Source organism: Anser anser, assembly GCF_964211835.1.
Source record: "Anser anser genome assembly, chromosome: Z".
NCBI lineage: Eukaryota > Metazoa > Chordata > Aves > Anseriformes > Anatidae > Anser > Anser anser.
Window position 1 is genome coordinate 21129796 of NC_139723.1, and position 279721 is coordinate 21409516.

General features: G+C 39.4%; 4 protein-coding genes and 1 long non-coding RNA gene across 5 annotated transcripts; 3 read left to right on the forward strand and 2 right to left on the reverse strand.

Annotated features, from left to right (window-relative positions):
- The first annotated feature begins 11586 nt into the window (after nt 1–11586).
- On the forward strand, nt 11587–45864 carry SNX2 (sorting nexin 2). The gene is made up of 15 exons (XM_083816081.1): nt 11587–11745; nt 19585–19702; nt 30094–30257; nt 31384–31450; nt 31662–31705; nt 31802–31943; nt 33726–33804; nt 36911–36986; nt 38288–38401; nt 38629–38722; nt 40472–40677; nt 41503–41646; nt 44327–44407; nt 44505–44576; nt 45375–45864. Exons 1-15 carry the CDS (start codon nt 11638–11640, stop codon nt 45423–45425), a joined length of 1560 nt encoding a protein of 519 aa, XP_083672207.1. The 5' UTR covers nt 11587–11637; the 3' UTR covers nt 45426–45864.
- Nucleotides 45865–53204: 7340 nt separating this feature from the next.
- Nucleotides 53205–150474, forward strand: SNX24 (sorting nexin 24). The gene is made up of 7 exons (XM_083816083.1): nt 53205–53364; nt 105914–105997; nt 111217–111321; nt 141943–142037; nt 143835–143867; nt 144766–144830; nt 149456–150474. Exons 1-7 carry the CDS (start codon nt 53299–53301, stop codon nt 149524–149526), a joined length of 519 nt encoding a protein of 172 aa, XP_083672209.1. The 5' UTR covers nt 53205–53298; the 3' UTR covers nt 149527–150474.
- A 1590-nt stretch (nt 150475–152064) lies between these two features.
- PPIC (peptidylprolyl isomerase C) lies at nt 152065–159718 on the reverse strand. Its single transcript, XM_083816082.1, has 5 exons — nt 159523–159718; nt 156352–156465; nt 155800–155893; nt 154007–154191; nt 152065–152630 (listed from the first exon to the last, which is right to left on the reverse strand). The coding sequence occupies exons 1-5, from the start codon at nt 159688–159690 to the stop codon at nt 152502–152504; spliced, it is 690 nt and encodes a 229-aa protein (XP_083672208.1). The 5' UTR covers nt 159691–159718; the 3' UTR covers nt 152065–152501.
- Nucleotides 159719–190009: 30291 nt separating this feature from the next.
- Nucleotides 190010–275708, forward strand: PRDM6 (PR/SET domain 6). Its single transcript, XM_083816084.1, has 8 exons — nt 190010–191285; nt 191747–192278; nt 200265–200572; nt 242694–242821; nt 246494–246618; nt 249739–250081; nt 259834–260010; nt 266943–275708. Exons 2-8 carry the CDS (start codon nt 191759–191761, stop codon nt 267055–267057), a joined length of 1716 nt encoding a protein of 571 aa, XP_083672210.1. The 5' UTR covers nt 190010–191285; nt 191747–191758; the 3' UTR covers nt 267058–275708.
- On the reverse strand, nt 206747–219889 carry LOC310889099. Its single transcript, XR_014576378.1, has 2 exons — nt 218626–219889; nt 206747–215426 (listed from the first exon to the last, which is right to left on the reverse strand). It is a non-coding gene; the product is annotated as an uncharacterized lncRNA (long non-coding RNA).
- Nucleotides 275709–279721: the final 4013 nt, after the last annotated feature.

Genomic DNA, 279721 nt, shown 5'->3' on the forward strand with positions numbered 1-279721 from the left:
GCAATAGCTTGGAACTGTTACAAGAGAACAAAAAGCTCACTGGTCCAAAATAGCTTTTGCTTCATTTTTTAATACTTCTGGTTAAATAACAGTATGGGAATTTCCTAAGGCTGATGGTTTATGTTCATGATTTTTTAAGAGAAATATCTTCTAAATAACATTTTCTCTCCAAACCAGAAAACCCACAATGCATTCCTGTCATACTGAAGTCATAATTACAAATCCACTAATGTTTTCACTTTGATTTCATTTGGATATTCTGATGCTTGGATCTAACAAGCAGCACTATGTCAGTGTTTAAGTTTTTCATCCACCAGAACCTCAGAGAAGACTTTCATTTCCTCTAAGCATTAAAAGGCTTAGGTCAAAATGTATAAGCCTCCGGGGAAAAAAAAATAATTAAAGAAATGTATTCCATGCAGTATTCAAAGGGGTTACACTCATTGTGATCTTGTTTCAGTATGCATAAATTGCTTAGATCATACTGAAAGATGAAGATATACCATATACTCATAATTCTACCCTAAAAAGCACATTGTCTCAGGGAACGTGATAAAATAAATTAAATGACTGTACCTTTACCTACCTGGTCATATTCTCACTGCCAGCTTTCAAGGCACCTCCTGAGTGCTCCAGTTGTATCCACAAGTACAGGGGAGTGGGCAGAGGGTGTGCTAGCACAGTTTTTCAGTCCTCCCTGGACTAGGAGGATATGGAAGTTCATCTGTCACATGCAGTGGCTCAGCAACAGCAAACATTGGGGCAGGTCTCAGGGTCACAAAATGAGCAAATGGTAGCCACAGCTGTGGTTGCCAGAATGTGTGCAGAGCCGGAGCGTGTTCCCGGCCACCCACAGCTGCAGGCACCAGCAGCCTCTCCTCCAGGGCAGACCCTGCCCTGTCAATGCATAGGCTGTGCTCCATCCCCTCCTGTTTCAAGGCTCCAGTGCTGCCATCTGGGAAGGCACTGGGCTTCCTCTGCTCTGGACAGCATGGATGAGGCAGCTGATGACTCTGGTAGTGGCTTGTACCTTGCTGAGAGCCCCAGGTGGATTTTTCCCTTGACAGAGGCAGGCAGCTTCTCAGCAGGTGCCAATTGATAGCACGGCAGTGGTTGCTTTCAGGAAGTCCTGAACGATCCTGGGGCTGTGAGGTAAGAATTTGTAGTTGCCCATCTAACTACATGTCTGTGTGAATCAGGGGTTTGTATGCACAACTTTTATATATGTGCTGCTGAGTACTGCAGCTAAATAATTGCTCAATCATTGGGTATAACAAAATAAATATTCTCTATATGTCAATATTAATTCTGAACTATTTCTGAACCAAAATCATCATGTTTTCTTCACCACTTCTCACATGTTCTCTTCACTACTTATTTGTCATGCAGAATCTTTTTAGTAGTTTTAGTCCTGCATTTCTGTCACCAAGAATGAGGGGGCTCTTTCCAGACTACCGGGGATGAAATCAGCTTCACCAGTTCAGACTGAACCAAACTCAGCTGGGTTCTGCTGGGGCTGGCAAAGTCACCACTTCTGATTGCTCTTCTTGGCTGATCTGTTGGAGGACAAGTGAAGGAATAGACTTAGCAATAGGAGACAGGGCAACAAAAAACAGAGCACAATAATTTCCTCTGCTACCACAGAGGGAACCAGGCTGGATGCTTGGGCAGAGCTCAGTGACCTGTTCTGCACACAACAGGTCCTGTTACCTGCCTGTGCCTTTAGCTGCCTGCAGTTGCATCCTACTGCTCTGGCCATTCATCTGGCCACTGCTGGCAGCGACCTCTTCCACAGATCTGAGCTCCTTGTGGAAACAAATGCTTCAGTGTAACACACATTTTGGAGACACTGGACTGATTTATGAAGAGAAAGGTGGGCATGTTTGTTGGAGGAAATTATTCCAAATAATTCAAAGAGCACAAATATCTTGAAATAATTCCACAGAATTGTTGTGTTTGTCGTTCTGGATAGGTCAGCTTGTCAGCTATTAATGGCCTATTTTCTTATCTTCAGGCAGGAAGTGGGGGGTTACTCTTCCTTCTTCTATTTTAATCGGTAGAACTGCAAACAAGAAAGAGGAACTGCGATATCACTCCATTATCATTACATTAATGTGTCAGTATGGTAGCAGACACAGAAAGAGAACTTAGTGATCTCCAGGAAAAATAAACTTTTTGTTACGCACGAAGAAATTTTACAGAATTATACCATATTACAGAATTATGCCACTTTGACATGCTCATACAGAATTTTATTAATAACATTTTAGCTTATTAAATTTGTCTCGAACAGGTTAAGTGATTTTACTAGTTAACCTTACGGCAGAATCATACTGTATAATCTATAACACTGAAATGAGGTGTTTGAAGCCCTGTTTTTTGGCACACATAACAGCAGGTTAATCAAAGGAAATAGATTTCGGTCTAAAACACAACATATAAGCTAGATAAACAGAGGACCAGAAAACTGCATGCACTGTTCTGTAGATAAATTTCTAGCTTATGCAGGTCAAGTACTTTAAAATGCTTCCTAAGATGTCAAGTGATTCTCAACAGTTTGTCTCCGAAGCTCACATTTCTTTATCAGTGGATTCCTCACTATCTTAAGACTGCATGTTCCTCTATGGACTTCTCTGAGCTCTAGAAGGAGTTTTCTTAATAAGAAATTTGCAAATGTGATTATTTATTTATTTAGGCAGTATATTAGTTGCTTTTTCAATGCTCTTGAGAGATGCATCCTTTTTCTCTCTATCTATGTTTGGCACTTGTTATCTTATGAAACATAGACTTGAAGAAAAAAGCTTTTCCAAGCCCATACTTACTCCTCCATAGGATAAATTTAGCCAGAGCACACTGAAATAAAATTTGTCAAAGAAGGACAATGTTGTAAAATAGATTTTTGCATAACGTGTCTGAAAGTAACTTAAAGAAAATTAAATATATATGTATTAATGCTCTTGTGGCTACAGTGCCAGGTCTTTCTTTTGCATGCTGTTCACTGGACGTTTACAAGCTTCCCTGTTACTTTGGGGGAAAGTCGTAATCAACATTAAATTGATAAACTAATTGTTATAACAGCCAGAGACAGTGCTATTTGGTGGAAATCAATTATATTAGAAGTTTTTCATTTTTCCTACTTATCTTTTGCCTGGTCTGGCTATAATGTAGACAGATGCCCCAAGTCATTTTACAGCAAAATTGTAAATGTTGCAAATTGCAGCTGCATTTGGGCTATGGAACTTTGAAATAAAGCAAATACTGGTGCATGCATACTCGGTGTGCAATTTTCAACGAAAAATTACTTTCACTTGCTCTTATCTTATATGTTCACAAAGTAGGGGGAAAAATCAGTGGATTGGAGATTATGGTCTGAAAAAAAATGACTAGACATTCGGAATAACCATTTCTGTGCCTAGCTCTCTTAATCCATGTAAAAGCAAACATTTTCAAGGACATCTTAAAGTTTGAGTGTTTTGTTTTGTTTTGTTTTTTAATTATTTTCTCTAATTCTAGGGACCTGGACTTTTTTTGTCTATTTCTTTGTTGTTGTTGTTATTATTTGTGTGGGGTTTTATTTGTTTTGTTTTGTGTGTGTGTGTGTGGCTGTTTTTATTATTTTGTTTTTGTTTATTTGTTTTTAAGCAGCAGTAGTATATGAGCCAGCATGTCTGGAGTGGAATTCATTTTTTCTCAGGCTAATTTTGGACTGAGTATTATTAATAGTATTTTGAGTCAGGTTAATTCTACAGTCGGTTCATAATTTTTATGATGATAAACACCACAGTAAGCCAACAAGGCACACTTAAGATTAAGGCTCAATAAATTGGAGGGTTTATAATTGACGATACATGCATATACTTTGCTGAATGAGATTTTCTCGCCTAACTGCAGTTGTCCTGAAGTTAAGCATCTATCTATGCATCTGTATAATCATCCTCTAGGCAATGGAAAAAGGCACTCATCATGTTATTCACCCCTGCGCAGCACTTTCAGACAGGTAGGATTGCAGAGGAATCATCTTTCCCTTTGACTCCCTCTTCCTATAATCTACTTCAAGTAGATTCTTGCATTTTAGCCAGCTAAAGTTAAGATGGCTAAACTGTACCCTACATATATACATGAAAATGCTGGTGAACAACTGAAATGCAGGTTTTTGGAACAATGAGTTGGATATGTGAATTCTTAAAATTCCAGCAGTAATGTCAGAGGGCAGACTTCTCTTTTCTTAGTTTCTACTTTTAAATCAGAGTGAAATATCTCAGGTCACCCACACACTGCAAGCTGAGAGGGACAAACTATTTTAATGTAGTGAATATCTATATAAGAGTAGATGCAACACCTCTTTCTGAGGAACTACTGGGACCTGTAAACCTAGACTCCCACAAGCTCTTTGAGGACCCTCTTAGCAATTGCCCTAGCAATGGCTTCAAAAGCTTTTCACTCCTGAGAACACACAACAAAATACATTGTCTCTAGCAGCATTCCTTATCCAGTCCAAAGAACTGTTTGCAATTGTGCCCTTGTTTTTTTATGCATATTTTGTAAATGGATGAATTAGCCGGCAGTTTAGCTTAATGCTTTAACTGTGTAGACCTTCTTTCAGAGAAATCTTGTAGCAAGTAAAACCTGGTTTTGCTTCTATGGTAACAACTGAAAACTCTGCCACCTGAGGATACAGCAAGGCCACCAGCACTGTGATCCCACAGCATGGGAGCTGGCTGCTGTGTGTGCGCACTGCAGCCTGTGTTTTGTGCCAAGCAAGAGGACAACAAGCTTCCTTTGCAAAGGCTTATGACTTGGCAGAACAGTACAGTGCTGCTAAGGTTTATGTTTATGGTGCTCAGCTGGGAGGTGACCTGTTTTTGTTGTATGTCACTCCTTTTCTTCCATGCTGCCATTTTCTATACCTTCAGGCTTTTGTCATGATTGCCCATAAGGTTCTCATATATAAAAACTTCTTCTTCGTTCAAATTCTTCAATGCTTCCTCCTCAAATCTTCCAAACAGAGATTAGCCACAGAAATATCTTTCTCTGAAAGAATAAGACAGTACAATATCTCCTCGCTTACCAAGTGATAACACAAAACTATTCTGAGCTCTCATCTAAGTCCTTCACTAGATGGAGATAGTACATCTGGCTGAAAAACATATGCTGAGATGCAGCTCTGATTGAATTAATTTTTTAATAAACTGTGTGCTTTCAGCAGGTTATTTCTTTCTCCCCTAAAAAAACCCTAACACTTGCAAATGGATTGTTTGTTTTTTATTTTTCCTGAAACTGTTTTTAATTTTGGTTCTGATCCTAATGTTCTCACTTGACTAAATTTTTCCCTTGAGAAATTAGATAAAAATAAATGGTAAAGTTAAATTCTCTTCTGGTGAAAAAGTGATGGTGAGTTAGGAGGCCTTTCTGAGCAGTTTCTGATGCAGTAGTAGCTGTAGAAAAAGAGAATTGCCTCTAACCTTATTTTCCAGGTAAGGAAGGGAAATGGTAAGGGACTGCGCAGTTGAAGAAACTTGGAATCCAGAATCCATTAAGAAAAATCACATAATAGGTACAAGAAACTTATTCTCTGGACAGGGGGATTTCCATATGTTACCTTTATATGTTCCACACAGGGGTGGCACCAACAAGGACTGCACACTGCGTTTTCTCCAGGAGCTCCAGCCTCCAGCCCCTCTTACTGTTTTGTTTTTCTAGGAACTCTTGTATTTTGTAGTTTTGGCTGAAAGATGACTCAATACATCAATATAAACAGGTAGCTCTGAAAAAAGGGGTCAAATAATATTCCCTGAAATGAATTGCTCTGAATGTCACTTAGCAGCTAAAATTGCATATGAATCTTTAATCAGACTTACTACTTCTACTGCTCCTACCTCTTTAACTGAAAGCCCAAAACAAAATAGAGAATATTAAAAAAAAAAAAAGGGGGGGGGGGGGGGGAGGGATGCTTGTATTATTGATTTGACCTCACAAATCTTGTAACAATTCACCCCTCATAAAGTGTGTTAAAATTGTTTAATAAACTACTACAAAAGTTTAAACCTCTTCTGGTACCAACTGCAGACCTTACAAGATTTTTTCACCTTCTCTGAAAGTAGGAAAGCAGGTTGAGACAGCTCTGTATTTATAGGAATGCATGAAACAGTTTTAGTTGTGGACAATGGGCATGTAGCTATATGGTCCCAAAATTTTACTGAGCTGTGGATGAACAAATAACTACTCAGCATTTAGGTTGCACTTATGTGAACTCTTAGCTCTCCTTAACGTAATAACGACTATGCTTGTCTCTTCTACAGGGACCATAAGCAGATGCATGCAGAAGGGTGAGCTTCAGGCAAGCAGATATGGCACCTCTTCCAAATACTGACCTACGTCCAGCAATTCTGGAGCTTTTGAGATGCATATCTTCTACTTTGGCAAGAAGTGTCTCAGGTTTTCTACTTGCTGACAACATCCTTGTATTTGTTTTCAGCGTGACTCCTTACCAACTTTGGGAGGCAGTGACAAATGAAGCCCAAAGTAAATCAAGATATCTCAGAGGCTGCTGTGTATTTCTCATCAAGTTACAACAGTCGGGTTAGGATTGAAGGCTGTTAGTGCCAAAACAAAAACAAATGTTTGCTGGAAGGCATTCTGTCTCTTGTAAAGCATAAGCAGTAGAGGACAATCATGACAGCAGATAAATGATGAACATATATCACAGTAACCAGTGTTTCTCACTCAGTTCTCAGCTGCCATAAGCATTTTTGAAGATTTTTTTAAAAAAAAAAAAAAAAAAAAAAAAAAGCTATTCTTCTACATCTATTCTTCTACATTATTTTACCATTAGGGCAAAGAGAAAATAGCCTGCTAACACTTCTAGAACTTCTTTAATCTACTGCAACATTAGACGAACTAGAGAGCAGAAATTCCCATTGCATTAATTGATTGAGGTTGGTATTTGTCACTACCCCAGTAGCAACTTAAATATCCAACTTGTTATTACTGAACCTTTTTCACATAAGTAAAAATTATTTGTTTCTGGTAAATGAAAAACACTGACCACACACTAGCAGAGAATAAAACAAAGATGCCAGAACAAATTTATTTATTTATTTATGTAGAATATGCAGTTAAATACTCAGACAGAAAGATGGCATATGTTTCACAGAACAGTCATCATGAGCTGAAGTCTAATGTTCATTTGGCTAACTGGATGAGTGGGTACATGTGTCAAATACAAAGATTTTGTAAATATTTGTGTTTTGTAATTTTTTGGGGGAAGGATGATTCACTGCAGTGCTTTACTGCTGCATGCAAGCGTAGGCACTATGCAATAGAACATTATTCCTAGTTTAATATTTTCTAAATGGAAAAAAAATCAAATCTCTAAAATTCATCTACTCTAATTCTAAGCACTCTGGTGGTTATTATTCCCTTACTGCACTTAGCCATTTTCTTACAATATTACTTAGTGAGGAAATAGTCTTTAAGTATTTCTTGAACATTCATCCTTTATGATGTTTTCATAAGGAAGCTAATGGAACAGTATATGCAACCTAATATAGAGTAGACATGGAACTGGTAAGAAAACAAACTCAGAGACTGTTTTTCCGTGATTACCATTGTTACAGAAGGATGCATTGAATGAAAAATGACAGTGGTATATCACAGGCCCGCTATGATTTAATATCTCTTCAATGCTGGAATGGGGACAATGCATATTATATTTGCAAGTGATAACAAACAGCTGAAGCACAGTAAAATAATCCGAAATGGTCAGAACAGACTGGAGTTAATGCCAGTAAAAAGAAAGGCAAAATTCAGCAGGGAATGTGAGATTTTACTCTGAAGTCTGAGCAAACCACTTCAAGGATACAAAATGAGGCCGAGTGTCTCTAAGTAAGATCACAACGGAAGGCAGCCCAGCAGTGCCACATGAATACCAAGCCATACCTCACACCAGGGTACATCAGTAGCAGGAGAGCCATGGACTTTTAGGTGAGGCATGAGATGCCTGAAATATTTTTCTGGTGCTAGATAGCAAAGCACTAATCTGGCTTGCCTGATGAGGCTTTTGGGTCTTCACCATTGGAGATGTTTAAGAAAAGGTTTGACAAACATTTTACCAGCTAAAAGGACCAGATGACTTCCTGGGGCTCCCTGGAGACTGAAATTACAGGCGCTGCCTTCAGGCTTGTGTAACTAACTGTCACTGTTTCCTCCAAAACTACTTTTTCTTAGTCTTCAATCTATTTCAGTTTAATTGATACTTCAGTCATTAAAAAGACATGGGACTGCAGTGGCTGCTCTGTTGGAACAGTGCTGAGGCAAAGTCGATGATGTGTCTCACACGTAAGAAGGTACATGAAATCTGTCACATTTGACGTAAAACCTTGATTCAAATTGCTTAGAAATTTGTCAACTTCATTTTTATTATGTAATTTAGCTGTTTTGGGACAGATGAATAGAAATATATCCAGGCAAAATAATAATATTATTATTTTACCCATACCCAAATAACTTAGAGCTATTTCAGTCCTTCAGCACCACTGCAGCCTGAATGAGGGAAAGGAAAATAAAGCTCTGGCACTGCTGTATTGTTCATTTTAAAAGCCATATAAGATCAACAAGATTATAATCTTCAGTGAAACATATTTCTGCACAATAAAAATTAACTTCCTTTATTGTACAGCCACTCCCAATAGTGTTTATGCAAAAGGCATTTCTGATTTCTTTATCTCCCCTGAGTGGCTGGGCTGCGAAGGCTTGCAGAGCCTGCAGGTGCTGTAGGCAGAGTCACGAGAGGTGCAGTGAGGTGTCCATGCTGCAGGTGTTAGGGGCTTGGAAGAACCACTGGCCGGTAGGCCAAAAGCACAAATCACTAGTTTTGGAGGGTTCTCAGCTTCCCTCAAAATTAATCCAGAAAATATGGGATCTGACAAGGGCTGGAAACAGGAAAGGAAGGAATAGAAGAGAGGAGTAGAGGAATAAAAGTGCATCCACAGGGGTGTGGATACAGCTAGTACTGCGATATCAAGGCTGGCTGCCTAGGTAAAGAAACAATTGAAATGTTAGGTATTCTAGAAAAACATAAAATTTAGCTACCTCAAGTTGTGGAGATCTGGATTAGCAAGCACTTTTGTTTTTTATTTTTCATCCTCTGCACACTGCCTGTAAAATGGGCAACATACTCCCACAGGAATACTCTGAAGAAAACATTCATCAGTGCCTGTGAAACTCAGACTGTGTAGCAAGGAACCTCAGAGAAAAGCCTGCGAGGAGATGAATTGTTTTGTCTGCAGACCAGGGTAGGAACTGCATATAATGAATGAAGTATGTAGCTAACTGTCGTATCAAGAAGAAAAACGTCAGTAGCTGTGCAGTCAATGGTCCCTGGGAAGAAGGCTCCTACGGAAATATATGCTTGTAGCCATGCAATTAAAGTGGTCACAGTGCAACCACGCAAAGAGCTGAATCAAGTTCCACAGGTAAACTTTGTCTCATCATTTCCACTGATGAGTTTCTTGACTTCACAACCTTAACACCCGTCTCAGGTAGTGGTGTAGGGGTGGATTTACTGTCTGCAAAGGAATGAGTGACTGCAGCTCCCCTTAGCATACATGGGTAGCTTCCTCTCCTCTCCTTTGGATTCTTACTTTGCAGCATGCGGTAGAGTTGAGCTATTAATGGTACACGTATGAGCACCTGTGTTGATGGGGATGAGGCTTGCCTTTAAATTTAGCTTTTCTTTGCAGTGGCAGATCGCTATTTCACATATGACTGGCTTTTTGAAATCATCATGAGTTTTCTCAAAGCATTAGAGGTTTCCCATTTTATTTCCTCAGGTGTTTTTCTCTGTTTTGGATTATCTTTTCACCCATTTACTAATCCGCAGTTTTCCAAACTGAAATTTCAGTTACTTTAAAATCCAGTAGCCTTTGTATGACTCCTTTGTATTACAGTACCTTTATATTACTCCTTTGGTCCTTCTCTCATAAAAACATCTGTAATGGATTTCTGTGCTCACAAATCTCAGAAGCACTGGAAGAGTAAGTAAACAATAAAATATAATGTTACTTTGAAATGAGAGAATTTAAACTCCTCACATACCAGCATGTTAATCAGTGAAAAATAACACCAAAACTGACATCTTGTCTGCTCTTTATTTTATTCTGTTTCTGTAGCATACTCAATTGGTGTGATAGATGACTACTTCAAGGTATTTAGGAGAGCTGATTTATAGTCTAGCCACATGAGCATTAAAGGCATGAGTGTGATTCTTGATGAAGTCAGAAAACTAGTCAGTCTAGTGGAAAACCATTAAACACCTAAGCACGATGCTAGATTAGTATATTTGCCAGAAATTTAAAAAACATAGTACATATCATATGATCTTTCAAATCACTGAAAACAAAATTATGGTGAGAAATCTTAATGGTATAATGTCAGAGGTATGGAATTACTAGTGAGGTGACTGAATCATAACTTCTCCTTAAAACTTGTGTGTGCCAGTTATTTGAGAATTTTCCAGAAAGAGAATAGCAGAACAGGAATACCACAAGACATTGGACAAGACATTGGAAAGGCAGTGAGGCTGTGCTATCCAATGATGGTGCCGTTCACAAAAAAAAAGGAAAAGGCCAAAGAGAGAGATTTCTGGACAGAAAATACTTGCACACTTTGAATAGGTTTTCAAGTTTTTCTCTTTGAATTTTTAAGTCTTAAAAATATGTCTGAATGTTATTTAGATACAGTGAAGAGCAATGGGCTGTTTTGTGCCCCTTAGCACAAGGACATCGAAGCCCTGGAGCGTGTCCAGAGAAGGGCTACGAAGCTGGTGAAGGTCCTGGGACACAAGTCCTGTGAGGAGTGGATGAGGGAACTGGGGTTGTTTAGTCTGGAGAAGAGGAGGCTCAGGGGAGACCTTATTGCTCTCTGCAACTACCTGAAAAGAAGGTGTGGGGAGCTGAGGGTCGGCGTCTTCTCACAGGGAACTAGTGATATAGGACTAGAGGGAACGGCCTCAAGTTGTGCCAGGGGAGGCTCAGGTTGGAAATGAGGAGACATTTCTTCTCAGAAAGAGCAGTCAGGCATTGGAACGGGTTGCCCAGGGAGGTGGTGGAGTCACCGTCCCTGGGGGCGTTCAAGGAGAAGTTGGACGTGGTGCTTAGGGACATGGTTTAGTGGGTGACATTGGTGGTAGGTGGATGGTTGGAACAGATGAACTGGGAGGTCTTTTCCAATCTTAACGATTCTGTGAATCTATGAACTTAGGAACACAGTAAAAGTATGCACAGAGTGTGTTTAATCTCGTATTTGCTTTGAAGAACTGAAGTGTTACTACGGTTCTTGGTTTGTGGCGAAAAGGGAAACGTGGATACACTGAAAAACACCCCATTCCCGTGAAACGTAAAAATGCTATCACATCTGGTAAACGACGAGCAAGCTCCTACATCTCCTAGCAGCCACCGCAGCTACTCAGGCCCACAGGGACGACGCGACCACCGCGCTGCCTGAGGCGCGCCTCCCGGCCCCGCGCTGCGCGTGCCCGCTGCGTGGCGGCAGCCGGCGGAGGGCTGTCTCGCTGCGCGCTCCCGGCTCGCGGTCACGTGCCCGCGGGCCGGGCGGGGGCGGGGCGGCGCGGGGCGTAAGATGGCGGCGGAGCGGGAGCCCCCGCCGCTGGGGGAAGCGCGTCCCGCCGAGCTGGAGGAGCTGGAGGACGGCGAGGAGCTCTTCGCCAGCACCGTGTCCACCATGGAGGTGAGAGAACGGCTCCCGCGGGACGCGAGGCCTGCCCGGGCCGCGGTGAGGCGAAAATTGGGCCGGGAGACGCGGCCCCGCAGCGGCGGGGGGCGGGGGGCTCAGCCGCCGCCTCCAGGCCTCCCTCATGTCACCCCCACCCCGCCCACCCCCCAAAAATACCCCAAAAACACCAAAAAAGCGACGGGCCGCGGTCCCGCAGCTGGCGGTGTGAGTGCTTCCTTCCCTGCGGTGGAAAGCGCCTCATCGGAGCGGGGGCTTCGCCTGCCAAGCCCCGGTCGCGCTCCTCCTGCCTGTTCTGCTGGTATCTTCTGGAAGGACTTGGCTCTTCCTGTGCGCAGTTATCCGTTTAAAGAGAAAATTGTTCCTGTTCCTCTTTTCCTGAAGTTTCCTGCCCCTGACCTTTGCAGTAATAGGATCATTCCTTTTTTCTTTGTGTTCTGGCTGTCGCCTGTCCTTAGCGAAAAAGGACAGCACACAAAGAGGCTCTTAAATGTATTTAAAAAACCGCTTGTCTTCTCTATCCAGTCACTTACCTCTTTTTCTTTTTGTAGATGCGTAATCTGTGCAATGGTAGGAAAAAAAAGATCCGTGGAAGCATGCTGTGAAGGATAGCAAATGGTGTGAACCTGCAGTTGACAAGAATCATATTGGTAGACTTCTGTATATCTGTGTATTGTTGGGTTCTTGATCTGTACACCAAGACTGCAGTAAAACACAAATATCGTCTTTTATCTCCTGTGGTTTGAATTCTAGACCATGATAGAATTAATGCCTAAATCCCAGTTAAAAGTTCTCTTAATGATTAAACATAGTTACTGAAAACTCCTCTAACTTGAAAAGCTGGCAGAGAAACACACTTTGCATTGAGTGGCTTGGTTGACAGTTCCGTTGTGCCGCTTCATTTTTGTATGCAGTTTATTTGGAAGAAAGTAGCTAAGTGGAAAGGGGAAGCCTCTTTGCGTAAAGAGAAGCTTTGAAAAGCTTTGTCAGTAAAGCTTTTTTTGTCATCTAATCAGCTACAGCATTTAGGGAAGAGCCTCGCTTTTGTGACATTCTAGCAAATTTGGAAGGAAAATTTGAATCATGAAAACTGAGTTTGGACTGCTCAATGCCGTGGAGCTAGATCATATAATTTAAGTGTATAAGGCACCTTAGTCCACAGAAAGGCAGTTATCCCAGGTGTGGGCTTAATTAACCTTCTGTCTTGAGGGTTGTTTTAATCCTATAAATATTCATGTTTCTAAATGGCTGTGGAAGTTCTTTAAGGTAACAACAGCTCTTTGCAGTTGATTGCATACTTGCTTGTGGATTACCTGAGGGGATGGTGAGGTCCAAAGCTGGTGTAAATGAAGGGGATGGTATTTTGAAAGGGTTCCTAGCTGGTTTGTCTTGGAGCTGTGCATGTGATTTTTGTATGACTAATTCCTGTTCTTAGCCATCCTGAGCATTTTTTCTTGCTTTCATTCTCTTTGCAGCTCACAAAAGGCATCTTGTTTATTTCTTACCTGTGATTTGGATGTGCAGTGGAAAAGCTGTAATAAGTCTTCCAAATAGCTTCAGTGTTAAAATCTTTTATTAGAAGACACACACTTATTCATCTAAGTTTGTTCTGACAAGATACAAATTTCATGTGTATTATGAAGAGTATATATGAAATATTTAAATGCAGTTTATAAGGAAGGCTTACTTGTATAATTAAATGGAGACTTGTTTATTTCAAGGTGGTTTCTCTGGATGTGAAGAGAAAGGAGCTGGAGCTTTAACTTTCCAAGTGCACATACTGAAAGTTAATGTCTTACATTGAACCCCCTTAATTCTACAATGAAAAACATTAAAATGTCACACTCTGAGCTGTAACATCTGGAATTTCTGGGGCGTAGCAAGAAGGTGTTCTAGGACTTGAAAAGTTGCTGTGTTGGAGTTAAATGAGGGCACTTCCCTTTTTGTGAAAATAGAGCTTGAAAACTCTGGGCAGCTGTCTGAGCAGCAGCTTGTCTGAGCTGGTAGGGAGCTTGTTTCCTTGTCAGATATCTGCAGCGCCTTTGAGTAGTAGAATGATTCTTGGGTTTTTATTGTGCCAACTATATTGTAATGTCTCATGGACTACCTCCCATTGAATTCATGATCACAGAGTGGTCTCCCGTTAGCTGCCACAGTTGCTTTCATCAGTGGAAACAGCCAGACTGGATCAGACAAATGGTCTGTCTAAGCCAAGACTGTATTTCCAACAGTAGTCAGTGGTAGATGCTGTGCAAAGACTATTGCTGACAATTATGTGTATGTGCTGGCACTCGCCTGCAGTGCTCTCCCAGCTACTAGGTTTTTGTTCAAGGTTTTCGTGAGCCCTGTGTAGCTTTATAATATTAACAGTCTTCATGGGCTTATCTAGTTGCTAAATTTTCGGATGTTTGGTTTGTTTTTAAAAAAAGGTATCTATGATATGTGTAAGAAGTCCTGGAAGTTAACTCTGTGTTACAAGAAAAATCACCTCCTGTTACAAGTTTTCATAAACAAATTGCTAATTTGCTGACTGTGTCCTCTGCTGCTATCAGGGGAGACAGCGAATGACCATGTGAAAGTCACCTTTGGCAACATATATGAAAAAGCATACCTTAGATTTTCTGAAAAATAGTACATTCAGTGTTTTTTCATCATTACCTTGTCCTTCTCCTCCTTTCCCCGGTCTGTTCTATTCCACTACTGCTTGAAAATTTTCTTTGCCATCTACTTCCTTGTTTCTGTTGCCACTGTTGTGCCACTTCTTACTCCATTTTCTCCTAAACACTTCTCACTCATTTCTGTATCACCCATCTCCATCTTCTGTAAAGCAGGTGTTGTGTGAACATACAACTTAGCTGCTAACTACTCATTACAAGTGGTATTAATATTCCTGTGTTCTTTTTTTTTTTGTAATGGAAGAATACATGGAGGCACTTGAAAACAATGAGTAAGCAGATGTTGTAATCTATCAAGGACTGTTATTTAGGGCAGGGTGTGTATGCAATCTCATTGCCAGTTTAACAGTTTATGTCAAAGACCTGCAATATGTGCTTGGTTTTCTGTACAGAAGGCAAAATATTAAGTAGACACAAGAATCCAGATGTCTTTCTAGATATATATTGCATTTAACACTGGCAATTGCAGTGGAAGCAGTAATGATCTCAGTAGAATATCTGAGAATAAAATATTAAGTCCTTGAACACTATACTATAACTTTACAGAAGATTAAGTCTGTGCTCAAAATTAATTGGTGTAATTCTACTGGAAATATGTGTCTTGTTCCTTGGTGTTACATCCGGGCTGTAATGGAAGCACGCGGTAGTTGGTTGTAGGGTAATTGTGTGCTCTAATTTTAGGGCATTATGCTCATACATGAGTCTTTATTTTCTCTGCCCATGCAGCACTTTGTGGGCTTCTGTAACAGTTTCAGTGAAAACCAGCCAGGTGGCCTGGAGCAATTGGAGTAGTATGATGGTCTGCCTGTGTCAGCCTACTGAGATCCCACCAAAGGAGGCTTGGCAGGGCTCAGACAGGTAGCTGAACTGGTTTGGGAGAGACCCTGTTGTTAAGGGATGATGCCCAAATATCTAGGGCTGTAATATCAGCCAACAGAAAACGTGAGAACTTGTTTTTGTGCCTTCGTAAGTCAAGGCTATAAAAATACTCATTTATTGCTACCACAATATAATGCACAATTGAAGGGAAGAAAATTGAGATTGTGGTTGCCAGTTTAGGTTGGAATGGGCCCACAGTCCTCTCATCAGAATTTTGTTTCTAGACAACAAGTAGAGGAGGATCCTGAATGTCCTGGCCATTGGGCATCTTGGTTGTTGGGTGCTTCCCTTGAGTTTCGGTGTGGAAGCTTTACAGGCATGTATGTTTCAGGAACAGGTTTGTGAATCACTGGCATCAAGAAAGTGTAACATTTCTAAACAGCTATGCTGTCTGTATGAGTTGTCTGGGCAATGTGTTTGTGCTAGTCTCCATCTTCCGTTTCTTTTCTGATACTCAGATTTTCTCTGTGTTGTGTATTTAACAGCTTCTCTGACTGCCATTTTTATGGACATTTCAGCTGTACTCCATAGGCGTAAAAGAACAAAATCGGGGCTTTTAGCTTGCACCTGTAGGAGAGTGTAACTGGAATAGCTTCGTATTACTAATACTTGCGTGGGTGCATGGGTACATTTTTTTTATTTTTTTTGAGAGGCTGAATAGCATTCTCTTACCCATTTATTGTGCAAAATAATCAGATGGTTAGGAATTATTGACTGTAATTTCTGACACATTCAGGGCAGAGGCTTTCTGTGCCTTCATAAAGTTCTCTGAGAACAGCTGTCTGTTTTGAAGATGACTTCTGAAGACAGCAAACTAAACTGTTATGAAACTCTTAAAAACAGGTTGGTGCTGTGTCCGGAACTACAGTAGCTGTTCAGACCATTAATCATCTTTAAGAAGCTTGTGTGTGTGTATATATACATATATATATATGTGTGTGATTTAAGCTTTTTTCATTTTAAGTTTTTTTCTTCATATAAGGATAGTCCCAAATGTTTGTCAAGATATTTAACTCTATCCTTAACTTATCTCATCTGAGAATGACAGCTGTTTAAAAATTCCAGAGAGCCATTTAAAGATTTATAGGTTGGGAAATTCCGTATTCAGCGAAAGGCTATTTTAAATGAAAGAAATTTTCCTTTTAAAATAAATCATCCACAAAGCTAAATGTTAATACTTATTATTCTTAAAAAGCAGGACTTGAAGTACACAACAAATAGGAATTTTATTTCATACTTATATAACAAATAATGCATAGGAAGAACCTGTGTTTCACTGGAAATCTTCTTGTGACAGTTGCTTCTAGACCTCATGCCTTTTTAACAATTTATAACAGCTGCATGAATAAGCTTTGTTTCTTGCGCTTTCTGAGGTGCCTCTGCAGTTTGTTCAAGGCCTCTCCTTTTGCAAGTATTCTCCACTTGTGCTTCATGGAAATGGGGTAAACAAAATATGGAGGAAGCATGCTGTAACTGATACGTGAACTATGCCTGTGAAGCCTAGTACGTAGTGCATCTTTCTTGAACAGTGCCACGGGCAGCATCTTTCCCAGCTCAGATCCATAATCCTACCAGGGCTCCGTGGCATCTTTCCACATGTTTATGTCTACTCCTACAAAGACTCTTTCCTGTTTTCAAGGTGGGAATGGTTTGCTATTGGCTTAGGTTAAGTCCTCTGGTGAAATTGTTGATTTAGGCATGTAAATATGTTCTTTTTCATATTATGCAGTGTGTGAATCAGGTTTAAGAGTTCAAGATGATTTTTCTGCCTGGTAGGGTTTTTTTTGTAATTAGAAGCCAGGTGTAATCAAAAGTAATCATCAGTGAGCAAAACAGCTGCTTCAGATAAAACTGAGGAGATAGGCTGGGAGAATATCTTGAAGATGTGAGTATTTTTCACGTTGTTTTTTTCACCATTCATAATCAAGTGCACAATTAAGGGATAAAGCTGGAAGCCATCTGCTGCGTACAGCAAGTGTCAGGAAGGCTTTCATTCCATGTGCTTGGCCATGTTACAGCTGTTTCTCCTGGAGGTGAACTGACAAGCATGAACTACGTGTCATTCTGTATCCCTGTTAGTGTGGGGTACCCACTATGTGCTGAACCATAAATATGAGTGGGGTTTTACTCAGAGTTGAGCAGTGGAGAAACTTACTTGGAATGAGTAATCTGTGATGTTTCTGTGCAGAATCACTTACGCTGATAAAACTATAAACTGCTGGAGCCTTACAGGGAAATAAAGCTTTTGTTGTTCTAGCTGAGGTACACAACCTTGAACTTGCAGCTCTGTGCAGCCCTACACAGAGAGAGAGGCTGTTTCTTCTGGAATGTGCTACTTGCAAGTTCTCATTTCGCTTAAGTGTTGACCTCTCCATGTGATGCATGCTATCTATGCTGTCGTTTGTAGAATAATGAAGCATGTCAAGTGGTGATTTTTCTTAAACTTGCTAGCTCATTTCCTCTAAACTAGTTACATGTCCTGTGATACAACTTAGGATCGTTCCTCAGAGAATAAACAAATACAATTTTGTTACCTCACAGCACTGTGTTTGTTGTGGGATCATTTGGGCATTGGTGTAGTATGAGATGAGAAGTGTACGTGTGGCTAGTGGGCCATTTGCTTCTAAGTTTATAAACTCTACTATCTTCATATAGTTCCCCAGCCTTTCTGCTTTGACTTTCTTAGTAAGCTCTAGGGTAAAGCACAGCAAGCAGTTTGAGAGGCTCATGACTTGTTGCTCATAACTTTTGTTTTTTTATTGTTTTCCCAACACTATATGTGGGATTCCCAGAGAGAGGCAGCTGGTGGGAGAGGGAAGGGAATATAATCTTTTTGTCATTTGAATGGAACATAGGGTTTATGTTTAAAGGAACACAGACTTTCTGGCATCCTCGTATTTTCTTTCACCTTGCATCTTGAGAAGAAAAAAATCTTGAGGTCAAGAGAGTCTTGGTTTGGTTTGTCCTGTAAAAACCAATTATGTACTGTCTCTGAATTTGTTGGGCAGGATACTGCTCCTTGCTTACTTCCTCTGACCAGAATTTCAGGTGACTGTGATTTGGGTTGATGTGGGGGCCAGGATGTTGCTCTGTGCTGCTTGGGGTAAAGCTGTGGTTGTGTATGTATGTTGTATTGGAACATACACTGTTCTTTGAGAGCTGGTGGTCAGGAAGGCCTCTCCCTAAGGACCAATGTCTGTGCTACGCTTATGAATGTGCAGTATATAATCTGGACAGATTACTTTCATGGTTTTTTGGTATTTTTCAGGCATTTTTAGTGTTTTATAGCCCATGATGTTTGTTGAAGTGTAGCCTGAAACATTTCATATCTGTTTTGAATTTTGGTTCTGAACCTAAATGATGACAACTCCCAGCAAAAATTAGGAAACACATAATGACGTAATTTACAGATGCCCTTGAAAAGGGCATGCATTCATGAATAGATATGCTGTTGTTGAAAAGCCCTTAGCTAGCTATCTTGGATGAAACTGTGGGAAGTGAGTCTTGCAAATTTTCTAGTCCTATTGCAATAAACCTGGTTGATGCATACTCAACAGGATTTGGTAACTGAAGCACTGGTCTTCAGTTACATGTGTATTTGTTTTCTGAGTAAGCTGTATACTTAGAACCTCAACTTCAACATTGATTCATCTATTTTCCTGAGTGTCTTCCAAGTATTTCTCTTTTCACAGGGCAAATTCTAGTCTTCAGTGAATTAAAAAAACTGCATCGGTGGCAAGCCTAGCTTCCATGTCAGTGCAGTGCGAACCTACATAGGAATAATCCCTGAATTCAAACTGTTGCAAAGCTATCAAAACTACTTCTGGCTGCAAGCAGAGATGAGTAGTTTTAGTGGCATTAATCTACTCTTTAATCTCTGAATAAAATGGGATAGAGAACTTGAAGATTTGTTTATTTTTTTCTGTGTACAAATCCAAATCTAAATATAAGCCTTTTGAAAAGGAGCTTAATCAAATTACATTCAGCAATACTAATAAAGTGATTCGAGATACTTCTGTAGCACCTTTTGTTACATGCTAATTAAACTTGAGGAAATGAATAACTTTTTTTTTCTCCAACAAAGAAATGAAGAGAGTTGTTGACTAGCTCATATCCTTTGTTCATTGTTATCACACTAGGAGTAGGAAATGGAAATAGCTGACAGGGTTTCCTTTCTGTACATCTTTCCCTGTTTCTTTGCAATGAAAGAATGCTTGTTGCAATAATCCTTATGCTGACACGTGGCAACTGGCTCTGTGCTAATTATTTCTTTTTTTAACAGTCAAGTCCTTCATCTCCAGAGCCAGCAAGTCTTCCTGCAGAAGATCTCAGCACAAACTCCAATGGTCCAAAGCCGACAGAAATCATGCTAGATGATGACAGAGAAGACCTCTTTGCTGGTAATTACTTGTTTCTTCTGGTGTGTCTCTATAAACTTGTTTGCTCTTGGACTTGAAGGAGTATGCTTTTCTGGGGAGGAGGTTTAAAACCTCTTCGTGCTGTAGAAGGTCATTTTCTTGGCTTGGCTGTAAGGAAATGTGAAGCAGTACCATTGCAACGGAAAGTTTAAATTTTAATTTTATGCAATTGAGCATTGTAGCCAGTCTTAACTGTTTCTTAGTCTGTTGAAGGTACACTTCCTGGAAATTTTCAGTAAGTAATGAATTAATGCATTTAGGTATTAGAAGCATCCCTTGCTGCCTTCAACGTTCTTTGCTAGGTTCAACAATCATGTATTTATTTAAGGTCCTATGGTCTTCTGAAATACACTGTTCTATTTCTGAACTTGAAAATTAGCAGGAGAAATAATGTGCTAAAAAGGAAAATCAGATGAGATTCGTCTTTGCCCAAAGTTGTTCTGTGATTGTTAATACATCTTGCTACTGATTGTATATTGTCGTAAAACTGATTTGGAGTGTAGCCTTTCATTCTCAACTCAAAGTAGAAGATTTTATCTTTCTTGTTAGTAAAAACAAAGTGATATATGACTTCAGGTTAGATAAGTTTTGATTAATTGGGATTTTTTTCAACTAAACTTGCATGTGTTGTCTCAGGAGTAAACACTTCTCTTACACTCTTGACAATATATATTTTTGTAAGGTAAATTAAGAATTACTTTCACATACTGAATTAGCGGCACCTTGAGAAACTTATTTAATAGAAAAATCTAGTGTATTTTCTTAATTTCACAATGATATACGGGTTTTTTCTTGTGCGACTCTATAGCATTGGTTAAGTCTGTGTAAGTACCAGTTTCTCAGTGGTGTGTACCCTGGCTGCGTAGTGTGGCAGAGTTAGCTGGCTAGTAACATGTTCTGGTGATAGCAATAAAGTAGTATTATGTAATTAACAAAAACAAACAAAAGAAAAAAACACCACAATTTAAGTTACATCTTTTCTTTCTGCTTCATACCTATACATAAGGTATTCATGTCATTTTCCAGTTATGAAGAAAGGTAATTCAGATTGTATTATGAGCCAGAGGGTATTTCCTTTTTCACAAGACTCTTTTTTATTATAATGAAAAGGTAACAAACCTTTTATAGGAAAAGTCCTATCAATTCACTAGCATTTGATTCATGACAGTACTGCATGTTTGAAGAGAGATATATGAAAGTTTTGATAAGTAACCAGTCAGTAGTCAATACTTGCAATCCCTTATTAATCAGTCACTACTTTAATGCTGGTTGTCTACTATCCTAACATTGGATATGGTTTCTGTCACAATTACAGGTGTATATACTGTTCAGGAAAGGAGGTATAATAGGTTTATGTACATCAAGACATGGTTTCAAATGTTTCTTCTCAATAGCAACAATGTTCCTACAACTACTTCTAGAGTAAGTCTGTTGGCTCTCTGCTTTGAATACAATCCTAAATTCATCTTCATTGATTCCCTGATCTAGTCATTCAAAAATAGAATCATCTAGGTTGGAAAAGTCTTCTAAGATCCAGTCCCACCATTAACGTAGCAATGCCAAGTCTACCACTACACCATGTCCCTCAGCACCACATCTATGCGTCTTTTGAATACCTGCAGGGATGGTGACTCAACCAGTTCCTTGGGCAACCCGTTTCAATGCGTCGTCACTCATTCTGAAAAGAAATGTCTCCTAATTTCCAACCTAAACCTCCCCTGGCACAACTTGAGGCCGTTCCCTCTAGTCCTATCACTAGTTCCCTGTGAGAAGAGGCCGACCCCCAGCTCCCCACACCTTCCTTTTAGGTAGCTGTAGAGCGCAATAAGGTCTCCCCTGAGCCTCCTCTTCCCCAAACTAAACAACCCCAGTTCCCTCATCCACTCCTCACAGGACTTGTGTTCCAGACCCCTCACCAGCTTCGTAGCCCTTCTCTGGACTCACTGGAGCACCTTGATGTCCTTCTTGTACTGAGGGGCCCAAAGGTGAACACAGTACTCGAGGTGCGGCCTCACCAGAGCAGAGTACAGGGGGACGATCACCTCCCTTGTCCTACTGGCCAAGCTATTTCTGGGTTTTAGTTTCTAAATTAACTAATTAAGTGTTTCTAAATTAACTCTATAGCATTTAGTTCTGGGCTATTTTTTTTATAGATAGATTTATATTCATGTCTATTATGTTTGTTCTGAACTTACCAAACTTATATTTGCATATATTTGAATTTACATTTGCTTATGACACCGTCAGAATATATTAACTGGTTTATTAACTCTCTGAAACTGTTTTAAGAGAAATAGAGAGTAAAAATGAGAGGCATTTTCCTATTTCTTTTGTATTTATATTACCTGATTTTATGACTTAGAAAGACTAGCAGTGCTTTAAAAATGAAGCTTTCTAGTACTAGTAATATATACAGTATTTAAAGTCAGCCTTTTGTAACCAGAGCAGTCTGGAATGGGTATTTTAGGAAAGCCAAATTCTCTTCTGGCTGGATAATGTAAAGGAAGAAGGTGGCTGGAGTAAATATTGATGGGAACTAAACAGAAGGAACAAATGTTAGCAGCCAGATTGTTTCAACTGAAGTGAATTCTGTGAGAAAACAAACGGAACTGATTTAATGAGTTTGAGTTTGCTGTGGGAGGCATTCTTTGAAATGCATATGGCACTGAACTGAAAGCATCTAACATACTGCATGTCTAACACAACAAAAAGTGGTCTGTAAAAGGTCAGTTAATATACAGACTGAGGCTAGGATGGACTCGTAAGCAGGAAAAAGAGCAATTTGTGGAGATTAATATAGATGACATCTTTCACAGTAAAGATTGTTCTAAGCAGGAAGGTTGCGTGATACATTTGTATCCTAGCGAATAACTTCTCTCTTTTTGGTTCTAGTGCTGTGCATTCACAAGTGTAATTGTATTTTTCTTTATTAGGACTGTTTTGCTAGACAGTGATGTTAATCCAGTCCTTGAATAGAAACAATGCCATGGATAGAAGCAGTGTGTGAAGGCTATGTGAGAGATCTACTTTTTGGCCTTTAGCTTGATTGCGTAAGCCTTACTTTCTATGAAAGCAAGACCTAGTTAAAAATATGAGTGAGATTGAATTTTTTTTCTTCGACATGTTGAAATTGCAGAGAAACCTATTTCTAGCTGGCCTGTAGGGACAAGAATGGAGTTCTACAGCTTCCTATCACTATTAGATGCTATAAAATCCAGGTGAAGGAAATCGATGGATGGCTCATGGAAGGAGGGATTCTGACTCTTCGTATGTATAAACAACTATAGTTTTGCAGTGATAATTGTAAAAATGTGGTGATATTCGATATTCCTCTCTAGCTCCTGTAGGCTTGAAATTTATTTCATTATCTATCTAACAATGCAACCTTAAAAAAAGGTGAGGGAGAAACTCAATGACTTCCTGAATTGTTAATGCAGTTCAGAATCTGTTGGGGTTTTTTTAGGCTTTTTTGATTGTACTTAAAGCCTCTTTGCCACTGTGTTTCTGGGACAGCCATTAGAAAGTACCTGAAATAAAATGTTTTAGCTATTCCTTATTGCTGCTGACTTCTAAGTGCTTTGTCAGAACTGTTAAAAGTGGCCTGTAAAGGTGGAAGAAACTGAGGCTTCCATCTGCTGCTGGAGATGAGAAGACTTTGTTAGTATTGTGGTTCTTGATTCTGTAAACAAACAGTCCTACTAAACATGTTTAAGCACTTTTACGGTTATAATGAAAGTCATTGTGGTGATTATTTGGCCAAAAATGAATTACTTTATCTTAGCCTGTAGTGTTCTTACGTGGGGGGACCATAATGATCAGTGCTTCAAATCATTCAGTGTCAGGAGTATCTCGAAGGTCTTTGAGTTGTGTCTTTAAAAGCTGGCCACATAAAGTTCTACAAATAATGAATATGATAAGAGTAGTGAATTAATCTTGAATTGTTTTTCCAAAATGTTTGCCTTCAGTTCCGTATCTAACTGCAGAAACATGTCATGGACTGCCTTTGCAGGGCATAGTTGTATATGCTTTCTTAATTTGGTGTTCACAGGTGATGAGCAAGTCTGTTAAGTTGTACCCTTGCTCTGTCACCGTTTTCAGAAAAATGGAAAGTTATGTTTTTCCCACTCTGATTGTGAATGTTAGCTTTTTTCAGTTCCAAAAGGTGTTTGGGAGTGTATCCTCTTGTACAGGTAGCTAGCTACTGTGTCCTCATGGAAATTTGATGCATTTTGGTGGGAAATTTTTTGTTGTTATTTGGAGATTTTGTGTTTTGGAGGGGGTGTTGTTTTCCTTCAGGCTGTTACAGATTTGTCTTAGCTGCCTTTGTTTTTTTCTCCTGGAAGTTTGTACAGAAAAGAACACGCCAGTTCTGTGGACCAGACAAGATAATACTTGAAGCTCAGCTGAACAGCAAGTTTTAAGCTAGCGTGCCTGTCAGGCCATTGTCATGTGATAGTCTGAGCAGAGCAGATATGTGCAGATGCCTGGCTGCCTTTTAGAAACTGGTTATTGAATTCTACATCTTTTCTGTGAGAACCAAACACAAAAGCACTTGAACCTACTGGTTGCTGTTTCTCTAATAGAGAGAGGCAGTTCTCATTCTTCTCATTCAAGAGTTCTCTCTTTCTGTTCTCATTAAGATTATTTTTAGTCCTCTTCTTGTAACAGTAAGAGTCATGGGCTATGACTTTAAACATAGCAGAACAGTCAGTTGTGTTAGGATATCCGTCTACAATTTGTGCTAAACCCTGGTGAAGCTTTTTTTTTCTTGTAATAAAATTAATTCTCTGTTCTGGACAACAGTTTCTACTTCAGTTTACTTCCAAATCTATGATCATCTGAATAAATCTTCAAAGATAATAAACTAATTTGAGCACTCACGTGATGTCAGAATGTTAGAGATCTATGATGTTTAGAAGTGTGATCAGTAAAAATAACTTACTCAGCTGAAGTGAGCTGCTTGTGAAGAATTGCAAGCTTGCGCTTTCTCAGATGATGCTTGACAAATACTGGTGGTGAAAGGTAAAGAAACAGGAGCTGTATAATGCTGAGATCGAGCTCCCTGCTTAAGTGCTGATAGAAACTTGGTGTAGTTGCCTGTAGAATGTTAAACGTAAGTAGTTGTCTTTTGTGGCAGGCAGGTATATTTTCATGTTCTTTTGTAGCTAAGCATCTTGACAGTGATATTTTGTCAGAGACCATTGATAGGTTATAAAGCAGGTATTCATGTATATAAGTCTTACAGCAATAGATTGGTCGCAGTGCTTAATGTGTGCTGATAACTGCCATGGCTGATATGAAATATGTTAGATCTCAGTGTTTCTTCCTTGAAGCTGGGCAGAGCAGTTGCTCCTATTCAAGAAGAGTTTATGCTTTTGAGAACTATACAGTGAAGCAAGACATCCAAATTTCATTTTGCATGCAAATATTAATACAGAGCTTAACAAACAAAACAAAAACCACGCAACCAAAGACCACATCATCTGACTTCTCAAATTGAAAGAATATATGTAAGAAGCATAACTGCCAGAGGTCATCTGAACAAATCTGTTTCTTGGGAAATAATCCTTTAGCAGATATACTAGTCAAAGACTGCTTTTCTGAGGGGAAAGAGTAGCTAGAAAGTGTAATAGCCTGCTATTCTTACTATAGAGCTAATGCTTCTTTTCCCCTTCAGAATCTGTCTTGAATGACAATAACCTACTTCTGAAACTACCTTCTAATACTTCGCTTCTGAACAAGAAGTATGATGTCCTTATCTGCTCCTGCTCTCTCCACTCACCCCCTTCCACTGCCTTTTCCATTTCACTCTTCTAGATTTATATAATATGCTGGATGCATGCAGTCTTGGGGGTGAGCGGCAGGAAAGAGGGTAGTATAAACTCTTCTTCCTAAAATAACTGACTTGCTGCTATCAGATAGACATACTTTTTTTTCCTGTCCATATTTTCTTCCAGAAAAATAGAAAATGAGGGCTCATAGGCAACACTTCATAAAATTTGTTAATTCTCAACCAACCTGGAGTCACACAGATCCAGAAATGCAGGTGTGAACAAAGTCTCCTGTTATGCCAGTTCTAACCCTGCACTTGCAAGTTGGTGGTCTTTCTGATAGGAAAGCTTCTTGCATTTCCAACTGTTTGTTCCTGCTGCTTCCTCTTACAGAAATAATCCAGCAGAGTAGCTTCAGCTGTTGTCTGAACAGTGGTAGGGGGCTGATCCTGGCTGGATTTCATGTGGTAACCAACTCAACCTGGATCAGTTCATGATACTAAGGGACGTGTGGATACAGGTCTGAGAAAAAGGAGCGGTGGGGAAGGTGTGTGGCACTGTTTTATCTGACAGCAGTACTGGTTTGCCACCTTTAATTCACACTGCCTTTGTGAAGTCATGTTTTCACAGAAATGTTTTCTCAACTGATGATTGTGAGAGATTGGTGTGGTGTGATTTCCTTCATTACTTATGTTATAGTCCTGTCTAAAATTTGAAGGTACACCAGGGTGCTTACTGGTGGTTAGTGGTTCGATTACCAGACATTTGTGCTGGAATACAGCTGGTGGTAGAAAAAGAGTGAATTAAAGCGGAATGGCCCTATGTGTTTATATGTGTGCATGTGTACATACGTACTTCGGTGAAATAGTCAGTTGTATAAATTCTTATGTATGTTGAATGCTGCTAGCTGACAAATAAGAGAACTATCTCTCTTCAGTATATAAATGTGGTTCTTCTACCATCTCAGTCTAAAAGATTCTTTTTTTCCAACTGTGTCAGCATGACTTCCTACCTCATTTGAGGTTTTGAACTAAACTTCTTTATTGTATTAATGGTATATCCTTTCTGTGGCATTTGAGGGTTGGAAGGAATAGCAGGATTCTTCAAAAAGAATTAGCAATAAGAATAAAAAAGCGGAAGGAAAATGAGCTTTTCAAAAAAAATAATCTTTGCTCATATTAAAATGGATAATTTAAAAAGTGCTTGTGTTTAGTTTGAAAATACTATGTAAATCTGTAACCTGAAAATCAGGAAGAATGTTGCCAGCTCGTCAAGGGAGGTGCTCCTTCCTCTCTGCTCAGTCTCCTCACCCAGAGTGGTGAGCACAGCTCTGAGCTCCCCAGAGCTACTGGGAAGAGTCCAGGGGAGGGCCACTAACATGATAAAGGGCATGGAGTGGTTGGCACAGGAGCAGAGCCTGAGAGAGCTGGGACTGTAGCTTGGAGAAGAGAATCACAGAATCATTTAGGTTGGTAAAGATCCTTAGGATGGTCCAGTCCAACCATCCACCGAACACTGCCGACACATCACTAAACCACATCCCTAAGCACCATGTCCATACGTCTCTTAAATACCTCCAGGATGGTGACTCCACCACTTCCCTGCGCAGCCTGTTCCAAAGCCTAACTACTCTTTCTGTGAAGAAATTCTTCATGATATTCAGCCTAAACCTCTCGTGGTGCATCCTGAGGTCATTTCCTTGCATCCCGTCACTTCTCATCTGAGAAAAGAGACCAACACTGTCCTGACTGCAACTTCCGTTCAGGTAGTTGTAGGGAGTGATGAGGTCTCCCCTCAACGTCCTCTTCTGCACATTATACAACCCCAGTCCCTCAGCAATTCTTTTTAAGTTCCGTTTTCTAGTCCCTTCACCAGCTTTGTTGCTATTTTCTGTACATACTCTAGCAACTCCTTAACCTTTTTGTAATGAAAGGTCCCAAACTGCCCACAGTATTTGAGATGTGGTCTCACCAGTGCTGTGTACAAGGGGACAATCATTTCCCTGGTCCTGCTGACCATGCTATTTCTGATGCAGGCCAGGGTGCCCTTGGCCTTCTTGGCTACCTGGGCTCACTGCTGGCTCATGTTCAGCTCACTGTCATCAACCAGCACCCCCAGGTCCTTTTCTGCTGGGCAGCTTTCCAGCCACTTTCCCAAGCCTGTACTGCTGCATGGGGTTGTTATGACCCAAGTGCAGGATCCAGTGCTTAGCTTTGTTGCATGCCATCTGATTGGGCTCAGTCTATCAATCCAGCCTGCCCAGATCCCTCTGCAGAGCCTTCCTGCCTCAAGTGATCAACACTCCTGCCCAGGTTGGTGTCATCTGCAAACATACTGAGGGTGCAATAGATCCCCTCATCAAAATCACTGATAAAAATGCGGTGGTGTCTGTCCCCTGCCTATCACCCCACCCACCACTCTCTTCTGACTCCTCCCCTTGAGCAGTGCAGGGGAACGGGGCATGGGGGCTGAGGTCAGTCTACAGCACTTCATCTCTGCTGCTCGTTCACGGTCACTCTGCCCCTGCTCCACGCAGGGTCCCTCCCACGGGATGCCGTCCTTCCCAAACTGAGCCTGCGAGGGCTGCCCGCAGGCAGCAGCTCTTCAAGAACAGCTCCCACATGGCTCCGTACCACGGGGTCCATCCATCCCCCAGGAGCAAACTGCTCCAGCACGGGTCCCCCCCGGGTGGGCGGCAGCTCCCCCGAGACCCCCTGCTCCTGCGTGGGCTCCTCTCCACGGGCTGCAGCTCCGGCCCGGGGCCTGCTCCTGCGGGGGCTCTCCGGGGGCCGCAGCCTCCTCCAGGCCACATCCACCTGCTCCACCGGGGGCTCCTCCACGGGGGGGCTGCAGCGTGGAGATCTGCTCCGTGTGGGACCCATGGGCTGCAGGGGGACAGCCTGCTCCACCAGGGGCCTCTCCACAGGCCGCAGGGGAACTGCTGCTGCCTGCCTGGAGCACCTCCTGCCCTCCAGCTGCACTGACCTTGGGGGCTGCAGGGCTGGCTTTCACCCAGCTGCCATTGCACAGCAGTTTTTTTCCCTTCCTTAACTCTGCTCTCCCAGAGGCCCACCCAGTGTCACTCATGGCTCAGCTTTGGCCAGCAGCAGGTCCCTTTTGGAGCAGGTGGAGCTGGCTCTGCTCTGACATGAGACAGCTGCTGGGCTCTGCTCACAGAGGCCACCCCTGCAGCCACCTGCTACCCAAACCTTGCCATGCGAACCCAGTACAAAATATTAAACAAAATTAGCCTCAATACTGAACTCTGGGGAACACCACTTGTGACCTGCCACCAACTGGATTTAACTCCATTTAGCCCTTTGGGTCCATCATGCAGGTATTTTTTTGTCCAGCAAGTAGTAGTACATCCATCCAAGCCATTAGCAGCCAGTTAGCATACAAAATGAGACTTTTTCACACATGGTGTAACAATTTCAAAAATTTTAAAGTAGATCAGATCTTTAAAACTGCTCTTTCCTTAACCCTTACATAAGGACTTGTAATACTAATAATACTTTTAGAGCACCAAGCTTTGACAAGGTTGGAAGGAAGGTAGCTTATTTTCTCTTGACAATTGAGCTGTTTCATATACAGAAACTGCAAGAACAGCTCTCTTCAAATTTGTATAGTAAACCATTTTGGTAACTGCACAACCTGGAGTGGATCTGCTTTAGTACCCGAAGCTACGCTTGGTAAAGTGGTTGGAACTTCCTGCAGGGAAGTTTGTAAATGCATCTTGAGAAAAGTTGTGGAGTCAATTTCCATATCAAGTGATGGTTCTGTGGTCATTATTATCCTTTAGGGATCTAAACTTCTTTAAAATGCACATTTACAAGAACCACAGCATTAGTTAAGTAAACCAGAACGGGAACTTCTCTACACCCAAGAAGGGTATAGTTTGCCCACAGTCAAAACCAGTTAATCAAGGAACACATGCAGGATTTGTAGAGCAGAAATTTAGATCCTCTTTAAATACAGATGAACTGTATACAGTCTTAAAGAAGTATTGTTTCTAATGAACTGTTGTAAGCCCTAAAGAGGTGGTAGAAAATGAAATTAGTTTTGCTAGTCAGAATGCCTCATCTACTGAAAATATTTGTATTTTATAAGTTATGGTCTTGGGGAGGGGGTGCACTGTGGTTCTGTTTTAAACTTCGTTTAAAACATACTGCTTTGCTTGGTGTGTTTGATTATCAGCCTGTATGAGTAAATAAGCTGTTGGTTCAGGGTGCAAAGCCTGAAACTGGCATAGGTGCTGAAACAGAGCAGTCTGTAGGGTAGAAAAAAGTTCATTAGTTTTCACAAAATGTCTTACGGAAATGAATGACTTCCATGACTGCTTTAAAAGACTGTTTACCTGACAGCATATGAAAAAAGAATTGTGATATTAATCTTACTTTAACCCATTATACATGAGAAACTCAAATATCACATCTAGTTTTAGCTATATATTTAAATAAATTATCTAGCACAAATGGATGCTATTTACAGGTGATCTTACTAAACTTACATATTGTAATTTTTTAGTTTTTGTTATTTATATGATGGGCAATTGTATCAACTACACAAAAACTTATTTGCCAACTCAAAATCTTTATCCAGAAGCCACAGAAGAAGTTTCGTTGGACAGTCCGGAGAGGGACCCAATACTTTCACCAGAACCTACTCCTGCAATCACTCCTGTGACACCTACTACATTAGTAGCTCCCAGAATGGAATCGAAAAGTGTAACGTCCACTGCGATTTTCGATAGATCCAGAGAAGAGGTATCCAGTAAATTGTAAATTATGGAAATGTCTTGTTTGGTTTTTGAAGGTTATCTTTTGTTATTGTTGGGTTTTGTTTTTATTTTTTAAATGATAGTTTCTAAATTTCAACTCACAGGACCATCCACCGGTAAGGGGAAGTATTAAAAAAAAAATCTATTTTTTGGCATTTAAAGTTTGATAGGCATTTGAATCTTTAAAATATGAGGAGAATTCCTTAGCCAGGTAATTGTAGTGGAGATCAATAGAAATGTTACTGATAATTCTTACTACCGTGTTACAGTTTTTAACTTGGATTTCTGAAGTAATTGTTAATGGAGAGAGCAGTTTTCAGCATTATCCTGCATACAGCTGAGGCTGATTGTGATTTTAAGATGGCAGTTTACATTTGCCGTTGCATTCGAAGTCAGGGCATTGGCAAATGCCATTCATTCTAGAGTACATCCTCTTACTGGACAATGCCAGGGGCAAACGAGTTTGCAAACAAGACTTGCCTGTGACTTGAAGATACCTGCTTTCCCAAATGCTCCAAGATGGCATTTTATTCTTATTTTCCTCACCTTCATCCGTGTCATACTGTCCTTTCTGCCATGATGTTCCCTTAGATCTCTGTTCTACCAAACTTAGAAATATTGCGTGAAAAGGTCAGGAAATTTTGCCAGATTACAAGCAAGTATCTGAAATTCTTTAGCTATCACTTCTCCCCTCCCAAGCTCTTCTGTTTCTGATACCGTTAATAACTAGGAATATCTGTCCTTTGATTAAATGCTTACAAAAACATTGGGAATGAGAAAGTATGGTTCAAAAAAAAAAAAAACCATCTGTTGACATTGGAGGAGATAAAAAATAATAATAATAATATACCCTCAAGTTAAACATATGCTAAAAGTTGAGGCTAACATGGCCTGACAAGGGACTGCCATACTAAAGGCTTTTGCAGGAAGGCTTAAAATTAAAACCAGTATTAGAAGTTATATTCACTTAATGTTGGATGGTGGGTCTGAAACAGATTTTAATTATACAAATACACTTTATCTTCCTCCTACTTCTCCTATACACTTATCCTTGTACCTGTACATAATATGAACATGTTATCTTGCTAAATATGGCATATCCTTTTTCCTAGATTGAAGAGGAAGCAAATGGAGATATGTTTGATATAGAAATCAATGTATCAGATCCAGAGAAAGTTGGTAAGTACCTTCAACCTAGTAAATCAGATAGGGTAGACTGTCACACTTCTTGAAGACTGTTGTGAGATTTTAGTATGATTTCTTATTCAGTTACCTTTTGGCAACTCTTAATATCTAAATGGAAAGCTATGTAATGTATAGTGTGGAACAAAAAGTACATGGAAGGATTAAAGTAACTTTCTCTAGGCTAAGTATTTTAATTTTCTTACAGGGGATGGCATGAATGCTTACATGGCATACAGAGTAACTACAAAGGTAACTAGCGCAAGAAATACTTGCAGATAACTTTGTATCATAGCTGAGTAGATGCATCAGAAAATCGTAACTAAAACTATTGTTATTTTTTTTAAGACATCCCTTTCTATGTTTCACAAAAATGAATTCTCTGTTAAAAGAAGATTCAGTGATTTTCTTGGCTTGCACAGCAAATTAGCAACAAAGTACATGCATATTGGTTACATTGTGCCTCCAGCTCCAGAAAAAAGTATTGTAGGTAAGTCTAGTATCTGTAAGGTTGTATGTATGCATGTCATTTAAGTACTGTAATACAAATGAAATATTTAAGTACCTGTTGTGCTTTTGAAATTTTTTTGAAAGTTCTAATCTGTGCAGTCATACTCATGTGCAAGACAAAGCTAGGTCTGAATTCAAGGTTCCCCTAGAACAAAAAACAGCATAAATACTGGTACACCTGGAAGTCAGCAAAATGGTGGGACTTACTGCCAGTGCTCGCTTGCACTACAGCGACCTCAGATTCTTGCACAGAAATTTTCTTGAGGTGTAGGTAAGTTAGGAAAACTCACAGACTCTATAGGATGTTTTCAGAAGAACATGAAAGTCATGCTTTAAACTTGAGCTGACTCCCCTCCAGTGCATGAGTGGTATTTAGTTATGTCCTAAAATATATAGTCCATAGTCTTCTAATTCTGAAGGGATTCTCATTTAAAATGAGGTATCTTAAAGCAGAGAGCTATTAAAACAGCTGAAATTAAACAAATCTTTCACATCACACACATTTATTTTTAAAGTCTTAATATGAAACATTCTATATCCAGTTTTATGTCATGTGTGTTCTACAAAAGACCTTCATCTGTACATTCTATTACACTGGATAATGCCTGAAATTCCAAGCTCAAAAAATGTGTGTTTTTTTTTGTGAGGGACGGGAGTGGCCTGCATTTGAGGCCTTATTCACAAATTCAAATGGTGAATTACTGAATATTCTGTGGAACAACAAGGTAAAACCGAGTTGGTGGTGAGCTGGAGTTTGGCATTCATCTAAACCACCTCACTATTTTCATATCTATTTTGGAAAATCGTGGTTTCTTATTACTATTTTTAAGAAAAAAAGCTGGCAGAGAAATAACTTTGGAAACTGCTCATGTGACTGATCACAGAGTACCTATTCAAATTTTCAGTGTTTTCTGCACAGAACTTATAGCTTGAAAAGCGCAGAACTGATAGAGCAGAAACACACAACAAGTAGAAATTAGTTGTTTGCCCTAAATAATAGCATACCTCTCCTATGTCTTAGAAGATAAGAATAATTTTGAATGTTCAGTGCTTCGTGGTGTTTTTTGGTAGGACTCTGGTTCCTGAACCATCTGAGTTTGGGTCTTTAGCATGAAAGATGCAGTTTGTATTCTCACAGTTTTAGAGTTCTTCTGTTTATAAGGTTGAATATATTTCCCATACCACAAGACATCAAGAACTCCACAGTCATGGTTCTTTGACCACTATTGACTTCATCAGAGGAAGTGATGTAAAGCCGTGTACGTTTTATTCTCTATTCAGCGTGTAGTTTGTATGCTTCAGAATTTTCAGAGCAGACTAGTTAGTTAATTGAAAACCTCTTAGTTTTAGAACGTAGACTACAATAGAATGAAAATATTGGTAATGAATGTACCAGTTAATTGGACTGTAAATGAAATTTATTTTCTTATTCTGCTTTATTTGTGTTTTCTTCTTTTGAACGTGACTGACCAGTAAGACTCTGATCTTCATTTAGATTGTCTTAATAAATCCAAATTCAAAAGATTTTTTATAACTTTTAACCACAATAATATGTTACAAGAAATTGCATATTTCACAGAACTGTTCCTAGAAGACCATGTAGCATGCAATGTTTACATTCTGTCTGTTCCAGAGTAGTATTTTCATTTTAATTTGACTTAAATACCTAAACTTAGGTGAGCTTTATCTTCTAATTGTATCAGTTATGTTAATGATTTTTGAATAATAAAGTAAAATCAATATGATGACATTTTCTTCAAAGGCATGACCAAGGTTAAAGTAGGCAAGGAAGATTCTTCATCTACAGAATTTGTAGAAAAAAGAAGAGCAGCTCTAGAAAGGTAATATATGTATCTAAAACCTGTTTAGCCTCAAGATGACTTGTGGACTCTGTAACTGGGATCTGGGCCATCTGTACCTAGGTGGATTCTGGAGGCTGTATGCAGCTCCTAAATCTTTGTGTAGAAATTTGTGTAATTCCTATTAATAACTGGAAATGTAGATGTATTCATATAGGGGATTATAGCTACCTCTTCTCGAACTGGTAAGTGCTTAGAATTGAGATTGCAGGAATCCAGTAATCAGAACTTTCTTCATCATGCATTTTGTTCTTCAGGAATTAAGTCATTTCAGAAATATGTCTGTTTCATAGAAAGTCAGCTGCTGGGAAGGGGGAAAGGGTGAAAGAGACCCTCAGTCACTGGAAACTAAAGTGGTGCTCTGACTTCCAATGTGTATTTGTGACTAGCTGAATTTTGGTGTAAAAAAAAAAAAAAGTCACCCAGCACTGGTATCCAGCTAATATTGTTAAAGCATCTCTGCCCCGTAAGGGTACTTCTGTAGATACACTGCATCATCCCTTCTTGTTGGCATGGATAAATAAAGATGTTAGAAAGCAACTAGAAAAACTTGTGCAGATATACAAACTTAATTTTAGTATGATTTTATTTTATGCTGTTGTTGTGATCGCATCATTTGAGAACAATATTCTATATAACAACAGTTAAATGGGAAAATTAACAAAAGTGGAAGGGTTTAGTTTGCCTACAGGACTCCAAAAGCTCAAGAACTTCATACATCTGTTTGATGCGTCTTTTGACATATAATGTTAATCAAAATATATCTCTTCAGAATCATGTTACTAATATCTTTCTATTTGCTAAATAATAGAACATCAGAACTGATATTGAACCTCAAAAAACTCAAAATACTGATAGGATGTCCCATCTTAGTTATTTCTCACTGAAAAATTGGTATATGACAAGATTTGCTTCTTAAAATTGCACACAGAAGTTACTGAAGTAATTCTGTCACTTGGGGTAGAACTGCAAAACATGTCATTCATCCTTAAATAAGTCTGTTCCTAAATGAATGGTGCTGTGAGACAAAGACGGAGTAACAGCTGGGATTGGAGTAGATAACTGAGCAGATCCTTCCACACAGCTTTGTCAGTAATAGAGATGACTAGTTTCCCCCTGGGTTGCTCATTTGAACAACTTGGACAAATTTAATTCACTAACTTGTGTGCATGCTTTAAATGCTCATTTTTCACTTACTTGTTAAAGGAATTCTACTGGTATACAGGTTATAATGGATGTTAAGTGCGCCTCCTAAACTGGGGAATGAACTTGTCAGGATTTTTGATGTTGTTAGGAAGGCTTCACACTATTACATTTTTTTTTTTTCCCCTCAGACTATGAAAATCTTATCTGGCAAGGAGCAACTTTTTCATCATGCCAATTTTAACTGGCTTTTTCTTTCAGAATGAAAATTACCTACCTACCATGGTACTCAAATGCTATTCAAAAGCAGAGGTTTTGTTGCTTGTTACTAAACCTAAGCAAAACATTAATGTGCACCAGAAAGTCAAACAGAAGACATCTGCTTCAATTTGCTTCAATGAGCTCAGAGCTGTGGGGAAAGTGGGCAGTAAAGCAATGCGCCTTATTGAGTTCACTAAAATTTATGCCCTAGAATAGTGAACTTACATACTGCAAGTCTGCCAGATACCCTCAAGCAACACTGCCATTTGTGTCCAATGAAAATACTTGTAACCTCCCTTGGACTAAGGGTTATTCTATAGGAGCAAATTTCTAAAGAAAAATCTCTTTGGCTGCCTGCCATGTCAACTTTAATGTTTTTGAGTATTTGGAAGAGCAAGGAAAAGTTGAGCAATCTAATGAATGAAATAATTTTTTTCTTCCTAAAGAAGCTAAGGGTAGTGAAAGTATCTGGTTACCATATCTAATAGCAGATGGAGAAAATACGTTGTTTCATTGTCAGCATACTCATGCTTTCAGTTGAGTCCCTTTCCACGTTTATTTTTAGGGTCACTTTTTAAGCAATTTGTGAAGGTAATGGGTTGGGTCTGGTAATTCACTGTGGAGGCTTACGAAAAATTAAACTTTGCAAAAAGTACAAAGTGCTGTTGATAGTGTTCTGTCAGAACATTTTAATAGGCAATATTATGTACTTACGCTCCCATGACATTTTGAAGTACTACATTTCTATAAAGCACTAAATGTGACACTTTATGCATAATACTAAAGTCAGTTATGACAAACTTGCAGCAGTTTTTAGGGTAAGAATACTGTTGAAATTTCACTCTTCAACCCATACTTGTTCAATAGTTTTTAGATAAACTGGGAAATGCAAAAAATTGCAAAGGGAAGGAGCTGCATTAATTTCACTTTTGGGTGGATGAGTCCTGTAGAACTACTAGGGGTTGAAGGTCTAGTCTAGCCAGCAAATAAAGAGCTCATAGCAAGACTTCATTTTATTCTAAAACAAGTGAGGCAAAATTAGCTGTAACAAAAAACCTGTCTACTGCACTGTGCAAGAATTCTTAAACAAGCTCATCTTTTTTTGTTCTAGTTCTTTTTCCTGGCCTAAAGTGACTATTATTAGAGCAGGAGGATTTCATTTAACTGTCAAAAATACAAAGTATAATATTTTAACACTGCATAACGTACAGGTATAGCAGATCCCACCTTAAGGAGTTTCTTGTTTAAACAAAGTAGTTTAGAAACCATCAACTTTGCTGTGTTGTGCAGTGTATGGGGCTGGACCATTTTTAGTCAGAAGTTTCAGGTTTTGTGGCAGCCTTGCTGGACTGAGACTTCATTGAATGTTTAAAGTGCTTAGTGGCGCTAGCCTGTAACTCTTTGTAGCCCATAGCCTAAGTATACATTGGAGAATGGTGTCAGAATGCAGAAATATGACTTGAAAACTCAGCAGAGAGGCAAAAGACTGAAGGGGCATGGAGACTGAACTGTCCTCTGAGCGTTCAGAGGTGACTTTACAGGAGTGTTCAAGCCCCCTTAGATAATAAGGGAGACTGTGTGCTGCCTGCATTGTACCAGTTCTTTAGATGAAGGACACTCTCCAATGCTGTCAGTCACATTAAATTTGTTCTGTTATCTAATATTTTAATTTTTAAAATCATAGGTATCTACAACGAACAGTAAAACACCCAACCTTGTTACAAGATCCAGATTTAAGGCAGTTCTTGGAAAGTTCTGAGGTATTTAAGTTCTTTCAAGTTCTCCTATTTATTTCTAGGTATGGTAATATTCAATATAATATAATATATTCTCTTTGTGTTGAGACCTGATCTCCCAAATTCATAACAAGTAAAATTAGATTGTACCCTTCATGGGACAGAATTGCAGAAGACGACTTAGGTAATGATGTGCCTGTGCCTCTGATAAAACATAGTCTGATGGTGACCAAAAGCTGTCTGCTTCACAGTAACTTCTCAAATGAGTCAGTCTGTCCAATTTTGAGTGAAACTTGTCATGCATACAGTGACTATCTGTTATTGATGTTACTGATAGGTAAGTAAGATCAGTAATTAGCTGACTTGGAAATGGGTTTCTTGCCTCTACGAATCCAACCTGATGTTTGTTGGGGGGGATAACATGAACACGCTTGCAGCGCTGCTGGCCAGGCTAGGTGTTTTGTGAACAGAGGACTTCAGTCAATCGTGCAGTGAAAGTCTGGCACCTTTCACAAAATTAAATGTATCGTTAAAGATATTATATGTCTCTATACATGTGCATAGTGGATTTGCTGTAACATTGTCTTTTGGCCAGTGTTGATGTCTTAGCTATGCTAATAAGTTTGAAGCCTCACTACTGACAAAAGCATCACTGATAGATAACTGAAAGTGGTTTTGTCAACGCTGCTGACAGGCAAAATATTACACATGAAAGGTAAATGGTCTGACATGGGAGCCCACCTTGTACAGTGTAGTTAGACTAAATTGAATAATAAAGACTAAATTAAACAATAATATTAAATTATCATTATATTACCCTCTGAGGATTTCTGAATACCTAAACAATACACAGCTCTCTCAACGCTTATGAGGTAGGTTTTGAAATCTGTCTTCTATTGAAAAGCAAAAATACATCAACGTTTTATGATCAGTATACAATGCAAATCTTGCATTATAATGAATTACTTCACAGAATTTTTCTTCTAATTTATTGTAAATCCAAGCTTCGCTGCTCCTGTAGTGGTAGATTGTTCTCTGTAGCATATAGGTGGCTAGTTAGGACGTTTGGCTAGTTCATAATAACTTTGGACAAGTAGGTTGTTTGTTCCATTTAAATGTAAAGATGTAGAAGAAAAGTAAATAGTCTATATTTTTAAGTTTTCCTCTGAGAATGTAAAAGTAGTAAATCTGAGAAATTAGATTCTACTATATTGAAACACATAGGACTAAAGAAAACACTATATCCTTTTCTTTTCCCCTTGTGCCCAGTTAAACCTCCATCCTTTTAACCAGTCTGTTTGCCCTTATTTGTCATTCAATTCCAGCTGCCGAGAGCGGTTAACACCCAGGCTCTGAGTGGAGCAGGAATATTGAGGATGGTGAACAAGGCTGCCGACGCTGTCAACAAAATGACAATCAAGATGAATGAATCGGATGCAGTAAGAGCTGATTTTTCGACTTGAATAATGAGACGAATTAATGAGGCTCAACAATTGCATTTTAAAGCTGTAGAAGGAGAAAATGGGTTATTAATTTGCTTATTGGCTTGGATTCTTAACTGTGTCAGTTGACCACCCTGGCAGTACATGGATAATTTGCTTCTTTAAGACAAGAAATGTTGCTGGTAATCTAATTTGTAACGCTTGACTCTTTCATCTTTTGTCAGTGGTTTGAAGAAAAACAGCAGCAATTTGAGAATCTGGATCAGCAACTTAAGAAACTTCATGCCAGTGTTGAAGCATTGGTCTGCCACAGAAAAGGTAATTTTGCTTTTATGTGGCTTCATGAACTTACGTGCTTAAAACTGTAGGAAATAGTGATGGTCTTAACTACTAAGTAGAGTTACACAGTAAACTTTAATGAAAAAATCTTATTACACCTATTGTAAACTGCAAAATAGCACTTTTGGTATACCTATTTTAATCTTTATTGAGAATATCTGTTACCCCTTCTGTTGAACATGAAAGTTACTATATTTATTTAGCTCTTTTTCTCTTGCAGAGATCTAATACCATACCTAGCAAGTGATTCTGCTACAGTAGACATCCATAAACGTATCTCTAGATCTCATGGCAAGAGTAATTTCCTTCCAAACAAAAAGTCATATAAATCCATTTAAACATCTCATGGTTCAATATTGCTCTGAGTTTAAATTCTTAAACAGGAATTTTCTTTGTTTTGTCCACATAATGATATGTCATTAAGCTACTGTTAAGGTAAACTTTTTCTGGAAAGATAACTAATCCTAGAACATCAGTTTTGGGCTTACTTGTGTTACAGAGAAGCAATGCCTGCCTGTTTGTTTTAATATGTTTTAACCACCTGTGCAGCTGTTTTGTTAAAAATAGATATTAGATAATTTAAAAAAAATATATCTCTGATTTGTAGTGCAAGGAAGACCATAAATGTGCCTTTTTACCTTACTGCATTAAGACAAAAGTTTGGGTAGATTTACAATGCTGTACTTTAAAAAGTACATGAAGTTGCTTTTTCACAATCCTCCCAGGAATTATTCTCCGTGGTAAAATAAATAAATATTTGTTCAGATGTCCTCAAGATTAAAGAGTATTTTAAGAGTTAATGAAAATGGAAAATAGATACATTTGATTGCTGTTGATTTGGCAGCTGCTTGGAGATTTGAGGAAGCAAGGATTTTTTTGAGAGATGTATTTAAATTGTAAGTTTTAATTATCTGAAGACATTTGTTTGTTTTTGTTGGCTTTTTTTCCTCCAAACATTTCTGGTGTTCTGGTGATTCTGCAAAAACAACAGAGTTAAAAACAAGCCTGCACTTTCAGTTCTTAAGTAATTGGATTAAAATACGTGTTCAAAGGTCCTTCGTAGGAGATAACTTTGTACAGGAAGGCTTACATGCGATTTGGTGAGACAATTGCCTTAGTTAATGGATAAGCTCAAATCTTCAGCTTCATAGATGCCAGCCATGCTGGTACGTGTTGTTTTGGCTTTGTTTTTTTACCTAAGGTTTGTCAAAACATGGCAATATATTACATTTGGCATGATTAGAGGTACTTCAGTCAACAGGACAGTCCAAAAGAAATATCCAGAAAAAAAAATGAATTCCCCTTGTGGCGGTGGTGAAATACGTAGTTTTTTTTCCCACTGTCAGCTTCACGAAACAACTGTGCTGCAGACCAGTTCAGGTTGGTTTGAAATTGCTCGGTAGGTTTCTTGGTTTTTGTTTTATGGGCTTGGATTTTACCTGAACTAGGCCTTTTGAATAGTAGTCTCTTGACTTAGTAAATGTGACATTAACAGGCTCAGGAAAACGTTTATGGGTGGAGAGTTTTTTGTATACTATTTTCTCCTAAATGTAGTTTCAATGTGATCTCCTTGCGTATTTTATCATCAGCTTTAGGAAATACAGCTTGCATTTTTCAGTTGGTGAAATTAGGGTTGCAGTAGGGCAGAGATCTCTGCTCTGTTAATCTATACTGTAGAGTAACATAACAAATTAGGTACTCGTACTGAGTGTTACTTCTGTATTTCAGAACTTTCAGCCAACACAGCTGCCTTTGCTAAAAGTGCTGCCATGTTAGGTAACTCTGAGGACCACACTGCTCTGTCTAGAGCTTTGTCTCAGCTTGCTGAAGTTGAGGAGAAGATAGATCAGTTACATCAAGAACAAGCTTTTGCTGATTTTTATGTATTCTCAGAACTGCTTGGTGATTACATTCGTCTCATTGCTGCAGTAAAAGTGAGTACTGCGAAGAAAAATACTGGTTTTAGTGTTTAAAGTCCCACTACTAAACTTTTAGGTATAAGGTAAATGAATATTTGTGTGTATTTGCACACTTGTTACACAGTTGAGACTAAGTTTTTATGTTAAGTTCCATCCAAATAAAATGAATGAATCTGTGATCAGTTATTCCAATGATAAAAATGATTGTTATAAGTGAGAATGGATTTTAATTCTGGATTAATAGGATCCAGAAAAAATGTAAATGGTGAATATCTACTTTGAGCGGTACTAATTGTGTACAGTATTTGGGCACACTATATGCTATTATGTCTAAGCAAGAACATAATTTGGCCATATTTGTTGGATAGCCAAAAGCTTCTGTAAATAAGAAACAAGTATAATTTGTGGATTTCGTTAAACAAAATATTGGACTTTAAGTCATACTGTGTAGTATAATTAGGTTTTGACGTGGGAAGAGGAGTGTAAGAATTTTGAACTTGCCAAATTGTTGTATCTTTTCCTTTGTCTCCTCCCCCTTTCCCATTCTCTGTTGCCACTCTCTGCCATCGTTGTTTGCTTTGGTAGTGTTTTGGTGGAATGAGGAACAAAAAATAGTTTGGGGCATGGAGGTGTTTGTTCTGAAGAGGCTTGAATGTCCGCTGTACATGGTGTTTAGCTGTGCAAGCGTGCTGTCCAATGAAGTACAAGAAGATGTAGTGGACACAGTGGAGTTTCTTTGAGTATAGTTGTTCCAGTTTTATACAGAAATACCTTCTCATACTGTAAATTTAGATAGCTCTAACAATTCCAGTTGTTTAATAAATTAATTCGTCATTACAGGGTGTGTTTGATCACCGAATGAAATGCTGGCAAAAGTGGCAAGATGCTCAGGTCACTTTACAAAAAAAACGTGAAGCTGAAGCAAAGCTCCAGCTTGCCAACAAACCTGATAAGTTGCAGCAAGCTAAAGATGAGATAAAAGAGGTAATGTTATCAAACATTATTTTGAAGGTCAGACTCCCTGCATTGACTCATTCATTTTGCATTAATGCACTACTTTATACCATTTTTATTTAAGAACCACTTACTCATTTGCTGTTTTCCATATTTATTGAAGTTGTTGAAACTAATTTATCTTAAAACTATGCACAATTGTTACTGATTGTAAGATCTGTAAGGCGGTTGAATACTGTCTCTGCAGAGTCTGGGAAACGGGAGGAGGGGAACATGGACAAGTTAAATTGCTTCTAATTGTTAACAGATGACTTGGGTAGGCAGTGGAGTGTCTTCTGGCTTTTAAAGCTAAAATCTCACAAAAACTAATGGAGAACTGTTCCCATGTTTTGCTTTATTATGCAGCATATCTAGCCATATATATGTATGTATGTATATATGGTGTGATTTCAGTAAAAATAAACCTTATGTATTGAAGTGTCATAATCTATACACTTTTTCTGTCATGCTTCACTAAGGAAATTGAAGAGGTAGGACAACTTAATTATTTAACATTAATGCATTCTGATTATGCACCAGTATTCTCTCATTAAATAATGGGAGAACATCATTTTAGATTTCCAAATCTATTATGCAGTTATTTTGTTTGGCTTCCTCATTGGTCACTAACCACAAGTTGCTTTGTTCTTTCTGCACTTCAGTGTATTTTGCATATGGTATTGAAATTTCTCATTAACTTGGCTGTCTTATTCTTTAAAAAAAAAAAAAAAAAACATTGTTTACTAGCAAAATTTACTGTCAGTCTTATGTGACCACGTTCTTGTTGGTTGGTACTCTTGATGTGACTCATCCATCCACAGTGCTACACGTGAGCCGACTCCTCAGCCAAAATACTTCCTGAGTGTTGGGAGTAGTAGGGAATAGTGATCCTTTGTCAATTCCAATGTGAAAAGAATTAATGATGCTATTCCTAAGAATTTTTTCCTCTTTACTGGATGAGTAGAGAAGGTTGTTAGTAAGCCCTCAGTTTGAATACGCTGGTGGAAAGATTGCTTCCATTTAAATAAATTCAGAGTTGCCAGATTCAGTGGTAGAAGTCCTTCTGGCAGAGAAATTGCAGCTTGAATGTCATCTGTGACAGAGTTATTTTTTTGCAGGAAAAAAAATTATCCTAGAAATATTGTATTGAAAAGTGAAAATTCCTACTTGTCAGGAATTATAGGATGGCAGACCATCATCCACTGATAATTTATACTAAACCTGGCATTTGGAGGTGATGAAACATGGATGGGGTCCCCTATGCCTATAGAGTCTTGCACCGAAGTCTCAGGCACCACTAGTTGCAGTGATAGAATGGTACAGTCTTAATCTACCCTTTCCTTGTCTGAGTTTGATATTGTTTCAGTTATTAGATAACTGTTCAGGCTGTGTTTCCCTGAAGCACATCCTGTTACGACATATTATATGACTTCATAAATGTGTACCTGAAAATACGGGGGTTCTGGATAAATGTAAACTAAAGATATAAATATCTAGATATTTATTGGAATAGGTAGATTGTGTTTGTCTCAACACAACAGGCATTTTGTGTTGCAGCATCAATTTACTTTGTAAATAGACAGTACCACTGGATTGCTGACAGGAACATGTTATATTAGAGTATGTTGCATCCTGGCAGCCTTTTTCTGAGGAAGGTGACTGTTACTGGGTCACGTAGCTCCCATGATTCAGTTAGTATGTTGAGATGAACAGATACAGTTGCATTTTTGAAATGTTAGCCTAAATGTGTCTGTGGTGTCAGGTGATAGTTTTTTTCATAGCTACCTACACAAAAGGTTTGAATTTAACAATATAATAGGTATGTAAAACCAGAGGCAAAAGAAAGCCTACTAGTTACAAGGGAGCGTATATGATAATGATCTCTTACTGGCTAGCTGGACGTCTTTTCCCATAAACTAAGGACAAATATAAACTAGTGTCATGTAGTATTTTTACATGAATACCACACTTCCAATATGGCAAAACCTGCAGGCAACTTCACTTTATCTGAATTTTCCTTTTATGATCTTACCTGCAATAGCTTTTCTACTTCTCTTGTATCTTCAGTCACCACTAAAAAAGAGAGTGTGTGCTTTGATTTTAACTGGAAAACGAAACAAAACAAAAGGCATTGTGAGCTTATCTGTAATAGAAATATGAGAAAGATAAGCATATACATGACTGCAGGCAGAGATGGTGGTTGGACCTAATGGTCTTTTCCAACCGAAGTGATTCTATGAAGAAATTAGGAAAGTACAGGGAACTGACTTCTGAGACTCTCTTACGTTTGATTGGACAGGCAGTCACAGGAAGCTTAGTGGTTTAGATTCTTGTTAGAGCAGTGCTTGTGAAGGGAATGGCCAATAAAGTTGTAGAGATCCTTTTTCTTTGCTAAACAATCTCTTAAAGATTTTAAGTATTCCTCAGTAACAACACTGAAATATTTTTGTCATCTACAGATGTCATTGTGATAGAGATACCATCATTTAATGCGGTATCCTATTCTACAAATATTTTGGAATTGTTATTGTTAGACTTTCCCTTAAGTATGGAAAAGGACAGAGGTCCTTTTCAGCTCCTGAATGACTATCATTAATATACTAAAATGTTGAAATATTGATAAACTGAATGGAGAACACAGTTTCATTTCTGCATGTCTTTCCTTTGCCAGTGGGAGACGAAAGTTCAGCAAGGGGAAAAAGATTTTGAGCAGATCTCCAAAACCATTCGCAAGGAAGTGGGAAGATTTGAGGCACGTATAATTTTGTCCAAGTATATGGCATTTTTACTTTCGATAATATTGACATTCTATGTAAAATTGGTTAATGCCATCATTTATTTCTTAACAGAAGGAACGAGTGAAGGACTTTAAAACTGTTATTATCAAGTATTTAGAATCATTAGTGCAAACACAGCAGCAGGTAAGATAAATTTTAAGTTTTGTACAAGTTAATATTTAATATTACATATTAGGTTAGTTAAAAAAAGACAGGCTGTAAGTGTAGCAGTTCCTAATACAAAAATAACTACTTGTAGTCTATACGGTACTGGAGAACACAGATTGCAGTTTCCTAGCTATTACTGTACTCCTTTGCATAGCTCTAATTCAGGCAAGCAAGGGAGAAGCTCCCGTAGGGGTACGGGGAATGGAGCTTCTTGTCTGTTCTCCTTGTAAAACTGAAGTAATACTTGAACTTTTAGACTGGAATAAATTGTAATAAGTATGTACTTCAAATTATTGAAGCGGCTTGAGTACTTAGATGCTTATTGGTCTTTTTAAAAGCTTAAGATGCTTCTGAATATTTTAAAGCTGTAAAAAAAATTTTTAGTGACTCAGAAATAGGCCTTGTTCACAAAATAGTATTTGGAGTATTTACTTTTTTCACTCAGTTATAACTCTTAAGCTTTGTTTAGTTAAAAAAAAAAAAAGTGACATTAGAGGTAAGAATAACAAATTAACCTGGCAAACAAATTCTTTGTAACTGTATTCTGTAGTATCTCCCTCAATGTGTAATAACTGTTGCATGAGCAAAGTTGTATATTTACTACTTGTATTTTTTCTTGCTTCATGTAATAATGTGAATGGATAATATGAAGCATCTGTGTTCTTATTGCATCCAGTGGAGACAAGTTTGCCACAAGAGGAGGAAGGTATATGTGTTTTCTTTTCCAACAGTTAGTACTTAATAGTGATTTTTTTTTTCCCCATTTTCTTCAAGCTAATAAAATACTGGGAGGCATTCCTACCTGAAGCCAAAGCTATCGCCTAAAAGAAGAATATTCCAAATGACAAGACACTCTGGATATGTTTGTCCTGGATAAACCTAAATTCCACAGTGAAATCACTTTAAATCATCCAAATAAACCACTATATATTTTATGAATTAACATGTGGCTTTTTTATATACTACAGCATTTTATTAACAAGCTGCATGTCCTGACCCTCGTTGAAGTGGACTGTGGCATGATGTTCTGCAATACATTGCTGAATTGAACACTATTTTGTCTTAATACTTGCACTAAAATGTGCACTGCAAGGCCAGAAAGCTGATATTTTTGTTCTTTACAATACAATGTTCTGTAGTTCGTTTACCTGATCTTTATGAAACAAATGTAATTGCATCGATTAATGTTCACTCAAACATTCCTGTACAAAATCATGTTTTTGTGATTACAATAATAAAGGGATGTACCTTGTGAAACATTAAACACTGCCTTTGTGTCTGTAGATATTGGTGTTCTCGGAAGTAGTGTTCATAACAATTTCAGATTATATCAAAGGCTGAAACAACATTTAGTAAAGAATGCTGAAGGTGGTATTAAAGAGGCACAGGCAAGTATTTGTGGTAAACTGTTTTGTAATTCTGATTCTCTTTGTTACAGGTATTCTTCTCACCTGAAGTTATCAGTACCCTGGTAAAATACAATGCATGAATACTCAGAGTCAAAAGACATACATAAAATGAAGTCTCATACAAAGTTTCTGAATGGTTAAGATCACCTGCATGGTCAAATGCTGATGTCCCACTCAACTGATAAATTACATCTTTCTTAACCTTGTTGTTCATGGTCTCAGGATTAAAATAATAATAATAATAAAATCTTGCAAAAATTGTGGTAATCAGGGGAGGAAGAAAAATCAGTCCTTCAGCTGAGAGTGTAAGGTAGTTGTAAGGGCTGCTGTTCTACTTGTCTGGGTTTTCCTGAGTAGAAAATACATTTGCAGAGACAGGTAATATCTTCTGTAAGATATTAGAACAGTTAAACATTTTTCTGAAATATAAAAGATTAACATTGGAGATGCTACTTTGTCCATTGTCATTTTAATGACATACTGAATTCATCAATGGTATGTATCAACAATATTAACAATTTAACTAATATTAACTGTTACTCATGTAGTGAGAGGCTGTTGCTTTCAGCTGATCATAAGAGGATAAGCACATGAATGTGTATTGCTAATGGTCAAACATAAAGAACCAAACAATACTATTTCTGAACAGGTGGGAACTTAACATCTTAACATCAGCTGTAAGATCATACAGTCTGACATATGCAACAAAATTAGTGAGAACTGTTCAAGATTACCATCTTCCACTTTGTCTGTACAGAATTCTGATGACTATTTCTGGGAATTTTCAAGGAAGGTTGCACAGAAACAGTTATTTGGAAAAATATCTGTCAAGCTTTTAACAAGCATCTTAAAATGCTGAAATGCTAAAACCTTAAGCTTGTAGCAACCTGTGCATTAGTGCTAGTCACTTAGCTTGTAACTGATTTTAAAAGCTCAAGTATGTGATAAGTGTATAGTGAAGAAACTAATCCAGGCATAACTCTACTAAGTGTTATAAGTTAGCTTGCAGGGTGCTAATGAAAATTGACAATCAGCTTGAAATTTGTCCCAAGGTGAATACTTCTAGAATTACTTAAATACACTCAAATTGGATATGCAAGGCTCAAAAAGGGTAAACTTACATGTTCTGGATATTTTCTCTTGAAGTGTTTTCTCCAGCTTTCTTAGTGCTGAGTCTTCCCTCACTTCCCATGGTATCAGAATTAGAATTCAGTTGATTTTGGGATCCAGTTTCTTTTCTCTCAGATGAGAGAAGGAATAGCTTTCACATTAGTCTTCTAGCAGGGACTAGTGTGACATTTTATCCGCACTAGACAGCTGAAAACAAAGTTGTGTAGGCTTTTTTTCTTAAAACCAAAACCAGAAGCCTGTGGGAGGGCAAACGTGTAACAGCATCTCTGGACTTCAGTGTCACAGAGGGTTACTAATACAAAAAATGTGTAGTCTTTTTTTGCATCACAATACACTAGTGAAATCTCACGTGGCTTGCATAAAACTCTTGTGTTTCAAGAATTTGATCATTTACATTGTTTATATTCCCCCCTCTAGTCCACTTATGAGACCCCACTTACAGTACTGTATCTAGCACTGGTGCTCCCAGCATGAGAGAGTCATGGACCTGTTGGAGCGGGTCCAGAGAAGACCCACAAAGATGATCAGAGAGGTCTGGAGCACCTCTCCTGTGAAGAACGGCTGAGAGAGCTGGGGATATTCTGTCTGGAGAAGAGAAGGCTCTGGGGAGACCTCATTGCAGACTTCCAGTACCTAAAGGGAGCATGCTGGAAAGCTGGGGAGGGACGCTTTATCAGGGAGTACGGTGATAGGACAAGGAGTAATGGTTTTAAACTGAAAGAAGGTAGATTTAGATTAGGTATAAGGAAGAAATTATCTACTGTGAGGGTGGTGAGGCACTGGACCAAGTTGCCCAGAGAAGCTGTGGATGCCCCATCCCTGGAGGTCTTCAAGGCCAGGCTGGATGGGGCTTTGGGCAACCTAGTATGGTGGGATGTGTCCCTGCTCATGGCAGGGGGTTGGAACTGGGTGGTCTTGAAGGTTTCTTCCAACCCAAACCGTTCTGTGATTCTATGATTATGAAGATTAAAGACATCTTTCCTAGTATGATTAACGTCTTTATTAGCAGTTGTTATTCAAACCAAGAGAATGGAGATATTGCTAAAATATTTTCCCTGAGGAACTCAGCATACTGTGTTGTACGCGTTGTAAGCATTATTTCCCTCCATCTCCAATCTCCAAACCCAGGTACCACCATCATTAGTATGAACACAACGAATGTTTGCAAAATACTTAATTACTGCTGTAGAAGTAACTAACATTTGGAATGTTGAATAAAAGACAAAGTACTACTTTGTCAAATTTAATTTTTTGGTCTAATTTAGTTTTCTTAGGTTACAGCCAGAAATTTTAAATCATGCCCATTCTCATCTGTTGCTTTTTGAATTAAAAATATATGGCTACTGAATGATGATGTGATGTAGATTAAATCCAAGACATTGTTACCTTTCTCATACTTACATTCAGTCTACAGTAAGTCTCTGATTTAGTCACTGTCTATTTTAAAATTGAATAATCTGCTTTTTTTAACAGTCGGTCTTCTACCTCTCCTGTATTATTTTTCTCTAAAGGCTGCGTAAGGGATTTTATGTTCTGTCATCTCTTAGGTTTGTGCCCTAGATATGTCAGTTTCTTTCAAATTCTGGTGGAGATGAACTGCTGGCTAGTATATTCTGTGCATTTAACTGAACAACCAGCATCCACTAAAATTATGTCTGCAGTAAAAGGTTTCTCTTTAAATATATTTATTATATGGTATTTCACTTGTAGGCTAGAACAGACTGTAATAATTTAAATCTTTGGCAAAAAACGAGTTTATTGCAACTGTACAAGGAAACAAAGTTCAATACTGAAACATGAGGAACTGAGGTTTCAGGCTTATTCAAAATGATATGCTATATTACTAAGGTGATTCTTTGGTTTGTTTTTTTTTTTTTTTGTTTTTTTTTTTTTTTGTCTTTAATCTTCTGCCTTCCATAGTTGAGTGGGAAGTGAAGTTGCTAATAAGCAAAGTAACTTTTGACAAAGTAACTTCTGACTGTACTACTAAAATAGCTTTTTATGTGTTTTGTTTTTTTGTTTTGTTTTGTTTTTCTCCTTAAAATCAACAAGGAAATCACTAATGTAGGGAAGACAGGAAAAAAAAAATCAAGATCCATCTACTGTCATTAAGAAAATTGGGAAAAAGTGTCTCAGAAGAGTATGGGAGGCAGCTTGGACAAAAGGATATTTGTATGAGAACTAGGGTAGAAGAAATATGCAATGAGAATGGGAAGGGGAGAGAAGGCTTGAGGTAAACCACGTATCTGTGGTTTAGAGATATTAAGATAGGAAGAGCACAAGGAAGGAAGATGGCACAAATCACAAGAAAGGAAATGCTTTTATCTTAATGTTCACATCCGATGTGGTACTCCAGGGGAAGTCTCAGCAGGTTAGAGGAGCACTGCACCATATGAAAGTCTGTCGTTACCTTACAGCAACTCTATTCCCCCCTGCCCCACCACCCTTCTCACACGTGCGCTTATGCTGTTCAGAAAATTACTTACTTGTTGGCTCCAAACATTGTGGCCATTTAGGAGGAAGAGCAAGTTTCTTGTTTGCTGCAACGAGTTTGTGCGGAAAACTGACTGACAGCTTTCCAGAGTTAGCCTTTTCTGCGTCTTCTTTCCAGTGTGGTCTTTGCACTCATTGCCTGCTGAAAATCCTTTGTAACTCTTCAGAAACAGATACACTGCCACCACAGTAAAGCTAGATCTTTTGAGAAGTGAGGAGGATGTGAACTCCTTAATAAGCAAATTTTGCTGTTCTACCCAAAGTTTTATGAAGTATGTTGAAATTCGCTACTATTTATGTAGGAGACCAGTATCTGTAGAACTACGCTGAGGTGCAGGCTTACTTAAAAACAATCTTCGTGGCAGCAACTGAAAAATCAGTAAACTGATGTTCTGATCATATTAAGGATTGTCTTTTTAATCTGGTCTTTTGATCTGATTTGTACTTATCATTTTGATTAAAATTCATACATACTTATTTCTAATCAGGAAACTAGTCGTTCAGAAAGTCCTTAAAAGGAGAGCATTACTTAGTAGAAACAGATCTTTGAGAGGTGTCTCTGTCCGTCTGTCTCTCTCCCCCATCTCCCTCATGGATTCATTCCAGAGTAAGGAACACGGAATAGTCTACATAGGAGGAATAGCACAGGAACTATTTTGGAGGAGGAAAAAAAAAAAAAAAAGATAGCCAACAAGTCTCTTTTTTTTTTTTTTTAATTCAAAAATGTTTAATTTTTACGTACTGTGAAAAGATGATTGTGAAAATGCCACATTTGCATTCATTTACTTACTGAAAGTGTGGCATGATTCATGGATTGGACATGCTAAATGATGATTCATAGCCTCTGTGATCATGGAAATGTCTGGAAAAGTCTAGTGAGAGGTAACAGTCGAAACAGTAGTGTATTTATCCATTTATTTTACATGCTGGGTCAAGTTAGCTTAAGAGTATAACCCAAGGTTGCAGCATGACCTGCAATAAAATGCAGTATTAGTAATTCTGGGAATACCAAAAGCTACAGTGTCTAGAGGACCTCCTAGGGCCTGCTCAACAGTGGAATTTGAAGGCTGCCTACATAATTGTTACCAGTAGAGCTCAACCATTTTTACTGTTTTCCTTTTAAGGTTACTGACGTGATTTTAATAGAAGTTACCCCAGTTCAAATCATGTTACATTTAGAATACATTCTCCTTTTGCGTGTGGGGGGGGGAGGGAAGAGGGGGATAATCATCATATATTGTTTGTGCAATTAACTTTCAAAAGGAAGAATTCTGGGTGGTTTTCAACACATTGATAGCATTTTATGAATTAACGTTTCTTAAATTTTAGTTCCTCAACATATGAGACAAAGACGGTCCTTGGTCTGTCAGCCATGCGGAGAAATCCTATTTTTTCCTCGGCAGTAACTTTAGAGACTAACAAACTAATGATGATATATCGTGCAAATTAAGTATTTAACATTTCAAAACATATTGATGTATTTGAATTCAGCTCACCATGTAATCTTCCTTGTTCCTCTTGGCTGATGCACAGTCAAAAGTTCCATTAAGTACTATTGAATTTGAAGCCAGATTAATGTCTCAAACTTTTATTTGTTAATAAGTTATATGGTATTAGGGCAAAAAGTAGCTTTTTGAAGTTATTGGTTATTAGGTGGCAAACAACCACAAATATTCCCCCAGCGAAGCTCTTCTACTAGCTTCTCATCAGTATCAATGCATTACAGCATTCAAATGGTTCATCCATTTTGTACTTGGAGAACAGAATCTAAGATTAAAAGATTGGAGTTTTAACCAGAAACTAACAAGTATGATAGACTTATACTCTAGCATGCCCATGTTTATTGGACTAATTAGACTATTAATATGTAACATATCTTCCCTTGGGATGATTATAATAATGTATTCACCAGAGTTCGCTTTGGGGAAAAGTCAGATGCCTTATTCAATGTCTTTAGTCTCCATTGTGTTCCAAGAATTTGACGCCTACGGCACAGGCAATGTCAAATGGCGTACTGGGACTGGGAATGAAATCTTTTTGCTTGTGTCACCACTACCACAGAGCATCACTAGGACTGTCTGCTGGTCATCAGCAGCTGAGGTCACCAGCACAAGGAGCAGCATTATGCAGAAATAAATGTCCGAGGACTAGCTAGCTTTGATTTCAGGCCATTTTTTATTATGTATGGCTCTTACTTTGCTTTAGCTGTTGTTTTTTTTTTTTTTTTTTTTTTTTTCCTGCTTGTTTTTAGTCAAAGCATTCTATTTTGTATTGAATTCTTCAGGTCATAGGTCTTTGCTTAGAGCAAAATACAATTAAATTTAGCTGGCAGTAAAACAAAGAGAAATGGAGGGAAAAGAGCTTGTAACTTTTTTTCTTTCTCCTTAATGTTTCTTGTCTAGAATGAAGCCAATTAGTTTTCAGAAGATGCTTCTGAAAGCTGGTCCTAGAAACACTGAGCTAGTGTAGCCATATGCCAGACAACAGCAATCATTTATCATTTGTGTCCGCTTTTAAGGTAGGTTTTTGACTCTGTTTATGCAAAATCAACCCCTGCACATGCAAGAATTTATAATGGTAGCTACTTCTTAAAAGGTCAGTGAGAGATGGTGAAGTTTCCCATCTGACTGTGTAGCCACTGGGGCTCTCCAGCATTCATAAAGGCATACAGAGTGAGGTGCAGTTTGTGGCCACCTGACAGAGCTTCTGCATACTACCTGAAAGGAAGGTGTGGGGAGCTGGGGGCCGGCCTCTTCTCATAGATAACCAGTGATAGGACAAGAGGGAATGGCCTCAAGCTGCGCCAGGGTAGGTTTAGGTTGGAAATGAGGAGACATTTCTTCTCAGAAAGAGCAGTCAGGCATTGGGATGGGTTGTCCAGGGAGGTGGTGGAGTCACCGTCCCTGGGGGTGTTCAGGGAGAGGCTGGACGTGGTGCTTAGGGACGTGGTTAATGGGTGACATTGGTGGTAGGGGGATGGTTGGAACAGATGATCTTGGAGGTCTCTTCCAACCTTAATGATTCTGTGATTCTATGGTTTGAGGTGCAAAGTTAGCAGGTGTGAGTGAGGTGGGAATGCTACACAGCCTGCTGGGCAGGTCTCATATCCCTCTGCACCCATTTCTTCCTGCATCCATTGCTTTTTGTCATCAGTACGGCTGCAGTAGGAGACCTTAGTTGACTTCCCCAGTAGATAAAAATCACCCACACTTCTCTGCAATGGTTCAGAGTGCTCTGGTAAGTAAACAATTAAGAGTTCAGGCAACTTTCCTCAGTGAGGATCTCTTTTTGTTCGTTTAACTTCCCCTATCCATCCGGAGCGGGCATTGTCACAGACAGGTACTCGCACCGCTGTCGGGAGCCTGTTGGCCGAGGAAGGGCAGTGAGTGCTTTGCGCTGTGTGGATTTAGGTCTGTACGAATACGCCGTTAGATCTGTACGAGCCCCCCTTAGGGTCTGTGCGGTGCCGCAGCCCCGAGCTCTGCCTTTACGAGCCCCCCCTCAGCGCCTCCACCGGCCACTCAACGGCCGCGTCCCAACGGCCGCCCAGCCCCGCGTCACGTGCGCGGCGTCACGTGCGGCGGGCCGATGGCGGCGGCGGCGTTCAACGGCCGGCGGCGCCGGTGAGGGGCGGCGGCGGCGGGGCCGGGGCCGGGGCCGGGGCCATGGCCATGGAGGTGTACATCCCCTCCTTCCGCCACGAGGAGAGCGAGCTGGAGCGGGGGTACACGGTGAGGGAGCCGGGGGAGCTCAGCGGGGCCCCGTCCCCGCAGCCCCCGGTTTGGTTTTTAAATCTTGCCGAGCCGTTAGGGGTAACGGCAGCGGGGCGCCGGGGGTGCGGGGAGAGCGGGCGGCGGCCTTCCTCGCCGGGCTGCTGCTCGCGGAGGGTGCTGCGGGAGCGGTGTGGGGCCTGGAGCCGCGAGGGAAGGCGGGTGGGCACGAGTGGGGAACGACAGCCCAGCAAGCTGCCCCGGCCCGGCTCCGGCTCAGCCGTGTGGGATGCTTTGGGAGCATGGGTGTGAAAGCGTAACTGCCTTTCTGGCTTGGGTCAAGGTGCGTGAGCATCATCCAAATCTGAAACGAAACTGTATTTCTGGAAATCACACTAATAATCTTGAAAGTGGAAATGGTCTGATTGTTACAGCAGCGTTCCGCTCTGGTCACTGGTGATGAGTGGTGAGCATCCGTCTGAAGCCTGCTGTAGCGCAATAGAAACTTAATAATTTTTCATGTAATTACTTTGCCTCTTCAGTCAGGGGTGTGAATTTCTGTACTGCATCCTATTGAAAAACGTGATTCTTTAAGTTGTCCGATGCATCAGTTCTAGGGTTTCCCTGACCATGAGTGAAGCTGTACTAGAAGTCATAGCTAAAGTTTCTCTGGGCCAGGCACACTTGTGGGAGAGGATAGAGACGTCTGTTCTGATAATAGCACGGTGGTTTTCCTTTATGCCTTAAAGAGCTTATTGACTATACATGAGCAAGACTTACTGTCATGTAATTGTATTTTTGCTACTCTACTACGTAGTTTGCATAAGTGTTGTATCAAGGACTGAAAATCACAGCCAGTGCAAGTGAGCCTACTGTTAGCCCTCCCTCCAGCAAAACAGGTTGGTGAGAGCTTACTGTTGCTCTGTGCAGGAAGAGAGATTTACCTAAAAGGAAACAATAACAGCAATCATTTTGCATTGAAAAAAAAGGTGACTTCACTTGGAGACTTGGATCATGGAAATGTGTCGGTGTCCAGACCACATCAGCTCTCATTTTTTGGGGGGCCCAATGCAGGATTCATAGTCAGAGGCTGTGGTTTTAGTAGATACTGCCCTAAAATATGGAGGTTGCAGGGTATTGAAGACTTCTTGTGATTAAGTAGATGTTTCGCCAGTTCTGGGCTACCTGAGTCTGATGAATTAGAAAAGATAGGTAAGAGGAGAAAGTGACGCTGTGACATACTGACTCTCTTTGAAATGCAGCCTTCAAATTAAAGGGAATGGGTACCATTCTGGAGTACCATAAAGTATATGAACAGAGTATGTTTTTTCTATGAAATGAAATCATAGAATATCCCGAGTTGGAAGGGACCCATAAGGATCATCAAGTCCAACTCCTGGCACCACACAGATCTACCCAAAAATTCAGACCATATGACTAAGTGCACAGTCCAAACACTTCTTAAACTCCAGTAGGTTTGGTGCCGTGACTGTGTCCCTAGGGAGCCTGTTCCAGTGTGCAACAACCTTCTCAGTGAAGAACCTCTTCCTGACATCCAGCCTGAACCTCCCCTGTCACAGGCTGACACCATTCCCTCAGGTCCTATCAATGGTCACTAAAGAGAACAGATCAGTGCCTGCCCGTCCACTCCCTCTCATGAAGAAGCTGTAGACCATGATGAGGTCTCCCCTCAGTCTCCTCCAGGCTGAACAGGCCAAGTGACCTCAGCCGCTCCTCATATGTCTTCCCCTTAAGGGTATGGGTAATTCAGTTGGTTATCTTACATCATCAGGCTTATGTACAGTATTAACCTCCAAAACAGTATGATGATGATCCTAGAAGTACTGCTCAACCCAGTTGATCTTCTACCGCTCTCTTTCCTACAAGTGCTAGATTGCTCAGAATGACAGTGCTTTCAAACATGGCTGAAACAAAGGGATACCAGAGATGATGTGATTAATGATGTAGAGGATGATGCAGCTTGGTGCACATTGGTTCCCTACCAGGCTGGTAATGAATGCGCCAGGAGGTCTCAGAGTGTGACTTCTGTGCTGTGGTTGTCAGGCCATGACAGAGAAATGAGTCTGAAAAAGTGGTTTTTGAGAAGCGTATTGATGGTTGTCCTCACTTCTTTGCTACAAGTGGTGATGGTGGTAACCTGCTGCGTGAAATGGCAGACTGTAAGGGACCCCCTTCTCTCTGCAGAGTCTCTGCATGTAACAAGACATGCTTTCTTGACATCTCTGGGCTTCTGGTTCCTTCTTTGTCAGAACAGGATACACTCATCCTGCCACCATCTCACTGCCTGGAAAGGAGAGATGGAAAGAGTGTTTGTCCTTTTCTGTAAGGAAGGTTGTTACCAACCGGCTGGTTTACTTTCAGCTTGCTTTCCTGAAACCTGGTGGTTTTCTTTCTCTGCTTGGTACCACTAGGCACCACTGGGAAGACAGCATGGGGAGAGACCTGTCAGGCATCAGCTGCAGAAGCAGAGTGGAGTTCTGGAGAGGGTGAAGGTTACAGAAACTGGAAACCGCTTCCCGGCTTCAAAGGGAAAACCAGGGAGAAATCAAGAAGTAGAAGGGGTGGGGTCTTGGCCAGTGAAAAGGTCAGCTCAGGAGAGAAAAGATTAGAAAGAAAAATGAGGCAAAAGTCTGTAGGGCCACACTTCAGATAGTGCTCAGTCAACAAAGTAAATGGGGAGCTCTCTCCCTTCTGTCTTTGTTTCAGGAGCTCAGCTTTACTAAAGCGCTCTTCTCGGATATAAAAGCCTAAAACCTTCCACCCTCCCCCCGCCCCAAAAAAAAAAGAAAAAAAAAATCTTGAGTAAACTTGCACTTGCTCCAGTTTTATTTGGGGCATACGTAAAACAGTGAAATACAGAATAAGGAAAATGTCTGTTTTCCTTGTGGACAACTAGATTTCATTGTCAGTTTAAATTGATGACACTACCTTCCAAACTATTGAGCCTGTGCTAATAAATGCAACAGTTGTTCATAATTTGGCAGTGAATGACCTTTAAATGTAGACGCTTACTAAGGATATCTCTAGGGAACAATTTAACTTCAAAATGACACCCATGTGTTCTTGTTATCATTTAAATATGCTCCCTTTGTCAATAACAGAATAATAAATACTAGTTAGATTTCTAATGTTGATTCTGATGCTAGGGAACTTGCTGAATAAATTAGTGTATGTTTGATTTATATTGACCAAAAATTTTTTACAGTGGTATATTGCAGGTCAAGGTGACATACATTTAAATGTGTTATAGAGCAGAGGGCATACTTGACTGACAGATGTGCTTACTACGTTTTTAATTAACACTTCAATACTACTCCCAAAATTGCTCTTGGAGTTGCAAATGTTGTGGAAGCAAGATATGACCTGTAAGAGAGTGAGTGCCATAGATTTTTTGGAAAGTATGTAGCCTTTATCTTCACAGAAGCAGCAGTTTAATTACTAGGCTATACTCTTGCTTATGAAGTATAAAATTGCACAGGCTTGAAGTTCGGTATAGATTATGTACTTCAGCATTCTTTGCTCTTAAAGTAGGTATGCACAGAGTCAAAAAGCGAATCTGTTAGATGTTCTTCTATAGGTAGCCCAAGACTAGGCCACTGTAGCAAGTGATAAAGGGGGAATATTTGTAATTATTGTTGTTGTAAAGCGTGGAGTAATTATGTGAATGCGTTTACTTTAGAAACTTCAAGCATTACTGTTCCAAGTCTTTCTCTGAGCCTCTGGACCATGTGAATTCGGTAGTTTAAAAAATCTGAACTGGGTCTGCATGCCTTGAGGACGATACTGGTGAGGATGAAGACTTTGTTCTCACCAGGCTGCTGTGTACAAGCTCACCAAGTGTTACTTTGAATCACAAGTCCTTCTGAAAAGCAGTAACTCCAACTAAGTTCAGGGGAGATAAGTAGAAATGTTGGGTCTGTTGTAGCAAGTTAGATATTCTTTTCGTCACAATATCTAAACAGCTTTTAAATGTTGTGGTGTCTGTACAAGGGAGTCATGGCAGGTGTGTACACATATTCTCTCTCCTAAACAGAAGAAGAAGAGAATAAAGTTGATTTGAGAGATACCAGTGATTCTGTAATGTCAGAAAAATGAGGTGGGAGACCATTGCTTTCTTCAGTTCCAGTGGAGCAGAATGAATTAGCAGATGATATAGAACCCATAATTTAGGACAAAGATCAAAATTTCTTTTTTGGTTAACTTGTGCATTTGGCAGATCTGGTGATTAAATTTCTTTCCTCCAGTCAGTTTTCCTGTTGACAGACTTTGAGTCAGTGATATGAAACTGACTGCTTTGTATGCAATGGGAACTTGAAGGGTATAAAGCAAGTCAAAAGATAATTTTGCAGTGCACTTGAAGGCAGCTAAGGCAGAAACTGGAAAAAAAGTAAAACCAAAGTGAAAAAACAGACTGATCATGTACATAACGATCAGTTAGAGCTGTTTCTGGTTTTGTGTTTAATCAGTTTGGGGATGCAGGCAGATTTGACAGAGACATATAGTTCCGGTGATCTCTCTAATTGTTGTGCAGTTGTTCAAAACCACTGATTCACAGTCACAAAAAGCGCCATGTCAGTGGAAAGGGCCATGTAACATTTCTTAGAGCAAGAAATCACTCTCAATGTGCTCTTTAGGGAGTTCAGCAGTAAAATAGAGAAGTAGCAGAATGATGACCTGTATCAATTTACCATCTGAAAGACCGAGAGTTGACACTTTCTGACAGTAAACCATAACTGCTGAGCGCCCATTCCACAGTTCTCTCACAAGATTACTGATTTGTGGTTTTGATGAGGAAGTTACATTCTCAGAAAGATAGGGGATAACAGAGCATTCCAACATGCATCACAGTAAAGATGTATTTGAATTTCATTAAATCTTTGAGAGGTAGTAGTGGTAAAACTTTGTTAATAATACAATGCTACCAGTGGAATTACTTCATCAGAGGGATTCATGCTTAACTGCTTGTGCTGGTGTTTTCTGTCTATATAACATCAGGTTGTGCTACTTGTAAAATCTTGTCAACAAAGATAGCATTAATACATTCTTCACTTCCCTGGAAGAGTGAAAACATACCAGGCTTAGAAATCCAACATGAGGGAAGATGTAATTGATCGCTCTATTTTTTATTATGGTAATGCACATTTTAATTGGTCTTCGAACTTTTTAATGTCCAATGCAATTCATTTCAGGTTTAACTGTTCATTAGTTATCATTGTAATGTCATTTGTTATCTTGGAATTTCAGTTTGTAATGATACCATTTTTGGTAGGTGGTTGCTGAGTCCTTAAAAAGTTGAAGATGTGTTTTTCATCTACAGCAGTGACTAGGCTATTATATTAAATTCATATTGAAGGAACAGTTTTAGAAAACTGTCTTTTTAATAATAGATATTTATTTTTAGGATAACAGGAAATCTTACACGTCTACTCTTCAAACCATTACAATTCAAAACTATCAGCTGGAAAACACTATCAGATATCCACCCATTTATAAATTCTAATTTTTGCAGACTTTATGAGAATTTGCTAATAATTTGCATGAATGCTTCATTCTCAATCTTAGTAGCTATCTCGCTTTTTAAGTCCATTTTTGAAAGTTTAATACGGAGGAATTTAAAGGGTAGCTTATGTGGAGGCTGAATATACATTCAAATCTTAGTGGATCTTGAATAATGGTCTTTAAGTCTTGGTTGTTCTTGGAATACAGAAAAAAATAGGAAAGAAATCGATGGAACTTTGTACTACAGCTTGGTGACCTGGTTATGTTTCTTACTCAGTAGGCAGCTGAGGACAAAGTTTAGCCAGCCTGGATGCAGCTTTGCTGAGGCGTGGAGAGGCGCGCGTTCCCTGACATGCTGGGAATGAAGAGACCCCAGCACAGGCGGCTGGCCTGGCAGGGCGCCAGGCGGTGGGACCGCAGTGCTGCCCCTGAGCCTGCTGAAGTGCTCCTGTTGTTCCGTGTCCCTGGGCAGGCTGCTAAGCAGTTAGTGCGTTTTGATCATTATTACTGTCAGCAAACATCATTTTGCATTATGGTTTTACAAGAATTGTAGGAAGACATGCATCAACTTTTCATTTTCACTTTTTGGTAAGCCTTAGATTTCTGCGGCTTGGGGAGGGCTAAAATAGCGTTTTGTTAGGGTCCTCTGACAGAGGATTTTGATGGCAAAGCAGAGGTGTTGTCATTTACTTTGAAAGTGTCATTGCGTTCTTTATAGGAAATAAAAGGACTTCCTGATGACGAATACCTTGTAGCTAAAACATGGATACTCTCTTCCCTGGAATGGCCTTTATTATTATCATTATTATTATTATTATTATTACTATTACTATTATTACTATTGTTACTTCTACCAAAGTACAATGCAACAAGCATTTCACGTTTTGTAAACCAATAAACATTGTATGTTATGTTTTAAATGAAGTTATCTGCTGCACTACAGCAGTGCTTGGGTACCTCTGGGTGTTGGAATAAGATGGGAAAGAAAGAGCATACGAGAAAGGGGCACCATCTGCGTTCCAGGTGCTCATCGAAACACCACTTTTCCTCCCTTTCCTCCGCTGCCGGTGCGGTGAGAGCTCCCCCTCCTGTTCGTAACAACCTTCAGCTCTAGAAATGTGTGTGTAGGAAATCTGTGAAGATGCTTTTGAGTCCGAAGCTGCCACCAATGCAGGTAGGGTTGGTAATGTATCACGAATGACCCTCAAGCCTCCACAGCATCTTCCATTTAGTAGATTATTTATTTGTGAATCACAGTGTTTGTGGGTCACAGTTAAGACCAGGGCCTCTAGGCAACAGTTGTTAAACTGCCTGCGTGGTACAGAGAGTTTCAAAACTCACTCTTGCTTACACTGGTAATAGCTGTTTCCCGATGAGATGCTGTGAAAAGTAATGTCTGTCCTTACCCTGCATCATTACTGCATTGTTACAGCATCATTATTGCAAGACTACTTAATGTTTTAGTGTAGTGAAAATGGTATGGGACTTCTGTGGTGGTCTTTTTTCCCCCTAGTGTACCTTGAGAACTGTGAGATAAGAATTACTGATCTCCATTATTGTATTTTATGTATTCCTTGTCTCATCCTGCAATTGATTCACGTTTTAAAAATGGATTCTGTTTTTGTACTGGAGCAGAAGGTATTCATGTGTTGCAGTATTTCCAAATTGGAAAATAATGAAATCTAAAGCTTTCCTATCATCTCTTCCATAAGGACAAACAAAGTCTTGATTGTGCGGTGAAACAATCAATTGTTCAGCAGCAAGTTTGTATTGATTACAGCGAACTGCTTTTATGAAAAGTGACCATAAGTACCTCAGTGAACTGCCTTTACCTGTGGCCTCACACAGGCCTCAGTTTCTTTGCATTTAGATTCCTTTCTTGTTACTTAGTGATCAAGCTCTGTCCAGGAAGAGAACTACCTGGTCATATGTCTGCCTTGCAGTCAAGCTGTGATGGTAATTACACTCTAACTTTCATGTACTCTTGAGATGTGAAAATATAAGGAACATGTCTTCATTTTAATCATAAATTAAAGAACTAATAGATTTACAGGAATGTCAAAGAATGTTATAACAACATTTACTTTGCTTGAAACCTGTGAAGAAAAAACAAAACGTATTTGGAGTTGAATGCTATGTAACCGTAAAACAGATTTGGAGTTCAGTCCAATGCCATTATAGGATCAGAAAATGTATTAGCCTGTTGCTTTTCCGAGTTCTGCCAAATATTAAGAAAAAATATGTTCTGCAGTGACATAAGCTACATGAAATTCCAAACCATTCCATTTTTAAAAGTATGTTAGAGAACATTTAAAAGTTACATTTTAATAAAAGATCCATTCTACCTCTAAAATACGAAGACCTAGCTTCTGTTTTTAATCATAATGAGAGAGCATAAAAGGGCAGTAAAAAAAAAAAAAAAGCATCCACTTTTGGTATTGAATAGAAAATATCAGAGGCCTTTCATTTTGCTGAGTGCTTAAAATGTGGATGTGTGACTGGTAGCAATTCATTCTTTTCACCATTCACCAAGAGTGTTTTAAAAAATCTGTTTTGACACAGATTACAAAGCTCAAGTAGATTCTGAAGTGTGCTTTTGTATGCTGTATTTTTTCTGCTGTATTTTTTCTATACATCACAATCTGGTTCTTTGTTTTTTTCAATTTTGCCTTCCATTGGCAGAAATATTATGATGTCAGACTTCCAGGCTTTGTCATAAATTTTTCATACCAGTTAGGAAAATGGAACGAATATTCTTCCCTTTTAAAACAGAACTTCGTAAGAACTTATCAGGAGTTCTAGAGAGGATAGTAATTGTCTTCTCTCAGATAAGACAATCTTTGTGTTGGCCTGAATTAGAGACGAAGTAGGATAATATATTTTAAGTTCATCACTTTCAGTTAAGAAATCTTTTAACACTTTCTATTTACCTTCTGGTGCATAATTTCTACTATATATGTATCCAAAAAGTAAGTGTAAAAGGAGTATGCTAATAGCAATCAGGAAAGGTTTTAAGAATCATTTTATTCCTACATGCATTAAGTATTCATGTTTGAGTTTTTCCTTTACTACTAGATGGTTTGTGGCTAATTGCAGCTTTGGAAAATCTCTAAACCTAGTTCTAAGACTGAAAAGGAGGAGTAGCATCTGGTTTGTAACACAGAACCCTAAATTATAAGCCTGATTTTTACCCAGTCCATGGGAGAAGGAAGACATTTTTTTCTGAAAGTTGAATGTTCTGTGAACTAGGAAAAGGTGACTAGAACTTAGTTACCTAAGCCATGAATGCCACTGCTTCTTCTTTTGATCCTCCTTTTTTTTTTTTTTTTTTTTTTTTTGTGAATGCTATGAATGTCATTATTGTTCTTAAATTCAGTGGCCAAGATAATACTAGTAAAGCAAGACTTTCAGTCTGCTTGGGTGTTTGAATAGTACATTTTGTGAGCTAACACAGGAAAATGCAGTTACTTTAGTTTAGGAATGCATTTGGTGTCTAGGTAAGAAGTGGCAATGTAGTGTACATTTAAAACTATTTTTTGCTACTCACCAACTAAATTGTCAAAAATTGCTGATTTGAAAGGGGGTAAAAACCTGCTTAAAGTAATCATAGATATAACTGTTATCTGTTAAGGGCTAAGAACTTAATGCCCCATTTCTCAAATGAGTTTTTGCAATAACGAGATAGCTGTATCACACTCGTAAGTGAAAAGCTCATGAACCTGCCTACATGGTTATTTCCAACCTCTACTGTGCTAACAAGCTCCCAAAGTTGTTGTTGCTTATAAAAGTGGAAAATGGACCTGATAAAAATGTTTAGTCTGCAGGGCTGCATTTTATTTATCATATCACAAAAGAACAATGTTTTGTTGCATCATGGTCAAAATAGAAGCGACCTTGCTTGTTCATGAGTGCTCAAAGCTTACAGATAAGAGGCAAAATAATAGAGTACAATAGAAAGAGTGTAGTGTAATTATTTGTGGCTTGTCAAGTGAAGCCCTCTCAGGCCCCCAGTGATTCAAATCTGGGAACTCTGCACAATTCTGTACACTAACCGTAGCCAGCATCAGAGAAATCTCAGCCAGCTTCTCCGACAGTACTGAAATTGCATCAGTTTGTCATGCACTGAGCATGCCAGCTTCACACAATATCATTTGCTTGCAAATCGGCCTGGCCCCAATGCCCTAAGACACATTCTTTGGTATCTGACTCTTGGCCTGTGATTTGTCATGTCTCTAGTGCTATCGGCGTAAAGTAATTTTAATAGATTCTGATGGTTTGCCTGTGGAAGGTAAAGAATGCACTACAGATTGTGTCAGGTAGCTTTCTATGGCATGTAACGTGGAAGAGGCCCTCATGATGGTGATAGCCAAACAAAGAGTATGGAGAAATGAGAACCCTATTTTGAGTGGTATTTAATGCCCCCCTTCTCAACATCCTGCTGTGGACATCTTTGCTAACTCAGCAGATACAAGAATTCGCAGCTTAACAATGCGACATTATTTGTGCTTAAGTGTTGTTTATGGATGGAACATGCAGACAAAATTCAGTGGCTTTGTTTCTCCCTTTTGGGGAAAAAAGTGCTTCAGATGTAAAAATGTTAAGTGATTTCTGCGGACTAGACTGAATATATTTGATTATTATTTTCTTGGTGTTTAACTCTGTTATTTGGAGCTTTAGTACTCTCTAAATAAAATCACTGTGTTTTTTAGCAAGTATGTTCTTCAGTAGTGTTTTTTAAAAAAGAGAGAAAAGCTTGTACAATTTCTGCCTAAATGTATCTTACATTGAATTACATAAATATGCCCTATAATACAGATTTATGAGGAATTTATTCATAGATTTTAATTAGTTATCTGTGTATTGTTGTTTAATTAGATCTTTGTTTACAGTAGTTTTCTTTCATTATGAAATAAGTGTATGACATTTTTTTACTCTTCCTTTGACACCACTGAGATGAGATTATTTCGCCATTGACAACTCTGATCTTTGCATCATTTTTTTTCAGCTGACTTCCTTAATTGATTACTACTTTGATGTTGGAGCCTGCAGCATAGCTCTCCAGAATTCTGCTGACACCAATCGATTAATGTGAAGGTGTTAATGTTAGTGATTTCATCTAAGAAACATTCAAAACCATGTCAGTAATCTGTTCTTAAAAACTGCCAGATCATTGAATCTTGTTATTTTGAACATGTTAGTTTGGGTTAACAAGAATTTCTCTGAAGTGCGGAAAAATATGTATTAGTTAGTCCTGTGGGAAGAGCAAATTTTTATTCAATTGTTGTACATTGCTATGGCATACATGCACATACTTTAATATTTAACAGACTGTTTTAAAAAATGTTCTTATTAATATTCATGGTATCTCTGAGGAATTTATAAAAATGCCTGAGCACAATGCATTTCTTTTTAATTTTACCTAGGGAATTTCTGACAGCAATGTAACTCTGAGCACCCCGCTAGCAAGTCTGTGCAAATCTGCCACTTTCCTTTCCTCTTCAGCTTCCACATTTGCTAGCAGATTTGTTTAGCTAAGCTAAATGGTCAAATGAGCCTGCATTTTTTCGCTCTCTGTTCTAAATATTTTCAGAAAAATACTACTGCATTATACAGTTCCTCAGAGAAACTCTGGGTTAGGGTCAGAACCCACTGTTGCATTATTGTGCATGAAAAGAAAGAAGGAAAATTTCTTTTCAAGCTTGAGGTAGACCAACTTTTGAAAATGTTTTGCTTTTATTCCTTGGTGGAGTTTTTTATAGTACAATTTCTTTGAAACTTACTGTACATTTTTGCAGGGTGCTTAGCATGTGTTATACATGCATCACTAAAAGAGCTCTGCCATATTTTCTAGTTAAAAAATGCTGTGAGTTGTGGAAAGTACAAGTTAGTTGAATCCAGTGCAGATGCTCTTAACGTTTGAGTTTTATTTGTACTGTTGCAAGCTACATCAGCTGTTGCTAAGCAAAGACCAAAGCCAAACTCATTATATTTGCACAGGGGCAGAAGGTAGGCATGCATGCACACACACACGTTGTACATATGTGGCTACAGGTATTCAGAAGCACATGCGTATGCCAACACTGGAAGGATTTTTTGAGTGGTATTGCAGAGAGCTCTGTTTGTGGTCCGGTACAAGCTGATGTTTTAATGACCTGGATGATGGGATAGTGTCCTTATTGAAACTTGCCATCAACACCAAGGTGGAAGTAACAGTGAACATTCTGGAGAACAAGAGTAGAATCAAAAATAAATTTGAATTGGAAATATTATTCAGGAAAGGAAAATTGGGTGATAATTCAACAGGAACTGATGCCAAGTGCTGATTTTAACAAAAAATAATCAGTAACACAGCATAGGATCCAACGGATTAGGTAACATGTCTGCTGAACAGACGTGGGGCTTTTACATCACAAGGTGGCCATGACGCTAATGTTAGCTGTACCTGCCAGGGTTTTGAAAGACGAATATGAGAAAGAGTAGTCCTTACCAATGATGAGTGGAGTGTATACTAAGCTGGACACCTGTGTCCAGACTTCAGTACTGCACTCTAAGAAGCATGGGAACTTGTGGGGAAGAGTGTCCATAAGAGAAAGCAATGTAGAAGGGCATATGACCATATATGACTATTACACTACTTTCTGGACTGATAATTCTTGTGAAGAATGAAATGCACCTTTTTTTTTTTTACTGTGAAAGGAGAGAGCATTGGGCAGGAACTTTTTAGCAGTCCTCAGTAACATAAAGGCTGTTAGAAAGAGAAAGGAGGCAAATCAGCCTGCATATTGGAGATGCTGTAATCCTCTTCTGGGCAGTTTCTTGTCCTCTCCACCAGAAGTGAGAAAGATTTATTATGAAATGGTGTTGAATAATGAAGATACTGCAGCATGAGAGTAACTTTCAGGAGTAGAGTATGGAAACTCTGTCTGCATGAGGTTTAAATGTTTCTGCCAAGACTTAGAAGTATAGTTGGTCCTGCCTTGAGACAGCTAAGTAACTCACAGAGATACAGGACTAGAATAGATCTGCCTGAGGTCTCTCAGTATTGTAAGCCTCTAGCAAAAACTCAGTAATCATTCTTTGCATTATTTCAACAATTTAATCTCTATCCAGTCCCTAGCCTCTTATCACTTACAAATTCTGTGGCTTTCTACCGTTCCTGAGAGTTCACCTGGAGTAGCTGTTTTCTCTTCCCCTTGGAAATATTAGAGGTTCTCATAGTGGAATGGTCACAGAAACAATCATGAGCTGCTACCTCTCCAGGTAGAGAAGAAACATCTTTTCTTTTCTTAGCCTTTTGCAAGGTCTTCCTGGAGGTAGTTCTTTCCTGTTCCCAAATAGCATTAAATTTTGAGGCGAGTGCAGTGATTGGGGCAGACTTGTCGCATCAGATTATTTTTTTGTGCCTTGTTTAAACACTGCTAATACTATTCAGTAATGCATTTTGTTCAGTGTTTACACCGACCCCAGTGCTTATTTGTTTAGTACTTCAGACTTACAAACAGTAACAGTGCAGAACTGGACCAAGTGTATCTGTTTCCATAACTGTACATGTACATAGCAATGAAGGGAGGTGCAGACCGGGGGGGAAACATCTGACTCTATAAGCTAGTAAGGAAATGAAAAATATTTGTTTTGACTCTTACCTCAGTGCACCTCTTCCTGTATATAGTTTCTGCCATAAAATGCAAGCTCTTCAAATGTTTAAATTGCTAGATGGCTGGATTATGAAGAGATGCCTAGACTGGTGTTTTACCTGTGAAGCAGAAAGCAGCACAGAGACAGGAATGGCAGTAGGGCTGATCAGAGCTCTGGTTGTCCATCCCTTTGTCCCTGCCCATGGCAGAGGGGTTGGAGTTAGACGATCTTTAAAGTCCCTTCCAACCCAACCCAAACCATTTTGTGATTCTCACCTGTCTGGTAAAAAAAAAAAAAAAAAAAAGGATACAGGCAGGTTGTTACAAGAGGGGAAGGCCCTGCAGGAGCCTTTCCCAGAGTTAACAGCTGAAAGCGCAGATGTGTTCCACCTCAATCCTGTCTGATCTGAAGAGGCTTGAAGGCAGCTTATACAAGTTTGGGAAGTTAGAAGAGTCTTCACATTTCCTGATGACAGAAATCAAAGAACAAAGACCAAGCAATTTGTACCAGTTACCATCAAGAGTTTTCAGGTGCTGATCAGAGACCTCTGTTTTAAAGAGTTACAGAATATTCCAGGGGGATTTGTATAGTGGCTGTTGTTGCTGCACTGCCTACCTGCAGAGCTTACTGAAGATAACGGCTAATCTTGTATTTAGTTAATGCATTAAGTACCTGTTTTCAACTTCATGGGTATGCTCTTCCTTGCCAATGTGGACTTTGGTGCTTAAAGATTAGTGCTATCGTCTTTGCCTGACATTTCTTGCATGTTCCCTGCTAGTGCAGACCTTGCCCATGGCATAATGAAGGAGCCGCTACCACTATGTAATGGATTTTCAGAAAGTTCTTGTGTGCTTGGTCCTATGTGTGTTCTGTTGAGCCCTAACACACTCTGTTGCATCTCAGACCATATGTTTTGCCAGAAATCACAGGTAGAGCAAGGCAGTAAAGCAGTGTTGTGCCACCTGCCATTCCAGTTCCCTTTTGCTGCTCTTAGACGCATCCACAGGTTGCTTAGTTTCATTTTATTCTCGATGTCTGTAATTAATTTATTGTTTATATTTAGATATAGCTTTTTGCCTTTAACACCAAGGAAACAACCAAAAATCTTCAGCAGTTCCTGCAAGACTAATACTTTAAAAAAGAAGGCTTGGTGCAGAACATTGGGTGTGCAGCAGTGTGGCAATGTGCTTCTGGCCCGAGCATTAAATAAGCCCCTTGTATTTCACTGCTGTCCTTGGCATAGCGGGTTTTTGGTGCTGACTGATTTAGAAATCCTTAGTACGCAAGGATCACAGTTATTAACAAAGATGGTGACTAAGATGAAAGATCTTTATTCCTTGTATCACATTGCCTTGCAGGCAATTTCTGTATTTCTTAAGGAAACAGGGTGAGATTATGGGGGGTGGTGTGATAAGTAGGCAATAAGAGTCAACATTTACTCAGGCCGAGGTTGCAAAATTTTAATGACGGAAGCCCCTTTCTGCCTCCTGCATTATAACAGTTCTTAATTCTTATTTTGTAGACAGTGAAACAAGATTCCATTTACAAATCATCAGCAGATTTGCAGAGGAGTGAGTGTTGGGGACTGATTGATCAATTTATCAGGGGAGGCAAGTGAGTAGCCAGGCAATTTGTGTAGTGGCTGACAGCCTTTGACTGGAGGCCTCAATGCTGGATCATCGAGGCACTTAACTAGAAGAACAAAGTATTATTATTATTATTTTTCTTAAGAACAGTTTCAGCACAAGCTTGTTTGGAGACATCTAACACAAGACAGAAGATTTGATTTTGATTACTGGTTATGTCCAGGCCTCCATGAGTGTTTTTTACCCAAGAGCTCAGTGCATGCACAGACTGCCCACGCATTGCTGGAGAGGTCCTTTGGACACTCAAATCTGCAGAAGAGACAAGGTACCATGAGAGCACGCTCTGAAAAATAGTTTGTGGAAATTCCCAAACCAGCCAAATATGCTCTTACATCCCTGCAGTCACTGCATGGCTTTGCACTGCTGAACAGAGATCAGGTCTTGGAACCTGGTACAGGTAAAAAGCTGTAGTTTGATCAGAGCAGACTACTGATGCAGTTACATGTCTGGCTTGGCAACAGCTTTGGCATTATGTTACTTTCTACTACGATAAAGAGGGAGTAATGGATTTTAATAGGCTTATGCCCCTTCTGTTAGTGCAAACAGCTTGGAGACAGTCACATTTTTGATGTAATACAAAGCTACAGACTCCGTGTTTCACCAAGCAGACTACAGGGGACAAAGGTTTTGAAAATTTAAGTCCTTCAACTTTTTGACAGGTTGTGGGAAGGACCAGGTTCACCTCAGGCTAAACTTCTAACAGTGCTTGGCCCTCTTGAGATCTATCTCTTGGGTTTGTCTCAAAGCTGTGCACATGATTTTCCCTTGCCCTGGCAACTCCTCTGATGGTTTTTGACACTCGCTCCGAAGACACCTGGATGGCAGCGGATTCCTAGTTGAACTGCACAGGTTTGGTAAATCATTTCCTAGAGAAGCTTTCTGCCAGATTTACTCCTTGGTATCGCAAATTGGATGTCTGGAATTAGCAAATGTTTCTAAAGTTTTTTGAATTAAGTGTTTCAGTGTGTTATTTCCACATTCACAAAAGATGACAGTAATATTACTTGTATTTGATTTTTGTGAAGAGCTGGCATAGTCCAGTAAGGATACAGTAGAAAAAAGGGTGATAAGGAAGTTGGTAATGCTTGGTTCAGTTCAGGTTTAACGTGGCACTTGCCAGGCCTGTGATCAAATATGATGAGCAAGGCAGACCACGACAAAATTGGAGCACTTGCTCACTGAAAGGCACCAAGATCATGAGAAGTAAGTTTTTAATTATCTCTGAGGCATTAAGCACTAAGGGATTCATTAAATTATATGTTATTTCTTGATGTTCATGTCTTTGGAATGCATGACTTTTAATCTCAGTGTTATTTCGTTTTTGTTTTTTTCAACATAATAATGTCTAAATTTTATACTTTCACAGAGGATGTTGTAGTGCTCTGTGTATTTCAGTGGAAATAATAGCAAAGTTCACTGTTTGGTTTTGAAAAAAATGTGAAGTTACAGTCTTCTTAAATATTTCATAGCATGTCGTTGTTTTTTTTTTTTTTTATTATTCTTTGTGTAACATTGTAAATATTTAAATATGACTCCCCCCAAAAAATCTCTGTAACGTGGAGATCCTGTTGAAGGCCCTAGGGATTTGGTGTGCTAAATTAGCACTGGCTGAATGCATTTCAAAAACAACTTTGGGCTGTAATTGTTCACTTCAACAGCCTGGAGTGGTCAGAAATGAAGAGTCAGGGTGTAGGCTAGACTGCATGTGACCGCTGAGAGTTCAGAGGTCCAGATTTTGCCCCCCGGTTCCAGCTACCCCTGAGCATCCGGAACTAGTGGTGTTTTTTGTGAGCTCCTGGTATGAATAAGTATTGTGCAGCAGTGGGCTGACTTGGTTTAGATGCAGTAGAAATTTTCAATAGCTACAGAATATTTCTCTTAATTTGCAAGAATTTTTAAGCAGGGAGAGAATGTTGAATTTTTGTCTCCTAAGCTTTCTGAGCAGAGGTTTCCTTTAGGAGTGGCAATTAACATTGCTTTCTAGTACTAGATTCTTGAAATGAATACTGGCTGAAGTGAAGTTAAAGGCAAATGTTCCTCTTGTTTGGTGAATCTCCTGCATGCTTTATGTTGTAATTATATGTGTTTGTTATTAAAAAGCTTGATGGTCAAAGAAATGCACTGAGAATTCACATTTAGTGCAAGCTTTGCTGTTTTCAAGTCGGTTTTGAGCCTAGCTGGGTAATGACTTCACATAGTGTGTGTCTAATATATAATTTATTTTAAAAAAAAAGTGAACATTCAGCACTTCAAATAAACAGACATATTTTTAAGACTTTGTTTAAATTAATATATGGTATATTAGGTGATATGTGTGACATTGATTAGGTGATCAATGTCAGAGCACATTATTGGTCACCTGGCTTATTAGATAGTTGTGTATGAAACCAGATAGCATTTAGACAAATAATTAGATAATTCCATGACTTTGTGTGTTATGTATAATATAAACAGTAGCAAAATTAGTCTGATTCATGGGGGCTTATTGTAGTAGTTACTACTCATGTATAATTGGGAAAGCACGGTAAGTATATATTTTTCTCATTTAAAAACTAGTAGACTGAAGTTTATTTCTCCTAGGTGTTTTTAAAGAAATTTTTGGGGAAACATTTAAGCTCTTAATAATAATGTCTGTCAGCCACAGAAAGAGGTATATGTATGGTAAGCATTCTTTACAAGCCCTCTGCTTGTTTATTTTGTTACTTGTATTAAAAGGAAGAATTAATTTTTAAGAGTCCATAGGATGACTGGAGTATTTTTGCCTATGAATTATTAGTATCAGTCATGCTGTAACTTGAATGAAATATGTAAATTCTTTACCTGATGTTTGCCCCTGTAAATTAGGGCAGATTCATTCCCAGGAGTGATGGTTTCTTTCGGTTTTTATCTTTGCTCGGGTGCCTAGCAGACCGGTAGGGGTCACTCTATGTATGCATTGAATTTAGGAAGTATGTAAGTCACTTTAATTACTTTTTTTTAAATTGCATATGCTAACATACTTGAAAACAATAAATTCTAGAGAAGAATTGTACTTGTTATTTGTTATATGATTCTATTATATTTGAGTTGGGGCCGTCTGTACCAAACATAAAGAACATTTCATGTTATGACATTCAAATGCATGTCATGACATGAGTTTTAACATTTAATAAGCTAACTGAAAAGTGTTGCATATGTCAGATACTGGATGTCTAACTTGATACAGCTTCAGAGTTGACTTTGAGAGAGTCAATATTCACATCTTGAAGAAAAGCTGAGTGGTTTGAAAGCAGCTCTGATTGGAGCTGCTGCGCTTCTGTTCCCTAAAATTCTGAAAAGAGGCTGGTAAAGTCTGGTGAGACAGATCAATGGACCGTGTAGATGCTTCAGTGATGTTTTCTTCTATTTCACTCAAAAAGCGAACTTTAAGGCCATTTTTGACAAGTTCAGTGGAAAGATACCAAGCATGTTTTTCCTTCTAAAGTGTGTATCTCTAAAGAGAAATAGATGGTTGATAATATCCTGCCCAAGTCTGGTGGTTAATCATGCAACTAGTTGATAATCAATGTGGTCACATCAAACCAATATATAAGATCTATCTGTTTCTAGTTTTTCTGTAATGGTAATGCTGAGAAATACCCCTCTTCCTTCCATAAAATCTATATCTAAGGATTTGAAATATTTTCTGTATAAGGGTGAATAGGGATGAAAGAATATGAACAACCTGATCTTCTCATAAATCAATTGTTTATCAAGTTTTAAGTGAAATAGGAAGACTAAGATTTGTTGTTTGTATTACTTACTGGAATTTCTTAATGAGGGATACATTGCACATAATTATATGGAGCTAGCTTGTCTGTTAATTTTCATGTCCTCCACCTAATGTCTTTTTCCAGACTTATTGCAGTAGTTTCTGTACACGCATTATTCTGTGCCACAGTTGTGCCAGTAGGTGCTTACATGTGTTATCTTGAGTCTTATCTCAATGTTGAAGCCAAAAGGAATCTTCATGTTAAATGGTCTGTGGAGAAATTCCCGTTTTCCAGGAAAATCACCCCAGTGAGTTCCAAAACTAATGTCTCAGTTCCTGGATTTGGGCAGGTCACAGTGGTCTGGCAATTTGCTTCAGAAAAACATAAAGAACCATGTAGAGTTGGTTGAAACTGAGATAAAGAGTAAGAACATCTTTTTACTTTTCTCTGCAGCACTAATCCTCTAACCCTCTGCCTGTCAGGATTAAACTGGTTAATTTCTGTAATACTGGTACAAGAGCAGATGGGAGCAGAAGGAGATAGGAAGGTATGAAGTGGTAGCATTGCTTGTTTTTCTATGCCTGCTGAAGTATGTTTAAATTGATTGATAAGCAGTATCTGAAAGCTTGTGCTGATCACTTTTAAATGCATTGCACTCTGACAACAGAACCAAAGGTCTGCACAAGCATCATCTTTTTCCATAATTAGGTTGAAATTTTAGTGATTTTGGTAATTTGTGCGTTACAATGAGGAATATCTTTGCTTCTTCCTTTCCTTAACCGTCCTCCCTTTTCCAGGCATTATATAGCATTGAGGGGTAGGATAAACAAAGTGGTAGAAAAGAGCATCGTTCTTTACAATGTATATTTATTTTACAAAACTGGTATTTTGGTTGATTAAGCATTCTAAAGAGTGATATCTCACAAGCACAGAAATGTTTTAAAATGACTGATAAATATTTGATTAGCGTAGAATAAAAAAAATAACAATCCTGTAACAAAATACTATAACCAACTTTTCAGCAACTGTTACTTGAATTAATAAGACTAGTTCAACTCCACAGCAAGAATTTCGTAGCGTAGCATGAGATTATTTGTTTTTTCCTTCTTGTAATATTTGTTCACTGCATCTCCAGTGAAGTCATTATAGCGTAAAGGAATGACAGCTTTTCTTGTTTCCACCTGCCCCCAAAAATACTGGTTGTTCTGGTCATTTAAGCTTAACATTTTAACACCTTTATTTCATCAGAACTGGTCTTTGAAACAAAAACCTGCTGTCATTTTCATTTCAAACACTATTAACTTTCATTATGTTTATCAAAAAAAAAAAATATTGAATATTTTTGCCTCTCCAGCAGATGAGTACATAGTGACAATCTGCAGTGGTTCATGTTAGTGATATGTTGCTGACATGCTAGAAACCGAGGTTATTAGTTTCAGTTAGGTAATTCTAATAGTTACAGTTGTACATAGTACTAAACCTGACCTACACATGATTTATTCTGATGGTTAATGATAATTGAGTAGTGATAATTAGGAGAGTAATGTATGTTCTTTTAATAGGGAATATTTTGTTAGAGCAAATGATTGATTGTGTTACTTCTTGCAGTTGCAATTCTTTCTTCAAAAAAAAAACTGTCTGTTCCAAGGATTGAAATAAGGCTTTCAATGAGAGTTCAGGGGTCCAACACAAATTAGTAGTATGACAAAATATCAGCATACTGAACTATACTTTCAAACAACAACTTGGTGAACCAGGTAACCAGGAAAACAGAGTAATTTTGCTTCTTTGTCCATGTTACAAATAGTATCATCTCTCTCCAAAATATACCCAAATAATGTTTTTTTTAAGTATTTTGACAAGAGCACCAAATTCGTGTGTTCAGACCAGTCAAAGGAAATTGTTTCCAGAATTCTGGAAGGATAAAAATATTTTATCACTTTATTGCTTGCAGCAGTGTTGCTATGGTTTTAAATGAATGTGTTATTCTTTTGCTTTACCTGGTTTTCTACATGTACAAGTTTTGGTTATATTCAGGCTTTTTTCTTCAGTCGCAGTTGTTGTTACATGCCTTTTTTAAAAACTTGATCTGATTTTCAGGTGTATGTGTACACCCACCTATCTTAACTTTAAAAAAAAAAAAAAGTAAAAATGAAAAAACAAAAATAAACAAAAAAAGAATCCCAAACAGTAATAGAACTGAGTGTTGACAACATGGAAGCCACCCACCAGGGAGGAAAGATTTTTCTACATCATAGAGTAGAAAATGTTGTACTGGTTTTAGATATTCCTGCTTGTGCCCTGTACGGAAGACAAATCAGTAATTTTGGCAAGGAACAGAGTAATGCTGAAGCTGGAAGAAGGAGCAAAAAAAACCATGGAAGTACACTGAGAAGTTGTCGTAGAGCCTCAAGAATTATGTGCCTTCAGTGTAAAGATGGGACCTTCTCTGTGTGGCATGTTTTGCAATGGAAAGATCTCATTGTGATACGTGTTGTAGTGACTAATGCTTTGGGATTCAAAACAGCAGAGAGAACTGTAAATTACTGTAAATTAGTAAACATTGTAAGTGTTTGTGACCACATGCACATGTTTTTCTTAGTCTTGCAGGATTCCTTTTAAAAATGTTAGGTTCTTGGCTTATTGTAAACCTTTTTAAAGACAACAGCCTATGGCACTAAAATCTATACTTTTCCACTAGCAAAGAAAGATGCCTCTGATGCATAATGAATCCAAATATTAGTTTTTCTTTTGACTTTGACTTTAACTCCATTGAGTTTAACCAGGAAAACAAAAGTCATTGCTTCAGCTTAGTGTGCCTGTCTGGAAAGAAGTGATGATACTGCTACAGGCATGCTTTGAGCAATGGCTTGGGCATTTACCCAGTTCATATATCCCTGTCATAAAGAGTCAGTTTCTGTTCTTTTGAAGTCAGATGCAGTGATGTAGGCTTTCTGTGAATCATTCACAGGGAAGAAAAAGTCTTCTGTCTCTTCTGAAGCAGAAACATGCCTGTGATGAATGTTTTCCTGTAATAAAATAAAGGAATATTAAAGTAATGTCCTAAATATGAGCAAATCATTTAGATTATTGCATGCTGCAGTTAGGAGCTGGTAATTGCTTTAGAAAAATAAGAGCTGGACCTAAAAGGAATTAAGTTGTAGCTATCACATGTGAAAGTTGGTATATGTTATCTAAAGACTGAAATAGCAAAGTGTGTTTATTGTAATTCTCTTTCAAATTCTGCATGTCTTCATGTATCCATGTCAACAGCCTGTCATACAGTCTGTGTTTCCAGTCCTCTTAGCTCCTACTCTGTTACAGTAGAAATACATAGCTTCTTGCTTTTCCTGAGAGAACTCTCTCCAAGGTATGTCGAGCAAAAGTTGGGAATAAATACTAAGTAGTGTATCCCTGATTTTCAGAGCAACTCAAAGTAAATTATTAAACGAAGAGAGATGTTTCTTGTGCTTTGTATAGATACTTTGTACTTCCAATAAAACAGACAGTTCTAGATCCAGGGTTAATTTTAAAGTAGGTTTGCTTTGGTTTGGGTGTTGGTTTTTTTTCATAATTGGTTATGAATTGCTGCCATCATCAGTATCAGTGTCAAGGCTTTGAGCCCAGATATTTATGCGTATCAGACAACTGAGATGAAGAGAATTTCCTGTTTTCTGTATAAGCACAATGTACAAGAACGAGACTTGGAAAGGACGAAACGTAATTTGTCTGCAACTTCTTGTCTAAAGATATTCTTCCTGATAATTTTAGAGTTGTTATGAATAAAAGTTTATGTAGCAGGGGATTTTATGGCAGAAATGCAGAAAATTTCTTTGCCTCTTTTTTCTTTGTTTAAAAAAAAAAAAGTCACCGATAAAATAAGTTTCTTAAATATACATAAAATAGCATCCTATCTATACTGTCCATTGTCTGAAATACTTCCTCTTCCCTTCCCACCAACTTCAGGAAGATTACAGAGTTTGCTTTTTAGACATTTGGCATCACGTATATTGAAGGTGACTGTTTTTTTCTTTCATTTTCCCGTTAGATCTCTACATATTAAATATGTTTGTTTTTGTGTATGTGCAAACAAATGCTGACAGCTAACCATAGTATCTGAGATGATGGAATTACTACTAGACCTATGCAGAACTAACTGTGTGAAAATGTTGAAGATATATTTGAAAACCATTTGGTAAGATTAAGTCTTTGATTTCATTTTTCTGAGTCATTGTAAATATCAGCTTCTGGGCTGAAACGTTCAGTTACAGGTAATGCACATTGAAATTCTTACTAATTTTCAGTGAGATCAATTCACTTGCTTTGGGGTGGGGTTGGGGGGAGGCAAAAAAACAACAGGCAAAAAAAGTATTCTGCCAAGGTTAATAGAATAAATAGTCTTGCAGTTGCTCTGAGTGTGTGTGTGTGTGGGGGGGGGGGGTTATCCCCTTTTGAGAAGAAATTGGGAAGTTTCATTACAGCAGGAAAAGTAGTTGCTCTCTACCTGAAATTTTATCCAAAATTATCCAGATAGTATCCAAAAATCTTAGCTTACCCCAAGACTTTTTTCAGTATCAAAGCAAAATTCTTCTAGATTTTTTGCAGTAAGTGTGTTACAAGAACACCAAGAAAAGAAGACTTTTCTAACTGTTAGTATTTTTGTCTGAGAAAAGTTTCAGTGATTCAAGAGAGATGAAAATAGCAGGACTGTTGCCATCTTTTCACTTTGTTTATATGTGGTATATGGGATTGTCCACATTGTTTCTACTGAGAAATAGCAGAAGATATACTAATTTACAATATTCAGTTGCATTTCTCTGATATTTTTAAAGCATAGATTTCTTTAGTTATGTAGGACATGGATTTAGTCAACCTCTGGTCTCATGCTGCTTGTCTAAATCAAGGGAAATGCCTTCTCTAAGAGTCTTTTATCTCTTCCCCTTTGAAATAGAAAGAATTTTATGAGTGTCTGAGGTGGCCAATAGATTTGTTTTGAATCTGAAAACTGTTTTAAATTATAAGTAGCTAAATTATGTGTATGTCTTAACTTCTTAGGCTGAGCGACACTTACCAATCGTGAAGAGTGACTCTTGGACCATCTTTTTTCCCTCTAGATTTTCTTCTTTGTTTCAAAGACTTACTTGCTTCTTTCTACTCTAAGATATAACATGAAGAGCAAGATCTTCTGAGGTCTGTTCTGTTGTCAGTGCACCCCTAGAGTTTTACGATTTAAAGTTATTCAGTTAACATGCTGGCTTTTTTGAGTCTTTTCTGTTTACTTTGTGCTAAGACTACTCTGAGTCTTTCATTTAGACTGCTAATGTAAACGTAGATTCTGTAAGGAATGGTTATATAGTTACATCCTTACAGGTTGCTATGTGGAAAGTGAGTTTACACTGACATGATTTTCTATTCAAGGTAACAAAAAGAGGAAAGTAATAAAATTAAGAAAATGAATGTTTTAGTTTTAGGACAGTGTGTATGGAGAGACTCTGCTCAAGAACTCTTCAGCATTTAAATCAATACAGTTTGAAAGACTCTCATACAAGTTGATGTAATAACCTCTGAAATACTAATGATCAGTTATCACTTCCATTGGGAAACTGTACCAGTCCCAAGCACAAAAATGGTCATTTAAAATGTCTTTACTAAGCAGTACAGAATTCTACAGAAGTAAATCTTGAGTAGTTCTCACTCCCTAAATGGTAATTCCATCTTTTTTTAAAAGGTCAGCTCAATTAGATTTTGGCAAGATTGAGTCTTCAGTGTCTCTTAGTATATTCATCAGGACACATTGGCTGGTAGTTTGCAAGTGTTCATGAACAAATCAGGTTAGTAATACATTGGGTACCAGTACAAATAGATTGTCCTCATCACCGCATAGACGAAACACTCATGAGAACTGCAATTCTTTAAGCACTAGTGGCATGATATAATGAAGTTGTATTCCATTAAGCACTTGTATACAAGGGAGCAAAATGTCATCACCTGAGTGTGGCTGCATTTCTGTGATACAACCTCATCTGTTCCGTCAACTAGTTTTGCTCTGATCAATAAGCAGTTTTCTGTGGCCTTTCACTACTGTCAGATGTCATTGAATGATGTAAATACACGTCAGAAACTAGAAACTTGACAGCTCACCTAGACTAAAGAGAGAAGTGCGGGAGGTGGTGTACTGCTGGGATAGACAGAAATGACAGCTGATGTCTGCTGTGTATAAATGATATGGTATTGCTGTAGACAAGATTTTTCATTTTCCATAAGCATGCAACAAAATGCTTGTGGCTTTTACATGAGTCAATCATTCAAAAAGACTGAAGATGAAAAAAAAGGGCTTTTTGTATCACAGGACACAATGTTTAAATGGTCCACTTACAAGTTACTTCTATTTTATTCTTGTCTTTTGACACTAAGTCGTGGGTCCTAACTGCTGATAAAATAAAGGAAAGTTTAATAAGTACTGATTTTTTTCTCCTGGACAGTATGGTGTGAAGAAAATCTCTAGTCATGGTGACATACTCTTTCATCAAAGAATTCACTTCCATCAGAGAATTCGGGTTTTTGTTACTGAACTACAGGATCAAAAACCTGAGTGTGTTTTTGTGTTGTGTTGGGGTTTTTTTTGGTTGTTTTTTATTTGTTGTTGTTGGTGTTTTGTTTTTGTTTTAATTTTGAAATGTTTTTAAAGTAGTTTTCAAAACTGATAGTAGAGTAGTAATGAAAATAGATATGTATCACTGTATTGAATTGTAGGTGAACTGTGCAATTCTTATTTGAAATTTTTGGTCATACTTCATGATTCCAACAGGAGATCAGCTGTTGTAGGTGTTAATAAAAAGAGAAATGAGCTTAGTACTACTCTGTATTACATATATAATTCATGAATAGTGGGTTCATGGGTTGTTCCAATTTTAACACAAGAAATTTACGACACAAATTCCAGACCCCAGTTTTCTGGAAGGAGGGGAAGTTTTATGGTTGGAGCTAGATAGAAATTTAAGTAAGAGCATAGTATTTGACTTTTTGTCTTGAGCATTGATTTGATTATTCTTAAGTAGCATAGATGTCTTATATTTACCATTTTTGCTTCTGCATAAAAAGGAAAACATGGAAGTTGTGATTTTAAAGGGAAAGCAAATACATTAGTAAAATGAGATCTGCTTAAAAAAAACAAACAAGCAAACAAAAACTTTGATGTAGTATTTCTAAGGTATTTGTAATACTAATCTTACTGATATATCCTTCCACTCTTCCTCTCCTGGCCACTGGCAAAGCTGCTTAGAATACAAGGGTGTTTTCTTTGTGTCATAGCATGCACGTGTACATGTGTCTATAATGAACTGCCTGTCCTATCTAGTTTAGGCTTCACTGCCTGCATGGTATTGTAATTTTTTCAATGTTCTTACCCATGACACTGGAGCATGAGTTGTGTGAAGAAAAGCTTGAGAATTCAGATCTGCAGCAGGCTTTGAGTGTTTGTCATGTGGCCGGTTCTTTTACACTGGAGATTTGGTCTTCACCAGTCACTTACTGTACTGCCCTGCGTGTACCATGTCTTGGCTGACGTGAGTCAGAATTCCCATTGACTTCTGTAGTCCTTGGTTTAGGCTTCCAGGACATGTATCAGCTCCACATCTCCACGGGGTTTCTTACAGGACTTCCCAACAGTAGCTATCCTCAGCTGGGAAACCTACAGCAGGTCTTCTGAGAGAGGCATGAATCTAGAATTTAAAATAGTCAAGGAAAAACACTGTAAATTAACTGCATCCCTATTTTCTCAGATGTCAGGTCTTACCTCTGCCTGTCCTTTATATTGTTAATTATTTGGTGTGACTTACCTTTTTGTTATATGCAAGGAATGGCTATGTGCTCATCTGCAATTATAGATTATATTTGCAACAAGTGCAATGGAAAGTAAAGTAGGTGTTGCTAAATCACTAATTGCTACTCTGCCAGCATGGCTAAATTCATTTGCTGAATATGACAAACCTATGAGTCTTGAGATGGAAGGGAGGCTGCTACAAGTTTTCTGTGTAGGCTGTTTATTTTAAATCAGACAATTATTTCAGGTTGACTTCTTTATCTGGCTCATCAACTCACTCAGGGGCAGTATTGTTGCTTTGCAAATGAGAAACATTACTGTTTCCAGCACATAAAATGACCAAAATGATGTAAACAATGCTAGGGTGCATAGAATATTGCTACAAAAACATAGTAGTGTCAAGGTATAGCTACTAAACGAGACTGTTTTGTCTGATCTCATAGCGGCCACTTTTTTGTGGGGAAGAAAGGGAGAAGATTGACTTGGGTGGGGGAAGGAAATCATTACGTAGAAGGAAATTATTTTAGCTTCAGTCTTGTGTGTCTGGACTCATCTTGAGAATGGCAGTTGACGATCTCTAGAAGCTAGCATGAGGTCTGTGATGCAACTTAGTGTTTTAAGATACTTTTTAGTGACTTTAAATATATATTTTAGCAACTTTTTAGTAGATTTTAAATGATTCTACTGTGTATTATTTTTTTCCAATTTATTTTACAAAATCACCTTTATTTTATTTGGAATATTTGGCAACTAGTACTGGCAAGTAAGATTACAGATATCATAATCCAGTGTAACCCCTCTAAATATTGTAATCTCCAGAATACCTTGAAAATCCCCAAAGGAATATTGTAAAATTCCACTTTCCCATCATTCACAATCTCACTCTCAATTTATTATGCTTTTAAATTTTTTTCTAGACCTTTTTCTGCAACAGTTCTGAAATACTCTTGCAGTCCTAAATATACTGCAGTGATACAAAGATTTGGGATAACAGGCAATTGTGTAGTTGCCCCAAGTATGTTCTGATTATATCAATTTTCCATATCCTTCTGTTTTTTCTCTATGTATTGTATGTATCAAAATGAACATATGGTCAGATATATTTTTTTATTTACAGATTTTGCAGTGTTTCTGTCACTTCAACTTCTTGTTCCTTATTAAGACTTCAGAGATACAAACCAGTAGCTCAGTAATTGCTTTCTTGAATCTGCCTTTAATAATTACATTTAGCAAAGCTGTATCGAAAATTAGAAAGGCAGAGACTAATGGAAAACTAGATTTTTCACTGAATTAGAAAGCAAGACAATCCATATATTGACAACATTTCAAGTTGAAACAGATCAGGAAAACTGTTTTGGACTGTCTGTGCAAAGAGGCAAACACAGGCCTGATGTGCAGTGGCATCTGCATTTTATACAGCCAGAGAAACTATAAGAGATTTCATGTAAATAGGTGTCTTGAGAGGGGACAGTACAAATCTGATTTGGAAGCAAGTCACTTGAGGTTTTTTTAGTCAAAGTTCTTTTTTCTTAGCTCTAACAAAAAGTCAAGAAAGTACAACTTTGCACTGATTAAAATACCTTGAAACATGAAGTAGGGGGCAGAGGAAACATGTTTGAAGTTCTTGTTTTAGACTGGACCACAATCTGCAGAAGAATGTTTGTAGAGGTTGTTATGACAGCACTATGAGCCAGTCTGTATGAAGGGGGTAGAAGAGAAAAGGTATTTGGTCATTACTGAGGATTCTCACCAAAAATTTAAGGCATTTGAATTCCTATGTTAAGAAGAAGCAAAAACATTGAAACTGTTTTCAGGCTCTATTCCTGATAAGTTTAATATTTTAGATGCCTCTTATTGTTACAAGCAAGCAATTTATTTACTTTTTTATTAAGTGCAGTGTTTTCAGTAATAACTGGATGCTTGTGGTTATAGTGCTACTTCGAAATTTAAGAACTGGGGGAACACTCTTTACAATGTGTACAGATCTTGCACTGTAAATAAATCATCCTGTAGTATTGTTAGTTGGATTTAAAAGCTTGTGTTTACAAGATTTGTATTTTAAGAGAGGTTTCTTTTCTGCTCTGTCACCAAAAGCTTTAATTTTCCGTGGAGGTATCTGAGCTGTTATGTTGATAAAGGTCATTGAGGTGTCTTTGCATCTTCTGTGGTGTTTTGACCATGCATTACTTCAGTTATCCTCTTAATAGACCCTGCCTAGCAAAGGTTATTTTTACATCTTCAGTGTTTCTGGAGACCCTTATTTTTGCCCAACAGGACATTTACATGGTATACAATTAACTTTGCCTTAAATCCCAATCACATAATATAGAACTTGAATAAAAACTGTCATTGTATAGTCATAGAACTAGAACAGCTCAGGTTGGAAGAGAACTTGAAAGATCATCAGGTCCAATCTTTTGGGGGAAAAGGGGGCCTGGATGAGATTATCTAACACCCTGTCTGGTCACATCTTGAAAATTGCCAGTGATGACTCCACAACATCCCTGAGGACTTTGTTCCAGTGATGGATTGTTCTCACTGTAAATAATTTCTTTCTTATATCAAGACAAAACCACTTCTGGTGCAGCTCATACTCGGTTTCCCTTGTCTTCTCAGCATAAATCCTTGTGAAGAGAAAGCCTCTGTCCTCTTTGTGGCCAACCTTTAAGTACTGGAATAAAGTGATGAGCTTCCCCCGGACCTTCTCTTCTCCAGGGTGAAAAGACCTAACTCCTTCAGTCTTTTTTCACAGAGCAGGTTCTGTGGTACTTTGATCATCCTTGTGTCCCTCCCTTCGACCCCCTCCAGTCTGTCTGTCTGTTTTGAAATGTGGGGACCAGAGCTGGACGGAGTAGTCCAGGTGCTGCCTGGCAAGCACTGAGTAGTGTGGGATGATCATGTATCTATCCCTACCTGTAACACCTCTGCAGGTACAGCCCAGCATCCAATTTGCCTTTGTTGCTGCAGTAGTGCAATGCTGACTTGCGTTCATCTTGCTGCCCACCAGGATCCCCAGGTCCCTTTCATCAAGACCACACAGCTTCTAGCCTGTACTGGGACCTTTGGTTGTGTCATCCCAGGTGAAGGAGGACCTTGCAGTTGTCTTTGTTCAGCTTCAGGCAGTTCTCGGTTGCCCACTTGTGGTTTAACCCAGAAGGCAGCTAAGCACCACACAGCCGTTCATTCACTCACTCTCCTGCACCCATGGTGGGATGGGGGAGAGAATTGGTGACAAAAAAGGGTAAAAACTTGTGGGTTGAGATAAAGACAGTTTAATAAGACAGAAAAGGAAGGGAGAATAATAATGATAAAAGAAAATATAAAGCAAGTTATGTACAATGCTGCAATTGCTGACCACCTGCTGACCAGTAGGCAGCCACAGGCCGAGCAGTGGTCCTCCCTACCCAGCCAGCTCTCCCAGTTTCATTATTCAGCATGACACCACATAGCACAGGACATCTACTGCCTACTGCAGCTGACAGCTTGCAGAGATAATTCCTTCTAGCAGAATAGCTCTAGATTATTATAGAGAAATCAAATTTGCATGAAAGCATTTTATCTCTCCCCTTTTTTTCCATGTCGAAGTTACCAAACATTCACGATCAGTTACTTTTTTACACCCCCAGCCTCCTCGCTGGCAGTGCAGCACCAGAAGCTGAAAGGTCCTCAGCTTAGTGCAAGCACTGCTCTGCAACAACTGTAACATCAGTGTGTTATCAGCATTATTCTCATCCTAAATCCAGATTGCAGCACAATACCAGCTACTATGATAAAAATTAACTCTATCCCAGCTGAAACCAGGGCACCACTCTTCGAGCTCATCTGGGTCGAGATGTAAGATGGCATCTCCCTTTTGATGTGTTCACCTCACCACTCAGCTTGGTGTCGTCAGCTGATTAATACATATTGGTAATCCAAGAAGCTTCTTAGCCCAGTAGCTTCTATAACACTGAGAATACCTTAACAAAGGTTCAAAAGATAACTAGCAATAATTGGCAATGTGCTATACCGTTCAGTGATAACAATGTAATGGATGAACAGTTGGCTGGCAGGTTCTAGTAAATGGGGTTACATTAGGCTGGTGGCCAGTCACTAGTGGGGTTTCCCAGGAACCTCCATTTTAGGGCTAGCTCTCTTCCATATTCTCATAAATTACTTGGATGCAGGACTCAAATGCACACTAGGTGAGTTTGCAGATGACACTAAATCAGGAGGATCTGTTGACTCTATTGAGGGCAGGAAGGCCTTGCAGAGAAATCTTGACAAATTAGAAAGCTGAGCAATAACCAATAATATGAAGTGTAACAAGAACAAGGACCAGATTCTTGGGCCAGCCAACCCTGTCTGTACGTACAGACTTGGGGATGAGAGGCTGGAGAGCAGCCCCAAGGAAAGGAATCTGGGGTTCTGGTTGACAGCAAGTTGACCATGAGCCTGCAGTGTGCCCTGGCAGCCAGGAGGCCGCTGTACCCTGGGGTGCATCAGGCCCAGCACTGCCAGCGGGTTGGGGGAAGGGGCTGTCCTGCTTTGCTCTGCGCTGCTGCAGCCTCACCTCGAGCAGTGGGTGCGGTTTTGGGCACCACATAAAACTGTTAGAGAGTGTCCAAAGGAGGGCTATGAAGTTGGAGAAGAGTCCAGAGGGCAAGACATATGAGGAGTGCCTGAGGTCCCTTGGTTTGTTAAACCTAGAGCAGAACAGACTAAGGGGAGGCCTCACGGCAGTGTTAGGAAAAGGTTCTTCACCCAGGGTGGTCAGGCACTGGGACAGGCTCCCCAGGGCAGTGGTTGGGGCACCAGGCTGCCGGAGTTCAAGAAGTGTTTGGATAGTGCTCTCAGACACAGGGTCTGATTTTTGGGTGGTGCTGGGTGGAGCCAGGAGTTGGACTTGGTGATCCTTGTGGGTCCCTTCCAACTTCTGTGATTCTGTGAACAACAAAGAAAGTATTGTTAGATAACCACCAATTTGAGAAATTTCTCCCTTGTTTATAAAACCCTTAAAAATGGTATGTTAATGTTATCCTCATCCAGAATGGAAATAATGAACGTGTAAGAAAGCAGTGCCAGTTACAGAAGAGATGGGAAGAACCACAAAAGTGAGGCGTCTGCAATTTCCTTGTGATTGTTTTGAATTGCCATTTGAGCAAACCAGTGTTATTTGTAATTAAGAAAGGATTTTGTAGAATGTGAATAAACTACTCTATGAACAGTGACTTCTGGATGTGTCTTCTTTTTCTGTACCTAGTGGCAAAGATGAAAGGTTCTTAGAAAGAAAAATGATGTTGAAACTAATGGGAATATCTGTTATCTCCATGGTTTAACACCAGCAAACAGCTCAGCACCACCCAGCTGCTCACTCACCCTCCCAAGTGGGATGGGGGAGAGGATCAGAAATGTGAAAGTGCAAGAATTCCATGGTTGGGATAAAGACGGTTCACTGGGTAAAGCAACAGCTGCATGCACAAGTGAAGCAAAGCAAGGAATCCATTCGCTGCTTCCCATCGGCAGGCACTCCCAGGAAAGCAGGGCCACTCCAGGAAAAGCAGGGCCGAGCATGCACAATGGTTCCTCGGGCAGACAAACGCCATCACTCTGAACGTTCCCCCTTTCTTCCTTCTTTACCCCAGACTGTATTGCTGAGTGTGACGATATATGGAATACCCCCTTGGTCCGTTTCGGCCAGCTGTCCTGACTGTGTCCCCTCCCAGCTCCTGGTGTGCCCCCAGCCTCCTGCTGGCAGGGCAGCACCAGAAGCTGAAACGTCCTTGGCGCTGTGTGAGCACTGCTCTGCAACAATTGACACATCTGTGTGCTGTCACCACTGTTTTCATCACATCTCAACCAAAAGCAGGACAGCCACCCATCCTACCTTCTTCAAGATATTGCAACAGGATCTTCACAGATACAACAGATTCAGGGTATTGATTAATAGATAACAATACATTTATTTTTTCATATTAATTGTATAGCTGAAGTGTAAAGACCTTCTCAATAACACAAAACTACAGATTTGTGATAAAGGTAAAAAAAGGTCTTGAATGTATAAGTGGATCCTCTCTCAGTCTTTAAATAAAAAATGAAACAAACCAACACATAAACACAAAAAAGCAACAGTTTTTAATCCTTTCACTTTGCCTCTTTATTTGGAAGGAGCTTTCATACAAGCATAGTCATTTGTGTGGACGGGGGCCCAAAGAGGTCCAGGTATGCCCATCGCCCCTGCTCAAAGCAGAGCCAACATAGATCAAATTGCTCAGGGTCTTGTCCTGTTGTTTTTTTTACTTTCTCCACAACCTCTACAGGCGTCTGCTCCAGTGGTTATCTAATAGAGGCTTCCTGATGAAACTATTAAATTGGCCAGATTTGGCACTAGATCTGGTGATAGCTTTTTTTTTTTTTCCCCTAGAAAAATTGAGTGAGTTTTGTATGCAGTAATTGTCAATTGCTTCTTTAGTAAAAAAGAAAAAACATATAGAATTAGATTTGATATAAAATGTTGTCAGTGCAAAGAAAGATCTAAAAATAAGATTATACACTTTACAATCCTTATTTCTATTTCAGATTGGTAGAATTTTACAAGCTATTTATTTTGCAGTGTGATAGGTTGACTTGTCTTTTGGAAAGACATTTTCAAAACCCAGCATCCTGGGTAATAGTTACACAAAGTAATAACCCTCCAAAAGCATTCCAGACCTAGGGTGTGTTTTTGTTTTGTGTGTGTTTTCGTGGAATAATTTTATAGCTATTATCTTCTCGTTGTAGACTACAGTAATACATCTTATCTTCCTTTAAGATCATGAGATGTGCTGCTAATCTTTGCTGTCAGAAATATTACGTTCAGCTTCAGTAGGACATTGCAATTATATGTAAAGTTAATGGTCAAGATCTTGCAAAGCCAACATGTAATATGGAGTAAGAAAGTGTCACCCTTTTAAAACTGTAGCAGGTTTTTTACTTATACGTCTTGTTGAATTGGTTTTCTTTATTTTATCAGGGCTTAAAGAATAATTAGAGGAGTTTGTTCTTCTTAAAAATCTTCCACTGGGTTCATTGCGTATTTGTTAGTAATTGCAGTGATTCAGAAGTTTTGAGAAAAATAACTTTTTTCCTATGTATACTTCAAGAATGTTGATTTGCCAGTTATGCAGTGTCAACATATCCCAAAAACATTGGCTGCTGCAAAATACTTCATTGGTTCATGGTTCTGGACGTTAATGTCTTTTCGAGACTTTTTTCTCTCATGAGGTAGAGGAGCAAAGAGACATTTTTCACTGAAGAGTCTCCTTCCTCAGGTAGAATAATCAATACCACACTTTGTGGAATAGCTCTTCTATTTCCTCCTCCTCCTTTGTAATATACCCTAGAAGGAAGAGTTGAGAATTGTCGAATCTATGTGTAGAACAACAGTGGTCCCTGCTGCAGCATGACTTGTAATGTGAAATTAGCTAGATGCCAGCACTGGCAGAGTGTGGAGGAGATGACTTCAGGGGATATTTGGGCTTGTGTGTGCACTTGGAAGGGGTTTTGCTTTTCTTTTTTTCTTCCAGATTTCACATGCAATCCTTATTAAGTAGCCTTCCAGAATAATGTTGAAGTGACAAAATAAGAAGCGAGGAATTAGAAGAGTTACAGTTTCTCATGTCCTGAAATAGGGACCAATGAAATGGTGTGCACAGTGGTGTGTTTCTGCTGGCTGCATCTGCGTAAGCTTATTGTCTCTTTCTGTTCTGGGTCTACTGGTTCTCTGAGGGCTTGAGCTTTTAACCGTGGGCCTCTGAATCATGCCCAAGTGGGATGCTTGAAGTAGGTTTTCCTAGGGAAAATCATAACTTAAATTGTTTAGCATTGCAGAAGCAAAATTCCCAAACAGTCCATGGTGTTACCATTCACGTTAATCTTGAGGTCATACTATCCGTACACAGAGTTTTCATGTCTTTTCTTATATTTTTTAGTTCTTATTTTTGAAAAAGCCTGAAAGACATTGTGCTTTGCTCACTTGTTCCCACAGCACCTCCAGTCCTGTGTGTGAGCAAAGTGGACATGCAGTGAAGAAAAGTAGTGTGAAACTAAACTCAAATGTGTATGTTCAGAGAAGATGGATTGCAGTTGTGTGGAAAGCTTAACAGACACCTCTGATGTTTGAGTACTTAAATTTGCAACCATCGTTTCTGAAGGGTTTCCCCTTTTTTTACATTTTTACCCCTGAGAAGGCCACTGCTGTTGAAGGGGAGGGAATATATCATTTGGATAGGTACAGCCCCAGATATATGGCTGGTGGACATGGAGTTGTCAGGTCCCTAGCATAGACCCCTTGAATAACAGGTGCCCGAGGTTTTAATCCAAGCTGTCCTACCAGCAGAGGAGGGACAGAGAGGGATAACCATATGTTATGTTACCAGTAGGTTTTCACAGCAAGCAGATGCAGTGACTTATATTTCTGATTCATACACAACAAAATCTCACATTCCCTTCGAGGTTACTTTAATACTTTAGATTAAAAGCCCTTTTTGCTGCTATTCTTTGGTCTGTTTATTTTAACGGTAATGTACTGTAGTCTTTTCAGGTATTGTTCCCATGTGCCATAGTGTAAATTCCTGCCCAGTGTCTCTTTAAAAAATTAAAAATATCCTCCACTCTTTTTTTTCCTGCTACCTAGTACCATAATGGCTCCTCTTTTTGGATGAACCACAGAAAATTTTTCTGTAGGCTTGAAATTTGCCATAAGTTTGTTGTGGAGATGCCATATACTTTCAGTAAGTGTGTAGGTACTAAAAAAAAACAGAGCACTGGCAGTACTGATTCCATTAGAAAACCTGCATTATGTACATACTCTGTGTTTTGTTAGGAGCTAGAGTTTTTTCAGAAAGGTGTAGGTTGGCCAAAATTGCCTCCTAGCTGTATTCCCGGTCTTCTTGTCCACATCTTGGGGAACTTACTGTAAAATGGTTTGTTTTGTTGTTTTCTTTCTTTCTTTCTTTCTTTTTTTTTTTTAATGAAAAAATATGTTTTTCTCTAAGTAAAGGACTTAGAGAAACTGGACTGTCTTAGCTGAAACTTTCTAAAAATATTTTCTGTCTGAATCACATACCTGGTTTGGAAAATCTAAGCCCAAAAATTAAAGTTGGCAGAAGTATAAGTAACTGAGAACAGTCTTGTAATGGAAAGTATTAGATTGTTCTAAATACTCATAGCACTGCCAGTAACTCCTGTAATATATTTTATTAAATAAATTCCATCTCAGGCCCTCTTGATATGTTATGGAGCTGCTAATTAAAAATAGCACTATTGTGTGTGAACTGCTGTATGAAACAGGAAGGTGAGGAATCAGCTGATGCAAGGTGAATGTCCCTTCTTCACCTCTCCATATTTCGTATTTGTGAAAAACTTGAGTAGAAGAAAAGGTAAGCAGGCAAAGAGACTGTACAGAATGATGAACAGTTGCTGCCTGAGGCAGTGGGAGATAAAATGGCACCTCATATAAAGTAAGGTAGGTTGTATTTTCTCTGCCCCATAAATAGGGAAGTGGAACTTCCTGTAAATGTGTAGAAAAAACAACTTTCACTGCAACTAAAAACTTTAAGTAAACCAAGCAAAGTTTACATTCTTTCTGCAGGAAGGCACCAGATACTCAAAGTAACACAACCTTTGAACCAAAAAAAAGCATTTGAAGTTATTTATGGCAATGTTTTATGTGGATAGAAATTGCAAGAGTTTGTCTATTCTTTACAAAAGGTGAGAACCAGGAAAATACCAAGATTCAATGAGTTTTACACAGGGGGCCAGTTTGTGATTGAGTTCATAATAAGGCAAGAAGAATATCTGAAGCCTCAGAATGAGGGAATGAATGACATCTGTACCCCACTGAGTCTGTGTAATGACTTCTTATTGTTATTTGTCCTTATTTTTTTCTTGACAGTACTTCTGAATTTGTGCAACAGGATTTAGGGGCTGTATTTAAATAGGTGACTTGGTATCCGCAGGTGGTGAACATCCAGATTTTTCTAGAAGAGTGAAACAAAGATATCTTTCACACCCAAGAATCAGTGCTTGAAAGGTGACTCACATTTCAGCTTGTATTAGTTTGTGGGCATCGTTTTCTCATAGTGCTGTGTTTAGGAATCTTCTAGCTTTTATTGCTGAAATATTCAAGCCAAGTTAGTTCTGTAGTCTATGCATGGTTATGTCATCGTTTTTTTTTTCCTTTGAGAAAAAGTTACTGATTGTTAGACCTATGAATGATACTTTATGACTGATGCGTCTAGTTAGCATTTGAAGAGACTGGTATGTTGTATTATCTTCAGTTCAAACAACAGTCAGCAATGAAACATTTAGCACAACTTTCAGTCATCTGTTGCCTGTCACTTTGTTCACAGTGTGCAGTATTTGCACGTTTCCAGTATCAGACTCAATTTATAACTTACTTAAAATCTTTCTGAAATTTGTTGTAAACATAATACTTTATCCGGCTGATACATGTGCAGGCATGTAATTACTCAATGTTTGCCTTACTATCTTTCAAGTGATTGAGAGGCTAGTTACAAATTAACATAATCCTCACTGAATCAATTTTCATTGTCTTTGGAATTATAAATATTTAATTGTACACCCAGTGTTCTCTGATAGGTTATTCAATCTTGTATTGCAAAATTGCTGAGAGGATACTTTAATTTTATATATTGTCCTGAATATTGGTTTGTATTAGTATTTCCACTGCCTTTGAATCTATACAATACATTGACATAATTGCACTGGATGTGGTCTCTGTAAGTGGTTCAGATGTTGTCTTTTCTCAGACATCAGTGTTTGAGTCGAATTCTGTACTGCCTTAACTCTTCCTCTAATGCCAATGCAGTTCTGTCTGAAGAGTCTGTGATTCAGTTACTTGCTGTGTTTATACTGTAACTCCAAGGAAAGCAAATTAGAAAATGTTTTTTTTTTCTTCCATGTGTTCTTGCAATGTACTCAAGTCAAGATTTGTGCCTGTATCAAGTCAAGAGTGATGTCCTTGCATCCCTCTGAACTTGACACTCATTTTGCTCCCTTTTGTGGGATTTCTACACCTCACAAACTGCAGCTCCTGCAGACATACCTGGGACAGAGCTAGCCTGGCCCCCATGGCACTGAATTTCGTCCAGACTTTGCCAGGAGTTTTGCAGATTGTGCAGTCCTGACTGCTGCTACCGTTCTGTTGCCAGCAGTACCTGAGCTAATTCTGGCTCAGGAATATCTGCATTCATTGTGACCGCAAGGCTCACTGCAACATAAATGCTATTAGCCCCAGTATGTAAGTTCAGAAGCTTAATAATTTGAATTTTAGTTTGGCCCAAGTTTTATTATTTGTTTGGCACTGTTTGTGATGGCTTTTGCCATTTCTTAAGTAGTTGTGCCAAGGTTTTCATTTCCATTCTCTCCAGTTTCCTTACACTTGAGGAACCATCTTGTTTTCTGTAGTTGGATGCATTGATAACCACCTCCTGGTAGCCGGTTTCACATATTCTCTCAGTAGCAGCAGGCTACTATAAGAAATGAAACTGCCTTGCAACTTTTTGAGCTTATATCTTCATCCCACTTTGAATTGCTGTTCAAAAAAGATTTAACTTAGCAAAGGAAACCCTTGATGAGCAGGGTGGCGTTCTTTGATAAATTGACTCCAGAAGTGAGTGCTGATGTTTGAAATAGAGTTGTCAGTTGTATGTAAGAATAATACAGATAGCACATTGTAGTGTAAATAGTTAGGGTTCTATTTTGCAAGGCAGAACAATGCTAGTTTAGTTAAAGTTTGGGTGACTTAGCTCCTTGAAAGGAAGTACATCCTGTCTGCTCTTCTTTGTTATAGACAGAATAGCACAGGAATCCTCCATTTTGCAGCTGAAGACAGGCAAATCACAATATTTAAATGTAGTATATGGAAGATCTTTGCTAAGCTGCACATAAATGTAGAAAAGCAACCTCCTTTGATGACTTTGGCTGCTGCTCTTGAAAAAAAAAATATTTGGATGAGCTACTCCTGTTGTCAGATAAAGAGTAGAGAATTCAGAGGTGGATTACTGCAGAGATCTGAATAAGAAAAGAAGCAAGGACTGGGTGTACAGTATTTCTTTGCCCTGGTGTTTACTTACCATGAAGAATGTGGAGTTGATTTTTAATAGATTGTGCATACTGGGTCTTGTCTCGTTTCTAGCTTCATGAAAAAAAAAAAAGTCTCGTTTCTGGATTCTTGCAAAATGGGGACCGATGCCATGCATCCCAGGGTCCTGAAGGAACTGGCTGATGTAGTTACCAAGCCACTCCATCATATTTGAAAAGTCCTGGCATTCAGGTGGAGTCCACGGTGACTGGGAAAAGAGACACACCACTGCCATTTTTAAAAAGGGTAGAAAGGAGGACCTGGGGAACTACAGACCGGTGAGCCTCACCTCTGTGCCTGGCAAGATCATGGAACAGATCCTTCTGGAAGCAATATCAAGGCACATGCAGGACAAGGAGGTGATCTGAGACAGCCAGCATGGCTTCACCAAGGGCAAATTGTGCCTGACCATTCTGGTGGCCTTCTATGATGGAGTGACTGCAACAGTCAACAAGGGAAGACCAACTGATGTCATCTGTGTGGACTTGTCTAAGGCCTTTGACATGGTCCCACATGACGTCCTGATCTCCAAATTCGAAAGAGATGGATCTGAAGGGTGAACCATTTAGTGGATAAGGAATTGGCTTGAAAGCTGCACCCAGAGAGTTGTGGTCAATGTCTCTGTGTGGAGGCCAGTGACAAGTGGTGTCCCTCTGGGATCTGTACTCTGGGATCTGTACTCTCTGGAACCACTACTGTTTAACATCTTTATCAGTGACATAGACAGTGAGTTCGAGTGAACCCTCAGCAAGTTTGCAGGTGACACCAAGCTGAGTGGTGCAGCCAATACACCAGAAGGAAGGGATGCCATCCAAAGGGACCTGGACAAGCTGGACAAGGGGGCCCATGTGAATCTAATGAGGTTCAACAAGTCCAAGTGCAAGGTGCTGCACCCGGGTCCGGGCAATCCCAGGCATGAGCACAACTGGGAGAAGAACTCACTGAGAGCAGCTCTGTGGAGAAGGACCTGGGATTCTGATGGATGAAAAGCTTGACATAGCTGTTTCTCCAGAGAAGAGAAGACTGAGGTAGGATCTTGTCAATCTGTATAAATATCTGAAGAGAGGATGCCAAGAGGATGGGACCAGACTGTTTTCAGTGGTGCCCAGTGACAGGACAAGAGACAAAGGGTGTAAACTGAAACACAGAAATTCCAGCTGAATATGAGGAAACACTTCTTTACTGTGAGGGTGACAGAGCTCTGGAACATGTTGCCCAGAGAGGCTATGCAGTCTCCTCCTCGGGAGATATTCAAAACCTGCCTGGATGTGGTCCTGTGCAACGTGCTGTGGGTGACCCTGCTTGGCAGGGGCGTTGTACCGGATGATCTCCAGAGGTCCCTGACAACCTCAACCATACTGTGATTCTGTGCATAGAGTCTGTAAGAAGAACGCATTGAGAGCAGCCCTGCAGAGAAGGACCTGGGGGTTCTGCTGGACAAAAAGCTCGACATGAGCCAGCAGTGTGTGCTTGCAGCCCAGAAGGCCAACTGCATCCTGGGCTGCACCAACAGAGGGGTGGCCAGCAGGTCGAGGGAGGGGATTGTCCCCCTCTTTTGTCTTCATGAGGCCCCACCTGGATTGCTGCATCCAGGTCTGGGGTCCTCAGCAGAAGAAGGATGTGGAGCTGTTAGAGCAGGTCCAGAGGAGGGCCATGAAGATGATCAGAGGGCTGGAGCACCTCTCCTATGAAGACTGGGGTGGAGCTGGGGTTGTTCAGAAGAGAAAGCTCCGGGGACACCTCCTGGCAGCCTTTCAGTACTTAAAGGGGACTTAAAAAAAGATGGAGAGCAACTTTTTGCATGGGCAGATGGTGATAGAACAAGGGGGAATGGTTTTAAACTGAAAGAGATTTAGATTAGATGTTAGGAGGAAATTCTTCACTCAGGGTGGTGAGGCACTGGCACAAGCTGCCCAGAGAAGCTGTGGATGCCCCATCCCTGGAGGTGTTCAAGGCCAGGCTGGATGGGGCTTTGGGCAACCTGATCTAGTGGGAGGTGTCCCTGCCCATGGCAGGGGGGTTGGAATAAGATGGTATTCTAGGTCCCTTCCAATCCAAACCATTCTGTGATTCTATGAAAATCGAGTTTCTTGCAGCTAGTTGGCTGCAAAAGAGGGACATTTTCATTGTAGCTAGCAGCTCTGTTTTTCCTTGGAAAGTATGAGGATTCTTTATAGAATCTACAGATAAAATGGCAAAGTATTTTGTGACACAATAGAAGGGTCCTTATATTTAATCTTTGAGTTCTTCTGTTTTATGTATATATATTTTTGTCATCAGGGTGGTTTTTTTTTTGATATTCAAATATTTTATCCCAATGTATTTCTTCTACTAGAAAGTTAATCTCTCTTCCATAAAAAGGCTCATGGTTGTTCTATTAGTAGAATACTTCTGATAAGAGACATTGAGATGATCCAGATGAACAAATGGAGCAGAGCAGGCTAATTTTTGTCTGTGTAACTGTAAGCATTAGAATATGTTAGGAACTTTTTCCTTTTTCAGTAAAAGATCAAGACATTTTTCTTTAATTTTGATTCAAAGGATGTTAGTCAAATAGGTGACCACAATGACAACTAGATTTTAAAAGGATGTCATCTGCATAACAGTTGTGCTCTGCAGGACTAATAAAGAAAAATATTAAAAGCAGGTCAGATCTTGTGGCTTCTTGGTTTGGTTACAAATTATATTTCCATAGTCAGTGTTTCGCTGGCAAGGGAGAGGCTTTTTAGCTTGGAAAGCCAAGTGAGTTATTTTTCAGGAAATGACAGAGAAGTTCCTATGGGATTTTATGGACCATGTGTTTGGAAAAGATTGGTTTAAAGTGGGTTGAAAAAATCAGAAAACTACTTACTCTTGTATGTCAGCTACTCTTTCATTCAACAGTGACAGTTCTGCAAAGGCCTCCCTCGAGCTTCCCATTTTGTAGGAGTTAGTTGCACTGGGTCGTGGTATAAATTGTTTTACTACCTCTACCTCTAAACCCTAAGAAATATGACATACACTTCTTAAAGGCCATCTTCAGAAAGAATACTCCGGAGTCCTGTGTACTCTTTTTTTTTTTTTTTTCACGTGATTTGTACCAACAGTGTGCCGTTTTGTGAGTGGGGGAGGCGTCTACTGCAAAAGTGGGTAGAATAGGGAGTATAGTTATTTTGTAGAATTAGTGGGAAAGACAAACTACATGCTAAAGGTTGTTGAAGAGACTGCAGTCTGGTTTAGGTAGGGTACAGTAACGCTAGTAAGTGTTAGTGAAGTGAAAGCTGTTTCAGTAAGTGTCGAGATTTAACAGGAGTTGTAATTCAGTAACGTACATATCTTCTCAGCATGTTTATGTAACAGGAGGAAATCTCTTTATTGAATTATGATAACAATAAGGCTGCTTCCCAAGACCAGATGGGGTCAGTTAACTTCTTCATATAGTTGTGTGGAATGCACACCTGAAATACTTTAATGATCATTCGCTTCTCTGTGATGGTCTTCCTCTTCACAGACTCTGGAAAAGGAGTGTCTTAATTTCACAGAATCACAGAATCACAGAATCGTTTAGGTTGGAAGAGACCTCCAAGATCATCTAGTCCAACCTGTGTCCTAACACTAACAAGTCCTCCACTAAACCATATCACTAAGCTCTACATCTAAACGTCTTTTAAAGACCTCCAGGGATGGCGACTCAACCACCTCCCTGGGCAGTCCATTCCAATGCCTAACAACCCTTTCAGTAAAGAAGTTCTTCCTAACATCCAACCTAAACCTCCCCTGGTGCAACTTTAGCCCATTCCCCCTCGTCCTGTCACCAGGCACGTGGGAAAACAGACCAACCCCCACCTCGCTACAGCCTCCTTTAAGGTACCTATACAGAGCAATAAGGTCTCCCCTGAGCCTCCTCTTCTTGAGGCTAAACAACCCCAGCTCCCTCAGCCGCTCTTCATAAGACTTGTTCTCCAGACCCCTCACCAGCTTCGTTGCCCTTCTCTGGACTCTCTCGAGCACCTCCATGTCCTTCTTGTAGCGAGGGGCCCAAAACTGAACACAGTACTCAAGGTGCGGCCTCACCAGAGCCGAGTACAGGGGGACAATCACCTCCTTAGACCTGCTGGCCACACTGCTTCTTATGCAAGCCAGGATGCTGTTGACCTTCTTGGCCACCTGAGCACACTGCTGGCTCATGTTCAGCTGCCTATCAACCAGTACTCCCAGGTCCTTCTCGGCCAGGCAGCTTTCCAACCACTCATCTCCCAGCCTGTAGCGCTGCTTGGGGTTGTTACGCCCCAGATGCAGGACCCGGCACTTGGCCTTGTTGAACTTCATACAGTTGACCTCAGCCCATCGGTCCAGCCTATCCAGATCCTCCTGCAGAGCCTTCCTTCCCTCGAGCAGATCGACACACGCACCTAACTTGGTGTCATCTGCAAACTTACTGAGGGTGCACTCGATCCCCTCATCCAGGTCATCGATAAAGATATTAAGATAAAGATATTAAGAGGACCGGCCCCAGCACTGAGCCCTGGGGGACTCCACTAGTAACCGGCCTCCAACTGGATTTGGCTCCATTCACCACAACTCTTTGGGCCCGGACATCCAGCCAGTTTTTAACCCAACAAAGTGTACGCCAGTCCAAGCCACGAGCAGCCTGTTTCTTGAGGAGAATGTTGTGGGAAACAGTGTCAAAAGCCTTACTGAAGTCAAGGTAGATCACATCCACAGCCTTCCCCTCATCCACCAAGCGCGTCACTTGGTCATAGAAGGAGATCAGGTTCGTCAAGCAGGACCTGCCTTTCATAAACCCATGCTGACTGGGCCTGATCGCCTGCTTGCCCTGAAAGTGTCGCGTGATGACACTCAAGATAATCTGCTCCATGAGCTTCCCTGGCACTGAGGTCAAACTAACAGGCCTATAGTTCCCCGGGTCTACCCTCCGACCCTTCTTGTAGATGGGCGTCACGTTTGCTAGCCGCCAGTCGACTGGGACCTCCCCCGATAGCCAGGACTGCCGATAAATGATGGAAAGCAGCTTGGCCAGCTCCTCCGCCAGTTCGCTCAGTACCCTCGGGTGGATCCCATCCGGCCCCATTGACTTGGGTACATCCAAGTGTTGTAGCAGGTCGCCAACCATTTCCTCATGGATAGTGAGGGCCACGTCCTGCTCCCCATCCCCTTCCACCAGCTCAGGGTACCAGGTATCCAGAGAACAACCGGTCTTGCTGCTAAAGACTGAGGCAAAGAAAGCATTGAGCACCTCAGCCTTTTCCTCATCTTTTGTAACTAAGTTTCCCCCCGCATCCAGTAAAGGATGGAGATTCTCCTTAGTCCTCCTTTTTGCGTTGATGTATTTGTAAAAACGTTTTTTTGTTATCTTTAACGGCAGTAGCCAGATTGAGCTCCAGATGAGCTTTGGCCTTTCTAATTTTGTCCCTGCACAGCCTCGCAACATCCTTATAGTCCTCCTGAGTAGCCCGCCCTCTTTTCCAAAGATTATAAACCCTCCTTTTTCTCCTAAGCTCGAACCACAACTCTCTGCTCAGCCAGGCCGGTCTAGTTCCACGTCGGCTCATCTTTGGACACGTGGGGACAGACCGCTCCTGAGCCATTAAGATTTCCTTCTTAAGGAGTGCCCAGCCTTCCTGGACTCCTCTGCCCTTCAGGCCTGCCTCCCAAGGGACTCTGCCAACCAGTGTCCTGAACAGCTCAAAGTCAGCCCTCCGGAAGCCCAAGACAGCGGTTTTACTGGTCCCCCTCCTGACTTCGCCAAGAATAGAGAACTGAACCATTTCATGGTCACTCTGCCCGAGACAGCTCTCGACCACCACATCTCCCACCAGTCCATCACTGTTTGTGAAGAGAAGGTCTAGCGGGGCACCTCCCCTGGAAGGCTCTCTAACCAGCTGCGTCAGGAAGCTATCTTCCACGCTCTCCAGAAACCTCTTAGACTGCTTTCTCTGGGCTGTGTTGTGCTTCCAGGATATGTCTGGGAAGTTGAAGTCCCCCACGAGAACAAGCGCTGACGATTTCGCGGCTTCTGCCAGCTGCCTGTAGAACTCCTCATCAGTCTCCTCATCCTGGTTCGGCGGCCTATAACAGACCCCCACCAGGATGCTTGCCGTGTTGGCCTTCCCTCTGATCCTAACCCACAGGGACTCAACCTTATCATTCCCAGCCTCAAGTTCCTCAACATCTAAACACTCTCTAATATAGAGAGCCACACCACCACCCCTTCTGTGCTGCCTGTCCCTTCTGAAGAGCCTATAGCCAGACATGGCAGCACTCCAGTCATGAGAGTGGTCCCACCACGTTTCCGTGATGGCAACCAAGTCATAGCCTTCCCGCTGCACGATGACTTTCAGCTCTTCTTGTTTGTTACCCATGCTGCGTGCATTAGTGTAGATGCACTTCAGTTGGGCCATTGCCTTCTTCCCCAGCTTTGCCATTGTTCCCCCTGGCACAGCTCCAACAAGCCTAATTTCAGCCCCATCCCCCTTCTTTCCTAGTTTAAAGCCCTCTCAACGAGCTCTGCTAGCTCCTGGGCTAGGATCCATTTTCCCCTTAGAGATAGGGACCCGTTTGCGGCCATCAGGCCGGGTGCCGAGTAAAGCGCCCCTTGGTCAAAAAACCCAAAATTTCTGTGTTGGCACCAGCCTCTGAGCCACGTGTTAATCAGGTGAGCTTTCCGTGTCCTCTCGGTACCCCTCCCTGCCACTGCAGGGATAGATGAAAACACCACCTGTACTCCCGCTTCATCCACTAACCGTCCCAGTCCCCTAAAGTCCCGTTTGATAGCCTTCAGGCTTCTCTCTTCAATATCATCACTGCCAGCCTGGACTATCAAAAGAGGGTAGTAGTCAGAGGGGTGAACCAGGTTGGGAAGCTTCCTGGCAACATCCCTGACCCTGGCCCCAGGGAAGCAGCAGACTTCCCTACGGGTAGGGTCAGGTCGACAAACAGGACCCTCTGTTCCCCTGAGAAGGGAGTCGCCTACTACAATCACCCTTCTGTCTTTCTTGGTGGAGGCAGTCTTGAGGCGTGGAGTCGGCTTCCTCGCCCTAGGCATCCTCCTGGGTAGACTTTCTACCTCGTCCTCACCCACCAGTCTCTCAAGCTCCAGGGCCTCAAATCTGTTACGTAAGGGCACCTGGGAAGGTGGGGCCGGTAGGGGGGGGGCGTTGACTGAAAGGTCGAGCAGGGACCTGTCTCCATCCCTCCTCAACTCCTAGGTCGCCTCCCTCTGCCCGACAGCGACAGGGCAGGGGGTCCATCCCCATTTGGGGTGTCTCACCCCGGCACCTCTCCTTCAGGCCCTGCACGGAGTCACTCCACCAGTCTATCTCCCGCTCACACTCCCTAATAGCCCTCAATCTCTCCAGCTCCTCTTTGAGTTCTGCCACCAGGCGGACCAGGTCATCCACCTGCTCGCACCTCACACACACGGCGCCTCTGCCTCCCTCAGATGGCAGCAACAGGCTCAGGCAGTCCCTGCACCCAGAGACATGAACTGCCGCATTGTTGAGCAGGCGGTCAGTCTGGGTGGCCACAGACTGTCTAGAGAGAGCGCTCTGCCTGGTGAAGACCATCGCAGCCTAGCTAGCGGTCGACAGCCGTTAACGGTGTTGTTCTTGTGGGCGGGGGGGAAACTCTGCCCACTCTGCCCTCCCTCCTTGCCCTGCCTGCGCGAACTGCCGCGCAAACTGCCGTGCCCACCCTTCTGACGTGCCACGCCCTGGTCGCTCGCGCTCCTGGTCGCTCGCGCTCTATGATGCCAGGCCTTGATTTCTGTAGTTTATAAAACCAGTTACTTCTTTCTTGGGCTGTAACTAATACTTTACATTGTAATTGGGTCTGAAGCAGTTTGATTTCAGGTAACAGACATCACAGTGTTCAGTGTGCAGGAAAGGGGCAGTCTGTAGGTCTAATACAGCTTTTGAGCAGACCTGGGATAAGACTGCTGTCTGGAAATGTGATGGCTCTGAATCTCTTGGGGCCCTTCCCTGTTAGTGGAACACCTATGTTGTGTCGAGCTGTGCCAGTGAAGATGGGAGCAGGGCACAAGGAGCAGTTACCTGGGTCAGCAGAGAGGGGAGGTACCTGTGGGCCCATCACCTGCTGGTGAGGACCAGTGCTTCCAGCATCTGTGCAGATGAACTGCCAGTCATCAGCTGCTGCTTTCTGCCTGCTGGTAGCTGTCAGGAAAACATGGTCTGCACATGTGAGGGCTACTTCTTGAAAGGAGAGAAAACCCTCAGCTCTGTCCCTGTTCATCACTCCCCCTTCCCCAGCACTCTGGTTACTCCCAGTTCCTAATATCTGATCATTCTCTCTTTTACTGCCTCCAACAGATATCTTCATCCACCCTTAGGGCACCAGCAGAACTGAGAGCAGCAAACTCAGCTCTTCAGGGCTGTTCTGCTCTTTCTTGACTCTCCCAACTTGTTTCCTAGTTCTGCAGCAGGAAGGGGACCCTTTCCCGACAGGAAAATAGTGCAGGAGCTTGGGTATGGGCTGCTTGTTTAGGATGGGAGGAGCAGTTACTACAGGGAGAAGGAGGAGTTGTGTCTGGAAGTGACTTGCCTAAGGCACATAAAGTCTTCAGTCTCAAAAAGTGAGCGTGGAGGGGATAACCAAAAATTAGACAGTAGATGTGGGAAGGAAGAAAACTACAGCTGGGGGATTGTGGCTGGAGAGGAAAAAGGGAGTTTTCCCTGTCCTCAGGTCTCTGTGACCCATGCCAGCCTGACTGCATGCCCTACAGTTGCCCAGCACCCACCACAGAGTTGGATTTTGCTGCCCCTCCCTCCCTCCTGAGGATGAAGTCAGAATAAGTTCATTTGTTTTCATTTGAGGGGTAGCGAGGTTCAGTTTTATCAAGGCTGCTATGAAGTTTGAGTTGGCTCTGCACACAGTCCTCATCTCCGCCCCTGCACTGGAGGCATCCAGGGAGTATGGAGCATTGCCACGAGGTGCTTGCACCCCTGAGATACCAAACTGCTGCTCCAGCAACATGCAGCTGTGGTCATGGCTGTCGTCCAGGTGCTCTTACTGGTACTGAGGACCATCAGTTGGCCCTTGATCAGTAGATGGAAAGAGATTTAAAGTCATCTTTTGATCTTTACTATATGCTGTGGTCTTGTTCTAGTCATAGCACAACTGAGACAGAAAATGTGCCATTGTCTAACAGTAATGAAACATTAAACATGTGGAAATCCTATTAGTGTTTCATGAACTGTAGCTGTCATTTCGTTTGTCCTGGAATTCCTTCCATATGGCCATGACAAAGGTTTGAGGCTGCGTTTCTTGACACTTTGAATGCATTAGCTGTTCCTCAGACAAAAGTCTGTCAAGCATGCTGAAGCATCTAAAGGGATGTATTTATTTCTGTAAGCAATATATTTAAAAGAATTAGTGTTGGTAAGCTTGGTATTGAAAGGGAAAGGTGCAGTACTAGAATTTTCTGGGTTTTTCTTTCCCAGTGAACATTAGACAATGTATCTGTTTTCTGTAAACTTCTCTTTTTCTGCTTCTGGTTTTTCTATCTCCTCATCCTAAAGAAGATTACCCCCAAACTCTCTCAACTGTAATTTTTCAGAAATTTATATATCTTGTAATTAATTTTTCCATATATGTACACATTATGATAGTGTTAATTTGCAATAAACTATTTAGATAATCTGATTTCCTTGAGTAAACGTAAAGATATCATCTGTGTATTTCTTATGTAATAGAAAAACCAAAATGAGGTATTGCCATGCTAGTTGGTTTTCCTCCCTAATCCTGGACATGTTCATTCCTGTCTGGTTTTTGTTAAACTCATCTTTCAGTGTTTGTTTGTTTGGACTTTTTTTTTTTGTAAGACAAAATTACTAGGACTGCATATTTTTGCATCAAATTATAAGAGATGGCCATTTATATCATGTAAGCATTTAACATACATAAAAACTGAAGGAGAGTAGTATCAGTTTGATTCTATGCAGTTCTCTATGTGTTTTTAGAATACCTATGGACTTAGAGGAGGGCACGAATGGCTCTTGTGTGGTTTATTTGCTCGTATTTTCTTCCGTTTAAGCTATCTCAGAAATTCACAGTGATGCAATACCAATTATTTGCTCTTATAAAATAGATTTTAGTTATTATGTAATACTGCTCAAGTGCTGTAGTTTTTGCACCAAGAGGAGAAATGTAAGTTATTCCTCATGAAAACAGTGGAAAAGGATCATTCACTTGGAGGTTTGTTAATGATCAAAACCTGATAAATAAAGGAAAATGGCAAAATCAGGCATATTTGCTGCCAATAAGAAATGAAGTAAATGGTTTCCAGTATCTGAATATATTCCATTTCATTGGAACAAAGTGGAAGCAAAGAAGAGAGCCAAAATGGTTCCACCCCCTCCTCCTGCCCAGTCATATTTAAATCTGTTTTGTAGTTGGACCTGAACGTTTTGACTATCTTATTAAAAAAAACAAAACTAAACTAAACTAAACTAAAGAATTCTTCTCCAGGAGTTTCCTTCATGGTTTTGATAATTATGAATTTTAATGGCAGTTCTGCAATTTTGGTAAGCAGAAGATCGACATTATTCATACTGATTTCTAACCTAACAATGCTTACCCTGTACATCATTTATGTAGGTTAAATTCTGTTAGAGGAACACTTTCAATGATCTTGTGGCTTTGTGCAAACATAATTAATAGCTGTTGTGGGAATAACCGAGAAAGGTGAGTCATTTCTTGTTTTAGCATACTTGTGAAAAAGTTTTCTAATTGGTATATTCATGTCTATGGACTTTTGTGTGCTAGTTGGGATGAACTGCAAATCTTTCAGTGCAGTGTAATTTCTGGTATTTCACTGACTGTGGGAAAACCATTTTACTTGTCTTATTCAGTGATTAATTATTGCATTTTTCATTTAACGAACTGTCACTTATAAAACGTCATATGTCTTTTCAGAGTTATCTGTTCACAGAACGTGGACATTTTTACAAGAAAAGTAATTTCCTTGCAGTGTTGCATTTTTTTCCCATAGTTCTTCCATCTTTATTTTGGCACTTTCATCTATGTTGACCCGTTTCCTTACATTGTTTTTCTGTCAGGGCCTGCAACTGCTCAATTAAATATGTGAGATTTGTCTATAGCTATTTTGAATCCATGAAAAGATTCTCTCTCTGTTGTAAACTAATGTATCTTGCTGCCTCTTGCACACTGTCTTGTCCTTATATGAAATTGCGACATAAACTTAATTCTGTGCATTTAGTTTACTCTTGTGAATTGAAACCTGGTAAACAGTGAGGAGGCAAACCTGGAATTTATGCAGTCTAAATGCAGTCATTTAATAATATAAAGTTCTTAAGCACAGTATGTGGTATCTCACTTACTTGCAGTTGCGCTTTGTAATTTTTTTTGTAAATCAATTTAGTATTTAAATTCATCTTAAATTAAAACATTTACGGATTGTCTGCTTGATACATTTATTGCTAATTGCTTTACATTTCTGAAATTTAGGTGCCACCATGAGTAAATTACAAGCATAATTTGCAGGGTTTTTTTTTGTTTGGTTGGTTGGTTGTTTTTTTTTGAAATAGCAATTTTCAACTTGATTCATGATAGATCTGCTGTCAATCTTTGTAAGTTTTGGGTGGCTGCTAAAGCTGAATCCAAGGGCTGTGTGCTTTAGGAGGCAAAGTTAAAGCTTCTTAATTGAGGGTATAAATCTAGTAGATTTGAGGTTGTAAAGGTGGCATCATTGTGTAAAAAAAGCATGTCTTCTATGAAAATGACCAGCAAGTATGTATGTCTTCTTTTTGGCAAAAAATATTGCAAGCAGTACTTGAAACACTGCTAAGATATAAAAGGAAGCTGAATAAATGCTGCATACTTTTTGCTGTTTTGAAACCATTTCTTTATTTCATTAACCAGTGGTGACACACAGGACAAAATAGATACATGCTTTGAAAAGAAGACCAGCTAGGGAATTTTTATTTCCCATTTACCCCATATTCCAACTATTCTCCTTTATAAAATGACAGATTTATTGTCTCCAGACGGAATGACATTTCTCTGAAGTTGCACACACGTAACTAAAATCATAGTGGGACTGCACAAGACAGACTGTGATTCACAAGGCAGTTACCTGCCAAGGGAGTGCTTACAGCTGAGGCAGGAGCCTCTTAGACTTCAGGTTGCTCAGCAAGCCCTGTAGCCAATGGAAGTGCTTAAATAACATTGGTGCTGAGGTTCTTAGCTGACTGAGGTGTAATTGGGTGTTATGAGTTGCTAACAATTGCTGGAGTTTTAGTATCAAGTTAATACAAAACCACTGTGACACCTTAACTAGGCATTTGATCATGACTATTTAACTGTTCATATTCTGTTATCCATTCTTTCCACAAATTATCCTTGAAATTCTTACAATGCAGTATATTTCCTGTGCAATTGAAAGCATTTTGTTCCTTGTGGAACTATTTCTTTCATGCAATGTGTGTAGAATATAAGATGTAAATAATGTTTTCTTCTTATGTAATTAGGGTATTAAGTCTGAACTAAATAAAAAAGTTTGCATTGATTTTTCTTTGCATGTGATTCTCTTTACAACTCTGAACTTACAACGTATTCCTAAGGGTGCCTTGGAGTTTTTTCACGTGTAGAGGAAAATTGTTAAATAGCCAATAGCTGTTCTCCCAAAATAGTCTAATAGATAAGGAAAAAAAAATCAATGCACCCAAATAAGGTCATTTGCTTTCAGTGATTAGGACACAGAAATAGTCCTTTTCAAGGAGGTAGAATGTAGCACAAGTTATTTTGATGGATTACAAACATCTGAACTAATTTTGGTAATGTAAACATTGGTGTGAAATGACTCCAGTCCCATCCATACCATGTTCAAACAAAGGTAGATGCATTTCAGTCTGGATTAAATAAAGTGCTGTCTGTTTCTAATGTGGTTGGGGTAGCCAGTGAGAACCATAGCATTTTGACCTGTGTTTGAAAGGCAGGTTCTAGTGGACAACAGAAAGTGTTTATCCAGCATGATTTCTGTGTGTTTGCTCTGATCAATGCTAGCTGGACATATTGTGACAGAGCCCCCCCCCCCCCCCCCCCTTTTTTTTCTGCATTCAGGCATAAACACTGTTTGCAAATTTATTTCAAAGTACTTTCATTTGGCCTAAGTCTTGGGTCTTGATGTAATCATCTGTCCTGAACATTGTCTCTAATTTCTCCTGGAAATAATTATTTCCAGCATTTTGTGAGCAAAACTGAAAACAACAACAAAAACCTCCTGGATAGACTAGGCACTTTTTTTGTATTGCTTTTCTGCTGATCTTGTCTTCATTTAATAGACCGTGTTTTCTTGAGTACTTCAAAATATTTCTCATCACTTGCCCTCAGAAATGACCTTGTGGCCTGAGAATCAAGAAAATGTCATGTTAGTGACTACTAATTAGTGGATCCAGGGAGCTTCTTCTCCTGGCCTTTCAACCTTCCAGTAGCAGCAACAAAAGCTGTCACATGTATCATACAAAGAAAACAAGCATTTGCCATGGTTTTTTGTATGTGCTTCTCCCCCCCCCCCCCCCCCCCCCCCCCCCGGTTATATGGATAGCAGCACAAGTTCAATTGAGACTATATCTGAATTTGTAGGTTAGGAGACAATTAACTTACAGTATAATGTTTGCATTATATTTCTTATTTCAAGTATAACATACAGCTTCTGTTACCTGGCTCTTACTGAATATGTGTTAGTATTGTAGCAGGGAAAGAGAAGGAATCGTTATTTCCTTTCATTCTATTTTGTTGTTGTTGTTCTTTCCATCTTTTTATTTTTAATATTTCCAATTGCATTAAATATTTCTGAAAGGAAATATTTTAACATTTAGTTTTTAATATACAGTATAAAATCCAAACTGAACTGTCTTTTATCTATGAACAAACTTGTTAATAGGAAATTAAGCCATGAAATTAAGCCCTTAATTATTGTTGTACTTCTGCACCTCCTGAGTCATCATGTGTTTTTGGAACCACTGTTTTGGGCATAATGTGCAGTCACAACCATGTCATAGATCTGTTTGTGCAAACAACATTAATTTCCTTTTTATTATTTATACTTTTTCAGGTCTTTAAAATAGAGGTGCTAGTGAGTGGAAGGAAACATTTTGTGGAGAAGAGGTATAGCGAATTCCATGCCCTTCATAAAAAGGTAATTATCTCTTTCTCTATAAGATGTGTCTGTATTTTGCCTTAGTTATGTTTCCCCTCACTTGAAATTGTTAACATTCATGGCTTATCTTAAATACATCTTGTGATTCATGTCTCTGGAAAAGAGTTCTCAATCTACTCAGTTTCTTCTCTGTTTCTTAGAAGCCAGGGAGGGAGGAGAAAGAGGGAGGCTGATCACTTCTGAGATGTTTCTAACTCTCTGTTTTTATTACTGTTTATGTGCTGTATTGCTAAAATGCTCTCTGATTTTTTTTTCTTGCAAAGTCATGAAATATAGCACATTCCTATAGCAAATGAATATGGTTTTGTTTTTTATCCTATTATGCGAATAATTTATATTAGATCTATAAAATGAATTGTTAACATGCTGAGCTAAGGAAACTGTTAGTATACATCAGCAAACTAAGCATGAAAAAGACTGAATAGACTGTCTCACTCTGTTGTTCTTCATACAGTGAATATGTTATAAAATATCAGCTAAGCTTGCCTACTGTGTCTTCTCACTAGTATGTAGAATGGAACTCAGTGCTTTCAAGAGTGGGTATCCAGTAATTGTTCTTAAAATTGTTTAGATCACTATTAAAGGGAAGGTACAATTTCTCCTCCCTGGGCTGAACTGGATGCTTCTATTATAGTTGTGCTGCTCAAAGGCAAGTTCTGATTTTTTCTGCCTTGTGGAGGACACTTACTGTGAAGGAGAATTCTGGAAAAGTGGTAGCCTGCTAGTCATGGGGATGCAGTCCTTTCGTAAGACCTGGGTCAACTGAACTTTCGTTGGTTTATAGCTCTCAGTGGCAATGGAGTAAGTGGCAACTTTATATGGTGTGTGGATGCAAGCCAATTTGAGGCCACAAAAAGAAACTATTGAACCATTTGTGTGTTGGCCCTCAAAAGTCTGAGGAGCAAGAATATATTTTGCTTTACTGCACAAGTAATTGATATGTGCTAGTATTTCTTTGCTTCTTGCCCCAGTTGTGGTGATTGGCTGCAACTTTTTAATATGCATTTTCTTGTTTATAGTTTTGAGGTGTCTGACACATTTTCTCCCTTGTGTTCCCATTCAATATGATACTACATGAGCAACAGTGGCAGAATCACTGTGCTACCACCAAGTCCTGCAGTATGTGTGCTTTACTTTATGCAAGAATAATCCTACAACTGAAAGTAAAACAGTGTAGATTGAGTAGAGATTGCACGACTAATTAAGCTAGGAAACATTAAGAGGGGAAAAACAGGACTTATTTGCTTAAAATGCATCTACCCAAGTAGACTGTGTCCAGTAGTTGATGTCTAATTCCACTGTAATTTCTGGAGTTGCACAGTTTATTTTCAGTTTGTCTCTTGGTTTACTTGTACATTTCCCCTCATTGCTCTACACAGATGTCTTGAATGCCTCACTCTCTTGAATGAGTCTTACTCTCAGCTTTGTCTCCTTGCACACCAATTCCTCTGCAGCAACTTTCTTTGTAGAGAATTATCCTTAGAACACCAGAAAACCCATACATGATAGTCCTTTTCTCTCTATCCAAATATAGCAGCAAAATAAACACACCTGTAAAACAGGTATGCAGACAAGACACCTTGCACCACCTTTCAGTTTGTTACATCCTACTCCTCATCTGCTTGCTGTCTGTATAAATTACTCTGCAAACTTGATAGTGACTTTCCTATTTTTTTCCTGTACAGATGAAAAGCACACAGCATATTTTGGCACAACATACCTCTTTTCTTAAATATTTATATTTATATACATATATATATATATTTTCAGTTGTGCTTGAATTTGTCATAAACAGAGTAGTTGAGCAGCTCCTGTTATGAGCCTGCTTCAGTGCTTTCAGTATTGGAGAAATCCTGGAGAAAGTGTTCTCTAGCAATACGTTACATGGATGTAACATCACCCTTTCTTCCTGTCTATTTTGTGCTAGAAAAAGCAGAAGATCTCAGAACTCTTAAGAAAGTACACTTACGTTTTCTTCAGTTGTGTGGGGTGTGTATTTGAAAAGGTTTTACAAAGAAGAGTATTTTGAACTTGTATCTCATTCTTTGTGAGCGGTTTGTTTGCATCCCATGACTACTTACACACACATCGAGTTACCAGTTTGCTTTCAGCATACAAATAGCATTTTATTTTTGGTTCTTTTCATCCCCTTTAATTTAAAGGCAAGTTCCACTCTAAACTGCTGTAAGTGCACGACAATTGGAAAGGTATCTTCAAATGTACTGCATATTCAAGGTGCCCTTAGTGCTGAAGATGTCTGTAGTGAGCAGTAGATATGAAGCTCCTGTTGGGAACAGCCAGGGTAGAAAATGGGAATAGGTGCTTAAGGGGGCAGATTCTCATCCTGAGAACGACATGCTGCACTAGAATCATGAGGAGGAAGGACTCCTTTGCTTCACAAGATAAGTCATTCATTCAGCAAAATACCAATTAATGTTTTGATTCTGTTATTATTATTATTAATATTTTTATTATTATTATTTTGTAAAAATAGTGAAGCCCCACTTCCTGTGCAATCTGGCTGTAATGGAAAAAATTATGAAAAAATAAAAAAAATGAAAAATTATAAAAAAATTAAAATCTTTTCAAGCCTGCTATGATACACCAGGAGTACAAATTATTTCTTTGATGGTAAACTTGAACTACTTTTGGCTTTTTTGAAATCGTTCGCATTGACCATTATAATTTGACCAGAGTATGAATGACAAGCTAGGCCTTTCAGGCTACTCACCATTCACATTAAAGAATTGACTTGAAGTCTGAACAAACGTTTTGTTATTTTCATATCAAGAGATTTTTAGAAAGAATTAAAATCTTTCTGCCCATATAACATTAAAAATACAACTATATTCTCATATTTATTCCCTGTTTCCTTTTTATTCTCTTTTTTCTTAAAATCCTTGCTAGTTCTTTTTTAGTATGAAAATGTTAGGAATTTACAATGTTACAACTACTGCAGTGAAATCTGCAAAGATCTTAAGTTCTACGCATCCACTTTTGCAAATTGTGTATAATTCTAGAATAGTTGACTTTTCATACTTGGACAAATAATTCTTTAATTGATTATCTGAGACATCTTTTAGTCTTGAGGTAAATTGGGACTACAGTATGTGAAATCAGCACAAGGCCAGTGTTGTGAACAGGAAGGTATTACGGACACTAATTGTCCTCAAATAAATATTACTTTTGTAGGGGTCAGGTCTGAAGCAACATAACTAATATATAGACAGATGTGGTTAATATTCTTTGTCATAGTAATCATTATTTGTTACAATACGTTAATGGATTATTCTAAGCATAACAGAGTGGGTTTATCATTTATCCTTTGTACATCTGTATAGCATGTACTTTATACCTACACAGTGTACCCGTGCTTTCACATTTTAGCAATTGTTTATTGGATGCTGCATGTAACGCGAGCACAGAGCACAAATGGATTGTTAATCACTAGCTGAGATACCAGCCACAGTGTATTTATCTTGTAAGCATCTAAGCTTTAGTGGAATCTTGTACTGTTTCCTATTTGTCTCTCCTCATCTGGAGCATTCTCCTCATTTGTTACTCATCTGCAAGTGCTATCAGAGTTTGCCCCAGCTGTGATCATAGCTTCTTCAACACTCTTGAACAATTTAGAGGAAAAAATCAGGTTTTATATTTTGCCTTTAAGATCAGTCAGTAAAAGTACATGGGTTTGGGCAGGGTTTCTTTTTCATTTCATGTTTAATTGTAATCCAGCACTGTTAAGAAACCAGGAAGTTGCAGAATGTTTCCAGAGCAATTGAGGTTTCTGTGCTGGAGCTTCGTTACTTGTGATTGTAGGGACGTTGATATGTTGGCACTGCTTTTTCCTATAGTGACATCTCAGCAAGCTCAAAGATGAAATGTAAATTTTCAGTCTCCCATGGGTATGCATGTCAAAGTCAATTTTGAGTTTCTTTCCTTGCATTCCTTGCCTCAGATTTACTCAGAGGCAATATCCAACAGAAAGAATGTCTAATGTCACCTTCTATTAAAATGCAGTGGTGCCTATTGCAGTTATTGGTTTTGGTCTGTAGTTTTGAAGAAAATGTTAATATTGGTTGGTTTTGAAAAAAAAACAACACATTGCTCCAGAAAGGTAATTATTAGTGCTATCAGAATAGATTATTCGTGTCTATCTGTATGCACTTGTGTATGCATACAGACAGACATGTGTATGTATATATCTATAAAAGATTTCATATGGGAATCTTCAGAGGAACAGTTATGGAGCTCTCTTGAAAATCTGTTCAGTGGCAGTTTTGCCGTTTCTTTGTATAAGGTATTAAACACAGCTGTCAATCAGTTTGTACAATTTGAGGGCACAGATAATTTGCTCTCTTGATTCCAGAAAAATGGTTCTATGCTCCTTTTACTTCTCCCACCTGTTCATAAATGCCTAAATCTAGAGTTAGAAATTATTGTGGTGTTTTGTCATCATACATAGCAAGGCAAACCTGTGTATGTTGCAGTGATGTTGTAAGGTGTCATGCCAGGGTAACTAATGGGGAAACGAAGCACAAGAGAGGCTTATGTTGTGTCTCCTGATGTCTTTCCTTGTGTCTCTACTGTTGTGTGGGGCTAACGTTGGGTGTTTAAGGCTGAGCTGGGTACTGAATCCATCTCTTCGGTGCTTTAGAAGCACATCCTCCTCAGTTGTAACTGCAGTGGGGCTGTGAGCTAGGTTAACCCCTTGCTCCATGGTTTCTGGACGTCTTGCATGGTTTCCTGAGGCTCAGATTTGTCAGTCAGTCATTGGGAGTTTGAGATTGCCACTGCTTTGCTTTAGTTATCATTGAGCCCCCTCTTGTACACTGCTCAGCTGACTGGCTGGGGTATGTAATCAAGGGTGACATGGATCCTCATTTCAAGTATTCTCATGTAGTTGCTGCTCTTTTGTTGTACTAGTTAGTGCTTTATTAGTGACAAAAAATTGGTAGAGTTTCTGTTCACTGAGAAGGGCTGGGCATAGAGATTTTTACCCTGCAGCCTATAGGTGTGAAGAGTTTTTAAAAAGTCAATTGTTATTTCAGTGAGTTGATGATGAGACACTTAGTTGCCATGCTACTTTCCTTTGTTTATGGTTATTTTACTAGTACTCTCTCATATCTAACATAAATGTGTGTACTTTAAAGGGTCACTATTATCCTTCCTTTTTGTCTGAATTTCTTTTTGTTCAGCTCAAGAAGTTCATAAGGACTCCAGAGATCCCTTCAAAGCATGTGAGGAACTGGGTCCCAAAGGTCCTGGAGCAGAGGCGGCAAGGCTTAGAGTTGTACTTGCAGGTAAGTCTTCTCTCATTGGTGTGAAAGTAAAGCAGCAAATCTTTTCAGAGTGGTAGTATCCAAAACTTTTGTAGACAGTGCAGGCACGAAGTGGGCTGTTTTACTGACACACAATTTTAAATGTGGGAAATGAGTTGCATCCTTACTGATTTCTGTTCAGTTAGCATGACTAGCAGCTGGAAATCTGGACTGTTTGCATTTTCTTATTCTGACATAGGCTTCTGACTGACTTTGGGTATCCTACTAGTACCATATTTTCCTGTGCATAAAATAATAATCATTCTTTACTGATTCCTGTTCAGTTAGCATGACTAGCAGCTGGAAATCTGGACTGTTTGCATTTTGTTTCTTATTCTGACATAGGCTTCTGACTGACTTTGGGTAACCTACTAGTACCACATTTTCCTGTGCATAAAATAATAATCATTCTTTACAAAGTTGTTTTTGTTGTACCAATGAAAAATACTATGGAAGAGAAAAAAAAAAAAAGAGGCTTTATTTAACCAACCTCCGCTTAGATGGACTAGGGAAGAAGCAGCTCATCAAATTATCAAATTTGTATTATCTACTGTACATGCATGTATCTGAATTGTTCATCTAGTCGAAATAGGCACATCATCTCATATTCATTTCACTCTGGGCAGTTGATTTAGAGACCTAGTTTATACCTACTTGGGCATTGATTTTGCTACATACAGTAAAGAGAGTCTTGAGGAATGATTTGGACATATAGACATCTAAATATATGGGTAATAAATCTAGTGCTTTTTAAATAGATGGAATTTCTACTCTCACCATGATTGCTTCAAAAGTTATTCTCTTTTAAGTTGAAAATGCCCAGTGGTGTAATTCCACAGCCATTTCTATGGTGACAAAACCAGATTAAGTAGTTCCTCAACATGTCGTCCCAGTTCACTGCACCTTCAGCTCTTTTATTAAAGGTGACCATAGAAATAATCTGAGTGAAAAGATAACATTTTTGGGAGGCTGGCAAGAGTGACATATTCTATTTTTACTCAGATAATTTCAGAGATCTGATTTATGTCATCATCCTCAGTTGCACTGGCACAACTGGAAGAGTGGTGGACTGCAACATAATGTACAGTGAGCTGCCATCAAAGAAAATGGATGTTAACCTGCACTGCTCAGGAACGTGTCTGATTTTCAGGAAGGTTTGTAAGAGAAAACTCCTTAAGGAGGAGGAAATAATTACAGTGTGATGCAAGAGAGTATTACTTCTGACATTACACTTTTAAAAACAAGTTTGGAAAGGAGGAAGATACAACTCAAACTTTATTTTGAGATGTAGGAAGAGTTTCAGGCAACATAGTTTATTTTTATTTTTTAATTTAAGTATTTAGTTATTAATTGCTAAACTGAAACATGTAATCCCTTTTTTCTTACTGCTCCACGTGATTTATAGTACCATCGGCATCTAAAAATTAATTTTAATTAATCTGCATCTAAAATTTATTGTTGTGGGTGAGAAAACATTGCTGTTGGAGAGAGTTTAATTTTGAAAAATAAAAGGGTCTTTTTGGTGGCTATCAGCACAGCTTGCGCAATCATCAGTTTGTTTTTCTTTTGTGGATATTTGCTATGACTTGCTTTTTTTATTATTTTCATGAAGCTGTCTTCTGTAGAACACCACTACTAAGGCACATGTACCCATTCCTCTTATGAAGTTGATTTTGTTAAAAAGATACAGGGGTAAATTGCTTAGCACTTTTAATTGCTGATAAACTTTAGAAGAACATCTCCCTCTACTGGAAGAGTTAGTCAACCTTTGCTCTTCTACATACTTGTACATTTAATTGACTTTTCCCCTCATCTGTTGCTAATGGCTATCATAGGAACACACAGGGTAAGGTTGAAGTGGACAGCTGATGAAAACAAGGCCAACCATATTAATGTGCATACCAAATTAAAATAATTAATAATAAATAGTTTAATAAATTAAAATCATTTAAAATAATTAAAATAATAAATCTATAATTGAAATCTGGATAAAAATGAGGTGAAATTTGACTCTTTGAAATGGTCTGTATCAACTAGTAACGAAAGCAAGGAATTCCATTGTCTGAGGTTGAAAATTTACAGTCTTACTTCTTTGTGATCTTTTGTATTGCGTTTACATGGCAAAGTTTTGGTGGCAGGAGGGTTTGCAGGGGTGACCTCTGTGAGCAGAGCCCAGCAGCTGCCCCATGTCAGAGCAGAGCCAGCTCCAGCTGCTCCAAAAGGGACCTGCTGCTGGCCAGAGCTGAGCCAGCGAGCGACTCCAGGTGGGCCTCTGAGAGAGCTGGGTTAAGGGAGGGAAAAAACAAAAACTGCTGTACAACAGCAGCTGGGAGAGAGCGAGGAGTGAGAGCCAGGCCTGCAGCCCCCAAGGTCAGTGCAGCAGGAGGGCAGGAGGTGCCCCAGGCACACAGCAGCAGTTCCCCTGCGGCCTGTGGAGAGGCCCCTGGTGGAGCAGGCTGTCCCCCTGCAGCCCATGGGTCCCACACGGAGCAGATCTCCACGCTGCAGCCCCCCCGTGGAGGAGCCCCCGGTGGAGCAGGTGGATGTGGCCTGGAGGAGGCTGCGGCCCATGGAGAGCCCCCGCAGGAGCAGGCCCCGGGCCGGAGCTGCAGCCCGTGGAGAGGAGCCCACGCAGGAGCAGGGGGTCTGGGGGGAGCTGCCGCCCACCCGGGGGGGACCCGTGCTGGAGCAGTTTGCTCCTGGGGGATGGATGGACCCCGTGGTACGGAGCCATGTGGGAGCAGTTCTTGAAGAGCTGCTGCCTGTGGGAAGCCCCTGCAGGGTCAGTTTGGGAAGGACGGCATCCCGTGGGAGGGACCCCACGGGGAGCAGGGGCAGGGAGTGACCATGAAGGAGCGGTGGAGATGAAGCGTCAGGGACTGACCGCAGCTCCCATTCCCCATTCCTCTGTGCCAGGCAGGGGGAGGACGTAGAGAAGTGTTCGAAGGTGGGAAGGTGTTTTTAGTTCTCACTGCTCTAGTCCTTTATTAATTGGCAATAAATTACATTAATCTTCCTTACCTTGAGTCTGTTTTGCCTGTGATGGTAATTGGTGAGTTATCTCCCTGTCCTTATCTCAACCCATGAGCTTTTTCTGTTATATTTTCTTCCCCTGTCCATCTGAATAACGGTGGTGAGAGAGTGGCCTGGTGGTGCTTAGCTACCTAACAGTATTAAACCACCACATCTTTCCATGATGAAACCTCCATTTTAAATCCTTTCAGTGTATGCGGTTTTTTTTCTTGGAGTAGATGGACAGAAGCGCACTAGATTTTTGTGAAGAATAGCAACATCATGAATAAACCAAATATTATTAGATTGTGATATCCAAATGTTTATTTTCTTAAATTTAACAACATCCATTGTCAGCTAATACTCATTGACTGTCTTGTTTTCCTTGGTTTTGAAAGCTTGGTGAAGATTTGCACTTATTATAATCGTCTGATTTTCATGGAGTCCTGAAAATTGATTTATGTCAATTATTTTAAGTGGCTTTCATATTCTACAAACTTGCCTGGAATTTGCAACTTTTTTCTTTTTAGTACTATGGAACAACTGACTGGTAAATACTATTGTATTTATTCAAGAGTATGTATAGTAATTCAGCAATATGCATAATAATAATTCAAAGCCCTTGTGAATGCTGAGAACAATCAACTGACTGACAAGTGAAAGGAAGGATTATATTTAATCTGTTAATGAGGAAACAGATGCAAAGATAAGTGAATGGCCCTAAGTGAAGTGAACATGGCCCTAAACATTCAAGCAAAGTAGTACGAAGCAATAAGCAAGTGCCCCTCTGCTGATCCGTGATAACCGTCGGTGTGCACGAGTTTAGCCTACAGCACGCAAGATTTACATTGAGTTGGTTTCGTCTTTGCTAAAATAGAAAGTGCATGTTACTGACAGTGAAAGAGGATTAAACCAGCTCTAACTAGCTTGTGCTGGTTATCAGCTAAGAACATTCTCACAGCTACCACAAATCAATTAGTGTGTGATATAAATTCTGACTTGACAGTAAATTATATAAGCATCTGAGCTTGTGGCTTGCAATACAGCAGAGATTAGAATCCAGTTGTTTAAAATTTATAAAATAAATAATTGGATTACATTATTGCTGACAAAAATCTCTCTGGAAGTACTGTTAGATTGCACAAAGATTTGCACTTAGCTAAATGCAGATGTTAATATGTCTTCTCTTGAGACATTTCCTGAAGAGTTTGATATTGGGAAAAGATAGAACATAAATTTCATGTAGCTGGTTATGTAGTCTCTAATTTGAGAGGGGCAGCCAACTGGACTTTCATTAAAAGTCCATGACTGCTGATAGTTTGAAGAAATGCTTGCTTGAATGTACCGGTAGTTAAAGGTAAGTGTTGAAGATAATAGGACAGGGTGCTAATTGGCATCGTAGCTTCTGGGTGGTTTTATTTTTTATATTTTATTTTTCATCTGCTCCATAACCTTGGAGTGACCACTTGTCACAAAGCAATACAGAAATAAGTTATGCTTTGATAGTGTATTTAAAGGAAATACAGACTGCTTGAAATGTTCCCTCTTGCACACCATTGTTTGTGTATGAGTTCAGTAAGTCATCTTTTGGATGGGCCAACTGCACCAGTAGTTGGGTTTTTATTTTGGAGACATTAAGACATTGTTGAGATTCCTAAGGGCAGCACCTAGGGACCTTATCTAATTGGATATTGAAGCAACTGCAGCTGTGTTGTCAATCTGATTGGTATTTGTTACAATTAGATTTTGTATGATGTACTCTGGGAGGAGCAGTTTTTATGGAGCTTATTTCCAGTGAATTGGTAATGGGGAAGAATTTGATCTAACCACCTGCCCTCTACTGATTTGGAGTTAGGTCATATCCTTGTCCCAGTAAGCTGACACTGGATGTTATTGCCATCCAGTCTCTCTGCCCTAGGGACTTGCCCTTTGACAGACCTTCCTTTTAAAGTTCAATGGAATAGATATTTTCTAACCCCCTTGGGCAGAAGAAATCTCATCATTTGCTGATATCATCAGCCCAACAAGATAACAGACATTGTTAACAGAATTCACTGTGAAGTGGTACCCACACCTCAACATGAGAATATGTAGCTGGTAGTCTTCACTGAAATGATTTGGTTATGGAGGTTTTGAAGAAGACCCATATTTGTGATGTGCTTGAGGATACTAACTTGGGGTCTAGGTGACCTGAGGAGATTCTTCTTGTGACTGATAGGAACCTACTATAAAACTGAAGGCTGTAAACCTTCTGAACTAGTCTGTATGTATGTACGGTCTGTATGTACATACATTTCTAACCAGAGATAGTACATAGAGCTAATATTTCTCTCTCAGTTGAGGTCAAGAAAACGTACTTGCCTTTTATTTACTCTTGAACTTCATAAGAAGAGAACCGTCCTGATTCCTGGAGATAAGATTGGTTAAAGTGCTGCTTGGCTGTGAGACTTGAAGACTTGATGAACTTACTTCAACATTCCAGAGTTTCAGAAGTCCAAATCTGCAAAATGAATTATGGAGTTTATGAAACTGGACTAGAGATTTGTTTTCCATTTAAGGAAATAATCTGGAGATCTGAGAAGCACTTTGACCTATATTTCAGTATTCTTCAAAATGCAGTTCTCTTAAAAATATTTTAACTACCAATCCTTCCTGAAGAAGATAAATAAAACTGAATCTGTTATGATTTTGCTTTTCAAAAGTAGAACACAATCCTATCCTCCTTAACTGTCTTAGCTTACAGCAGGGTGGAGCTAGGAAAACTGTGGCTATAGTGATGAATAATGTCCAATTAGCCCCAGGGGAAAAAGAAAAACAAAACAAAACAAAGAAAAAAAAAAACACAAAAAAAAACATCTCTGACTTTAGTCACCAATCTCAATTGTTCGTATTCTGAAGCTGTTGAGATATCCTCAGTTATGTTGATCTAGTTCTGTGCTGTTGCTTCATAAAAGCTTTAGATTCAGTTAAAAGAAATTAAAGTATTGAAAAGATCTTTTTGATGATTTGGAAACTGTTGCAGTGTTGCTCATCTAATACAGTGTTTCATAATGTAAGTAAGGTTCAGCTTTCTCAGTCTTTGCCCCTTTTCACTATCATCCTGAGGAGTTAGATGATTTGATCTTTCAGTGTTGGAGAAATGGAGTTTTACATCACCTTGTGGGGAGTTTCATTAGTTTCTCACTGCTTAATTGATTCAATTTCTGTTGGCCTCTTGTTCTAACAAGGAGGAGTGTGAACCCCATCACTTATAACTTTGTCCATCGTCAAGAAGATTGGAGAAGTCTCTTCTCTAAGAAAAGCTGTCTAGACTCTTGATGCCAGTCTGCAAATGCTACACAGTGTACTTTGGCTAGAATTCTGCCTTTTAATAGCTATATAACACTTCTCTGTAACTATAGCTGAAATACTGCTTCAGAGCTGTCTTGGTTGGAGGAGGGTAGGAAGATGTGTGAAAGTGAGGAACACAAGCTTTTAATGATGCACAGGACTTTTCACTGGTTTCTCTTCATAAAGTGGAGGAAAAAATGTCTTACAGTAGTACATAAAAATCAGCCTGAGCTCTGCTGGGCAGAATAAAAGCTAGGTTGTCGTATGAAGAAAGGGTGTCTTGGTTTGTGGATTACTTGAAACTGATATAGAAAACTAGAATCAGAAGCATTCTGTAAGTGTTTAATAACTGAAACAGTTCTTGACTTTGCATTATCAGTATTAAAGAAGAAAGAAAGGTAATGTCTGTAGACGTAGATGGCTTTGAACCTGTGCTGTTGGAGCTTTTTAGAAATACTGAGATCTCTGCATGTGGTATGTGCACTTCTATGAGACATTCTGTTGCTTTTGCCCAATGAAAATAAATCATTGGCTACTGATTAATTCTGTAAGGGTAATGGCAGAAGGATCATAGAACTACTCAATGATCATTCAGCTATTCAAATTCTAACTCTGTATACTTCATTTATGGCATTTATCCATTCTGTCAATGTTAATATTCATGATAATTGTCCTTCCTTTGTATTCTCAGAAATGTGCTCTGTATCAAGAGTTATTGCTGAATACCTGTGTGTTGTTACCAAAGTATGTGGTGAATGCCAGAAGTCTAAACTGTTTCAAGGGAACACTGGAAAAGCTCACGGAAGAGTTCATGTTTGCATAGAAAGTCTGTAGAAATAACTTTTGAGGCTGCTGAAGTATCGAAGGAAACATTTCATGTGTTAGTCCTGGTCATTTATACTCTTCCTTGATATCCACTTATCACAGCCGTTTTTGGAAACAGGATGCAGCGCTAAATGGACCTTTGGTAACACATTATTATTTTTCAGCTTGCTGTTGAATTTGATGAAACATCACTGTGTTTTCATGAATTAAACCCTGCCTGTATCATGAACACTATTCTTAAAAGAAAGAAATGTTGAATCATATGGTTGGTAAGATATGGTTGAATCATACTGATATAATGAAGAGGAAAAGACTAATGCCTTTTGGGATTAAATGATTTACTTTACACATGTGAGGTAATTGGCTTTGTGTTTAAAAGCTGAACTCATGAAACTCATGAAAAGTGAACTCACTGAAAGAAATTTTAAACATTAAAGCTTCTGTGCAAAATGTGGGCCAAATTTTGTTCTTCTCCACCTTATTCTGTGCGTGCCTTACCTGTGGGCCTTTTCTCTCTAGACTTCTCTTTAACCATTCACCGTATCTGAGAGCAAGAGCTGCATAGAATTCACTTTGACTTCCTTGTGTCATTCATTAGCCACCACAAAGCTTTCTGTACAAGTGATCCTTCCCTTTGACCTTTGTACTCGTTCTCTGTTGGGATCTATTTCTAACTAATTTAACAGCAAATTGGCTCATTTGCAGAAAAATAAAAATAAAAAATCCTATCAAGTCTAGAACAGATACTTATCTTCCTGATTGCTGTTTCTGGAAAGCAATGTTATTTTAAAAGCAGATGAATACACCGGGATGAAAGAATCTAGTTTTAGAAAGTTGCAAGTAGAAGTTGGAAACAATGAAATAAGATTTAACTGATGTCCTGCTGCAGAGGCTGTTGAATCACCCCCATCCATTAATCACATTGAAAATTCTCTCCATTATCCAAAATTAATCAGTGTCTTGCTTCTCTAATGCCATTTAGTCTGCAGTAATCAAGGTTGAACTCTACCTGTAAGGAGCTATAAAAGCAATGGTATAAAGTATAAAAAGGCAAAATGTTTCTTTGTCCTTATTAAAGATTGTGAGCAGAGTGTTAAATAATATTAATGGCTGGGATTGTCAGTACTTAACAGTACTTTCCTAGTACAAGTGATTTTATTGATCGATACAGTCTCAATGTAACAGGGCAGATTATTCTACTGATTTTATCGAAACCTTAACTAAGTTTGTTAGTGTACCACATATCTTTAAATAGATCTAGATGATGATGTAGATTAAGAAAAGCAGACCACCATCCATCTTTTTTTGATCGGTTAATAACTTAAATCCATCATTGCTAAGACCAGCTCTTTTAAGATTCTGTTGTGCATACATGTTTTTTCGGTGGTACGGATACTTAGCTGGTTTTAGATGGCTGTGGGTTTTAAAGAAGTGTGCTTGACATGCATAGTTGCATATTGGCTAAGAAGAGGTGTAAAATAAGAGGAAAGCAAAATAATTTTGCAGATAATTTAAAGGTGAGCTTTTTAATAACACTTTCTGCTTGCAAATGTGTTTCCTACAGAAATGTTCCAAGCTTTTTCAAACATGCTTGGGAAAATTACCTGATTTATGTTTTAAAAGTACATATTTTTTCCTTCGGTAATCTGTGTTTGTTTCTTGTTGATGGTGCGGTGGGTGGTGGTTTTTTCTGTATAGAACTCTGCTGCATGAATTTATCTCTCATTTTGCTCTTACACGTCAGAGCTGATCAAAGTAAATTTTACTCAGTTAAAAGCAAAATTTATATTAGATGTCATGACAGGTTTAGAAACCATGTCTAAATGTTCGTTCTCTTTTCACTGTGCTCTATATTATCATGCTATAGTATCACTATCACCCAAATTAAGATGAACATCAAATTGTAGTTATTGCATATTATACATAGAGTGAGAAATGGTCTCCATCATGGCCCAAACAGACCTGATGAGAACTGAAAGAGCTGCCCAGACCTTCAGTTTCAGGGAGGGGACTCCAGAATCTGGAAGTCCCCCTAGGGCCCGAAGGCAGAAGTGAGTGTTGTGGGTGCAAGCATGCCCAGATGGACGAACTTTTTGAGCAATTTGCAAGAGGAGCTCAGCAGCCAGCGTAGGTTCCAGGAACTGGAGTGAGAGATTGAAGGATGGTATTGGGAGCTGGCATGGGCTGAGCAACAGCCCTGCCTTAAGTCCTTGCATGGGAAAGGTAAGCTGGCTTCCAACCCTGATCTGATGGACTTGACTGACAAGACAAGGGAGACTGAACCCTTGTCTCTGCTTGGAGCAGAAGGAGGAGTGTTCCCCATGCATTCAAAAGTGCCCCTAAACAACATATATGGTGCTCTGGGGCTGGAATAGGGAGAGTGTGTGAGTAATCGTCAAGACCCAGGAAAGGACAACCATACAAAGTTGGTCCACCCAACCACCTGTGCTAGAACCAGTGCCACCAGAAAAGCACAAAGGTTGTTAGTAATTGGCAATTTCTCACTGAGAGGCACTGAGGCTCCCATTTGCCATCCAGACAATCTCTCTAGAGAAGTTTGGCTGCCAGAGGCACCACATTCACAATATCAAAAAGAGTCTACTGAGCCTGGTAAAGACAGAGGATTAACTCCCATTCCTACTCTTTCATGTAGGGTCAAGTGAGGCTGCAACAAGGAGATGCTGAAATATCAAAAGGGTCTTTATGTCCCTCAAAAAGATGTGTGCTTAATCAAGAACTTCCAAACTTTTATCTAACATTGTTTGTATCTGGTGAAGGGACAGGAAAACAAGACATATGAAGAGCAGCTGAGAGAACAGGGGTTGGATAGTCTTGAGTAAAAGAGGCTGAGGTGAGACCTCATGGCTTTCTACAGCTACCTGAAAGAAGGCTGCAGTGAGGAGGGTGTCAGTCTCTTTTCTCAGGTGAGCAGTGATAGGGCACAAGGAAACATCCCCAGGTTGTGCCAGGGGAGGTTTTGATTGGTCATCAGGAAGAATTTCTTCATGGAAAGGGCTGTTAGGCACTGGAGCAGGCTGCCCAGGGAAGTGGTGGAGTTGCCATCCCTGGAAGCATTTGAGAGATGTGTGCGTGTGACACGTAGGGACATGGTTTAGAGGTGGATTTGGTCATGTTAGGTGGTGGTTGGACTTTTGGGTCTTTTCCAACCAAAATCATTCAATGACTTTACGATTCAGTGTAGACCACTCTGAAGGAAAAAACAAACAAACATACACGCCTATAGAACTAACTGCAGGGTTTTACTGGAAATATACTGAATTAAGTGAGCAGTAGTTCTTGAGCTTCTGTTTTAAGGATATTGTATAGAAAGAGCATAGGCACAAAAAAAAATATATATTTGCAAGAAGGGCATGAAAACAAGAGATAGGAACTGGTCTGGCAGAAGTGAGCAGAGGAGGACACAACTAGAATTCCTCAGTTAGGTTGTGGGATGGTAATCAGTGAGCCTTCTGGTTTGGTCCTGCAGTAAAATGCACTCTCCTACCTCAGATAAAATTCTGTTTTATGTGTTGTCTTTTCATGTCTTTTATAGTATCTTGCATGTCTCCTTCTGAAGGACATGTTGAAGGATTTCAGAGTGAGCTAAGGGGGACAAGGGGTAGCCTAGTAGAATAACAAATGCCTGTTATCTTCTGCAAACACTATCTTCATGCACGTCAGCATTGCTTGCCTTTATTTTTTCTTCTCACCAGCTCATTATCTCTGTAATCAGAATATTATACGGATTTAGTTAAGAGTAAAAAAGCTCATTTTATTGAAGCTGTTGACTGTAGAATATCTTGACTGAAACAGACTTGAATTTAAGTGCATGTACAAATAAATCTGCATTACGAAATAATGCTAAATTTATAATTCTGTTACAGATTTTTCACATTGACATTAATGCCAGAAACTTTCATAGAGCTTCTAGTTGTGATAAATACTATGAATTCTACATTAAAAAAAAATCAGAAATATTGATATGAAATTGAGGTTTGCGATGCAGTTTCTTTTTAAAAATTGTTTGTAACTATTGTTGTCTTTATCTAATATACTTTTTCTTCTGTAGGTGAAAAAGTTTACAGAAACAAAGTGTGGAGTAGAAGTAGAACCTTAATTTCATTAGGCACGTTGTAACTGGTGAAGATTAATGCATATATCTCTTGCTAATTCTTTTCAATTACTCAGTTCATATAAATTCCCAAACCTTGTTAATTATTCTGAAGTCAAGTGGTAATTTTTAACAGTATTTCCACAGCAAGGGAATTTTCCTGGTGTAACCTTGCCCTCTGGTAGAAACTCTCAGCAGATTAGGCATTCTGACTCTAGTCCATTCATTTTCAGCACAAGCCTAATTGCTGCCGACTGCCTGCCACAGGTACCCTGGTTATCGTACATTTAAGGGATGCAGGTTCTTCTGAGAACAAATAAGGAAAGATTAATTGTTTGTTTTGTTTCATCCCAAGAGAAATGTGGGAGCTTAATCAAGAAAAATAATTTCTTCTGTTGATTTGGCTTATTTGTGGAAAGGAGTAATTGTATAGAGGCAGGCATAGAGCTATGCATTTTGAAAGAAATGTTGCCGTTTACCTACATGGGAAGCAAAGATACAGCAAAATGAATGTAACACAGCATTGGAATTGATGGGGATGGTTCACATTTCTCATAGTAAGTAATTTGGCTGCTGGGCTTTTATTTGAACCAATATTGCTAGGTGGTATTGTCATTTGTTTTGTCTGCTTCTTTGGAAATCTAATCAAGGAGACAATAGTAGGGGGAAAAACGCTTTTCCAAATTGTCCTTAATTGCTAGAGCACAAAGTGAACTAAACAGTCTGGTATTTCCAATTAAAGAACTTGTTTCCAGCAAGGACCATTAAATCTATCTTTCCCAATCTGATAAATAAGCTATCAAAGAGTGGAACAGATTAATTGAGAGCAATTAGTTCAAAGCTCAGTATAAAAGTCAGAGTAAACCAACGTTATCAATGAATGCAAATTTCAAATAAAGCACTAAGAAACACTGTTGCAGCAAAATGGAGTTGAGAGTAACCACTGATCACAAAAGAAAATTTCATCTGTGATACAGCAATTAGCCTTGCTTCTCCTCACAGCAGAAGCATTAATTGCCATTTATTTTGAAGACTTCTGTTAATGAGGTGTCAAATTGTATTTGACACATTTGCTACATACATTTCTCTTACAACGTGGTGCAAGAAATAAAGGCATAGGAAAATCACAGATCCCGCAATTCAGAGCTGATCACTGGACTTATTCTGATTATACTTAAAACTTATGAAAGCCCTACTTATGCTACCAGAGTTGTGTTTGTAACTGTCTGGTAGACAAGGGAATGTCTAAGTGTGGTTTGTTAGTGTCAATAACCAGTAGCACTTGTGTTTGGTAGAGACTTAAGCCTAGAATGTTAGAGTTTGGTTCCTCTTTAATGCAGGTGGGTCTCCCTACTGATGCATACCTACACAGTGTTGAATGGTGGCTCTTTCTTCCAGATGTCTCTGCACATCAGTTCGTATTGGCCCACATGCTGTAAGCTGCATTCTGCACATGCTCTGGATATTTCCTTTAATGATAAACTGCAGGAGAGCTGCCTGGATGTTCAACTGAAGGGCCAGCCTTTTGATTTTTGAGAATCATCTGCTTGTGAAGAGAGCCTCCCTGTCATCTCAGAAATAAATTTATTGACTTCGAGTGTTAGTATGCTCAAAGAAAGTATTGAAAGTTGGTTCAATTGATGGTGTTAGCTGTGTGTGTAAGGCTTTAGAGTAACATGCTCCCAGATTTATTCCACCAAGAAGAAAGAGTTGAGCTATACACAGTCTGTTCCACACTAATCAGACTTAATTTCCAAGACAGTTTTAGAGAACTACCTTAGCCTTGGTCAGTGGTATCACTGCTCTTCATGTTGGCATGACTCATGTAAACTGATAAGCACAAACATACCAACTGCCGGAGCTCGTAAGGCTGCTCTCCCAGACCAGCAGATTCAGGGGTGCATCCGTGGCCTTTAAAGCAGCTGTGTGGCTGGAGCCTGCTTTTGTGGAATTACAGTTTTAAAATGGTTGGATAAAAATCTTATTTCTTATGCTGTTGCAACCCACTGGGCATGTCTATTCTAGGAAAATGAAAAGGTCAATGGTAACTTTCCTGATAAACATTCTGAGAAAATGTCACTCCAGTTACATGTAGCAGACTGGGAGAGTTCATCCTCCATTTTTTAGGGTCTTTTTAGTTATTACTTCTAGAATATCATCATCACTAGGAAAATACAGTATTCATAACTGTGATAGTGTGGTGCCATGTCAGCTCATGTATTGGTAATAACTAGCATGCAGCAACAGACAGAGTGCCTTGAACCACATATTTCCAGTATTTTTCTTTAATATCTTCTCTGGCAAGTCACTAAGTGATCACAGTTGTATTTTTTATTCTGAGTAACTGGGTTTATGAGCAGTTGGCTGTAACACTGGTTTCTGCAAAATTCTTAGAATGTCCCCAAAAAAGCATGAGGAATTTAGAAGAGTGAAAGCTCTCCCAGTTTCCCCAGATGCCAGGACATCCAGATTTCCAAGTGTGCTTTTCGGCATGGGATCCAGCTCTCAGACGAGGTTCAGGGGTGGAGATTACTAATTTAGCATTTTAAAAACACTTATTAAGCAACAAGACATCATAGTAAAGCTGCAGGGGAGCAAAGTCTATGCACAGAATTCACAATCAACAGTCCTGTAGCCATCAGCATTTTAGCAATTGTCTCTATGTTATCCCATCAAATGTTCCTCTGTGTATTTGGACTCTTAACCAAGGTCATGCAGCAATACATGCTAATACTTTTGAGCAGCAGCAGTTATATAACTTCATGATTAGGAAGCAGTTTTTTTTTTTTTTATAAGGTCATTGTACTTATATGCTGTGCAGTGATGTTTATTGGCTTTACAGGTAGATATCTTTATTACTAACTTGCATTTATTACTAACTTGCATAATCATACAATCTTAATTAGTTATCCAACTTTAAACACTGGAATGATGAGGATGTGTACTGGAAGAGTAAGTTACCACAGCATATTGGGGTCTTTTTTAGTATCAGAAATAAAGGCTACTGGGTTTTATGATGAATTTGTGCTCTAATGATGCAGGTGGCTCTCAACAATTGTGCTCAAATGCAGATACTCAGAAGCAGTCTTAATTATGTAAAAGTAGAGACAATATTTCAGTCTGGTCTACCTGCCAGGCTTGGCATCTCAAAACAGATTGACAGTGGACAAAAAAAAAAAAATTCCAATTGCTCTAGTTTGGGCAATTGTTTTTGCCCAGTTTTTACAGAGGGGTGATATTCACTGAAGAAATCAAAGAGGAGTCCAGCATCGAACCACTTAATTGCTGTGGTAGTGGATGGGTGGAGAAGACAAGATCGTTAATGTGTGGATGGAGACATCTAAATTATTTTTCCTGTATTGTATTTGCCGTTTTTCTCAACCATCATGTTATCATTTTTGTATGTGTATCAGAGTCATTTGGTTTCACGTCACTACCCAGCTTTTCTGGGTTGTTGGTTTTTTTTTCATTTTTTAATTTAATTTTATTACATTACATTAAAGTTGTGTGAATTTGATTCCGTCACAGTCCCCATGACTGGTTCATTCAGTCTAAATATTAGTCATAGTGTTGTCTTCTAATGATCAAGTGCAGGTCAATTCTGTGTCCCACAGACAATTGTAGACATAAATTCTACTATAAACCCTCTCTGAACTCTTATACTGTATCCACATCCCACTTTGATTTCTGGGCACCAGTTCTCCAGACATACTTACACTGATGGCATACTCCACTTTTATTTGCTTATTGTGGAGTCCAGAGTCTAATTAAGCTCTCTGTACCATAGTATTTTAGCATGCTTTTGTCCTTTAATTGAGGCAGTAGGAAAGATGATTTAAAATATCAGTGTAACCTTAGCTTCAGATGCCAAGGGTTACTTGTAGGGTAAGCAAGAGCCTACAGGGACAGTAACACTAGGAAGGGTGCAACACAGCCTTTCTTACAAGTTATTCTTGCATGGGAAACCTAGAGAACAAAAAAATTGGGCCAAAAATGAGTAATAGTGGTAAAGAAAGTTTCTGAAAATACAGAATATGTGATTCATGAGCTCATGAGTCCCAGTTTCCAACTCATTGGCCAAAATTACTGGCCAAAATTAAGTTGTCCTCTGGTTGCTGGTTGAGGAACTTAAAGCAGTTGTAAAACATAGAGATAACAGCAAAACCATGAGATTTATACAGAACACCTTGTCATCCTCACACTGTGTTAATGTTCTGGGAATTTTTAACAGAAATACAGATGGTTATGTTACTTCTGTTAGGGGGCTCGCTTGCAATCTTATGTCTCCTTTTGGGAGAACTTGTCCCTCTTTCAATAGCAAGAATATGGAGAGCTTTAGCAAAATCAGAACATTATCTGTAGAGTTGCTACACTCTGATAAATGCAACCTTCTGCTGATGCTGCTCATCCTCCATCAGCACAGAAGAGGTAAATAAGCATTCACTGACCAAGTTAGGATCGTCTCTTTTCACAAGTAGTTGCATTGTTCTTCACCTTTATCAAGGAATCCCTTGCTGGTGAGTTTTGGGAGGGACAAGTGTCAAGGAACAGAACCATAATGAAGTACCTGTGATTGAGCAAGGATTACATTGCTCCGTTAATTCTGTAAAAACTTGTCAGTTTGCCACCCAAATAAATGCCTAGAGTGCGTAAAACATGGAACAGAGTGACCTCTAGAAGAAAAATCAATGGCAATTCATATTTCATATGTCTATAATTGCTTGTGAGAGCATGGCAGCAGTTTGTTTATAGAGCAGCTCGTTCTACCAGGGGTTGTTTCCTGACTTTTTCTTCTTTCCAGTGGTGATGCCTCACATGGATTGTGAATTACAGCCAGATGCAGCAGTAGACAAGTTTTATTGGTGGCAATTTTTTATTATTGTTTTCACATTACTGTCTTCAGAATTGCTGCGCCGTGCTGTGTTTGAACCAGTGCACTAATCTATAGTCACAAGTAAATCGTGTTCACAACTTTTTCCTTGGAAGAATCCTGATGCTGTTTTTTACTTTCCTTTCAGTACAAAAGGCATTTTCCTCTGTGAAGTTATCCATTTGCTTGTATTTTAACCATCAAACTCATCACATTGTGAGGCCTTCATTTTTAAGCGATTTCTCAGAGAGACAAGGAATTCTCAGTCTGCTAATTTAAAGACAGAATTTTTGAAATACCTCCCCCCCACACCCTTTGCTTTGCTTTGTTTTTTTTTTTTTTCATTTTTTTAAGATGCTGTTGTAAGATTTGTATCCCCACTGAGGACCGAGATGTCATAGGGATAGAGAAAATGCCGCTCACTTTATGGATTACTGTTAGGTCAACAAAACTTTGGCAGCATTGATTAACTTGACAGTGAGTACAGCAGTACATTTATCACTTATGGCTGTGCTGTAGAAAATCTAATAAGAGGCAAACAATTCCCTTTAGAGCAGTAACAGGTTCACTGTGGCTAACGGTGCATGCACTGGAAATTTCTGACTTTAAATTATACCCTTGCTGCTAGTTGGGTCATTGACTCAAAGCTACTGCACTTTCACTGCTATGTTCTGTATTATTAATTTGATCAAAATTGTTTGGGTTTCCATAAATGTGATCAAACTGTATATTGGAGTGCATACGAACTGATATGTGTTCTTGAAGATGACATGCAGAATGAGCTTGTTCCAAGCTTGTAGAAGGGACAGCTTGTATGTAGGAGAGTTAGCTGTCTGTTAAAACTAAATGTTTGGGTTCTTACAAGATTATAAAAGAAAAAAAAAGTGTAGTGTTGCTTATAAATTATCCTCTTGTTCACAGGTATAAATAAACCCAAATGCCAAATGCATCTTATTTTATAAGTTTCATTGGTTGATCAGAAGGACTTTTTTCATATGTGTGAATGTGTGTTTTATTAATTACCAGTAATTGTCTTAAAAATTCTATATAAGTTGGTTTACAGATATGTTCATGCAGTTGTGTTGTTTTTTAAGAGCTGTGAGAAGTGAACAATGAGGAAGTGATTTTTTTCTCTCCAGTGTACAAGTGCTGCTGCTTGACTGCAAGTTACTGTTTGGTACTGATACTTTATTTTTGGTCAAAAATTCATTTTTATGCAGAGTTGTTTGGATTCATTTTAATAATGGCCAGTGCACTGGGAAGCGTCTGCATCGAAAATACCTAGAAAATATTTTTTTCTTTTTTGTTGTTGTGGTTGTTTTTAAGATTTGTACTCAGTTGTTCTTTTAAATGGAACCAAGATATTCTTTTATAGAAGTGTACCCAAGCTTTCCTACTGTTGAAATAAGCAAAAGTAAGTAAAGACTGTGCACTTGAATAATTGTGTTCCTATACACATTTTCTTCATTACTCTTTCCTGTTTGTGATAATAAGTGCCGATCTGAACATGCAGTGTGGAATTGAATTTGTGGCTTTATCTTTGTGACATATTCTGCAAAATTACTGTTCAAATGAAAGAGTGCTTAATTTTTTTAATGTTAGGGTATATAGCTCACTAGAGAAGAGCCTTTGTGAGTAACAACTGTTATTTCAAGTACTTTATGTTCTTTTAGGAAACAGTCTAAATTGGAGAGTTTGTTCTGCAATATGTGTAAAAATGATGTCGTTTTCTTTGTTGGGAGAGAAGTATTCTACTTGAATCAATTGTCAGGAGGCTTAATGTAATAAGGCAGTTTGTGGTCTGACTAAAAGAAACCCTGTTCAAAAGAAATTCCCATAGCAGTTTGTTTTTAACAGAAAAACTGAGTTCACCTGAAACATAAATACATTGAAAACCAAGACTTAATAAGGCAGAGCAGCTTTAGAAGGAAGCAGAGCAGGTTGCTGTCCAAAGCATGTCTTGCAACGGCTGTGATTTAACCAAATATCTATGTTAATCATAGTATAGCTCTATTAACAGTATAACAGCAGGTTCTTTGCAACAAATCATCAGGCAGGCTGACATAAGTAACCTTTACATAATAGGGCAAAATATTAAAATTAAAATAGTGCTTCCTGTTTCATTCTTCTTTTTTTTTTTTTTTTAATTTGCCCTGTAGAAGTTGTGTTTCTCCCTCATACTGTATATTAGAGGCAACAAGACATATTTCCACACATTTTCCTGGGTTCATACAATAAAGGAGTTACCCTACCGCCTGCCTTACTGAACAGAGACCTGATATTGATTAACTATCACAGTGGCATCAGAACTACTCTTAGGATTCAATTTTTTTGTTGTTTTGCATATTTTATTGATCAGAAGTGGTAAATGAGCATCAAGCGTGCAAGAAGACGATGAATTGTTTACTTGCATAAAATAACCTTTCAATAAGGGAAGATGCATTGCTCACACTTTTGGTGCTGTTCTGCTGCCCGAAGCAGATGGCATTCAGCTGCTATTGATTTGCTCCTATAGTTACAGAGCAGCATGTAACAAGGCATGCTCATTTCACTGAAAGAGAGGTGAGGGTTTTTTTGCCAGGGTGGTGGGAGTGAAAAAGGAAGGACAGTTTTTTTTTCTTGGCTTTTTTTTCCCTTGGCTTTTTTTTTCTTTTTTTTTTTTCATGTTTTTTTCTTAAGGGGGTGCGAAGTGAATAAGAAAAAACAGAAAACCTTGTAACTTCTGTTAGCAGCTCCACAAAAACAAAAAGCAAGGTTTGCATGGTTGCAGAAAGAGAGTTACTTTCTAGTTCTAGCACTTCTAATAACACTAATTTCTGCTAAGGGCTATACCCCACAGCAGATTGAATCCACGAGCAAGCAAGTACCTAAAATTGTAAAAAGCATGCAGAATTTAGCATCATAAAATCTACACCTAACTTCTTTGCTGGTGTATTTTTATTTATATGTTTTACCCTACTTGTTTAAAGACTGTTGACTCCCTCACAACACAAAATCACTCTACAATACGCTGGGCTTGATTCTGCGAACAGTTGATTTCACAGCTAAGAGAGGAATTTGATAACTTGCTGTCAGATCTCTCCTGTAATGGTGGTGGTGGTGGTGGAGAAATAGGGAATGGGGACAAAATGAGTTTTTTCTGAAAGTTTATTTGAAAGGGTTTTTAATCCAGCATTTTGGCACTAATGTATTAACAAGCAAGATCTATGTTTGACAGATTTTAATGAAATACAGGTATATACTCATAAAGCAGAGTAAATAGAGCACAGGAATGGTTGTTCTGGAACAAAACATTGTGTGTAATTAAGAGGCTTTTTTCAGGAAGAGTACTATGGTGTGTGCTGCTGAGAACAGGGATACAGTCCCCAGTCTTTCAACATAGAAGGAACCCAGCTGTCAAGATCCACAAGTGAGTTAGTATGAGGATTAACAAACTTAGCCTCTTGATGGACCAGTTAAATGTTATGAGAACATGACTGCCGTATATTAAAGTCTTCCCTGCATGCCTGTTCTGCAGTGGCTCTTACTGCTGGAAGTGTTTACTGTTCATTTTTGAAGTCCTGAGCATCAACCTGCTCTGATGGTGTTTGGGAAAATAAAATAATTTACTCAGTTCTGACTGCCCTGCTATCATTCATGTCATTTACATTGTCTTTCATTTTTAATGAAAATAATTAGTCAGTTTTGACCCTTGACAAAAAAATTCTCACAGAATAATTAGTGCTAGTTATTTACCAATAACTGTTCAAGCTTCTGTTGTTCTCTGACATGGATTCCAACTTGCTTGTGTCATTTATGAAATGCTGTTTTTCTAGTGTCCATATGGTTAGGTGTATCTAAATCTTGACCATTTATTTCAGAATACTTCTGTAGTATAAAGAAGTAAGAAGATGTTGCCTGAATCTTCCACTTTAACCTGTTGGTTTGCACCCAGATTAGAAAACTCTTTAAGAATTTTTTTCAAAGAGAACAAACGTTCATGAGGGTGGTTTTTTTTTTTTTCAGAAAACATGTTTTTGAATCAATGACTATCGTTGTCAGCACAGCATTTACCTCATTGTAAGTTGATTGTATCTTGCTCTGTGATGGGGCTAGGGAAATGTTTTAAACATAAGAATTATTACAAAACAGAAGTTAACGATGTGACCTGGAAAAGCTGTGTGTTTTTAAATGGAATTTCCTGTGTACAGTGGTTCTAAGTGAAACCGAGTTGCTGTCACAAATTAAAACAAATATATTGTTATTATATTCCTGTGATATCTATTCATGCTCTTAGTGCTGACTTCTGTTTTAGTTTTTTTTTTCTGTTTTTCTCTTTCTTTCATTTCTGAGTTTATAGTGGTCAACATTTACTTTGTGCTTCTTTGCTCTTGTATAAGCCACCACTTCATTAGCTCCAGAATTAGGGTATCAAAGTAAATTGTTGTATTAATTATTCAGCAAAAGATAAAACTGATTTTTACCTTGTGTTACCTGCTGAAGATGAGTAAATGTCTTGCAAATGCAACATGGTGTTTTCTTTTTAAGCTGATTAAAATTTAATGTAAGCATCTGATATTTTAAAACTTAGTTTAACATTCTTCTTACAGTTACTCTTCCAACATTGCAAACTCTAACAAAATAGCTTAGAGTCCTTATTTGACACCACATTTTCTGCTGAAAAGACTACCAAATCTCATATATATATATATATATATATATAAATGCATTTGGTCAGTTACGTTACCCCTTCTTTACCTCTGCAAAAATGACACAATGAGTTCATTAACCCCAAGTGCAGTGAATTCCCTGTGCTTTCTACGTTCTCTTGTTTGGACTTTGGAGTGGGTACGGCTGCTTAGTCTAATTAGTTTCAAAGGGAATGTCGAATCATTTCTCAAGAGTTTACTCTGACCCAAAACCTGTGACAAGAAAATATCAGGGAGACAAAATAAGAAGTTACCTTAGAGTTGAATAGCGTTTTTGTTACACCATCTCATGCAAGCAGTTTAAATGGGGGAGTTTTCCTCTGGTGATTTCTAGATTTTTGATGACATTTACATGAAATTGTCAGTTTTGTGGAGTGCAAGACTTGTTTTCATAGCTAACTCCATCAGTTTTAATCAACCACCTCCTTTCCCAGCAAAGCCAATATTATGAGTTAGTGTGGTGGGGTGTTTCTTATGAGGCAAAAAGCAAAGAAGAATACTATTTCAAGTCTTTTGAGGGGCTTTAAGAGTTTCAGTGTTTTTTTGGGCTTTTTCAGTTTGTTCAAAGCTGTGTTATTTGATCAAAACCACATTATCTGACCAAAAAACTCTAAGATCCAAACCAACATCTGCGTCTTAACAGAATAGTCTGTAACACATTCAGATAGGGCTCATCCACAGGGTGTTCATGGGGAGATTAAGAAAAAATCATGCCGCAGGGCTGCTCCTCTGTGTCTGTGATTGCTGGGGTATCATTCTGTTGCATTTGTCCCTGAAGAATGAAGTATGGCTTAATTTTTTAATTCTGGCCTTTTTTCTGACTTGCTCATAGGTTTCCTCGTTATTAATAAGTATTGAGTAGTAAATGCAGTATATAGAAAATATGTCGATATAGGAAAAAAGAAAACCTATCCTGTGCAGAAATTGGTGACAATTTTTAACTCCCCTTAGAAATGAAACATATTAACAAGAGAAAAAAAAACATTTTGATGTATTTTGTTATGTCTAGAAATTAAACATGAAAATACTTACAGGTACTGCAGCTACTCTGCAGCTAAAATTATATTTTCTTTCAAAGTATTTTTAATAAAGTATGAATTATTTTCAATATATTGTACAGCCTGTGTATGTAAAACTTCTAGTTAATTGAAATAGCATTCACTTCACTTTCACTTCACATTCAGAAATGTGTTTCTCTTAGTTTGTATTTAATACAGGAAAACAAAGCAAGCAGCATTTGGTTCAAGGTGATCTTTTAAGATTTCTTAAAACATTTGTTGTGTTCCATTAACTCCTTTCTGTTTTATCTTTGTTTTGCCCTAGTGTTATATGGCTTTTCACATCTTTAAGTAATGTGCACGTTTCTGAAATAAAACTACTCACAGCAGAGAGGGAGAAAGAAGTGTTAGATTATTGTTCCAAAATCACCCCATCGTCTTCACTTCCTGCAAGTGGGGACAGTGTCCACTCACTGCATCAGCCTCCAACTTGGTCTTCAGTCCATGGCAGCCCTTCACATAGGATCTGCAATGCAGAGCAGAGCTCCAGTATCTCCTCAGCAAATCTGCACCCTCTCTAAAGCTGGGAGAGGAAGGAGGTAGAGGGTTTGTGGGTGCGAAAAGCCAAGAAACTACTTTTCACCATGGGGATTTGCTGGTGGGGACTGGCAGGTGGAAGCAGCCTCTTGCCACCACCTGAATGATGGTGTTTGAGTGAAAGAAGGTAGAAGAGTGAGCTATCCCCCAGCCATGCTCCATCTTCCTTCTCTGACAGGGCCATCCGCTACTGCTGACAAGTACACTTGACTGTAACTCAGCTGGTGTAGCATAAAGTAGTATAGGGAGCAGACTAGACCACAGGTTCCTCTGGGAGAGCAGACTGCCTTTGATAGTGGTCAAAAGCAGATACATGAGGGAGAACACAAGAACATTCTTTGACACCTCCCCCTTATTACACTCAGTTTCCATGCATTTTCAATTCATTGAATTTCTCTTCAATCAAACTGTTTAGTCTCTCATTAAAGACAAGACATAAAATTTCAGCATCTGCAACATCCTATGGCACAAGATTTAAATAACTACCTGTCCCATGAAGAAGTACCTCCTTTTTTTTTCCTAACAATATTATGTATTAATAATTAATAACACTACTTTTTCTTCTAATACTTTTTAATAATCTTTTAATTTGCCTTTTCTAATTGCTGCAGGGTAGTGAGCTTACCTTTTGAGGGACATATTGTAGTCCCCAGCACCTCACTCCTGTGGTCACAAATGGTCAGCCTAAAGCTCATCACACTGATATTTTTTTCCCTATATACCTCACTATGGGCTGTATTCTCCTAACCTCTGTTTGATGATATTTAACTAATTATTTACCTTCGCAAGGATTGCAGGTCTAGGTTTCGGGTTTGCCTTAAAGCCTTTGGTAGGTTTCTTTGTCAATAATCTTTTGGAAATGAAATCAGGTTCTATTGATGTGGCCACCTCTATCTCAGTGGTTTTTGATCCTTTCAGGGGTTGCAGTAAATTTTGAAATGGGATCTCCCTTTACTACAGTACTGCCATCCTTCTCCGTTCAAACATGTTTATCCGCGTGCCCAGTAACTCTATTCCATATTGTAATTATATTGTAATTGTTTCTAACTTGCCTGTTACAGGCTTATAACTTTATAAATTTTCAGATCTCTCCTGATACTTTTGTATTTTGTTTTACTTTGCCTTAGATTGTTTGCCATTTTTCAGTCCTCATGTGCAAAGCAGCCATAAACTATGCGGTATACACCACTGTTAATTGAGAAATTTCATCTGGGAGTTCCCATAGCTGTTTTGGTGGAATACTGTGTGTTCCTGCTGACTTTTTATTACAACAAGCAAATACTCTTCTGTGCATTTTATGACATCAATTAGAGGCATACTTTGATGAGGATCCCCACCCTCTCACCCCCCCAAAACCACAGATGTTTACTATTTAATGCTGAGGTTCCATTGTTTAAATCTGGCAGTGATGAATTCTGCAAGGGTTATCATGTATGAAGAAGACAGGAAAAGGTACTAAACCCAAAATCTAGAGGAACTCTGTTATGATTGACAAAAGCATTGCAAATTTGGAATATCTGGAACTGACATTTTCAGTACCAGCCTTATTCACTCCGTGAGGATGTATTTATGGCAGTCTTTACTTACCTGTCCAGATACTGCTGTAGGTTTTGCTACCATGTTTTCTCGGATGTTCCTTCTCAGAGCATGAAGGCACAAAGACCAACGTAGGAGGAGAGCATCTGGTTATACAAGGAAAACAAAAAAAAAGTAATTTCCAAACTTTCCAGGTGTTGCTATTTGCAGCTTGAATGTTTTTTTATTCATTGCAACTTGTTTGTATTTAGTTCCTTTAAGCTTTCAGTATACACTATTGTAAGTGTAAACATCTTCTGCTTTTAACAATTCTGGTATTGTAGCGTTTGTATTGTGCATTGTTAATGCAGCATTGCTTTTCCTGAGCCTTCTGTCCCTGTGCTTTTAAGAAGTCTCTTAAGACAACTTTTCAAGCAAAAATACCTAAATTCTATACCATCCTGGAACGTGTGTTTTCTGGATATTCTGATTGATATATATATTATTGTCTGAAGTATTCCTGCATCTGTTTGTTTTCAGCAGCATTATTGACATGGTCTTAATTACTTGTTAATTGTTCATTGTCTTAGTGGTCCATTGACTTTTAAAAAACACTGGTTCAGCCATTTTAAAATCAACGTTTATTTTGGTGTCTTTCTTTGTCATTATGGATCTGCTTTCTCTTTTGTACTACCTTTTCCTTTTATTTGTTTTTAAAAGGCTTTCTTGTTCCTACTACCTTTTTTGAATATCAACCTGCCTTTCAGCTTCTTTTCCTTTTGCTCTGTTGATTTCTTCATTTCTCATCCAGCTTTGTCTTAACCTTCAATCCTTTGAGCAGTGTCTCAGGAAATAATATTGACTGCTTTCTTTCATTTTTATTTTTCAAAGGAACTGTAGTCTGTTGCACTTTGTTTCTAATCTTTCAAGGGCTAGTCTTCTATTTTGCCGTGAAGAGAAATTCACTGTATGCGCTTACTACATTATGTTTGCAGTCTTCCAAAAAAAAATAATTCAATATTGTATTTTTCACATCAAATGGGTTGTATTTATACGCTTAACCTCATCAGTCTGTTCTCCACTTAGTACTTAAGCATTAATTGGAACTGTAAATGTGTAATTAACTAACCAGTTAACTAAAGTACTCATTAACTTAAAACTTATTTGGTAGTATTTTTAATCAAAATGAGTAAAGTGTGTTAAAATTAGGTAAGACATAAGTGAAAATGTTAATAGCCTATAGACTCTCATGAAGCTTTCTGCATATAGATCTTCAGTGATGATCCAGCAGTCGTTTAACCTATTGCTTCTATGTAGTTCATTTTTCCTCTCCGAATCGTGAAAGCATTGTGATAGATGATTTCGTCACTCAGGAGATACCTAGTGAGTTTTAAATTCCTCAGAAGTATAGTAAATAGATCTGAAAGTTGGTGCAGGAATTTTTTTATTTTTTTTTACTCTTCTCCAGTCTTGAGGTTCAGAGGTGCAATTTCTCCCAGTGCTTTTTTCATTCCTTCTTTCCTTCGTTCTTTTGTTTGTTCTTTCATTCATTCTTTAAAAAAAAATAAACTTTTGCTGTAAAACCTTTTACATTAACTTTCAGATATTATTTTATGGGTCTTTGTTGGCATATAATACCTACAGTCAACATCTTGTTTGCTTTCAGGCTCTACTGTATAGATTGCACACCTCTGCTGTTGATTTCCATTTGATAGGCAGTCTAGGAGCGTTGGCTAGATGGTGCTTTGTATAGAAAGAACATCACTTTAGTGTTGCTGTATTTGTGGTTTTGTGCTTCTTATGTCTTTGTACAGAATTTTAAGCAACGTTGATACCTCCTGCTCTAACAAAACTGCCCATCAGTGGTACCACCATTTCTGGTGGTACTGAAAAGTGGTGATTCCTTACTATGACAACTTAAGTGATATACTTAGAGATAATTCTTGTTGATAGCATGCAATAACATTCTCACTGACGAAAGAAGTAAATTTTTTGTAGGTCTTTACAATGGGTAATACAAAGCACTATTGTATCTGCTATTTAAAAAAAAAAAAAAAGAAAAGGAACATTTCTCTTAGAAGTCTGGTTCCTCTGTCTACTTGGTTTTTAGTTAATACATTTTTTTGGTAACCTTTTTATCATTTCATGGGACTGTATAAAGCAGTTCAGGAAAAGGAGGTTAATAGAAGAATATAGGCTCTAAGGTGTTCTAAAAGATGTGGGTTTTGGTCCCAGTGGAGACTGACACTCCAGCCTACTTACTGTAGCTGGAAAGTATTGATTTTCTTCTCCCCCTTTTTAGTTGCACCACTGAATTAGGTATTGTGAAGCATCTTTCCCTGTGAAGAGAGGAAAAACTGTCATGAACTTTTTCACCCTAACAGCACAGCATTTCAAACTAAACCCGATTGAATGGAAAAGTCTGTAAGGACTCTTAAAAACCTTGTAACTCAGCTCCCCATTCTCATTTCTTCCTCTCTAATGGCTGTTCCAGTAACCTTGAGAAAGTATGAGACATGATTGTAAGAAATTATTTTTAAGTCTTTTTCATTAAAAACAAAACCAACAATAATAATAATAATAAAATCTGTGAAAATAGTACATTCCTGTCGTATGATCTCCTAAGGTTAGCAAAGTGGTCTTGTTCAGGTTTTCAGCAAGCTGTTCAGTTACTGTTATAATTGGCTGATGAGTAGGTTTGGACCTAACTAGAATGCCAGTGTTCGATTTCAGTGTCTTCTGTGAAGATATGTCACCATTTACCCTGGCTTTAGTGACAATTTTCTAAAAAGAAAACTCGTGGGAAATCATTATGCTGTTTATATGTCTCCCTTGTTGGAGAGCATTATCCTGTGATATTTTAGCACTGTTTTCCACTGCATGATGGCATCTAGCTAAGGTTAAGGCAGAACAAGTCCCTTTGCAATTTTGTGACTATATTTTACCTGCTGAAGGAGAAAAGATAACTGACAATTAAGTATTTTGGATGTCACTGAAAGAACATGTGCAACTAATCAATGACATCCTCAGGGAACATGATTTTATAAAACTGATAAGGTAGAAAAATTGGGATTTTTGTGATTTGTGTTACATAATAATAATTACACCCTTTCGAAGAAAAAATACATTTCTGCTGATATAAACATCAAGCTTTCCCTTGTGTAAGTGTGATTTTTTTGTTGTTGTTGTTTTTCTAGAGCATGGAGTAGTTCATTAAAGTATGACAGTAACGGATAAACACCCTTTACGTTTTTTTAAGAAAATATGGCATTTATGCGCTTAGTTCAGCAGAAATCAATTGAGTTTGAAAAATGTATTGTGGGGTCACTGCCCAAATCTGCCAGAGGTTGTTTGTGTTAGGTGTTTTAGTTCTTTTAGTTCTTTGTGGTTTTTTTTTTCCTTCTTGTTGTTTTTGTTTTGTTTTCAGTAAGGAAATACACATTCTGATTTTTGTTTTAAATCAGTCTAATTAATTTGCTGGGGTCCATATTTGAAAATCATTACTATGATCTTGGTAGAATTCAGATGTTACTAATAAAATAATTGTAAAGTTTTATTTCTTTGAAAATATATATCTTTAACTGATTGATTGCTGAGAAAATGAGATGTAGTCATGTTTACAAGCCACTGTCTTATATTCACTTGAATGCAAGCAACATTTGAGCATTTTACATCACAAATTATAGATTGTGGTTTAGAGATTTTACTTACTGGAAACTTTTCTACTCAGCTCTTACCTAAAGATCAAGTTTGCAAAATAGTTTTCAATCATAAGTCAAAAATCCGTTGTATTATGGGTTATTTCCAGGTATATTAAGCCAATTACAAAAACACTTACTTCAGATTTAAGAATATTTTTGAACAACTTAAATGCAAAGTTAAGAATACACTTATATTTTTCTCTGAATATCCACTGGCCACCACCAGATACAGAAAATACAGATAAAGAGATGCACCTAATTCAGCATGGGCTAGTTTTTTGTTGTTCCCAAGGTCTTTTCTGAAGGCATAGTACTTTCTGAAAGCACAGTTTCTACCATGTATATTAAACAGCTAGATTGTGTGCTGTCCATTTTTGGCATTAAAGTCAAACCAGAAGATAATTTGTTCACTTGCTGGTCATTATTTAAATAAGTAAATATTCCATTATTTTGTGATTCCTTAAAATGTCTGTTGCATTACATTAATTGGAAAACCCCTATTTTTTTTCAATACAGTCGTATTTTTCTTCATAAAATTCTGGAAATGATAAAATTCCCAGTCAGCAGAGGCAGTATCCAAATACAGTACAGTGCAAAATTGCCTTTGTTTCTCTACAAATTTTGCTGCTTGAAATTTATTGAAGAGCTTATTGAAAAGTAGAGTTACTGACAATTAACATACTTTTTGGAAAAAGACACTAAAACAAATGCTATTTCCTCACATCTCTTTTGTGAACTACATTTGGTTGGGGCAGTCTATCAGGGTTTGGGTTGACTTGATGCATGTTGTGAAAAAAAATTGAAAGAAACAGAATGAGATATTAATCTGGAGTGAGTGGGAATAGCAGCAAATCGGTTTGTAAGAGCTGTTGAGAGCTTTTATTTTTACACAACAGCATATCCCTAACAATCACTGCTCTGTTGAGCAGCCTCAGCAGGCAACTCTTCTTTTGGAAAAAGCTGGGAACAGGAAGTGCAAGCATGAGGTTGCATGGAAGCACTGGATGCCCTTAAGTATCTTTACACAACTTCTTGTAGTTCTCCATTGCATCTAATTAGTAAGATGGTTTTATTTGAGCACGTCATACACATTGTTATGCAATTCACACAGCCTCTGAATATGCATCCACCTCCACTCCTCCTTCTGTGCATAACCTGAATGCAGAACAAGATAAATTTTGCAGCAGTGGAGCGCTGATTTTACAGAATGCAGATGAAGTGGCATTTTTTAATGCAGCATCTTCATATAAAGGTGAACTGAAAGGCTTAACACTTGTCAACATTTCACATCTTTCTGTTTCTTCCATAAAAGTTGTTATATCCATTACAATCTAGGACAGAAAAGTCCAAAAGCTGTATTTTTCCTTGTTATTTTTTTAACCTCTTTGTGATGGCTTCAACTGTTGAAGAAATGTAGACTCTGAATTCAGATTTGCAGATGTAACATAAAAACAACCATTTACCAAATGTCTTTGTTTTTAAATGTGTTTCTCTCTTTGAGTCTTTGTACACTATGTAGTTTTTAGATCAACTGGATTTTTTCATTACACAAATAACCAAAATTTTTTGCTGTAAAACCTTAGTCCAAACTGCTCTGAGTCTGGAGTAGATGAGATGACCTCTATATGTCTTTTCCAACCTCTTTTTTTTGTGTGTGTGTGTGTGTGCCTGTTCTCCTCTGCATGCTATTGTGTCTTCCTTCTAATATTGCAATGTAGAAGAATATGTACACAGCAATAAGTTATCTCCTGTGTATAAGCAGAGTATATTTTCCTCCCATCACCATTGTTATTTCTTCTCTAGTTTCGTTTCTTCTAACACAGGGTGTGAAAGTGGATAGCTTTACTTGCACAAGTGATTTTATTTAACCATTTATTTATAAATCTGGAGAAGTTTCTTCCATGTATATATTCGCTCTGGGTCAGGCCTTTATGAAGCAAAGCTCTTTAGAGAAGAGCTTGTGACTTTCATTTGTATGTGAAGTACTGTACTCTAATATCTATATAGATGTGTGGCAGTGTGAACAGTAAATAAATAAGAGTTAATCTTTCAGATGAGACATTGGTTGAATATATGAACTGGTTTGTTTGCCATGTGAAAATCAACTTTTTTGGTGGTTTTTTTTTTTTTTTGGTCTGCATTTGTGAAACTGTTAGAGGTCTTCTGTTTCTTTAAAAGTCATTCTTTCATGATGAATATGCATGTAAGCATTTCATTTATTTGCTATGTATTTTTAAGTGTACTTTTAATTAATTTACTAGAAATTGTAAGTCACATCGTCTGTGCAAAAACAAAGGAGGATGGAGTCCATCCAGCCATTATGTCATTGCCATGGAAGAACGTGGCAGGTCTTTGGTGAGAGACCAGAAGGTCTTTGGTCAGAGCTTTGTCTTTAGGAATCACCGTGCAAATATGAAGAGTACGCTGTAAGCTGATCTGTCAAGACAAGCAAAGAGTTTACCTTGTTTGCATGCATTAATTAGTAAGGCATGCATTAATAAAGTTCGACAAAGTTGAGACTTCCTTTTTCCACTGTTGTGCCAGGCAGGGATCTTTAGAGAGGTGAACACTGAAGCACTGAGCTGTAGCTGTTTTATTTTATGTTTTAAACAAATAGAGGTTTATTCACAAATGAATGTGCCTGTAACTTAGTTTCAGAATCAGACATCTCTGTTTGAGAGGCTTCTAGCTTGGCACCAGTGGTGGCAAGTGAAAAACAATGTAGTAGCAGAAGCTGAAAGTATTTATATATGATTCATTAAGAACTTTGGTTTTCCTATTGAAATGAAGCACGCCAAAATAGGTGCTAAAAAGTGAAGAAGAATTGAACAGTGTTGCAAATGGAAAATGTTTTGGTAGCTTGAGTTAAAAGTGTGCAATATATATATATATATATATATATATATAAGTTTTGGTTTTCTATTATACCTTTCATGTATTTATTTATTTATTACAGACAGTCATTTTAGAAAATGAAGAGCTTCCTAAAATATTTCTTGATTTCCTGAACGTTCGACATGTACCTACCCTGCCAAAAGCAGAAAGTTGTGGGTAAGCTCTCATTTATTGAAAAATACATGGAGGCCAGAAGGCCCATATCCACTCAGTGCTGATGCAATTCCATTGACTTAAAATGGTCTTGCTGCCAACTCTAACACTGTAAAATAAATGGGCATTAGGTTCATGTTAAGTATGTTTATATATCCCCAAAAGGTGGTAAAATAAATCCAGCCTGTTCAAAGACAGAAATGGAGTTAAATGTAATATTCTTGGAAAGCAAAGGAGGGTTTGGATGAGAAAAATACGATTTTCTCATAGATCTTGAAGTATCTAGTGAAAAGAATATTAGAAGATATTCATAAACACTGCATAGAAAGAATTTGTATGTGTGTGATTTATGGTTATTATTAATATTTGGACAAAGCAGAAATTTATTCTGTGATCATTTTTATGTTCACCCTGTCTGTGTTTGAAAACGGGGTCTTTCATCTCTCTGATGACGTCTACCCCAATAGCCCCATTGCCCTCCCCTTGGGAAGGGTTTTTGACTAGTGTAGAAAAAGAGACTCTTAGTATGATTATGGTGAATGTAATGACTATGGAAATCCTAGAACAGTGTATCTGGAAGTTCTTTTATTGTCTGTAGGGAGAGTAATTTCTTTCACTATGTAGCCTGATGTGGTTGGAAGGTCCAGCAGCGTTGTTTGAACTTGCTCCCTAGAAAGCCACGTCCCTGTTCCACTCCCCACTGTGTCCCTGTTCCACTCTCAACCCACCCCTCTCCACTACAGATGCACAGAATGTCCTCTGTTCCAGAGGGGTGGGTTGAGAAGCATACAGATAATTGTGAGGCCCTCTTAGACTCAGAGGTGTCAATGGCCCAGAGTGATCTCCAGCATTCAGTCTCCTAAACCCTGATAAACTTGTCTCTATGAAAGCAGATGGGTTGTCCAGCCAACTACACCATTGAGTTGTGGAGCCAAACCCAAACCACAGCTGTCAAATGGAGATCCAAAATGGAGTTGGAGAGGAAGGGGTGATCCCTAGTTTCTTCTGCATGGTAGTAAATATGCTACTGCTTTGAAATCTTTAAGTAGAGCTTTAAATTATTATCTACCTCCCTAAATGGGCATTCATATGAAAATTATTTTAGGTCTGCATCACAAGCCATGATTTTCCCAGAGAATCATGGAATTGTTATTCCAAAAGTGAGTAGTAAAATTTGAAATTATGGTTCACCAATGGTGCGCCTAATATTGAATATGAATCCACAGGGATTATTCAGCTACAACACATACAGTGGTTTTGAGGGTGATTGTGTCATAGCAAATATGCTCCATATGCAGTCAGCGTGATATTAGCAGTCATGCTACCCACAACAGATACGTAAAACTATGTATGTTCCAACCATGTTGTCCAGAAATAAATAAATAAGCAGCCTTCAGTGATGCAGACAAAAGCCAGCAGACTTGCAGTTTTCACTTGTAGTTAATGACATCAGCCAATACCCAGAGTAGGACAGTGCACCCATCACTTTATAGATAGGCATGCTTGTGAATCTGTTGGAGTAAAGTGGATTCTGTGATTTCCACGTAGTGGTGGTTGTAAAATAATATTGTCTCCCGTGTTTGTTTCTCTCACTGCATTATGCAGCTACTCACCAGAGAAATGTTGCTCCCTTTTATGGTTCTTGAAGGATTTGGTGGTGGTTTATTTTTTTGGTTGGATGATTGGTGGGGTTTTTGTGTGTGTTTATATGTTGTTGTTTTTGTGTTGTTGATATTCTTTTTTTTTTTGATTGTGTGTTAATTTTATTGTAGCTAAAGTTTCCTGTAACTTTAATTGCAGCTCTTTTGATGAAACAGAATCTGAAGAATCAAGGTAAGCTCGATTTCTAATCTTTCTAGGATGTCAGATTAATAAGCTACTTGCAATTATTGGCATTTCCTCTATTTTCCTCACAGTTGTCAAAATAAAAGTAGTTTAGCACTAAAATTAATTTATTTGTTAAATGTCACAGCTAATTTCATCAGCTGTGTTAGCTCCATGTCTTTGTGTTGTGAATTGAGCATGCCTTATGCTTATATACAGAAATTCCTTACAAAACCCTAACAGAATACTGTTAGCTGTGAAATATTTCTAGGAGTGTTTTTACCCATTGATGTGTATTTTTTGTAGCAAGAAGATTTAACAGAAGCTAATTAGAGGCTTGGGTTCTTCCCTAAGCATTTGTTAGAGCTTTGTGTATCTGGTTGCACCACCTTGCAAACATATGCACAGAGCAGACCAGGCAGGGCTGGCACTGGCTGGAGAAGGATGTGGGTTGTGTGAGCAGGGTGGGAGACAGTCCTGGGATGCCGGTCACTCTGCCCAGGTAAGGCGTACAGCAGCCTCTAAGGAGGCTGGAAAAACACGGTGAAATTTTGAGCCTGCTCAGTGGCCGGAAGAGCCTACAGGCAGCGGAACCTGGCCGAGATGTTCTTGTCTGCCTTACAGCGAGCAGAGCAGGATCGGGAAGACTCAGGCTGGCTGCACACCACCCCTCCTGGATGTGACCTGTTCACCTCCAATTTCAAATTAATGGTTTCACTTTGTGGTGGCGGAGCAGCGAGTCTTGCTCCTGGGAGATGGCGTCCGCCCCCCTGGACAGCGGTGGTGTGCAGAAACACTCCAGCACTAGTCCTGAGCAGCTTGATCACCTCACTTTATCAAAGCTAGTTTGTAGAATATTCTGTTTACTGTCCCTTGATACTGACATCCCTGTTCTTGACCTTTCCAGCAAACTGTCCCACCAGCCTGTGCTGCTGTTCCTAAGGGATCCATATGTCTTGCCTAAAGCCAACGGTAATCAAACCTGTCATCTGTTAACAGTGCTTTACTGATCTGACCCTGCGCTGCATAAACCACATTATTATTAATACAGGCGTAGTCAAATGACACTGGTCCAAAATCTAATAACCTGCCAATAAAACAATAGTTCTTGTGTAAGAAACCATTAGAACACTGAGTGGGGTGGGTGATTTATAAAAGGGTGTATTTTTCTCTCCTAGTTGTTCTCTGAGACAAATCTACTGAGAATTCAAATCAGGAGACTAAGAACATTGTTCTTCTTTTTTTTGTTGTTGACCCTTTGGGCTGTTTTGCCTGAAGGATTTGAACTTGAGGCCCGGTCCTTTATAAGTGCTTTTTCCCTAAACACCAGTCGATCTACTGTGAGCATGTTTGTATTTCCATTTGGATTATTACTATTTCTTATCATTTATAACCTCTCGAGCTCTTTAGGGGAAAAGAAAGAAAAAAGAATGTATACTTTTAAGCGTAATTGATGTGTTCACAGGACATTTATGTTAGCCTTCATCTCTTAATACATGGTTCAAAAGAGTGTTTGAAATAGCTTGTTATAAACCTTTTTCCCTTTCATTTTTTTTAAAGTTCTTTGCATTATTAATTTAGAGAGCTTATCCTCTGTCTTCTTTCTAGAATTATATATGTGCAGGGAAAAAAATGATATTTTTAGTACTCTGTTACACCTGGATTTGTCATTTTACTTGTTAGAACTGTTATTTCTACTAAATTTTGTATTAAAACACATGTTTTGATTTTTTCATCCTTTTTCATTATGGGTATGAATACACTTTCAAGGAATAACTTTCTCCCAGAGCTCTAAATTAAGATTATTTTAAACATAGTATTCTCTTTGATTTTATAAAATACCATCTATTGAAATCAAGTCAGGTTCTTGAGCTACCTTGAAAATCACGAAATTTTAAAGAGTAAGTATAGAAGAAAACAAGTGTTTGCTTGTAGTTTCTTAGCCACTCAGGTGTACTTCCTTGAGATTTTCTCAAGATACACATATAAATACCTGACAGCAAGGTATAAAGAAGACAGAGCCAGGCTCTTGTCAGTGGTGCCCAGTGCCTCTCATCCTCCTGGACACAGGAGGCTGCAGGTGACCGAGCACTGGCACATGCTGCCCAGAAGCTGTGGGGTCACCCTCCTTGGGGACCTCCAAAAGCCCCCCAGACATGATGCTGGGCACTCTGCTGTGCTTGGACCCAGCACACCCAGAGGTCCCCCTCAGCCTCAGCCATGCTGTCATTCTGTGGATTTTCAAGCTGTCCTTCAAAACCATTGGGTTGAGGCTCCTGTATTTTGAGCAGGTAACAGTTATATATATAGTTACATAGTTAACAGTCTGTTTTGCAGCCTGTGTCCACTTAAGCAAGTAGTGTGGCCCAACAGGACTGACCCCATGGAGTCTTAATATAAAGCCACAGCTCCAGAGTGAAAGAGCGGGTGCAGAAGTCCTGTGTCACTGAGGTCCACAATAGACACATTGTAGGGTGGTTTTGCTTCCTCTTGGGTTAGTGCTGCCTGGTTACATGGACTGAATGTCAGTTTGAGGCTGGAGTACAGAGCACAAAACTGAAGAACCAACATCAAGTGGAAGGGGTTAGAAGAGTCACTTGACAGAGTCATTCCTGACCCAAAATGACAACACTAATGCAGAGGCACCCACAGAGTTACCTCTGTCTAAAATTGTTTCAGATGCTACTTATGCTAATATTTAGAGAGAGAGGCATTGCTTATCGTAATCTTAGTGTTTAACACTCTGCTTAATTGCAAACTTGGACTCGTCTAGAACAGTGTGTAAATTATGAATGTCATTTAATTCCACGTTATTCCCAAGAGAGAACATGGACTTTATGTACAGTTATCTTGAAACATTAAGATAGCGCTTAGTGTTTTCAGCTGACATGTAAGGGTTTGCTCCAAGACTTGTACTCAAGATTTTGCAGTTCTGTGAGGGTATTTATCTTCCTTCCCTAATGTGTACTATGAGTAAGGCTGAGCTTCCTTTTCTTGAAATCATCAGTAGCTTTACAGTGATACTACATATTTTAAGTATTGCTCTATTTTGGATGAAGATAAATGCCTCTTCTGTTGCGTGAAATGTTTAAATATTAAGTAGACTTTGTTAGTGACAGCTGAGACAAAGGACTTTTAAGGCTTTTGCCAATGCAAACTTTTTTTGTCTTTGACATACAATATTTAGAATTTTATATGGCAGGTTTGCCATATTTGAAGACCCTAAAATATCAAATTCACTTGCAAATTATTCTTTATCTTAGTATTTAATGAATTAAAACACGAAGTAGAATGTGAGCTCTAGTTTTAAAAGAGGGGAGAAAAAAAAAACAACCACTAGGTCTAGAGGCTCTTCTGAGTTGGCTCAGCCTAGTCAGAAAGAAAACAGTTTTTACACATCTACTGTTGCATTTAAATCTTCTTTCTCTGTACCACAGAGAAAATACAGAATGAGCTTTCTAAAATTTTGTCTCTGCTCAGTTCCCACTTTGATAGATTCCTTTGTAAAAAGCAGCCAAGGTTGTTCTATGATGAAAAGTGAGTGTCCATTAGCAAATAACTATTCATTGCGTTCACTCTTTGAAGAAGGTCAACTATGACAGTTGTTTAGATCAGAAGTGGAGTTAGTCTTTCCTGGGTACAGAAATGCCTGTGCAAACATCTTTTGATAAAATAGGAAATTGCGTATTTGTGGATTTTTCATGAAATAAATAGCTGTTTCTGGAACATAATAACCTATTTTTTCCCTGTTGTACTGTTATTTGTTTTTATAAAGAACAATGTTGCTATTATTTTAATGACTACATTTTAGGCAGTTATATTCCTAGACAACTTTCCAAAAATTAGATTTACGATTACAAACATCATTGGTTTTCAGACTGACTTTTTCATGACCTACCTAACACAGCAGTGCATGAGCACCTATTCTGAAGAACAATGGGGGGAAAAATCTAAAATGCTGCAAAACTAAAATGGCTGAAAAATAGAATTTCAGATTTATTGTCACTTGCTTGAAAATTATTCTAACAATTCCTGAAGTTATCTAAGTATCATAGAACTGCATGCAAGACAGTGTTTCAGTGTAGTATTACGTTTAACGTAAATTAATATGCTTGATTTTTAAGGCATCAAGGCCTCACTGATGCTATAAAGTTGTATCTCTTTTTATTAAATATTTATTTTGCTGTACATCCTGTATTACATACTGTAACAGAACGAGTAAATGCAGGTTGCTGGAGCTTCAGCATTTAATTTAGAAGGAAAACTTCAGACTGCTCTTACCAGTGTATTTTTTAATACACTGGTAAGATAACAGTGTAGAGTTACCCTATCAGGGTGATTTGGGATAGCAGAGTGTACAACAACCTCAGAAATCATTATTGGATTCAAAGCACTAACAGGAAATGTATAATGACAACTTACTATGAGAAGTTAGGAAAAATTATGCCTGTATTGTTTAAGGTGGAGGTTGCGGTTCATGACAACATCCTAAAATACCTGTTCGTAAAGCCTTTAGTACATTTGAATCAATTATTAATACCTGATGAGTTAACTCCTTTAAGCTAATAAGGATTTTTTTTTAACTCAGTCCAAACCAATTTTTTCTCGCTGTTTTTAGCTCTAAAATGATATTAGCAACACGACTAGGGGGCAAAACCTAATTCCCACCCACATTAGTAATTTAATTTATCGAGTATCTGATGGTCTTTATGAAAGCTGCATCTGCCCATTTTTGAATATCCTGCAGGCTCATAGCTGAAGGACAAAAGTTGATTAGGGTGGAAAGTTCTGTATTAGAACCATTCTTTCAATTTTGAGATCATAAAATGTGATCAGAAATTCTTACTTCTAATGCCCAGTGATTTAAGTCAACCCTTCATTAAGAAGGCAGGAGCTGGTTGAAAAATGTTTTCACTTCAGTAATGTACATGCTGCCATTCCCCTGTGCAGATATATTGTCTTTTATCACATAATTCCTTCATGTTAAATTTAACATGAAAATTTAAGTGCCAGTTTCCTTTGCAGCTGTGGTGAGAAGTTTTGTTTTTTTTTTCCTCCTTCATATAATATAGGATGACTTTTTGTAACATGTGACATTTCATGTTGATTAGTCAGCCTGAAATTTTTCTGCCTCAAATAATCATCTCTGATGGTATAGGCATCCCCAAGTCTTCTCAGTCTAAACATTGCTGTAAACCACAATGGAAAAACAGCTTTGAAGTATTCCCAGTAGCAATCTTGGAATTCCTTCAAGTATATTGAGATTTTGTTAGAAATTGAATTGCCAGTGTAATCCATCTTCCTTGTGAGAAAAGATTCAGATAAAGAGCTGGAGCCTAGCAGCATTAAGTATTAGAACATCCCTTTAAATCAATAAGCTACAAATCTGGCAGCGCATTCATGCAATACCCAGTGCTACACTAAAGTGGCTTTAGTGCTGAAACAGCATTACTAATAGCACATCCCCAACATGGATAAACAGTTGAGCGATGTAGTAACCCAGATTATACTAGCCCTTACGTAGTGAAGTTTCACAAGAACACCTATTGCACTGACATAGATAATAAAGCAAGGTATTTTCTTTTCTTTTCTTTCAGATGACTTTCCTAATGTAGTTATAGAAGGCATCCTACATGGAATATTTTATCCTCATTTACTGCCGAGGTAGAAGGGATACGTGGCTAGAAGAAGCTGAATCAAGTCTCCGAGTCATGCTTAATGATACTAGTAATAATAAGGTTCTGTAATGTGATAATTACATTCAAAATCAAGAGGCACAACCTCAGCTTCAGTTCAAGCATTGTATCTCTTTAAATAAAATCAATGTCACTACAGTTGCTGCTTTTAAGGAAAAAAAAGATACGGAAACAACAATATAGAAGTTATTTATACCTTATATGTAGACATGCTCTAACTATTTAACACTAAAAGCTGAAAGTCATACACTGAATTACACTACCATTTGCAAATAATTACTTTTTAATCATTTCTATCATAAATTACACTAAACTTTTTTGTACCTGGATTTTTCCCAGCACAAGTACCCATTGCTGGCAGTGGATGGATTGAAAGTGCTGGCACTGAAGAGAGCGCGTGAGAAAGTGGAGGGGCAAAAAAAAAAAAAAAAAAAAAGCAAGAAAAAATTGAAAACATCTTAAAGTATTTTGATCATTTTTCTTAACTTATTTTGAATCTGCTCCTTAATATTAGGTTGGAAAAGAGCCAACGTAGGTGTATGGAGAGTTTCTATTAGAAAATACGCTTCCAATTCTGTAATGCATAGCTGTCTTTCAGGAAATTGTCTAGATTTTAGTCAAAATGATTTTATCGACCAGGTGATTTTACATGGCATTTATGCATCTCATTTCGTTATAACAAATAATCTGTATGTATGTTTACTCTTTGAGTTGACTTGCAGACTGTATTCCATATCTTAACATTTTATGAGTCACAGAGCATGCAGCTCTGTGGTAAGCTAATGCAAGACTATGATTAACTAGTAACATGATAAAACTTATATATACATTTACTTGTGTATATATGTATTTGTTCAGATTTAACTGGAAATCGTATGTGTGATACTGGAGTTTACCAAATAAATTACTTAGAACTTGAATGTACTGCTTCAATGTATTTTTTGTGCATTTCTGTTCAAACAAGACATTTCTGAACTTATCAGAGATGGTTCTGACATCGCCACACAAAGCATGAGAAAATACTCGGTTGCCTGTTCATCTAATATTCCCAGCACAACGCTATCCAAATATGCTGCACTTATAAAACGGTGTGACTGAACACTGCTAGTAAGTCCTTGGGCTAATCAGAGAAATAGTGTTGCAGAAAAGCAGTAGCAGCTAAGCTAGGCACTAACAGAAGACTGATCCTGGAGACATGGGTTGCCTCCTGCTATTGAATCTGTTTTAAAGCTGCTTGGAAATGGTGAAAAGTTGGGACTTGCTTAAGAGGTGGTTGCAGGACTTGTTCAGGTGGTAGAGCTCTCTTTCCTGTCTGAAGGATTAACCTCCAGGAAAGCTAGTAGTAGAGAGCTATTTGGCTAAGGGAGTACAAAATGTTCTTGCTCTTATTTCCAAACACTGCTTCCTAGTGATGCTTTCTGGAGTCTTACCTGGAATGTTTTAGTAGGAAAAAACAAATCCACAGCACAAACTGAACAGAGTTAAGATGGAAGTCTGACTGCGTAATACTAGGCAAATCTGGAGGTCCTGTTCAAGCTTTCCTCTAGCCCTGTTCTAGAGGGAGCAATCCTGCACAGGTCTCCAAAAAAGCATCAGTATTTACCTTCAGGAGAGGACCCAGGACTGTCGGTGATGAACCAGCAGAATTAGCTTTGTAACACCAATTGACATTAGGAGAACCTTTGATAAGTCCCTGCGCAGAGTTTTCCTGATTACTTGCAAACGCAGAGGGTGCCAGTAGGCAGCTCTGCAAGCATAGTGCTCACTCCTACCCTACACCATGCAAAGTCTGAACACCTCGCATGGGCTGCAGGACATCTTCCAGGAAAACAGGCGCTTCTAAGTTAAGTGGCATGCCACCTTGGGTGCAGATGGGTGAATCCTTCACCAGATCTTGGAGCCAGCTCTTATGTCTCAAGTAAGTTCTAAAATACTGCAAACCTCAAAAGAAGTCCGTATCTCTGATGGAAAACACTGTCTAACTCACTAAAGAGCCTAACACAACTGTCCCAAAGCGGAACCTTACGCTAACCTTGTTCAAAAGCTACCAGTTAAGCTATCAGCTTTTAAGAGTATTTAAGAAGCATTACAAAAATAACGAATCTGAAGTTTCATCTCTGACATACAATAAAACTGAAAAAAAGTGTTTGAGCCTTACCATAGATAACATAATTAGCTATGATACAAAATCCACCATGCTGTAGAACCATGGACTCTTCTGTTTTTATCAGTGTTTAACTGACGATCTTACTTAACAATAGAAAGAACTGCTCTTCCTTGAGTATAGGATTGTATCTGAATACAGTGCTTTTTTGAAAGACAGTAGGGACGTTATCTGACAAGTTAAGATTAGAGAAATTTACCACCCCGCTCAAATCTTTCTTACAACCTCATCTGAGAAGCAGCACCCCTTCACAGTTTGTAGTATCAACTGAAGTGAGAAAAAAGGTCTCTGGTGGAAAAAACAAACAACATCAACACCAACAAAATTAACAAAACCCTCTTCAGTATTCATTTGAAATCCAAGTTTATTTATTCAAAACATTTTATTCCCCCGCCCCGAGAAATGTATTTAAAAGAAGCTGATACTTTTACAGAAAATAACATTTTCAGTTGAAAAGGTGGAAACAAAAATTGCAAAAATTTCCAAAGAAAACAAAATGACTGTTTCAAACCTTGAAAAAAAACAGAGGTACTTCTAAAATTTTTCATGAGAGACCTTTTCTGCAAGATTTAGGATTTAGCTGGATATGTCTTGATTTTCAAGGTGTAACAGGTCCACCAAATTATTACGGAAACAGCCCTATCTATTATGTACGTGGCAAATGATAAGCATTGTCTACACATAGCCTCGTGTTTTAAGGAGAACACTCAATGCATAATCGAGGTCAGTCAAAAATCTGGGCCCCAAAGAATTAAATTTTACTTTCCATTTCAACTGTTGGTGTCACCAGCCATCTACTTCAACTACAAATGGCTCTTTTATAGCTATTTTGCCGCTGTTCACAATCACACAGTCTTGAAGGGGGCGGTCATGTTCATCTGTCTGCTGAAGTTCTATCGAGTGCACCACAGACTGTGTGAAAAATAAAAATAAGTAGTTCTGTTTAGTCACGGAAATGCCAATGGCTCAAGTCTGGCACCAGGTAAGCACCCGAGTGCTCCTAGCATTACTGTTTATTAAGCAACATCTGAACTGAGACCTTTCCCCTGTTTAGTTCCCACAGACACTTTTTTCCACATTACCAGTTGTGCCACTCTGGAACCCACACAAAGTTGGCAGAAGCACATGGAAGGCTGTTTGCCCTTCTATAAAAAAAAAAAAAGCCAACAAAATATTACGAAGGAGCAGCTAAAAATATCCTTTCAGCTGATCAGCCTAGCGCATACAGAGTCTTATCTGAGGTCTATGAGCAGAAACTGAATCCTGAAATCATAAAGGATGAGCGGTAAATGTTTTTCTAATCCTACATCACCACTGGGCTTACAGGAATCTGATGACTACTTTTACCTTCAGTATAACTGACACACAGATTTTAAGTGCAGTACCATGCCTGCCAGTCAGACAGGCAGAGGCCTCATGTTAGGCAACTAATTAAAGTAGTATTTTTAAAGGACAAAATTCAGTTAGAAATATTGACTATCTGTCTTTGGATATCTGCCCATTAATCTAACTAAACTAAAACTTAGTCTAAATCTCTCCTCAAAATTTTTCAGCTACTACTGTAGCACACAAGAACTGAATTCAATACGCAGGAGGGGACGGGGAGGAAAGCGTTCTGATGAGATTTTCAAACTCCCCACAGAACTGATCAGTGCAGCAGGTCATGTTTCCCCATTTATTTCAAAACATAGATTAAATGGAGTAACCTAAAAGGAGAAGCGTAATCAGTTGGAAATAATATTTTTGAACTTAAATATTCTATTTGCAATGATATATTTGATCGGTTTTGCTGCTACGCACATTTTGAGGATATTAACCATAGATTTCTTCCTTTCTAAATAGATCTGAACATATGTTTGTATACTTTACATGCACATGCTTCTAAAAACTCTATCAATGAAAGTGTTATCCATAATTAGCACATGCTACAAAATTAGATTTTAGCTTGTAGAAGTACGATTATTTCATGGCTAGCAGCATTACTACAAGGGGGACCTCAGCTTACTGTGTGTGTAATCTGCAAAGGTGTCAGTGCTGATTTCAGTGGTTAGTAGTCTGAAACAAGAGATGTGAAAGCCAAAGGGATGATTTAAGTTTCCATTTCTGTAATCATCTTCTGCTATTTCTTTCAATTCTAAATCTCTCGGCTTCAAGCTCTTCACATTGTTTTTCTACCATGTGCACATTAGATTAACAACAAGCTGTCTTGAACAATTGAGGGCAAGTTATGCTAACACAGATATTGTGCAGATTTTCCTCAATTAATCTTACCATTACTTTTAACTTACCATTCCATCAAGGACTTTGCCAAATACTACATGTTTTCCATCTAACCAAGAAGGCTTTGTCACACTGATGAAAAACTGGGATCCGTTGGTATCTGGGCCAGAATTAGCCATGCTAACCCATCCAATTCCATAGTGTTTGAGCTTGAAGTTCTCATCTGGAAATTTTTTTCCGTAGATGCTTCTTCCTGTGATTAAAAAATAAAGAATAAATATAAAAAAAATCTTCAAGAATGGGAAAAGCAAAGTACAAATTCAAGATCTCAAGATTAAAAGATCTAAGATACAAAATATAAAGATTAATGAATTAATGAATTTGAGTAAACCCAGCAACATCACTCTTGCATCATCAGTGATTCTGTAAACTGAAAGCATTTTATGTGGAAAAAGTAAGGTAAGATAAAACACCAGATATAAAGAGAGAATATTTAAAGCTGACCATGCCTCTGAATTTAACAAGCAAACTCAGTATCTTCAAAGGTCCTGCTAACATACAGCACTGAACAACAGCATACTTCAACCTCTTCCACAAATTTAAATTACATAATTATAGCCACTAAAAATAAAGTAGCCATATTTTGTGACAATTTTAGTATTTCCTTTTACAAGATTTTCCTCCTAATATACAAAATTACTTCAGACATGTTTGGGAATGTATGGAGACCAAAGGGAAGCTAGCCTAAAAGACTCGGTGTGTACTTGTACAAACATTACGTAAGGATTTTGATGTTTTAAAATAGTTTAGAATAAAAAGCGTTAGTCATGTTTAAACCACCACCGCTTTGAAAAGAGAACTCTGTTGCATTCTTTATTTGTACAGTGCCTTGCACAGTAGGGGCACTGCTCCCAACACACTGCCAGATGCTATCCCAATAAACAGTATTAGCAGGCAAACAAACATTGCCTACCTTTAATGCTAAAACTGTGTCTTTGGTATTTTAGCCTTCCCCATTGTTCGCTGCAAGGAAAAGGAATGTGTGCTTTCCATTCTGTCCCAGCGGGGAAATCACTAACACTGTATGCAGACAGTTCAAATTGTAGCGCCTGAAGAATATGTGTGTAAAGGAAGAGAAGAAATCAGAAGCCAGAATGCATGCAATGCAAGAGATGCTGCACTAGGACTGCCCTCAGTGGGCTGGCTGAACTGCTCTTCCAGAGGCTCAGGAGGCAGAAGTTTTAATTTCAGAAGAAAAAAAAAGAGAGAGCAAGACCCTCATTTTCTAATTTCTCTGTCCCTGCTTTGAAAATTCCCTCCCACAGCACATTTCAGAAAGTTCCACAGAAATGGCCGAGATGAGGACAGAGAGGACAGACTATGCCTCCCCTACCTGCCTTCTCTCTATGCTTCCACTCTTTCATCATGGATTAGTTTTCTGCAGGTTGACTTGAACTGGTTCATGTATACATGCAGTGACTGCCTCGGGGAAGAAGCACTGCCGCAAAGCCAGAGCAGGGGAAGGTAGAGATGTCCATCTTTTGGAGACAGGATGCTGCGAGAGCTGCTCAGCTGCTCAGGGGGCTCCAACCCACCACGCAAAGCCATGCTGCTTGAACGGGGACAAGTCAGACAGAAGAGAGCTATCTGCAAAATTTTAGGACGCTCTACATGTAATCTGGTAATCCAAATAGTTTCAGCTTATGCTCCAAGATGCTTGGAAAAGTACTAGATGCTTCCAAAACAAATGTTTTCTTCATTTATGGGAGTTGAAAGAAAGAAAGAAAATGTTGTTTTGCCCATCTTTTCTGTAGGCATTTGAAGAGAGGAGAGGGAAACTGACAGATACTGAGTATGTTACCTCCTGATCCATCTCCAGCTGTGAAGTCCCCTCCTTGAATCATGAAGTCTTTGATCACACGATGAAATTTACTTCCTTTGTATCCATATCCTCTCTAAGAAAATGAAATAAATCTTTTAATGAATATAACATGCAGTTCTATATGATCATATGGAAATAAGTGTATGGTGAATCATCCCGTCAGAGAATACACCACCACCACCTGAGAGAAATATTGGCAAGAAACAAATTGAAGTGAGATGCTGGTGAATGCAGCTGGGGTGCAGTGCCACAGAGCAGGTATCTTCACCTGACCACAGTGCCTCCACATGCTAGATCTGCATGGTAGGGACAAACTGAGATGCTGATACCCAACTTCTCATAATTACATCTTGTGAAACATCCTGCAAGGACTTTTGTGCCTTACGCATCAGAGCACAGCCTCAGGGATGGCTCTCCTGCACTGACCCCACTGAGTTAAGACGGACAGTTCACAGCTGAACTGGCATTTAACAAGTGTTTATTTCCCATATCCAAACTTTAGCACACGGTGGAAGAAAACTGCAAACCTACTTCTCCAGTTGCCAGTACAATGAAGTTCTCCACAGTTTTGGGGACAACCTTTCCAAACAATCCAATTGTAATTCTGCCAACATCTCTGTCTCCAATCTTCACATCAAAGAAGACCTAGACATTTTTTGTGAAGAGAACACAAGAGACACAAACATGAGTGCAGCAAAAAGACCAAGCTTTTCAAAGTGCACAACAGTAAGAAACAGCCTTTGGCGGATCTATATTAATAGCATCCTTCAGTCCCTGAGGGTCCTGTTTTCCTTCTAGCTACCAAAACCAGATTAGGCAAACTGTCCCACAACTGGTGACTACACATTTCATTTCTAATTGTTTTTAAGGGCTCACTGGCATTGTTATATCACAGGTTTGAAGGTAAGGCTCAGGAAGCTTTTTCCCAGACATGCAAGTATTTAAAGACATATGGAAAACGTGAAATAAGAAAGGAGGTAAGGAAGAAAAATGCTCCCATTCCAGTGTCATAAACAGTGACAAAGAACTATAGTGCCGACGTGTCCCACAGATGATAGTTTGCCATCCAGTCACAATCTTCACTGTTTTAGGCATTTGTATGTATGTGATTAAGTAGAGGGGAAAGCTTACAATTCATTAAATTGACAAACAGCGGGAAGAAAACCCTACTGCTGCAGCAACATGTCACTTTGCCACATAAGAATTCAAAGCTGCCCAGAGAAATAACCAGGCTACACGAGGTAGCTGACTGCCTAAAGTCTTCTATGTACATGTTGCTAAAAAAGCATACTTGGAACAGACAAAAGACTTAAAAGGCATTTTAATATAGTTCAGAATATCTGAAGGCATCGCTGAACGTGCAAAAATGTTCCAACAATTACTGAAAACAGGAACAGCTGTCAGGAAATGAGGCATTTTGAAGTTCTGAAAAAGTTACATAAAAACTATTACAACTTCTAGGAAATGGCAATGTGTATTCCTATGATGTGGTATTTGCTGTTCCTTGTGGCACTCGACCAAATATTACTTGTCTGCAACTCTAAGAAATTAGTCCAATAATGATAATAAATGACCACAGGCTCTCCAATGTGAATGTCTCTTTCATGCTCCCCTACTAAACATTTTTACCGTTTCTTGATCTTCCATGTGGTTTCGACTGTTTAACTTTTGGCTAACATTATAAAAGCTACATACAAAAATAAAATAAAATTCCTTTTGGTACACCTCATTCATTTCCTTGGCACTTGGCACTAAATAACGTAATTCTTAGATGTGTGGCTCCCAAAGTATTAACAACAAACTTTCACTGATTTCTTGACATCCTTATAAGTATACCCCTCTGAATTCTACCATCAGGACTCCCTAGCTACAGGTTATCTATCGCCTGTGTAGGTGTTCTAAGCACACCTCATTTTCCACGGAGATGTTGTCCAGGTACAAGGCTGCCTGAAATACGTGAGCATCTGGCAACACAACCAAGGCTACAGAACGATGCCCTCAAGTAGGAGCAATATCAAACGCTTCCACAGAGCCCAAAGATGCATCTTAAACCTAACCCAGGCAGGAGGCCTCACAGATTGCAGTGCTCCTTGGCCAAGCAGCAAGCCCCGTACTTCCACATTGCATTGCTTCAGCTTATTCTGCATTTGTGAACACCAAGTTCCTGGCTTCCCATTCGCACCCCACACACCTGTTCTACCTGCTTGGTATTTGGAAAGCACTGTGTTTCCTAATTACACACTGCAAAATGTGCCTGTGCATATCTCCAGTATGTCATGTTTGCGTTGAGAAGCTGTGTTCTCCTAAGCAAATCTCCTTAAGTTCTCTGAAAATCAATGGCACACTTAGTGAGTTAGCACAGCAGTCCCAAATTTCCAAAAACACATGGCCAGAATCTTCACTGAAAACTCTCAGAAAACAAACATGATGTGTCTGATTAATATTTATATAAATATTTAATATCGTTTACAATTTGCAGTAAGTGTGTCATGCCTGAAATGAAAGAGTCCAGTTAGTCCTAACTGTGGTCAGTTAGGCAGGCTGGTTATGGTGTACATACCCATACATGACTGGGAGAAAAGGATTTACATCAAAATGAAGAAATGACAAATAGTGTTAAATCAGAGGGGAAAAATTTGAGAAAAAAAAAGCTGACTGTTGAAGGAAGGTCTCATGATTTCTGCTGACCAGGTATTATGATGACAAATGAAATGAGCTCCTGATAAATGCAGCATATTGCACGTGGAAAAACACCTGTATGGCCGCAGTGAGGGGAGCTAAAAAGGCTTCCACTCAGAAAATGCATTTGATAGTAAGTTTGACCCTGGGCTCATGAAAATCAGAGAAAGAAATGCACGTCAGAAATCATTAAAAGGTGGAAGAGGGCAAGAGAAGGACACGATGGTGCCATGGCACACGTCCGCACTGCGCCTTCGCACCCTGGGCGCTGCACGTAACGCCGGCTCCTGTCGCAGAGTGACACCACCAACCTAGAAGAGGCAGAGAAGAGGGCAGCAGGGATGCTCGCAGATCTGGAGTGCCTTCCACAGGGGGAAGATTAAATAAAATCCTGGAAGAGAGAGAACTGGCACAGTCTGAGGAGCTCTGTGAGGCTCTGAAGGTGACAATCCTCCACGTCCCTCAGAGCAGGAACCGAGAGAGAGGCATACGGCGACACCCCAGGGGGCGGTGGGGAGAAGCACAGTACTTTATGTGAGACCAAACCGTGCAAGGCATTAATTGAAGACAATTTGCGGGGGGGGGGGGGGGAGGGAAGGGCGGGGGAAGCAGCCCCTGCCCCCTGACAGCGAGTGCGATCCCCCGGCCACCACCGTGCCGCCCCACTCGTCAACCTGAGGCGTGCCGGCGGCTGAGGACTCTCCAGGAACAATAATTAAAACAAACCAACTGGTGAAAGGAGAAAGTTACACCATTTATCCCGCCCCCCCCTACTCCAGCGGCCTCCCCCCTCCCGCAGCCCGGGAGCAGCCAGCCGCCGGGGCCCGGCCCCGCAGCACAGCCCCGGGGGTTGCGGCCAGGCTCGACCCCACCCGGCCCCACCGCCCCAACCCCGCCGGGACGGGACGGGCACGGAGCTGGCAGGGAAATCCCCGCGGGGCAGGGAAGGAGAAGGGAGGGAGGGAGGCGCCGCCGCAGCCCCGGGGCCACCCGATCGGCCTCGCCCGCCGCCCAGCTGCTCACCTTGGCTGTCACGCTGGGCCCCCTCCTCCTGAATCCCGCAGCCGCCGGGGCCAGGAAGCAGAGGCAGGCGATGGCGCCGAGCACCCCCGCCGGCCCCCCGCCGGCCATGGCGCTGAGGGGATCGCTGCGGCGCCTGCGCCCGCCGCCGGGCGGCTCCTCCTGCGCCATGTGGCGGGGGGGTGAGGGTCACCCATCCGCCTTGCGGCCGGCGCTGGCCCCGCGTAGCTTCTGGGGGTGTAGGGGAGGGGCGAGGCGGCACAGGGCTGTGAGGAGGTGGTGGTGCTGGGGGGTGGTTTTGGTGGTGCCCTTTGGGTTTAGGGGCTCTGCTGGGCACCCCTGTGAGGGGCCCCACCGCTGAGCGCTGAGGAGACACACCGGAACAAGTTCAGCAGACTGATGTCAGGGACCTCAATGTCTCACCCACCACGATGGGGATCAGGGATCCCAGTGTAGCAAACTGCTCTAGCTTTGACACTGACCTGTCATCTTTTCAAAAGTCTTTCACATTCAGGATCTGACCTAAACAGCGATGTGCTGACAGTCCCAGAAAAATCTGCAAGCTGTAACATGATGAAACCTGTGGCCTCCGAAATTCCACCATATGAAAGAAAAATAATTAACACATACCAACACGCTGTAGTCAAGAGGTTGACAGTGGCATACGTGAGGATATTCAGGATCAAACTGGGTAGCTGTGCCGCACAGGCTGTATGGCACAGCCCCACGACGGAGCCTGGCGCTGTTTCAGAGCTGTCCTGGAGCTGGAGAGCAGTGCTGGAGGAGCAGGGCAGGCTCCACGCCTCTGCGGCTGCGCTGCCATCGCTGCCAAGCCCTGCTGCTTGATGCTAGGCCTGCATCAGCAAGTAGCAGAGGCAGATTTGTGGGGCACCGTGCTTGGTGCTGAACAGCTGATGTGTGCTTTTCTGGTGGTCGGTCTGGTTGGCTGAATGCTGACTCACATCTGAAGAGCGTTGGGCAACATGTCTTCTGGTGTAGTTTCATCTGAAGGGAATCCAGCTGGTGCATGCCAAGGCCTCTCTGCAGTGGGAACCAAAGCACGGTAAATGGAGACGTTGGAAAGATCCACTGCAAAAGTGTTCACCTGATCCCACCTACAGAGTACCACAGACGTACCCTAATCTACTCCTCTGATTCCACATCGGTCACTGATACATTTTTTCGCCTGGGATGTCACTTTGCTGCTGTTATTGATTCTGCCCCATGTGTAACTGCACTGGTACTCCTGAGTGCAATGAGATTTCTCATAAGGTGACTCCAGCAAAAACTCAGTTGTCAGGTACAGCAAAGAGGGGTTTTCAGAGGTCCCACATTAAATAGTACACTGAGTGATTATCTGGTGTAACTTATGCCTGACTCAGATAGATCCCCTGCTCTCAACAGAAGTAAAATATCTATGACTGGAACTCGTGGGTCAAAAACTAACCCAGACTAGACTAATCTAGGCCTCAGATTTTGCACCTGACCTATACAGTGGGTGATCTCATTTTGTAAAACTGAGGGCTTTACTGAAACCCTGCCTGCACTAACTTTCAGCGCTGGGGGATATGGGGCTTCAGGGCATGGTTCAAGACAGTTACCCAGTCTCTCTTTAGCTAATTACCTGCTTGTCTTAGTGCCAAAACAAAACTAATTCATATATATATAGGTGATAGAAGTACTTTGGTCCTGTTGCTAACAGTTGCTGTACTTCCCATATTCTTTAAATCTGAAAGCAGACTTGGAAATATACTGTCTTATGCTAGATTATTCTATATGTTAGTGCACTTTTGAAGAGTATGTGAATGTGAGAGTTTGCTCATAGTAAACTGAGTGTTTGTTTTCTCTGCCAGTATGTTAAGGTACTGAGAATTTCGCATTATGATTCCGTTTCATTGCACCATCATGTAATGGTGTTTGACTTTCTCTGGAGCAAAGATTTACAACAGAAATATAACAAAATCCAAAGATTTACTGACATTTCCAGTAGCTGGGTATAAACTTTATTTGTATGATAACATAGTTCTTTAGATAACGAAGTAGTTAAGGATTTTAGCTAAATAGTTTGCAACCCACATATATATCTAATCACATACATCTCAAATCATTAAAATTCAGAAGATGAAAACTTACCATTTTCCTCTCTCTTTATCACTGCAGCCCACTGTTATTACAGTTGCCTATTTAGTATTTATCTGCTCTGAAGATGTATCTTTATACCAATGAACAAATATTACAGACTGTGGCATGTTCTGAGGAGTATGATGAAAATGGAAAAAGCTTACTCTTAGAACATATAGGAGGGCATGTTAATATTATTCAATACTTTAAAGGTAATGTTTTTTGGTTTAAGGGTGAGTAGGGAAAGACCTACAAGGGACAGAGCATTTCTGATAGTACAGATTTATGCAAGTCATGAGGAAAATATTGACAGAAAGGTGGGAAAAACTGGAGCAGTTACTAATTCTACATCTTGAATCTAAAAGAAGAGAAGTAATAGCTGATGGGACATTCTCAGAACTATTCAGTCATATTAGTAGACTAGTTCAAATCATGACGTGCAGAGGAACAAACAATGAGCTAGAAAGACAACAAGGAAGAGATGGTTTGGCTAGCCAGCTCCATCTAATACTTCTAATATGGAAGGGTGCAAGTATGCTGAACAGTGCTATCCAGAGTACTACGTAAAGTTCCTTTTTACTCCCTCTCAGTAAAAATATTAGTGTTTGCAAGGATTTCTTTTCCATTCATTGAGGTGTAAATATGTTTTATTTTGTACAAGCTGGTATGTGGGGTGGGAAGAATGAGATGAGTGCTTCATAGGACTGAAGAGATTTGAAAACAGCAAGATGAGGCAGTATCTGGTTTACATTATTTTGGAAAGTTTATGCACGATAGTGATAATTTTTGGAAGAAGATAAAACGATGTTGAAATGGGAGATCTGTAATAAAGACAGAAAATTAATATGTTCAATGAATAGTCAATATGACATGGAAAATCTTTTTCTGAGGCTAAAACAAGAACTACATGTTCTTTTTTTAGGAGTTTGATGTTGTGATTACCAAACTGAAGGTAGACAAAATTCTGACAAACAGGATTTTTAGTACCTGGAAATAAAGAAATACATAGAATTAAACTAAGGAAAACTTCTCTCAGAGAAGGTTTAGGCTAGATATTAGGAAAAAATTTTTAACTGTGAGTATGGGCAGTCTTCCTGGAGACATGGAGCCTTCCTAGAGAATGGAACAATCTTCCTGGAGAGGTGGTTGATGCCCCGTGCCTCCCCAATCAGGAGGCATTTGGTTGGCACCCTCAATGCTTTAACTTTTGGTTAAACCTGAAGTGGTCAGGCAGTTGGACTCAATGATCTTTGTAGGTCCCTTCAAACTGAACTATTCTAATTCTAATGGCCCAGGTCAAACTGGGAAATAATATTTTTTAAAAATATGATTTCTTTATTTCTCTGATTTATTATTCAGAACTATCTTCAAGATTTTGCAAACTCTTTGCAAAAGCAGACTTAGTACAGTCTGTTGAGAACTACACTGAACTCATGGTGGATATGCACAAGCACCATTTCTCTCCATCTATAAAGTACAAAATCAGAGGAGGATCTACAACAGGAGACCATTCTATCCTCTTCCATCCTCCCTAGGCATGAACAATTTGTTCACCTCTTTGGTGCAGCTGATTTGTTATCATTTCTCCCCTCAGTTTTCTTTTCTGTAGACTAAACAACCCCAGATCATTCAATCTTTCCACATGGGTCAAATACTAAAGCAGGTGTCATCTGCCTGTGTAGCTTTTAGTTGAAATATTACCTCTATCCTTAAATTTGAGTGGAAGTTACAGATAAGCGCATTTTGTGTTTTTTCTTTTTTTTTTTTTTTTTACTAAGTGACAAAAGGCTGTTGTGATAAAAATTACATTGCCCATTAAAAGAATGTGTTAAAACTGTCTGGTGCTTGTAATATTGTTCACAGGCTGTTCTGTATTTTAGTGCTAGCAGATATACACTATTTAGGTACTTGTTGTCTTCTGAAGTAATCAAGCCTTTAAAAGAGTAAATGGCTACTGGCTGACAACCTTCAATTTAAGTAATAGTATTTGTAATGAGGCGTTTCATTACTTCTGAGGCGGTCTTTACCATTTTAAATGGGTACAGAAGAGAGATATATTAAGCGTATAGCATCTGACAGCTTTTGATTCCCAGTGTTAGTAGCACTGGCAGTAATTCTAGCACTTCCTTTCAGCTCTATGGCATTTTAGTGCACTATGATTTATGGTAGTGATACAGAAATATTTCATATCCAAACTGCTCTAGTATATCATGTTATACAGGTAAAAAGAATTCAGGGCATGACATACGTAATAATAATGCTTTATGGGTCTGTAGGCACTTTCATCAATGTTAACTGCTTGACAGCTGCCAGGATAAAACTTGGAGTAAGCACTGTGTTCTGTAAGGCTGCTGTAACTGAGCTTTTATGATTATTTCCTCACTCTGAAATAGGTTTTTGATTCTCTGACCTGAATCACTGAAAGCGTGTCATCATTACCAGTCTCAGCCTTGGGCCACATTGTTTCAGAATGCCATTGTATTACTTGTCATGGGTTTTTAGTGCATCACTGGTAGAGTCATATGTTTAAAGACAAACTTTAATCCCATAAAGACTTAAGAAGTGACAGCACTTCATCTTATGCATTGTCTGTTTTATAATCAAGTTAAAAGCTAAGAAGTATCAGGGCCGTTGTGGTACATAATTCTAAGAGACCACAGTTTAAAAAAAAAAAACAAAAAAAAACCCAACAATTAAGGTCCACAAATTATAAGTCACTATATCTGTCCTTCATGAATAATGAAGGAAGAAGTTTATGGGGAGTTTTGTTTGTGTTTTTTGGTCTTTTCCTTTATGTAACTTCAGAAAGATGGAGTGTATCATATGTGCTGTCTCTTCTATTAAATCACTTGTAAAATGGCTTAGACTTCCCCTGTCATCTGGTGCACTTATGCAAAATAAATGCGTCCTATGCTCCGGATAAGTGTCTTCCTTTTGGTGAATAGTTTTTAAGCTTTTTAAATTTTGTATCCAAGCACAATTTGAAGTGTCACCCTTTCCACTCTAATGGTCAAAGCATTTATTTAGGTGATACCAGCAATGTGTTTTCAAAATATTACAGCTGGAGCCAGAACCATTTTTACTTTGAGCCCATTTGTTTACAGGATATCAGAGCTATCTGTAATTGCACATCTCACTGCAGTGAGCATTTAGCACATAGTCATTCATTTGAGTTCTGTTTTTCATACAGTCTGCAGTTGCGTAAGATTCCTAGGGAAAAAGAAAAAAACTGTGGCAGTAAAGCCTAGCTGTAAGGAAGTGTTTGGTCAGATTTCTTTGTTTTCAAGGAAAAAAAAAAAAGTTAAAACATCTTCATAGCATCTTATAATTATATTTTATTTTGGTGGTGGTGGGTTTTTATTTGTTTGTTGTTGTTGTTTTGTTTTGTTTTGTTTTGCTTTTTCTTTCACTGATCATTACTCATAATAAAGATTCCAGTTCTCCAGACACTTTTGCACATCCACTGTGCACTATGGCTCTGGTCTTGCTGCCATAGAATTACTTTCATCTGAAGGTAAGTATAATAGTATTTGAAAATTGGGTCTTTGTCAATAACTTTAAGTTCCAGTAATCATTATTGCTAGCCTGATAAAGCCCAAAGGTGAAAATCAGGATATGCAGCTCATGCCTCTGAGATTGGGCTTTCAGAAAAAAGAGGAGAGAATTCCTTCCTTAAAAATCCAAATGGGAGGTTGAAAAAGTTGTAAAACAACATCCCATCGCATGACTGTGGTGAAGAATTGATCCATCTTTTCTCTCTGTTTGTGAGATCTTTAATTATTATTAAAGCATATTGAATTATTATTTCTTTAGTAAAGGTGGAGGTAGGGGAATGGACTCGTGTTTGGAATGAGGTAGGATGTGGGCTCCTTAATTGTTTAGGAAGTAAATAGCAATTCAGAAGTATCAGTCAGAAGAGGAATAGCATAATCAGCAGTGAGAAGCCATGCGAATGCGAATGGGATCGGTGACCACCTTCCAAATACCAGAGAAGACTGTAGTAGTCAAGAGGAAAAGTGGGGCTTTAAATTGTTTAAGGTGGAAGTGATGGTGCCTTGTATAAGAGTTTTCCCTTTATGAGTAATGAAGAAAACGGTCAGATGTTTAGAGAACTTTTATATGAAAAGTGATAATGTTTAGAAAAGACCTGAATACCTAGAAACAAGGAGAAGGCTCCTTCAAAGATGGTTTTAAATTTAAAGATGAGTGAAGAGTGGGGATAAATAATACTTCTCTCTTCTACTTGCTCTGGAACCTGCTGTGCTGACAGAAGTACAATGTTAGCTTCATTAGTACAGGAAATATGGCTTAGAAGGTACAGAGAGAACAGATACGTGTAATTTCAGTGTCTCTAAAGTTCAGCAGTGTTATTACCATGCTAACAGTGGTATCTGATCAAGGACCCCATCTATCTAGTCGGTTTCTAATCAGTAAGATGCAGTGTTACTGTAAAGATGAATTCATTTACTATCTTACAGAGCACTCTAAGAAAGCTATCTTCGGCTGCCTATGAGGATATGAGGCCAGTTCCTCCGCTGTGTATTTCCTTTTAAGTTTGAAAGGGATTTCGTACTTATGCCTAAATATTTCCCTGCATACACTGTGCTTAGATACAGTCCTATTTGTTGTGTGCTTCAGTCCATTATGAAAATATACACTGCAGTGAAGAAAATACTTTATTATAGCTGTAATATTCTTCCTGAAGAGGTTGCCAATCAGGGATCAAATTTCTGAGAAATGCATTCCAGGATCCTTCGTCTATATGAAATCGTATTGTATACATTTTTGTACATTAAATGTGTGCAGTAGCTAAAGGAATTCTGCCAGGGTTAAGGACTGAGGAAGGGCCTCTAGTGCAGCTTACAAGATGAGCAGTAAGTGCCCAGCTGCAGGCGAGCATACAGAGTTGGTGTTTTCCTTAGTGCCTTAAGTTAGAAGAGTGTTACACTTAGTGGTATGTAAACAGCAGTACAGTGATCCTCATTAAGAATAGATACATCACAGTATCTAGACAAGTCTGATGGTTTCTCTCACCAGGAAATAAGTATTCTGACTGGCATGGTACAAAAACTCTGTGTATACGGGCATTTTAGTGGTGTTTGTTTGCAGGGGTTTTGTGATATGCAAATGAATGCCATTTAAGCTATTCCTCTTTCCCTACCCATTATCTATTCTACGGCAATTGTCCCTATTCTAGGCAATTTATTTCATAAAAATCCTATTCTAGAATGTTTTCCAAATTCTATATTTTGTACACAGTAACTTGTTACAGCAGTTACCCTTATTGTAGATAGGGTTTTATGTAGTGCTGGTAAGGAAGGGAAATGTTCTGTGTTATTTTTGAGAAGGCAATTATAGATCATTTGGAAATAATTCTGATTTTCAGTTTTGGAGAGCTGCGCTGATGGCAGTGGGCCCCTTTATATTTACAAATTAAATATTCAGAGGTGCTTAAAGGATCTCTGCTTTGAAATCCCATTATCGAAAGAGGTCCCAAGAGGGCTGACATAGTGAAAACCTGGGGATTTTTAGCACCTTGTTCACTTTTGGGAAAGGAGGTTTCAGGCACTGGGGAACTTTTCAGTGTTTCTTTTAGACTTTACAGTGCTAGGCGACTGGAGAAGAGTGGTATTTTAAAGACTTTTTAAAAGTGTCAACAACTCGCTAAGCCCAGAAGACTATGCAAAGCATTTTAAAACAAGAACTTCCTACAAAATACATTGAATATACATAATGAATGGAAATGCAATTGTCTGGAATGGCAATTTGCTTATAGTGCTGTTACTTCTCAATATTTAATTTATCAGGAAGTGATGCTGACGACATGTTCCGCTTGTATTTGTGCACTCTGAATTTACTGTGAAACAAGACTGCTAACCTTTCAGCAGCCTTAACTGTAAGTATTTGTCCATTGGACATTGCCACTAAAGGTTTTACTGATTTTTATTTTTATTTTTTTGTCTGTATCATCCATTCATATGAAGCACTGTAGCATGAACAGGAATTAAGTGTGTGACTGCAAGAAAAGGAACTTGGAATAAAGAGCTCAAGGATCAGATGTGTTAATATCCTTTTACTGGGAAATGCTTTTAAGAAATATGGTTTCACATTGTGTTTTATATGCTGAAATGCTTAGTGTAATTACAACGCCATTGAAACTTGTTATTTTTTTAGTCTTAAGACTGAGTATGCTGTGCTGGATTCCAAATTTTCTCTGTGTCTGGAAGCATACCTTAATTACACAGTGTTTTGGATGGCACAATTCACAGAGTTTTAGTTGACAAAGTAGTGGTTTGGATGGTGAAACAAATTACAGAATCTCATTTATATTATTTAATCCATTAAATTCCAGATAATCCTCATTAGAGGCTCAAAAACCTTATGTTGGTTATTGTTTTCCAGTTCAAAATAAACTTTGGAGGATTCAAATTAAATTCCACAAATGCTACCTGGAAGCTGATTTACTCGTGTCCATTTTTATGTATCTTAAAATATGGCCCTGGTTTCTAGCAGAAGCAACAGAGTAGAAAGAGAGCAGATGTTTCTTTGATTGTATCTAGGGATATGTCAGTGGTATTCTTAGAAATAGAGAGATTTTGGCTTGGCAAACTACTGGTGGCATTTTTCTTCTCATTAAAACATCAGATTGATAAAGTCCATGTACTGCTCTGTTCTAAAATGTTCAGGCTTTTTTAAACATTAGCATTCTTATCATTTCATTGGCACTGCAGGCTTCTAGGGAACTCACTTTTTACAGATCTCTTCCTTCACATCTTTCCTTCCATCAACCTGACAAGTGAGAAAAAAGTCACCCCTAAGATTGCCAGTTGTGGCTGCTGCTAAAGGCAGGGGATTATAGTGAATGCTTAAAATTCAGTTCCAGGAAAGCTTTTTCCTTTTTGGGGCTATGCCCTGTCTCTCTCCCTGTTGACAGAAAACCCAGGCACTTTCTTAGATTTAGCAGTGTTTTGTGTCAGAATTCTCTAACTTCAGACAGCAGAGCCAGGGAAGTGACAGCTTTATATGTATCCTTTTGCAGAAGAGCGTAGTAGTGTTGTAAATCCAGAGTTTATTCACAACTGTTGTGCTAATACATTGCTATAAAAGCAGACTGATACCTCATGTGACGTGCAAACTACTGTTTTCACACTTAAGACACCAATCTGTAAATTTGATCCAGTAAATCTTCTTGAACCTGAAGACAAAATTCGTGCTCATTTCATAAACACATTTGCTACGTATATTATGTCTAATGCAGCTAATGTTTCCCTTAAGGATAAACAATGTCATCCACAGCTAAGGTGTTGTCTTCTAATGACACAGTTCATAAGTTATACCGTCATTAGGAAATCAGATTAAAGTCATTTAGAAAAGCAAAATGAGCGTTTGAAATGTAAATTAGAGCTTGGATTTTTTTTTTCTGCGTCTTTAGCGTCAGTGTAAACTCTGTTCTTGCAAAGCAGTGTTTGCGTCTATCAAGGCAGGATACTTGAGCACATGAACAGTGCTTTTGTGAAGCCTTCCAGCAGGGGTGTCCTTGTTGGCTGACCTTCTCTTCTCTCTGTCTTCTGTCTGTGATGCTTCCCTATTAATTGCATTTTCTGTCTGAGTGGGATTTTTACATTTGGTAGTGTAGGAATTGTACATTTGGCAGCCTGTAAGGATTGACTTGGCTAGGCATGTTTTTCTACTGAGACTAAGAGTGTCTACATGAGGTCTTTCGTGCCAGAAGGTAAGAGTGGTAGAAGAGACATTTCACAGCTACGATCTGATTAAATGAAGCTTATCCATAGCTGTGTCTGAACCTCTTACCAGTTCAGAGATAGAGGTGTGATTGGTGTGTCTGTGTTCAGACCTAATGTAGGCCACTGCAATACTACAGATACTATCACAAGTCGTATTTCAACCATGGCCTGAATGAGCAAAATTGTCAAGTGTCCCACTCCCAATTTCTAGAGGAAACTAAGATGGCTGTGGCCATCAGGTCAATTCATTAGAAAGAGCTCCTCTGTGAAGGCTGGAGCAGGGACTAGATCATCGGTGAGGGGCAACTAAGAAGAGAGACACAAGTTCAGACTGCAGCGAGCTGGCATAAACACGAAGTAGAGGCTTCAGGTTTCCTTCCCTTCCCGCTGACTTTACAAGATTTACGAGAGTTTTTAGCTAATCTGCCTGCACAGAGACTTACGTCACTACCTCACTGCTAGACAGAAAACATTGGCTCAGTGGCAGCCCCCTTCTGTATTTTCCAGTAGTTTCTGTTGTGCAAGGAACTGACGAGTCTTCACTGGAGCTTCTTCCAGCAGCACAATGACAGCTGTGTCTGTCGCTTCCAGTGGTGGCTGTTGCTACTGCTGATAAGACATCAGGACGCTGACAAAAGAATCAAGTGCAACCAGCTCATCCTGGATCACAGCAAGTCAAAGCTGCCGTAAGACTACCTGTCTGAGATACTGCTTCCAGCATAAGCAGACCTGTGTATCACTGTGCGAATTTGGCCTTAGCATCCTGTCCGAAACTGGATAACCAGGCAGCACCAGCATGCCTTATCTAACCTTCAGCTTGCCTGGAAACTTTGTCTCTTCCTGCTGGGCAAGGACCCTATAAAGCCAACTGTGAATTTTATTGGGATCTTGAACAGGTCTCAGCTGCTTTGTTTGGAGCTGACTGGCTGAGGCTGTTAAGAGCCCATCAGTCACCGAGCTCATATTCAGCTTCGTATCCACTTTTCCAACAATATCATCTTCAAAGTCGTGAGTTGTCCTAGTGAGTTGAATGAGGTAGAGAGCATTTGTCCTTCCCTAAACCTCTGCTTTTTTTTTTTTCTGACCTACTAATGTTCCTTGTCTCTATCAATAATGTTGGTAAAAAAAAAGTGTATTTTTCAGAGGATTGTCCCAGGCAATCAAAGTTCCAGAAGCTAAAATAATGCCTTTAAAAACAAACAAACAAACAAACAACAACAACAAAAAACTTCTGACATAAGTAATCACAGCCTCTGTCAGTAATACCATTAATATCGTGCAGGTAATTGCTAAAAGATCAAGTAAATGTTCAGGATTATGGATAAGTATTTGAAATTATTTAAATTAGTTGCTTGCTTCTAAAATCGTCGTCCACTAAGAAGTTGCAAATTGTCTGTATTTTGTTTTCTGTTTAATAAATGCATTTGGAAAGCATCATATTTCAGAATATTACAATTGTTTTTAAGAGAACCCTTGGTTTCCTAAGGAAATGGTTTTCAGAGTTGGACTGGGGAGGGAGGACAATGTCTTTTAGGTACTCAGTGGCTTTCCACAGCATGTGACAACAGCTGCCTGCTCAGGGAACTGAGAAATGATTGTATATGATTATAGATAGCTGTAGATCAGGAGCTGGTTATTGCATTATTAGGAACGTTATCCCTACAAACTCTAAAGGTTAGCAAACCCTAGTTGTCTGCAACTACCAGTCCTGGGCAGGAGAAATAAGTAGAATCTCTGTAAAAGGAAGAGCAGAAAGAGCACTGAAGAGCAGAAGGGGCTTTTCAGACTGTCACAGCCATCTCTGACACAGACCCAGATATTTGTAAAAGCTGGGAAGCTGTGGTGGCAGCTCCGTCTCTTTCACAAAAATATTGGCTGTTGAAAGGACGGTTTGGTATTTTGGGGATGTGTCTTTCAAAATGAACTAGGGATTTTACATACCAGCCTGGAAAGTATTGCAAGAAACTTTGAAAGAAACTCTCTAAAAACAGTAGCACTTGAATTCGAAGTAAAGGTGTTAGTAAAATTTTCTGGTGATAATATGTAGCTGTAGTGGCTACTTCCATTGACTCTGATGGTGGTAAGGGTCCAAAGCGGTGACATAAAATCCAGTTTTTACTCAAATTCTAGATGCGTAAGATATAGCTGAGTTTCTTTGTTTTACGAAGAAACAGGTTCAAAATGTTTCAAGGATGGTTATCCTTTTTATTTTCAAGAAATATTGGTATAACTCATGTAGGTGTAACCTTTTTCATGACTGTAATTATAGATTGCTTATTTCCATTATTTTCATTTATTTTTAATTTGGCCATTGTTCCTGCACCTTGGTGAAATTATATTTTTACTTACTTATGTTCAACCACATAGGGAATAGGAATAGCAGTATTGGAATTTAAGAAACATTCAGGGAAAAAAAATGACTATTAACAGAGCTATCTTGCTCTTCACTCAGCATGTCAGGGACAGTAGCCTGAGAGATGAATGCCATAGATACGGAGCAGTTTGGGGAGTTCAGCTGCTTTTACTGACTCCTTTTTCCCTTCCTCAAGGTAAAGTCTAGGGACTGAGTGCCATGATTATTCAGCAAGACAAATGTAGCCAAAAGTTTTCAAGATTTCGTCAGTCCAACATGCAACTGCAGCATATTGTCAGATACGAGGCTGTGATTACAGCATTACATCCAAATATCATCAAAGGAATGTTTCATATTGAACTTCAGGGGAAGAGGAAGAGGCATTGGATCAAGACCTTTTGTGCTTCTCATAATTACCCATGAAACTTTTCAAAATGAGATCTCTGCAGTAGATGGAAATGAAAATAAAAGTAAGGAGCCAGAGTAGGCACTCACTTCAGAATCCGTAATGCTAACACTAGACTCCCTTTTCATATTTGGCTCCGGCACGTTACTGTATGTTGTTGAGGGTAAGAAAATTAATAGTGTTGGTGAGAAGATTGTTCTCTATCACTTGAAATGGAGCTGCATGTTATTTTTCATTCTTCATGGCCTACACTCCTTAATTTGCTTTCCATCAAGGCCATTTCTCCAGTAATTGAAGAAGGGGACTGGTATGCATCTGAGACCCAGAGGAGATGGTACAAGGCCTAGCCTGTGGCCCATGAGATGCTGCTATCAGCAAGGAAAACTGACTGCAGGAGGCAGTTTGTGATGTGATAAAAAGACAAAACCAACAACAACAACAACAAAAACACAACTGGTGGGAGTTCTTATGGGTACAACAGGACCAGTCAGATTCAGAAACTTTATTTATTACACCGTGAGAATGCCCTCTTACATTGCACCTAATCTGACTTAATTGTGGGCTGTTGCCAAAAGGTGTCCCACTCTTTGTTCTCTCCTCCTGTGCACCCCAAGCAGCAGGTTGTGTATGGTCCTTTGTATCACAAAATACTCATGCAGCGGTGCAGTGTGTCAGATCAACCATCTGATGCTCTTTGAGAACCTCCCCCTTCTTTTTTTGTAGAACAGCTATATCGAGGATCAGTGAACAAAGCCAGCTCACTCTGAGGCCTCATGACTGACGGGTCCATTTTACACTGGTGAAGGAAGGACAGGGAATGGAAAAAGAGCAGTTCCTCTCAGTAGTTGTGGTGGATTCTGGTGACAATTTGCCCGCCTTGTGCTCCCGTCCTGTTGCCAGCCTCCGTTTGTCTGCTTTTGTACCACTTCTGGTGTCCAGTTGGGCTTAGAGAATGTGGCTAACGGCAGTGGACTTTTTGAACGGAAAAGGAGTGGATTCCTCTTCCCTCACACAACTAAGGACTGAGATAAAAAGGTTAAGAGATATCTACCTGGGAAATTATGCTTGGTAGGTTATGCTAGTGCTTTTGCTATGATATAAGCTTTCAGGTAGCTGAGCTAAAGCATGCAGCTGTGCTACACACGCACAAATCTTGCTGAAATCTTTCTTCCTGCCCCACATTTTTCTTCAGAACTCTTCTCTATAGCATCACTGAAAGTTATGTTTAACTTGAAAAATTTGAAAGATTTAAGTTAACTAGCATACCAAATCAGAAGATAAAATAAAACTACTATTTAAAAATTTTTAAGCCAATTTTGATGCTGGATTGAATGGTTGGAGACCAGTTTTGGGCTCCTGGTACAAGAGAGACAAGTGGACATACTAGAGAGAGTCCAATGAAGGGCCACAAAAAAGATTAAGGGCCCAGAGCACCTCTCTGGCGAGGAGAAGCTGAGAGAGCTGGAACAGCTCAGCCTGGAGAACAGAAGACCAAGGGGGATCTCATCAGTGTGGACAAGTACCTGAAGGGAGGGTGCGCAGAGGACAGAGCCAGGCAGCAGTCACAGACTGAAAGACAGGAGGCTCCCTCTGAACATCACGAAGCACTTTTCCACTGAAGTGCCTGAGCAGTGGCACAGGTTGCCCAGATGAGTTGTGGAGTCTCCATCTTTGGGGATGTTCAGGCACTGCCTGGGCGTGGTCCTGGACAAGTGGCTGTAGGTGGGTGGCATTGCCTGAGCAGGGGGCTTGGGGCAGATGGCATCCAGAGATCCTGCCAGCCTCAGCTGCTCTGTGGTGCCAGCAACCTCCTGATTTCTCCCCTAGTTTCAACTTCTATCATTTACAGTTTATGACCCTTTCTGATGATAAAACACATTATAATATGATTTCCCAATGCGTCCGACTGTGCTGTGTGATTCATCCACAAAGAGAAATATCAGAATTACTCCCATATGCACTCTGTCTCTAATCTTACAAAAATAAACACTAAAGCCATAGAGGGTGTAGCAAATTGCTAAGTTTCCTAAAATAGAACAAACAGTGACACGTTATCCTCTTCTTCATCATGCAGAAGTAACTGAAGAATTCTCTGCTAGTAATTAATATGGGGAAAAAAAGGCATAAGATAAAAAAGGGAAAACCTACATGGAGGCAATTTAGAAAAGATTTTGCAACATGCAGTTAAACCCCCAAATCTTAAATGTCCCAGTTTCAGAGTTAGCTCCAAGAACAACACTGTACTTTATGGTCTAGCTGCCACAAATAGGACTTTCAGTAGTTTTACCAAAGACTCTTTTCATCAAATTTAAGGGCACGGGCAAAGGAAATCGATTCACTTCTGGACCACTTTCCACTGAATGAATTTCCACTGTGAAATTCATGAAATAAACAGTCTGAATGCTTCGGTTCTGTGGCTACTACCAGTTGCAATTGGATAAAGCCGCTGCACAGTTTTCCTTAGGTTTTAGATGAAGCTGCCATCTTTGTGCTCCATCCTCTCTGGAAGAATGTCACTTGTTCATTGGGAATTGTTATTGCAGTACATGCCATGTACTTCTTACAACAAGCAGTGACAGCTAAAGAATATCTAGGCCTCTTGGATGTTGCCTCCCAGACTCGTATTGCTTGTGATAGAGAGGTGCCCTGGAAAAAGAAAAATTGTATATCTTATGATCGTCTATAGATTACTGTTTGACTTTGTTTTCCAGGTTCATGCTTTCTGGCTACTTCAGTGCCATTATAGAAATGGGGCTATAGTTGAAGAACAGAACCATAATCACTATGAGTATTGACGTTATACAGGTCGTATGGTATCCTCTGGCAGCACATAATTCTGCTACAGAGTGCAGGCACCAAGTTGTCCTGCAATCTAAATGAAACTGTCATTGCAGGACTTCCTGGGAGATCAGCTGAGATCACAAGCTGTTTGGGACAGATGTGTCACCGAAGATGCAGCCATTGAATAACAAAAATCCTGTTTTCCTCTGTTGTCATTCTGCCTCAGTTCTGCACTTCAAGCAGGGCTATCATTTTAAGGCATTTCAACTTTTTTTTTTTTTTCTTTCCTGATCAAGTTTCTTGTCTAGGCACCAGCCTGCTTCCCTTATGCTGCAGGAATAAGGGTGTATTTAACATTTTCTCCCATGTTTCCTGTGGGGCAGATTAACTCTTGTTATTCCCCTTCCCCCTTCCCCTTGAATACTTGAGTCCATTTCAGATACCTGTAGAGCATCTCTGATTTTTCCCTTGTTCTTTATCATTCTTATCGCTTTTGTCTGTAAAGTTTAACTCTGTGCTAACATCAGTTAAATAACTCTGAGATGGCCACTTGAAGGAAAAACGTATAAAATGAAGCTGTTCTGACATAAGTTGTCACCTCAGAAGGTGCCAGAGGTGTGGGCAGTGCCTTATAAAGTCATCTTTTCTTCAGTTGCAGGGAATGAGTTGTGACAGTGCGATCTCTATTTGCAGTAGGCTATAAAAGGCAGAGCCAGTGGGAATGGGAGATTCCAAAGTCCTACTTCTGTTCTGTAATGGTTTTGTTCGTGTCCTACAACGCATAGCAAAGGCTACCTCCCCTTGCCACCCCTTCCCCCCCCCCCAAATACTGCACATACATTTAGCTATTCACATGACATTTGTTCCATTGATTTCAAAGAACATTTTTATGTATGAAGTCTATACCCATGCTTTCTCCATGTAGGATAAAGACCTATATTTTTTTAGCTGACTTGGTTTCTTCATCTGTAGGATAACCATCTAATGTATTAATGATATTCATAAGAGGCTTTGGAGATAAAAAGAGGAGCTAAGTGCCACTATTTCTTTTTTTAAACTTGCTTCTAACACTTATTCTTGACCAAATCCCCCCAAATCTTAATGTAATAAAGTCTGAGTAAAATAAATAAATAAATAAATAAATTTTTGATACTTTATTTTTCTATTTATTTTAATTAAATATAATTGTTTGCCAGACAAAAACAGCTCCCTATTATATTACTGATTACCTCATGAAGTTCCCAGTTTTTTTCTAAATGTATAATAGCTGAACCACCCTCACAATGTTCTAATAGGCATACCATTTCTGAAAACCTCTTTCTGGCAGATGGATTAAAAATGAATGTTCTGGGCTGCAAGTTAAATGCTGTTTGAGGACTTCTTGACTGCGTGTACACTTACAAGTTTGGACCATATAAATGTGTACAGAGATGTTTTGAAACTAGCCAGATCTGCTTATTATTCCAACTTAATTGCTGAACGGGCAGACTGCCCTACTCTCTTGTAACTTTTTATTGCAGGGAAGCTGTCTAATCTGGCTCTTCCTCCATCAACAGAACTTTTGTGAACTGTTCATGTTCTGCTTTGAGAACAGAATTAAGATCGTTGGGAGTCAGCTGCCCTCTAACAAAGCTGCCAACATTAACAATTTGGTAATTCCAAATCCTGAGCCTGTCACAGTTCTAAAGCTACAAATACTTTTGGCATTTAATGCTCCAGCACCTCAGGGCACTATTATGTTTTGCCAAATCTTTGGTCTAAACAGTTACAGTTTTTCTTGATTCTCTAATCCCTCTGGGTTCTCACATTGTTAATCTTTCTTTGATGGTGGAGAAATTCCTAATAATGCCACAAAGTAAAACAATTATTAGTCCAGTTTTTAAGAAGAATAAAAATAAAAATCTGTTACCAATCGAAGATCGAGCATGTTGCCATCTGATATTTAGTCATCATTCTTTTTTTCTGCTTTTTTCTTTTTAGTGATTGTAACATATTGCAACTGTGGCAATATGTTTCAAAGAAGGTATCTTGGCTTCGGCTCAGGCAGGATCCTTTTCTCTGCACTGTGAAACAATACTCCTCAGAGTTTATTTTGATCCTCATACCCTGACCGATGATGAATCTTTTGCTGCTGCTGCTTGACCTCTCTATTTCCTTTGGCATTATTTTGATCATAATAGAATATTAGGTCTCTCAGCAACCCAGATTGATTTAGCTTTTGTTTTCATTGAGGTTTATTATAGTCATTACACCTTTCTTTCTTTCTCTTTCAGGCATATATTGATAGACACACATACTCAACAGTATCTTGCACTTAGCAAAGCACAAAAAAGGCAGGCAGAAATGCTGTGACAGTCAAAGTCATGTCTCCTGACAAATGTGTGAGTTAATTCACTGTAATTCAATTCTTGGATGTAGTATCGAGAGCTTAGACCATTTTTCATCAGAAGGTATAAAAGATTTTTACAAAAAAATACATAAAAACTAGTGTCTCTGCAGAGATACTGTTGCAGACAGGAAAGTTGCTCTGTTGCATTACTGGGGACAGTAGCTGCTCTAGGAACAGAAGCCAAGGTATAGGCATGTAGTATTGTGACAAAATGGGAATCTTTACCAAAGTCTTATGTCACAATGGGTCACATGCCCTTCAACCATCCTGTCTCAGCCTATTTATGTGGCATAGTTTTGTGCTCACTACTCAGGATATGAACAGCTTTAGTTTCTTTTCATCTCTGTCTGCCTCAGTGCAAATTTTGTCTGTTTGCAAAATGCTCACTTCCAGGCCAAATTATTTGTATAGCATTGTCAACTGGGTGCTCATTTAAAGCTACACAGTCCAATAGGCCTGCTTAGATATTCAGGTGCTAGATCACTCCATTTCTCACCACAGTGTCTATTAGTACTGCTCAGTTTTGCTCAGTTTGCTCAGTTTTTCTTGAAATGTGAAACTAGGACATATAAAGCTACATCACTCATCACTAGTTCCAGAAAAGAATTGCACCTAGTTTCCATGTTTGCATTCTTTATTGATGCTCGAAGGATTCCTGCCTCGTACATCAAATGCCCTTTTTCAGGAGTTCTTATCTTGTAGGTTCCTAATAGGTAATGTCCTCAGTCTTTTTGTTTGTTTGTTTGTTTGTTACATTTCATATTATTTGGAGTTGTGTTTCTTAAGAAGACTGACAAAATATTAGTTCATTCCTCTTTGCAGATCAGATTAGGATCTTAGAATCACAGAATGGTTTCAGTTGAAGGGACCTTAAAGATCGTCCAATTCCAATCCCCTGCCATGGGCAGGGACACCTCCCACCAGACCAGGTTGCCCAGAGCCCCATCCAACCTGGTCTTGAACACCTCCAGGGATGGGGCATCCACAGCTTCTCTGGGCAGCCTGTGCCAGTGCCTCACCACCCTCAAAGCAAAGAGTTTCTTCTAAATCTAAATCTATTCCCTTTCAGTTTAAAACCATTAGTCCTTGTCCTACCATTATCAGCCCAAATAAAAAGTTGCTGTCTGTCCAGTTTATAACTCCCCTTTAAGTACTGAAAGGTCCTGGTGAGGTGCCCCCAGAGCCTTCTCTTCTCCAGGCTGAACATCCCCAGCTCTCTCAGCCTTTCTTCACAGGAGAGGTGTCCCAGCCCTTTGACAAGCCCTCTTAATGTCAACATCTAATCTCCAGAATATTTTGAAATTATCTGGAATATTCCAATAAATTATCTGACATTTCTCATGCAGAAAGTGAAATCTTTCATAAGGTTAGAAAAATGAAATCTTAACTCCATTCTTCTTGGGTCAGAGATTTTTGAGAATATATCGAATATTACTGGTGCATTTAATCAAAAATATATTTTAGATGAGTGCAGTGATCAAGCACTCCAGGTGTTAAACACTAGTGATATCTTCAACAGGTGTTATGCAGAAAAATGCTTAATATATGGCTTTTAAATGACTACCTATGATGTAACAGAAGGTTTTGTGTTTCAATGTCTTGTAGATTTTCTGTGTTGCATTTTTTCTTTTGAGGGGCTTCAATACCTCAGTCATGAAAATCTAATTTATGTTCTAAAAGTAAAGCTTTTTTTTTTTTTTTTTTTCTGGTCACACTATATCACAGATAATAAAGATTAAAGAATCCAAGGCTATCTAATAAATCTGCTTATCTTATATAAATGAAAAAGTATCTAGCTCATTCTTCCACAGCTGTGTTAATTCTATACAACCACCAGGAATTAAAAGTAGTAAAAAATAAATTTTAATCATAGAAAAAAAGAAGAAGTAAGAGCAACTATAACTCAATACAGACCAGGAGAAGGTCTGTTAGAACAAGACATTTTTATATAGTCACTTTGCTGACCCCAGTCACACTTTGATTTTAAACAGTTGTACCAATTTTAATGCAAAAGTCTTGGGACAGTCTCAGTAAAATATGAAATTTACCATTGAATAAGCTTGACAATAACTAACTCTTTTTTTTTCTTTTTTTTTTTTTTTTTTATGGTAACTTCCACATACTTATTCAAGTGAGTAGGTGACTACCTTTAACCAACTAGCCTTTTTCTCAGTTATATATATACCTTAATTGTTTATCAAATGAAAATATGCTCAAAAATTCTAGTGAATACTAAACCAGATCTAAGAAATACATGTCATGCTCTGTTTCATGTAGAGTGCATTCCTTCTGACTGGACCACTGTGGATTTGCTGCCCTACTTCTTAGGCTACAAAGGTAATACAGTACATATCCCTTGGATGAATTTCCAAAATTCCATATTTGCGGATTCTAGCACAAGTGAGTAGAGATAGCTGTTCTGCAAATCAAATTCAAATCATACTCAGGAAACACTATGTTGCTTACACTTGCCACTGTTGCCACATGCATACCATTTCCCTTTCTGGAAAACTCTCTAATAAAAAAATCTTATCAAAAATAGCCATTGAGTGCATTCCATGGAAGATACACTCTGAAAATTTAAGTTTTCTTTGAATGTTGTCTTCTTCACAGTCTGAGTAGGTTTTGTAGAAAAATAATAAATTCTCCCTGAATCTGAAAGTGGTTCTCAGGTTATTCTGAATTCAGCGTGTGAATGTAATTCCCCTTTGTACATGATTAGGCAAAGTTAAAAAGAAGTAATAATAATGATTTTGTCATTTCTTCAGTTCATGTGGTTTTAGCTAAGGAATCATTTTCCCTTCAAATCACTGTTCTAGTGAATTACAGTAGTCTTTACTTATGACATAAATCTATATTAAAATGATTCTCACTGCTTTTGTGTAATGTATGTGATCAAAGTGTGCAAGTCCTCAGTATATTCCAGCAATGGTAAGGTGGAGAATAAACACTTAATTTAAAAATGGAAGCTTCATACCCATTAGTGCCTGAGAGTGTTTATTTTACCACTTGTCATGCTGAAATCAGTGGGACTTGAGATGTGCTGATGGCATCAAAATTTTCCCATTTTTATCAGTCTTTATTCTTTTTTACCAAAACCTTAAACACAAAAGAAATGATACAGTAAGGGAGCTTCCCAAAGTGGGAATTTCTTTCTTTTCTCAGTATAGTTCCTTCCCTTTTCCCCTATTCTTTTTCCAGGAAACTATTTATATAATCATAAAAGAAACTCTTTGATACAAAATTTCATTATGGTCTTAAATTGTTATGTATTCACTTGAGAAAGTCTAATGTTGCAGTGGTATTTTAAATCTGTAAAGCCCTTGTTTTGATGTTTTATAGCCTACTAGAACTAAGAAGTGCTCAGAAAAAAAAAATCATCTGTACATTTTTTTTGCTTTTTGTTTTTTTTTACCTTTCTTCTGTATCTTTACATTTCCTGTTGTTTATTTCTGAAGGAAGTGTCGCTGGGCTCTCCTCATCTCTTGTGCTTCTGAGTGCCTGCACAGATCTGTGATATTTTGCAGATCTGAAGAACTCTCAGGAAAACCCCACAAAGCGTAGGACTACATGATGGACAATGACACTAACAGTAGAAATGGCAGGCAGAAGACATTTTCAAAGGTGCATGCCAGGGTCAGTCAGGAAGAGGTGAGGTTAACACAGCCAGGGAGTAAAATCAGAAGCATTGTCTTGCCTCCTATCTGATCTGCTGTCCGTGAACAGAAGATACAGCAGCCTGGCAGCAGAGAGAGTAAAGTGGATTTAATTTCTTGCTGGAGTCAGTCTGAGCTTTAAATATGTTTCAGGCTTCATATAAATGACTAGGACAGGTCATGGATTTGTCATATTACGATTATGTCAGGTTTCCATTGAGTCAATTTGTTTCATCTCTGCAATGAAACTCACTTGAAACCCCAAGCTATTAAATAATGTAAACTGAGTCAACTGTTAATGTTTACACTATCAGTGGTTAGTGGGCCATTTTATCTGAAGTACTGTCATTATATTGGAGTATGTTGCGTGTTTTAATAACTGCATAGGTGCAGAACAGGCAGGAAATTATTATGAAATGTAGATTTTGAAAGTCAGAGGACACTGGTAAATTGACTTGCCTGGTATGCATTAAAAGTCTGTTCTAACAGGGAAATGGCTGGGTTCGTTTCAAAAGTAGTGGTAACATTCCAGAATGTTATGAATTGATTTCAGATAAATAGTGCAATAATCTATCCATATTCAAAAGGTGTAGTTCTGGTCAGTACATCTGAAAAGAAGCACCACACGCAATCATTAATGTGACTTTTGAAAAAACTATTGAACTGCATGCACTACTTGTCTTTATAGTTTCCTAATCATACGTTATATTGGCAACATGACTCTGATGGTTTTGATATTCCCTGGAAACATAGATGTAAACGTTGAAAATACTAGTTTTTGAAAAATTCAAAGTTATAAAGGCTATAATGGAAACAATACTTGCCAGCAGCTTTACAACAAAAGAATAAATACATTTGTATGACTAATTAGCTTAAAATAGGGTAGCAGTAAACAAATTTTCAAGATTAGCACTAACCACATTCTGTTTACATCTTTTTTAGATATTTTTTAGAGAAAGAAATCTTAAAATTATTCCAAATGCCTTTCATGTAGAATGGTAGAGTTCATTTTGCAAGTTCCTCTTGGATCTGTCTTCTCTAAGTGAAGTAGGCTTTGTACATCACAGTCCAGTGTCACTTGAAGAGCATGCACAAAGAATTTCTTCTCCATTTAACCATTTAAGTGTAGAAATTACCAGATACAGATTACTTTATCAACTGACAGCTAAAAACTACTGGCTCACTCAGCACAACAAATAGTCTGGGAGGTCCCTTCCATTCAGCACAATGCTTAAATTAACCTGCCTCTGAGAATATATATGCATTAATCTGGCTGATACAGTCTGAATAAGGATGTGATTCATTTCCCTACTTCCTTCTCTGAAGAGATACAGTAACAAATTATTTTAGGACAATAGTATCTTAAATTCCAGGAACAAATTCCAAAGTGCTTGTGTACTTTTGAAAATATAACCTTGTGGTTGGGCTAAAAAAATATGAAACACTTTTAACTTACAATTTACATGTTATCCTATAAATACACTGTATCAACCCTTAATCCTGTTTTAAAATGCACTTTCTCCTACACTAAATTAAATAACCAATATAAAAGAATATCAGAAAACCAAATATCAGAGTTTGCAAACTCCCAGATCTTCAATCTGTGCTGTTTTGAAGGTCAAGACAATGTGTCTTAAGGTCTCTGTAGAGGGCTTCTCTCAGTGTAACAAAAAGCAGTAATGGTAACCCTATTGGGATTGACTGGAAGGAGATATCCCATACGTTTTGCTAGAACTATTTGCTTAGCGATAGTGGAGTGTGGGAGAAACAGAATTAGAAGGTTTGTTCTCAGCTTTGGAGAGGAACTGAAGTCTAGTGACTGGTTTAGCCAGTGACTCTAATATATATTAAAGATGTGAGATTTGTCTACAGGGGTTGCCAGCCAGAAGCTTAAGCTTTGTTCGTGCTGTTTTGGACAGCCATCTTCACAATGCAACAGGGAATGCCATCTGAGTCCTCATGTTCTGGTCAGGTTCCTTTCGTCTGTGCCTCATAGCCACTGGTGGTTTTGTAGGCAGTTTGAGCAGCAGGGGCACAGGTAGCCGGTGCCAAAGTCTCTGCTGCTCTGTCCAACATTCCTGAATAATTTGTTGTCAAGAGGTTAGATGGAGTTTTATAGCCTCTGTTCAATGCTTAACTCTTCATTTTCCTCAGAGGTTATTCCAGACTGCTGGCACAGACATTACCCGATGCCACTTTCTTTATCCTTTCATATGTCATAATGGGGTGGTTGGCATAGTTTTTTCTTTTTTTTTTCTCTTTTTCTTTTTTTTCTTTTTTTTTTCTTTTTTTTTTTTTCCTTAATGCAAAATCATGTTCTGATCATTACTTTTTTTTCTCTTTTTAGCATCAGAAATTGCTATGGGTGCACTGATTTGCCTAATACCTCGGAGGATTCTTTAATATCTTGGAGGATTCTTGATATTATCTGGTCAAGATTTCCTTTCTGAGACAAAACTGTTACATTTTAGTCAAGTGGATTTTTTCCTTGCAATTAGCAGCAACTGCTGGAGACGTTTTGATTTCTTCTGTTTTTTTTTTGTGGTGTAATCACTTTTAAAGGTCCCCATGACATTTTCACTTGAACAATTCCTTCCTCAGTGCAGAGGCCCATAGCATCTGTTGTCTTTCCAGCTCTTTACCTATAGAATCATGGAATCACAGAACATACCGAGTTGGAAGGGACCCACAAGGATCACGGAGTCCAACTACTGACTCCCCACAGTAAAAAGTCAGACCATGCGTCTGAGAGCATTGTCCAAATGCCTCTTGAACTCCATCAGGCTCAATGCTGTGACCACTGCCCTGGGCAGCCTGTCCCAGTGCCCGACCACCCTCTGGGTGCAGAACCTTTCCCTCACACCCAGCCTGACCCTCCCCTGTCCCAGCTCCATGCCGTTCCCTCGGGTCCTGTCGCTGTCCCCAGAGAGCAGAGCTCAGCGCCTGCCCCTCCGCTCCCCTCGTGAGGGAGCTGCAGGCCGCCATGAGGCCTCCCCTCAGCCTGCTCTGCTCTGGGCTGAACAAACCAAGAGACCTCAGCCAATCCTCATGTGTCTTGCCCTCTAGACTCTGCACGGTCTTTTTAGCCCTCCTTTGAACACTCTCTAATAGATTTATGTCCTTTTTGTACTGTGGTGCCCAAACCCGCACACAGTGCTCAAGCTGAGGCCTCACAGAGCAGCGCAGAGCAGAGCAGGACAGCCCCTTCCCCCGATCCGCTGGCAGTGCTGGGCCTGATGCACCCCAGGGTACGGTTGGCCCTCCTGGCTGCCAGGGCACACTGCTGGCTCATGGTCAACTTGCTGTCAACCAGAACCCCCAGATCCCTTTCCCTGGGGCTGCTCTCCAACCTCTCGTCCCCCAGTCTGTATGCAGAGCCAGGGCTGCCCCACCCCTGGTGCCGAATCCGGCACTTGATCTTGTTACACTTCATGCTGCTGGGGATTGCCCACCCCCCTGATTTGTCAAGATCTCTCTGTAAGGCCTCTCCCTTGAGGGAGTAACCAATGACTGCGTTATCTTTTCAAAATAATAAGGCCAGTCTGATTGTCAGGAGGAAAGCAGAAAACTAGAAAAACTGCTTCTTGTTAGTCAGAACAAAAGAGTCCAGAATTTCATAATGGGGTGTTTTTGGTGGTTTTCTAGTCTAAGGTGTATGGTCATTCCATGTATTTCTCTAAATCATCTGGCTTGGTTTTAGCTCCCTTGCCAGAAATAATTCACTCTGTATAATGTCAGATAGCAAGCCCTGCTGCAGAAAGTTGCCAACTGCCATACAATTGAAAAGCCAATTCTCTTATCTATGTCACTTATTCTGTGACCGGCTCTGTTTCTGGATCTGATTCTGGACTCCATTTGCCATGAACCTGTAGTTCTAGATAACATTACAGGAAATACTTAGCCATGTAAAGAACAAAACCAAACATTTAACTGGTAACACATCAGAAACAGAACTGAATCAACTACTGTGGAGCGGAAAGGACTTTACTGTAATTGCTTAATTATTTGAACTGTTGATTTAAGTACTCCTGCTTGAGTGTTCATCTCTGTATGCTGTTCAGTTTTATTCATTTACTTAGGAAACTCCACTGGTCATGAAGTACTATTTATTAATACTGCTGTAGCAGCCAAAGTTTGCTACTTGGTGTTAAGGCTGTGACCAGACGTTTTTCATGGTATGCTCAGTGCACACAACACACATCCTCTCTTCCAAAAGAGCTATTACCCTCTCCCCAAGTCCTGCTCTACACATGAAAGTTTCCTGAATAGTGATATCAGAATGAGCATTCATATTCCAGAATTTGGCTTGGTGAGGTAAATCCCACATATGGTCTTATTCAAAGCAAAAATCATCTACTGGTCGCAGTCCAGCAAAAACAAAGAACAGCAGCAGGGCAGGTATTTCAGACATGTTCTTGCAGCCTTTTATCACACGACAAGGGAAGAAATGGTCCCTGCTTTGAAGCTGATTTTGTTCACCAGTGCTGTCAGTCTTCTTTCTTTCACCATCAATATATTCACTGGTGACTTGGGGGCTGGGGACACGATTAGAATACAGGTCTAGAAAACCTGTTAGAAAAGTATATATTGTGAGAAACCAGTTAAGTGGGAAACAAAAAGTGTGAGGTTTTTCTGTTAAAAAACTCTGAGTTATGATTATGATTCTAGGCCCAAATTAAAATGAATGAACAAAAACAAACAAACAAAACCCACCACCATTATTTCCATTTATTTTAAAAAAAATTATGGTAAAACTGTGGCATTCTCACAATACTAACCACTGAAATGCTACTATTCTTGAGTTTTGTCCAGACCTTATCATTCTCATGTCATATGCAAACAATCATATCTAATAGATTCTGTATTTATGAGAGCTATTTTTAGACAAAATACAGGAAAACTCTCTCTCTCTCCTTGTTTTGCAATTTGAGGTAGCTGCACAGTGCTGCTTAAGCATTCAGAATGTTGAGTCCTTTCACTTTGGAAAGCTTGACGTAAGGCGCTGTATGGAAACCTGCTTTTCTGAGTGCTCTTGTAGAGGATTTCTGAAACTATATAGAGTGAAACACAGACATGAACAAGTACTCAGCAATGCAGGGACCAAGAAATCACAAAAGCTGTGCTTAAAGATGTCAGTGTTCAGCCTATTAATCTTGTAATCACCCAGAGAATGGATTTTAAATTGCATAATCCTGTGGAAATCCTACCTCATTATTTTTTTTTCTTAGTCTATATACTGTATCATGGAATAGTATTAAACCGTGTCTTTGGTTAAAACAAACAAACAAAACTGCAGTTGAATGGTTAACTTAATCCTTACCTAACTGAAAATGTTTTCAGATGGGCTGTGTGTGAAAGGAGGAGTGAAATTCACCCGAATTTGGCATGTTTAAATTCAACTCTATTTGTACTCCAACCTGATTTATTTTCCCTCGGTCTTTGGGACTCATTCCCTTTGCCGTGCCATCTGCAGCGTGCCTTGCTTGGAGCAGTTTGTTCCGTTGACGGACATAAATATCTGAACCCGCCTGTTAGGGGGATTTGGTGGCTCGGGGAATTGGTAACAGACCATGGAGCATTTCACCTCAAAGGTCACTAGTTCATATCCGCATCGGGTCAATAGTGGCAGAAAGTCGTTACGTGTCTGGCTGGCATCTGCCGGGTGGCCGCTGCCGGACCCCCGGGCGCGCCGGGCCCCGCTGGGGGCGGGCAGGTGCTCCCCTTCCCCGGGCACCCCCGAACCGAGGGGCGGTCCCGGAGCCCTTTTTGTGACCGGCACCGGGCCGGCAGCGAGCGGTCGGCTCCCGACCCGCCTCGTCCCGGCACCGGCACCGGCACCGGCACCGGCACCGCCCGAGGGCACGCGGGCGCCCTCTGGGGCTCCTCCGGGCCGCTGCAGGGTGCGGGGCGACCCCGGCACGGCCCCGGCACGGCCCCGGCAGCGTTGCCTGCTCTCTGCACTCCTGCCGAGCTCGGGAGCCTTTCTGAGCCTGGAATGGGCTAGGGAAGGGGAAGGGGAAGGGGAAGGGGAAGGGGAAGGGGAAGGGGAAGGGGAAGGGGAAGGGGAAGGGGAAGGGGAAGGGGAAGGGGAAGGGGAAGGGGAAGGGGAAGGGGAAGGGGAAGGGGAAGGGGAAGGGGAAGGGGAAGGGGAAGGGGAAGGGGAAGGGGAAGGGGAAGGGAAGGGGAAGGGAAGGGGAAGGGGAAAGGAGGAAGGAGGGGAGGGGAAAAGGGGGAAAGGGGGGAAGAGGAGAAGAGGGGAAAAGGGGAAAAGGGGAAAAGAGGAAAAGGGGAAGGGAAGAAGAGAAGAAGAGGAAGGGAAAAGGGTGAAGGGAAGGGGAAAGGGAAAGGGAAAGGGAAAGGGAAAGGGAAAGGGAAAGGGAAAGGGAAAGGGAAAGGGAAAGGGAAAGGGAAAGGGAAAGGGAAAGGGAAAGGGAAAGGGAAAGGGAAAGGGAAAGGGAAAGGGAAAGGGAAAGGGAAAGGGTTGGGGTAAAGGGAAGGGGAAGTGAAAAGAGAGGGGAGGGGAATGGGAGGAGGAAAGGGAAGTGTGGAGGGAGGGGAAGGGGGAGAGGGAAGGAAAGAGGAAGGGGAAGGGGAAAGGGGAAAGGGGAAGGAGAAGAGGGGAGGGGAAGGGAAAGAGGAGGAAAGGGAAGGGGGGGTGGAGGGGAAGGGAAAGAGGAAGGAGAAGGGGAGGGCTGGGGGAAGGGGAAGAAGAAGGGTGAAGAGGCAGGGGAAGAGGGAAGAAGAAGAGGAGGGGGAAGGGAAGGGGGAGGGCAGCGCCCGGCCTCGGTTGAGGAAGCGCGGATCGGGGGAGCCGGGGCCGCGGTCCCCCTGTGCGGCAGCGCCGTTCCCGTGCCTGCGGCCGGGCCGGGAGCGGGCGGCCCCGGCGGGTCCCGCTGCGGGCTCCGTGCTCCCAGCGCACTGTACAGGGGCTGCCTCCATCCCTCCTCCTCCTCTTCCCCTCACCGCCCTTCTTCCCTTCGAGGGAAACCGAATCCAAAGTGCAAGATGTAGGAGAGCGTGAATCCCCGTGAATCCCATCTGAATAAATGTCTATATTAATGAATTATTAACTCAGCCGCTCATGACCTTAAAACTGGAATGAGGAGACGCCTAGGGCAAGAAGGAAAGCTGCTGAATCCTTTATCGGACTCCTGTCAGAGGTAACCGACCATTTGTCTTCCCCAGATCAGGAGAATTAATTAATATGAAAGGCAAACTTTTTAATTGTGTGTCAAACGAAATCAGATAGGGTGTCCCCGATTCAATCCCGTCCCAAAACGGGTTCAGCTCCTTTCCTGCCCCCAACCTAAAATAAAACCTTCCAGTTTCTAAAGAGGCAGGCGTCCTTCCTAAGGGTTATTAAAAAAAAAAAATCCCAGGGAAAATGATGAATTTGGGTAGTTAATTTATCGATCTCGGCTCTTCTTCCCGCTTGTTTTATTTTAGAGGTCATTAATCAATGAAGAAAAACACCACCGTGTTCCCCCTTTGCATTTAATACACTTGCCCTCCTTATTTATTTCTTTTGAACAAATTCCTAGCAAATATTCACCAATCGATTCGCAGGCGATGGATTTTTATAAAGGTTTGATCGCTTTCTAAACGGTCAATGTGATTTGTTTCAGCGCTCGTCCTCTAAATAATGGAAAAGCCTAGGAGAAGGGGAAGGGGGAGGCAGAAGTTAAAAACTCCTTTCTTTCTTTCTTTCTTTCCTTCCATTTTTTTTTCCCTCCTGCATCTTTACGGACAGAAGGCACATCCACGGGAGGAAAAAAAAAAAAGTATCAAATAGAGCGCAGACAAACTCGTGAGAGGCAGCAGCGAGGCACACGAACCCGCCTGCCGGGAGAGAGGGGCCGGAGGTCAGCGGTGGCCGGATCCGGAGCGGGGGCAGCGGGTGCGGAGCAGCCCTTCCCCTCCTCTACGGAGCGGTGGGGCCAGGATGAGCAGCTCCTGGCCCGGCACAGCACGGCACGGCTCGGCACGGCACCGAGGCGGCGCGTCCATGCCTCCTCCGCCGCCCGCTCGCGGCTCGGCTCAGCGCCGTCCCTCCTCTCATTTACCTTCCACTTACAGCCCTCCTCCTTCCCCGGCGTGCTGCTGAGCCGTGCCGGGCCGTGCCGGGCCGTGCTGCCCGCGGGACCCCGCCGCCGGGTGGGTCTCGGGTACCGGGGGCGGGCGCCCAGCCCCTTCCACCGCCTCCTGCCCCTGCCCCCGGCCGGGCGTGACCCCGAGCCCGATGGCTCGGAGCTGTGAAAATAAACAAATAAATAAATAAATACAACACAGGAAAAAAAAAAAAAAAAGAAAAAAAAAACAGCAGACAAACGGCAACCGACGCGGTAAGAGCTTAAAGTCCCAACATGAGCCCGCGCGGGGTATTTCTGTTCACAACCCGAGGCGCACGCAGGCAGGCACTGCCGATGAACTTGAGCGTGCTGTCTGGGCGCTTTTCCCCGCTCCATCACGCTTTTCCAGCGCGAAAACGAATTTGTAGAGATTGCTGCCTCTACAAGCTGTCTGGTGCTTTTGAAAGGTGCACGGTGATGGGAAGGACAACCACGCAGAGGTCCGAATTAAAAAACAAAATAAAATTAAATTTAAATTAAACAGTCGGAAAAGGTGGAATGAGACTGTCGCCATCAGGGAGCTGGCCAGGGACGAGATACCGTGCCACTGCAGTGGAAACGGAGGAAGGCAGGAGAGCCCACTCGCAGACAAGAACGTCCTGCAGCACTTTTTGGGTAGCGGGTGTGCTGGAAAGAGCCTCACCTTGGTACCCCTGCTACATCTCGGTGTTTCGGAGCTTTAGAAGGTGGATTAATGGAGCGAGAGGACTGGAAATTCATTACATCTTACACCATAGACTTGATCAAAGACATCAAGAAGGTTTTTATACTCAACTTCATAACACATAAGAATCACTTTTTTTTTTTCCCCTAGTTGTGTTTGCCTTTAACATAGGTGTTATCAATCTATACAGAAGATGACGGATGACCTTGTCAAAATGACGCCAGTCAAAACATTTTTTGCCCCAGCCCTGTTCAAAATTGTGCTAAAACGTCTTGCCTTAGACGCAGACAGAATCTAAACAGCAGAAGCTTTCCCAGGCTCTGCGAGAATTAAGGGTGGGAAAGAAATAAGCTAGTAACAGGGTCGTGGGGAACGGCGAGAGCGGTTTTAGCCGCGCACACGTCCTGTTTGTGAACAAGTGTGAGCTCCACACCTGGCAACGTGGGCTTTTCCACGCCGGAGCGCTGTCCTGACGATACAGACGCTTTGTGTAAATGTTTTGTCCTAAAGGGGACTGTGTACATGTGATGTACCCGAGGCAAATGATAGTTCCCGTCTAGGTAGTTATTATTTTCTTTTTCATACAATGTAGAGGTAAAAAAGCGAGGAGTCGGTGGCATTCTCGCTGGTGCCTGAGCTCAACAGCTGAGCAAAGGTGTGGAAAAGGCCGGTTTTGAAGCACAGCGGAGAGAAAAAAGTAGTGAGGGACGAGAAGTTTATTTCCGTAGGTCGCATCTCCGCCTCTTGATGCGCGCTGTGACCGGGAGCACGAGAGCAGGAGCCGGTCTGGAGGGGACGGGACTGAGGGGAGGGACCTGGCGGAGCGGTGGGCTCGGTCCGTGCTCCGGGGGGCTCGGGGGCAGCCTCGGGGAGCGGTGTCCCGGGGAGAGGCGCTTGGTGCGGCTCCGAGGACGTTGCAGGGGGCGAGGACGGGCTCCCCGAGCCCCCCGGGGCACAGCAGGGCCGCCTCCCCGCACGGGCGGCTCAGGGGAGCAGTGCCGGGTCCGGGGGGGGGTAGGGTCCGTCCCTGTCCGCAGCGCTGCGCCCCCAGACCTGGGGTGGGAGGTGGGGAGGTGGGGAGGAGGGGAGGGCCGGGCCGGGGGAGGGAAGGAGGGAAAGGGACACCTTTAAAAGTTGAGCGGGGGAACAAAGTGGGGGATGTTGCCAAAAAAAGGGCCCTGCGCTCCAGCTCGCTGGTGACTTCCCGCTCCCTCCCCTCCCTCCCCGCCGTGCACACCACACACGCACACTTGTATTTTGCGCTGTCGTAAAACCCACGTGTCTGGCCCGGAGTCTGCCAGAGCCGAGCGAGCAGCCCGGGCGAGCCTGCCATGCACAGCCACGGCAGAGGGAGCCCGGCGGCTCGCCTCTAGCCGGCCTCCCGGCCCCCGGCACCTGGAAGCAGGAGGACATCCCTCTGCCCCGCCGGCAGAGCAAGGAAAAAAATCCCTTCTACCCCCAAAAAATCCCTCCCAAGGCTCCCGGGACAGCGCCGCAGCCCGCTCCCAAGCACCCCGCTCAGGTAAGGGGGCGCTGCCGGGGGGGTCCGGGTGACCCATGGGTGCTGCGGGCGCTGCCCTCGCCCCCCTGGGGGTCCGGGGTCCGGGTCCGGCGGGGTGGTTGCGCGGGGCCGAAGTTTGCTCCGTCTCCCCCTTGTGAACTTTTTGGGAGCCGTTCTCCGCCGCGGGGAGAGGGAGAAGGAGCCGGAGGGGACCGGAGGAGGGGGCGCATCCCGGGGCCGGGCAGGGACGGGTCCCACAGCGGGGGGGAGGCTTCGTGTCCCCGGACCGCGCTCCTCGCCGGCACCCTCGGGGCTTCGCGGACCGGGTTTTCCCCGAGGCTGGAAGAAGGGGAGGGGAGGGCTGCGGGGAGGCTCCCCCAGCCTTCTCCCGCAGCCGGAGCCCACCCGTGGGCCGGGGCCGGTCGGGGTCGCGGCGGGCGGGGTGTCTCACGTCTGCTCTCCGCTTCCCCCCCGCTCGGCAGGCAGGCAGCGCGATGCTGAAGCCCGGCGAGCCCGGCGGCTCGGCGTTCCTCAAGGTGGATCCCGCCTATCTGCAGCACTGGCAGCAGCTCTTCCCGCAGAGCGGCCAGCTCAAGAGCGCCGGGGCCCTCGCCCAGCTCCAGCCGCCCGAGAGAGCCGAGCCCCCGGCTGACAGCCTCCGCCAGCGCCCGGCCTCCCTCTCCTCCGCCTCCTCCTCCTCTTCCTCGTCCACCCCGTCTTCCTCCTCCACCTCCTCCTGCGCCGCCGCCGCGGCCGCGTCCCTGGCCGGCCTGAGCGCCCTGCCCGTCGCCCAGCTGCCGGTCTTCGCTCCGCTGCAGAGCTCCGAGCCCCCGGCCGGGGGAGCGCCCGCTCCCCTGCAGGGCAAGGACTTGTGCGGGGCCGGCGGCACCAAAAGCGGCGAGCGCCCGGCCGCCCGGTTCCGCTGCACGGCCGAGGAGCTGGACTACTACCTGTACGGACAGCAGCGCATGGAGATCATCCCCCTCAACCAGCACACCAGCGACCCCAACAACCGTACGTATCGTGACCCGCACCAGCACCCCCGCACCTCCCCGCGGCCCCGTCCTCCGCTTTTCCCCGCCCCGGGACAGACCAGGCTGGGGGGGCTCCGCTCTCGGCGCCGGGAGCATCCTCGGCCCTGCCCTGAGCCGATTTTGGGGTGGCTCCGGGGCTTTCGGGGGCTGGTTTGTGGTTCTCGGTCACAGGGTGAGACCCAGATCCTTCCCTGGAGGGCCGATGGCACCAGGAAGGCTGTCGCGGGGGGAGACTTCTCGTGGAGGGCCGTGTAGGAAAACAGTTCCCGAAATGGATAATGAGAGGGACCATCCAAAATCTGGTCCTTTCTCGCCTTGCTTGTGCCGCCTGGCTCCTGCCCGGAGAGCCGGGGCTCCGCTGGTTGCCCAGAAATCTGCTGCTGCCCAGAAATCTGCTGCTGCTCCGAGCTGGGCAGGGGAAAAGTTGCAGTTTCCGTCAGTCGGGCTAGGGCAAAGTTTTCCCCCTTCTTATCTAGGAGTATCGTTTTCCTTTCAGACTTCGTTAACGCCTCGGTAGTTTTAGTCTTCATCCTCACCAAAAAGCGTGACATGGTCATTTAATAAGAAAAGCTGGTTTTCGGGGGGAGAAACGTCGTCTGCCCGAGTGTCAGAATTCATTTAGCACTTGGTGGTTAGGAAATGTTTAATCCTGTTGTTGCTAATTATAGCTGGTGTGGGGTGTTTTTTTGCCCTTTTTTTTTCCTTTTCCTTGGGAAGGGAGCGCTCCAAATATTAAACATCTGTCTGCTACAGGTTTGCAATTTTAGAAGTTACTTTTGCCTGTCTTTAGTTTCTGTCTCTGTTGATACTGTGCAACCGAGGTAATTCGCGGGGTGAGAATAACTAGACGAACTATATTAATTCATCGGATTTGCTGTTAACATCCTGAGCACACGGATCTAGCCCCGTTAAAACACTGCATCATGACTTCGGCTCGTACACTTTTTCCACGCAGACCCCCCTCTCTTATCCAATGTTTCTCAAAGTTCTTTATTTCGGTTGCCCTTGCCCCCTGAAATGCCTATTTAAGGAAGGATGTTGAACAGAGGAATGACACCCAAAACCAGCAATCCGTGAGCACATGCCCAAGCAGAGCGTGGATTCGTTTAATTTCATTTCAGATGCGGAGTTTGTTTTGAAAGTTTCCGTGAAACTCGGTCGTGTATTAATTGCACCGTGCGGATGGTAGCGTAGTCTTGGTCGCCGTGCAGAAGTCTTAGAGCAAGAGGGAAGTTGACGCAGGGTTTGGTAGGGATTTTTCCCCCCCTTCTTAACACTGTGAATCGTTATGCGCCGGACACCAACTTTGTTTCGAGCGGCTTCTTTATGCTCAGTTTTACCTTGCAGCGAGGCGTATTAATGTATTTTCTACACTCGGGCGCAGAAAGCGTGATCTCATAAATTACACGCACTTAAATGGAATCCGAAATGCACTTTTAATCGCCAGCCGGGCTGTTCAGACAATACGTGTTTGACTTCTCCGAGCGGCTCCGTAAAACTGCAAGATAAAAGTTTTAAAAGGAGAAAGGAAGATAAAAAAGAGATTTGGGGTTGGGTATCTTTAAGGAGCGAGCGGAATAATATCATGCTGCAGAATCGCTGGCGAAGTCTGCACAGTTTCTTCCCAATCACGATATTAAAGGTGTCTTGCAGAAAGGAAAGTGGCTCGGTTCTGGCTGGGACGGGGCGCATGAAAAGACGGGGCTGGGTGCTGCAGGGGCGGCCTGTGGCTTTTTTTTCCTCCGTGAGACCCAAAAACTCTTGTCACCGGGCCGTTTTACCGGGTCACTTGCTCTACAACACCTTCCCAGTCGTCTCCAAGCAAAAACTTTGACCCGAGCGCCCCAGCCTGCCGGGGCCAGGTGCGTTTGCTGCGGGCAGCCCGTTCTCACGCCCGGGGGAGGAAGGAGCAGCATCCCGGCGAGGAGGGACCGCGGGGATCACTCGGGGACACTGGCTCCCACGCACACACGCGTGGGAAAAGCAGAGCAGAGGGTGCCGGCCTGCCTGGCCGGCCGGGGGGCACGGGGTGCCGGCGTCCCCTGGGTGCCCGGCGAGGGGCGGCGGGCAGCCGGGGTGGTTGTCCCCCGCTTTGGCTCCTTCTCCGTGCTGCTCTGGGGGTGTTCGTACGAGGGAAAAGAGGTGAAACGGGTAGTAGGTAAGGTGAGAAGCGACAGGCTCCGGGTCGGGCCCCTGCTCGCCGTGACCCCGGGGTGCTGCTCCTCGGGCTTTCGTCGCAGAGGCGCCGACAGCAGGCTCCCTCGGTCCCCTTCTTTCCCAAACTTCCCCTTCCATGCACCCCTTTCCCCTCTAGAGCAATCCTCCTCTCCCCGCTCCCTCACGGGCTTAGCTCCCTCTCGGCAGGGGCTCCCCAAAGCTTCTCCTCCAGCCGCCCCCGACCGGCCGCAGCGCAGCGCGGGCAGCTCGCAGCGCTCCCGGCGGGGCCCCGGCGCCGGGAAAGCTGTGGAGAGGGTCGTGGAGGGTCATGGGGGGGACACGGGTGGGCGCCGATGCCCATTGCCCCCGCCACCGGGCATCAGTGCAGGCGGCACGGCGGTGGGAGAGGTCGGCCGGGGGCTGCTGGTCGAGCGTGCGAGTGTGATTGCTGTAAATTGAAAGGGGCGTTAGTTAGAAAAAAAATAATGTTTATATGTATATATATATACGAATATATCTCAGTAATTAGTGCCCGGGGTTCTTGCTTCCAGGGAAGCAAAGGGGACCGTGCGGAGAGCCGGGCCGGCGGCTGTGGGTGGTGACTGCCGGGGGGACAGGGAGATGCTCCGGGCAGGAGCGGGTGTGCCGGGCTGGGGGCTCGGGGGCCGGGCCCCCTTCTCGGGGCAGGGGCTTTCACAAGCCCCTTGGCTCCTCCGGCTGCACTGGAAGGCACCGAGCTGGCGGCGCAGCGAGTGCGCGGTGTAACGCCGAGGTGCCAGCGCGGTCCTTCCCTTTTTGCGCCCGTCTTCCTGCTCGATTCACGGGGAGAGCGGTGCGCGGGTAAGGCGCTGCGAGGTGGATCGGTGCGGGGAATATTCGGATTTTTATTTATTTATTTATTTTTCTCCTCTGGACTGCTGCTAACCTGTATGATTTAGCTATTTTACATCATTAGTTACCCAGCACCCTTAAACATAGCAGATAGCCATATATTAGATTGAGGTTAGAGAAGGTGGTGACTGTTTATTTAGGGTGATAAAATGGTCCATCAGCAGTAATCTCCATCGATATGTGCCACCAGGAGATGAAGGATGAGGGGACAAGCCACAATTAATTGCCCTATAGTTTTGTAGGAGAGAGTGGAGCCGGTGCGGACTGAACTTCGATCTCCTCTCCCAGAGCCTATTCATCATCTCCACATTGTATATGGGGGTCTCTCAGGGGCAGGGGGTGGCAAGGTTTATCTACACACAATATTCTCCTACCCTCCTCATACCTGACACGGAAATTTAATTCATTCACGCGTTCAATCGAAGCCGGGGAAAACCAAGCCCTCCTCCCGCAGCCTGCCCCCCGCCCGCATGGCAAAAAGAGGGAAATAGCCCCCGAGTCGCTCTGCCAGCAGGGCGCTTTCCCACGGCCCCGTCCTCCTCCCCACCACACACGGGGCGACCCGGAGGGACTCGCCTGGTCCCTGCCGGTCCCGGGCGGGGGGCTCGGGTCAGGAGCCGGGCGGGGGCGGCCGGGGTCCGGGGTCTGGGGCTCAGGATCCGGGACTCGGGGTCCAGGGTCTGGGGCCCGGGGGTCGGGGCTCAGGGTTTTGGGGGCTGGGTGGGCTCGGCCCCGCCGTCGGGAGCGGGCACGGAGGGAACAAAGCGAGGTTTGAGGGAAGAGGACGGCGGAGGGGAACGCGTGCCCGCGCCCCGTCCCCGCAGGACTGCCTCGCATCGGGCACCCGACGGGTCTTTTCGCGGGGTACATTAATCTCAGCTCCTCGGTGAGGAAACTGAAGCACGGGGAAGCCGCCGTCCGCAGGAAAGCCCCTTGGGAGATGGAAGGGGGCGGCCTCACCCAGCCCACCCTCCTTCTTGGCTGGGTACCTGGGCCCAGGCAGGGGCGCAGGGCCAGTGGCAGTGATTTACTTTTGTGAGCGAGTAATTCCGTGTGAAATGATGGCCACTTACACTGGATACCTGCACGCTTGCAGTGAATTATGGAGCAGAGGGTCAGAGGCCACCCTCCTTTAATGCCAGCAAACTGCAGGTATCCAGTGTAACTGCACCTTTGAAGCATATTATTGTCGAGACAGAAATGTATTTCCTTCATTTATTGTTACAGCTGGCTTGCTGGTTTAAACACTGTGTTGGTCTCTACCTTTTACTGACAAAAGCTTTCTCCTCTTAGATTTCCTTTAAAATATGCAGTAGTAGTGTTATTTAGGTTGGAGAGCGTTTAGAATCATATTTGGTGGAAGTGTTGTGTCCTTTCCCTTTTTGCTTGAGTATAGCACTTTTAAGTATACTCACACAGAGTTATAGTGCTGGCATTACACCATGTTCATTTTTATGGAGGCAAATAAACAACAACATATTGCACTCTTCCCAAAAGAGCCATAACAAACAGCTCCACTAGGAAATCATTTATTTTTTTTCCTCGTTTCTTCCTTGCCTTAATCCTCCTATCTATAGAGCATGAAGGTAGAAAGTAAGAAACTGATCTCCTTCCAAAGAGTCTGGCTGCATTAGGGCCCGCAATAGTGCGTTCCCAGTGACTTTACCGTTTATCTCTTCATATTTTGTCTGGAGACGCTATGCTCTGACTGTAGTCCTCCTCATTTTTTCCATTTTCAGCAAATCCCTCAATTTTCTCACATTTCTTACTAGTCTGGGGCTTGACTGAACCTTCTACAGCCAGTGGAAGTATTCATTTCTGAGGTCCTTGGGTGAGGTCTGTGCTCATATAGATGTTCTCCAAGGCTGAAGCAGGAAGAGCATGGCATGACTCTCCTCATTGCTCTGTGTGGCAGCCCCCCAGACAGCTCACTCTTGTACAACTGTGTCCATTTTACACGAGCTCCCCACACCCATGTGGATCTCAACACTTGTCCTCAGGTTCAGACACTCTTTCAGTGCCACTGGAGCCCTGATCTTAGGAAGCCACTGGGTCACAGCTCTCTTAAAAAAAAAAAACAAAAAACCCTTTCCTTTCCACGTATTGTTTAGCACACTGCTGCACTGTATGATGTCCTACTTTGCGTTGCTCATGAAGGATGATGTTGATCCTCTTTGTGAGGCAGGAAATTGGGCAAGATGGAGGCTGCTTTTATAAAGGACTTCCTTCCCTTGTTGTGTGAGGCAAAGAAACCTACCTCTTATGGTTTCTCTAAATGGACTGTCCTTAGATGGGTGGCAAAACATTATAGAAAGTGTGTTTGCATCAAAGCCTTCCAAGTATCAGTAGGCAAAAGTAACTCATGGGACAAGAAAAAGATGTACGTTGGCTTTTTATTAAGGCAAGGTAAATTAAGTCCAGTAGTGCTTCCACTTGTTGTATTATTTATGAGATTTTTTAAATGACTATTTCTAAAATTCAGTAACAACTGGAGATAGATGAATAAAGCATGCAACTTAGAAGACTTTCAGTACTGCTTAGTCTAAGGACAGGCTCCATGCCTCTCAACAGCAAGCCGTAAGACAAAACAGTTTCGGAAGATGTCCTGTTTTCCAAATTTTCAGCTTTGGCAGGACAAAGGGAAAGGAGCACAGCAGGAGATAAGATACTGCAGCTGCCAAGCATTAAGACATTACCAGTGTTTTGGACAGTGGAAAATAAGTATCACTATGTGTGTCTTTCTGCAAGGGTAAATGACAGTGACATGGAGTTCATTTATACTTCTCTTCAATTTCTTAATCTCTTTTCCTTTAAGAAATAGAAATTAAGTATATTATTTGCACATATTGTCAGCATGAAGCAAAGAAATCCTTGTTCTGGGCAGGCACTACAAGTTGTGTGCAGGAGAGACGTTGCATATCTGGAGGTAGGACGCAGGAAGCTGACACTGAAATTGCCTGAATGGAGCCATGAGGATGCCTTAGCATGTTTAACATAAGTTGCTACAGAGACATGGTGTCTCCAAAAAAGCCATTAATAATCAGTCAGTTGGGAGGAGAGTTACACATGCAAAAGATGGCCAAACAGTGCAAGCAGGTCGGACTCAAGGGCTTGCCCTGGGTGCTAATTGACATCATGCTCAGACAACCTCTCTCTGAACCCTCAGTTTTCCTGTCAGATGTTTTCTTTCTAACTTGCATGGTAAGATGCCAAATTTGCTTAACATGCACTCACATGCCAATTTGTTTTGTTTTGTTTTCCTATTTGGGATCCTTTCCTGTGTGATCTGGGTGTGCCAAAGTCTAGCGCAGCCTCTGTGATCTTTGCGTGTGCCAAAAACACAGGGTTTCTTGATCGCTGGTTTCAAAGAGGAAAGAAGAGATATTGCGGTGATACTCCAGTTTCCAAACTAGCTGTGGAAACAACAAGAGAAACAACAACCACAAAAACACCCAACACATACTCGCTGCCTTTTGTTCATCATGCCTGGGAATGTCTGTAGGAATATTTGCTGCATAATAATCTTTTCTCTGGTCTAGCTAGGAACCTTTTCCCCATGCTTTTGCAAATCTTCCCCCTGAGGGCTTGCACAGCTTGGTGCAGGGCAAGGCAGTATGCCTCCTGGATGAGGAAGGCATGATGGTTTCGAGAGAAACCAGCTTTTGTGTGTAGCTTTCCACCTTGGAAAGGACAGCTGAATCTGTCCTGCTGAGAATCGAGTCTGTGGTTACAGGCAATCTAGCAAGGCTAACTCTGTGGCTTAGGCCAAGGACCTCCTGCTTCTGTAGTGAATACTGTTTCTTATTTTCATAAGAATGGATGCAGTAGTACAAAATTGTCAGGGGAAAGGTCTAGGAATTGCTACATGAGTATTACGGTATAGTTACTGTTTTCCCCATTTGTTTGTGTGTCTGAGATAAATTTATACAAAAACCTTTCCCGTAATACAAAAGTGAAATGTACAGAAGACGGTAACCTATTTCAACAGATTTATTGTTATATTAACTCAGCATACCTCCAGAGAAATGGGTTTCCTGAGCACGAAAAATTTTCCTGGAAGTTGTGCATTTATGGCATGTTCAATATTGTGTAACAGAAACATTTTACCAAAATTTCCCTTGCTCAGAAAAGAGAAATCACTGTTGGATCTTCCCAAAATACAGCAACATCATCCATTACTAACCCAGTTAGGGAAATTAACATTTTTTACAAAAGGGTCTTTTTTTCATGGGAGCTGCTCACAAAACCAGACATGTTGTTCTCGTTCTTAGCCTCAGCTACCTCAGTTTGGCAAAGCGCATGCGTTCCAGTTCGATAAAATTTTTTAAATGTGCGCTAGGGATCAGCAATATTTGCTACATAATTTCATTTTTGAAATTAGATTTGCTTATAAGGAAGTAAACATGCACGCATGCTCTGACTTGTCATTCATGAGGTTCTACTTAATTTATTTTCTGAATAGACATGCACGCACACATCTGTCAATGTAAAAATTAGAGCATTCATTCAAAGTAAGGATGAAATTAAATCCCGTTCCAATTAAACCCTTGGGCTGAGCTGTGGTAAGGCAAATGCGGGACACTTGCAAGACATTGAGAGTGGGTTTTTAAATGGCTCTCTGAAACACAGCACTGGGGTGGTTTAAATGGGCCTTCTGTTCATCAAAAAAATAAAAATTAGGAATTGTGTCGGGATGAAAGAGTCTTGACAGGTCTGTGAACACACCATGCTTGCAAAATGTCTGCGGGGTTTCTGCTGAGCCTTTGGGATTTCTCTTTAAGGGCTTGGCACGGTTAGGCCGAGGCACCACGCAAAGGGGCATGGGGCACGCGTGTCCTGGGTGGCCATGAAGTCACAGGCAAAGCAGAGGGACCGGCGTGACCTTGGTGCTGACAATGTTCTCCCCTCTGCCTCCCAGGGTGTGACATGTGCGCCGATAACCGCAATGGTGAGTGCCCCATGCACGGGCCCCTCCACTCCCTGCGGCGTCTGGTGGGCACCAGCAGTGCCGCAGCAGCAGCCCCTCCGCCCGAGATCCCTGAGTGGCTGCGGGACCTGCCGCGGGAGGTGTGCCTGTGCACCAGCACGGTGCCTGGCCTGGCCTATGGCATCTGTGCGGCGCAGCGGATCCAGCAGGGCACCTGGATCGGGCCCTTCCAGGGAGTCCTGCTTCTGCCGGAGAAGGTCCAAGCAGGAGCCATCAGGAACACTCAGCATCTCTGGGAAGTAAGTCGTTGTCTTTCCTTCCTTGTCAAACTTGATTATTTTGAAACAGATGTTGAGTGTAATTGCATGTAGGACTAGCGTAGTTTTACACGGTGAAACAAACGAAAGCAAAAACATGAGGCAAAAATGTCAGTCTGCCAACACAGCAGGTTTGAAAGTGTAGCAAAGCAAAGTGAGCCCCAACCTGCTGAGCATACCCGGGAAGCCAGCGGGCACCTCAGGGCTCCAGCTGGTTCGCATGGCAAGAGCAGATCATGGCCAATGCTCTGCTATGGCACACAGAGACACAGCCAGAGAAGGCTGAAGGTTACAACAAACGGTGGTCTTCATATTTTGGCCTGCATAACAAGGGCCGAAGGAGTTGCCGGATTGCAGTCCTGGCTTCATGCATCCCCTCAGTCTGAGCATGGCGTGCGGGCTGAGGTGCCGCAACGCAGCACTGCTATGGCTCCCAGGCAGTCCAACAGTGCTGCTGAGAGAAGCGCAGGAGCGTCGTCCACAGCCCTGCTGCTCACGATTAGCTTGTGATTTAGCTCAGCTCTGGTGCTGCACCGACCATGAGTTCCCCTAGTGGTGCTTTCAGTGCCTGAGTGTGAAAGCCCTTTGCGCTGGCATTTTGTTTTGTATTTGTCACCATCTTAGAGGGAGCAACAGTGATAACTGATATGAAAACGTTCAGGCTGTGATAATTTGGTTTATTTAGCAACAAACTCTAAATAATCTGCTGTGGTTTGGCAGAAGAGGTCACTGTACTCCTTTGGCTGTATGGGGATACGCATGGCTATTACTGATCATGACCATGTACACTGTCTTCAGTGAAGCGATGGATTTTTCATGCTCGGGTATTGTTTGTACACAAAAGCTAACAACAATGTCTTGTGAAAGCCAATTTAGAAAGAAAATGCAACATATACTTATTTTACACACAGATCTGATAATTAACAAGGAAAAAGTGCAATCCTTATGTGTGTCAGTATTTCTAATTTATAAGAACAGCCTCCTGTCTACCTATTCTTTTGCTGTCATTTCTTCGCTTTGTGCTGGAAGGAGTCATTTCTTAGTTCTGTTAAGTCCTCTCTAGAGCCACAGCTCCTGCTCATTTCAAGGGTAACACTATGGAGAGTCAGTAGAAATGTGCCCATAGATATACAGATGTTATTTACTCATCTAGATCAAATCAGAACCTCCAGGAAATAAGGGGACATGCTGGCTGTTTAGAAACCCGGCAAGAAGCCTGTGAAGACGCAAGGGGCCTTTCTGCTGTCTGCAGTGGGAATGTAGTAAAAAGGAATATATTTTTAAAAGATATTTGATGTTGTGGAGCCAACTCTTTTGTACAGTGCTCACAGAAAACCTGCGAATATTTATTTTGTCAGTTCTTTGGAACTGATGATCACCTCCTTTCATCATTTTGTTTTGTTTTTGCATGCTACCTAATATTTGTGACCTGTTTCCATTAATAGGAACTCCTGTGCATCTCCTATGTGCAAACAAACAGTAATAACACATTAGGGGCTTTGTCTAAAAGTACTTGACCACAGGAGTCATTGCAGTGAGAGAGTTTCACATTAAAGAGTAAAAGATCAGTCCTGGAGTGTGCTTAAATGTATTCCATAAAATATGGGATGACTTGAAATTATTGGGTGGCTTTTGCTGCTTTCAGTGGAGATTGTATTTCTCTTGCATATGAGATGTTCATAAATTGGGCTTAAATCTATGTCTACCAAACTGTGGTGATTATATGTTCTTATTTTTTTTTATTTTTTGTTTTTAATGAAACTCTGTAATGACTTTGGAGCCTTTATTATATTTGAGGTGTTTTGTGGTTTAGGCTATGTTATTTAACATAATGTTCAATGATAAAATAAACTTGCCACATCATTAGCTTACAAAAAACATTGAAGTTTAGCTAAAATATATGGAGTTAGAAAGTTTTATGTTAGTCTTAAATATTTGCATTACCAATTAAAAATTCGTTCCATATGAATCAGTTTTACACAAGTTAAGTTACAATTTCTTTTTTTTTTTTTTTATTTAGGCAAGAATGTTTTAGTCTTATTTCAGATTAAATTGTTTTAAAAAAATCAAAGAAGTATGGGGGTAGAGGGGTAGAGCCAAAAGCAAAGAAGAAAAAGATGTCAAGTGAAAATAAGACACAGCACTGATGTATGTGCCAGATTCAGGTCACCGGTGGGTGTCAGCTGAGTTTTTATGTGGAATTGCTCGTCTGTTCCTAATACACAACACAGATTTCCCATTGGCTATCAAAAGTGAGTGTGTGTTTATTTTAAGTGAATTATATTCAAAATAAAAATTAAATTCATTTTTTTTTTTTTTAGGGGGCAGCTATTGTGGGTCATGGTCTCAGATTATTTCTGCTAATGCCAAAAATTTTTAGCAAAGAAAAACATAGCCCAAGCATTAGCTAAACATAAAGCATTGGACATTTCTCATTTATTTTGACTTTCAATTCAGTATGTTTTTTCTATCAGAGAACAAATGTTTAATAAAGGAAAATATAGTAAAAGAAAGCAGAAAGTGTGTGTGTGTGTTTACAAAGCTGACCTATGAAAATTAATACAAGCAATAGAAAGTGTGCGCTTAAATAGCTCTTTGAGTCTATATAGTATAGGAACATAGACTAAATCACCAAAAACGTTAAAGGAATGTTCCACTGTTGTCCCTTTATAAAGTTGTGACTAATCAGTTCTTTTCAACCAATCTTTTCAAGATAGCTGCTAGTACAAGTATGCGCGCGGTTCAGTTATTCAGCATTAGGTCTTGATGTGCCTTGTAGAGGAGACATATCTTTCTTGGTACCCCTAACAGCTTTGTAATATTTGTTTTTGTCTCCACATTGTAAAGTAAAGTTGATAGTTGCTTTTTTTCATTTATAATTCTTAGTTTTCAGTGTACACTAGATAAATAGAGTGGCTATTGCAAAGTCTTTTAAGCATAGTTACTGATTTGGTGGCTTTTTAACTTTCTTTGTTGTGGGAAACATCAGAAACATTGCATTTGATGTATAGTTCAACGCTATGGAAATATGCTTCAGTCTGTCTGCACAAGTGTTCCCACCATGCACTCAATGTTTGCTTTGTATGTAATCCATATAGCATAACGTACAGCGATTCAGAGTAAATTACATACCATTCCATTACCTCACAACAGGCCTCGACACCTATGGGTGTTCATGGGAAATTATAGAGCTCTCTAGCAATCAGCCAAGATGATTTTTTTATAACTTACAGAAAGATCAGTTCTTCACAAAGCCAAAAATATTAGTCATTTTCAGTTGTAGCTTTTTTTTTTTTTTTTCCCTTTGGCCCACTTCTGTCCAATCCAGAGTTTGCTTGTATTTTATAAAAATACAATAAACTCTGATTTGTTTAAAACAAAAACAGGACTGGGTGTATTAAGTAAACACTCTCTTTGGTAATACAGGCATTTATTCCAGCACTGCTTGATAATATTTCATTTTTATTTTATTTTATTTTTTTTTCATTTTGAAGTAATGAGAACAATCCTTTTGTTATTGCAAAGAAAACAGAGACTTTCTCAGCAATTAGGTCTTACTGATGAGAATGAGATAATTTTCGCCTAATGTGTTTTCTAATAAAGAATTGAAAAGGCACACTTGATTCCAACATATATGAAAACATTATCTCAATTATTAATGTGTCCTTATTCCCTGGAGATAAATTAATCTAGTTGCACATGGTTTCCCCTTTCTGTTTAACATCAAAATTTAATAAGAGTAGACTTAAGGAATGTATATGATATACGTTTAAAAATCTATTAGAATAAAATATAGAAGTTTAAAAGACATATACATTTTACTAGTCAAAATTTTTCAGGCTCCAAACTTTAAACTGTGAATTCTGGAATAGCCATAAATGGTCTTTTCCCCTGAAAATATAGTTAGATGAAAAGTTTTACTGACAGATGTATCAAAAGATGGAATCTTTCATTCTCCTTATCTTCATTTGCCTGATAAACAGTTTGCTTTTTTTTGTCTTTTGTTGTTGCTTGTTTGTTTATTGCCAGAGATCAAATAGTCTTTTTCTTGGAATAGCTCAAGAATGTCAAATACATTACTATACTTTATTTTAACTTGACTTTAAGTGTTTGTTTTTTTTTTTAAAGAAATGATTTTCCAAATTTTGTTGTTTGTTTTTTTTTTTTTGTCTTTTACAGGGACATTCAAAATGTACGTACAGCAGGATATTCATTAGTAATTACAACATGGTAAAACTATGTTACTAGTTTTCCACTTAAATGGATAGGATTAACTGGCATTAATAGAAACTATGTATGTCATTTTAATAAAGTACCATGTGGGTACTTATCGGCCTTCCTGTGTCCCAGCTGAAGTCAAAGAAAACAGTGCCTTTGACTTCATCCGGACCTAGAACAGGCATTTTGGTGGGACATATGCTGTCCAGAGTCTGTACAGCAGTGCCGTGCACTTCTGTACAAATTAATCCGCAGAGGGAATCCTTACCTTTCAAATGAAGAACTCATTCCAGTTATAGTGATAGATTTGTATTCAAATTCTCAAGGCTGTAGATTTGGACTAAATTCACTGTTACAGCAAAGCACTAGGGGATAGAATTATGTGCATGCCGCAGTTCTATTAAAGTGAAAATTATGTTTCTCAGCAATCCATCATCTAGTATTCTAGACTGCTTGTCAGGCCTGTTTCAAATATGTCACGTTCATGAAATTCAAATAATTTTGGCTTGAAAAAACCCTTAGCTATATTACTATTGTATCTTAAATTATGCAGACTAACAGCTGGCGCCATTCTCTTGGGTTTTTTTGCATTTTCTGAGGATTTTGTGTGGTATAAAAATCTTGCATTTACTTTCTATTAAAAAAAACAAACCCATAATTTTTACTTTTACATGGATTTCAAATGCACATACTGCCTACTGGAAATGTCCCCAGTGTTGTGTTCAGTAGCTTACTGAGCCGAAAGTTGTTAGAATATGTTCAGCATAACGGCTTCTTTAATTTATGTACCTTACAAGAAAATTGTGCTAAGCTGCTATAAAGCAGCTTGCCCATATTAGTATTTCTGAATCAGTTACCATCACATTTTTCCAGATAAATTTTGTAAGCTATAGATAACTTACTTAGTGTCAACCTAAAGTTACTTTTATCCCAAATATAAAAGCTAATTTATATTTGATAATTCTTTGATGGTAAAATTAAAACTTGTTGATTCTTTTAGACACCCTATATGTTTGAAAAGATGCCTTATCTTCAGGTATCTCAGTGTCTTCCATGTACATTTATTCCATGTACACAAAGGTCTTTACTGTATGCCCAAGCAGATGAATAAGCCTAAGAACATGTGCCACAGAAACAGTCTAGTTTGGCTTCCTATTTAATGTAGGTAAGTTTGTAATAAACTTGGGAGGGGAGTGGGAAGAGTGTTGGATTCTTCCCCAGAATCTCAACATTGTTATTGAAAACAAAAATTCTGAGGACAACAGTAAACATACACATGGACACAGTATTCTTGGAAAATAATAATAATAATAAACTAAAAACAAACAAACAAAAGTAATCCCCAACCCAACCCAAAACAAAACAAAACAAAAGAATAACCCATATTATCTAAATGGCCAGATTATGCAGTGACTGTTTTTCCATGGCATATGATCTCACCTTGTAGGTTATATTACATAATGCACAAAAATACTGACATGGAACACAAATATGAAAGCTCATTTCTGTCCTTATTTGACCACTACCTTTATACATCGTTCAAAAGTGATCCAATCACCAAAAATCTGGAAACATTTGACCATTTCTTCTCTCTTTCTCTCTCTCTCTTTTAATTTGAACTTGTTAAGAAATGCAATTTCCATTGTTGGATAAAGTCTAGTCTGTAAGGCATGAAATTACTCTTAATTTATGATACCATTAACAGTGAATTATTTCTATTGACTTTTCATTGAATGTGGATGAAAAAGGCAGTATTTTAATGAGATATATGGATATCCAAAATATATGGCGTACCTGATGCCAATAGTATATCAATGATAGCTTTGATAAGCCAAAACTGCAGCATGCACTTTTCAGGATGTAGATGATGCTCAGTATTTTGCAGAACTGCCTCAGTCACTTCTTTACATGTGCTGTTCCCCTAGATTTCATGGGATCAAACATGTGTTGGCTTTAAAACACGGACTTTTAAGTGTCTGCTTAACATAAAAGCTGGAAAATTCAGTCTAGCATGTACTTTCCTCCTGTGCGTTTGGCACCTTTTTCAGATAAGTTACAGAATTCCATTATCCAAATTGTTACACATGTGTGACAGAGGTTGACCTTTAGTCATGTCAATCCTTTTTGTGTAGGCCTCGGGCTCCAGCCTAATGGCTCAAAGCCTGATTTACTCACTGTAATAAGGGCAGGAGGTCGAGCAATTGTCAGCTTGCCTGCTCGTACTCGTCTCAGAGCCTGGTTGAAGGCTGTTAACACAAAGCTTTTCAAAGTGAATTTACAACCACCACCACTGACAGAGGCCAATCAGTACACCATAAATGTCAGGTTAGTGAGATTGAGCAGTAAGTAAAGTACTGGCAGCCCACTATTGGCTGAAATCAATTGCTTAGGGTTTAACTGAGAATAGCAATCTGTACAACTACATCTCTGGAATGGGCTTAAGTATGGAGAGCAAGTCTGAGTGCGGATTAGGGAGAATTACCCAACAGTAATAGCCATGGCACCAAGCCCTGCATTTGTTCTTCTTCTGTATCAGTGGTGCCTGTATTTATGTGACTCAAGATCAAAAAGTTGTTGGACCTGCCTGGTAGTTAAAGAAATAAGATTATTTTACGTATGGAGGGAGAAAAAAACAAAAACCTATACCATACCACGAAGAGAGCTAACCAGTGTGCTGTCTTATCTGGACTGAGAGGACTAGGAATTTTTTTAACATAATTGTTCAGTAATACCAGACTGGTTTTAGTCTTCAGTTCCAGAGAAGGCTTTGCCACAGGGAAACAGTGGCTTTTTGATATTGTTTTGCCACTGGGAACTATCACAGGATTCGCTAATGAGTGATTATGTACTTGATGGTCTGAATATCCATGAGATGTAGTTACCCACAAGACTGAATGTTTTTATCATTTTGTGTAGTGACAGCTTGGACAACAATTCATTTGGCTTTGAAAGCATCAGCATTAAAATCTAGGAATCCATTAAAATGCTGTATGCCAGGATTTATAAATTAGGCAATTTCCTTGATTATTGCAATCATTTACAAAATTGATTGTCCCAGTGTGGTATAGGCAGATTTCAGCAATGATCATTGACAACAGGCTCGTCCTCTAATATCTATTTTCATTGTTCCCTAAAAGAAAAGACACTCTACCACTAGGTTATTCTCCATCTCAAGGTCAATTATGCATTGCAAGAAGTCTACTAATGTAGAAGATCACATATCTTTAAAGGAGAACTACATCAGCTCTTTATAGATGGTAATGATAGATGGAAAGCTTTTTTTTCTTTTTCCTTCTTTCTCTCTCTCTTTTTTTTTTCTTTCCATATTGTTTGTAATATGTTTGCTGATGGTCAAGGCATTCATTTGAGTCTGTAGTACACATTCTCTTTGTGATCCATTATTGAAAGGTAAATAATTTTGGCAAATTGCAGCTGTAAATATTTATTTGATTGAAGATTTAAAAGTCAATAATGTGTTTTATTTGTTGCATCTTAAAGTTCTAATTAACCAATAGATATAGTGTACAGTAAGTTCATTTGGGTCAATTATTTCTGCAAGACATAATAAAGACATTATGTCATAACGCAAATACACTCTAGAAGTTTTCCTATATTAAGACAAATACACTAAAACTGCCAAGCACTAGCTGCCAACCACAAAACCACACTGCTTTCTACCTGCGTGAAAATGAACAATATGCACATGGTAAAAACCTCCAGATGCTAAAGTTTAAAATGCTGGTGATTACAGAAGATTATTTTGCAAGCTGTAGATGAGGTCCAGTTGCAGCTGGCAACGAGCTAATTTGTGTCAGGCCTCATGCAGATCATGAGCTTCCAGGACTAGTATCCTGTAGTTGTTAATCAGTCCTTGCTCAGACAAGATAGCCATTGATGTCACCAGGAACTTTGATTTAATGGGGTCTTCAGGCATGAGTGAATAACACAGTATCACTTTAATCACAACTCTTAAATCATTTTTTTTCCCAAGATAGGCCAACCATTCTTTCAGAAGTGCAAAGCCACTTGCATGTTGTCTGCCACTGTACGTACAGTATCAGTAATGCACAGTTGATTTGAACATACCCTTGTATGAATATATTACTTTTATTAATGATAACATTTTACTGTGAAGAAAGAAAGGATTACATTAGCAGTGACTGTGCTGTAGTGTGTGGTATTTAGTTAAATAACTATTAGCATCAAATAAAAAAATATTATATCTTGTAAAAAATCTGTAAGTAATAAGTTCATAGTTTGTACTACATTGCGTATTTGTTGCATGGATTTATCAAGATATATATATATATATAAAAAATTCCGTATTTTAACAGTTATTCAATCTAGTACTTTTTGTGTAAAGACCTGCTGGTGTACAAGCAAGCAAATTTAGTGACATAAAGACATTTCTAAAGATGTTTTGATTTCAACTGTGGAACTACATGGTAGAGAAAAGTGGTTTTGTCATGAATGGGAAAAACTCCTACTGAAATTGTGGCCATATGAAGGTTTTGTTCTTCATGTCATTCACCTGTAACAGCCCTGAATTTGGAAACAGAAGAATTAAATGAATCAAATGAGTTCAGTAGATGTTAGAGTCCTAAACTGAAAACAAACAAACAATAAATAAATCATATGTTAAATGAAGTGTCATGTATAAAATGAATGAAGTATGCAATGCCAGATTTCATGATTTTTACCTGGGCTAATCTTCCAGTAGTGCAAAGACTTTTTTTTTTTTTTTAAATTTTTTATATGTACTGTTTGCCTGATGTCATGTCAACATTCACTAGAGGGGGCAGGTTATTAGCATATTTCAAACTGCCAAAAGAACTTTTCTATCAGGATGGATTGGTGACTTATATTTTTAGGCCACTACTTTACAAAAAGATCTTACTATTGAAGTCAAAGTAACAGCAAAAAACAAACAAATCCCTTTTGTTCTCTATATTCTATTTTTATTTTAAGTTGACTTGAACTCTGTCCTCATTTCTGTTGCTACAGTAAAAGCAGGAGATGAATGAGATGCACGATTACTTGGAAAAAATGAGATGGACTCTTTTTTTTTTTTTTAGGTTGCTAATAAAGCTGCTAAAAAAGTTGCTAATAAAAGTTGCTAATAAAGCACATCTTCACTTCCAGTTGGAAATTTGCAGTTTTTCTGAACTATGGATTTTTCCTTGGTTTTGTGTTAATTGTTTTATTGTGACCAGCAAGACTACAGCAACAGCTGTGGACACAAAGTGACATTTGTTCACCTCTAACATGGTAAACAACAAAAGATACCCACTATGTCTCATACATAAATTTTGCTTTTTTTTTTTTTTTTGTAGCGGTGGTGAACAGTGACACTGTCTGTGAGGCTAATCACCTAAATTTACGTCTGGCCTAAATCTTGCAGTTTCACTAAAAGCCAAAGCCTAAATTGGCTGTTTTTACCAGTTTGGATTCTCAAATGTGTTGGTTTTGAGGTGACCACAGGCTGTCTGTGTGTTGTTTGTGACTGATGTCCAATTCTAACACAGTATCACAGAACATTCTCAAGTGGCATTAAAAAAACAAATAAACATACTTTGGTCATGGTTAGGTCATAGCCTCTAGTGGAGGCTAGTGAAACTTCGCTGCGACAGCTGTTCCCAACACCTTTGTCCAATGAATGTTAAACTGGGTGCTGTAGGAAGATACCACTATCTTCAGCATTCCGCTTTAGGTGGCCCAATAGAGAACGTCTGTTGCTTGCAAGGCTTGGCTTTGTAATATCTGAGTGATTTCTAGGCCTGTGACCAGTGTAGCAGCACTTCTGTTACCAAAGTGGGAGTGTTGGTGTTGGAGTAAGCCAGTGAGTGATGTGTTACCTCCTGGTGAACAGGCAGCTCTCATGGAGGCTTCTTCAGCTCAGTTTTTGGGTGAGGGAAAGCCTGCTGAATGATATTGATGATAAGCTGAATAGATATTGTCTAGTTCTTTTGAATATCATGCTAGAGGAGCAGTTTCTAACTCTTTGCACACCATGATGAAAGCCTTAATGGATATATGCTCATATTGATATATATGGGACTAAACATACAGACTTTTTTTTCCTTTTTTTTTTTTCATGTTGCCACGTATTGCCAGTTACTTCAATTTAAACTACCTTGCAAATGACTCATATATTTACTATTGTCAGCTTTCCATTCCATAAAAAGGTAGAGGAGAGAGAGTCCCAAACATGGCTTTAATCCTATCAGGTGGACTTCCTAAGAGCCACGATTGTTCATATCTAGATCATGTCTTGTCTTCAGCTGCTAAAAATTGAGTCCAGAATTAGCAGATGGTAGTGAAACAATCTCACAAAATGTATGTGGCTGATGGCATCAGCTGTCAAATGGTCTGACTTTTGAATGGAAATTTGAGCTAGTCAGAAATGGAAATTCTGGTTTCTGCATTCCAAGAAGAAAGTTTTGTGTGTGTGTGTCTGTGGTTTTGCTTCTTCCTTGTAAGTGGTGAAAAGACAAAAGAAAAAAAAAAAGAGGTTTGGCTTTCAGAGCAAACATTCTGAGAAAGACTTGACATTTGACAGCAAAGAAAAAATATTTCATTTTTTAAAATTTGATCCTTTGATTCCATGATGTAGGACCACTCTCCATTTCAGGAGATACTGGTGTATAGGTTAGTTAGGTGCCTCTAGATGGCATGCATTTGTAAAATTCAGGAAGAAACACTAACATTTAATGATTTATTTATTTATTTATTTATTTATTTTTAACTAATGCAATAATATCACCAGAAAACTTAAGCAAAACTGATATGTTCCAGAAAAAAAATAATAAAATAAATTATATGTATATATATATACACACACACAAAATGTTTTTTTCATGGAAAAAAATAAGTGGAGGTTGCAAGTTAGTTTTTCTCCAGTTCTAACGAAAATGAACAAAAAGATACACAGACTTAAAAATTCCACTTAATGCTGCTGTAACCTTTTGGGGCAGTTGGTGAAATGTGCCAAACCAAGACCTCATCTGTGTTTTTAGCAGTGTTCTCTTTCCTAGCTTTCCTTGCTCTGAAACCTGTAAGTTGCCATACTCTGGCTCTACATTTTGCCAGAGAGGGGTGCTTCCTGAGAAACTTGAGGTCTCATATCTGCGTTGGGATCAAAACTTTTCACTGGACTTAACCTTATCTGTTTTTCATGGTCCAGCAAAGAAGGGTTTTGTTTGCTGTAAATCTTTCAGCATAATTAAAAGTCAGGTAAGGAATTTAGGAGGCTGTTTATCATGCTTTTTTTTTTTTTTTTTTTTTTTATTTTTTTCCCCAAACAACCAAAGTGAAGATGAACATTGGCATTTCCTTAGATCACAAAGTAATCACTAAGATGTTTAGGAAAAAATGGGTACTGTATTGATATTCAAACCTACTCATCAATGTTTTCTTGTCTGGATTTCTTTCTCTTTTCTCTTCGGATCAAACCAGGATCACATTGAAGTTACCTGGAAGAAGAGGTGGTCTTTTAGGAATATTAATTTATTTCCCTTTTTGTGCAGAATGGTACCTATTGCATCCCTGGTCCAGGGATTTGGAGAATTTCTATCTGTGAGAATTCTCCAGCAGCAAGCACGTGGCCTGGGCTCAGGGGTGTCCGTAGCCTGCCATATGGTGAAGCATGCATTAGGGTAGGCTATATATCTGAGCCTGGGTGGGCTCAGACGGTAACTCTGGCTGAGTAGCTATTTGACCTTGGGGTCTGCCATTCCCAACAAAAGATGGCTGAGGGTCAGGCTGAGGTCTACAGCCTCCCTTTCCTCCAAAGGCTACGTTCGTCTGTCTCTTTTCTTAACCTTTGTGGGTTTTTGTTTATTTAATAAAATGTTAATTTTTATGCCCTAATTACCCAAAAGTGACACATCCCAGAGGCAATAGTGTCAGAGGAGATTAACCTCATTGTATGAAGCAGAGTTTTCCCTTACTTTTGAAAAACTGTTTTGTGTACAATTTCATTGTTTGCTGCCAAGCCAAATCAGATGGCATCCTTTCAAAGATGTAACAACTATCTAGTTGGATCACTTTAAGGACTTATTAGGGTCTTCATTGCTTAATCCATCTTTCTGAGTCTCTGCTTCTTCCACATTATTACTTATCTCTTCTGAAATCTCACACATCCACATACTGTACTTTATGCTATTCACTTCCACCCTGTGGCCTGCATGTCGTAGTGTCTGTGTTTTTGATCAGAAATAGCTAACCAAGACCTCTCAGGACTTGATCAATCAGAATTTGAAATAACAATGGTAGCTACTGAAGAGGAAAGCACAAGGTCTTCATCCCTCTCTGAAGCTGGGCAGCACACAGCTTTCATACTGCACCCACATCCAGCTACTGGTAGTTGGGAAATTCAAGAAAAGTGCTCCTTTCTCTGTCTGACCTTCACATTATCTGTTTTAAGGGATGTCAGGCATCAAGAATTTAAACTTACTGCTGTACCCGTGAAGAAAACAGCTGGCTATGCTGACGGTTAAGACAAGGCAATTCCATGACGTCCTGGCAATAATTTATGATTAGGGCCAGCCTAGTGAAGTTACAGACCACCATGGTGTTTATTGCCTTTTACTTTTTCTTACTTTTGTTTTATAACTCCTTCTTTAATTACTGTATTTTATTATAATTTTATTATCTATTACAGAAAAAATGCCCTTACATTAAAATTCTTTTTGTGATTTTTGGAAAGATGTGCATTTGTTCCAGTGATTTGTACAAAAAGGGCAAACATTCTGGTATTTCCTTTCTGTGTAGAAGGTATCTTAATTTATGTGGAGCATTAGCAGTAAGTTTGCTGTTGAGAGCATCCGTTTCTAGTTCTAGCTGTCATCCCATATTAACTGTGAAAAAAAAGTTTTCTTTTTCCAGACAAAGCTGGACTGGGTGTACTTTAATATTTTGTTAGTTAATTCCATTCCTTTATGTAAATGAAGCTACAGACAACCATTGCACCTTGATATTTATTTGGTAGATCTCTTAAAGAAATAATATGCAAGATGTGTAGGAAATACTATGTAGGAAAGACTTTGTAGTGAAGTACTGAAGGATCAGATTGCCATAGACTGAAAGCTTGACTGGATTTCTTCCTCCTTCGTACTCTTTGATGGTCTCACCATAAAAATAAAAGAGCTTGGTATCTAATCTTCCACTTTTCCTCAACAAATTCATGTATCTACGGAGGCTGAAAAAGTGGAACTTTAGATCACAGAGAAAATTGATGCAACAAACAGATGCAGGCTGCTAAAACAATGTATTCGAAGAAGATAATGGAGAATAAGATAGCAAGGCAATGTAGTACCATTGAGTTTGGAGAAAGAGCCCAGGCTCTCTCAGGCTGTGTCTCTTGTAGAAGATTACTGCCATTCTTTCTCTTTGTTCTCAGAGATTACAGGTAATTTCAGCACTCTGTCATAAGCCAAGCTAGACTTGTCTCATGAGCATTAGAGTGCTGATGTATCTATCAGTTGCTTTTTGAGCTGCCTCTGTCTGATGGTGCATTGTGGGTATCCCACCAAAAGTCAAACTATTAAGAAAAGATGGTGTTCAGAACCAATCATTTTCTCCCTGTCTTCTCATGGTTTCCTGCTCTGGAGTTTTCCTACTCTCTTGTTGATTCATTTAAATATTTTACCTAGTGTAAAATATTGTATCAAAATATGTATCAAAACTTGTAAATGTGACAAAAGGAAGCTTCGTGAATCTTTTTGAGCATGCAAAGGTTTTCTTAGAGATCATTTAGTGTGTTCTTTGTGTTGCACTAGGAAATATGATACCACACTAAGGGTGAACCATGGTCAGGCAGAAATGGGCACAAGCTTGCTATCTCTGTCAGCTAAGTTGACCAGATGCAAGACTGGAAGCCATGTGGAAGTGTGTCTGGTAGTGCAGTGCTGTGCCAAAGGAATTGAGTCTGGCAAGATTAACTGGCCTGTGGGCTGAGAGTGCATTGTGCCCAGGCAGTGTTTATTATGATTAGAGTAAGCTGCATCTCTGTGCCCTCTGTCATAGCTTTGTCCAGCTTGTTAGGGAAGCTTTTTGTGACTATTTGACCAATACCTTGATAGATTTTTCTGAAGACTTAAAGATTAGATAGACTTCCCCTGACTTTAGATGCAGGAGATGTAGCCTAACAGTAATATCGACAGGGCTTCTTAGTAGTTCCAAGTAAACCATGAGCAAATGATGCTATTGCAACTACTGGAGGAGGTCTTATGCTTTATAGTTTGGTAATAGTACCGTTTTGCACATATAAACAAGCCAAATCTGTAATAACACAGTCTTGTGGTTTCATGTTATTTACTGACTTGAAAAGTCCTAGTCACTTTGCTATTTAAACAAAAAGAAAAAAAAAAATTAATTGCTGTACATAGCTACAATCAGTTGGGTAAGAATATTCTTCACTTCTGTTTGTAAGTAGTACAAATGGAGGCCTGGGTGCTCTAAGCTCATACCACAATGTCACCCTATGGTCCTGAGCTTTCCTTTACCATCTTCAACTTTGCTGGTAGAGTTGAGGACTTTACAGAAGGCATGTTGTATCTTCCAAGATCAGGACCCCAGAGCTTCATCCCAATGTCAAATTGCAGGCTTGTATCACAGTCTGGCAAGAAGCAACAGTGACAGTTTAGGTGAGCAGTAGTTTTTGGAATGGTCTGATGCTCTGAACCACATAGCATGATATCAGAACCCAGTCTGGACAATTTTTTTAATTGTTTACTCATTCCCTTTTCTGATTTTTTTTTTTTTTTTAATTCCATGTTTCCTAATGATTGCAGTTGCTGATGAATAAAAATACCCCAATGTTAAGCCCCATTCCAGCAAAATAAAAATGGTAGGAGTTTCAAAGAGGGCAAATATTTTAAATTCATACATCAGTCTCTTATACTTTGTGTCCTGGAGAAGTCTGTCAGAAAGGCACCAGGGAAGAAAAAGAGAACTAGTTTGACAAAAAAAAAAAAGAAGAGTGTGTTTGACCTCCCCAATGAACACTATGGCATCTACCTCTCCAGCAGAAGGTTTGTGGCAGCTAGGAATTGCATAAAATGAATAGTGTTGTGTGCCTGAAATATCTTTGAAGAGTTACATTATGCCTAGGGACCACAACCAGAGAGCTGTGGGAAAACAAGAGAGGGTACAGGGTGGCTGATGAGGTGGTCATGTTCTGGAAACAAAACAAAACAAAACAAAGCAAACAAACAAAAAAACACCCACCACCTTAATGGAGCTTAATACGTTCTGTTCATTGAAGAAAAGGTTGAGAGCTGACTTAATTTCTTTGGATGGATACTTAGATATGGGACAAAATGGCAGATGATGGTCTTTCCTTCTGATGGGTAAGAAGGGAATAGACAAAATTCCACAGCTAGAAGCTGAAATTAAACAAATGTGTCTCAAAGAAGGCGATTGTATTTTGCAGCAGTAGAACTTAAGAATATCTCACTGAGGCAGGTACCTTACTTTGACTCTTTAAAAGATTCTTAGATGTGTCCTTTAGAGTTCTGTTGCCCTGGACTGGATGATTTGAGCCTTTGCCTTCACAGCCTGTGAAACTCTGAGCCCTTTTCTTTACCTCCAAGGCCACTGATAGGAGAGCAAGACTGCCTGCATCTCCCCCATTGCACATCGCATAAGAAGTCTAATCAGATCTCGTTGTTTGCATCTTCATACTTGCTGTGGATATCTTTCCTCAGATGTCCAGGTGTACTCTGCTTTCTCTTTTCTTTTTAGTGAGGCCAGAGATTGGCCACAGAGATTGGGCCAGGGACAGTGGTTTGAAGTGTTACAAGAAAAACTGTCTTTTCATTTCACAGCTAGGATGTTTGTGCCCTGGGCTGACTGCCGCTGACCTTGCAGTTTTGTCATGATCTCTGCAGCTTCAGATGTGGCCATCCTGTCAATTCTTTCCTTAGAGTACCCTCCCATTATGGGGGCATCAGATGCCCCCTGCCCATGGTACACCAGTCCTCTCCTTCTTCCGTGCCTTTTCTCAGACAAAATGTAATGGACTATGAAGTATAGTCTGCAGTAGATGATGAAGAAATCACTTCTGGCTTTAAAATCCATGAAGCTATGAAGCCAACCAAGAGAAGTTACAGTGCCTTGTGTAAACCTTATCAAAACTGAGCTCTGCTCAGTCTCCTCAGTAAGAGTTTCTGTGCTTATAAATTCCTCCCAGCCTCCTTTTCTGACAGAGTGCAGCACATCAGAGGCATTGACTGATAAAGACGGGGAGAGAGGAGAGGGATTATTACAAAAGCCAGCCATGTGGCTTCTGCCCGGAAGTCTGCATATTTCCCTTATGCATGAATTGGCATGTACAGACTGCAGCTTAACCCAGAGCTACAAAAAAACAGTAATAGGGAAGAAAGAGCAACAGTAGCTCTTAATTTTCTTACAATATTGCAACAACATTGAATGCAACCATACGCCACAACCCCCACCGCTGTCACTTTGGCAAACCTTTTGATGAATTGGATCTTGATATTTACAGAATCTATTAAAATACAGCCCATCATGTGTTTGTTTATATGTTGACAAGATGATGTACACCCTGCAGGTCAAGGGTGATGTGAACTGTTTTGGTGTTCTTGTCAAAGCAGCTAAAAAAAGAGCATTTAAATAATTTTTGTAGAATAATTGTCTAAGAATGTAAGAGCAACATACAGAATTCTTACTTTGAAAAAAAACTGTACTGATCTGACACAAAAATCTGAGCTTGTTATCAATCAAAAAGACTTTCCTACTTCTCTAATATGTTAGAAAATTGGCAGCTCAGATAGAAAAACAAATAGCAAAATTAAACAGAAAGAAATTGATTTAACTACTTGGGTGGTTTATCCAGTACCACTGCAAATTTTTCAATTGGGCTTGTCAATTATTAATTATATATATATATATTTAACAAATAAGGCTATACAGCACATACAAAATATTACACAATTTTGCTATAAATATTCTAAATCAGAATTAGCATTTTGAGGGTATCAGATATATTTCTTTGAACAACATTTATATGTATTAGATTTTTCTTTGTAAATATGAAGAAAAAAAACTGTTTGAAATTAAATGATGTCAATCTAGTTCTCCTCTCAGATGTGCTTTGTAAATCCAAATGCAATTGTATGAAGAGTGTTACCTACATAAAACTGTACCCCAAACTCATACACTGAAGTATTCCATAATATTTTCCCATCTTCATTGTATTATTAGTGGATTATATTCTCATGAAATGGGATAAGGGCTAAGATGACTTAATATACTAGAATCTCTTTCCATTTTTATTACCTGTTTTTTAAGCACCTTGAAGTTGTGTGCCCCAGAAATAAATGAAACCTATTCCTGTTCCAACATAAAACTAACACGCAATCATTTCAGTGCAACAAAAGAAATCATGAAGAGTACAAGTAAAGATGATGAGTTTTAGAGGAACAAAAATATACAGTTTACTCAGATGTGCCCTGTGCATGTCAAACTGTTGAAGTATCCAAATACTCTATGCTGATAGCCACCACATTTTAGAAAGGAATATGTACATTTTTAATGCAGAATGAAGCTAGGAAGGAAAGCCTGAGAAAATAGAAGGGTGTGTGAAAATGAAAAAGAAAGAATGGGCAAATAAACCCTGGGAAAGGAAGAGCTGTGTCTAAGCAATGTCAGAAAGCAGGAATCAGGAGTGTTGTCAATGAGGAACACAAGATGACTGCTGGACATGAGCTGTCCTGAGATGTTGTGCTGAAGAGCCGGTAGTGTTGGCCTCCATGTCACCGTGAAGAGAGGAACTTGAGAACAACTTATGTTACCTTTGGAGTCCCTCTTCCTCAAGGGGACAGGCTGTGATGATTCAATTCTGGTGGAAGTTATTCCTGTGCCCAGTGGATCCTTGGAAATCCTCCCCTTGAATCAGGTCTAGAAAAACAAGGAAAGGTCTAGGAAAACTTTAATCATGTTACAGAAAGAAGGTTTGGGGATTTTCTGAGATGAAATAGTGCTGATGAAATGAATGCTAGTTCCACCCCCACCCCCCCACCCCTCCTCTCTTCTTTTGTTATATACTTCCAAGTCTGTTTTGGCAAGGAAAAGTGCTTATAACTCTGTTTCTAAATGCAAGCCAAGAGCCTCCTTCACATATCTGGGAACTTCTCTCTTCCCCTTTCCTCCTTTAACTTGCCTTAACCTTGTTCCAGAATCATTACTTTATTTGCCTCTCTCTCTCTCTCTCTCTCTTTTTTTTTTTTTTCAATTTTCTGGCAGGACTGCCAACAGTGAGCCAGTTAGAACTAGTTGTAGTCTACGTCTAGTTGCAAGAAGGAGGTGAGATGATACCACCAAAAGCAAAGAGATGGTCATCAGATGCTAGCACCATTTGTTCACACTGAATACATCTACTTTGTACAATGAGGTGTCAGGCTGAATTATTTCTGAATGAACTGTTGCATCTACATGGCACAATAGGGCTGAGTTCTCAATATTGTTAGCCTGGATGAATCACTGCAGTGTGTGACACATTAGGTGTGTGCAGGTTTGGCACATTAAGCTGCATAATGTAAGCAAGGTTTGAGATTCTGCTCCTCCAGCCAATCAAATCAGAGACCAACCAAGGCTGTGAGCAGAGCTTTATGATTAGTCTGAATACAAGGTGTTACTACTCTATGAGAAAAAAAGAAAAGTGTCCCAATTTGCTTGTTGTGTTGAGCTGTTTATTGTGATGGAGTCTAATTAGAAGTCCCAGATCTTCAGGTGCATCTTATGTGTGAACCTCGTATGAGAAAATTTGAAACTAGAAGGCATTCATCTTTCTATTCAACTTAATTTCAAGTGTTGAGCTCACGGCAGAATCAGAGAGATTCATTATCAAACCAATGACAAAGCTTGTGCCTAGTTCTCTGGAAGCATATATAACGTTTTGATGTGTGATGCTTAAAGCACTTAAGCAGTACAGTGTAAAGAAAAGGAAGAGGGTGAATGTGATTTGAAACTGAAGGTGTATGAAAATAAAACACCCAACCAGTAATACCTTTCCCTTCCCTTCCCTTCCCTTCCCTTCCCTTCCCTTCCCTTCCCTTCCCTTCCCTTCCCTTCCCTTCCCTTCCCTTCCCTTCCCTTCCCTTCCCTTCCCTTCCCTTCCCTTCCCTTCCCTTCCCTTCCCTTCCCTTCCCTTCCCTTCCCTTCCCTTCCCTTCCCTTCCCTTCCCTTCCCTTCCCTTCCCTTCCCTTCCCTTCCCTTCCCTTCCCTTCCCTTCCCTTCCCTTCCCTTCCCTTCCCTTCCCTTCCCTTCCCTTCCCTTCCCTTCCCTTCCCTTCCCTTCCCTTCCCTTCCCTTCCCTTCCCTTCCCTTCCCTTCCCTTCCCTTCCCTTCCCTTCCCTTCCCTTCCCTGTTAATAAGGGTTTCAGTGCAGGTTATACCCCTGTAAACTGGAACAAAAATTACAGACAAGTGTCACCCTTGCATTACATTTTCCAGATTTTCCAAGTTTGTCAGGCTGAATGCTCTTTGGACAATGTTTCTGACAGTTTAATTAATTATAATGGAAGTATAACAAAATGCTCATGCCTTTAACTGTATTCTTTGGCAAGTATTGCACTATATGAAGAGCTTCATAACTGTAAAAAGGAAAAAATCCGATATATTAGTTTAGCTTTTTCATTATTATTAATGGTCTTTGTTATGTGCTTCCTTATGTGGGAAACAGACCTTCAGACAAGAGTGAAAACAAGAAAGAACAAAATAAAAGTCTCTTCCGGTGTCATGCTAAAGGGCTCCTATGAGCATTGTGAATGGATTAGGTCCCGTTCAGTGTATGTGTTTGGAAAAAAGAGGTATGGTATAGAGTTTAGTACCTAGTTATAGGTATGTATTCCTTGGTGTTAGGGTCAGATGTTTACAAGAAAAAGAAAAAAGAAAACAGTCAAATAGCCTCCTTGTAACCACAGTTGCTTATGGCTTAGGCTACTAAGCTGTTGTCCAAGGCTCCCTGGTGGTCTGCAGGACCTTGCAAAATGTTCTGCAGATTACATGGAGGACTGAGTTCAAAGGAGTCTCCCTAGGTGGTATATACATGAGCTGCATTTCAGCACCATCATGACAGATGCTTTCCCTGACACAAGACAGGACCTGCACCATGCTCAGTGTTGGTATTCCACTAAGATTTCCACATCTGCAGTGAAGGATGGCTGTGTGCTCATCAGACACTCGTTTGCAAATGACACATTTGTGTGTGTGGGCACTTGGTTTGCTTGTGAAACTTTGCCAGAGGAGAAAGTGAGTATCAAAGCAGAGTATGGACACAGCCTACTTCAGCAGCTGATAACTGGCTTTCCTTTCAGCTGGTTGCAATGTCTGGTTAATAAGATTATGGTAAAAGTCACTAGATGACACTGTTACGTAGTTTCACACAATCGTTTTTCTTAGTGCCTGTGCTCAGTCTTTGAAGATATTCTGCACAGTCTTCTGCATTACGGTTCCTATTAACTTATACTGTAGCAAGCACCAGGAATATTTTCTGTCTAATTAAGTCTTTCTGGCTATGCTTTGATGGAAGGCCAAGCTGGCCCTTTGTGTTGGATGAGATTGAATACAATTTGCACCCCAAAGACCCAGATTTGACAACACTGATTCCTCCTACGTTAAGAAAAAAATTTGTGAAGATCCTTTGCAGAACTGGGAAGTTCATATGCCCAGCGAGGTGGGCAGCAGGGTGCTGCAGTGTACCGTGGGGTGTTTTGCCATGGAGAGAGCTGGCCACCAAGGGGACCTACAGCTGCCTTTACTGGAAGCCCCCTTGCCCACCCAGTTCAACCTGGTTCTGCCATGCAGTGGTGGACTCTGTGGAGCCACTGTCATCTTTCTGTGTGGAAACTCTGCTTTCCCTTGGCTCTTCTCCCAGGGGGTGGGAAAAGAGTCTCCGGCCCTAAGTAAAGCCTTGCTTCTCCTCCGTCTGATAAGGCTGAAATAGTTAGGCTCACCAGGCTCTATTATTTTATGCTCTCTATTGTCAAGCTCCAGACATACTGATATTCTTGCCACTTGCATATTATCTCTCAAGGCTTCCAAAGAATGACTTGAGGCATCCCAGCCAGTCAAGTCGTGAAATTAAAGTTGAGTGGAAGTGGTACACTTTTTTAAAATAACTTTTAAGCATGTGTCTGAAAAGCTTTTCCAGCACAGTAGTTTTGTGAGCAGCATGACAAAGAGTGTTTGTTGTTGTTGTTGTTGTTTTTGAGCTGCCCTACTGGAATCGTTTACTGTCATTTTAGGTCATTTTAGGGAAGCAGCTTTCAGCAGTATTAAAACCACAGCTCCCCTAAAAGCTGTTGTTGCTGCTGCTGTTCACCAGGGGAAAAAAATGGAGAAGAAAAAAAAGTTCCTTACATTATTTCTCTTGATTAATAAACAGCATCTTTTCATTCTTTTCATAGTCCAGCCATAGTGGAGGCTGTTAAAAATTTGTATGGTTGACATGATACTATATATTTACTTACAAATATATTGAAATAAAAACTCTGTTCTTGTTTTACTAGTTCAAAATGAACTACAATAGTCACAATCTAATGTTCAGATGATAAAAAGTCTTTATACAATTTTTATTTTATTTTTTTCCCTTTAAAAATTTGAGAATGCAACCAGAAACGGCTGACTTTCTGAGCTCTAAACTCAGTGAACTCTATCCTCTGTGGTGTCTTATATCAGGTCATATCTGCACTCTTTCAGTCACAAACATTTGATATTGATGTTAAGTATCTAGTCTAAGTTTATTATCCTTGTTTGTGAGGAATTGCCTGCTGAAGGAGCTTGTTTCTCTCTGTTTTCTCAATGGAGAAAAAGGATATTTTGTAGCAGGGTTAGATTGTATACTTAACCTTAGCTGGTAAATGATATGTTGGATGAATCCTACCTTTAAGTCACTAACAAACTGCGTTTTACAGTTCATGTGAACAAAGGAAATGATAAATAGTGGCCCAATATTTATCATTAGTTTGCCTATTGTAAACTCACCAATAGGGGTGTCTTACACTGTATTCAAAGATGTGTCTACACCTCTGAGCAGACACAAGCAACCTAGCTTTAATCAAGATAATTATTTCAGCTGTATAAATAATGTAACTCCAGCTATACCGAGATTACCATTGGTTGCAAAACTTAGATTAAAAGCTTGGTTAGTATCTTTAAGTACATCCGTGCTGCAGTGGTTGCCCTGCTGTCAGTGACCTGGATAGCTAATTTACACCTAGAGAACTGATTTGTCTGCACCGGTCCCAGACACTTTGACTACAGCATAGTAGACATGCTCTAAATCAGTAGGGTTTTAAATCTATGATTATACTTGGTACATATGAAAACAAAATTGGGCTGGTATTTTTTCCCATGCAATGCATCTGATGTCTTCTAAAGCAAAGACTACTTAATTTAAGCACTGTCTATTTCACAAATGCAGAGCCACCAATGTTTTCCTTGCGAAACATTTGTTCCCAATTGTAGCCATCAGAAGGTCAGAAGAAGTTCAAAATTACATGACGGAGTTTATCTGCTTGTTTGGAAAAATGATCTGGTCATTGCCATAGCAAGTTATATTAAATTGTTTTGGTTATATGAGATAGGATTTTATATTAATACCATATTTTTAACATATTTATACATATTTATAAAACAGTTGAGCTTTGCCTATTAGAGCTCAGATCTGTGCAGTTTTGTAGCTGAGACATTGCAAATTTACAGTTAAAATTATTTTGGCAGGGGCTAAATATAGATGCATTTTAAAAGAAAAACTTCAGATAATTGCATCATGATGGATCTTTTGAATCTTGTTCATTTCTGCTCTCAAAGATATTAAATCAATACAGATCTCAGGATTGACTGTATGCAATATATGGATGATGTATGTGACGAGGTTTGGATTTTTTCTCATTTATGTGCACATTATATGAATATGTGCCATTAAAGTTGACAAAGCATTTAGGCAGAGTTGCAATGTTAGTGTCATGGTTCATCTCAGGTGTAAAATAGGAATTAAAATACATATATATATATATTTTGTAGTAGTAGTATTACAGATGAAAAGTGCTACAATCATCTGTTATAAGAAAGAAAAGGTATTCTTGCCCTTTCTTTCCACTATCATTGAACAATCTGCCAGCTGACTGCTTGATGCTGGTTGTTGTTGCCCAGACTTAAGAGGACTTCCATATGACACAAAAAAGATAGTTCAGCTACAGGTACATTTCATATCCATAAAATTTAACTATGTTATTAGTAGTGATTTACAACTAGAAATTATTTAATTCACCTAACTATCCTAGTTCTTAGGAGGACAGCAATCCCTCCTTCATTTTTACTAAATTTGAAGTAATAGATATATAAGACAAAGTTAAATCTGAAATGTGGAAAAAGTAGCAAAAAAGTAAATGACAACAGGAAATGTCATTTTCTTCTTTCAGGACTGCCAGACATTCTGTATAATACAGGATATCCTGTATATATAGTGAAGTCAAATACAAAAAGCATACAGGGCACACACTTTTCTGTATTGTCATGGCAACTGATGCTTTCCCAAACACCCAGAAGCTTCAATTTTCAGAGTTTCAGAAAAACAGCAACTGCATCTGGACCTATTGCATGTGCAATTAGTCCAACACTTGAGATTTGTTGAGCCTGTGCAAGCCATGCTCCGTGAAGTTCTATCCAGCACTGCTCCAGATGGCATCTTCTTGTTTTTCACATTCCCTGATGTAAGTTCTGAAAGTAGTTAGGTGGTGTTGGGATGCTGTGGAGAAGATTATCAAAAATGCAGATAGGTATTAATTGGGATCAGCAAATGTCATTGTCCCAATCTATACACAACTGTAGAATTAAAGTTAGTTTTTTTTTATTTGTTTGTTTGTTTTTGTTTGTGAGACGTCATTCTCACCACCATACCTCTTCTCTATTTTCACATCACAAGGCCAGACATCCAGATATCCCAGGACACCATTCCTCCTGCTTCTGCAGTGAGAGACTCTACCCTACATTCTGCTCCTCCACATGCCGAACATCCAACAATATCAGCAGAAGTGCTGAGTACATAATAAGTGAAAAATATTTAGATATTAATGTTACATAGTGGAATCATTGTAGACATGAAATTATCACAGCAGTGAAAGTTTTGGTGACAAAGGACCCACATCCATACTAAAACCAGGCTTCATTAGTTCTGCTCACTGAACAACAGGCCTTTAAATTATGGAATGCTCCTGAATGTACCTCATTATTAAGCCTCTGGTAAGTGTCTTTTCCTCTCAGTCAGTTTGTTTATTCATCCCTGATTCCAAGGATTTGCTCAATTTTCTAGTAAGTATAATATATTTCCTATCCAGATGGCACATGGGATTTCTAGACAATTTACTTATCTGGACAAAATAAATGTCTTTCCTTTGAAGCCTGGAGTAACTCACATTCTTCTCTGCTCTCTATTGGAGAATGAAAAGTTTTTGAGAAAAAGAAGTGAAATCTGTCACGGTGAAATATTATCATATTCTTTTGGATGATCCTTGGTATTTTTTGACAGAATGAGTCAGCAGAGGCTAGAATCATAGTGCATTAACCTCTCCTGTCTCACTCTTCCCATACTCCCAGTTTCTTGGAGAGTTTTTAGACAAATTTGAACAGGCTAAAATTACAGTCCTGGGACTGCAGCAGCTGTTTGAACTGTCTCAGTACAGTGTCTTATCTAAATTTGGCCGTGACTATTTAATACTAGTGACTCCGTGATGCTGAAGTACTTTTTCATCTTTTCATCTCACCTTTTACTTCGATTTTTGGCTGAAAACATTGGCCTCTTTAGTTTACTGTTGTTAGGTGGAGAGAGTTCAAAATACTAAGCAACCAAGGGGGTTGAGTTTAGGAATGTTTTCAAAATAACTATAAAATATGAAATTTATGTTATCCACAATATGTTGGAGGTCAGTTCGCCCTCAAAACATGATGTCTGACAATAGTGCTTTCTTAGTGTGGGTTAGAAAAAGAATATAGTAGACTTAGGAAAACATCATAATTTAAGAAGTGACACATTTCAACAAAGACGTAAAACTGTAGGCAGTACAGAAAAGAAGCAAAACCTTAGGAAACCATTACTTCATTAGGACAAATATTTTATGTCTTTTAAAAGACTCCTTATTAAAAAGGGTGAGCTCTAGGGCTTTCATGTTCGCATGAAATCATAAATCTGCCATTTGAGAACAAGAAGTTCTTCTTTCTATGGATAAATTGATTTTTATTACAGCTTCATCAAATTCTTTTAAAATACTTAATCTGGGTATATGGGTAAGAGTCGGCACACAGACAGTTATTCTTAATCTTTCATTTTACAAGTGGAGTGGTCGAGCCAGTTAAGAAAGTCAGCACCATCAGTCAGTATGCAATCTCCTGTGAGGCATTAAAAGAACTGAAAAAGAGCTCATTCCCCTACTATTAGCAGGAACATGTTTACTTTGAGGTTTACTTTTACCCTTGCATAAAAAATATACAGATATACTCTCTTATTTTCCACATTGCTTAGCTTCCCTAGCTCTTTCTTCATTATGCCTTCAGGCAGCCAGGGGATTCCAGTTGGCAAGGGAAGGGCTTAGTTTTTGACCACGGCGATTCAGGGCTTATTTTCTACATGAATGGAGCTGGTAGAGCTCTGTACCCCATGGGGAAACTCAAGGCTTTTCTCTTCTAGCAAAGGGGAAGTGGGGCAATTCCTGTTTAGCCTTGGAAAACTGTAAAATTGCACTCCCTATCAATCTCTTTGTACTTAAGGAGAGAATTTTTGTGATTATGCATGAGGGAAAAAGAAAGAGACAGGAAGGGAGTGGGGAAAGGTTAGGCTTTCATCACATTTTCTGGTTCCCAATTCATTTAGCCTTATCTGTGTCTTATAGATTGCAAGCTCTTAGGTGCCATGACTGTTTTTATGTATGCCTTTAATGGCCTATCACTGGTGTACAGCAGATAACTAGTTACAAATTGTTGGGGTTTTCCAAGGAAACCATTTTTATGCCCCCCCCCCCCCCCCCGAGAATGCTGAGAAACTAAAACTGTTTGCATAAAAATGTCAGTTTCAGTAAAACTCCTGATGAATAAAGCTTTGGGGAAAATAGTTCAAAATCATCTAAACATGCTGTTCTTACATTTTCTAAACAGAAAGTTCATTATTCAGTTCAGAACTACTTTCATTTTTAAAGTTCAATAAGCTTGTAATGAAACATTTTATTACAGTTTATAAAATCTTGAAATCATCCAGATGAATTTTTTTTTCAAAAAACTTGCTCCAAAGCATTTTGTTATTGTTACTGGTTTACAAACATTGTGAGGTTTTGGCTATAACCAGTAAGATCATTCTGCATGCAGCTCTGCCAAATAGTGATTAATTTCCCCATTGTGTTAAGCTTTGAGGATGGGGGGAAAAAAATTAAAATAAGAGCTAGATTATTTTGAATTGTTTTTTAGAATTTATACTCAGGGAAGAAATAAAACTCATCTTGCATGCATCACTTTACTGTTAAAATTTTCATCATGAATTATATTCATTGTTTCTACTGTATTTTAATTCATGCATCTGCTTTGTGTTCCTTTGCGAAAAAGTCAAAAATCAACATTTAAGGCCGCTACACTTGTTGATCAAACTACTCTCCTATTTCTGAAGTTTACCTGCAGCCTCTCTGTCAGCCTACATAAGCATTCCTGAAATTTTCACTTAAAACTGCTTGGTATCAAAAAATGCCCTTTTACCTAAAATTATTTTGGTACAGAAAGCAGAACTGAGAAAAGCTGGAAGGAAGAAGGAAACCTGCCTGACATTAAAGACCTACAGCTAAAAAAAATGCAGAATGGTATAAAGAAAAAAGATGAACATAAGCCTTTGCAGTCAGTCCTTTTTTTTCACTCTAATGAAGCATTCTTGTATGTTTTTCTGCTGCCTTGATAAAATGAAAGATAGAAAAAAAGAAGCATGATGAGACAGTGGCTGGTGGGAAAGTAGAGGCAAGTAAAGAGAACTGTGGGTAACATTGGTTAGATATAGAACTGATAGCAAGAAAAATATTTCTTAATTTAGTTAGAAATAAGGACAGAGAAGAACCATAATGGCATAAATTATATTCTTGTAACAAGGTGCTGTGTAGACATGGAACATCAAAACATGTAAATTCAAATGTAACTGCTTACAGAACATACATATGTTTTGTATGCATTTTTAGAAGTGGCATAGCGCAGTGTGTGATTCATTTCAGGAACAAAGAAACGTGTCTCCTGCTGAACTGCCAGCACTGTTTCTGTCAGTATCTCTGTGTTGCTTGGACTTCTCCCATTCCCGTAGAGACTTGGTTAGGTATTGGATAGCTTCTGAGAACTGACTGAAGCCCTGCAGAATGTAGTTTGGCTCCATACTAGCAGGGGGTATCCCACAGTACTGCAGTACTGTTCTGTTCTAGGAGACGCTAATTCATATTTATTCCTAAATCTATGTCATTCGACAGTTATAAAAAATTATGTTAATTAACTACCCTATATGTGGGGTAGATCAAAAGCAGGCTACAGCATTACTGCTTGTTTCTAGGTCAAATCTTTCTGGGCTATTCTTTTTGGCCTTTTTTTTTTTTTTTTTTTCTCTTCATTTTTACTACTATCCAGGTTGTTTTCAAGAATAAATGCTTCCATTCTCACCTGTTGAAGTTCTGGTTCATGTTTTAATTTTCATGGTGTAAAGATTCATAATTACATGAGCAATTACTCAGATTTGCCAGTCATAGTTGGAGATTAATTACAAAACACAGGTTCACAACAATGAGCTTGCCAAAATCTATCAAACATTGATCCCTTTTCATGTCAGCTAATATGGAAATGAAAAGGATAAAGGAAAGCTTCAACTGAAAAGCAGTTGGAACCTATTGTGTTTCATTCACCTCAACAGATTGGCAAAACATTGTATTGATGAGTCCACCCTTTATTTACAGCATACACAATTCATGACAGTGGTTTTTATAACTCTGAAAATTACGCTTAATAAATATGAGAAGATACAGGTTTTCTTGATTACTTAAACCTAAATGTTTATTCAAGCTTTCATGAGAAGTTTCTCTTAATTTAAACAGAACTAGGGCTGCTGAATGGATGCCATTTTTTTTGATGTGGACTTAGTACATATGAAACAAGTCTTAATAACATCCACACTCATTTAACTGGTAAATGTAATCTACAGAGGCTTTGCCTCATGGTTTGCCTATTGCAGTCAGAATGAAACTCTAGTTGACTTTTCATAGTTGGATTATATTTAAGGGTTTTATCCTTCATTTTGTGTAATAAAATTATTTCTGGTTTTAATTAAAAAATCAGAAGAAACGTGTGTAAATATTGCTGCTGTAGTTCAGAGCAATGAGGTATTACTTGTATTTTCCCATTTGGTGTTGATATTATGTAGAAGTTGGAGACACTAACACATTGTGGATATTGTTGCTGAGAAGTAGAAGGGAAAAAGATAGTCTTGAAACACAGCCTGTGAGATGGCACAAAGCCAACACACTGAAAAATGGCAAACATCACATTTAACAGCTGGACGCAGAAATATTTCTCTTTAATTTGGAAGGAGAAAATTTTTTTCACAGCAGGGCACTCTCAAAAGAGCACAACATCAAAGAGGGTGGGTCTCCCCAGTCAAATATCATCTGGCTCCAGTGATGGAGCAAAATGAATGAACTGTCAGGACTTTTTTCCAGTGTGTATGTTTTTGCCAAGTGAAAAGTAAAAGGTTCAGTGGCTTGTTCTGATCGCAGACCAAAACCTGATAATGGAAAGCTGATTCCTTAAAGTCTTCCTCTGATCAGCTGACAGGCAATGTCTGAAGAAGACCCCAGATTGATTGATGGTCCACTTTGTATTGATGGCCCCTGCCACCCTTAGAGATAAGTGAGATATGCCAAATGCTTAACAGCTCTGGAGGGCTCCTGTGATTGTGACTCAAGCAATGTTCTAATCTAAAGTTATAATCCTCACAGAAACAAACTATCTTCCAAAGAAACTTAACATGAGACTTACCAATACCAGACCTGCACTCTGGGAGAAAAAAAAAAAAGGAATAGCACCACCACCAGAAAATCATCTCACATTCTTCAACATGCGCCAACTAGAAATATCAGTGTTACACTTTAATGCACACTTTTCATCTGCTTTTTGACTCTGACTTCAGCTCTGAACTAGTTGTGCACTAAACATCACAATGCTGTGTTTCTGAGAATCCTATAATCTAACAAATTTGAAGAAATAATACAGCACAAATATTTTTCAATATAAAAATATAGTGGCACAGTTTGTACAGCCATTACTCATTTGTTTTATGAGGAATCTCAAGCATAGTTTATCATATACTTTATTACTTGACCTTTTAATCATCATCTGGGGAACTTAGCATTCCAGACATTCCAAAATATTCCAAACTAAAAATATCAGTGTGCCTCATTATTTAAAACTCACAAAGGAGTTAAGTATATTTTCTAAAATATGTCATTTTAACTCATTTATGGGGAGTCTTAATAATCTCAAAAATGGGACATTTAAAAAATAACAGAAAGAGCTATCTGTGGATTCTCTGTTATACTAGTAAATAGATGCTCTGCTGAGATAGATGTTCTACATTTGCACTGTAAAGGCAGTCTCTACCTATATTTGCTTGCAATATCAGGGTGTGGGTAAACAAACGGTACACACATACACACACAAAAGAAAAAAAAACTTTAAAAAATCCCTGTTTTCTACAGCTGGGTGATCAAGACACAGGGTTTAAGTACTTGCTGTAAGTCACATGAAAAGCTTTTTTCAGAGTAGGAACTCAACCCAGACATCTGCAGAGTAATTCCAGTGTCTGAATGGAGGTGCTTAATGCCATTTTAGATCCTGGAAAGTATCTAAGACATCCACACAGGACTGACAGGTAAGGTACAGAGTGTGGCAGGACGTGCCTGCCTTCTGGAACAGTTGCTGGAGGCTCAGCAGGATACCCAGAGCCATCAGAAACAGCAGTGGGACCTTGTGCTTAGACACTTGAGTTCACGCTTTGCACCCGAGTCCAGTGCCAAACCCTTATCTGTGGGTCACCAAGGTTACACTTGGCAAGAATGCCTCTGTCACAGCAAAGTAATGATCTTGACATTGCTTGAAAGTGAGGTGACTTGTGGAAGGGCTTTAATTTCAGGACTTTAAAAAAAAAAGTTTTTTTTACAAGTAACTCGTTTTTGCTAGTTTTACTACAGGATTGAGAGTGTAATGCTAGTTTTTGATTGCTAGTTAGGATTGAGAGTGTTTTGCTAGTTTTACTACAGGATTGAGAGCTCTGTGCTTGAGAACTAAGTACCTATCTAAACCGGTCCTTAAAAAGCCTAAGTGTATAGTATAAGAGCTTTAAGAAATCCTGAAGGTAAAGAAAAGAAGGAGAAGCTCCAAGTACTTCAACACACTGTGCTTTTCTACAAATAAAACCCTTAACCTAGCCAGCTTCATAGTGTTAAATGATAGCTGTGTCATGTGTTCTATGTGTTATACTTTAGTATGTCTAAAAGTATCACTAAGCACTGAGGCTGGGATTTATGAATCTAAAATCTGCTACCTGCTTGGAAATGCTAATTTGCACATAGACATAGTTTCATACACTACACTGTGAAAACACAGTCTGGAAACATGTTTTGGAAATGCACTCGACAGAAATTACAGGAGTAAAGGCTCCAAAGTGGTGCTCTCCATGTCCCATCAGCCTTTTCTTGGTCAGTAATAAGGTAAGCCCTGAGGCACAATTGAACAACAGATCTTCCTCACTCTCCCTACTACTTCAGTCCTTCTTGTGTATTAGCATCAGGGCTGTTTAGAATAACTTCCATGGTCTTTTGATCCTGAGTGATTTTTCTAAAGTCATTGGGTAATCAGTGAGTCAACTTCAGAGATATGTACCACTCACCTGTTTCAGCCACATTGCCTAGCTTGATGCTGAGTGATGAAATCCGCCAAAACTTGTTTTTGTACTTCCCGCTTTGAGGTGCTGTCCTCTGTCACGTTATGTTGTGGTTAGCTATTTTGCTCTTTTAATTCTTTGCCCAGCTGGATGGGTGTATCGACTATATGGAAACAGGCTGAAAGAACACCTCAGCTCAAAGGCAGAGGACCTTTTTTGGTTGCTTGTAAAAGAATGAAAAACTATGAAACAAATGTTTTAAAATTTTACTTTATGATGCTTAAAGGCTTTGAGAAACAGCAAGAAAACCGCCATTACCGTAACCGTCATTACCTTGCAAAGGAACTAAATCAGCTGCTGATTTTTGATTGCTGTTTTCCTTTCCTTCCTTCCTTCCTTCGTTCCTTCGTTCCTTCGTTCCTTCGTTCCTTCCTTCCTTCGTTCCTTCCTTCCTTCGTTCCTTCCTTCCTTCGTTCCTTCCTTCCTTCCTTCCTTCCTTCCTTCCTTCCTTCCTTCCTTCCTTCCTTCCTTCCTATTCCAGCTTTGATCATTTACCTCTCTGTTTTTAAACCATCTTTTTCTTTTTAGTTTGTGTTTTGTTTTTTTTTTTTCCTTTTTTCCCCTGGTCTCTGCATAATGAGCCTAAATTGGCAACGCTTTGTTTTGATGCTTTGTGCTGGATATAAACGAGTCTGCAGAGAACAAGCTGGGTCTGTTGCCTCCCCGTGTTTTTCTGCAACCATGTCTGCCTGGGCATGCAGCACAGTAATCAGGGTGGAAATACCAATACCAAGCAAAAGAATGACCTGTGCCTGGAGTACCACTGCTTTTTCTGTCATATACTGGAACTGTCAAAAGGGTGCAAAAGCACGCTCAGAAGAGGCTATGTTATATCAGCAGATGCTTCAGGAGCAAGCATTGCTCCTTTACAGGCCTGTCTGCATGGGAATGCTTCCAACTTCACATGCATGTTTTCTGCCCTGTCTTCCCCTTTTGCCCTGATGCTGGGTAACACTGGTTTGTGTTATGTGTAATTCTCCCCTACTCTAGGACAAATACAGGTTAGTGTCCAAAAAAACTGTTGAGACTTTTCTTTAAAAAATAATTAAATCAAGTCTGCATAATCAGCAGTGCATTGCTCTTGTGACACTTTCTGGAATAAGGCCCCAATCCTCCAACTGCTTTCACAGATGCTTGATTTCACACACGAGTAGTCCCATTGAGATCAATGGGACTACAACATGTGCGTAAGTGTTTGCTGGACTGGGGTCTAAGTGAGAGATGAAGACTTTCACCTAGCACAGACAGTTCAAAACAATGTTTATAGTTTCTTATGTTATAATCCTTTGAGAAACATTAAATCTAAATAGTTTTTAATATTAGTTGGCAACTATTCTCTTCTATAAATTTTGCTAGATGATGCCTGCTAGATTAAAGAGAAGAAACATTAAGCAGATATTATGAGATGTACACTCCATATCAGATATGGCTAATTGTACAAAATTGCTTTGAATAGTGTGAGCAGTTAAAGATCATTGGCTGTCAGGATACATTTCTGTGCATTTTCACAGAGGTGTTGCATCTCAGAGAGTGCATTGCTAGCAAACATTGGAGAACATTTTACTCTGATTTTTAACAGTGAGGCCTCTTGAAGTTTCTTCCTTGATCACTTATTTCAGATTTCTATTCTGTTTACAGTTTATAGCCATTCAGAATGCTTCAGTGCAGTTAAGAACATTTGGAAATCTTTGTGTTAATTCAAAGTACAAAGAAATTGACATGATTTTATACGCAATATAAAAATTTCAAAACTCAAACCATTGTTTATGTGAGGTGCTACATTTTCTAAATGGCAACAAAATATTATCCAGTTATTTAAAAATAAAAAATAAAAAATTAAGCACTTCAAAGTAAGTAAATAGTTATTGACGTATTTATTACACATTCACATATAATCTATAGTAACTAGCTTTCATGATCTACAATAGTGGTAATATTCTTATTTCATCATAAGCCAACAAGATTAGATGTTATCTGCATCACAGATACATATATTTTTATACATATTTATATATATATCTGTCCATAGAGAATCTGAAGGCATATTTTAAGTGTCAAAACAAATCAGTTGGTCTTATCAAGCAACAGAATATATAAGAATTTACAACCAATGGATTTCTGAAACAACATCTGTATGGATGAATAGGAAAACATTCCAAACGTTTCCACTTATAGTAAAATGAGATTGTTGACATATATACTACTATTTTTCATACCAGTTTTATGTGTGTAGTTGGCTGTTACAGATTTAATAATATTTATTAGGCATCAAAGTTAGAGTTATCACAATTTGATGAATAGTTATTTCTTTATACGGGCTAAGAATAATTTGATTGTGTATTGTACAGGTAATATAAAATACAGTATGTCATTCGCAAAGTATCCCGGTCTTTAAGATATGATCTTTGTAAAGGATGTGATTATATGGTGTTATTATTATCTGTCAACATCACTGTTTCTTTTTAGTTAAGCTATATTCGGAGAATTTTCCATTCATTGTTTTTTGCTTCTAATTTTCATTATATCTCATATTTTTTAATACAGGCAGACTAAGAATTATTCCTAACATATTTGCTAAGTGGCCTGGCTTGGTCACCAAACTAACGAATTAAAGGAGAAAGTTGTGATAGCTAAATGCATCTACACAGCTTTCTCATTCAGTTTGTAACAGTGAGAATATACGTATTCAGAAGGGTCCTCCTCCTCTAAATCAGATGCCCAGCACTAACATTCAAAATATTTAAAGTCTAAAAGCATTCGTTATTTAGACTACTGTTATTATCAAACATGAATCCAGTTGTTTGAGTTTCAGCCTGAACTAGACTCCTTAACTGTAATCTATTCAGGAAATTTTTCTGTTTGTCTCCTCTTTTTCAGTTCCTGCAACATCTTAAGAACTTTTCAAATTTTCTGGATAAGATCCTTTGACAGTGTGTTGATTTCAAAGGGAGCTGGGCACCAATGTACTACACAGAATTCAATTTGAACAACTAACTTATCAAGTCATGCATGTAATCCAGTTTGTTTTCAGTACGACATGATTAGAAATGCTAACAAATAAATAATGTATACATGTCATAATAAACACTAGAGCCCATTGGCATTTTACTCAACAATTGTTGCCTTAGGCAAGCAATTACTGAATTTTACTGTGCACTTACACATGTGAATCTCAGAGCTTTTCAGAAAAGTGACTGTTTGTTATTTCTTCTGCTTTAAAAAAGAAAAGACCTTCCTTGTCATTTGTAAGTAAGTCAGCTGTTAGATCTCTCTTCTACCAATAATATGACCGAATGCTGTCTCCCAATCTATCAGAGTATATATGTATTCAACTTAACTTACAGAATACTCTATAGCATAGGTTGAATACAGTGCTGGAGAGAAACTGAAAACAAACACACAAACAAACAAACCGCCAGCACCACCAACTAAAAGAAACGCCAGTTTTCTTCAAACGAAATAAACACGGGAACCGTCCCAAAAAGGACCATGTAGGTAAATAAATCCCATACCTTTTTGCTTGTATCTTTCCTTTCCGAAAGACAAAGTGAAAAAAAGGACAGGGAAACATGGCCTGAGTGGTTGACCCATTGTAGACCCTAAGGAGGAGATTAGACTCCAAGGTTTAGGGTGCATCATAAAAATTGGCCTTCAGTTGGTGGGTCTTGCTGGCTCTAAAAAGAGGGTGCATGGAGGGCTGCCCATCTCCTGCAGAGTGGCAGTTACATTCCGCAGTTTAACAAAGACTGCCCTTTTTGGCACTGTTTTAACCTCTTTTGGCGTACAGCTATCTATAGTGGATGTTGTAGTGCTGTTATATCAAAAATATGGGTTCACAGTAGTGACATTTGCACAATGTAGAGATTATCCAGTTTTGATGTCCAAGCTAGCAGAGAAAAACTTTCACTGTTGCTTTGGTTTATAGGTTCATACCTTGTTATAGAAAGAATATAGCTTGGATGGGTGCTCCCTTATCTGACATGTCAGACTGTTTAATCATAACCTTCTGCATATTTCCAGTGGTTTATCCATGCTTTTTAACAGAGTGGCTGATGATTTAAGAAAGGTACGTACTCAGCACAAGCACTCCTTGTTGTCCTGACTCTTCCCACTGAAGTCAAAGGTAGAACTTCTTGTGGGAGAAGGCAGCTCATGCAGAGAGAGTTGAAAATCCTGTGACCTTATGCATGTGATGTCAATAAGAATAGCAATGAACAGCAAAAAGCAAGATCCTCTACTAATGGTAAGAATTAATTCTTGCATGTTTTGTGGTTTTCTTCACATTTCTTTTGATGTCTTGCAACATGAAAAACTATTCTAATAGCTAGTTTTAGAATACAAATGTACACACAAAGAAAAATTCCACTTCAGGACCAGTCTTTTCTCTCTCTGCCTGCAAGGAAAATGAGAGGTCAATTAAGTTGTATGCTAATACCTTTTTTATTTGACTAAATGGAAAAATAAAACTCAGGCAGAATTTCAAAAGACACAATCCTTCACCAGGCCATGGAAAGAGAACAAAGGAAAGCAACAGATACAGAGGAAAGAACTCCAATGAACTGACCATGTTTCCTCTCCCTGTCTCTTCTGTGAAATTGTTTTTAAGAGCTTCACAGCTTGGCTTTCTCTGTGGCTGTGCTATTCAGGCTCCTTTATTCTAAAATTCTGTGGTGTCTATACCAGCAAATGGTACAATGGTCTTTAACATTGGGATTTCATTTTATTTGTCCTATCTATCCAGCTGAGGCAAGAAGCAATACTGCCTCAGCATTGAATTGATACTTCTCAGAAGTTTTAGTGCTCTGCTTTATCTCTTATACAACTTAAATCTTACATGGTCCTACCTAGACTTAGTATGTTGCCAGTGTGACAGATGTTCCAGCAAGTGCTGTTTATTTTCTTAGTAATAGCTGTTCATATATTTTAGAGCATCACTTATGTGAGATGCTGCATGCTTTAGAAATTATATTATTAATGTCATTATGTATTGCTATCATCTTCGGCATTATAAGTTTCAGCATCTACAGCTTCCAACTAATTATCAGTAATCAATCCAATAAGTAATAAATCCAGCCCTTCATAGGAAGGACTTCAAAGTCGTTCCCTTGGATTTGTATGTGCATGCTGTTAGAAGAGGAACCTGACCAGTGTCTGTACATTGGCATCCTAACTGCTTTTTCCCCATGTTATCCAGTTGGCATGCATATGTAGGTCATAAGGAATAGCAGTGTCAACCTGTAAGAAATATCATGATATACTCCATACACTTCTGTATCTATACCTTGAATACTGAGTAAGCAGGTGTTGGTATGGAGTGGAATATATATACATATATATATATATATATATATATATATACCTATATACCTATATATATATATAAATATATATATATAGGTATATATACATATATAAATATATAAAAGAATTTTGTTGTGCTGGATGCACTTAGGACTTACTTTCTTGGAAAATGATGTTGGTTTTGCTGTGTTCTGAAGTCAAACAATTAAAACTGTGGAATAATAATATATTTCACATTCTGAGTCTCTTGATATGTAACATATCTGTAACCTAATAATAAATAGTCAAAAACCTACTAAAAAGTTAATTAATTAGATGTGAATTATTAAGGAGGAACACAAGGAATGTCAAACAAGAAGGTGGGTGCAGTTCTCTTTTATCAAACTCTGGTCTCCATCAGTAGACTGGTACACATCTCAAAACTGGAACAGACCATAAACTAGATATCTTAACACTTTGAAACATTTAAAACAAAAGCAAAAACAAACAAAGAAACAAACAAGAACTCTTAAAACTAGGCAAAAATGAAAAAACAAACAAACAAATAAACAAACAAACAAACAAAAAAACCTAACAATTATTTGTGGTCAGAAGAGGGAAAAGAGCCTGTAAGCACCTTAGGTAACACTTCCAAGTGTAGTCAAAGTAGAAAAATGCAGCAACTAATTTTGTTTCCACTGTTCAGATTAATAAGTGTTGTGAGATACATGCATTCTCCATAGGGAGTTGAGGAAACAATATTTTATTTTGACATGATGCTCCTGCAATATATTAAAAGTTATGCCAAAGTGGATGGAAGTAGTGATCTAGTGAGGAAATCAAAGATTTTCAGTAAATTCAGTTTACCACAGGATTCTGAAGTTTGTTGTTGTTGTTTTATTAACACGAAAAGGAGGACTAAGGAGAATCTCCATCCTTTACTGGATGTAGGGGGAAACTTAGTGATGAGAGATGAGGAAAAGGCTGAGGTGCTTAATGCCTTCTTTGCCTCAGTCTTTAGCAGCAAGACTAGTTGTTATCTGGATACCCAATACCCTGAGCTGGTGGAAGGGGATGGGGAGCAGGATGTGACCCTCACAATCCACGAGAAAATGATTGGCAACCTGCTACAGCACTTAGATGTACACAAGTTGATGGGGCTGGGTGGAATCCACCCGAGGGTACTGCGAGAACTGGCGGAAGAGCTTTCCATTACTTATCAGCAGTCCTGGCTATCGGGGGATGTCCCAGTCGACTGGTGGCTAGCAAATGTGACGCCCATCTACTAGAAGGGCTGGAAGGTTGACCCAAGAAACTGTAGGCCTGTTAGTTTGACCTCTGTGCCAGGGAAGCTCATGGAGCAGATTACCTTGTGTGTCATCATGTGGCACTTGCAGGGCAACCAGGCGATCAGGCCCAGTCAGCATGGGTTTATGAAAGGCAGGCTTGACAAACGAGCTTGACGTCCTGCTTGACGAACCCGATCTCCTTCTATGACAATGTGACACACTTGGTGGATGAGGGAAAGGCTGTGGATGTGGTCTACCTTGACTTCAGTAAGGCTTTTGACACCATTTCCCACAGCATTCTCCTCGAGAAACTGGCTGCTCTTGGCTTGGACTGGTGTACACATCATTGGGTTAGAAACTGGTTGGGTAGCTGGGCCCAAAGAGTCATGGTGAATGGAGTTAAATCCAGTTGGAGGACGGTCACTAGTGGAGTCCCTCAGGGCTCGGTACTAGGGCCAGTTCTCTTTAGTATCTTTATCTATGATCTGGATGAGGGGATTGAGTGCATCCTCAGTAAGTTTGCAGACGACACCAAGTTAGGTGCGTGTGTCGATCTGCTCGAGGGTAGGAAGGCTCTGCAGGAGGATTTGGATAGGCTGGACAGATGGGCTGAGGCCAACTGTATGAGGTTCAACAAGGCCAAGTGCCAGGCCCTGCACCTGGGATGCAACAACCCCAAGCAGCACTACAGGCTGGGAGATGAGTGGTCAGAAAGCTGCCTGGCGGAAAGGGACCTGGGAGTATTGGTTGATAGTCGGCTGAATATGAGCCAGCAGTGTGCTCAGGTGGCCAAGAAGGTCAACAGCATCCTGGCTTGCATAAGAAGCAGTGTGGCCAGCAGGGCTAGGGAGGTGATTGTTCCCCCTTTACTCAGCTCTGGTGAGGCCGCACCTTGAGTACTGTGTTCATTTTTGGGCCCCTCGCTACAAGAAGGACATGGAGGTGCTTGAGAGAGTCCAGAGAAGGGTAACGAAGCTGGTGAGGGGTCTGGAGAACAAGTCTTACGAGGAGTGGCTGAAGGAGCTGGGGTTGTTCAGCCTTGAAAAGAGAAGGCTCAGGGGCGACCTTATCTCTCTCTACAGGTACCTTAAAGGAGGCTGTAGCGAGGTGGGGGTTGGTCTATTCTCCCACGTGCCTGGTGACAGGATGAGGGGGAATGGGCTAAAGTTGCGCTAGGGGAGGTTTAGGTTTGATATTAGGAAGAACTTCTTTACTGAAAGGGTTGTTTGGCGTTGGAATAGGTTGCCCAGAGAAGTGGTTGAGTCACCATCCCTGGAGGTCTTTAAAAGATGTTTAGATGTAGAGCTTAGTGATATGGTTTAGTGGAGGACTTGTTAGTGTTAGGTCAGAGGTTGGACTCGGTGATCTTGGAGGTCTCTTCCAACCTAGATGATTCTGTGATTCTGTGATTTTATTTTGTTTTGTTTTAATAGCTACTGTAAGTGTTTAAATATTTATGGATGTGTAATGCAGATGCAGGTGAGTATGTGCATACACATAGTTTGCTATAATGTCCAAGTTCACACACTGTGCTACAGGTTTACTTTTTCTCTATTATAGCAAGCCATATTTCATCCTGATCCTTCACCGTGGCTTCTTCAGGCAAATATATTGTGTTTGCCAGATTTAGATAAATCTAAAATGTCTAAGAACTGGTGCACAATGGTAAAATGAATAATAATAACCATAATAGTTAAGTATTTCCGGATCTGAAGTAGGCTTATGCAATTTAACAAACAGATACTATGTAAAGTTGTTATTTTTCTTTTAATGTTAGGGTGTCTACCTCATTACAGGTGGATTTTAATTTCTGTAACAATGGTGCTAAGAGTGCTATGGGGTGAATTCCGGCACTGCAGCTTTACTTGCAGTGTCAGTAATTTTTCCCTGGGAAAGGACAGAGCATAGTGTCACTGATGCAAGAGCACTTGCAAGAATAAAGCTTTTAGAAATACTTAGTCCTGCAAGATGAAGAAGTTCTTGGCACCTTTTGCAGCATCTTTTTTCTCTTATTGCCACTGCAATTGATTCAAGGTGATAGAAAGGGTGATAATGCCTCCCAGTCATGGAAAGCAGAGCTATGGAATGTTTACTTCTTTGTTATTCCAGTCTTCTCCAGCAGAAATCACTGCTCTATGGGATAATGCAGAGAGTGACAGAAAACTGATCCATAGGTACAAAAAAGAGGATAGAGCAAAATGATCTAGAACCTGCACTAGATCCAGAAACACTTGGTAGAGTGGTTTTACCTTCCTTGGCACTCCAGGTCAAGGCCTTAGAGAGAGCTCCAGTTCTGCATTTTCATGACAGGTTTTAATTTTTCTTGTCAGGTCATGATTGTCCATATACACAAAGTTGTGATTAGGTCCACGTGTGTCCAGATATGGCTGTCAGTACTGACTGTGGCTGTCTTTGTCTTCTTGTTTTACAGAATTTGGAGATTAGACGCTATCAACTCTTCATTGATGGGAATTGTTTTTGCCTCATGTTAAGCAGTTTATTGTTACATTAGTAAACACCACATAAATGAATAGATAATAAACACTGTGCAGAAACTGTTTGTATAGATACTGCCAAAATGATTGCAGCCAGATACTGTTAGTCATTATTTTTTCCTTCTTTTCCTTCTTGTAGGCTGATTTGCTGTATAATTTTCAGTTTCCATCACAGCTTTTTATTGCTTGGCATATTTTGTTCATATATTCAGTATGCATTAGCATGTTTACATGAGAACAGGTTCCTGCTGGTAATCAACAAGCTAATCAACAAGCTATTTAAAAAATAAACCAAACCACCGGTATTGGGGTATTTGTTCGCCTCTGAGGGTTCCTCCTGTTTTGCCTAATTTTATACCACTACTCAGCCTCTTGCTTCTCCAGCCCAGGAGTTTCTGGCATCTAATCACAGGCACTTTGGAGCAAATGGTAAAGATCTCTGTAGACAATTGATTTCCCTGTGTCTCATGCCCTAGAGAAGAATATACTGCTCCCAAGTACTTCCAATCTCTCTTGGTCAAGAGCAAAAGCAAGGCTGGCTCCTGAATTTGAAACTGCTGTGTGGGGAATTAGAGAACTACATTCTGGTTCCCATGTATGTCTTTGTATGCATTGTAGGAAACACACTTTTAATAATTCAGAAATATTGAACATATTCACATAATTTCTGAGATGATTCTCTTAATACTGAAATAGAAATGCAGGCTTGTTAGTTTGCTTTCTCTACAAATGTTCAATTAAATATAATAAACATTTCCCCTTTAATTTGCAGAATTAGTACTTTCAAGAAAACAGATTGAGTTAAGCTTATACAATTTCAAAAGGGAAAACTTATTTGGTGTAGGATTATTATCTAGGAGCAAAAGAGGAGCAAAAGATCTGAAAATTAAGTTTGCTTTGGATAATCACCTAATTGTTCAGATGCAACTCTGAAGTTTAACTAAGTGTGTAACAGGTAAAAAGCTTATGAGACCATGTGCTTTTACTAGGAGTAGCACTTCCTAGACATCATTTTTAATGAAGTCAGAAGGACAGGTGTACACAAAATATGTATCTTTACATTTCTAATACTCCGGAGCAGCTATAATCTTTGACTTCAGAGGGAGCAACCAGTGCAGAATAGAGACATAGTACTGCCTTTTAAAGAAATTACCCTAACTGACTCTCATGTCCTTAGCAGAAATGTCATATTTAGGAAAGCTATGATTCCCTTAGGACTGATTTCTCATTCACTACTTCAAAAAATTATGAGTCTCAAGGGAGCTTCTAAAGGCATCTTCAAATCTTTTTCCTTCCAGTCTCATTTGTTTTTGTCTTATGAGTCCTACAGCTCTCTAATGTGCCACATGAGGTTGCTGAAGTACATGTCCTTGCTGCAACTGAGATGTGAAGGAAGGGATACTTGTTTAGGGATCACTACTGCCCCTTGCTCAGATGTTCCAGCGATTTCAATGCAGACTTTACATCCAGATTTTCTTGTTTATCTGGCAGTTCATTATTTAAGGCCAGCCTGTCAAAGTAGGTTAAATATTCTTTGGGAAACATGGTCCCATCTTTGAGACACCACAAACATGTTTAATACAAAAAGATTGGCTTGATAAAAGGAACATGATAAACTTGCATCCCCCAAAATACTTTTCTGCTGTTTCTGCTGTATATTTCTAAGAGCATCAGCATGCAATGACAAATCTCATGGCAATAAATTCCTGGAAAAGGCACAGAGAGACACCAGCACAGCAGTGAAAAAGATTGCCGATGATTTGTTCTAACTACTTGACCTTGTGACCTCTTCCCCAGATATATGACCAAGATGGGACACTGCAGCACTTTATTGATGGTGGAGAACCCAGTAAGTCAAGCTGGATGAGGTACATCCGATGTGCAAGGCACTGCGGGGAACAGAACTTAACAGTGGTTCAGTACAGGTAAAGTATGTTTCATTTACTCAATACAGCAAAAAGAGGTTTTTACTGAAAAATCAGACTGTTACTGTCACCGGTGCTGTTACCTTTGATTGCAAAGACAGTGGTAGGGCTTTTGTGAATGTGTCCATTCAGGGCGATAGAAAAGCTACAGAGTGTAGTGAGAAGATGTATAACTCTGCTTGCCAGGAGTTGAGGCCGTTGCAGCATGCACATCAGGCTGGGCCCTCTTAGGCGCCACTTGTGTGCCAATCACACTGCACGAAGCACTCTGCTCGTTTTCAAATGGTCTGATCAGTTGCATGTCTATAAAGCAGTCTTCCGCACTTCCTAAAGGTGTGTGCGCTAGAGAAAGGGGTAAAGGAAAGAGCCCCACTTGAAATCAGGTTTTCTGAGAGAGCCAGTCATGAGCCATGTGTGCACCTATGGCTTATCTGCAGAGTGCACCTGCTAGCCACGATTGTTAGTGCTTGTGCCTCTCAGGTCGCTGGATAGAGAAGGTCAAAATGCGAAGAAAATGTAAAGAAATTATGGTGCCTTTTACTTTATACTTGCAAACAGATCCAGAAAACCTAGACAACGCATTACATAAATACATGATCTCAGCTATAAACAAACCTTTTGTCTCAGAATCAGAAGCAACTGCTTGGCCTTATTAAACATGATAGGAAGTACATCAAAGAGTGGCCTGTGTTTGCCAGCCACAGTGAGCAATCCTGGTTTTGGCTAGTTGTTTTAGAGAGTGGAGTTTCTTTTTTTCTTTTTTTTTTTTTTCTTTTTAGAAGGAATCTTAAACTTATTTAAAGTATCTTTAAAATTAAAAATAAAACATACAAAAGCAAGCTAAAATGAAATATATATAAAGTTTGATTTTCCCATAGGGTTCCAATTTAACAATGGTAAAATTGTTCAATTGCATTTTCAGCTTTTTTATTCTCTGGCCAGTTGACTAAATAATGCCACACTTAAAAAAATAATAATCCTATTTATACATTACAAATCTTTTATTATACCTTTAAATAGCTGATATTTATACCTAAAATCCTGTCAGATTTTAAATAAACGCAGTAGATAATGAATAAGGATTGCTGTAATGAAAGAGTATTTTTGTAGGTATCTTGTGAACTATTTCTTGGTGTGGCAGGGTGTGTGCGTGCATATATACATAAATATATAAAAATGTGTACATATATATAGATGACAAACCTAAAAGGAACATGAACATGAGAAAGTCATTACACATCTGTCAATATTAAGTGGATTTTACAACTTTCCTTTCATGATGGAGTTTTTTACTTAGAGTTCCCTCTGTTGATCTGTTTTTGATTACTTCAGATCTTTATAAAATGAACTACAAAAACACAATTTAAAAAACTGGCATCCATCACCAGTGACTGCATCCAAGTGTAAGAAAATAGAAAAGTTGGACACTGAAAAACCGGCCTAATTTTTATTGTACATGGACGTACTCCTCACAGAAAGTCAGCTGGTTTAAATTCATTCTGTTATGATTTGTAATATCTAAATGGAATTTTCTTCAAAGTGCTCTTGATTGATTGACCCTTAGCTGAACGTTTTGTTTTTATTTTGAGGCTGACAATAATGTTTGTTGGCATGTGTTCTGCTTCAACTGCGTTGGGACGCCATGAAGCTATCTTTATGAGTCATCCAACCACAATACTAAATACATGTCAGCAAAGGAAATATTATCCGAAAAGGGAAAAATCCCTTTGATGTACTTCAGCATGCAGAGATTTCTGCGAGTTTTGGAAGCTCTGCACGCTTGTAAGGAACGGTGTACGCTTACACTTTTTTTTTCTGGCCTACTCCAAGCCTCACAGACCACCCATTGCTCAAAAACAGTTCTGCTCTTTCAGCGGTGAAGTGTGTCATTTGGTTTTAGCACATTCATTTGCTGGGCTGCTGTGTTTATGTTAAGGGAAGCCAAACTGAGAGATGAAATGTTACAAGGGTGAAGTACAAAGTAGACTCAATTTTTCTCAAGTTAGGAGATACTGGTAATTTATAGCATGGCTCTGATTTTCATTTTTATGTAATAGTGGAAAGAATTAATGAAATGTGCAGTGTTGGGAAGAAAGAGAGAGAAGAAGAGAAGAAGAGGAGGGAAGGAGATGGAGAGACACAAAGGGGAGAGTTTTTGTCAGATATTCATAGAACAGTAGGAAAACCATTCTGCTTAGCTAGCAGTGCCCTCCTGAGACAGGGTGGCAGTAAGCGAGGAAAATAACAAGATAAATGAAATTTTTGCAGCTGCTAGTAAAATATTGAGAATCTGCACTTTTTTATTGATCTTTATGATCCTGTTGCCAAGAGCCACTTTGAAGTGACAAAATATGTTGACAAGTGCATATCTCACTGCCATGAAAAATGTGGTAAAGGATTCTCCTTATGTCTGCAGTGTTATACAAGGAACAAATTGCATTGCTACAGCCAATTCTTTATAGAAAGTCTAAATTTAAGGCCTACCAACCCTAAACACTTTTATCTTGAACTTCAGGCTAACGTTTGTAGCAATTCTTCACTGAGAAAACTGGTAGAGGCCTAACATTATTTTATTTATTTATTTATTTATTTGGTCTATAGATGTTTTTCTGCCTTACATAAGCTGTTATAAAAAATGGCCATTTCTTGGTACTTTGATTGTACCATTTTGGTATGTAATCCTTCAGATGGAGTAGACTGTTCTTCTTGTATATATTGAATTTCTATCCATCTCTCATGAAGGTGTTTTACTGTTCCATGTGAAGCCTAAGGGAAAAGGCACTACGAACTGATAACATTTTTATTTTATCTTGTGCCTGAATCTAATCTTACACAGCTTTTGTCCCAATGTAAAACTGTTAATGGTAGAAGTATCACTCTGAAGCTATTTACACCAGTGCAAGATCAGGATAAGGCTGTAGTTTTTATACTACAGACTTTAGGATTTTTCTTTTTTGGTCTAAGATTATCCACAGTTTTCCCACAGAGTGATGTGATAACTTTTAAGGTAACGCTAATTTATACTTACTGAAGGATCATCGATGTTATCCTCATGTTTCATACAGAGGAAGAATTCTGTGTTTGTATGATCAGATTGACTCCATTTTTGCATTTCCCTAACCCAAAGTCTATTTTACTCAATAATCCAAGATCTCTCTTTTTGGTGGTTTAATGCTGTAATGAAAAGACACATCATACTATAACAAACCTCTGGCTAAAAGCACTCATTCAAATTAAAAGAAATGTCATTTATTTACTTCTAAAATTTATTAACTTCAGCTTAGATAGTAAATGCAAATCTGTTTCAATGGCTTAACTCACTGAACTGTATACATTGTACAAAATGAGCAAGGTATTACATTTCTAAAATCATTTTCAAAGGGACGTTGTAAGAAAATATCAGTCTTTTCATAAAATCTTAACATTAGTGTAATGTTGGTGTTTAAAACACATTAGTTACAAATTAGTTAAAAGCCATTTGTTAACTGTGCTACAGAAACTGATCAAAGTCCTTCACTGAGGATAAATTAAGTTTTAAAATATTCAGTAAGATATTCATTTAGTTATGTGCAGAAATGGTTCCAAAACTATGGATTTCTACTGTAATACTGTGTGTGATAAGAGGAGTGCTCTATTCCTAAATTAGGCCCTTTGTATTTTTCTCTTGATTAGGTCAAATATATTCTACCGGGCTTGTATAGATATCCCACGGGGTACAGAGCTATTGGTGTGGTACAATGACAGCTACACATCTTTCTTTGGAATCCCTCTCCAGTGCATCGCACAAGATGAAAATTGTAAGTTCCTTCTCTATTTCTACCAGCACAAGCCAGAATTCCTGTTTCATATCTAATCAGTTATATTCCTAGGGTATTTTAAGACATATTAAATGAAAGTGACTATATATTTAAGGTAAGCTTGATGTATACAAAATAAAACCTCGAAGCTGATACACTTAAGCTACCAACATCATGATATAATTACCTAAATAAACTGAGGTGTCTGAAAGTGTGCAGGTCCATGCAGATTTCCCACTACGGCAGCCCCATTTAACTTGGTAGTGTGTGGAATCACTGTTCCTTATAAGGGATTCACTACTAGTTTATTCTTAACTGATTTAAGGATAGCTTGGTTTCTTAACTGGTTCTTAACTGATTTAAGAAGAGATGATTTAATTCTTAACTGATTTAAGAAGAGCTTGATTCTTTCCATTTGTTACAAGACCTATCACAAGAGACTGTGTAGCCAAAAGAGTAGTGTATTGTAGGTCCATCAGGCCTCTGTTAGTGATTGCTCATTCTGTTACCTGAGTATCTTGAGAAATGCTTTGTCTGTGTAATTGTAGAGATGAGTTTCTTGTGGTTAAAAGGTAAAAGCGAGCTCCTCTCAATACAAGTTGAGTGCAGGTAGCCTGAAATTACAATGAACTTCCATTCCATCCTGACCATCCCCATTTCCATTCATACATCTACCCCTTCTCAATATTTTATTTTGCTAGGAATCATCACAAAATTAAGCATGGAACTTATAACACAGACCCAGTGCAATCAAGTGCTGGATACCTCTGTCTATAATGGGATTAGGTGATCCAAGCACACATTTCAATTTCACTGTTTGCATGTGGAACTCAATTAGAGCTTGCATCAAAGATCTTTTTTTTTTCTGTTTTGACAGCTATATATGTCTACATGGTGGAAGAAACCAATAACGGATGCTTGACTGACTTTGGTCTAAAGTGACCCAGTGGTTGCCCATGTATAATCAATTATATATAGGATACATTTTTTCCATCAAGTATTTGGGTACTTAAACAGCTATTGTAAGATGAACTCATGTCTTGCAGCAACTTAAGTAGTGAACCATGGGGGCAATAAAACAGTAAGATAGCAAGGATTAAAATGTCAAAAATAAACATCCTTTTTCATCTTGAGTTTTCAAATCTGTTGGGCTTGAGAAGAGTTTAAAAGAAATTAAATTACTGGCAGTAATGTTTGCTGATTAAACTCATGCTCTGCAGTGGACAACATAGAAATATTATTTTTTCTTTCATGAGCTGAAGCTTTACAAAACCTTTATTTGAAAAGCACGGAATTATGGTTAAAATTTATAAATATTGTAACTTGTTATTTTTCTCTGAGATAAATTTGAGTTTCTTCTGCAGAAAAACTGACATGAGTAGATGAAATTCATCTCTGAGCATGGAGCCAGCTGCAGGCTTCTATAAGACTTAAGTACTACTTAAACCCATAAGCATATCTACTACACAGAGGTATTTTGACCCAGCGCAAAATTTGATCTTATTTCTTCCATGGACTTCTATGAATAAAATTAAAAGGAAAAAATAAGGGGAGGAAGGAAAAAAAAAAGTGATCTTTTTCATGTGTGAGTTTGTTGTGGGAAAATGAAAGGGATCACCCCTCGTACTGAACATTTTTAGAGACGTGAAAGATGTATTATATGTCTGGAAACTTGTAACAGACAGACCCAAGGATGTAACTCTACTTAGAACTCAGGTCCTCAGATACTCCAGAGAAAAATACGGTAGAAGGGACCTCAACTTAAGTATATAAAATAGCATATAATATTAGGATCATTGTGATTGAGAAAATAAAGTAAAACATAACTTTCTGAAGTAATTTGTACATTACATATATTAAATGATATTAGAATATTCCAGTTCATAAATGAAATTTAATTCTCATATTTGCTCTTAGAAATCTATCATAATGATTTACCTAAGCAAAGGTGCATTTTCCAATCAACTGTTTAAGTAGGTAATTTTTATACACATACACAGGTATAAACGCTTTGTGACAGTAACTAAACGTGAACATATGGAGACAGACACATGCATACAACATTTAATTTAAAAGTCTTCATTAAAATGTTATGTCATGAAGTCGAGCATGACAAAATTAGAAAACATGAGAATGCACTGGGTGCAGGTGGCCTAAGTTATGCTTTTTTTTGCATTGTGGTTCAATTTCCCATTATCTGACTCAATTTTTTTCCATATGACCCTTGCTTCATTCACTGCATGATCTAGATGGTAGTCAAGGAATGAGGCAGCTGTTCAACTTTCTTCTGTATGTTTGAACTCCTGCCTTCCTTATCGTGTGATATCCAGATTTAATACTGAACTGCTTCTTTGTGAGAACAGTTTATTGCAACTGTTGCTGAAATATCTGAGTGCCTCATAAGCTTTAGCTTGTTCCTGTTTTGTAGGTGGGAAATCAATGCACAAAGATACCTCTGCCTATACTTTGCATTGTCTCATGGTAATCTGACTGCTATTAGTGTTAATCACACAGGTCATGGTGAAGTCACTGGCTTTATATTGTATTGGTTGTGTGACTATTTGTGAGATGTAATAATACCCTTAGTATCTGTGTATTGAAAGGATAAGGAAACTATTGCTGCAGGAGATATGTAAACCCTGTTGTATCTCAAGGAGTGTCTGAACAGGGAGTTTTTCTTCATGCTTTCAAAATTCATGCTTGTCTGTGATATCGCAATTGCACAAGCTGATTGCAGCATGCAGAGTCAGGGTATCACAAGTACAGTAGTGTTTTCTTTCACTTGACAATCTCACTGTATAATAAATGTATATCACAGTCAGGTTTCTCTGAGTCCTGTAAGCCTCAGATACCTCTTTGTATGAATTTTCATTCTAGTGTCACAGAATCAGCATCATCCATTCAGATCACTGTCTTGTTCAAGCCCTTTAAAAAAATAAATTGTTAAACAAAAGTGTATAATTCTAGTGTGAATAAAATAGAGGATGGGTTGTTTTTTTGTTTGTTTGTTTGATTGGTTTTTTTTTGTGTGTGTGTTTTTTTGTTTGGTGTCTCCCAAGATTGTATTAGTTCTAAAAAGGCATAAAAAGGATCTTATTTACTTTTCTTGTTTTCTCCCAGTGAATGTCCCTTCGACTGTAATGGAGGCCATGTCCAGACAAGACACCCTACAGCCATTTAATAAAAATAGCAAACTATCCCCTGCCACTCCACAGCGATCCGTAGTATTTCCACAGACTCCGTGTAGCAGAAATTTTTCTCTCCTGGATAAGTCTGGGTCCATCGAGTCAGGATTTAACCAGATCAGTGTCAAAAACCAACGAGTTCTTGCAAGCCCAACTTCAACAAGCCAACTAAATTCTGAGTTCAGTGACTGGCATCTTTGGAAATGTGGGCAATGCTTTAAGACTTTCACCCAGCGGATCCTCTTACAGATGCATGTGTGTACGCAGAACCCTGACAGGTAAAACCCAGGCTCTCTTTATTTCTGTATCTACTGATAGCCAGATCCACTGCTTTATTCTTTTATCAAGCTGTTATCATTTCCAAAACCAAACCATTATTAGGAGAAGCCTGTACAACATAATTCATCTGCTGCTCTGTGAAGTAAGCTGATAAAAACCATTGCTTGACTTCACTATTTGTAAAAACATTTGGTGCCTAAACGTACAGATAAAAGGAAATAGCTAAGGATATAATCTTGTTTTCAGAATGGTTTGGTACATCTGTTGGAAGCAACAAAATAGAAGGAAAATTTATGAATATCATAGGAGGAAAAATGAGGTCAAGATAATTAAAAGTCTCTCTGTCTTCCAAAGATAATCTAACTTGCTGCTCAGTGGCTGTCACAGTCATTTCAGGGTTCACCTATAGTGTGCAATGTGTATGAACTTAATTAAGTACTAAGAGGTAATGAATTGGAATTTTTTGCTTAGTACTATTTTTCTTCAGAGCATGCAAACCCATAAATCGTGCAAAGCTGTCAAAAGGAAATACCTACTCCACTAGTGATGTGGAGGAAAACAGATGCCACTTATTCAATAAACTAATATCCACACAGAAGAAAAATGTTGACTAGATACCTCAGAGTCAAAGTTGGTTTGAAAGTTTGTCAATACAGAATTTTATGGCCGTGAACTGAGGATGAAATTTAGCTGAACAAGTGAATTAAAATTTCAGGTACTCTGACCGGTGGCACAGTAAATATAATGGAACCATTATTTATGAATCAAAGCTGGTTTATTTGACAATTTTGATAGCTGGCAGGACAAAAGACAAAAATCAAATTAATTCAATAAAAAAAGCTGTCCATGTTTTGTCTCTTCTTCAGCTGTGAAAAGGTTTGAGCAGAACAGCTGAATCCCTGGCAACTTGTTCTCAAAACAGCATTCAATTGCGAATTTCATTTAAACAAAGCACTATAAAAACAGTCACCTGTGAGTCTGTGTGTGTATGCATGTCTATGTCTTTTTGTGTACGTGATTATCTATGTGTTCACATATGCTCGTGTGATTCTGAGAGTAAAGATACACTAGAGCATAAATCCAGTTTTCCAGGATAATACTTCAAGCATGCTAGGGATAAACTTGATTCCATTCAAATCTTCATAGAATTTGAAGAGTTTATAATATTGCAAATGCAAATGCAAAAAAAAAAAATCTTCTTTCAATGTTTTGTGAATTTCATGCTGGTCTTAGCAGAAACAAATGCTGCACTAAAGAAGCTGTAGGACACAATGGCCAATTTAAGTGCCACAATATAGAATATCCTGAAAGGTCCACTCTCCAAAGTTTAATAGACTTTTTTGTTTTCAGTATTAAAGCATCCTAAGCAGATGCATAGAAGAGCATAAAATGCTGCATCAGGGGTCTAGAAGAGGTATGCTGCGAAGATCCTCCACATGGTTTCTCAGCAATTCATCTAGCCAGATTGTGAAGACTAGATTTCATCCTTTTCTACACTTGAACTTGTATCTCACTTTATAAAGAACCAAGCTGCAGACAATAATTAATACAAGAAGAGTCTCTCCTACTGGAGCTGTTCTGCACTCTAAGGTGTAGTTAAATACTAATTTGCCAGAGAGAACAACAGAAGATAAGTCAATCTTAGTATTAGGGCTGTCATCTTGGAGGTTTGCCTTTTTATTCTATTTTCTTCTAAGTATCCTGTGTCTAATGTTCACTGAAATACAGACTGGAATTCAAGTCTTCCACTTTGGCGGTGAACACCATCATTAGTAGGTTTCTGATTCATGGTGTCATCCCATTTTGCCTCTACAAAAACTTGTCCATGCAATACAGGACAGATTCACCATGAAAGTGTAGAGCAATTTTTCTTCAGAATACCCTACAACATAGTAATCAAATTATTTAGATCACAGGACAGGTGGTTACATCTCTCCTGCAGGACCAAAGAGAGTAAAGGGTGATTAGAGGACTCTAAAAGTTTGGTGAGGATTGGGGCAGAAGGGTGGTTAATCGGTGAGTAAAGACTAAGTGTTGACCTAGAAGCTTTCAGGAAGATTTGAAATGTAATAGCTAATGCCTCTTTCTAAATACTCATGCTAGCTAATTTAGCTGGTTTCACCTTTGGCTTGTTGGTTTTTGTGAATCTAATTGTTATGAAACTTTTTCTGTTGTGTTATGTAGAGATACTCTAATCTCAAGAGGATGCAAGACACACTGAGGAGCAATGTATTCAATACATACAGTTACTGCAATTCTCTGTTTTGTGACAGCCGTGTTCCCTCTTTGCTGAAGAATGGCTTACATCTCTATATCTTCTCATTAAATAAATTATGTAGACTGCTTGAGGAGGCCACTTTTGTAATGCATTCTTTGTTATTGTGAGGCATGTCATCAACAAAACTGTTGTAAAAACATTTCCCAATAGAACTTTTGAAGTGGGGCTTCAGTCACATGAATCTGTTCAGGCTCATTGCAATTCATTTAGTGTTCCAAATACCAAAGTAATTGTTAGTGCAGATCATAACTGTTCTGGGATTTGGTTTCTCATATTCCCACTTTGAAATCACCACAGGTTGAACTTACATCATGGCCAGGTTTTGGTCTTTTAGAAGGTACCAATAGATAAGTTATTTAGTGGCTGGAAAAGAGTTGTCTTTTGTTTCTTGAACATACTGTATTTCTCCACATGAAAAGTTCCTAAAGTGTTGTACAAAATTTCCTGGAGCCAAGAAAATACGGTATGATTTGTGAAAGAATACCTGCCTGCCAGCCTAAAGGACTGGATACAACTCTCTGGTTTGTATTTTCTTGCCGATAACTGCAGCGCCACTCCAGCTGATAAATAGCTCCCCATTTATTGTCAGCAATTTGTGAGCAAACCAGCCACTATATCTTTGATGTGACTGAAGCAGCAAGGGCTGTCTAGTCTAGGAAATGACTTCAGACTATCTGTTCTGGCTTTGTATTTGTTTTTCAACAATGCTGATTACCTACAGCATGAGGTGCAGGGAAAACATCTTTGAACCTATACAGGAGTCCAAATCATGGACAGTCGTATGAGAAAAGCAGTTTAGCTGGGACTTGAAATTAAAAAATAAAATAATAATATCAAAACAAAACAAAACAACAACAAAAAAAAACACCTTTAAAGCTACTCAGGCTCAGAAAACATCTGAATGAGAGCAGAAAGATGAACAGACATAAATATATATATGTATTTATTTCCATTAGGTAGAGAAAAACAAATGTTCCTATTTAATATATAGATGATTTTATAAATAAAACAATTTTTAAAACAATATGAATACAAAATAGGAAGAATTTTCAAGACCAGCTCTTTGCTGTTTTAGATAAAGATTAGGTTTGCAACTTAAATTGAAATTAACTTTATTTAATGGTTTACTTATAATTTACTTCTCCCCATCCACAGAGATACTTTTTAGCTTGTTAAAATTTGTAAGGTTCCTCTTGGAAGCTAATAGTAAATGAGGTTAGACAGAATGTGGGAGATAAAGACTTAAATCCATCAAGATCTGAATTCTGGGACTTGCTGAGCCTTTCAGGTTTTTTTTAAACCTTGCCCAGACAGAAGCATACTGAGCAACTCTTCCTGAAGCAGGATTCAGAAATCTGTCCTCTCTCTCTTTTTTTTTTTTTTTTTTTCCCCACTGTTGCAGAAATTTCCAACAATACTATCTGGGGGCTCCAGAAAGGGGTATACAGCATAAGCCTCTGTGAATCACTTTTAGAGCAATATATATATTATAATTTTATAAATATTTATATTTATATAATTTCATATCATTTTAATCAGCAATCTTTTTTTTTTTCTTTTTTTTTTTTTTTCTTCTTCTTCTGCTAATGACACAGTTTCTTTTAACAACTTCTTTCTTCTTTCTCACTTTGATCACCACTTTCAGGATGTATTGATATTGAGGGAAGGCAGATGGCTGCAATTCCTAAGAGTTGTCTGTGGAACAATTTCATATACAGTTTGTACATCTGTGTGATATTTATTCTCATTGATTGCCAAGTATTTAAGCTGACAATTTTAGGAAAACCCCTCTCTATATAATTGTATCTGAGACTGATAAATTGTAGATATTACCTGGCCTTCACAATTCTTGTTTATTCAAAAGATATTATTGTACTTTTATTTTGCTGTTACACCTCAAAATTTACTTGCTAGGTTTTTGTTTTGTTTTGTTTTAAAACACGAGCTTGTAGTTTAAAACTGGCAATTTCATAGATCTTATTCTCTAATATAATAGCCCAGGCCATTTTGTGTTTATCTTTTTCTTTATAGGTTCTGTGCCTTTGACCTTGATACTCTCCTTAAGGTCCATTAATTAATTTAAACATCTCCAAAAAGACAAACAAAAAGTAAATATGAGCAAGAGTTGTCTATTTCTGTTTATAGAGTGCTACGGAATATTGCTCAATTAAAGTAAACATCATGCTGAATTTAATGCTTGTTCTTGCATAATCTTTTCACAAAGGTTTGCAAACTCCCAGTACTTGTAGTTAATAATAACAAAGGGTGTACAGAGTAGCACCTCTCCCTGACAGCTTCAAAAGTTTGACAACACTTACTCACTCTAACTTTCTGGTTTTGTTAGCTCCTCCACAAACATTTGTAAAAGGCAATCCTAGAATCCCCAGTGGGCTCAGCTTCCCTGTATGTGCTGATGCTGTGCGTGAAGTGCTCAGGGCTGTAGCCTTGCTGCGTAAGCAGAACACCACAGCAGCAGGGGTTGCAGAGTTGGGTCCAGATTTAGTGAATGTAACCCACTCATGGTCACACTGATGCTAGGAACACTTCAGTGTGCAAGCTAGAAGTACCATTAGGTGTCAATGTGTTCTACAGACTGTTAGTTCAACTTGTTAGAAGAAGACCTCCCTCCAAAATATGTTTCTGTTCAGAAAACTGTGAGCTAGTTTCTCTGGCTGCAGTCGTGCTCTTTATCACTGGTTACTGCATGTTTTAGAGCTTCTTGAAGTCTGGTCTTGAAAACCGGTGCTCGTAGCATTTCAGCACTCTCTGCTTTCATTTCTACCAGAGGCTGTGGTGTGACAGTTTCCCCTGCAGTGCCATGAAACCCTGCCTTGGGCTGAATGGCATGTTTTGTTGCTGGGCTCAGTGTGCCACACTCTGACACTGACAACAATCACATTGTTTTCTTCTCAGCCCTCAACAATAAGAAAAGCACCTTTAACTGCCTGTCAGTCTCTCTTCTTTCAGTTGGTGTTTTTCTAGGCTTTTACAAAAGGGAAAACCAGCAGCAATATGCTAGTTCGTCTCTCTGAAGTGACAGTGTTTCAGTGTAGAGTTACAGGTATTCAGAAATTCACCATTATGAGGAACTCATCTCCTAAATATTGCATTGGCATTCCACATGACCCCTGAAAACAGCAACTTTAGTTCTGAGGAGGCCTCACCAGAAACCAGTTCATCATAAAGGAAAGAATCTGAAAATTCAGTGGAAAATAATTATAAGATTTTTCAGGATTATAAAAATTCAGTGCACCTTAAGCATGCTTCATAAGAATTTATGATTTAGAAAATATATTTATACTGGCTGGATGTACTTAAGAGTTAGGGGTTAGAAAGTACATTGTTCCAGCAGAGGAATGGTAAAAGATAAATAATCAGAGGGATATATTGTTTTTGCTAAATGAAAATCTAAAAATAATCAGTCTAAATGTACAATTGTCTGTCAGCAGCTATTCCAGATGTAGAGAAATGGATTTTTTACATTGTTATGTCCTAACATGTTGCCTACCTGCTGCATGAGCTTTGGTGATGCTCAATAAGCCTTATGGGGAACATGACATTTGGACTGGTCATGTACAAGATGAAATTTCTCGTAGAAAAATTCAGTACAAAAAGCATATGACACGAAAAGACACCATCACCACAGGGCAAAATCATTTAAGAGATTTTCTTAATTAGGGAGCAAAAAATATTCTTGACTGCTTTCATTTTGAAAACACAACTTGAAAACCTTGGAAAAGCTCAAAATTTAAATAACTGCAAAACCTCAAAACCATTACATTACAGACATTCCCTCTTGAATTTCACTTTAGTGGGCCATCATATGGTCAGGAACTGTAAGATTAGGCTTCTAGAAAATGCTGATGTATGCAACACAGTAGTAAAGATACATAACTGATTGATGGTCCATGTGGTCAATGACAAGTGTAATTTTTCTAACATGAGAGTTTGGTTCTAGATATCCTTCCTTTAAGCTTAGACAGAAACTAGGAGAATATGTAGGTAGGCAGCTAATGAGAAACATTAGAACTGCTTTGGACAGATGTCAGCACATCACTTTTATCAGCACATTGCTATACATCAAATTAGCTGTCCTTAAATGTAACTTCCTTAAAAATACTAAATGAGAAGATTTTGGTCAGGGTTGATTTACATCTGGAAGGGCCTACAAGATCCTTTGTAAAAATAAATAAAAACATTCAATGATGAAGAGATTCAAAACTATGTTGTTCCTGGTACATGATAGTTGAAGAATAATTTTTTATAGAAAAAAATATTTCTTCAGACAGTCAGCATGTACTTTCAAGCCCTGGTACACCTGTTTTTATCAAACCAGTTACCTTCATGCTTGCAAATATCCCCATACATCTGCAGAGAAATATTTTAGGTATGTAGGCTTTTATATATGAACTGACTGACATCCATTTTGCTTGATCATTAATTTTCTGGAACATCAGTATGCATCATGGCCATGACACAGCTATGTTTATATTCACTTGCATACTCACCAGCTCAAGAAGGTACGACACATTCTAAGTAATTCCAGTGGGAATTAGCTTTTCTGGGCTGGGGCCACAATCAGCCTAGCAACACATCATTGCAAAAACCACCTGTGATGAACAGTGTTTTTGTCACTTTGTCCCTTCTGCCTGTAGCCTTCTAAGATCACCAGAGATCACCATCTTAATTCAGTGTCCCAATGCAGACAAAGTGATGGCAGAAGACATGATTGTTACATCAAAGACAGACGTGCTCTGCCCACGTCAATGTATTCACTAAACCACTCATTGCTCATGTCCAGTTGTTCTGCACCACTTTTTTTTTTTTTAAAGTATTGATTTTATTTTCCGTCAAGAAAAAAAATTCTGAACACAGTAAAATGTTTACCAGAGGAGGGAAAAAAAGGAAAAAAAAAAAAGACAACTTTTCTACTTATTGAAAGTCTTTTTTTTGCTCTTGAAAAAATAGTGTAGTATCCAAAATTTGTGAAAATTTGGCATATTTTGAATCTGTCTACTGTATAAATTAGATATGGCATTTTTAAATTGTTATAGTACTTCAATGCCTATATAAGCTTTCCTTTTAAAATGAGCTGTTTAATATGTCATACATCTAGCCTGAAAAAATTACTTATTCTGCCCACTTCATTCTTAATCAGAATCGCATGTGTATAAATTGGAGAAATGTATCTGCCAAAAGAGTAGGTTAACTTCTTTAAGAGCTGTTCTGCCAAGACATGGATGAATGGAAAAAATGCAGTCTAAGTAATCTAATAATAGGTAATTTTTTACAGGGCTCTTTGTCTTGAGCATCAGCCAGTGAAATTTATTCTGAGTATATTAATATCCTTTGAAAACAAGGATATTTAAACTCAAAATTTATTTTGAGCCAGTGTAGGTGGTAAAAAGATCTTACTTGGTATCACAATGTTCACTGATAGCAGGCTTGGAATTTCAACAATTTACATGCAAGTTACAGTGTGACTTTTCAGAATATGAAATTAATCACTTTGACTGTTAAAAAAGAAAGAAAGAAAGAAAAAAAAATTAATTGGTTTTATGTAGTGTTGTATCATTTATTGTGGTAGCTGTTAAAAATAGATAACCAGAGGCTAATAGATGTTAATGGTCCCTTTCACTATTAAAAAAATCAATGTTTCTTGGATACAGAATATCTTAATGTGTTCTTTTTCCTTAAAAGTTTTTGATTTGAAAATGTCTAAACAAATAAGTCTGCATTCACAAATCATCTTTGTTTTACCAGCACTTGAAATTTCATGTCAACTTTGATAAATATTTTCTGTGCAAATTAACCATGCACTTGCAGAGAGAAGACCAGCAAACATATTACTGCTTGTCTTCCAATAAGGAAAACAGATATTCAGTACTTACTTTTTTTTTTTTTTTTCCTCTTAAAAATATTATTTTGCATATATTCATATTTTTAAGGGCTGTATCATCCAGGTTAAGTAACCTATCCATAGGTTTTACATATTTCTTTCAAACTTGTTGGAGAGCAGTTAGATTTTCAAATGTAAGTAATTAAAATTGTAAGCTATTGAGTTATTGACCGATACTGAGCTATTAATCAAGCTAAAAAATTCTACAATCAGGGTTCAGTGCTCTGAAGCACTGTAAAATAATAGTATTTGTGTTCAGTGATGCAAGTAGCCACAATTAAGCAGTTCACTTGACAAATGAGATAGTTCACTTTATTTTGCACTTAATTGAATTGTACATGCTTGGTCACCATTGTCCCCTTCTCTATAGTTTTGGTTTCTAGCCATTTAAGCATACACATTTATTAAAGAGAGAGCAATTAAGTTGGTGTTTGCCATTGGCTCTTGAGATGCAGACATCAAGAGCTGTGTTTAAAATGTTCTACAGGGTAAATATCCAAATCCCACCCCAACCCTCTCCCTCTCCTGGATTTTTAGTTTCCTTAACAAAAAGTTTGAGGAACATGTAGGACTCTGTCACTAACTTATATGAAATACGAAAAGAAAAAAAAATGTAGTATGTTGATATTAAATCACTTTTTACAAAACAGAAATATATAGATACAGTTTCTTTATACTTAATTTCAGTTAGCACAGGTATTTGCATTTCAGAAGTCCTGTCTCACTTTGCTGTCTTGTATTCTTTTCTTTCCGTGTTTACAGTGTGTTTGTTATGATTCTGAATTTGTAACATCTCAGTCAGGTTTGTTTGTTTGTTATATTTGTTTTTAACAAGCTGTGATGTTGAAAACCTAATTTATGGGTTCCATTTCAAGATGAAATAAAGACATTTTCAGTCTGGGTGGGAGAAACCTGTTAATTAAATTAAAATATTTTCAATAGCAGTAAGAAAATAGAAAATAGAAAAGAAAATTAAAAAATTGTAAACAAGGTGGTTAATTTTTCCAATGTCTTTCATTGCAAATTTGATCTCAAAAATAAAATAAAATAAAATAATAAAAATAAAAAATAAACAAAACAAAACAAAACAAAACAAAATAGATTCCTCCAAATCAGTATGAAGACTTTCACTACAAGCAGTTATAGAATCCCTGTTGAACATATTTGCAACAACCAGAATATTTGTAAGTAAGACTATAGCAGGCACCAATAGTCAGAGATCTTCCTAAGCCTCTTAACTCTGATGTATGAGGAATTTTCTGTCAATCAAACCACTCTGAGTTTGGGAAAATAAGCAAAGCATCTACTGTGTAGTGCTGGTTCACTAGCTTGCTGAATTCTGTTTTATGGGCCATCGCGCCCACAGACTGTCAGGTGATTCCTGCGCAAGTATTTTACATTTGCTAAAGAAGTCATGAAGATTTGGGTATGTGTCTCCCAAGAAAACCCCAAAGAACTGCCCCCGCAGCTCTCTTTGGAAATTCCTGGGAAGACCAGATGTTCCTGCCCACGTCGTTTTTGACTTGGGATGACAGGGCTCACTGACAGCGTGGTGTTTCCCTTTCCCATTGCAGGCCCTACCAGTGCGGCCACTGCTCCCAGTCTTTCTCGCAGCCATCGGAGCTGAGGAACCACGTCGTTACGCACTCCAGTGACAGGCCTTTCAAGTGTGGCTACTGTGGCCGGGCCTTTGCTGGTGCTACTACACTCAACAACCACATCCGGACACACACTGGGGAAAAGCCCTTCAAGTAAGTACTTGAAGCCAGCAGCATTTGCCTGCTGTGATTAGAGAGGGAAGCGCATAGCTGCTGCTCACTAGCACCACCAGTCTGCACCAGCACATGGGAGAGGCTGTCAGGAAAGCCATGGCCAGATAAATCCATTTATGTTGCAACTAAAATCAGAATTAAAGGTTTGTTTTCAGGTGCCTTGCAGGCCCAGAGCAATTTCCTGTCCTCTGATGAGAATTTGATTGTTTTAATTAAACAACAAGCTACTGCCAGAGAACCATAGCTGAAAATACAGTGAAGATTGGGACAGGCTATACTGCAAGAAGGTTTTAGGTTTCTCTGAGGCAGAGGTAGCTGGAGTTTCACATGAGTGCTAATTTGGATCTGGTTAAATATGAGGATGGGGAAGGAGAAGGGGAATATACATCTTTTTTTTGGCCTCAGAACCACTGCATAGAAAATGCAACTCTGTCTTCTGGCATAATTTTGGTCAGATTATAATAATAAATTGTTAGTGTTTAGCTATCCAAAATATTTTTAAAAAGGAAACATTGCCTGATCAAGACTTTTTTAATTAAACAGACTCTGCTGACTTCTGCAGTTTCTGTTGATTGAAATTAAAGTCAAGCAGACATCTGAGTCTCAAAAGCTTTCTCTTCTCTACCCTCACCTCCAGCAACAGCAAAGCTGATCCAAGTCATTACTTTCTGTTATGCAAGGCTCTGCCTACCCAACAAGAGATATTCTCCAAGGCGGAATGCACCTTTTCTATATTTGCGTCTGTGTCTTTACTGAACTGGCAGGCACAAAATTTATGTTTACTGTAGCTGGAACAATCCCACTGTGGCAGAAAAATAATATATCAATACCAAGGCATGAAGTGTTGATATCACTTCTTTTGAAAACTGCCTAGAAGAAAAGGGAGTAAGTGTGGGAGAAGGTGAGCCTCTCCCAGCTCGCCAAGGACTGCCTGTCCCCAGTTTACTTTTCTCCCTTTGTCTTTCGTTTCCACTTTTGCCGTACTGTGCCCCACGTCTGGTTAGTGTAAGCAAGCTCGGCCTTGGGGCCTGTCAGAACCCCTCATAACAAGCTCAGCAGTGATATGGGTGCTTTGCCTCCATATATGGCTGAGAGGAAGTGTGGCCTCGACCGTGTCTGTGCTGGGGGCAAGGGGACAGAGCCCGGAGACACACTCCACATAGCCAGAACAGAAGAGTTTGCATACCAGAAATCGTGGCTGGGAGAGCCCTGTAGGTGGCAAAACGTGGAAACGTGGAGCATCTCAGCAAGGACTCCACCAGAGCCGGTCTGCTGAATGCTGAGAGCCCACGGAAAGTCAGCCAAAAATAGTGAGAGCAATCAGATTGATTTTATCTAGTTGCTGTGTAAATAGATTTTAGTAATTAATGGAAGAGGTTTCCGGGTCAAAATGGAAAATAGATTTCTTTTAATGTTAAGGTGTTACTTATGTGTAACCTTGTTGACTCCACTTAATTTTTTTCTTTAACATTCTGTTTTTGTCATGTTTCCAATAGATCTGCTATTTTGCCCCATTTAGAGTCATTATTTTTCCCCTTTAGTTTAGTAGTTTTTCCCCTTCTCCAAAATAGTCTTGACTACAGTACAATGTCATCTGTGGGAAAAAAAAAAAAAAAAAAAAGTCTTAATATATGTACTACAATTAACCAGCAATCTGGGATTTGTTTGTTTGTTTGTTTGTTTCACACTGCTTATGCTGAAGTATTTATGTACACTGGGATGTATCTGCCTTTTCTTAAAGTCACAGGTTAGAGCAACAAAAAATATGGGTGCTTTGTATTGCTGCTTTATGATGCATGTAAATGGTGTAATTTATCATTCTTTTAGGGTTTTATTTAGTTCCTTCTTTAAATTCAAGAAACAACGATTCCACTTTCTCTCTGGAAGACTCATTGAAACATTTGGAGTAATATGACTAGTAATTTCACATGAAGCTAAAACTGGAGCTGCCATTCTTCCTGTCCCTGGTAGTCAGATAAGGGGATGCAGATGCCCTGATCCTGCAAGCTGTTCAAAGGGCAGATTTGCCTCCCATGGAGGACTGCTTCTGTTTGGGGGAGGAGAGACAGAAAACTTTTTCAGAAATTGATCCACTGTCTCTGCTGGAGCAAAAAGATATAGCTGCAGCTCACCTTGGTGTCTCCTCTCCATTTAGATCCTCCTTTCTAAGGGAGAGATCCCAGACCTCGTAATAAGTAAGCTTAGGAAAAAAAATAGTAAAATAAAATAATAAATAATAAATATATATATATCAAATTTTAGTAACAGGAACCATAAATGAGACAAATAATATTTCTATATCTTGATCATGAAATTTTTGTTTACAAAGGGATTTTGAGGTGTTCTATACTTCAGAAAAGGTCTGTATTCATGGCAAGGTACATACTTGTATTAAATAACACTACTACTATTAACAAGAAAGACCATGCAGGGAAAGTGCTAAATTACTTAAATTCTAGCTAAATTGTTTTAAAAATAACAAGCATCATTTTAAATGCATTAGTAAGTTCAATTTCATGGGTGAAAATGGGCAGCCAACCGAACAGTTAATGTGCATCTTCTGTGAATGGAATCTCAGTATTTCTAATGCAGTAAGACAGCTGTGTTTGTAAGTGGTATTTGGACAAATTATAGTGTGCATGGATTAGGCAGGCAATGTCAAACACTGAGTGTATGTTGTGAGCGTATTGTTTCAAAGGTACATTTGATAGAGGGTGAAAGTATTTTAAAATATTTCAAATAATTTCTTATTTAAGAGTCAGTCTGTGATTGGTTAAAAAGTTTTAGATGTGAGATGACACTTTCTTTGTAGTTCCTAGTTAGCTTAGTACGTATGGTGGAAGACTTTTCTATTTGCTTTTTCTTATAGATAACAATGCTAAGTGAGGTTATCTGTAGTCAAAGCTTTAGTTGCATTGCCTAGACTGCAGGTCCAGTTAGAAGGGATTTCTTTTCATGTCATCACAAGCTATCAACTCACCATTGCAAAGTTTTTGTGTATTCTTATCTTACTGAAGACTCCACTATGGCTGCTAGTGGCTGGAAACAAAGCTCTCAAGCAAATTAAAAGGTAGGAGAAAAAGGGAAATTATTGGCTATCCTCATTTTCTTAAATTCTTCCCCCTCAGCATCTCCTATTTCAGAAAAATTAAAGGTTATTTAAAGGACCTGCCTGCAGAGTCAGGGCTATGCAAACATGTAATTTTCAGGAGTCAACCAAAAATAATGGGAAGAAAGATTCTGTCAGGTTGGGATAAGCCAGGTGTTTTTCACTTTTCTGACTGAAATGCAAAATTGTGGAACTGTCATTTCAGACTGAACATGAATGTTTTACCTGCAGTGACACCTCAGCTTCCCCCCCCCCTTTTTTTTTTCTAAACTCTTCCAAATTACTTTAAAATTTAGTGTTAAATGTAATTATTGAATAAAATCTTACAACATTTTCAAACTATCCAATGAGAATATTTTTTTCCTAAAATAGACCCTCAGTGTTTTCTTCACATGAAACCTTTCACAGAGGTTGACATAAACTTGGGAATTACGCAAATCCTGATTATAATTCTCAGTGTCAATACTGTAAAAACACTGTAAAGCAAACAAACAGACCAGCGAAGGCTAGTTAACCAAACTGAGAAGACCTGGTACCTCAAAAATCCCCTAAAATATTGATGTTCATGTTGTTTATGAATTTAAGAGCCATTTTGTTCACTACATCCCCTCAAACAAGCAAATCGTATAGAGAAGCCTTATAGTAGAATGAAGTCTTGTGTATGATGAGGCTGACTGTTGTGGTACAACAGTGCTGCTTATAAATAAATGAAGGCACGTGCACGTTGTAAAAAATGGTAACATGGACCCAGTTGTCACTGATGTCATCTAATTGTGTGAGGAGTTTTAAATTGCTTCTTTGAATCTACCTTGTGGCTGTTTAAATTATTCCCAAATGCCATCAGATGGGTTAAGTGGAAATCAAGTGGCCACTGAGTTAATGGGTAGTTTTATTACCAATACTTGTATTGGTACTTGAGGCTTAATCAAAATTTTGGCATTAGCCTAAGAACCAGGCTTGGGCTCAGTCTCCGTGATTACTTTTGTGAGCTCCTATAGCACAGGTGGACTCTTATTTCCTTTTTTACTCTTTTGGTTGCTATTATATCTTCCAGGACAACGTTAAACATATGTGGCTTGTAATACAGAAACACTCATGCACAAACATGCGTGCACATGCTACCCAGACTCATAGACATGGTTACTGAGGTAGTTATTCTGCTACAATAGGCTGGGAAAGGATGGTTTTCAGAGGGGAAGTATAATAGTTCAGCAGAAAGAATATTTTTGGATTTCCTCCCATTCCCACCTGCTGCGAGGTAGTTATGATGAGTGAATGCTCTGACACAGTTGTCCTCACCTTTACAACCAGCTTGTATCTAGCAGCAACTTCTTTGGGTCACATTGAAGAGAGGAATCGGGGAGCTAATACCAGTCCCCGCCTGTAAGCCAAATACTTATATATCCAAAACCGTAATCCTTAATCACATCCTTTGCAAGTGCCTAGAAAATACCCTGCACCTTAGGTACTGTCTGAAATATTACCCAGATATATGAGAGCTAGGGGAGAGCTAGGAGAGTTATATGCCTTGCCAAGGCTTTATTCTGAGTTGTATAGTGTAAGTTGTATAGTATAAAGACTGTATAGTGTAAACAGCATGGCCTGACCAACAGCAGAGCTTGGTATGCATGTCTCCTCTGTCCAAGGGCAAATGGCTGTAGCAACAGATTTATTCTTTTAGTGTCTCTCTAGCACCATGATACATCCTTCTTGTCTCTATCTGTATGAAAGTGTACCAGAACAGCCTTTAGCTTGGAAGGTAGAGCACCATCAACAGTAGAAGCTAGTGGATAAAGGATGGGAACTAACATTTTTAAGGAGTGCAGTGAGCCCTGTTCCAGAAAGAGTAAGGAAGTGTTCATGGCCAGTGGTTTTACTGAGTAGCACTATGTCTTTTGATAACCTTATAGTCTTTCTCTGATTCACATATGGCCCCTAGATGTCCTGACACGGTATATTGCATTCTTTTGACCCAGCACTTGGAGGTCAGCAGTTGCCGCACCTGATTTTGTAGGTTACTTTGAAACTGCACTGCTTACAGCTTGGTTAGGCAAGAATCCAAGCCTCCTATTACTCAGCAAGGAAAGCACTTGTCTTTGTAGACATCAAAATAACAAAACTATCAAGTTCAAGTAGATGGCAATATCTCACCCAGACAAAGTTAACCCCCCAGCCTTAAAATTGATTCTAATGCCTCTGTGATATATATATATATGTATATAAAAATAATATAATAATTTGCAAGTTTGTCAGGCAATGAAAGGTAGTATATTTTGACACACTAATCCAGTAACTAATCAGTTTTCTAATAAACAATCAGCAGTACACTAATGTGTCATCAGCACTTCAGGAGCTCTGGAGAGTGGATGATCTGCACATAGACGTTAATGAATACACCAAAAATCATTAAGTAATCAATACTTCTGAGTTATTTTCATTGAGCTGATAGGTCTGATACATTAAAGCTGACATTTTACATTTGTCAAGATCACAGTGCAGTTTTTAACAGTGGAACAGGCTACTAAAAATATTCCATGAAAGACGATCAAAGAAACACAACTTTAAAATGTTGACATTTTAGATTGGTACAGTAACTTGGATGAATGAGTCTGTAATGTCTGTGCTAAGTGCTCCTGAAACAGAACTTTCTTACTGAACTTCACTTGAGTGAAGAACATTCCATAATTATGCATATGTGTAAATATCTTTCTTTTTTTTTTTTTTTTGTAAGCAGCTGGATCAGTGACAGTTCACTTTCTATAGCTCATATCATATGAATATTAACTAGCTGAGTCCATTGTTTTTCTCCTCCTTTGAAGGTGAAGAATTCATCATAAAGATGCTTTTATGATAATCTGCTCTGAAGATAAAACATCACACAAGACTGTTAAATCAAAGGTGGCTTTTGGAGTGAGTGCCATACAGGAAGGATCCACTGTATCTGTATTTGCAACTCATCAAACACCTTTATCTAGTGTTTGGAATGCAAATTAAGAGGATAGTATTTGGGGAATTAGATACGATAAATTCCCTTTTGTAGCAGAGAAAGGGGATTCATATCCCCCATCCTACTCCCTCAGAAATTCAATAGCTTTTTTAATGCATTCACATGTTATTTTTGATGGAGATTATAGCTATCTAAAGAGAGGACAGGGTAGAAAAAGAGAAGACATAAAAGACAGTGAGGCCAACACTGGTGGTTGGTATGAGTTCTTGCTCAACCCACAAACAGCGTGGATGTTTTCAGATAATTAAGTAACTAACTCTATATGTGGCTATTTAAAATGAACCCCAGTGCATAGTCAAATCAGATAAACAATGGGTTTTCTCTTGTTCTAACACTAAACGTTATTGCTCTGTGATTTCTCTTCCTCAAATAGGCAATTGTGGATTTTAAATTAGCAGAAGGTGAAATTCTATTTGTCATCAATTTCTCCGAGGGGTTACAGAGCAGAAAACTGCAGACAAGCTGCTTCTTTGATGGCTCACTCCTAAAAATCTCTTTTTGTTCTTTATCTATTTGAACTGACAGTGATCAGAGCTACAGCAGGACAGGCCTCTCTGGAGAAATCACCTTCCCCCTGTCTATTGACAGATTCCTCTGTTCTGAACCAGACAGGCCTTGTCCCATCATAGGCATCAAGGTCTTGGAAGTAGCCACCAATTAAACCTCTTGAGCCAGTAAAATCTGAAGCCACTTTTGAGTGTCTGTTTTGATTAGGCAGGATGAGACAAAGCCCATCACCCCCATCCCCCCCCAGAGCAGCTCCCTGGTCTCAATTTTCTCTCTTGCCTTCACCAGGTGCGAGAGGTGTGAGAGGAGCTTCACACAAGCCACCCAGCTGAGTCGACACCAGAGGATGCCCAATGAGTGCAAGCCAATAACAGAGAGCACAGAATCAATTGAAGTGGATTAACTGATTGACTGGTTGGAATTAAACTGCAAGGAAAGTCATGATTAAATGTCACGGACACTTAAGCAAAACCAAAGATTTCCTCTGAGCAACTTTCAATCAGTCCCAGAAAACCAAAAGCAGTAATAAAATAAGTAAGATGTTAAGAGATATTGATCCTGGCGTGAAAGTGAGACCAGGAAAGAGATTATTTATTTATGACTGGGGATGAGTCTTATTTCAATTGACAAGTTACTTGGGACTGTTAACATTTCAAGTCCCACCATGTATTGCTTTAATTCTAAAAGCCTTTATAACTGTTATTTAATACCAAAGTGAAGAATCTCAAGGGTTCTTCTGCCCGTAGTTCTGCCCGTAGTTATGACTGAGAATGCACATGGACTTGTTCATCGTTGCACCTTTTTTGTAGCATGATTCAAAAGACCCAGATGTAATCCTTAGATTTAGCTGGGCTGGGCTAATTTGATCTTGATATGGCTATAATAGAAATCAGTGTGTGGGTTGGGAAGTGATCAAGAGCTATATCTGGGTCAGTGTCAGCCTCCTCAGACCAAAGGGCATTTCATTTCCATAGTCTCATGCCTCACACTGTGTGCACTTTTTCATACAAGTAGTTTCATTCAACAACATTGCATTGGTACAGACATTCTTGAGGTGTTGGGTGGGGGTGGGTGGGGAAATAAAGGAATGTTGTATATCTGCAAATATACATTATGTAAAGAAGCCAGTAGTAAAACTATGTTAAACTAACACAGCTCTCAAATTCAGTCTAATGGGTTTGAAAGAGAGTCTACTAGCAAATTGTATTATGGGGAGCAAAATAGCAAGGTAAAGTTTATAAGTTTGGGTGATTGATTTAATTTCTTGCTTGTCTTTAGAAAATCTAATCAGAAATCCAAGCTATCATCCATTGATATTTTTATTCTGTTGGCTTGGGTCAAACTGAAAATGCTCCTGTATTAGGTGAAACTTTCAACATTCTTGGGCTGAGCTTCAAAAAAAAAAAACTAAATCTGAACTCAGATACCGTGTAAAAATCTTGGAGGCTTCATAGTATTCACTTTCATGGAGATTTGTCTGGTGCTGTTGTGAATAAAAGGAAGCCAAAATATTCCAGACATTAATGAAAAAAGCTCAGATGTTGTTACATTGGTTGGATTTAGCAATTTTCAGTTACAATGGCTTTTTTCAAGCTTTTATCCTTGATTTACTTCAGATTTCATGATTTTGTCTAATGAAAGAATGTTTTTCACTTTTAAAGACCAGCAGTGTTTATATATTGATTGTCTCAATGCTAGAGATGTAGTTTGATAAAAATGCAAAATACCAAAAAAAAAAAATAGGAAAAAAAAAGGGCAAACTGTTCTGAGGTCATGTTATGTCATGAGGTAAACTGCAAAATAAATTTGGTGAGATTATAGGAAGTAAATCAGATTAGTTCACTTTTACACCAATACTAAGGTGCTGGGTGATTCATAAGGGCTCAGTTCATTATATCAGATATTTTTAAAACATTTAAGGGGAGGATTTTAAATGTACAGGAAACTAAGTATTCAGTTCTGTAAAAGGCTAGACAGACTAGCTACAAATTTAATCACACATTCAGACTATTTATGAATTTTGCAAAGAGCTCAAGCAGAAAAAAGAGCATACAGTAAAGTTCAAATACATTTAAAATGAATTTAAAATCTAAGGCATCCTTACTTCAGGATGTTCTTTTATTATGTTGCATAAACTACATAGCAGAGTCTGGAGTTTCCAAAGGTTTACAGGGAATAACTTCAGGAGTTACCGTTTTTGTGTTTGGCCATTAAAAATGTAAAAACACTGTGAAAAAAAGTGATTCTTATTATTGGTCTATCAAGTACCAGATTATCTTATGAAGAGGCTTTTGCCTTGTGAGTTTTTCAGCTCTGTTACTCAGTGGAGTGATATGGGGATTAAACAATTCAGACATCACTTGCCTGATTTTATCCTCCAAGCTATGATAAATTCTTAGCGACTATATAAATGTGTTGTTTTTTGATTTTGTTTTCTGTGTTGTGTTTTTTTGTTTGTTTGGTGTGTGTGTGTGTGTGTGTGTGTGTGTGTATGTTTTTCTTTTAGGTACAAGGAAGCATGGGAACCTGGGTAGGAAGAATGGTAACTCAAAGGTGACTATTTGAACATTATTATGTTCCTAGCAAGGCTAAAAAAAAAAGAAAAAGAACAACTACAACCTGATCCACAGCCTTTCAAACCCTATCTCTTGGTAATTCACACCTTCCCTTATTTTGAAGACTTAATGTAAAGAAACGCCTTGGTGTGTCACCAGGTTTTAGTTAACATTTGAGCAGTAGCTATGGATCATTGCTGCAAGCAAAGAGATGTTCCCACAAAAAAACAGCTGAAATAGAGTTAAGTGGGAAAAGAGATATGTCATGCTCTGAAAAGCAGATGCAAGCTGTGTGTTAGGTCACTGACTTGTGCTGTTGCGTTATCTAAATGTACTCTCTTGTTCAGGAAGGTAGTTAGTGGTAGTGCAAACCACTCAGCCTCTTGCAGAGAGGGACTTATATTTGAATCTGTAATGCAAATTGCACGTAAGTATGTGCTTACTGATATGCCAAGTTCCCTGCTGAATACAGATAGGCTTATTCATATGTTTTTAATTAAGCATGTGTCTAAGTGTTCTCCTGAATGGGCGTGAAATAAAGATCAATTATTTCAAGATTTTATTGGATTTTTTTTTTTAAAGCACCAGAGTGGGATTTCTGCAGAACTTACATTTTCTTCCAAATAATTCTTTCTTGTGTAAATCACAATGTTGTGCCAGATTCCTAAGCACAATTTCAATTTTTGCATTATTTTATATATGGCACTTTCATAGCAGAGTTGGCAGCATACAAAAGCAATTCAGTGAAAACCCATGATTTCATAGTAGGTTTTTCTCAAGTAAAACATTTGGCATTTGGTTACAATATAGCAAACCTAAAACTAGCATGAACAATCTAAAATACATCCTAGATTTGGACTAAACAGAATCTAGTTCCTGTCTGCACTTCCTAAATGTTGAGTGAGTTTCTGCTCACATATCAATGGAACAACCATACATTTAGGTCTATTATGATTACAGTATCTGTTTGCACACAGTAAACTAAAGCAGTAAGTATAGTACAATTATCTTTAAATTTAATGATTATGTGCTTCCCTTTTCAGAACTTCTGAAGCATTTGGCATCTCTGTTTTGTAGCCTGGTAAATAAATACAAATGTTTCATTTTTTTCCTTTTTTTTTGTTGTTGTTTTGTTTTTGTCTAATCATGAACATATTTGAAGTTGTATTTAAAAATTACGTCAAGTTCTAATTTTGTCCAGTGTGTGGAATGAAATTTTTTACATTCATAAATTTATTCCTTTCAGAAAGACATTAGGTCCTTTATGAACCTGCAGTTATATACTGTAAATATGGTCATTTTAAATACAAATTGATTGTCTTCCTGAGAAAGAAAACCAAGCTGAGAATAATGTGATAATTAAAACACATTACATACTAGAAACTTACAAGCAATGGTGTATACATCTGTTATTTTCTTCTGATAACATCATCTCTCTTTTAGTTAATATTTATTATCTGTATGATGCCATTAAGCTATGTGATGCTGTTTTATAGCTGACAAAATGATGTAGATTCTGAAGACTAAATAGGTGAATGTCCAAAAGTAAGTCCTCATTTGCTTTTGAGAGTTGTCAATTGCTATGACTTTATTTTATGCTATTTTATTTTTAACTTACTATTAGTGCACTCTTCTGTTCCATCCAAATTCTTTCTGTGTACATGTTTCCAGAAAATAAAATGTTCTGGGATAACATGAAGTATTTCTTTTTACAGTTTGTTGAGTTTTTGGAAGTTTTGACATGATAAACCGATCTGAAAAAGTGCATAAACACGCCCAATAGATGTAGAGTATGCTGAAGGGGTCCTCTGTTGTAGTAAAACAATAATGACACTGTAATTAGAAAGGTAAACAGCTTGCTTGCATTTTTTTTTAATCCATAAAATTGCATCTTTTTTTACTGCAAAGGACCAATTGAGTCATGCATGTAGCTGTATTCTTGTGATATAAACTGTAAAGATTACATTGTGTTTAAATGAAAATAACATGCACACATTTAAAAAGAAGACAAAGACATGTAAATATATTTGATTAATAAAACATTTCTATTACCCTATCCTAAGTCTTTGTTTTATGTTAAGGTTAGCTATGGAATTTTTTGCATGCTATGCAGAAAAATGTATGCTTAAATGCAAGTGTATTGAAGGTATCTTCAGATAACGACAGTACGTTGTTGTGGTGTTCACTGAGTTTCCAAGAGGGCTGCAGCCTGGATGTTGCAAAATGATTTGCAGTGATAATAGAGAGCAAGTTCAGTTTTCTTGTGTCTGGAAGGTATTCTAACACTTCTATTGATGTAACAGCAAGAGAATAGTGCAGTTATATGCTCAGCCATATTTTGGAATTTATATGTATAGGTTTGTGACACAAATCATGTCATACTGTAACCTGTATTTTCTGTTCTGCATACGGAAGTGTGTGTTTTTATGGTTAACAGCCCGAGTCTTCTATAGCTACCCAAAGCCTGATTTACAAGGATCACCATCTAGTGGACTGAGACAGAATTTCAAAACTCCAGTTGTGATATTTGAGCTCATTTTTAAAAAATCATTCTAAAACCAAAGCTAAAAGCACTTGCCATGCTCCACTGCAAGGAACCTTCTGTGCCTTTTGTAACATTATTTCACTGCCATTGTGTATGTCAAGGAGCAGCGATTAGTACACTAAGTCACCCCTTGTTCCACTTGAAAAAATACCACTTGAGTATGAGAAAAATATGTCAGTTTCTGTCATTTTTCATGTTATATGACCTTTTACATAAGCACCAGAACCACCACGGTAGAATAATTGCACAAAACTACTGTACTTGAGAAAATACTCAGGTAAATTGCTCGGCAGACTGCCTGCTGGTTTGCAAGTAGCAAGGATAGTCAATCATTTGGGGCAAGTTTCTATACATGTAAGGAAAATTCTTTATAACAAAAAATTGTATTGAGTCACGCTGTATGAGATTATATCGCTAAACCTATGTAATCTGTCATGAGCTAATGAGACACAAATGTCTAAAGGGGGTGGCGGGTGAAGTCCTTTGGCTGATGGCCCAATCTGTGATATAAAATTATCCTGGGGTCCACCTTCTTGCAAACATTCTGGTACATAATTTAGAAGGGGTGAGGCTCAGGTCCGACAATATTTCTCTTTTAATTCATTTACTGAACTTTTTTAGTTGGGCTGAGGGTTGGTAGTTAGGTACCTCTTACTTCACTTCAGTGATGTACTTCTTACATCACTGTATGTATCTGAAATCTGGAGAATGTGAGATCTGAACTATGTATATCACTGAGATTTGGAGGTCATCTGCAGTATTCAAGTACAAGGTCACCAGCCAGGACCCCAGGGAAGAGCTGGTTTTGATGTTAAATTGTTGGGACTTTTTTCTAAATATGGTGGACACTTTCTCCCAAACATGTATGTAGAGATGAGCATTTTTCAAGTCACGGCACACATTATTTAGGTGGCTTCTTTGGCACCACTGAGCATCTGCTAGTTAAAACAAGTCCAGTGACTTCAGAACACAACAAATCGAAGTTATACTTGAACTGCTAACACACAGATAATGCTGCACTGTCATGTCCATGTATTTAATGTGTGTTCTCCCAACCTCATACTAGCTTATTTTTCTATGTGGTAAAGGGCAATCAGCAAAACATGTTGACACTTAACTTGGTCAATTCCATCTTCTATGGTTGTAAGGGATCCGTTAGCCTTCTATGGTTGTAGGCGATCTGATAACCTTCTGGAGTAGATTGATAATATAGGGGGGCTTAACATACCCTGTGGAGTATTGAAACAGAATACCAACAAATGCACATGCCTAAGAAGAGTATCTATAGACATCAGTAAAAATGTTCTTTGTCTTTCTCATCAGTGTATCTTTGTGACCATCCTGAGGTAGTCAAAAGATAGAGGTATATAGCTTCCTTGCTCTAACTCTGAATCAATTTCATAGGCATAAAAACAACTAAGAAGGCCATTGATAGCTGGACAAAACAACAGGTGGTTTCCCATCCATGAGTAAGGCCAAGAATAAACTAATACTGTAGAAGATCTGGATCTCCAAACATAATTGGAATCTGTCTAAGAACATGGAAGGAAGAGGGAAGTATAGTCTATCAGAGAAAGTGATCAAAATCTTTGCACTCCATACATAGGTCTCATATTTGAAGACTGCTTTGACAAAATATTTTGGTTTATTTTATTTTATTTTATTTTATTTTATTTTATTTTATTTTATTTTATTTTATTTTATTTTATTTTATTTTATTTTATTTATTTTTAATACTTATATATATATTAATTACAGGTAACATAACTTGTGAGATTCCCACAGTCAGTGGAAGCAATGTTAGTAAATCCTAGGCCATCCTGTGTAGCCATAGCTGAATCTTTCCAGCTTTGCTCCAGATGTCCTCTATTCCACCAGCCAAAGCAGATGATCCATACCCATACTCTCTATGGATTTAAACTTTTTCCAAACTTTACTATTCTCCCTCTCCCCCTCTTGGCCCTCATCATTTCCATCTATTATACTTTCATTTTTCTCTTCATTTTCCTCTTCCCCTCTCTGACATTACTGCATTCAATCATTCTCCCCATCTCTAGAGTTCCTCCAAAAAAGATTGCAAATGACTAAAGAACTTGTATTTGTTTATACTGGCACAACAAGTCACAGAAATACATTTTTTTTCTCTATAATCTCAGCCTCAATAGAATGAGTCAAACTATAACAGTCATGCAGAGACTACAACCTGGATTTTTTTTTATTTTTTTTTTTTGCGGGGAGCCAAGAACATTTTAGCCTACAGCACACGCTGCTAGTGAAATATTCTTCTGGAAGCTATTTAGATTTTTTTTTTTTTAACCTTTTATTGGGGCAAATGTTTTGTTTGTTTGTTTGTTTGTTTTGTTTTTCCCATAGCATAAAAGGTAATTAGATAGCCAGTAAACTGAAAATTTTGTATAGAAAATAGTAACAAGCAAATAAAAAACACCCCACAATTAAATGTTTGTGATGAGCCGTACTTGTCTGTTAGTCTACCCTTGTCTTTCTTCACTTTCTTTTTTTTTTTTTTCCTTTAAAGCATAAAAAGCAATTTCTTCTGCTTACATGTAAGATCTTCAAGAAAGGGGATAATATATTGCTGTAATACTGCACAATAGTTCTGCACAATGAAATGCAGCAGCAGTGTCTGATCAGTCAGTGATAAGAACACCATGTAGCTCCCATCTCAGTTTCTGAAATTGCTTATGTGATGAAGATATATGTTCCATGAAGAGGTAAGCAGATACAACTAAAAGTATCTGATTCATTACCATGGGGTTGTTTAACTTGTTTTTATTTAATAAGCTAATGAAAGAAAGGAGGTTGCACTGTTCTTTAATGGGAGATAAGCAGATCTGGGAAGTTTTAAGCTCTGAAGAAGGTAGAAGAATATTGCATCTGTCTTTCATCTTACTGGCAATTCTTTGCTCTGTGCTAATAGTCAAGGTCCTAAATAAAGATATTCTTCCAAGTGCACATTATTAATAAAGGTTGATTGTCATTTTTCCATCTGAGAGTTTATTCTCTAGAAAAGTACAGGGATTGCCTGATATGCAAAAAAAAAAAAAAAAAAAAGCAAACACACACACAAACACAGAAAAAATATGCCAAGAAAACAAAGAAATTGGGATTTTTCTTCCTTAACTTCAAGCAAAAAAATAAATAAATTTAAATGTATGCATAAAACGGGCCATTCTGTGCATGATTCCTCTTCTTCAAGAAGTCTTTTTCAGCTTCTGAGATTTTAAGAGAACATTCCTGCCTAGGACTAACGACTTGAGAAAAAAAAAAAAAAGTACCATTTGCATGCTCCAAATCATGGATATCCATAGCTTTTAATGGTTAGTTCTACTGTGTAATCTTTGTAATAACATTGTTGATTTTTAAATTATTCTTTTATTTATTTATTTATTTATTTATTTATTTTTACTGTAGGTACAAAGGTCATATATCTCTTTCAGTCTTGCATGGTCATATGGTCTTAATTCTCCTTAAGTCAAGTCTTAATGAAGGTACTGCATTGTGCAGTTTCTCATATGTATTAACAAGTCATATTATAGACAGCGGAAGAATTTTAAGCCATATGTACCTTTTCTATTTCTTCTCTTTGGTTTGCCAGTACCTTTCTGGTTTAGGATTTTCCTGTGCTGAGTAAGGTTTCTAGCCAGATTCTTTTTTGCCACCACCCTGAGTACAAAGGCAGTTTGCCTGCAAAATCTCTCAGCAGACTCATGGCTACTTCAGTGTGCTTTTAGATTTCCCTCAGAGGTAAAACGTCACAAATCTGCTTCCATTGCATTGAAGGACAGACCTCTTAGTATCAATAGATCGTCAAATAAAAGTAAGTTAAGCAACCCCATGGTAGTGAACCAAACATTTTTTTCATTTTTATCTGCCTTGTTCTCTCTTTCTCTTGTTATGTTTACCATCATTTGAAACATAGATTTCACAGACTGCAGAAGAGAAAGGGAGTCTACAGTACTGTTTACATGTGGTTAATCTTCACTCCTTTGTATGGTTCATTTGTTTTGCCTCTTGCTCACCTTTGAATGTGCCATTAACAGAGCAGGTAAAATGGCAACAACCAATACAAATTTCCATTTTGAATCAGGATAATGGCCTCAGTAAAATATCACACCATAAATATATTAATATAGTAATGCTATTAATAATTATCATTTTCCTAAGTGCAAAGTAGAGTAGTCACTGTACAGGTAAATATCTTTAATCCATGCAGACTTTACATACATAGTATTGTCATATAGTACTGTTAAAATACTGGCTAGCATGTACCTTGGAGTGATAGCTTAATTTTTTTATTTTTTTGGTGGGGTTGAGGGAGAAGCTGGGTTTGTTATCCACAAAATGCTCAGCCTATTCAGCCTACTTAGTGAGGCTGAGAAGATGCAATCTATTCCCAAATCTGTCACAACCAAAGCTGTAGTCATTTAAAATAACCAATCCAATCATCCAGCTCTTGATTGTTTGATGTTCTTTCTGGCTTTACACTTTTGATTAAGAGGCTCAGCAAAGAGGTGAAGTTGCAGAATAGCAAAGGGTTCCTTGACCTAAAGAACTTGAAGTCAGCAGGTCACTTATAGTGACTGTGATTTATTGAACAATAAACACAGTGTCTCCAAACCCTTTTCTTTCCTCACTAGCCTATTTTTGCAGTCATCATATTCTTGTTCAGTGGATGCACGGAGAGAACTTCTGAAAGATTATTGAGTCTTGTATATCAAAAAGAAGGTATCCACGATTCTATCTAACTGTAAAAATGTATTTTAATAAACCGCGTTCTCAGAAATGGAATGAAGTAATAACAATAATCCATTAATTTTACAGACATTACTGAAGATTTTTAGCATACTCTACTATGAGAAAGAAAAACACTGTATTTCATTTTGTTAAAAAATAAAACTTCAGCAGTGATGTTCTGTGAAATTTTAGTTGGAAGTTAAAAGCATTTTTTCTTGTGTAACATTTTATTGCTTAGGTCTTGTGTGTAGCACAAGAACTACAGTTTATAACAAGGAAGTATATGCATGGTGGTTTTTTGAGCTAAAGTATCTTTTTTGGTGAGTAACATGAAGAAGAAAATAACTAAACGAAAGAGAAAGCAACAGGAAAAAAATCCTAATTGCATGGAAATGTATGTTTTCATTACTTTCAGTCTTGGAAATGTAGTATGATTTATAACAATTTTAAGAGATGGCTTTGAAGCACAAGAAAATAAATCACACTTTACTAAAGACCTAGGCCAGATTTAAGCAATCAAAATCTATGATGATTTTTGTACTATTTTTGTCTGACACATTTTTCTTAATAAGTGTCTCCTGTAGCATACAGTCTTGCTGATCTACGTAACTCATGGGTGACAAGCTCTCTCTGTGTCTGTATATGTACACATGCAGGCATTCAAGGCATTCATTCTCATTCTTTCTCTAATCTTTATTAAGTCTTTCTTCTACCAAGGATGTAAATTTTTCATAAGTGAAAAGAAAATGGAAATGGGAGAGAGGAAGGTGATAAAGTTGAGTGTTCGTAAAAGTAAGAGAAACTTTCTACCAGGAAATCTTACTGCCTAACTTTAATAGACTTCAGCAGAAGAACATGTGTATGTCACACATAATTTTTTCATTAAAATTACTTTTCAGATAAGTGCTTCATTTGTCTTAGGGTTCAACATACTGCATTTTGCCTTGCATTAAATCAAGGTAATCTTCCACATGATAGATCATCTGGCTGCTGTTCTTACACACAGTAGTACTTGGGACTTCTTGACAGTCTTTGCCCTACGTTTAAAATTAAATGCTCTGTAAAGGAATGAAAAATAAGCCTCTTCTAACCAAAACCTTTCCAAGAGAGTCAGATAATTTCCGTTCTGTTCCTGGAGGTTCCACCCAGCACACGCTACATTTGGAAGGGTCACTGCACTCTCTCTGCACTGCCGAACCTCCCTGGTCTGGGGGCTCTGCTGACACTCAGCAAGCTCCCATCTCTAATGGATACCAAGTGGACTGGAATCTTTCCTAAATCTGAAACTTTCAGAGGAACAGAAAGTACAGGAAGAGAAACCCCACACACTGCTTTGCATCCCAAACCTAACCACATTAAAAATGGGCTTACATATAGATAAACAAAGAATGCCTTCAAATGCCAATCATCTAACAAAGACAATGGTGTTTTCAGCGAGGAACTGTAACATTTCAAAGCTCCAGCTTTCTGTTTATTCGTTTACTTGCAACAGTGTTTTAAATTAAAGCAGCCTGGTGCAGAAGGCTGGTAAGCTGGGGGCTGGCTCCACATTTCATGCTGTCTGGTCTTTTGGGGAGGGGCTGTTTGTTTTCAGTGCCCACACAGGTCACTACAGGTATGCAAAGTCTGGGAGGAAATGTACCCACCACCAGTTTGGGGACCACTTGTGTGACATAATTTATGTTCTTAATGCTCTTCCACGGTACCTCTGTGTTTCCAAAGTTTTAACACTGTTAGGAGTAAATGATTTCTTTCCACTACTGCTCAAAGTGCCAGAAGGCAGGAGAAATTTAAACACAACTAAGATCAACATTGTGAGTTTACTTGGCCTCCACAACTAGCAACATAGCCATAAATTTCTTAGGCTTCTTATTTAAGAATTTAAAAGGCTCTATAGACTTGGAAAGGTTTCTGTAACAATACCTCTTTTATACAGATTAGAAATGTTGGAATTCCCAAGGGCTGCACTTTGCATTGTATGTGGTCAGAGGGTCATTGTGTGACCAAGCACTTTCCCATGTAGGTGCTATTTCACTGTTAACCACCGCAAAGGTGACAACATGGAGACACCAAAAGCAGCAAGGAACAGCAGCATTTCAGTTTTGAAGGCAGTACTTGTAGGTGTGTTCTTGCTTAGGAGAAGTTTTTTTTTGTTTGTTTGTTTGTTTGTTTGTTTTTTCTGTTTAAGCTTCAGATCCTTTTGTCTTTGGAGTTATTTTCACTCATTGTCTGCTTGGTACACACATCTAAGAGCCTTTTGACTGACCTCGCAAGACAAAAAAACGTGTCCCAGCAGAAGAGGGACACTGCCAATGGCAGGAGGCAACGGGGCCTCATTTCTGGTTGGATGTTTGGTGCTCAGAGGATCACACACGGTTCACATCATGCTCATGCTGGCCAGAACTGGTTGCAGCAGTCAGTCTCGTGCCTGTGTCAGTGTGGAGCTCAGTCTCCCAAACACCGCACAATTACCTCACTGCAAATCAATACAGTCTGTATTGCTGCACATCATACAACTAATGATGTTGTTCTGTGGTGTCTGTGGTAACAGGCAGCCTCTGTGGATGGCCAACTAATAACAGTGGGTTAATTCTATCAAAGAGCTCTTTATTACAGAAAGTCCTTGCAAGCTCCTTTACCCCCAGTTGGATTACATTTTCCTCCTTAAAAAAAAACACACTGTGGTTGAAGTTAGTGAAGCGTTTTTCCTGGGTTGCATATTATGCAACATGGAAAATATTTCTCAAAGGATCCACTATTGTTTGCTGCGAGTGGCTTAGCCCCCTAAGGAAAGATAACGCCAGGCATGTGGGCAGTATGAGGAGCGCTTCATCAGTGCTATCAGCAAATGAAACATCAGCAGTGACTCTTTTTTACCCCCACAGAAGACAAAAGGAAAACTTGTACTAAATGTAGGTCAACCTTATTATTGATATTACTAGAATTTTATAACCCCTTTTGTTATTGTTTTCTCAATTCCTGCTGGTGCACTCTCTGTAAGGAGTGCAGTCCTGCAATTATTAGACTGGTAATATATTTTACCTATGGAACACAGAAGTTTAAAAAAAAATAATTAAAATCCCTGGTATTGCTCCTTTCCTCATCCCCCTGTGCTTTTAGTGAGGTGCAAGAGAAAACCAAGCCATAGGGACATTTTTTGTGATTACGTCCCCAGACTTCCTGAGGCCCAGATGCAATGAAAAGGTTCAAGC

Excerpts from the sequence above, each read along its gene's own strand:
- SNX2 (XM_083816081.1), top strand. The coding sequence starts at position 11,638 with ATGGCGGCGGAGCGGGAGCCCCCGCCGCTGGGGGAAGCGCGTCCCGCC. Across the intron at positions 38,723-40,471 it reads ATTGGTCTGCCACAGAAAAG|AACTTTCAGCCAACACAGCT; the intron begins GTAATTTTGCTT and ends TCTGTATTTCAG. Across the intron at positions 44,577-45,374 it reads TAGTGCAAACACAGCAGCAG|CTAATAAAATACTGGGAGGC; the intron begins GTAAGATAAATT and ends ATTTTCTTCAAG.
- SNX24 (XM_083816083.1), top strand. The coding sequence starts at position 53,299 with ATGGCCATGGAGGTGTACATCCCCTCCTTCCGCCACGAGGAGAGCGAG. Across the intron at positions 111,322-141,942 it reads GCTTAGAGTTGTACTTGCAG|ACAGTCATTTTAGAAAATGA; the intron begins GTAAGTCTTCTC and ends TATTTATTACAG. Across the intron at positions 144,831-149,455 it reads TGTCTTGCCTAAAGCCAACG|ATGACTTTCCTAATGTAGTT; the intron begins GTAATCAAACCT and ends CTTTTCTTTCAG.
- PPIC (XM_083816082.1), bottom strand. The coding sequence starts at position 159,690 with ATGGCGCAGGAGGAGCCGCCCGGCGGCGGGCGCAGGCGCCGCAGCGAT. Across the intron at positions 154,192-155,799 it reads AGCTGGAGATGGATCAGGAG|GAAGAAGCATCTACGGAAAA; the intron begins GTAACATACTCA and ends TTTTAATCACAG. Across the intron at positions 152,631-154,006 it reads GCAAAGTCCTTGATGGAATG|TCTGTGGTGCACTCGATAGA; the intron begins GTAAGTTAAAAG and ends TTTTTCACACAG.
- PRDM6 (XM_083816084.1), top strand. The coding sequence starts at position 191,759 with ATGCTGAAGCCCGGCGAGCCCGGCGGCTCGGCGTTCCTCAAGGTGGAT. Across the intron at positions 192,279-200,264 it reads CACCAGCGACCCCAACAACC|GGTGTGACATGTGCGCCGAT; the intron begins GTACGTATCGTG and ends TCTGCCTCCCAG. Across the intron at positions 260,011-266,942 it reads ACTGGGGAAAAGCCCTTCAA|GTGCGAGAGGTGTGAGAGGA; the intron begins GTAAGTACTTGA and ends TGCCTTCACCAG.